The sequence below is a fragment of the Rhinatrema bivittatum genome, chromosome 9 (assembly GCF_901001135.1).
Source record: "Rhinatrema bivittatum chromosome 9, aRhiBiv1.1, whole genome shotgun sequence".
Classification (NCBI taxonomy): Eukaryota; Metazoa; Chordata; class Amphibia; order Gymnophiona; family Rhinatrematidae; genus Rhinatrema; species Rhinatrema bivittatum.
Genome location: NC_042623.1, coordinates 266108456 through 266365448, shown reverse-complemented (window position 1 = coordinate 266365448; position 256993 = coordinate 266108456). Strand labels below are relative to the sequence as shown.

At 43.1% G+C, this 256993-nt stretch overlaps 1 protein-coding gene across 2 annotated transcripts; it reads left to right on the top strand.

The window, feature by feature from the left end:
* The first annotated feature begins 20491 nt into the window (after positions 1-20491).
* PAK2 (p21 (RAC1) activated kinase 2) lies at positions 20492-254478 on the top strand. Of its 2 annotated transcripts, XM_029615638.1 has the most exons (16): positions 20492-20849; positions 114372-114480; positions 126159-126373; positions 143399-143499; positions 144099-144249; positions 149360-149391; positions 158961-159068; positions 173685-173817; positions 174862-174925; positions 186399-186447; positions 190924-191036; positions 203984-204101; positions 221899-221998; positions 232664-232860; positions 243378-243515; positions 251039-254478. In XM_029615638.1, the coding sequence occupies exons 3-16, from the start codon at positions 126187-126189 to the stop codon at positions 251123-251125; spliced, it is 1578 nt and encodes a 525-aa protein (XP_029471498.1). In that variant the 5' UTR covers positions 20492-20849; positions 114372-114480; positions 126159-126186; the 3' UTR covers positions 251126-254478. The 2 variants fall into 2 exon arrangements, with proteins under 2 accessions (XP_029471498.1, XP_029471496.1); XM_029615636.1 differs by lacking the exon at positions 114372-114480.
* Positions 254479-256993: the final 2515 nt, after the last annotated feature.

Here is a 256993-nt window from a genome sequence, read left to right as displayed (position 1 = left end):
TTGTCCCCTCTCCCTCCTATGCCATGTCACTTCACCCAATCCCACTTCTGATTTTGACTGAGTATCCTTTCCTCACAATTGATCTCAAAGGTGTATGACTTCAAGAAGAGTGCAGCATATATTGGAGAGATTACAGAGTGTTTTTCTATCTCTGAAGGCACAGTTGTTTCAAGTGACATTTCTCTGAGTATCCTCATACCAGCACTATTGGTGGTAGTCATTTTCTGATTAGGATGAATGGGAAATACTAGCATAGTAGTCACTGGATTCAAAGAATGGGCACCTGGAGAAATGACTTGGGCATGAGGACATATTATTCAAGACACAACCACTACCCTTTTCCACCAGCTGCTTCCAAAATCACGAGAATAATAAATTGCCGATAAAATAATCAACTGCTTTGTGATCCAAGAAACTTTTTTTTTTTAGTGCCCTTTCTGCACAAATACTTAAGGAGCAATATTCTAATTTAATCAGTTTTGTAAAACATTGTACACATTTAGAAGATAATGAACTGGAAAATATAAAAATGGGATGGTAAGGTAACCTTGTCTAAACCAGAAATCCCCAGACTATGGCCCATGAGTGTCCATGGCCTGCCTAAATGATTTCTTCTCCCCTCAACCATTAAAAAGAAGAGAGGTGCTCAATAAAGAGGGCATATGTGCAGCCGCCCAGCATTCCTCCAGTGGCTGTGCACACCATATACCCCGCTATCCAACCCAGACTGCTATGTGGGTTGGATAGAGGGGTATTATTTTGAGGTCTCATCCTTTATAGCCCAATGTTTATATTATACCTCAGTATACTTCTATTGTACCAAATGTTCTTTGTTGCCTTTTTTGTGTTTTTGTTCATTATACTTCATGTTCTTTGTACCCGCCTCATGGCGATTGTTCAGTTTATATGTAAACCGGTGCGATATGTATCATATACAGGAACATCTGTATATAAAAATTTAAAATAAATAAATAAATGTGGGAGGCAGAAAGGTCAGCGAGAGCATGCTCCAACCATTCCCTTCTACCCTGCCCTAACTGTATCAGCATTGTGAGCATATTCATAATTAGCAGTCAATCACTTCCTGCTGCTGATCTCGTGAAACCAGCAGGCAGGAAATCCCAAGCTGTGAGTTTTAAACATGCTTAATGTGTCTAGTATAACACTGGGGAACAATTTTTAACATAATTCCTGTTGAGTTCGATTTTTCAGCTGTTTTAGACTTAAATAGGCATGCTGATTTCAAAACTGCAGTTTTCTTCTATCACGTCAAGTTTTTTTTTCTCTACAGCCTATCTTAGGCCTGGATTTATTAAAATGCTTTGCCAACTGAAGGAGACTGTTTCAAGTATCTCATTTTGGCATTTCCTTGCCTGTCGTTTGAAAAGATAAAGGCCGGTGTGTTTGACTGTCCACAGATTCGGCAGCTCATTAAAGATGAACATTTCATCGGGACAATGTCAGAACTCCAATTGAATGCTTGGTTGTCATTCAAAAACCTTGTCAAGGACTTCCTTGGAAATACACGAGCACAGAATTATACTGAAATTGTCCAGAAACTCTTGGAGAGCTTCAAAATGCTTTGTTGCAACATGAGCATCAAGGTGCATTTTCTGCATAGCCATCTTCCTGACTTCACAAAAAACCTTGGTGCAGTCAGTGATGAGCAAGGTGAACGATTCCACCAAGATGTGAAGGTCATGGAGGCACGGTATCAGGGTAGATGGGATGTACATATGATGGCTATTGTTGGAACATCAGGCAAGTTTGTCCACAGATTGAACACTGCCGGAAAAGCTAAAACGTAAATTTTTACCTTAATATGCATGTTTGGTAGCAGAACTTTACTACTTGTACACAATTTGACTTACAGTAACAATATATAACCTTTGTATGAATAAAATAACTCTAAATAAACAGTATATTCAGGTAATTTTTTCTTTTATTTCCTTTGTATGTACATTTTGTATGATTTTTGGGACAAAGGGAGGGTATCCTGTACCTTAAAAAGTTGACGTGGGAGGTGGAGGAGAGAGGACTGCTTGAAAAAACAATACCTCATTCCAGCATGTGTTATTGGGTAAGGAGCTCTTCCTGGCCCATAATGAGCCTATTCAGAGGGCTTCCGCGTATGCCGACGTCATCAGGGCGGGACTTCTGAGCATCATAAAGACCGGACCCCTTGCGGTGCTTCAAAGAGGTGGAGGAGAGAGGAAGCACCGCTTGAAAAAACATTACCTTGTTCCAGCATGTGTTATTGGGTAAGGAGCTCTTCCTGGCCCATAATGAGCCTATTCAGAGGACTTCCGCGTATGCCGATGTCATCAGGGCGGGACTTCTGAGAGTCATAAAGACCAGACACCTTGCGGTGCGGCGCCGAAGCCAAGCGCGCCTAAAGGGTGTGCGGCTTTGCTGGAACTTAAATCTCTTCTAAATCTGAAGTAAGGAGAAGGATTTACATAGAAACATCGAAATGACGGCCGAAGAAGACCAAACAGCCCATCCAGTCTGCCCAGCAAACTTTCGCACTTTTTTTTTCTCATCTTATGTTACTCTTGGCCCTTAGTAACCTTTTGGTTCTATTTCCCTTCCACCCCCGCCATTAATGTAGAGAGCAGTGTTGGAACTGCATCTAAGTGAAATAGCTTAATTAGTTAGGGGTAGTAACCGCCGCAATAAGCAAGCTACACCCATGCTTATTTGTTTACCCAGACTATGTAATTCAGTCTTTGGTTGTTGTCTGTAAATAGATCCCCTTTTATTTATTTATTTTATTTAAACTCTTTTCTATACCGTCGTTAAGCTAGGAGCCGTCACAACGGTTAACAATGAGGCACATAAATTAATGTTGCTAAATGCGTTTATTATAACAACTAGACAGGTGCCTATAAGATACGGTACATAGTTTCATAATAACTATAGGATGATAAGTGAGATAGATATGCTTAGATTTATTAGAACAGTTTTTAAAAATATATATAATCTACATGTTATCTGTTGCTGCTTAAAAGTAAAACATGCTCATATCTTTTCTTCATTCCCCCCTGCCGTAGAAGCGGAGAGCTATGCTGGATATGCATGAAGTATCAGACTTTCTCCCCTGCCATTGAAGCAGAGAGCTACGCTGGATATATATTGAAAGTGAAGTATCAGGCTTATTTGGTTTGGGGTAGTAACCGCCGTAACAAGCAAGCTACTCTCCACTTTTTTGTGAATGCAAATCCTTTTTTCCACATTTCCTCATTGCTGTTGAAGCTTAGAGCAATGTTGGAGTCGCATAAACTGTGTGTATGTTTATTGAATAAGGGTATTATCTCCAGGCAGTAGCCGTCATTCCCGCGAGCCACCCATTCTTCATTCACATCCTCTAGACTTTATGGATCCACAGTGTTTATCCCACGCCCCCTTTGAAGTCCTTCACAGTTCTGGTCTTCACTACTTCCTCCGGAAGGGCATTCCAGGCATCCACTACCCTCTCCGTGAAGAAATACTTCCTGATATTGGTTCTGAGTCTTCCTCCCTGGAGTTTTAAATCATGACCCCTGGTTCTGCTGGTTTTTTTCAACGGAAAAGGTTTGTCGTTATCTTTGGATCATTAAAACCTTTCAAGTATCTGAAAGTCTGTATCATATTTATTTATTTATTTATTTATTTATTCATTCATTCTTTTATACCGCGGTACGTATAGACATACATAACCTCGGTTTACAGTGAAACAAATTAGCAACAGGCTTTACATGTAACAGTTTAAAAAACAGTAAAACATTTGACAGCAACAGGCTTTACAGAAACAAGGGTTTTAAAGATAATATGCATACATCATATCACCTCTGCTCCTCCTTTCCTCCAGGGTGTACATATTTAGATTCTTCAATCTCTCCTCATAAGTTATTCAATGAAGACCATCCACCTTTTTGGTCGCCCTTCTCTGGACTGCCTCCATCTTGTCTCTGTCTCTTTGGAGATACAGTCTCCAGAACTGAACACAGTACTCCAGGTGAGGCCTCACCAAGGATCTGTACAAGGGGTAATCACTTCCCTTTTCTTACTCGAAATTCCTCTCTCTAGGCAGCCCAGCATTCTTCTGGCTTTAGCTATCACCTTGCACATTGTTTCGCCGACTTTAGATCATTAGACATTATCACCCCTAAATGACGAAAAAGTGAGTACCTAATATACTATTATTTCCTGTCTCTCTACCTGAGGCCTCCACTCATGAAGGTAGTGTCTACATTGGGTTGAGGAACGGGGTTGAAAAGAGCAACTCCGGTGGCACTTATAGTTACTCTATTTCAAATAAACAAGATGCCTCATACAAAATGGAAGGCTAAAGTCAGGCAGATGGCTATATCTTCCTCTGTACTGGAACCTTCCCAGCCTCGGATCCCTGCCTTTTTCACTCCTACAACAGGATCAAAACCGGAGGAGTTGGCCACTGTAAGTGCTGGTATTGAGCAAGAACCAGCCTTAATGGCCGAACTATCTTGGAGCCCTCCTTGAAGAGGTGGAGGAGTACTCCTCCTCCACCTCTTCAAATTTCCTCTGATTTTTTAAAATTACAACCACTAATACAAGAGAAGTGAGAAGGAGTCTCAGCTATAGTGAGAGAGTTGGAATCGAGATGCACGGGGAGTTCACCTTCATATTTGGACAAGCCAACAGTAATAACAATGGACTCTTTGGATTGCTATTAAATCTCTAGAGACAGCAGTAATAAATTTAAGGAAAGTAAGAGTGACCTCAAACCAACGCTTTAATAATATTGAAGCTTCCATATCTAAATCTGATGTTAAAATGGAGCAGGTGGAGAAGAGATTGGATAAAATGGAAAATTGGCAGCAGAGATTTGCAAGAGCGGAGATAATTTACGACAAGAAGCTTGAAGTGATAGAAAATACATTAAAATATTTAAACCTTAGAGTATTAAATTTTCCAAAGCATGATTTCATCTCCCCATATAATATGTTTAAAGAGTATTTACTAGAGATCTTAAAAATACCACAAGTTATGCCTACTGTCTCAAAGATTTATTATGTATCTCCAAAAGGTAATCCTCCAGATAGAAATAACTTAGGAGAAGCCTCTTTGAATTTATTGAATCAAATCCAGATACTGTTATAACAAATAGATCTGTGTTGCATGTTTCTTTTTCTTTCGCTACAGATAGAGAAGCAGTGTTTTGATCAGATATGCGGAACAGATTGGCCATATTTCATGAGAGTTTGGATTTACCCTGACTTTTCAAAGTTAACTCAGGAAAGGAGGAAAAAATTTCTTGATTTAAGATCAGAGATAGAAGCAAAGGGAGGAAAGATGTTGTTAAAATTTCCCTGCAAATGTGAAAGTTTTCCAACATCAGAAATATTTATTCCTTGAAATATCACAGCTTCGTGTTTTTCTCTATTCACATCCCCAAGTGACTGTAGCTGTAGAATCAGTGGCTAAATAATAGATTATTCCAGTTGTGAACTCAATTTCAATTGTTTTATGTGGGGGGAAGTTTATGCTCCCAGATTGTCTTTTAATATTGCTCCGTTTCATCTACCTTCTTGAGTTATGTTTATAAATGATTTCTATTTTGAATATCAGATATATTTAGTTTGGGGTAAATGATTGTTTTTTCTTTTTCTTCTTTAATATCTGTATTCCTTGACAGCTGTTTTTGTATAATGGAAAATGCATAAATAAAAAAAAAATAAAAAAGTTGACGTGATAGAGAGAAACTGGGGTCATTTTTGGATTCAGATGTCAAAAGTTAGTCAAAAACAAGTGGCAGATCTAACTCAACGAAAACTGTGTTCCCCAGTGTAATTGGGCAGAGAATAAGGCAATGGTGGGATGTGCTCTTGCCACTCAGGTAACTGAAGGAAGCAAGGGAGGGGGCAGATGTTGGGAGAGCAAAGAAAAGGGGAGATGGAGGGTTGGGAGGGGAAGCAAGGTTGCTAACTTATGAGAAATATTAGTACAAATACTGATTATCTGCCTCGCCCAGCAGGCCTGGACAGGGTTCACCCTCACCCCTCTACTTAGCACAGAGAGGGTCCCTCCACTTCAGCAGATTCGCCAATGAGACCCCTTTCCCCCACCTAACCCTCTGAATGTTTTCATTTCATTTATTATTTTTTATTTATTTATTTAATGTCTTTTTTATACCGATAACCGTTCACACATCGTATCGGTTTACAGTTAAACAGGAACCATTGGGCAGAACCCTTACATATAACATTGCAAACAGGTTAACTTTTGGGCAGGGCCCTTACATAAAATTGAGAACAGCAAAATCACTATATACATATCACCAAAACTATATACAAAAGATAAGTACATAAATAGCCGAGTCAAAGTACAAAATCGATAGGCATACAACGTAATCCGAGAAATAAATCATAAGTCGCGTATCAGATTCTAGGAGAATCACTTATTTAATCAGTAAGGATTTATGTAATGGGAGGTGATGTGTGGTAAGCTTGCTGGAAGAGCCATGTTTTCAGTTTTTTTTTGAAAGTGGGTGTGTATGATTCCAGGCGTATATCAGGAGGCAGGGAGTTCCATATAGAGGGGCCGGCTAGGGAGAAAGCTCTGTTTATAGTGGACGATAATTTGAAAGATTTGATAGGTTGTGCACGTAGGGTTCCTTGGAGGGCAGTACGTGTGGGTCTATTCGAGGTGCGGGGGAGGAGTGGGGGGTTAATCCAATTCAGGTTAGAGTTCAACAGACTTTTGTGGATGATGGAACAGGCTTTATAGAGAATTCGAGAGTGTATAGGGAGCCAATGAAGTTCGATGAGTGTAGGGGTGATGTGATCTCTTTTTTTCGTGTTTGATAGTATCCTGGCGGCAGCGTTTTGTAGTAGTTGTAGGGGTTTGATATGGGTAGCGGGGATGCCTAGAAAAAGTGCATTACAATAGTCTACCTTAGATAAAATGATAGACTGTAGTACAGTGCGGAAATCAGAAAAGTGTAGCAGTGGTTTGAGTTTTTTTATGGTTTGGAGCTTAAAGAAGCATTCCTTAATGATAGATTTAATGAAAGGTTTGAATGTAAGATGGTTATCAATGAAAACACCAAGGTTGCGAACTTGTGATGGGAAAGTTGTGGAAGAGTATGCAGGTGGGATGTCTGGGAGCGGTGGCCTGTTAGATATAATTAAAAGTTCAGTCTTGCTGGGGTTTAGCGCTAGTTGCATGTCATTTAGTAATTTGTTGATGGCTGAGAGACAGGATTCCCAGTTGCGAAGGGCAGTAAGGAGAGAGTCAGAGAATGGGAAAATAAGTTGCACATCGTCCGCATAAATAAAATGCTTGATGTGGAGGTTAGTGAGGAGGGTGGTAAGGGGGGAGCATGTATATATTAAAGAGGGTGGAGGAGAGTGAAGAACCTTGGGGCACACCTTGGGGAAGACTGATGGGGTCAGATTCATTGTTATCAACTAATACTGTGAAAAGGCGATCCTGGAGATACGATCGTATCCAGGAAAGGGCATTGCCAGTGATCCCGATGCTCCTGAGGATGTTAAGGAGGACATCATGATTGACTGTGTCGAATGCCGCTGAGATGTCAAGCATGGCAATCAGATAAGAAGAACCTGAATCTGTACCTCTGATGAGGGTATCATGTAGAGAGAGTAGCAGGGTTTCAGTACTTAATTGCTTTCTGAAACCGTGTTGTGTGGATGGGAGAATCTTGTTTTGCTCCAGGTGATCTGAGAGCCGTGAGTTGACATTTATTAAAATGTATCGCTTAACACAGCCTAAGCAATGTACAGAATAAAACACATTATCCAAGAGCACATACCTACAACTTTACAGTAATATATAATACAAAAATAAAACATAACAACCAATTCACTCTGATTTTAACAGCTTCTCAATAATGCAGTGCTCATTAGTAAACTACATTTAGAACTTGCACGTGTATCACATAAAAAAGTACTAAACATAAACAGCAGTATCAGCTTGAATAGGAAGGTTTTCAAAGATGATCTGAGCATCTTAGTGCAATTCCTTAACCTTAATTCCACTGGAAGAGAATTCCAAAAAATGGCTTTTTGTGAAAAATTTGGGGACCCCTGGTTGAAACAAGTGTGTGACTTCTAATATCCTTAGAACAAATATTGGCCAGCCTTGTTTTGTAGATTTCATACTTTGAATAAGCAAAATGTCTAAATTTAGCCAAGAGGCAACTAATCACTAAGAGTGTATATATATAAAAAAATACCAGGTCTTCATATTAAAGTGTTTTATCACAGCCTTTGCCTTTTTCATGTAAGGAAAAGGAAGAGCACTTTTGAAACCCTCATGTTTTAAAATTGTCTTGCATGCCTACTGGCCAACAAAATTAGAATTAGTCCTGATTATATGTTAGGCATACATTAAGAACATGCCATACTGGGTCAGACCAAGGGTCCATCAAGCCCAGCATCCTGTCTCCAACAGTGGCCAATCCAGGCCATAAGAACCTGGCAAATACCCAAAAATGAAGTCTATCCCATGCTACTGATGCTAGTAATAGCAGTGGCTATTTTCTAAGTCAACTTGATTAATAGCAGGTATTGGACTTCTCCTCCAACCCAGCTTCACTAACTGCACTAAACACATCCCCTGGCAACAAATTCCAGAGTTTAATTGTGCGTTGAGTAAAAAAGAACTTTCTCCGATTAGTTTTAAATGTGCCCCATGCTAACTTCATGGAGTTCCCCCTAGTCTTTCTACTATCCGAAAGAGTAAATAACCGATTCACATCTACCTGTTCTAGACCTCTCATGATTTTAAACACCTCTATCATATCCCACCTCAGCCGTCTCTTCTCCATTGACACTTATCTGTCTAATCCAGTGAGCTTTTTCCTCATCAGAGGCTGTAACATGCATGTAAAACTCTGTACAATGTTCAAACTGTGTACTATCTTTGCTATATATTGTAATGTTCACTGCAAGAAACAGAATTCTTTTACAAACAGTTTAGCAAATTCAAGTTAAATAAATCCCATGTTTGTATTTTGTAAATATATATTTTAAATGCTACACTTGGAATTATGCAGGATTTCAGCAGCTCATATTGAAAGTTGTACCATATATTAATTCTAAATGTTATTCTAAGTTATAAATGGAATTCTTTAAACAGATCCCTGGGAAGTTGCCACCAAGGGATGGAGCATATAGGACAAGGATTTGACCCTCATTAACAGCTCTGCATGCTGACAATATTACTTAGGAAATACATTGACAAAATGCTGTTGGCTTGTTAATTTTATTTGACCCATCTGAAACAATGTGAGCAGGCTTATTCCTAGAACTTCTGCTTGTCTACTGGCTGAGCTCTGAAGTTTTGGGAGGCCTTTTTGCCAGGGCTGACTATGGGAGGGGGTGGCAGTCCTGGTATAAATCAGCCTGTGTCTCTCTACCTCATGGCCTCTCTCCATCACACAGACACACCCTTCTTTCCCTTTTCCCCTCCACCCTGATATGCTTAAGATCCTATCCCCCATCACCTTTCCCCTTGATAAGATCCTTTCGCTCCTGTTGGTAGCAGGAGAGCAGTGCTTCTTACCTGCCTCTGCTCTTGAAGAAATCTACCACAGTGAAGAATTTTGTCAGTGAAGAGGTCTGCAAAGTCATCAAAATGTGTAGGAGGCTTGAATATTGGGCAGTGAGATGCAAGTTACATACCTGACGGTTTGAAATAATTCTTGCAGGTTGGTACTTGCTGTTTGTATCTTGTTTGCATAATATACTTTCTCCAAGGACAAGCATGATGGTAGTTCTCAAACATGGGTGACAACATCAGATGGAGCCCTGACATGGAAAATTTGTCAACGTTTCTAGAACTTTTCCTACACTGAGCATGCCCAGTATGCCCTTATAACATGCATCCATGTAGGGCCCCTTTTCAGTCTCTCTTTCTGCGGAGCTGCAGCCTCACCATTTGTGAGCTTCACTTTTAGCCTTTTTGGCTTCTTTTGGAAAACTTTCCATATATTTTTTTTTTTTTTGCTTAATGTGATTTTTCTTCACTGTGTTCAGGTCCCTCTCTGTCCTCCCCATGGCGTTTCTACTAAGGGTTTTCAACATTTAGTGGTAAGTTTCCTTTCGTGCTTGATTCCCCGTGGTGGCAGTGCTTCAGTGCCTGCTGGTCATTGAGGCCAGTCACCATCAATTTTGATATTTCCCATTTATTTAGTCCCAACATGCCCTCAGTGCCCAAGTACCATGTACATCACTGACCATCATGATGAATGTGTCCTCTGCCTGGGGGCATTGCATGATGTCCAGGGTTGCCGCAGATGCAACCAGATGCCCCCGAAAGGATGTCATCTTCTTCTCAACAAGACGGAGCGTCTGTTCAGGTTGAAAAAGACTGAGCCATCGGCATCGAAGGACCACAGAGCCACACCAATGAACATTGAGCCATCCACATCGGCAGGACCATCGATATGGGCTTCTCCAAGCCGAGGACGGCTGGATCCTTGTCATTGGCTTCGGCACAAGGGAAAGACTATGTCGAGCATGGAGGGAAGTGGAAGAACAAATACATTTTATAACTTTTAATTAAAAGTTTTTGAGTAGCAGATACTGTCTTCTAATTTGGACAGGTTTTAAATTGCAACAGACACTTTCTCTATAATAACCAAGAATTTCCATAAAGAAGTGTGTTAACAAAAATGATAAATTATCAGTTTTCTTCACCAAACAGAATCTAAGGAAGTCCAGCAACATCATCTTCCCAATTTCTCACAAATTATGCACATAAAATACTTTTTTCCCCCCCCAAAGTCCTGAAATTTCAACACTTGAGATTGACCTCAAGTTTTTACTCAAAAAAAGTGAGAAGATAAACTGCTCCAGAAAACGTTCCACATAAAGGAGCCTTATGACTCAGAATTCAAATGGGAGGTATCTTAGGGGCTAAAGTTAATGAGTGTACCGGACATGCTGATTTTTCTAAGGTTTTCATGAGCATTCAGACAATGCCTGATTTAATGCTGACAGGAGACACGCGGCCCAAACTCTGTCTATTGTAGAGTTTTTCCACTACAAGTGATTGGACTACAAATATGGCTCTGTTCCTAAGCAGAGAGGATGTCATTAATATGCGCTCAGCCACCGTGAGGCTTTCAGTAACAGCAGCCACTTCCATCCCTGCTTGAGCCCATCTTTGCACATACGTTTACTGCGACTATTCAGGGATTGGCAGGAGCAAAAAAGATTTTCGGTTCATTTCAGGGAGGTATTTTTTCCACAAATTTCAGTTACTGGATTCCTTGATTTGTTTAATTTGTGTGAAAAAAAACCCCCAAAAATGAATCAAACAATAACACCCCCTCTCCCCCCCCCCAAAAAAAAATCCCAGCCAAAAAACAAAGCCGAGACCTCCCTCTTGGAAAAAGGAACCCCCGCCCCCACTTGCTTGCTCCAGTGGGGCGCTAGGGTTAGGCCAAAACCCTGGACTTGATTAGGCCAAGGCCGTGGTACGTTGCTGTGGCCTTGGCCTAATCAAGCCCAATGCCTCGGCCCTGGCTGGACCCACGCCCGATGCCTGGGACTTGGCCTAGGCCAGAGCCCAGACCCAGGCTCGACGCTACGGCCTGACACAGTGGCTGGGCCCCAAAGCCATACATCAAAATGGCGCCGTCTGCTGGGGTGAATGTGCCGGAGTTAATTAACTCTGTCACGAACTCAGCGGACGGCATCAGTTGGCTCTCAAGCACTGAAGAAAGAAGAGGATCTCTCAGGAATAGGCCTGATCCTGGCCAAGTTCCTGGCATTGGGACCTGGCAATATCAGCGCGGGGAAAATGGGCGCTCGTGATTGAGAGGCGGCTTTCCCAATGGCTACCGATTGACCTCTCTGGGGCGCCCAATTTAACATTTAAATCGGCTGCCACGGTAAAAAAGAGGCACTAGGGGAGAATGTGTGCCCTTAGCGCCTCTTCGGCAGCGGGCGCCCAGGAGAGGTGGCTGTCAGCCGTTTAAGAAAACGGTTGCTCAGTTTTACGAGTGTCCCTTTTTGTTTACCTGTGACCAGCCACAGATTAGGAACATGGACGCTCGTTAATTGAACATCTCTTTTTTTTTAAAGTTTGTCCTCACTTTTGATTCTCTGACTTAATATCACCGTGATATTACATGGCATGTAATATCACGGTGATATTACATGCCATGTAATATCACGGTGATATTACATGCCATGTAATATCACGGTGATATTACATGCCATGTAATATTGTAATAATAATGAAAAGCTATTGAGCAACCATAATAGAAACATGACGACAGAAACAGACCATATGGCCCATCTAATTTGCCTGTCCGTCCCATTTATTTAGCCCTTATAATTCCCATCACTCCCTCAGAGATCTCCTATATTTGTCCTATGCTTTCTTGAATTCAGATACCATTTTTTTTTCCACTGGGAGGCTGTTTCATGCATCCACTACCCTCTCTCTAAAGAAATATTTCCTAAGATTATTCCTGAGTTTTACCCCCTTTCACTTTCATCCCTTGACCCCTTGTTCTAGAGTCTCTTTTCTATTGAAAGAGGCTAGCCTCCTGATCATGAAAACCTTTGAGAAATGTAAATGTCTCTATCATATCTCCTGTCTCTCCTTTCCTCTAGGGCAGTGCTTCTCAACCCGGTCCTTGAGGCACACCTTCTCAGTCAGGTTTTCAGGATATCCACAATGAATATGAGTGAGAGAGATTTGTATGCATCTAAATCAGCTTCTTCAATGACTGCCTCTATATCCAGGACTTTATATCATTACAATGCTTGTGAAATTATGTATAAAGCACCTGTGATTCAGCAGCTTGCATTACTGCCTCCAATGAAGAAAACTATTATTAAAAAAACAAAACAAAACAAAACCAAAAACTAAAAATCTGGTATCCTCATTTCTGTCATTAGCTGATATTACTAATTTATTAGAAAACATATAAAAGGAAGGAAAGGTTTTGTAGCTTCAGAAATAATGTACAAATCTCATTCTTCATTGAAAGAGTGACTCAACTGTATTCTTATTTAAGCAGGCATTGGACTGAGGATTTTAAATTCAGTACTAGTCGGCCTGAGGATTGGTTTAAATCATGTGTACACTTAATCAGCAGTGGTTGTTGTGGATGAAGTTTAAGTTTTGGTGCATGTTATTTTAGCAATGTTTTGTTTATTTCCATAGAAATGTAAACCGACCTGATTCGATATGTATATCGAGAATGTCGGTATCTAAAAACCCTAAATAAATAAATAAATAAATAAATAAATGAATGAATGAATGAATGAATGAATGTTGGCATTGGATTTTAATTTTGATCAATATATGGATTGGGTTTTTATGATTTAATTTTGGTGTATGCATTTTTTTTTTTACTGTGATTTGCTTTGATCACTCTTGTGAAGGTAGAATATAAATTCTGTAAAGTTTAATTTTTAAAATTAGATTGGTGGATGAAGGTGCCTCCTCATCCCAGCTCAGGGGTTTGCCTTGGTTCCCGGTGGCAGGGCAAAACCATATGGTCTGGGAGGAGAGCCGCCCACCACTGCCCTTGAGAGGGTCCTCACCCCTCACTCACCTCCACCCACTGCAAGGCCGACTGCAGAGACCGAGAGCATGACAGCCTGCACCCTGGAGCCGACTGACACACCGCCTAATGCCAGCACGCAGGTGAGAAGCTGGAGAGAAAAGTCAGCAGGGAGACATAGGCCCTCTCCTACCAGAAGACAATAGCGGTACTCTCTCAACCCAGGGCAGGGACCCCTGGAAGTGAATCCCGGGAAGTAGGGCCTGCCCCTAAGGCCTCGCTGGCAGGACCCACCATTGCTAGGTCCTCAGAACACTCGGATGGAGAAGGAGAGTTGATGGATACATCTGTCTCTCAACCACCAGCTGCCCGGTTACCAGTCACCCAGCCAAAGAAAAAGAATCAAAGCTGGGACACCACCCTAGAGGACGCCCCCGCCAGCTCCAAGAAAGCACACAGGCAGGGAGGCTCACCCCTCCCACTAAAATTGCAGGAGACGGGCAGGCAATCCCTGAATTCTCAGACCTCAGTGCAGACAGTCCAGCCTATTTCTTAGTGGGGAATTCTTCTCCCTCCCGTACCCCTCTTATCTCCACTAGATAGCAGTAGGGAGCCCCTCTCTGCCCCGGCGATGGCGGTGGCAGCCGCACCCCCTTCTGACCCGCTTGAGTCCGCTAGTGATTCGTGGAGGTCCTGCGATAGAGAAATGTGCGCCCGGAGCCGATGACAAGGACTGGGACCTGGGCTCGGCCTCGGGGGTTAGCCCTGAGATTCTCCTTTCTGAAAATTCTCCGACAGGCGGGGAACTTGTAGATCCACCAGATGGGGAGGTAGAGGGACTCGATTGTTAGGGAAAGCTTAAGTATGGACGTACCTCCAACTGCAGAGGAGATCATGCGTCCACAGGAGACAGGGCACCCTCAATCTGAGGGGATCTTCCTCATGCCAGGGGCACCGCTGCTGGATGGACTGCAGCTCCGGCTTCCTACTGCCCTGATAGACACAAGCTCACAAAGGGTGGAGCTGATGCTAGTGCCTTCAGGGGACCGGCCTCAGCAAGAGCCCTACCCCCAAGTGGAAGACATTGAGCCGGGGGGAGGAGACGGGCCCCCAGGTAGAGGCATGGGAGAGGCCCTCTGCAGAGGGCGGGAACAGGGGATGATCCCGGTCGCCAAGAGCTGGGAAGACCAGGGAGACAAGCAAGAGAGAGTGTGAGAGGCCAAGGAAAAAGGGCTGCAGGCTGGCACTTATCCCAGTGGCCTCTCAGCCCCTGCCTCCTATTCAAAGCCACAGCCATCGCCCTATTAACATCACTTTAAGATGGCTGAGAGCAATGTGACGCGGGCGTCCTCCCAGACACTTGTGACCCACCACCCTCCGGGGGAACATCTAAGTTGGTCAGAAACCATGCCCACTCCGGGAGGCCCTGTGATGGGGCCGACCATGTGTGTACCTGACTGCTGCTTGACAGAGAATGGTTTTGACATTCTGCACTCTTGACTGGGACTCATTTCTGCAGGCACTGGATGCTCTTTGCCCTCAAACATGGTGGATAATCGGTGACCTTTTTACAGGACACCCACACCACTCTGGATGCTGAAGTGTCCTGGCGCCTGGAGTGGAAAGGCAAGATGGCTTTTAGCCACAACTCGGGAGTGGTTGTTAGGGTGGCAAATCTTGTTTTCTCAAGTTCTGCAGGCAGAGGTGCTAGACACTAGGGACATTGTGCTGTGCAGGATACTGCACCTGATGATGCGGCTTGAGGTCTGTACTGTTAACTGCATCAATGTGTATGCTCCCAATTTCACGACAGAACAATCAGCATTCTTTCGCCAGATGTCAGCCTACCTGGAGAACCTGGACCCAATGAGGATGTGGTGCTCAGAGGTGACTTCAACAGCACCATCAAACCACTGGACCAAGATGGCTTGGAGAGGAATCCGGAGGTGTCCAAGATCCTCAGAGAAGTGGTACAATGCCTTTCGCTGATGTCTGGTGTGAGTAGCACCTGGGAATGAGCTCTGGCTTTACCTATATTAGAGTGCCCCAGAAGTGGGTGTCCTGCTCTCAGATCGACCATTGGTATCTTTCCCGCTGGCTGATTGTTACGAATGTCGCTGCCCGATGTCTCCACTCCGCCCACCTTACCTTTTTTGCAACTCCTCCCGCGGTTGATGGACGTCTGGCTGCCGCGGCGTCTGCCTGCTGTCCTCTCCGGCATCCCCGGTCCAGCTTGGGCGCTGCATCCCTCCATGTTGTCCAGGTACCATAGGGCGCGCGCGCCATGTGGCCCTGCTTCTTATTCTCTCTTTGGCGCGAACCTCAGGGGCGTCCCCCTGTGATGACATCATGCATCCTGGATACAAAAGCCTACACTTTTTGCTAACTAATCGAGTTAGCAAGGGAACTCCTTACGGATGGGATTCGCTCTCCGTACCTAGCTACTCTGCCTCTCCAACTTTTGTACTTTATCCTAACAGGGTACCCACTCCTCGGGGGCCTCTCTCATTTCTTTCAGGTCGCTATCAGGAACCGGTACTCGCTCCTCGAGGGCCCAGTTCCCTGACTCGCTGCCTGAAACTATCGCTTCTGCTTGGAAGAAACCGCTGCCTACATCATCAGTGAGTTACCAACTTTATTTCCTCAGAGCTGTTCCCTGGAACCAGGTACTCGCTCCTCGAGGGCCTGCCTGTATTCCAGCTTCTGTGTCACCTTCCGGGAGAAACCGCTGTGTGAGTAATCCACCAACGAGGCTCAATACCAGAACTCTGTGTATGCTCCACTGTATTCACTATCTCAGTTTTCTCCACTACAGCACAGCCATAGAGGGAATCGCTGTTCCAGTATCCTGAGGAACCATTGCCCAGTCGGGCTTCATCTCTACTCACTACTGCCACCTCTGGTGCCTTATCAACTCTGTCTAATAAACGATATAACTCTGTGCTGTGTGTCCCAAAGCTGAGCCTGACCTGTGGCCTCTCATGGGACTTCCCCCCCGTGGGCATGGTCAGCTGCCACAGTGTCCAAGGGTCCACCCAAAACCTTACAAACAATAACACTGATGAACCGGGCCATGGGATGCATGGTGGAACCGGCCCCTCTCTCGGATCACAACCTGGTGGTCCTGAGGGATGTGCTTAGGCACACCCTGCCTAGGGCAACCATTGGCATTTCAACAACTCACTCCTCACAGACAAGGGATTGTTGGCAGTGGTTTGAGAATTTTGGGTGGACTGGTGCTGCCGGGAGGCAGACGTCTCTTCAGTTGGTCATTGGTGGGATTTGAGGTTAGTTCGCCTCTGGGTTCTCTGTCAAGAGTACGCCAAGGGCATAAATGCCTAGTGGCACGAAACGCTCGAACAGCTTTTGGGGGGAAGTGCTCGAGCTAGAGGACTGCCTTCGCAATGCACAAGACCAGGGAGGAGACCAAGCTATGCTCTGGAGTATGAAGTAAAGAAGCAAGCCCTGTGCCTTCTCGAGGAGTGGTGGGGTGCAGGTCCTATATGTGGTAGAGATGGACTGCGGCTCAAGCGTCTTTTGTGGGCTGGAGAAGTGAAAGGGGAACAAGAAGCAGATAGATGCCTGCTATCTGCTAATGGTACCGCTTTTACCGAGCCAGATAGGATCTGGGCACATATCCACGATTTCTATGTGGCTTTCTTCTCACCAGACTAGGTGGACCAGGAAATCTGTGAGACCCTGTTAATGGGTCTTCCTGTGGTGAGTAAGGACAACTGGGTGAGGCTAGATCTGCCCCTGTGCCTGGGAGACCTCGCCAAGGCCCTCTGGCAGATGCCAAGAGGAATGTTCCCGGGAATTGATGGGTTCACCACTGAATTTGTCAGCTTCTTTTTTGACATCCTAGGACCTGATCACCTAAACAAAGCCCTAGAGACCGGGCACCTGCCCCTGTCCTGCTGGCGTGTGGTATTAGCTTTCCTGCCCAAGGGGGGTGACCCGCATGCCCTAAAGAACAGGCGGTCAGTCTCCCTGCTATGCATGGACTACAAGATCCTGGCTAAGGCACTCTCCCTTCAGCTGGCATCCGGAATGGTGGACGTGATCCACTAGAAGCAGACCTACACGATCCCCCAACGGACAATTTTTGATAACAGTTTTTTTGGTCTGGGATCTTATCCATCTGGCTAGTAGGACTGGTTTGCTGATAGTCTTTTTGTCCGTGGATCAGGAGGTCTTCAACAGGGTGGATTACAGTTATCTCATGGGGACTTTACAGGCGTTCAGCTTTAGCTTGGAGTTCGTGAGGCACCCCTGCCTCTTGTACTCCAGGGCAGAGTGCCTTCTTAAGGTAAACTGATCCTTGGCAGTGCCATGGACATTTGGGCGGGGCATACATTAAGCTGCCCCCTGTCGGGTCAGCTGTACGCACTATTGAATTGTTCCTGGATCTGCTGTGCAGGCAGCTCGCCATGCTAGCCCTATGAGAGCATGACATAAAGGTCACCCTATTGGCCTATGCTAATGACATCCTTCTAGTGGTTCACAAACCAGCTGACTTGGAGAGGGTGCAGGACTGCCAGCAGGTCTATTCGGCAGCATCCTTAGCCAAGATCAACTGGGCCAAATGCTCTGGCCTTCTGGTAGGGCCGCAGAGGGTGGACGTTCTCCCTAACCTGTCATGGGGCAGGGAGACCCTGAAGTATCTGGGAGTCCACCTTTCCGTCATGCAAAGTGTGGCCTTGATCAACTGGCTCGAGCTTGGAGAGAAGGTTGAAACTTGCCTCAGGTCATGGAAGGGACTGCTGCGACTGGTGTTGTACCATGGTCGGGTCTTAATGGTGAATCAGCTGATGAGCAGTATGCGGTGGCACCACCTCACTGCTCTGAGCCCACTCCAGGAGTTTCTCGCCCACACTCAGAGAAAGCTGCTGGATTTTTTCTGGGGAGGTAGAAAACATGGGATTTCTGTGGGAGTCCTGTCTCTCCCCCTTACAGCGGGTGGACAGGAACTTGTTTGCCTCCTTCCATCTCCAGGTCCTGTATGCAGACCCCACTCTGTGATGGTGCCCCTTAACAGTCTATTTTTTTTTCTCCAGGTGGACGGCATGCGATACGACTGGCAGCTGTTTGTCATCGACATGAGACTACTCACCCTCATCGCCTCTCGCAGCTGCCGGCCTTCTACTTTGATATTTTTAAGGCTTGGAGCATGCTGGGCGGGACCAGAGGACTGGCTAACACGGACTGGGGCTTCCTGGGTGAACCTCTCCTCCATAACCTTGCTCTGGGTTTGGAGGAGTTGGAAGGACAGTTCACGAAACACCAGCTGGTAACAGCCTGTGTGACCAAGGTTGGTGACCTACTAGAGGTTCTGATCAGCACTGTGGCGTGCCTCCTCGACTATGTTCCCAGGGCTCTTAGAAAAATGACAAAAGCTCTGCTTGAGAGGGCTCTGCAGGCTGGGGATTCCCGCCCATCTGCATCCCTGGCCCCACTAGCCTTCCCTAGATTGCCAGGGGGTGGACCCTCTCAGGCTCAGTCTTCACAGGCCTGCAGTCTTAATCGACTGCAGGAGATGCCCCTAGGGGGTCTTCCAAACTGTGCCTTGGAAGAACCTCTACCTGCTGGTGGCTCGCCAGTGCACCGCCTTGCCCTTGCCTCCTGTCTGGAAATGCCCTGATGGGAAGTGTTGGACCTGGAGAAGACGAGGGGCGTCCATGCTGAGAGTCTTTCTATTTTGGATTGACTCCCAGATACACTGGGGATTATAGCCAGTGGTTGGTGCATGGAGCCATGGCCACTGACAGGTTTTTAGCCAAGTTCATCCGGGCAGAACCCTCCTGTCTTTTTTTGCGGAGAGGAAGAGGACCTTCCCCCACCTGAAATGTTCCAGGTTGACCCGATTCCTATCCTATGTAAAGGGTTTATTTTTGGGCTTTTGGCTTCATTTCACCCTCCACTTCTGTATGGGCACTCAACCAGGAAGGATCTCTTGCATTAGAGGGTCGACCTCCTGGTCAGCCTTCTCCTTTCCATGACCAAGGAGGCCATCTGGTGCTCCAGAGGGGAAAAGCTTGACCAGTGGCAGTCCCCTAGAGTGCAGGGGCCTGTTCAGAACCATGGTGCATGCTTGAATCAAGGCAGAGCACTTCTTTGTGGTGTCCGCTGGCCGGGTGGATGAATTCGGCCGCTGGTGGGTGATGGGCAGAGTGCTCTGCTTCCCTCTCTCCTATCCCCAGTACAAGTTAGTTTTACGTATTTAGTTCTTTTATTTTTTTCCTTTCTCTATGCTTAATTCTTTTTAGTTTAGGTTGCCCTCTTCTCCTTGCCTTTTCCCCATTCAATTCCCACTAGGTAAGAGCATGTTGGATGCTTATTGGGCAGCCGGCAGGTTCTGAAAGTGACCTGTATGGAAGGGGAGAGATAAGACTTTCCCACCCAGCAGACCATGAGTCATGGGGTCTTGTCTTGGGCAAGCGAGAGGGGCCCGAAGCCAGGGATATGGCTCCCCCCAAGCCTCGGGGGCACCCACCCTCTACCCTAGCAGCAAGGAATTCCTCACACACATAGGACATTTCCTATCCACAAACATACGCTTTTTTTTTTTTTTTTTTTACTGTAGCAACCAGGCCACCTGGAGGCAGAGAAACAAATACGTCACAGGAAAAAGAGTTTGTTTTATTGTATTTTCTCGTTTTAAAGCCATACATACAAGGTGCAGGGCTTCGGTTTCCACCTCGGATTAATGGCCACAGTGTGCCTAGGAGTTACTTTTTAGTCTCTGGTGCCCCCTTGAGGGGACACTAGAGAAGTTTCTTTCTGAGATTACATTAAAGGGGGTGGGGGTCGCCTTTGGCAACCCCCACCCCCTGGCCTGGGTTTGAGATGGGAACGGTGATGGGAGAGACGCAGCACAAACGGCGTCTATGTGAGCATTTTCGCACTACAGCTGATCGGACTACAAATACAGCTGTGTTTGTAGTCCAATCAGTGTTTCCGCGCAAACTCGGGGAGGATGCTGATGACGTCATTAACATGCGCTCAGCCACCGCCAGGACCTCAGGAGCAGCAGCCGCACCTGTCCCTGCCTGAGCCCAAATCTGCGCGTGTATTTACCGCGCTGCGCTCGCGGCTGCTGCTATTCTGTTACTTTTATTTTTCCCGAGGGGGCGCCCCCAGCCAGGCGCGGTGCTCCGGTGCCAGTGGAGCTGCCGACGTGGGCGCTCGCCCCGCGAGCTCCTCGGCCACCCGGAGCCGCGGGGCTCCCTGCTTGGGGGCTTTCTCCTGCCTTCTGATGCAGCTCTCGCTGTTTCTGATCCCGGGAGGGAAGCCGAGTCCCCGGATCGCTTGCAGATTTCCTGAAGCACAGACCCAGGTAACAACAAAAAAACCCAACCAAACTTAGCCGAGCTTGCCGCTGACTTATTAGAAAGTGGAAGGCGCCTTGCCGACGAGAAAAGCGAAAAGGCAATTTAATAGACTTGATAAAAAGAAAAAGTTCAGCCTTGTTGCAGGGCGTCTACTTCCTGCTTCTCTCTCTGGGTGGATCCACCTGTCTTTGGCAATTTCCACCCTTCCAGACAAAAGAAAGTATTCGTCCCCAGAGGGACGGCTTTCTCATCTCTTGTGCTCCTGCTGCCCATTTCTCGTTTCCTCTTGCTGGTGTCAGGTGCTTTAGTGACTGGGTCCGGAACAAAAATGTATCTTCAGTCATTTGCAGAAAGATTGATACAAATTTTAGCTTATGCTGAAGCTGCTTTCCTTAAAGTTTGTTACTTGTAATGCAAGATCTAAAACACATTGCTAAACGCACAGCGTTACAAACGTGACTCTTTATCCGAGACCGCTTACATTTGCCTATTTGTCCGGGAGGTGTCATATTTTTGGACTATTCAAACTCTTTTTCAATTAGTAATCTTTCTTTTTTTTTTTTTTAGTTATGACCAGATTTACATTATTTTGCAAAATAATGTAAAAGTTGTTTTTTACAGGCTACAATGTAGAGAGGCAAGTCAGGAAGCATGTTGTGGGTATTATCATTTTTATTTGTTCTTTACAGTATAGTTAAATTGCTGTATTTTATTTTTAGTTTGCGCCAGTGCAGTGTTACTGCTATTATCTCTACTAGACATGTAGTGCACTAACAGGCCGATACAGTATAGTGCCCTCCGGTGGAGCACACTGTTAACCCTCGTTTGGACGCGCTAGCATGTTGATGGCCCTATTAGTTATTCCCGTGCGATTCAGTAAGTAAAATGTGCAGCCAAGCCGCGCATTTTACTTTCAGAAATTAGCGCCTACCTAAAGGTAGGCGTTAATTTCTGCCGGCACCGGGAAAGTGTACAGAAAAGCAGTAAAAACTGCATTTCTGAATACCCTCCGACTTAATATCATGGTGATATTAAGTTGGAGGTCCCAAAAGTAAAAAATTAAAAAAAAATGTAAAATCAGCTCGCGGGTTGAAAACCGGACGCTCAATTTTGCCGGCGTCCGGTTTCCAAACCGTGGCTGTCAGCGGGTTTGAGAATCGACGCCGGCAAAATTGAGTGTCAGCTGTCAGACTCACTGACAGCCGTCTCTTTTTACCGTGGGCCCTCATTTGAATACTAAATTTGCACGCACAGGAGAGTGGCCCGCTCTCCCGCGATTTTTACTGTATCAGCCTGTAAGAGATTTTTTAGGGATTTTATTCTGCCATACTATGAAGAATTGACACAGTTTGGCAGTATACATTTTTAGTTGTATGTGTATTATAGCTTGACATATCAAGAAACAGAATTGATGGCAGAAAAGGACCAATGGTCCATCCAGTTTGCCCAGCAAGCTCATGGAAGGTTCTGCCGTGCCATACCCCCCTGTACACCCCCGTAATTTATCAGTTTCCCAAACTGTCAAAGTCAGGGCCCTTTTTGCACGCTGTTTAGTCCAATTCCCCGATACCTTCTGCTGTAGAAGCAAGAGCAATGTTAGATTTGCATTAAGAGTTTCTGGCTTATTGGTTAAGGGTAGTAACCGCCACACTAGCAAATTACCCTCATGCACTCATTTCCATCCTCTAACCTTTAGGGATCCACAATGTTTATCCCATGCCCCTTTGAAATCTTTCACTGTTTTTGTCTTCACCACCTCCTCTGGAAGGACATTCCAGGCATCCACCACCCTCTCCGTGAAGAAATATTTCCTGACCTTGGTTCTTAGTCTTCCTCCCTGGAGTTTCATTTCATGACCCCTAGTTCTACTGATTTCTTTCCAACGGAAATGGTTTGTTGTTGATTGTGCATCATTAAAACCTCTCAGGTATCTGAAGGTCTGAGTCATATCTCCCCTGCACCTCCTCTCCTCCAGGGTAAAGATATTTAGGACCTTCACCCTCTCCTCATAAGTGATTTGATGAAAACCCCCTACCATTTTGGTTGCCTTTGTCTGGACTGCCTCCATCCTGTCTCTGTCCCTTTTGAGATACGGTCTCCGGAACTGAACAGAGATTTAGATTCATGGCGTGTTGGAAGTAAGGGGTTCAGGGCTCGATATGAATAGAGTCCAGCTATTGGAGCTGAGATGGCAGCATAGGAAGACACATGCTATGTAATATAATAATAATGAAAAGCTATTGAGCAACCATAATAGAAACATGATGGCAGAAACAGATCATATGGCCTAACTAATTTGCCTGTCCGTCCAATTTATTTAGCCCTTATAATTCCCATCACTCCCTCAGAGATCTCCTATATTTGTCCTATGCTTTCTTGAATTCAGATACCATTTTTTTTTTCCACTGGGAGGCTGTTTCATGCATCCACTACCCTCTCTCTAAAGAAATATTTCCTAAGATTATTCCTGAGTTTTACCCCCTTTCACTTTCATCCCTTGACCCCTTGTTCTAGAGTCTCTTTTCTATTGAAAGAGGCTAACCTCCTGATCATGAAAACCTTTGAGAAATGTAAATGTCTCTATCATATCTCCTGTCTCTCTTTCCTCTAGGGCAGTGCTTCTCAACCCGGTCCTTGAGGCACACCTTATCAGTCAGGTTTTCAGGATATGCACAATGAATATGCATGAGGGAGATTTGTATGCATCTAAATCAGCTTCTTCAATGACTGCCTCTAGATCCAGGACTTTAATGCTCCTACTATGAGAAATAATGTACATAGCTTTCCAGATAATGCTCTCTCCCCCCCCCCCCTTTCTATACAAGTATTGAATGTTTTACTTACCTTAGGGTTTTGTTCACCCATCCCAGACAATTCTAGTTTAAAGCCCTCCTTAGTAAGTTTGCCCCTTCTTAGACAGGTGTACTAGCCGTCCTTGGAACATCATCTCATGATCCAGGAAGCCAAAATGCTCTCGTTGACAGCATCTGTGCAGCCATTCATTTAGCTCCAGCATGCAAGCTTCCCTGCTTGTGCTTTTAGGAGGATGGAGGAGGTGCACAGGGGGGGTATTCTGTCTGCTGCAAGATGGGAGATCCCACATTCAAAAGGCCTAGTTCTTTAATGAGACCTACTGACAAAATTGTTTTCCATACCAAAATCATTCCAATACTTATGAAATTATCTATAAAGCACCTGTTTCAGCAGCTTGTATTACTGCCTCCAATGAAGAAAACTATTATTATTAAAAAAACAAAACAAAACCAAAAACTAAAAATCTGGTATCCTCATTTCTGTCATTAGCTGATATTACTAATTTATTAGAAAGCATGTAAAAGGAAGGAAAGGTTTTGTAGCTTCAGAAATAATGTACAAATCTCATTCTTCATTGAAAGAGTGACTCAACTGTATTCTTATTTAAGCAGGCATTGGACTGAGGATTTTAAATTCAGTACTAGTCGGCCTGAGGATTGGTTTAAATCATGTGTACACTTAATCAGCAGTGGTTGTTGTGGATGAGGTTTAAGTGTTGGTGCATGTTATTTTAGCAATGTTTTGTTTATTTGCTTTTAATTTTGCTCAATGTATTGATTGGGTTTTTGTTCTAAACGTGGTGTGTACATTTTATCTTGTACTGTAATTCACTTTGATCACTCTTGTGTGAAGGTAGAATCTACATTCTGTAAATTTTAAAATTAGAGTGGTGGAGGCAGGAAACTGCAAGTATTAATTTCAAGGAAGCATAAGTAAAGCCCAGGAGATCCTTTAGTGGTGGGAAACAGAGGGCACATTTTAAGTCAAATAGGTTCTACATCAGTGGTTCCCTCCTCTTTTTGTGTGGTGGCACTCCTTTCACAGAACTCATGTCATCATGGCTCACAATCTCCTTCACCATCAATCATTTTCTCTTACCTTCCCACCCGCTGGCATAATCCTCATCTCTTCCCTTCTTTTTCCTTCCCTCCCTGTCGTCGTCACTTACCCTCTTTCCCCTCCCCCACACCCTCTGGCATCATCCCGTTCCTCTAGTCTCCTGGCATGATAACCAACTTTTCCATTTCCTCTCTCCCACCCCCAATGTCATAATCCTCACCTTCTCTTCTCTCCTAGCAGCATCACCTTTTTCTTTTCCCTCTCTCCCACTCCCTGGCATCATCATCACGTTCCCCCCCCCCCCCCCCCACACACACATTTCATGGCACATTCAGCTGTCCCTTCTCTCACCCATGGCCTTGAACTGGCAGAACCTGTGTGCAGTGCTTACCTGGTGCTGCTGCTTCCTCCTCTGATGACTTCCCTCTGCAACTGGAATGGCAGGGACCAGCAGGTCTCAAAAGACCACAGGGCCCCATGCAGTTTCGCTTGCAGAGGGGAAAGAAGCAGCAGCAGATAAGCGCTGCTTTCTAACCTCCCCCTGGTTTTCAGGATATCGTTAATGAATGTGCATGAGACAGATTTGCATGTATAGCCTCCCTTGTATGCAGATATATCTCATGCATAGTCATTTGTGGGTATCCTGAAAACCAGACCTGTTCACGGAACTTGAGGATTGACGTTGTCTCGTCCTGGTCAACTGTATTACAGTTAGTAGGAAAAATGGATAGACTGGGTGGATCTGGGAGGTTTTATTTTTATTTTTTAACTCTCGTCAGTGTCCGTTTCTACCTAAAGAGCAGCTTGGGCAAGGTGTAACAAAGGATACTCGTAGCAAGTGATAACTTTTATGTGTCCAGAAAATGCAGCAGAATGCTTTACACATCAAGTAAACCCGCAGTCTGCTACAGCAATAAACTAGTTCAAGAGTAAATGATCACCTGTGGCAAAGCGTAATTATGAGCTTTTCAAGGTTTCAGGTTTTCAGAGGTTAACAAACTTTTGCAGTGGTGCTGATGGATCTGAAGTTTTGTGGCAGATTATTATTTTAAGCTGTATTGGAAGGGTGCTACGGTCTTTGTTTCCTGTATTTGCACACTGAAGCCTTTTCTCTCCACTTCATTCAGTGTTGCAAGTCTCTAATTAGCTCTTGATTTACTGTGTGGCCATGAAGTAAATGTTTGCATGTGTCTCAATGTGGTTGCTCTTCCCCCCACAATTTCCCATAACTCTGATTTGGTTTCAGGGTGTGTGAGGCCTGAATTAATACAAGAAGAGAGAGGCCCTTCTACTCACTCACCAGCATATTAAGAAACTGCTGAATTGCTTGGATTTAGGTGATGCTAAAAAATGGCAACCTATTGCTTAGATTGGTTTATGCTGGTATTGGATATGGTCAAGTGTTTGGGAAAAAAGACATTCTGTGCTTGTCCCAGAGAGTTTGCAGTTGTTTGTGATGCAGAGAGAACTGTAACTATTGACTTGAATAGATAACATCCCTACAGCTGTGTGTTTGGCTGAGTGCAATCGGTTTTTAGCTTAGAAAGAAAATCTCGATGCTGAGGCTTTATAACAGGAGCCGCCAGACTTTAAGGGAAGGGCCATGTAGGACATTTCAGATTACTGAGAGGGGAAGGGTTGGGATCCTCCACAGCAGTGGCGTAGCCACGGGTGGGCCTGGGTGGGCAGCTGCCCACCCAATTTAGACCCAGGCCCCCCAACTGGCACCGGAACTGCAAGGTTGTCGCGGGATCCCATCCCCGCGACAGTGAAGAGGAGGACCCAGGCCTGGCGCGCCATCATGGCACACACAGACATAGAAACATAGAAATGACGGCAGAAGAAGACCAAACGGCCCAGCCAGTCTGCCCAGCAAGCTTCACACATTTTTTTTCTCTCACATACTTATCTGTTTCTCTTGGCTCTTAGTAACCTTTTTTTATTCTTTTTCCCTTCCACCCCCACCATTAATGCAAAGAGCAGTGTTGGAACTGCATCTAAGTGAAATAGCTTAATTTAGTTAGGGGTATTAACCACCGCAATAAGCAAGCTACACCCATGCTTATCTGTTTATTCAGACTATGTAATTCAGTCCTTGTTGGTTGTTGCCTGAATATAGATCCACCTTTCTTCATTCCCCCCTGCCGTTGAAGCAGAGAGCCATGCTGGCTATGCATTGAAAGTGAAGTATCAGTCTTGCTCCCGTGCCGTTGAAGCAGAAGGAAGCGGTCCTGCAGCCATTATGGCCGACCAGTCTTCCTGTTTGGGGGGGGGGGGGGAGCGGAAGCGCCGTGCACAGCTTTCACTTCCTTCCCCCAAAGCAGGAAGATCAGCTGGTCTCTCCTGCTGCCACCGGCCTCCTGCTGTCTTCGGGCCGTACGGCCGACCGATCTTCCTGTTTGGGGGGGGAGGAGAGCGGAAACGCCGCGCACAGCTTCTGCTCCCCCCCCCCCCCCAGCAGGAAGATCGGTCGGCCGAATGGCCCGAAGATAGCAGGAGGCCGGTGGCAGCAGGAGAGGCCAGCTGATCCTCCTGCTCTGGGGGGAGGAAGCGGAAACTGTGCACAGGCTTGAATGTGTATGTGTGTGTGGATGAGAATGGGAGCCTTGGTGTGTGTGTGGGTGAAAATCGGAGCCTGGGTGTGTGGGAGTGAGAATGGAGTCTTGAATTTGTGGGTGAGAGTTGAAGCTTGAATTTGTGTGAGAATGGGACCTTAAATGTATATATGTGTGGGTGAGAATGGGAGTCTGGGTTTGTGTGTGTGGGTGAGAATGGGTGCTTGGATGTGTGTCTGTGTGCATAAGAATATAAGCCTGGGGAGGGGTGTGTGTGAGACCAGGACCAACTTATGAAAAAAAAAATACAAAGGTAAAAAAAAAATATATATATATTTTGACATGTTAGCAATTTAAATATGGCATCTTTAGGAATGTGCATTTCTTATATTTTTGAATTTTGCTCTTAAGTATTCCACCGTTCAGACATTTTAGTTTCTCAGGGTTTGTATTTTGGCTTTCTCTGCATGTTTCTAATTTATAGTCTCTTATTTCTATATTAGGTAAGGGTCGGTCTCAGTTTTGCCTGTGTGTGTGACAGAAATGCAGTATTTCTAGCATATAGTTTCTCTGTAGTAGTCCAGCTTGTTCTGTTATTCCAGTAGGTGATGTATTCATGTTCTAGGGCCTGGTGTAGTATTTGCATTGTTGCTTTTTCTTAAGGTTGCTGTTATTTGAATCCTGAGAGTCAATGCTGTGACTGTATGGCAAGGTTCTAGATGCCTCTTTCTTTGCAAGAGTTTGTGTTACTTCACAAAATAGCAGTGGAGGGTTATTTTTTGCTGAGATGACACCAGAATTTGAACTTTTTTTTTCATGTTAGCTGTAATGTGAATTGCCCTAGCTCTGCGCTGCACCTGTTCTGATGATTAATTATATTTTATTGTATTTATGAAGATTTCTGGGTTTCTGCAAAGATGGTTCATGAAAGAAAACATTAATTTTTGTTTTATTACATGATTGGATCTGATTGTTTTCTATACTTGAAATAATTGAAGTAAATTATTTTAAAGTTTCATACATGACACATAATGGCTGTTGCAAATTACTTAAGCCATTCTAGGGTGCAGTATATGGCATTATTTATCAATAAGAAAACAACTAGTAGGTCTCAGACCTGCATGCCTACAGCCCCCCCATGTTAACCTTGTGCCCACCCAAAAAATAAATTCTGGCTATGCCATTGCTCCACACAGTTTGTTGAGGCCCAGAAGAAGACAGAGTACCCAAGCAGCACTAATAGCAACATGTAATGCAACCAATCCGTGTTGTGCCGGCATGCCCTGCCCACGCTGCCACGTGCACTTCCAGGATATTTGAGCTGGTGGTAGTGATGTCGTGTGCTCTCACTGCAGACACTCCTGGCCAGATCAAATTCCTTCTTCCATTGCTGCCCAGGGACAGATGAAAATTAACAAAGGGCCACAGTTTGGGGATCTTGCTTATGAATGTAGTAGATACCAGCCATACAAGCATTTTGATTTTGTGGGTCCTGAACTCCCATCCAGGCCAAATTTTGATTTGCCTTGAGGCTGCAATAAAATCATAGATTTATCAATGCACTTAATTTTGTCTTTATTGCATAATAGTTTTAGCTGTGTCTTAAAATGAGTTTATAAAGTTGAATTTTTCATATGAAACTGGCATAGGTGATTACAACTTGATTTTTTTTTTTTTTTTTTAAATATTGGTTGCATGCATACAATAATGTAATGGTGTCTTCTTTGTGGGATGTGCAATTTAATTATCTTTTAAGGATGGTATGGTGAGTAGTTAAATATGTTTTTGTCAGTCTCAGAACATATCCGACTGACAGCTAACTGTACAGAATTTAAGAAACTATTAAAAACCCATCTTTTTACCTGTGCATACAATTTATATTAAAGTTTATCATATTACATTATGTTTGTCAATATAATTGTCTATCCCGAAAATTTTAATTTGTTGTATTTATATACTGTTTAATTATGTATGTGTGATTATGTAAACCGCCTAGACGGATAGTTCCCTACCCATTGTGCGGTATATAAAACTTTTAAATAAATTTTACATAAAATCTAAAAGTAAATTTGTAAACTGGCTCAGAACCTAAATACTTAAAAGTATTTACTACACATTCTAATTAGTTTAGCCCAAAGCCTCATGTTGGCTAATTTCGTGTGCACTTATTCTGGAGAGTTGGGAGAGCGGGTGCTCTCCCAACTCTCCAGAGTTTTCTGAAAGCCTAGTGAACTCATTAGGAGTTCACTAGGCTTTCAGAAAAGTGAAACTAAGGAAGTGTGAAGCAAGCTAGAAGATGGTATTTTTTTCTAATAATGAGGCAGATATGTCCCTTTTTTTACTATTGTAGTAAGCAAAAGAATGATATACCAAAGCCTGTTGATTTGTCTCAATGAAAACTCTCATGTATTGTTTTGGTGGAACCACAGTCCAAAGAACAAGAAAGCAACTGAGGGAGAATATAACAGGCCAGATCATAGGAGCAAACCATCAACTACCCAAGAACATAAGACATTTTAACTGAAAATGATCTTGCCCTATTCACTTTACCACAAAGGGGCTAGGCAGGAAGAATGATTGCCTTCATTACCAGAAAAACCTTATTGCTGTAAATTCTTCTTTTTTTTCTTCCCCTTGAGACAGTTTTATGTGCTTGCCTAGCAGTAAAGGTTGGCAGATAGATTGCGGGTGGCCTTGTACAGGACTAACCTTAACATGTTTGTGACTGGCTTTTTACTTCGAATTCCTTTAAGAGGTTTGTGCAAATAATTCACTTGGTTGAAAAGTCTTCAGTCCTTTCTTATAGATGTGATTACAAATAGGCTGAGAGAATTAGTGCAACCTCCTTTACAAACAGTGGAAAGCAGAGCTTGAAAAATTCTGGGTACCTGTGACCCTACTATTTTGGGTCCTGGCACTTGCTGGCTGAGCCATTACTGAGGCCTAGGGTAGCTAAGGCCCCAGGGGGGTAAGTGCAGTTCAAATACCACCATTCAGGCCGATTCAGTAAAACGCGTGGGAGAGCCGGCGCTCCGAGGCGAGCACCCGCTCTCCCAACGCGCGCCCAGGCCACTCTCCTGGGCGCGCGATTCAGTGTGCAAACGAGGGCCCTCAGTAAAAAGGAGGTGCCAGGGACACTAGCGCGTCCCTAGCGCCTCCTTATTGGCAGAAGCGGTGGCTGTCAGCGGGTTTGACAGCTGACGCTTAATTTTACTGGCATCGGTTGTCGAACCCGCTGACAGCCACGGATTCGGAACACGGATGCCGGCAGAATTGGGCGTCCATCTTCCAACCTGCGGGCTGCAGGCAGATTTTTTTATTTTTTGGGGCCTCCGACTTAGGGTGAACAGAAAAGCAGTTTTTTCTGCTTTTCTGTACACTTTCCCGGTGCCGGCCAAAATTAACTCCTGCCTTTGGGCGGGCGTTAATTTCTGAGAGTAAAATGTGCGGCTTGGCTACACATTTTACTTTCTGTATCGAGCGGGAATAACTAATATTCTCATCAACGTGCATTTGCATGTTGAGCGTGCTATTAGTTTCGGGGGGGTTGGACATGCGTTTTCCCCTTACTGTATAAGGGGTAATAGCGCTTGGAAAACGCGCGTCCAAACGGGGACTAAAGGTGCGCTCGGCCTGGTTGTTGGAGAAAACTAGTGGCCAGGTTGCAGATTTCTACTACAATTGATTTGGCTGTAAAATTTCATCTTAAAGTGGTCAAATGAGCACCAGATGTCTTTCTGAGAGATTTTGCCCTTTTAGGTACCACATTAAAAATGAGATTTATGAGGGACTTTCTATGATTTTTTGCGCACTAACATTTTCCTGTAACCTTGGGCCTGGCACGGTTAACTCAACGGTTTATTTAAAGCTGAAATGTAAATATTGTATCCATCCATAATTATTTCTAGTCTGAGCAAGTAACCTAACCACTCTACAATCCATTTCCTTATATTACTACATAGTAATGTCCGTTTATTACCAATTGTTTTGCAAAATCCCAAGAATATTAAATCAGTGTTGAACAAACTATTTGGACCCCCTTTCCACTCATATACTTCGTTGAGATGTCCTCCTAATTTGTTTCTGGCGATGCAACCAGACTTGTTGCTCCCAGTACTGTTTTAAAAATGTCTTCCAATTATCAACTGCAATCCTTTTGTTTTAGCCCACTCGATATTTTCTCACTAGCTGAAACCTGCAAAATATGTGGTCATTTTTTTTTTTCTCTCTTTATTGTCAACTCTCCCTCTCCCAAACCAGCTATCAGTCTGTCTCTCTCTTGCCCCTTCCTCCACGTGTCTGTCTGTCCTGTTTCTCTCTGTTACCCCCTCGCTGCACCGGTTTCTGTTTCCTCCTGATCTTTGGATCTGCCGCCGCTCTTCTGTCTGTGCAAGCCGCCCCTGTTACTATTGGCCTGCCTTTTATCTCCCTATGCAGAACTCCTCATACCTCTGTGCAGGATTATTCATGCATCCCAAGACGCATTCCACTGTAAACCACAAATTTGTACTGTCCGTGTTCTCTATAACTTTCCTAAGTCTCTAAGGATATATTCATCTTGAATTCAGTTTTTGCATAACTATTTCTTTTTTTTTTTTTTTTGTGAGATCTCTTCCTACTTTTTTCCTCTTAGGTGTCAGCATAACTGGTTGACTGTTATTTGTTTTTATTCTTTTGCGTATATTTTTTAACTCTTTATTCAATTTCAACTGCAAGCTGATACAACTTGAGATGAAATATCAGAATTTGTAAATACCACAATAGTACAATTAAATCACGATTGTCAGAAAAAAATCATCCTATCTGCAAATTCATACAAAGTCCACCATTATAAATGAGCAATAGCTATTATCCTAAAAGTAACAAAATTAAAGGAAAGGCATTAAACCTCAGTGCAGCTATATCATTCAATAATAGAAATACTGAGGCGGGGTGGAGGGGCAGGAGAAGATATCTTTCTAGGCTATTAACGTTGTTTAGGAGAGTTAATTGTGTGAGTAAAACCATAAACACAGCAGTAATAATCATGCTGCACTCAAGAACAGTTTCCAAACCATTTTTACTAACCTTTGATGTACAGAGTCTTTTATTCATTTCCATCTTCTGTACATCTTCGCTCTTATCTTCTAAATTATTTGTGGATGAATGAAGCCAATTGTTATCCTATTGGTCTAGTCCAGGGGTGGCCTATTCTGGACCTCGAGAGCCACAAACAGGCCTGGTTTTCAGGATATCCACAATGAATATGCATGAGATGCAAATCTCTCTCATGCATATTCATTGTCAATATCCTGAAAACCAGGCCTGTTTGTGACTCTTGAGGACCGTAGTTGGCCAACCCTGATATAGTCCATTTCTTACTGTGAAGTAGTTTTAAGTTTCCTTTGCAAGCATGCTCCATTCTAGATTTCATTTCCAAGTCCCAGTTTCATACCTTCTTATTCCTACTGCTGTACTTACCTCCTCCATGAGTCTCCTTGAGATGGTCATGGTTCCCTGATTGCTGTCAGCAGTCTCCTTTTCTCGTCATTCTCTCGCTCTCTCTCATAATGAAAGTGGATTCATTCCTGCTCAGAGGACATAGATGATCCTATGGTTCTTTCTCTGCTAAAGATACCCACCACCCTGATGTTACAAAATGAGTCCCGGGCCCTAGGGTTCTGAGTTTACACAAACAGAAAATTCTTACTGTAAAAAAAAGGGAAATCAAAGCACTAGGTAGGAAGGGTGGAAAAATCTTCCTCCTCACGAAAAGTAGACAAAAATACTGTCTTCTCTCTTTGCCCAAGTCTCAATCCCTGAGACCCTAGAGTCTCTTCCTAGTGAAAACAACCGAAAAGGGAGCAACAAAGGGGCATTCTGCTCCTAGGAGGCTCAACTAAGGCTCCCAGAAAGTTAAATGGTGGCATGGGCTTATATAGGCTAGGAGCTCACCATTTAACCCCCACCCCCCAACATGGGGGAGCTAATCCCACTCTGATTCCCCGTGATATATGGATCTTTCTTTCTGGAGGAGATCTTTTAGGTTCTCTACAAATGGACTAACAGTCGCAGAGCTCACTTCCTTTCAGTATCCCTGACCCCTTGGCGTGTCATAAATCAGTGCCAGAGATTGAGAGGAATGGATCCCCTTCGAGGGATCCATGGGAGGCCGTCTCTTGGGGTTAAGAGATGCTCTGGTCTAAGAAGGTCAAGGGTATGGTTCACCCCGCAACTGCAGAACCCTGACATCTGATGAAGCAAACAAAACAGAGGAGGCTTATCATATCCAAAGAGGGAGGAACAGGGTAAATCCAAGTCTTTCCTTTTCTCTTTCCCATCTGTTGAGGGGTTCAAGTAACCCAGTCGTCGAGGAAAATTGGAAATATGTGACTTGATTGGGCAACAGGAGCTTCTGTTCCGTGTGAGCTGCATGAGGAAGCCATCTTGCCCTCTCTGTCCTGTCTCTCTTTTGTGTTTTTTTTTTTTTTGTTTAACCATTTAGCTGATAAAGTGCCTGAAAATTATACTTAAATGATTTACATTTTTTTTCTCTGAGCTCCCAGGCCCCCAGGCTTTGTTCATGTTTGTGATGGACACTAGTTTTTCCTTTTCTTAGAATACTGGTTTGCTGGCATCTTCTCTATTTATGATTCCTCATATGAGGGAGGTGTTAAAATTTGTGTGAAAATCTGAAATCTTGTAGATTGGGGCTATTTAATCTTGCTGTTGGGGGAAAGTAATGTCAGTTTAACACGTGTACACTAGAACAGTAGAAGTAGTTATAAATATTTGCATTCAGTGTGAGGTAAAGATACAGGCTAAAACCAGGATCTGATGCTGTTTTTATTTGGTGGAAAGACTGTCAAGAGTTAATAGAAATAGGTATCTCACACACACTCAAAATATGGAGGCAGGCCTGGAAAACATCAAATAAATTGAATGAGAATTATTCCCCAATACTTCTACTATGTGCAAATGTTCATCTCTCGCCCATTACTTTTTTTTCTCCCCGCAGATGAGCAAGCTGAATTAGCCATGCTGTCTGGGTCGTCCCTCTGGGGTGGCCAAGGCAGAGTTTTGCTTTCTATGCGGTTGCGTGTCCTTTCCTGCGCAGCTCCATCTTTCTCCTCTGTCTCTTTTTTTCCAAGTTGTAGGCTGCACATGGAGCTTTTCTTCTCTTTGCAGAGATTTTTTTTCCGAGCGACTGTTCTTGCTACAAACACTTGAAAATGCCTTCCAGACTGCCTGGTTTCAAGTTTTGCCAGTGCGGGAAAATTCTGTCCGTCATGGACAGACATAATTATTGTTACATATGCCTGGGCCTGGAGCCCGATCAGGCTTCCTGCAGGGACAGCGGCTACATGTCCCCCCAGGCCCAGCGCCAACGTGCTGCCAAAATAGCCCCCGCTAAGAGAGGAGGAATCGGGGTCCTATGCCCCCTCATTGGAGTGCCTGTCAGCCCATTCTTCGCTTGGGCTGCACTCAGATCATCCTGAAAAATCTGACTGCCTCCTCCTTGGGACCGCCGGATAAGCGGCCTGGACAGGTGGGTCAGTCCCCCACCATGCTTCCGTGTCCCCACTCCTTGCAGATGTGGAGAGCGTCGGGAGATGTGCCGTCAAGAAAATCTGCAGGATCCAACACCGAGGCACCGTGCACGAGATGCGCCCTCGACGCACCCATTGAAGCCGAAGCCCCCATGCAAGGAGGTGTCGCAGCCTGGCACACTGATGCACCATTGCCTTGCGTTGTCTAGCTTAACGTGGGATGACCCCTCAATGTAAGTGCCAATGCAGGGGCAAATAGCGTTGAAGTCCACGATGCAAAAAGAGTCATTCGCACCAGGAACGTCCAGACTTGAGTTCCTTAACCAGGTAGCCTTCCAAGAAGCCTCATCAGGCCGCGGACCCCCAGGTGGTCTTTATCCCAGAAGCATTGGTCGAGCTGGGGTTTACCGATGTAGAGCCTATCTCTGAGTACATGTCCACTGGGACGTCCCTCCAGGGTGTATTCAGATCTGTTCTCAGTATCCAAGAGGAAAAGGTCTTTGCCACAGCTTGCAGGGACCCCTCCAGAAAAGACATAGGAAGTCTTCCAAGATGGAGCGGTCGCAGCTTCGACCCAGAGGTCCTGACTCTGACATCCTGTTGACAACCTTGCCCTCATTGGAGAGCAGCCATATGAGATATCTCACATGGAAGGTGCTGTTCTTGGTAGCCCTAACCTTGGCAAGAAGAGTCAGCAAGTCACAGGCATTGGTTCATTACTCCTCTTACCTGCAATTTCACCACGACAAACCGACCTTACCTCATTCTTACCCAAGGGGGTTTCGGCTTTCCACATTAATCAAACCTTCACATTGCCAGGCTTCTTTCCGAAGCCTCACAAGAATGCCGGTGAGCGATGGCTCCACACACTGGACTACAAACGAGCCTTAGTGTACTATAAGCATAGAATGCATTCAGAAAACAGAGCTTCTCAGCTAATTGTTTCCTTCAACCCGAATGCCCCGGGACTCCTGGTTTCCAAATGGACTCTATCAAATTGGATTTCACAGTGCATTCACTTCTGCTACCAGAAGTTCGCCAAAGGTGCATCAGGTGAGAGCGATGGCAACTTCGGTGGGTCATCTGCTCAGAGTTCCTTTACTGGACATCTGTAAAGCTGCCATGTGGTCATCCCTGCATACTTTCACGTCTCATTATAGTCTTGACCAGCAAACCATATTGGATGCCGCACCAGGCAAGGCAATACTCCAGTCAGTGACCACTTGAAGAGACTGCAAAGCAAACAGAATAGGTTGGGCGCAGACTAGCATAATCGGACATCAGAACGACACTGCGCTCCTGACAGCAGTCTTCAGATTGTGCTCTCAACCTTCAGCTGGGGACTTCCAGACAGTATGGCTAATTCAGCCTGCTTATGTGTGGGGAGAAAAGCATGTTTTCTGTAGATAGGATGAATTAGCCATGCTGACCCGCCCACCTCCCTGGACAGTCTCCAGATTCATGCTTCGCAAAGACCCTTTGACATAGACTGAGGAGAAAGATGGAGTCACGTGGGAAAGGACACGCAGCCACACACAGAGCAAAGCTTTGTCATCTTTGAGACGTTCTGCCTTGGCTGCTCCAGAGGAAAGTCCCAGACAGCATTGCTCACTCATCCTGCTATCTACAGAAAACACTGTTTACAGTAAGCAAACTTGCTTTTCTTCAGACATGGCGATATGGTACAAACAGGGGCTACGATTTCTTGATCAAATATGGATAGAATCTTTCACTACCTTTAAAGACTTGAGAACATACCCATTATTTATATTTACAAATCTGTAGGCTGAACTTTGAGTGGGTCGAGGGAGGAGCTTCTCTCCGAAAGAGAAATCTTATTGAAAAATTGACACAGTCTACACAGGAGTCCAAGGAGATTTATTTATTTATTTATATTTATATTCCGCTTTTTGCACTTTTTTCAGCGCTTCAAAGTGGATTACATTCAGCAACTTTAGGTATTTCCCTATCCCCAGAAGATGGCTAAATTGACACTAGCATGTCGCTCATTATAGAAACACAGAAATATAGAAATGACGGCAGAAAAGGACCAAAATGGTCCATGCAGTCTGCCCAGTGAGCTTATGGTAATGTCTGCTGCGCCTTGCAAGTTATCCCATGCTTATCGGTTTCCCACACCATAAAAGTCAGGAACCTTGTTGATTGCTGTTTGAATCCAATTTCCCTTTTCCCTCTGCTGTTGAAGCAGAGAGCAATGTTAAGAGTTGCATAAAAAGTATCAAGCTTATTGATTAAGGATAGTAACAACCACATCAGCAAGTTACCCCCATGCTTATTTGTTTTCCCAGACCTTAAAATTTAATGTCATTGTTGGTTGCTGTCTGAGTTTAATTCCCTTTTACCTCTTTCCCCCCTGCTGTTAAAGCAGAGAGAAATAATGGAGTTGCATCAACAGTATGAAGGTTTATTGGTTAAGGGCAGTAATCGCCACAAAAGCAAGCTTACCCCTATGCACTCTTTTCTTCATTTCCATCTCTTAGCCTTTAGAGATCCACATTATTTATCCCATGCCCCATTTGAAATCTTTCACTGTTTTGTCTTCACCACCTCCTCCGGAAGGGCATTCCAGGCATCCACCACCCTCTCCGTGAAGAAATATTTCCCGAAGTTGGTTCCGAGTTGTCCTCCCTGGAGTTTCATTTTGTGACCCCTAGTTTTACTGATTTGTTTCCAACGGAGAAGATCTGTCGATTGTGCATCATTAAAACCTTTCAGGTATCTGAAGGTCTGTATCATATCTCCCCTCCACTTCCTCTCCTCCAAGGTATATATATTTAGGTCCTTCAACCTCTCCTCATAAGTCATTTGATGGAGACTCTCCACCATTTTTGTCGCCCTTCTCTGGACCACCTCCATCCTGTCTCTGTTCCTTTTGAGATACGGTCCCAAGAACTGAACACAATACTTCAGGTGAGGCTTCACCAAGGGCATGTACTAGGGCAGTGGTTCCCCTCCAGCCAGTCTGGTTTTCAGGATATCCACAATGAATATGCATGAAAGAAAATTTGCATGCACTGCCTCCATAACATGCAAATGTTCTCTCATGCATATTCATTGTGGATATCCTGAAAACCCGACTGGCTGGTGGGCCCCCAGGACAGGGTTGGGGACCTCTGTATTAGGGGATTATCCCCTCCTTTTTTTTACTGGTTATTCCTCTCTCTATGCAGCCCAACATTCTTCTGGCTTTAGCCTTCGCCTTGTTACATTGCTTTGCTGTCTTCAGATTGCTGCACACTATCACCCCAAGGTCCCTCTCTCTTGCTTCGTGCACAACAGCCCTTCACCTCCATCAAATACTGCTCTTTTGGATTACCACACCCCAGATGCATGACTGCACTTCTTGGCATTGAATCCCAGCTGCCATATATTTGACCACCGTTCAAGCTTCCCTAAATCACATTTCATTCTCTTTACTCCTTCCGGTATGTCCACTCTGTTGCAGATCTTAATATCATCCGCAATAGACAAATTTTATCTTCTATCCTTTCCGCAATGTCGCTCACAAAGATATTATTGAACAAGAGTGGTGACAACACCGATCCTTGTGGTACGCTGCTTAACAGTGTTCTCTGTTCAGACTAAGTTCCATTTGCCATGACACTGTCTTCTGTCCGTCAACCAGTTTGCAATCCATGCCACCACCTTGGCGCTCACTCCCAAACTTTTAATTTTATTCACAAGCCTCCTATGCCAGGACTGTATCGAAAGCTTTTCTGAAATCCAAGTAGATCACATCAAGTGATTTTCCTCTATTTCAATTTTTTAGCCACCCAATCAAAAAAAATCAATCCGATTTGTCTGACAGAACCTTCCTCTGGTGAATGCATGCTGCCTCAGGTCGAGCAACCCAGCGGACTGTAGATGGTTCCCTGTCCTTTCCTTCAGCAGATTCTCCATTAATTTTTCCACCACCGAGGGGAGGCTAACCTGCCTGTAGTTTCCAGCCTCCTCTCTGCTCCCACTCTTGTGAAGCGGGTCCACCACCACTCTTCTCCAATCCTGTGGCACCATTCCCATTTCCAGGGATCTATTGAACAGGTCCTTCAGTGGACCCGCCAGCACATCTCTTAGTTCCCTCAGTATCTTGGGATGTACCTTATCCGGCCCCATGTCCTTGTCTACTTTGTTTTCCTAGCTCTTCCCATTCATTCTCTTTTGTAAACTGAGATTCATCTATTCCACCCCCAGTCTTATCAACTTCCAATGGTCCTTCTTCAGGGTCTTTAGTGAATACCAAACTATTATTTCGGCCATTTCTTCGTCCCTCTTCCCCATTGATCTTTTTTCTCCTTTCAGTTTCACTATACCACTTCGGACCTTTCTCTGATATATTTGAAAAATGTGTGGTCACCTTGCTTTACCTCTTTGGCAAGCCTTTCTTCTGCCTGACTTTTTGCTTTCTTGATTTCTTTCTTCGTCTTCCTCAGTTTCACCAGATATTCTTCCTTGTGTTCCTCTTTTTGGGATCCTTTATACTTCTTGAACACTGTTCTTTTTGCTTTTATTTTATCAGCCACCTTCTTTGAGAACCAGATTGGTTTCTTATTTCTTTTTCTTTTTGTTTATTTTTCTAATATATAAGGTTTGTTGCTTTTGTAACTGCTCTTTTTAGTTTGGCCCACTGTTGTTTCACCTCTCTCATTGAAAACTAAAAACGTGATCTTCAGCTGGAGCTGGATGAAATTCATTGGCAACGAATTTGGACTGCATCTCCTAAGGTGCCTATTTGTAACAAAAGCCAGGAACTTTATTTATTTATTTGTAGAGTTTTATATACCGTTATTCGGTAGAGCCATCATAACGGTTTACAAAATATGCAATTAGCATACAATCAAATGGAGTTAACATGGTAGTTGGGAACAGTAGAGTATTGTGAACAGTAAACATTTTTTCTTAGTAGTTGAATAACAGAATAGTGAGGAGAACATTTTCAATGAACTTAACGAATCAAGTGAGAGAGCAGGGAGGGGTGAAAAGAGGAGGGTACATCAGGAGAGCATGAAGAGGAGGATTATGCTTGCGAGTTCTGTTGAGGGCTGGGATGATCAGGTGTCATATAGTTAGAATAGAGTTTGCGGAATAAAAATGTTTTTAGGTCTTTTTTAAATGTTTTCAGGATGTGCTGGGTCCTCAGTTCTTTGGGTAGGGTGTTCCAAATTTTTGGGGAGGCAATGGAAAATGCTCTTTCTCGTGTAGTTGAAAGATGAGCGTCTCTTAAGGCAGGGATGTTTAAAAATCCTGTGTTAGAGCGCAGGTTTCTTTGTGGGTTTTGGGGGGGGGGTTATGTTTAAGCCTTTTAGTCCATGAAGATCATCATTTAGGATTTTATGAATGATGGTCATTGATTTGTAGGTAATTCGTGCAGAAATAGGTAGCCAGTGAAGAGAGGATAAAATGGGTGTTATGTGTTCATTTCTTTTTTTTCCTGTAAGGATTCTGGCAGCTGAATTCTGCAGTATTTGGAGTGGTTTGAGGGATGATGAAGGGATTCCAATAAGTAATGAGTTGCAGTAATCGAAGGTGGAGAAAATAAGCAGCTGCAGGACGGTTCTGAAGTCAGAAGGGTTGAGAAATGGCTTTATATGTCTTAGGGTTAGTAGCTTGTGGTATCCTTCTTTCGTTTTATTTACTATGTGGGATTTGAAAGAGAGATCAGCATCGATGGTAACTCCAAGGTTCCTGGTATGGGTGGTAGGGATTATCGTTATCATTTGTTTATCTAGTATTGTCAGGGGTGGCAGAGTTGAACAAGTTATGAACAAGTTATCGCATAGGGTTTATATAGGGTTTATAGCTTACCTGATTCTCTTTTCTAAGTTTAATTTGTCTTCTCCCTTTTATTGGAGGCAATGCAGGACTCTTGGCACATATTTTCATATGTGGTGGGAATGTGCCAGCGAACAATGTTTCTGGGGAGAGAGGTACATGCATTTATTTAGGAAATCACGGAGCTCTCATTTGATTCAACTTCACAGTTATGTCTTTTGGGTATATGGGGTGATGCAGACATACATGACGACTGGTGGGGCTCTGTTTACAAGCAGCACGACTATTTGTTACCTTTTTTTTTTTTTTTGGAAGGGTGTTCTCAAATTACTCATTGCCATACCACCTTAGCAGATAGTTTTGATGGACAAGTTCACCTTTATATGCTGGACTAAAACTGATGTTTACGATGCAGTTTGGGGATTATTATGGAACTAGAGGAGACATACACTCAATAAATCCTTTCTCATGTGATGCAAGGTAATGTAAAGTTGCAGGGGATTAATCGACATTGCATAATTACCTCTACTTGGTGATTTAAGCTAGGCTTGGAGTAAGTGCAGCCGACCCGGTTCAGTACTATTATTGTATGAGATTTTATACCTTGAGCTCTGTATTATCCTACGGCATGTGTTTCTGTGTTTTTTTTTTATTTAAAAAAACAAAACCAGCATAATACATCCATCGCATTCCAGTGCTGGAAGAAGGAAACCTTTTGGATCTGAAAGCTACCTTAGTGGCCCTGCCTGGATGGGCCCAAAGATGGGAGAGAAGTTGTGGGGTGGCACTTGATGCGACCTGCATGCCGTAGATTTACTCCCTCTTGGGCAAACTTTAAAATTTTTGATGACTTGCTGAAGGGTCAAATAGATTTCTAGATAATTTTTACCCTGGTTTTCCTCCTTAGGTGCTACTGCAGAGATGACGGCCTTCCTTTCAAGGCTAGATTATTCTAATGCTAAAGCTGCAGTGTCTCTTAAATATTCTAAGTGACACAGAATTTAGATGAGGACTTGCAGGCACATCAGTATCTCTGAGAATTTAGTAACAAGTTCATCCAGAAGTAAATGTGAGCAGCAAAATTGCAGATGATGCATTTAGTCCAAAAATGTTAATTATCTGTGGCTTTCTGATAGTTAAACTCCTATCAGTTTGATGCAAAATGTGCTAAGGATAGTGCCCTGAACATCCAAATAAACCGTAGGTTAGATTTTAACAGCACTATTTGTTTTCAAAGTTGTGAAGAGCTGTAACATGAAAAGAACACATGGGGCAAGTTGTATTTCCTAAAGGGGTTTGAGAACGATCAAGGAGATGAGAAAAATAGCAGAATTTATCTGGTAATGAAGGAAATCGGTGTCTGTGATGGTTTTAATACGGTATGTTCCTTGGAAGATAAAATGTCTTAGTTTTTGGGAGGTTCATATTTTGGTTTAGAATCTTGGTCCTGTGACTTGGATTGTGGGTTTTGCAAAAGGCAACACAACATGAAAGGCTTCATTCAGACAAATTATCAGGTTTTGGTATATCATTCTTTGCATACTATAATCCATTATAAAGATACAGCAGTAAAAAAGAAATTATCGTTTTTCTTCTCCTTGAGACAGGACAGCTCATGCTAATTATGGGGAATAACTACTAGTGTAACTGCTTTAATAGACAGCAGTAAACAGGTTGTGGGAGTCTATCTGGGCAAAGCCAGACAGTGTGAAACTGCTGGAATTTCAAAGGTTTCGACTTGGTTACAAACAAAGGCTGCTAATGCAAAAAGACCCCCCAAAACTAGAAAATATTCTTAATGCTTAGAGAAATCTTTTAGAACCTAGAAAGGAAATATCTAGTCAAGTTGCTTAAAACAAACATTGGATCCAATATTCCTTGTTTTTTGGCATTTTATATAGTACTCTGTACTAGAATGCTTTGTAGTTAATTACGGTACATACAGATGTAAGAAGACCCTTCCCAAAAGAACTTGTAATTTGCTTCAGGTGATCATTTAAATAGAGACGAATGTACGAAACATTTTTTTCCACAGATCCAAAATGGGAAAAATCCTTTTTCATATGACTTATGACCTTGGTGCTTTGCCCAATGTTATAAGGTGTGTTCATGAAGAGGCAGGATTTGAATTCTGGTAGTCTCGTTCCTAGCCCATTTTTTATTCCCATAAGAATGACAGTATGTACTGGAGGAGTTCTGTGTAAAAGAAATTTAAAATTTTGCTCACATTGTGAAATTCTACCTTCTATTTATGAAAATAACACTATATAAAAGCTGATCTTTGAGTAGTTTGAAATGCAATGCAGAAAAAACAATGTTTACTCAAGTATGCAGAATCTTAAAAATATTTTGTGCAGAATTTCCCCAGAAGCCATCTCTTACACACACACACACACACACTCCAAACTCACTGATCTGAACCTTTCCCTTCACACACTCCTGCAGCCATCTGTATTAGTGCTGCTAGTATGGACACTAGCAAAATAGTCCTGCTGAAGAGTCCCTTGGACCAGATCCTCCACCAGCATCAACTGCACGTCACTTTCTCCCATCTGGTGCATGGACCTCTCGATGAGTGCCATTTTGATCTTGACACAAAATGCTGGGAATTAACTCTTAAAGAAGTCTTATACTGCCAAAATAGTGATAGTGTTCCATAAAAGCTGCATCATTTCAGAACTAAAAATTACTTAGCTTTTGAAGAGTTTCCAAATGGGGGCATAACTTCACCAGTCAGTGTATCCAAATGCTGTTTCTTAGCGCCCAGTCAGTTGAATTCAGAACAAGTAGGTTATGCACTCCTACCAGTAGATGGAGAGGCAGAGCAATCTGACATTACAGTACATATACCCCTGCAGTGACCCCAGCTTGCCAGTATTCTCCGTCTCCAGCAGATGGTGGACATGCGTCTCCTCACTGGGAATTTTCACTTTTAAGAAGGAGAATTCATGAAAGAGAATTAACGCTCTGCTCTCCTGCGGTGATACCAAATGGTCCCTCCACCAGTTGAGATTTCCTGAGGTGATTTCCAAGGCCCCTCAGAGATGTGCCTTGGTCTGGTAGTTGGTTTTCAGGGTGAGGACGTAGCTGCTTGAACAGCTGAAAGGTAGTGGATGCAGGAAGCCGAGCGCGGCAGTGATGGCACATGCCCTCTCCCCCCACAGCCGGAGACCATCTCTGTGCTCAGCCAGGTAAGGCTGAGCTCCAGTAATTAAAAAAAAAAAAAAGTGTGTGTGTTGTTTGTAAGGTTTTGGGTGGATCCTTGGACGCTGTGGCAGATGACCACACCCACTGGGGGAAGTCCCGAGAGGGGCCACAGGTCAGGCTCAGCTTTAGGACACACAACACAGAATTATCTTTTATTAAACAGAGTTGAGAAGCCACCAGAGGTGGCAGTAGTGAGTAGAGATGAAGCCCAGCTGTGCTTGCAGTTCCTCAGGACACTGGAACAGCGATTCCCTCTATGTCTGTGCTGTAGTAGAGAGAAACTGAGATAGTGAGTACAGTGGAGCATACACAGGGTTCTGGTATAGAGCCTCGGTGGATTACTCACACAGCGGTTTCTCCCGGAAGGAAACATAGAAGCTGGAATAGAGGCAGGCCCTCGAGGAGCGAGTACCTGGTTCCAGGGAACAGCTCTGAGAGAATGTAGATGGTAACTCACTGATGGTGTAGGCAGCAATATCTTCCAAGCAGAAGTGAGCTCAGGCAGCGAGTCTGGGAAAATGGGCCTTCGAGGAGCGAGTACTGGTTCCAGACAGTGACCTGAAAGAAAAGAGAGAGGCCCCCGAAGAGCAGGTACCCCAATAGAATAAGTCCAATAAGGAGAGGCGGAGAGCGAATCCCATCTGTAATGAATCCCTTGCTAACTCGATTAGCTAGCAGAGTAGGCTTTTGTATCCGGGATGTGTGACGTCATCACAGGGGGACGCCCCTGAGGTTCGCGCCAAAGAAAGCATAAGAAGCAGGGCTGCGCTTATGATATGCTCTTTTCCTGCTTAGTGTCCTCCCTGCTAGTTCTGGGCTAGTATATGCAAGTTATTCTGCAGAAGATGAAGGCACTGTCAGGTTCTCTCCCTCGAGAAACATGACAATCTGGAAAAACTACTGAACAAGGGTCAGAAGCATGAAAAACATTTTGTTAGGTCAACCTAAACAACTTGAACAAATTCCTAGTAAAAGAAAAGTTTGATTTCTCTAGGCACCTACATTGCCTTTAGTAGAAAAAAGAGATTGGCTATGTTATCTGGATTTAAAGGATGCTTATACCCATGTAGGGATATTTCCAGGTCACAGGAAATATCTTGGATTTGTAATGGGGGAAACACCACTTACAATATTGTGTACTGCTGTTTGACCTAGCATCAGCACTGAGAGCATTCACAGAATGTCTAGCTGTGGTGACTGCGCAGTTTTGCATATTGGATATATATATGTTTCCATATCTGGATAATTTTATGATCAAGAGCAAGTCTCCCAAAACCATTGGGGTGTTGGAGTTGCTGGAGTTAATAATAAATTACCAAGAATATTACCTGATTTCCTCCTCTCAGTTGAAATTCATAGGAGCTTTGCTGGACACAATGTTGGTAAAAGTCTTCCTTTCACAATAAAGAATCACCAACTTGGTGTCCATAGTGGAATAAGAGTCAGCAGACATCAGTATGGGACATATTGGGCCCAATGCATCAACAGTTCACGTCACTTTCTTGGCATGCCTCCATATGGGATGAGCTCTACAGTCTCAGTGGCTCCAAGCCACTAAAGATCTATGAGGCAGTGTCCAAATAAATCACTCAGCAGCTCAGGCACTCGCTGCCTTGGTGGCTCATCTAAACAAATTTTGGCCAAGGCGGTATACTTCCAAATTCCACTTATTCAATAACACTAACAACGGACGCATCCAATCTGGGCTGGTAAGCTCATGTAGAGGGGGCTCCACACCCAGGACCTATCTTCTGCTCAGAAGAAACATTGTCACAAATTTCTGAGAGCTAAGGGCGATCTGGAATGTTGAAAAGGCTTTGAGATGGATTGGTCAACAAAATTATCCTAATTCAAATGATCAACTTAAAAGCCATATTCAGTGTGAACAAGCAGGGAAGAGCAGGACCGTGCTTCCTGTGTTGGAAGTCTGTCAGAATGTGGATCTGAGCCATGTCTCAAGGAATGACTTTAAGAGCTAATGTCAGGCGGGCAAGGAAAACAACATAGCAGACAAATGTCAAGCCTTGGAACTCAACTTATTCTCTCCTCTGTGCAAGACAGCATCAGCAGTGTTAAGAGCATGTGTAGACAAAATTGAAGATTGGATGGCCAACAGTAAACTTTATTAAATATAGCTCAAACTGAAGTACTTGGAGTGAGTTGGTCATCTATCTCAGAATACTCAGAATTTGAAAATTAGAGGATCGGTCTCCTATTCTTCTTTGAAGTTCATGATTTGGGGCAGTTTTTAAACACAGATTAAGCCATTTTTAAAAGTGGCTTTTTATTACTCTTGGCAAGATGCCTCAAGTATATTTTAAGCAAGGAAGATTTTTGATTGGTTGCTCATGATGCGTTATTTATTTTATTTATTTATACATTTTTGTATACCGTCATTCATTTAGTATATCACAAGTGATTTACAATTTGTTAAAAGGATAAATCATATAAACAAATCATAAAATACAATATAGATAAAAAATTAAACAAGCATAAGAAAATTAATAAAATAAGTGCAAAATAAGCATATCTAAGTAGCTTTGAATAAGATAAAATTAGATATTAAAATTGGTTGTAACTTAAAATTCCAATAAAAGAATTAAGCCTCAGGTTACTATAAATATATGTTCTCAGCTATAATAAGCAACGTTAACTATTGCTATCATAAGCTCTTTTAAAAAGCCATGTCTTTAATTCTCTTTTAAAGATCTTAGTTTAAGTCTGTTGTCTTAGGCCGTCTGACAAGCTATTCCATAATATTAGGCCTGCCACTGAAATTACTCTTGATCTCACTTCACTAATATGAGCTGTGTGAATAGATGGCACAACTAATAAACCTTTGTTCGAAGAACGCAGATTTCTTTGTGGTGTATAAAGATGTAGAGCTGCATTCAGCCATTCAGTGTTCTCATTATTAGTAAATTTGAGTAAGAGGCAAAGGACTTTAAATTCTAATCTATATTTTATCGGTAACCAATATAAAGACAGTGTCGGTGTAATGTGATCAAATTTTTGACAGCCTGTTAATACCCTTGCCGTTGCATTTTGCAGTAGTTGTAATGGTCGTAAAGTGTTGGCTGGTAGTCCCAATAGTAATGAATTACAATAATCTAAATTGGAAAATATCATTATTTGAAGAACAGTGCGAAACTCATCTGTATTAATGAGTGGCTTTAAAAGACTTGAGTGTCAAGAGTTTGTTGTAACCATTTCTTATTATCCGACTTATATGTTTTACAAGTTCAGGACACTATCAATTATGATCCCAAGATCTTACGCATGGGTAACCAATTCAGTTTCTATTTTTTCTATTGTCAGAATTGGAGGATTATTTACTTGCAGTTTTCTGTTTAGTAGTATAATTTCTGTTTTGTTCAAATTTAGTGATTAGTTTCATATGAGACAATAATTGTTCAATAGTTTTAATGTAAATGTTAACACATTTTAATGTATCTTGTATTGAGTCTTTTATTGGAACCAGAAATTGGCTGTCATCTGCATACAGATAATGTGTGATTCCCGAGTCCAGCTAGTAATTGGCACAACGGCAACATATAGATGTTGAAAAGTGTTGCAGACAGAGAGAATCCTTGGGGTACTCCTGATTCGAGACTAATTGTTTCTGAAATTGATGAGTTTATTCGTACTTGAAAAGATCAATTTTTCAAGTATGATTTAAACCATTGAATTCCTTCTTGACCAATTTCTATGAGTCTTGTCAATAAAATTTGATTTACTGTATCAAGTGCAGCTGATAAATCGAGCAGTATTAAGAGATACGATTGGCCTGCATCTCAAATCCTCTTAGTATTGTATCTGATAGTGCCAGTAGTAATGATTCTGTGTTAAAGTATTTTCTAAATCCGAATTGCGAGGGGAAAAGAATATTATTGGCTTGTAGATGATTCGTTAATTGAAGCTTAACTACTTTTTCCAATATTTTTGTTATAAATGGAAAGTTTGAGATTGGTCTATAATTTTCAAAAACTGTAGGGTCAGTGTTTTTGTTTCTTTAGTACAGGTCTAGTACCACATTTTTAAGGGATGATGGTATCTTACCCTCAGAGTGAGAGAGTTATAATTTTTGTTATGGATGGTGCAATTATTTCAGTAACAGCTTTCATTGCTGCAGTAGGGATGATATCTGTTGGGTGAGTAGCAGGATTTAATTTTTTTATCATTGTTTCAACTTCTTGAATGGAGATGGTTTCAAACGAAGACCAGGTCGAATCATTATTTTGGATTTAAAGTGATTGTGTTTGGTCTTTAGCTGGTGGAATATTGTTAAGAAGTTTATGTATCTTTTCCTTAAAGAAATGAGCTATCTGATTACATTTATCAGTGGGTAGAGTTAAGGCATCACCTGATGAACGTGTGGTCAAATTTTGAACTGTTGAAAAAAGCACCTTAAGATTATGTTTGAAATTAAAAAGTTTTTTTGCATAAAATTCTTTTTTTGTGGTATTGATCAATGATCTGTATTTAGTTAGGGAAGCTCTGTAGTTTCCCAAGTTTGATACAGATGGATTTTTTCCTCCAAAGTGTTTCATTTTGTCTGAGCAGGTATTTGGCATCTCTGATTTTGTTTGAATACCAAGTTTTGTTTTGTTTATTTTTTCCTTTACGTTTTTGGAAATAATCGGATTCGTTTTTTCTGCATAAGCGGTAATTTCATCAAACCAGGATGTAGTGGCATTATCTACATTAGAAAAATTAATGTTTTTTAAAACTTCAGGTAAGTTTTCCATTAGATCATCAGATTTGAATGGTTTACGAAATGTAAACGTCACATCATTGTTATAATTAGTTTGTGCATTGATAGAAAAGGATATTGTCGTCTCGATCAGATTATGGTCTGACCAAAGAACTGGTATATAATTAACAGGAGATTTTATGAACATTAAATCTAAGGAATGTCCAAGTTTATGGGTAGATTGATTTACTATTTGTTCCTAGCCCATTGCTGACAAAATTTCAAGAAAAGTTTCACAAACTGTTGAGCGTGGAAAGGTCTAAATATGCAGATTGAAGTCACCAGGTATTATTGAAGGAACATTTTATCTAAATTATTAGCTATTAGCTCTATGATAAGTGCGGAGTTATGGTCTAACAAACCTGGGGGGCAGTAGCACAGACATATTTGCAGCTCTTTCAATTTAAATAGAACAACTTCGTATAGTGTGTCAATTGAAATGGGTATTTGTTTCAAATTCAAAGCTTTTTTTTGCTAACAGCATTAAACTGCCTCCCCTTCGATTCTTTCTGGCAATTGTAAAAATATTATGATGAGCAGTATCATAAGAACATAAGAACATGCCATACTGGGTCAGACCAAGGGTCCATCAAGCCCAGCATCCTGTTTCCAACAGTGGCCAATCCAGGCCTTAAGAACCTGGCAAGTACCCAAAAACTAAGTCTATTCCATGTAACCATTGCTAATGGCAGTGGCTATTCTCTAAGTGAACTTAATAACAGTAATGGACTTCTCCTCCAAGAACTTATCCAATCCTTTTTTAAACACCACTAAACATTAAATAAGGTGATGCAGTATTAATCAATTTGATTGATACTGCATCACCTTATTTAAGCCATGTTTTGGTGATGCAAAAATGCAACCACACTTGATTACTATAATGCCATTTATTTTGGCTTACCTAGAAAGCATCTCAAAAGTGCTTCAGGTTGTCCAGAATGACACAGCTCATCATATAACAGGCTGTGGAAGAAGAGAACATGTTGCTCGTAGCATAATAAATCTACGTGGGGTTCTTATAGCTACGAGGTCAACATTTAATTTTCTTATGTTTGTTTATAAAGCGCTGCAAGATTATGGGCCCGAATGATTGATTGTTTTAAATATATCTTTTTATTTGCCATTCTGGGCTTTGTTCTGCTGATAAACAAAATCTTGCATCCTTTTTCTTAAAGATTTTTGATGGCAAGTGACCTGGAGTTGGGCTTTCTATTTTGCCGGCCCTCAGCTATGGATTAGCCTTCCTCTATCTCTGACAGGAGACTAAAGTTGCCCAGAAGCCTTCTTTCCCACCCACATCCTGTGCCCCATTCCTTCTTGCCTTACAGCACCCATATTTCCCCCTCTTTCTTGCTCCCAGCTAGTAGAAAAGCCCCCTCAGTTCAGCCCAAAATCTCGTTCCCTCCTTGCTGGCAGCAAATAAGGGCAAGAAGCATTGGGGAAAGGAGGAAGAGCTGTTAGCAGTGGATCTATGCATGGAGAAGCTTGCACCTCTCTCTGCCTTGTGCTCCTGCTGTTTACCCTGGGGGCCCCAAAAGTGACAAAGAGAGCATCAGCGGCATTGCTACCAGGTTTGGTAGGGGAAGATAAAGTCAGTGTCCTGCCAGGCCCAGAAGAGCAGACGTTGGCGATGTCTCCCTCTGATGTGGGTAATGGAGGAGGGAGCAGCCTTCCACTGGGCCAGAAAGAGAAGGAAGTGAGAGGAGCCTGCTTTCATGCCTGATTAGGGAAGGCAGCCACCCCTTGCCCTAGCCGATGAGGAGAGAGCGGTCTCTTTCCGGGCCTGGGCTGCACACCTCCCGGGAGCTTGCAACACAACCAGTGTGAGCCGACATACCTGTTGAGAACTGGTCTAAATGGATAGTGGATTGAGTCTGCTTTTTGTTATGCCCCGGCATGTCAAGGCCGGCAGTGGCATCATTGGCCCACCTGAGATCTACAAAGCTGAGGCCTGGAGTCTGGCCACGCATTCACATTGCATTACTGTTAGGCCTTGGGATTCCTAGCATGACGGGTTTGGTCAAACTCTAACTCCATCTGCCCTAGGGCCCATTTTTATTTCCAGGTTGCTTTTTACAGAAAGAAAAGCATAAAAAAAGAATGGCCTTTTGACCCATTGGCATGTACTTTCCCCTTTTTTCTTTTTTGTTTGAGGGCAACCTGTAGCCAGGGCCTCCCATGTCTGAGAATAATGTATCTGACTTGTCCTTGGAGAAAACGGCTGCTCACCTGCAGTAGGTGTAAGTAGGATATTTAGTCCTTGTAAAACCCATCTACTTCCTCCTTGGTGTCTGATCCTTCATTTAGTAGCTAAATACAGAAGTGGGAGGTGCTCTTCGCGGACCCCGTGAAATGGGAAGTCCCATGTGAGCTCAGTAGGGTCTATGAAAGTTTTTAGAGCCGTAGAATCTCTGCTCCTACCCAGGTTCTGCTAGACAGCATGCTCGACGTGTGAGAGCTAAGTATCCTGCTGTCCTTGGAGAACAACTGTTACAGGCAAGCACCTCCTGCTTTTTTATCTCCTGGAATGAGGTTCCATGTGAAGCTGGGCCTTTTGTTCATCACTGATTTATTAAGTGGCTAAAAGTTGAAAACCTAACAAAAATATAGGAGATTGTAGCCTACAGAGTTGTAGCTTAATGACTGGGTCACTGGACTATGAGAAATCCTCGTGTGTGTTTATTCCCTCTACGGTCAACTGCCTGTGTGATGAGTCACATTGTTTTTTGTGTTTCAAGTTGTAACTGAGTAATAATAGCCCCATTGTTTGCTCTTCCCATGTTTGTAATTCATTAGGCAAGTGCCAGAATTGTGCTGGCAGTCCATCTGCCTCCAAGCTAGCGGCTTGTGTATTTCTAAATTGCATACAATGTTAAACGTTTTTGGATGAAAGGGGCTATGTAAATCAAAGTATTACTACACGGTGTATGTACAGCATATTGCCTTCCAAAGGGCCTTGGTTTCCACCTTGTTTGCTTGATGTTTTATATAATATCTTTGGAATGTCAGAAGAGGGGCCATTTTGCTGCAGTTACTATATTTCGGGCCGATACAGTAAAGTGCGCTCAGGCCGCGCGCACGGTTAGCCCCTGTTTGGACGCGCGTTTTCCACGCGCTAGTTTTACCCCTTGTACAGTAAGGGGTAATAGCGTGTGGAAAACGCGCGGCCAACCCCCTCCCCCCGAAACTAATAGCGCCCGCAACATGCAAATGCATGTTGCGGGCGCTATTAGTTAGTCCCGCGCGATACAGAAAGTAAAATGTGCAGCCAAGCCACCCATTTTACTCTCAGAAATTAACGCCTGCCCAAAGGCAGGCGTTAATTTCGGCCGGCACCGGGAAAGTGTAAAGAAAAGCAGAAAAAAATGCTTTTCTGTAGACCCTCTGATTTAATATCATAGCGAGATTAAGTCGGAGGCCCCAAAGATAAAAAAAAAAATATCGGCCCATGGGTTGGAAAACGGATGCTCAATTTTGCCGGCATCCATTTTCTGAACCCGTGGCTGTCAGCGGGTTCGACAACAGACGCCGGTAAAATTTAAGCGTCAGCTGTCACAGCCGCTGCTTCTGTCAATAAGGAGGCGCTAGGGACTGCACTAGCGTCCCTAGCGCCTCCTTTTTACCATGGGCCCTCATTTGCATAGCTTTGCTTACTGAATCGCGTGCACAGGAGGGTGGCCTGAGCGGGCACTTGCCGGTTCTCCCGCGAGGTTTACTGCATCGGCCCGTTTGTGAGCTCTCTTTGATCCAGAAAGTGAGCGCAGACTGGAACCGGCACAGACGGCACCTTTTATCACTTTTTGCATAAAATATACAGGGTTTCCTTTTCTATGTCGTACTTAAAGGCAAACTGTTACAATTGGAAATTTGTGTTAAAAAATCAATAACCAACGCATATTTCAAAATACAAAAATGACTTACCCAGCCTCAGGAGTTCATAATGTGCTGGTGCTGGGCCCACTAGCTTTCAAATGTAATACAAAGTAAAATTCATTAAATCCATGGAACAATTCTCTTTTTCTTTTTTGGCTATAAAAATGTCCTACCCAAGAAGATAAGAATTTAAGAACGCGTAAAGAATGTGCTAGAAGTTTGGAACTACAAAGAAGAAAAAAATGTCTACAAAACTAGTTTTTGTGGCCAGCCCATTGGTTCATTTGATAAGTGCTGTGCACGTCCACGCAGAAGGTCCCTGGGTGGGCTAAGGGTGACGCCTGGTGGCTGGATTCAGGAAGGAGTCCTGGTGTACGGTCTTCAGCCCAGGACCGTCACTACAGTGACTGGACTGAGCATAAACTGGGAAAGAGATGAGGGAAAAATCCCTTGTAGTCGCAATTAAAGGCTTATGGCACCGGTGTCCGAGACCTGATTCTTACATGAACTGGAAGTAGAAGAGAGAGGAGGAGAACTGCCAGATCAAAATTAAGAACAACAAAAAAAAAGAAAAGACAAACTACTTTCTGGCGTCCTGGTTTTCTCATCGCTCTGCATGCTCAGCCGTGATCCGTTCTAGCGTTGCCTGGCACTATATGACGTAGCTCTGTTCTTTGTTTCAAGCTGCTGAGTTTGCTTCTGGTTATAGTTTGAAGCTAAAAGGATGTGTGTTCGTGTGTGGAACAAATTGCTTTCCTTTCAGAAGGCCTTTAAAGTTTGGTAAATCTTAAAGCTTCTCCTAAGCCCCCACCCAAAAAACAAAGCTAACTGTCAGAAGAGAATCTAGCCTTCCACAGGTTATGTGGAGGAATCCCATTTTTGTGCCTGACAGTGTGTCCATCTGTGCCCTTTCTGCACCTGATCCTTTTTGTGATCAGGTTCCCCAGTATATATATATATATATATATATATATATATATATATATATATATATATATATATATATATATATATATATATATATATATATATATATATATATATATATATATATATATATATATATATTAAGTCCTGGTCCGGAGCGTGCCATTCAGGTGGCCCAGTGGAATCCGTTCTGTCTGGTCTCCACCCCCGCCTCCCACCAGTAAGTTCTTCCTCCCCCCCATCTGATGCTGATCCAGGCCAGCAGAGAGGAGGAGAGTGACACTGCCTTGGGTTAGGTCCTCGTCGTCGTTATCATCCTCTTCCTTCCTTTACTGCCTAGGACCTGAATGCCACTTTAAAGCACGAGGCAATATGTTGTCCTGTGGGGTTTAGATCCCTGCCCAGGTCCCGGGTGGCAGAGAACAATGACTTGGCCAAAGGCAACACTGCACTCCTACTCGTCCTCCTATTCAGATTATCAGCAGTGAACCAGGAGAGGCTGTGAGGGCTCAGCGTCATTCTGACTCGGATCCAGAATATCGTTGCAGGCATCAAGACCAGAACGGAGTGCAGCATGCTCCAAGTTTCATCACTTTTCCTTACAGAGCTGCCTTTTTTTTTTTATGCTGTACATTATATTACATGCACAGTCCCAATTGGAAGCTTTTACTAATAAAGCACAGAGGCTCATGGCTGGGTCAGCTTGACCTGGTAGCCATCACAAACAGAACTCCAAATCCAAACAGACAGGGACTTCAGTTATATCAAAAGTAAAACTTACTCAATCCCATATGATTGTATTCAGCATTTTGATAGATTGATATGCCTAATGCCATATGAGTTACTTTTGACTGCCTGTTTTGATTTGAAAATGGAAATCTGATAGTGACTGATATTTGTTTGTAACTGTGGTGCAGTGACAGCGATACAGATTGAAGCAATAGGATTCATCTATTGACTGAGCTTGTATTTGTTGAATTACCAAGGGGCCGACGCAAAAAGAATGCGCTGAGAGCTGGCGCTGAGTATTCTGCGCCCGCTTTCCTAATGCGCCTCCTGGCACCTCTCCTGGGGGCACCATGCAATATTTTAGTTAGGGGTCGCGCTGTCAAGGAGGCGCTAGGGTCGATTGCGTGCCCCTGGCGCCTCCTTGACAGCTGGCGCGCGGGAGTGGTCGGTTGTCCACCGGTTTAGAAAATGGATGCTGAATTTATCGGCGTCCGTCTTCCTAAACGGTGCTCAGCCACGGATTCGGAAAACGGACGCTGGTTAACTGAGTGTCTGTTTCCCGAATCTGACTGCCAGCACTTTTTAAAAAATTCTTTTTTAAAAAAAAAAAAATCTTTCATTCCTCCGACTTAATATCGCCACGATATTAAGTCGGAGGATGAACAGAAAAGCAGTATTTTCTGCTTTTCTGTACAACTTTTTGGGGTGCTTTGTTAGTTTCTGAGCGCAAAAATGTGCGTATTGGACGCACATTTGTTTACCGCATGTGGGGTGAATAACCGCCTCATCAACATGCATTTGCGTGTGATGAGTGCTGTTAGTTTCTTGGCTCGTTGGATGCACGTTGTGGAGTCGCTAATCCCCTCATAGCATAAGGGACTATGGACGCGCCTACACGACCCGCGTCCAACTGCGGGTTAAACAGGTGAGCTCGGTTGAGTGCATTGTATTGCATCAGCCCCCAAGTTTGCTCGCTTTTGCCACCGTACCACAGTTATGAACATGTTAATCGTTGCAGTATAGCAGTCTGCCCTCCAGAGACAACTGACATATTTTTGTGATCAGCTTTAAAAATGTGGAACTTATGGCTTACCATAGTAGGCTAGAAGCTTAAAAAAAATCCAAACCCACAAAACCATCTGAAACGGAAACATTTCTCAAACTTTTTAGGTTGTGCTCCCTTCCTCTACCAGTAATACATTTAGTCCCTGTCCCACATGCATAAAATGTTGTTTTTAAATTGTAATACAGTCTGATGCAGTTTGCATTACATCAAACCAAATATCTCGTGCATCCACCCCACCCAGCTGGGAACCCCACTGTCTGTTTAGAGAATTATCATCATCTTGATTTGTGTAGATCATAGAACATGTAACTTAGGGCATATGGTCTCTTTCTGCCATCATTTTGTATCTAATATGCTTGTCCACACCAACTGTTGAGCTCTGCAATCTATACCACTTCCTCATAGATCCTCTGTGCTGGCCCCCTGTTTCCTTGCATTCAGATATTGACCTCCATTTCCATTGCCTCCACTGGAGACCGTCCATGCATCCACCAACCTTTCCTTAAAGAAACATGTCCTTGAATTACCGCCTTTCATCCTCCTCCCATGACCCCTTGCTCCAGATCCTCCTTTCTGTTGAAAAAGGCTCGCCTCCTGTGTGTGTTGAACCCATCCCTGAAGGATGATCTCCAAGTTAGAACAATAATTCACAGGTCGGCTCTTTCAGGTTAAGAACCAGATGTCCACGTGCATCCCTAGCACTCCAGCCCAATAAAGCTCACAAAGCTCCTGCTCTCACAATAGGCGTAGTAAATAGTTACTAGTTAATCATTTCAAACTGGAGGACCTCATATATTCCAATGCTGAAAATGAATTAAAAAAAAAAAAAGTTTGGCAAGTAGCGCTCCAAAGGTTTTTCCAGAGTTTGCTCACATATTGGAATTCCAAAAAAAATCAATTTCCTTAAAACAATTCCTTTTGTGAGTTTGGCTTTACACTGGCGTGAGCCAGGCTGCATCAACCTATGTGTGCTTGATTTAAAAGAAAGGAAAGGTAGATAATTTTTTAAATGTCTTTCTTTCTTTTATACCCATCCCGAAGAGGACAAGACACATTCACACCAAAAATCAATAAAGGATTTAACTACAACAAGGGAGTGACCCAACCGTTATCAATAGATTGTCGCCTTGCAGGTCTGCCAGGTTAACATTACTACAGTTCTCTTTATGTAGGGGCTGCTAAAATATATGCCTCTGCTTTACCCTTCTCTGATGATGGCTTGCCCTATGAGAGAGAAATTACACCTGTGCTGAAGCAGCTACATTGGTTACCCACTGCACAAAGAATTCAGTTTCAAGGCTTTTCTGAAGGATGGCCCTGTTTCCTTGTCACATAGATTAGGGAAGGTATACTCTTTTATGTACTTTGAGGTCTGTCGATGAAATAACTTTTGAATGTGCCTTCAGTTAGAACTGTATGCCTGCAGCTTACTTGTAATCAGGCGTTTTCTGTCATTAGCCCTATCTTGTGGAATGAGTTGCTGTCTGATCTTTGAGATATTTCTGATTATAAGCTCTCTAGGAAAAAGTTGAAGACCCATCTTTTTCAACTGGCTTATTCTTGACTTTTTATAATTTTTACAATGTTACTGAAAACTACAATCAGTTTAATGATGTTGATTGTATTGTGCATAGAAGCTCCATTATAAAAACCTTTAAATAATAAAAAAAAAAGCACCACATAGATTTAAATGACTTAAATTTATCCATCCCTTCTTCATAAGCAACCTAAATAATATCAAAATGCAGTCGGCAGTCCAGCAGCAAGATGGAGGCCTTCTAGTCTTTTCTTTCACAGAGTGTCACATGTGCGATTTTATACCAGTTGGTGAGAGGTTGTATGTGTTTGCTAGTGCAAAGAGCTGCCAGCTCTCGGAAAGCAAATCTGTTCTCTGGAGGCTAGAGTGGCAGGAGGAGCTGATGCAGACAGAGGTATATAAATGAGACCTTCAGGGACATAGTAGCCAAGTCCCAACTCCAGTCTGGCAGTTAGAATGTATAGCACTGGGTGGGGGGGGAGAGGAGCCAAGATGGCGCCGTGAAGAGAGCGGAAGGCATCTGGGCTCTCAGACACTTGGTTCTATTTTCTTCAGAAACCTATGCCGCATACTAAAAGAAAGGGTTGACTTAGGGAGGTTTCCTCTACCCCTCCCGCTGCTGGCCCTACGCAAGAGTGAACTGAGAACTTTTTCGCCCTACGGGACAGAGAGACTCTGGGAGCGTCTGCTGTGGGTGTCGGTGAGTTGTGCACCCTTCCCCCCATTAGACATGAATGTTACTCTCAGCCCTGGAGCACCTTCGACTCCTCTCCTCTGGTCCATGTGCGTACTGAGGACCTGAACACATTAGTCGGATTTGGTATGTTGGAGGAGCGGTGGTGGTGGGAGTCAGGACCAGGCCCGGCATGGTGGTTGCCGGAGTGGCGGCCGGGGTAGAGAGCAAACGCTTGATGGTATGTTTCAGGGAGCTGTGGGGCCGGGGTTGCAGCTGGGTGCAATTCGGGCGTCGACCCTGGATGGAATAGGGGACTCTGTGTGGCTCCAAGAATTGGGTAAGTCCCACAGTGATTATTTGGCTACTAATACTTCTTTATCAAAATTAGTCAAGCCTGAAACAATCACTCTAGAATCTGTTTGGGAAGCTCTTATTTTGATTCAAAAGTCTTATTTCCTCATTAACCATGATTATGATGGAAAACAAACAGTCCATACAAGTGATAGAAGCTACAGCTTCTGCCCATAATGCTAAGATTTCTACTTTGTTTCAACGGACAGAGTCTATGCAGTTAGTTCAGAATGAGCTGGTACAATCAGAAATAGTTAATACAAAAAAGCTGGAAAATATGGAAAATGCTCTTAGAGTTTTAAATCTAAGAGCTTTGAACTTTCCTTGCGTGAAATTTACAACACCTCGTGACGTCTTTAAGAGGTATCTACAGGAAGTTTTGTCTTTCTCAGAAGAATCTTTTCCTCCATTATCTTGGGAAAAGAAGAAACCTGATCCTTTTAATATGGTGCAGGAAAATAATGAATCTATGGCTCATATGAGTAATTTATCAGCATTTTTGGAATCCTCTGAGGCTGAGCATGTGGAATACCGAGGAACGCTGTTTATGGCATTTGTTTTTCCTTCTGATCGTGATCCAGTTTTGAAATTATTTCTTCGAAAGCGAGACAAGTTATTTCTTGGCCAGAAAATATGGATATACCCAGACATTGCTAGGGCTACCCAACAGCGCTGGAAGATGTTTCTTCAGATGGGCCCAGAAGCACGTCAGTTAGGAACTAAAATGATTATACGATATCCTTGTAAATAGGTTCTAAGATTCCAGAATAATAGATATGTGTTCTTTGAGCCCTCACAATTACGTTTCTTTCTTGACTCCCACTTGTCACAAAACGTTAGCTAAATGGTAGTCGAAGTATGAGTATGTGTACCGGCACCTCTCTCTGTTTCTTTAATGTGTGCAAAGTAACTTCTGTATTATTCCTCCCCCCCAATTTCATGGTAAATAGAAGTAGAGGGGTTGTGAGTAAAGGAAATTTTTCTCTTTTCCTATTAAAATTATATTTCCTTTTACCTGTTTAAATCCCTCTATTCTATATTTCATTGATATGCTGTATTGCTATCTAATTGGTTAAATTCAATAAAAAAAAATACAAAATAAAAATGTATAGCACTGCATGAAGAGGTAGACATAATTGGCATTTCAGAGACCTGGTAGAAGGAAGGTAACCAATGAATCAGTACTATACTTAGGGTGGATCAACTTGATTGGGATGTGGTGCTTTGTTAGGGATGGCATAGAGCACTGTTCCCTCTGTTATGTGCATGCTTATACAGGCCATGAACCTTGTGCACATGGCAAAAAACATAGCCTGCACATAAAATATCATAATAGCATATACTGTATATCTTTACTATATAATTATGCTATCTGTAAAAAACTGAAATAAAATCTTATTTATTTGGTGTTTCCTATTTATTTAAAACAAATGATCTGCTAAAATAATTTAATGTAGACTTTTCATTTATAGCTAACACTTTCAAAATCCCAATAGTATTTACATTTTACTTGCTTAGGCATACTTGGCTCCTGGCGAACAAATTTGAACTAAGTTTATAAAAAGTTGCACAAAAGAATATTTTGTGCACATAGCCTGTCAAAAATTAGAGGGAGCATTGGCATAGAATATTTACCTTGAATACTGTGTACAATTCTGGTCACTACATCTCAAAGATATAGTTGCGATGGAGAAGGTACAGAGAAGTGCAACCAAAATGATAAAGGGCATGGAATGGCTCCCCTAGGAAGAAAGACTAAAGAGTTTAGGACTGTTCAGCTTGGAGAAGAGACGGGTGGGGGGAATATGATAGAGGTGTTTAAAATCATGAGAGGTCTAGAACGGATAAATGTGAATCGGTTATTTATTCTTTCGGATAATAGAAGGACTAGGGAGCATTCCATGAAGTTAGCATGTAGCACATTTAAAACTAATCAGAGAAAGTTCTTTTTCTCTCAGTGCACAATTAAACTCTGGAATTTGTTACCAGGGGATATGGTTAGTGTAGCTGGGTTTAAAAAAGGTTTGGATACATTCTTGGAGGAGAAGTCCATTACCTGCTATTAATCAAGTTGACTTAGAAAATAGCCACTGCTATTAATTGCATCAGTAGCATGGGGTATACTTAGTTTTGGGGTACTTGTCAGGTACTTGTAGCCTTGGCTACTGTTGGAAACAAGATGCTGGGCTTGATGGACCCTTGGTCTGACCCAGTATGGCATGTTCTTAAGTTTCTTAGTCCAACAGAATGAATATCCTACAGGAGACTAAATGTGGAAATTCCATGAGTAATGGGTAGAATAAAGCAGTGGGGGTATACTCCCATCCACCTGGCCAAAATGAAAAGACGGATGATGAAGTGCTAACAGAAATTAAGGAAACTAACAGCTCTGGCAACATAGTAATAATGGGCGATCTCAATTATTTGAATATTGACTGGGTAAATGTCACAATAGAACATGCTTGGGAGGTAACATTTTTATATAAAATAAATGACTGCTTCATGGAACAGCAGGTCTGGGAACCAACGAGAAGGGAATCCATTTTAGATCTAATTCTTAGTGGAAAACAGAATTTGGTGTAAGAGGTAATGATAGTGGAGCTGCTTGGCAACAGTGATCATGTCATGATATAATTTGATTTAATGTCTAAAGGGAGGACATTAAATAAATCTACTGTTCTAGTTTTTAACTTTCAAAAGGGAGACTTTGATAAAATGAAGAAAATTAAAATTAAAAGGTGCAGCTACAAAAGTAGAGAGTTTACATCAGGCTTGGACATTGTTTAATAATACCATCTTGGAAGCCCAGATCAGATGTATTCCATGCATTAAAATAGGTGGAAGTGATTTCAAATGACTGCCTACATGGTTAAAATTTCATGGATTTATTTTATTTTAATATATATTATTCCATGTATAGAATCTGATGTAGTTATTCACCATTCTGGTGAGCATTTGCTGTACATATGGTATAAACAGGCTAGAAATAAAAGGTGAGGTGAAAGAGGCTATTTTTAGCCAAAAGAACTTCTTTCAAAAATTGGAGAAAAAGCATTAGCATTGGTAAGTTAGATGAAAACATCTAACTTTTTGCAGGCAGAAAGGGTATTTGAAAACAAGTTTGTTGTAGAGGCAAAAACTCATAATAAAACTTTCTAAAATATATCCGAAGCAAGAAGCCTATGAAGGAGTCGGTTAGACCAATGGTGGATCTAACTATGGCCTATCGGCCAAAACAGGCTCATCATTGACTTCCATCTGGCCCACTAGCTGTTTAAAAATGAACATTAAGTGAAGCCCGCAATGTTTGCCAAGTGTCAATGGCATCAGCAAAGGTAATGCTGTGAATGATGTGCTGAACTGGGCTACGCCGGATCATGGCCTTTGCTGATGACATCGGCATCTGAAGATAGGGAGGAGGTAAGCACACGGCCAAACACTTTTTTTTTTCCATGAGGGCAGGTGGGCAGGTGAATGTCTGTGCCACGCAGCATCCTGAATAAAGATGATTGGCTTGCTATATGATTTAAAGCAAGCCAATCACATCTTTATTCAGGATGCTGCACATGGAAGACACTCGCCTGCCTACCCACCTTTCCCCCTATAAGTGTTGTAATTGGCTCTTAAAGCAAATGTAAGAGCCAATTACAACACTTATGCAGGGGAAAGGAGAGGAGAGACCCAGTGTGCCGGGCTGGCAGGGTTTCCACCCCTCCACTAGTGAGGAGAGGCCCTGTTATTGGCACACTGGGGTTTCCACCTCCCATCAGTGAGAAATGGGGAGTAAGGGAAAGGACAGAGAGGGAAAATGGTGTGGATGGTGCGTGTGTGAAATGGAAGAGATAATGACTGGGAAGGAGAGGGTGAGCGACTGAGAGGGAGGTGGTGAGTGCCAGGAAAGAGAATGAGTGGGGAGGTGGGAGAGAGGGGCTAGTGACTGAGTGGGAAGGGAGTGAGAATGAGAGAAGAGGAGGAGTGAAAGTGAGTGACAGAAGGGAGTGAATGGGAGTAAGAATGAATGACTGAGGGAAGGGGAGGGACGTTAAGGGATTGAATGGGAGGGAGTGACTGAGGGGTAAGCGATTGAGAGGGAAGACTAATGAAGCAAGGGAAAAGGGTGAGGGGGTGAGTGACAGAGGGAAGGAAAAAAGGTGTGGGGGTTAAGTGCCTGAGACAGAAGGAGGGTGAATGTCTGAAGATGATGGGAGTGAGAAGAGAGGGTAGAAGTGTGTGTGGAGAGTAGTTCAGGTATACACTTCTCTCCTTCCCCCTACTAATCCAAGTCTATAATCTCAGGGTGACTGGAAAAAGAAAAGTTTCCACGGGGGAGGGGTGATTTTTTAATCTATTACTTTTAATTATTGGATATTTGATATTGTAACTTTCATTCACTTTTTCTCTCTTCGCCTATTGTTCACATTGATGTTAATGTTATTGCACAGATGTTTATTGTAAACCGATACGATATGATTGGTATCATGAGTGTCGGTATAAAAAAGCCCTAAATAAATAAATAAATGTCTTTTTGAAATATAATTTTTATTAGTATGGCTTCCTCACTGTTATGATTGATTTTTATTTCTTGACTTTGTTTTATGAGGAATGGTGAAATTTTAGTTTTTGATTTATTGCACTGAATGTGAATCTGGCTTTTGATGGTTTCCTGTCCAGTTTTTTGTCTGCACCTTACTATTTTATACTTTTTGGTCTGTATTTGTGACTGAAGTGAGATAGTCTGCCAGGTTGGAAAACATCTTGTACCTGTTGGATTGAAGATTCTTCTGATTTTGGTAAAGGCTGGAATCCATGATTGAAGGGACTGCTTGAGTGCTCAAAATGTTGGCTCTTAAGCCTGCTGGATACTGAAATGGCTGCAGCAAGTGTTTAGAGATTTGATTGGTGTCGATGACCCGCCCTACCCCACCCCCACCCTGCGGCCCTCGCTGTGCTTGATAACTTGTAATGTAGCAAAGAGTTTGCCCATCCCTGGGTTAGACTGTTGGATAATCGAGGGGGGTTAAAGGGGCAGTTAGGGAAGACGAGGTCATTGCAGAAAGTCAAAATGAATTCTTTGCTTTGGTGTTTACTGAAGATGATGTTGGGGAGATACCCATGCAAGAAATGGTATTTAATGGTGATGATTCTGGAGCACTGAAACAAATCACGGTTAACCTGGAAGATGTAATCGGGCAGACTGAAAAACTAAGGAGTAGAAAATTGCTTGAACCGCGTGGTTTACACTCTAGAGTTCTGAAAGAACTAAAACATGTAATTGCTGATCTATTAGTAGTAATTTGTAACCTATCATTAAAATTGTTTACCTGAACAGTGGAGGGCTGCCAGTGTAACACCGATCTTTAAAATGGGATGGAAGGGTGATCTGGTGAATCTGACTTCAGTACTGGGAAGTATCATAGAAACTATTCTAAAGAACAAAATGATAGAACATACAGATGGACATGCTTTAATGGGCCCCAGCCAGCATGATTCACACAAGGGAAGACAAGTCAATAATTTGCTACTTTTTTTTTTATTAGATTAATGAAAGTGGATAACGATGAGCTGGTGCATATAGTGTATTTGGATTTTCAGAAGGCATTTGACAAAGTCCCGGATCATGAGAGTCTTCGAAAAAATTAAAAAGTCATGGGATAGGAAACAATGTCCTATTGTGGATTGCAAACTGGTTAAAAGATAGGAAACAGAGAATAGGACTTAATGGTCAGGTTTCTTAGTGGAGAAAGGTAAACAGTGTTGTGCCTCAGGAATCTGTACTGGGTCCTGTGCTTTTCAATATAATTTAAATATGATCTTGAAAAGGGAACGATGAGTTAAGTGATCAAATTTGCAGAAGACACAAAATTATAACGAGTTGTTAAATCACAAGTGGATTGTGAGAAATTGCAGGAAGACCTTGTGAAACTGGAAGACTGGGCATACAAATGGTAGATGAAATTTAATGTGGACAAGTGCAAAGTGATGCACATAGGGAAAAGTAACTCACACTTTAGTTACATGATGTTAGGTTCCATATTAGGAGATACCACCCAGAAAAAGGATCTGGGCATCATTGTGTACAGTACTCTTGAAATCCTTGGCTTAGTGTATGGTGGTGGCAATCAGAATGTTAGGAACTACTAGGAAAGGAATGGAGAATAAAATGGAGACTGTCATAATTCCTCTGTATTGCACCTAGGGTAGTGTGCAGTTCTGGTTGCTGCATCACAAAAAATATATAGTTTTACTAGAAAAAGTAAAGGGTGACCAAAATGATAGACGATGGAACGACTCCTCTATGAGGAAAGACTAAAGAGATTAGACGAACTTGGAGAAAAGATGGCTGAAGGGAAATATGATAGAGGTCTTTGAAATCATGAGTGGAACAGAACGGGTACATGTAAAGTGGTTATTTTTGCTTTAAAAAAATACAAAGACTAGGGGATGTTCCAGGAAGCTAAGAAGTAGCACATTTAAAACAAACCTGAGAATTTTTTTTCATTCAATGCACCATTAAGCTCTGGAATTCATTGCCAGAGGATGTGGTAAAGGCAGTTAGCATAGCTGGCTTTGAAAAAGGTTTGGAGAAGTTCCTGGAGAAGTAGTCCCTAAACTTTTATTAACTAGATAGACTTGGGGAAAGACACTACTTATTCCTGGATGTTAGCAGCATGAGATTTATCTACTGTTTGGAATTTTGCCAGGTACTTGTGATCTATATTTGCCACTTTTGGAAGCAGGATACTGGACTTGATGGACTCGGACCCATTATGGCAATTCCAGTTCTACTGGAATCTGAAACTCAGCTACACCACCAACCATAACTCAGACATTCTCAAGCTTACATTTAAAGATGTGATCATGCTCTGATTCTGCTCTTTTTTTCTTGCAGAGAAAAAGTCTTTTTTTTTTTTTTAAGCATTAATGTTAGCTGCCACATACATGTAATGGAAGTACCTACTCACTAGAGCTTACCTTGTAGTCAAGACAGACAAACAGGACATAGAACCAAAACACCATAGTTATGAATGAGAAGAAATTAGAAAAAAAAAAAAAGATGGATCTCTCTCATAAGTTATTGTGCAACATAAACTTAGGACTGAGTGCATAAGAGGTTCACTGCTGTTGACCCTTGCTATGTACACGCGTTTGAAAAAATTCACAATAAAAATATTAAAGCAAAAAGTAAAATATATGCAAATTAACTAGAAAGATGACAAAAAATAAAAATGTGGAAAGATTTTTCTTTCAGGTTTTCATATTCCCATTGCACTGGGCCTAATACGATTTCCTTTAAACTTATTTCTAAGTAAGATACAATAGAAAATATCATATACTTTTTATAAATACCGTGTATCATATGCCCCTAATGAGGCTTCTGATAGTGTTTCCTCTATTAAAAGCACTTCTATAGTGCTACTAGATGTAAACAGTGCTGTTTAGATATGCAGAATGGTTTGAAGTGTGGAGTAACTTGTGAGCTTACCATTTTAAATGTTTTTGCTACACTTATCAGAGTGTACATGTCCCATATCTTCTGTGGAAGTAGCAGTTTTGGCTCTTTGTTTGTAAAGAAGGAAACAAAATGTTAGGAATTATTAGGAAGGAAATGGTGAATAAAAAGGAAAATGTCATAATGCCTCTATCGCTCCATGGTGAGACCACACCTTGAATTCTGTGTACAATTCTGGTCGCCGCATCTCAAAAAAGATATAATTGCGATGGAGAAGGTACAGAGAAGGACAACCAAAATGATAAAGGGGATGGAACAGCTCCCCTGTGAGGAAAGGCTGAAGAGGTTAGGGATGTTCAGCTTGGAGAAGAGACGGCGGAGGGAGGATATGATAGAGGTCTTTAAGATAAGAACTTAAGAACAGGCCATACTGGGTCAGACCAAGGGTCCATCAAGCCCAGCATCCTGTTTCCAACAGTGGCCATTCCAGGCCATAAGAACCTGGCAAGTACCCAAAAACTAAGTCTATTCCATGTTACCATTGCTAGTAATAGCAGTGGCTATTTTCTAAGTCACCTTAATTAATAGCAGGTAAAGGACTTCTCCTCCAAGAACCTATCCAATCCTTTTTTGAACCCAGCTACATTATCTGCACTAACCACATCCTCTGGCAACAAATTCCAGAGCTTTCTTGTGCGTTGAGTGAAAAAGAACTTTATCCGATTAGTCTTAAATGTGCCCCATGCTAACTTCATGGAGTGTCCCCTAGTCGTTCTATTATCTGAAAGAGTAAATAACCGATTCACATCTACCCGTTCTAGACCTCTCATGATTTTAAACACCTCTATCATATCCCTCCTCAGCCGTCTCTGATCATGAGAGGTCTTGAACAAGTAGATGTGAATCGGTTATTTACACTTTCGAATAATCGAAGGACTAGGGGGCATTCCATGAAGTTAGCAAGTAACACATTTAAGACTAATCGGAGAAAATTCTTTTTCAATCAACGACCAATAAAGCTCTTGAATTTGTTGCCAGACGATGTGGTTAGTGCAGTTATCGTAGCTGGAGAAGTCCATTAACTGCTATTAATCAAGTTTACTTAGGGAATAGCCACTGCTATTAATTGCATCAGTAGCTTGGGATCTTCTTAGTGTTTGGGTAATTGCCAGGTTCTTGTGGCCTGGTTTGGCCTCTGTTGGAAACAGGATGCTGTTTCTTATGTTGTTAAGTTAGTCATCCGAGGAGGTTTGCTTATTACAATCAGAAGCACTAAGGCAGTCATATATGCTTTAGAATGACTTATTAACTGGGAGACAGTTTATGAAATTTGGGATCCTGGTGTTGGCACAGAATGAGTGAAAACCTTTTGAAAAAAATCAGGCTTTTGATTGCTTTTCTTTGCCATAGGGGGCTAAAGCAAATCTGAGCAAGTAGAGAGGAAAAAGAATTTACATAGGAGCTAATTGACTTTTCCAGCTAGGAAATCCTTGGCGGAACTTCCTTTTATATATACACAATATCCTGTAGGGCAGAGGTGACCTCTAGGCCTGTAATTTGCTGTCAGTGGTTGGTGTGTTAGAAATACATGGACATAGTTGGGAACTCTCAGGATTTCACCCTGAGACTCGGGGGAATTTGCATCAGTTGCAGGGCCTCAGGGGAAACACTAGAAATCTCAGGACCTTTCTGTATTCAGCTCAGCCTCTCCCCTTCCTCAGTAAGCCTGCATGGAACAGGAGAAGTGGGGCGAGCCTGGAGCAGAAACTGGGGAGGGGCTGCAACACACAAAACACAATCCGCAGCTCTGATTCCAGGCCTTGGGACTCGCGCAGCCAAGGGTAGAGTGAAGATGCATAAGTCACGGAGCTGGAGCAAGGAGGGTGCTGGGATCAGGGAGAGAGGAAGGAGAAGTATGCTGGGATCATCTCTGGAGGGGTGGAAGAAAGAGAGAGAAACGTGGGGGTGGAAGAGAGAAAGCTGATACATATTCCATTCCTACCAACCCCCCTCCCCATCTGCTAATCAACAGCGATCTCAGGGTCACCACAGCTCAAAGGTTCCCAGGTATGTACATGGACTACTTAGTAGTTTTGCATTGGGTAGAGATTTGTGCATTTGGATTTCATCAATTTGACATGTTTGAAGGTATTATTCATCATCTCAGGCGCCTTCCTTAATTTACCCTAACTAAAATGTAACCAGTTGGGTTTTGTTTTTGTTTTTCAAAGAACTGAACGTAAAAATTCAAGAAGCAAAACCAAATCAATAATTTCAGATCATTTTGACTTAGCTCTTTTGAAAATTCTTCAGAAAATTAATTCTTCAGAAAATTAAATGTTTGGCAATCAACCGCTGACCCCAATTGCCTTATAATTGGGTACAGGAAGATGGTGAATTGGCCATGTTTACATAGTCAGTGGGAAGATTTGAACTGTTAAATCTCAGGACCTCTTCTGCTTTGATATACACTTGTTAAGCCCTGTAGTACCTCCTCCACATATCACCTGATGCTGGCAGGAGTCTTATTTTGTTACTGGCACAATAAAACCTGAAAAATAAGTTGAGCTGCTGCAGAGTTTGGAGTAATGTTTTGTAGGTGTCTCTAGGCCTTGGTTTCATGTATGGTATCAAAGATTTAAAATCATGCAAGCAGTTGCTTTAGGATTCTTTGCCTAATGTGGAATTGCAGGCCCTGAAGACCAGCAATTTAGAGTTACAAGTCACATGACCGGCTTGTTGCCAAACACATGGACGGTTCTAGAGCCCTGTAGAGCTTTCTTCTTTTTCTTCAGGCTCTTTTGCCTAAAGACTCCTAGATTTACTCAGTTTTCAAATTTTATTTTTATTTGTTAATCCATTGAACCAACATATATATTTTTTAGTGCGACCATGCCAGCAGAACACCCAGCTGAATATTTTTGGACAATCTTTTATGAGGCGGGAGAATTTTTTGTTTGATTTTTGCCTTGACAGTTTTCCTCACTGTGTTCAAGAAGCAGGCCAGCAGCTTTAAATTCTGTCCCATGTGCATTCAGAAGATATCCATTGTTGGCCTTCAGTTTATCAATGCCTGGGACAAAGTCAATGTCTCCAGCAGTGGCATTTGCATAAAGAAGTCACCCAGAATAGTTTGGACCCAGAAGAGTAGGCTTCAGGTTTTCCTTGCTGGTGAACTAAAATCCAGCTGATTGAAGCTCATGTCAAAGGCTTGATCTCAGGACCATAGAACTGCACCAATTGCAGGTGGACAGATTGCAGTGAAGAGTCCTTCAATTAGCTTTTATTGGTCCAAGGATAGACCCAAGAGTCAGAAGAAATCTTACTCTTTTCCTTATCAAGCTGAGATCAGGGCTCCGAGCACTCAAGCAAGGAGCTGAAGAAAGTTTGGTATTAAGCCTCATGCAGAGGCTTTGTGGTGGTAACATTTCTGTTTGATACATGGCTTTAAGAGCTAGGAGGTTTTGCACCATCCAATGACATTGCATCTGGAGGTTAATTCTGCCTCCCAGGCTCAGTTAATGCTGCACTGTTCGCCAGAGGTCCAGTCCAGGTCCTTTGGTGACAAGGCCATGGAGGACATCCATCCCCCTACAAGGCAGAGACCCTAGAATTTTCATTGGCATTCCTCAAGTTGAAGTTGGACAGTGATAGTGAATGTTTACTTGACATGTTAAATGTGTCAAGATCCTCTTTTTGATGACTTTGACTCTTGGTACGTTGTATGATCTTCCTGACAGTACTGACACAAGTCCAGCACATTCATTCTGCCTTGATGCCATCTATGCTGTGTTAAAGCTGAATGGGTTTATAATGAGGCCTCTCCTATCCTTTATCCCTGTTATCCAAAGAGCTGAGTTTTAGGACTTTGATGTCCATCAGCACCAGGGAAGCTACATCCTGAATGTTTTCAGCCAATGTTTTCTGAGTTGGTGTCTGTGGGTCCTGAAAACATGTCAGAAGAGGAATAATGTACTGACCTTCCCACTGTGCCATTTCCACCATAGGCCAGAAATAGGTCTCTCCCTGAAGGCCTTTCATTATCTGATTTTATCCTATAAATGGCTAAACAGGGCACCTCTTCTTGGTGTCTTCAAATACCTGGATGCCCTAAACTAGTAGCGGTTTCCTGGCCACCTGTTGGGTTTGAGGCATAGTGTGGACTCTTAGTCGCAGTGGTGATGACTCCTCCCATGGGGAGGGGCCCTGTGGGGAACCACAGCGATAGGCTAGACTCAGAAAGCAGACACTGGAGGTGGAAAGCTTTATTGTACTGCTGTAGATAGATGGTAATGGTGCAGGAAGATATGGCACTGAAGTCCAGCAAGGTGCCAATACATTCAGACAGCCTCAAGTGACTGAGTCTCACCCAGATGTATAAGGTTGGTAGTGTTCCGCAGAGCGGGACAAGCCAAACCTGGTGGGTGGAATTGGAGAGCTGGATCATAGAGGTACTCACTGTAGAGTAGTGCAGGAATCCTTCTGGTAGATGGTGAAGGTGGGACCCGAGGTCCGTGGTGCAGGATACTCTGGGCTGGATAGGCCCTCGAGGAGCGAATACCTGGAAGCGCAGATGATCCTGAAAAGAAGAGAGAGACCCCTGAGGAGCGGTTGTCTAATTAGTGGTAGAAGCCCCGAAGGGTAGTTGGAAGCGAGAGGCCCCCGAGGAGCGGGTGCCCAGAGCTTCTTCAGGAGCGAGATACCCCGGAGGGTAGCGAGGAGTCTTAAGCGTACAGCTTAGAAGCGGTCAGAGTAGCTAAACCGAAGTCCTTGCTAACTTTTTCGTTAGGAGCAGAGCGGAGGCTTAAATACCTGGAGGTATTGACGTCATGCGGTGGCATAAGTGTAGGCAGCGTGCGCGCCCTAGGAGGCCACGGAAAGGAGCATGGCAGACGGGGACGCCCATGTGGAGTTGGAGACGCCGAGGGTTTCGGCACTCGGCACCAGAGGCAGCCATCTTACCCATGGAAGTGGAGTAAGGCAAAAAAAGAGGTGAGGCAGAGCAGTCGCAGCTGTCTGCGACCAGACGCACACCACCCTTTCTTCCATGATTGTGGAAAAGGATGTGAAAGACCATATACACATGCACGCACACACACACATACGTCTAGGCTGCTGAAAAATTTGACAAACCTCAATAACTATGCCAGGGGAACAGGAATGGCTTCAAGATATGCTGTATAGTTGTTGAAGCTCTTTGATTCCAGGATCAAGGGAGTGGTGCAGCTCATAAAAGGCCCCCATTCAGTGCTTCAGACCATATCCTTTTGCCAACTCAGATCAGCTGTCCATGTTTTAGAAACTTCATAATGGTCTAGACAGGAAGCAGTTTTTCCCTCAAAAGAAACATTTGGTAGTTCTTACACCAGATAGCAAGGATCAGTGTCTCACCATCAAAACAAGAGAATCACTGGCCTTGCAGTCAAAATGAATGATAGTCAAAATCCTAGTCTCTTTACTGGAAGACATGCATTTAAGAGGAATACAAGATTGCCTTTAAACCATTGGCCCATTTTAATCTTAAGCAGCTGGATTTTCTGGATTGTAAAGGACTGCAACAGAATACGCCTTATGAGAATCTCTCCTAAGCATCTACCCAAAATATACAAAAGCTCTCAATACCAGGAGCTGCTGAGGATAAAATCTCCCTCCTTGTATGCATGAGTGATCAAACCTGTCCCACTGCAGGAGAAAGGGTGAGGATTTTACTCCAGGTATTTTCTGGTTCCTCTTCCCCCCACCCCAACCCAAAAAAAAAAAAGTATCAATCTTGTACTAGATGTAAGACCTACTATACAGAAAGAGAGGGACATCGTTTTGTATTTATTTAACAATATAAGGAAATTTTTGATAGGGTTATGGAGAAGGATTGGGGTGTGTTTGAAATTAAATAGGAAATGCGGTTGACATTTCCTAATTTTATTTAGTTTTCAAAATGAGAGATGAATGATATTTAATGTTTTTCATTTTGAAGTCACTATAGCCAACCCCCCCCCCCCCAAACAACCTCAATCAGCCAGTATGGGTCCCTTCTGCTCACCTAATCTGTGAAAATTAAAAATGCCCCTTTCCAGTCTCTGGTATCTTCTGACCTCTCCCCACTCTTCCAACCCCGTTTATAAACCTTAGGTGAGTCTTCAGGGGCAGGAGTGATCCCCCAGTTGCTCCTGCTCCACAGCTCTGGGTTTTCAACACGAGCCTAGCACCATTATGTTGTTCCATTAGATAGAAATATGTTGTAAACTATGGAAGAATACGTCTGTGTTCACTAAATGGAAATTAAATAAAATAGTTCTTGTGAATTTAATAAAAATATATGAACATAGTCTATGACCTCCACTGCCTTGACATTGAAGAGGATATAATATGATTTCTGCTTCTCCACAAAGGTATCCAAGATCCTTCTGCCTTCTGAGAAGGAACATGCTAGAAGGTTTTCTGGTTTTAAATGGAAGGTTTGCCATCTGCTGTGAGGGCAAGGCTCTGATTTCTTTCTCTTGTTGAACACAAAACTGCTTGAATACTTTCCACATTTTTCAGAATCGGGTCCGAAACCCTACTCTGTTAATTTCTGTGCAGTTTTCATTTCTCAGCATCACGTAAAAGGAAACCTCATTTCTCTAGAGCATCTAATTGTCAGATTCATGTAGGACTTTCTTCAACTGATACCTCCCATAGTGGTACATCAGCATGGTTCTTACCAAGTTGATGAAAGTCCCCTCTTAGCTCACAAGACTCTAGGCTTAAATACCTGACCTGGAAGGTTTCATTCTTGATTATGGATATTTCAGCTCACAAAGTCATTAAGCTCCAGGCCCTAGAGTCTTATCCATCTAATATTAGATTTCTTCCTATTAGGGTGGTGCTTTGAACACATTCCAGCATTCAAACTGTGATAGTTTACTACAGGAGGGGTGAAATATCGAGGTGAGGTGGTGGGGGAGGGGTGCGAGTTAGTGCGATATTTCACCCATCTCCAGTAAAATAGTGTGGTGGTTTCGCAGTGATATTTTTTATCACGGAAAAATCCTGTGATAAAAAATATTGCTGTAAAATGGAGAAAAAAACGTAATGCCGGCCCACTTTGCCTGGGGCTGCCAATATCTTAAAGGGACACATGGCATAAAATTCCCCCAGGGGTCTAGAAAACCCCCACCCAACACCTAACTCCACCGCTTCTAGAGATGGCCCTGTAGAGGCAAAAAAAAAAAAAAAAAGAAGAATTTCAAATTGCGTGGTGACATTCTGTTCCATTCCCAAATCTCTCCCCTCTTTATAAAAATCACCTCACTGAATCCCCCCGCCCCGTCCACGTCCATAGACGAAATCTCAGGTTAATAGTGGCCCTCCCACCCAAGCCATCTCCCGGACCATCTCCTTACATAGGGGTCTCTAGTGGGGCCCCTTCAGACCCTCCCATACTTTTGAAGAAATTCCTGGAGTCTAGTAGGGCCTGGAGCACCCTCTAGCTCTGGGCCAGTTGTCGCCATCTTTCAAAATGGTGCTGACCAGCCTTTGCCCCTATCACGTGACAGATTACACTGCTTCTAATTGTAAAGCAAATTGCATCTTCTTCTCTTATGGCCAGGAAGGCTTGGCTTTAGAAAGGCACATTAAGGCCTCTGTTAGGGCAGTTGTGACACAAAGTCCATCTCAATAGAAGAGATTTGTGATGCAACACTTTCACATCTCATTAATCTTGGGTCATGGTTTCCTAGCCTCTTCATGGTCTCTTTAGGGGTAGACCTAAAATCCATCCGGCCTAGGACCCATTATTATTATTTCAAGCTGCTTTTCTGTTTTATGTGTACGTGAGAGATTTTTTCCAAAACAAATGCAGCCCCTGTGCTACATGGTGGAGAATTGAGAACCCATATATTTTTGAGTCTCTAGTGGTAGTGTCCTAAGGAATGTTTCCAATATTCTGTAGCGGGAAATGTTCAGTGTATCAGAAGCTGGGTGAGCATGCATTGAGGGACAGCAAATCTCCTAGAAGCATGGCAGAGGATGAAACACCAGCCTCCTGGTAAAACTGCTAGTTGCTGGAAGGAATATGAGATCCCGTTCTTGATGGATTTCCTGTCGAAAGCAAGCATGGATCTGCAAGTAGTGTGAAAAAAAAAAAAAAAAAAAGCAATCCTCCCATGTAGTAAAATGGACTCTCATAGTACATTTTCAGCAAGATGAAGGTGAAAGGTAAAGGTGCCCCAAAATATCAAGAAGGAAACAAAAGGGGAATAGACCATTGCTATATGTAACATAGGAGAATCCAGTGGTCGCTCGACTAGAATGATGTATATGACAGGATCCCGAATACAATAGAGTATTCAACTTGATTAAAATCAAGAGTGGGAACCCAATAGATGATTATTATCAACTATATTCTGGAATGGAAATTTTTGACCAATACATTGCTCATACAACCCCTGAAGCAGCCCACTTTACGTGGGCGAAACTCGGCTCAGTCGGGCAATCCTGGGGCAGTTCGCTTTTAATACAATAAAGAATTTTAAGGACTTTTGATCTGTTCCCCTTTTGTTTACCTCACGGTTTTGATAGATCGTCTTCTTTGTTGCTTTTTGGATCCAAAATATCAAGGAGAGGAGGATTAAGCAATGTGCTTCCAAATTCTTGTGTTTTTTTTTTTTTTATTAATACAACCACAGACGTGTGAAAACATTTCTAAGGGTATCTGTCAGTTGAACTGTAAATCTTAAGTCTTAAATAAGTGAGAGTTTTCTACGCTCATTTGTGCCTGTGGAAGCCTCATGTACATTTCCTGTGCAGTCAGACCAGTTTTGGAATGATCTGCAGCTCTTCCAGGTCTTTGCCGCCGAATGTGTTGGTCATCCTGGACTCTTGAGTGCATTCAGTGCCAGTACAGTAATAACACTTGATTGACCACTGATGGGATAACAGACCATACCATGCAGATTGTACATGTCCCACCTGCTGATGGTTCTGCTTTCCCTTCTTCCATCGCAGTTGACCTTTTGGCTAGGGAGTCCCATGTGTACGAGTCTGTGAACTGCTGAGTCTTCAGAGAAAGCAAAATCGTAAACCTGTAACGGGGGTTTGCTGAAGACGACAATTCATCCTCCGTTCTCCTCTTTGCAGGAGAAGTTCTTTGTTAAAGCTTTTCTGTAAAACGGAGGATAAATCCTGCAGTGCGGCAGCCCCGTGGCTCCTGTGCATGGGCGTGGAAAGGCCTTTTCCCTTTCCAGAAAGCTCTGGTTTAATCCCTACATTTGGTGCCGACTACAGTTAGTAATTCTGCAGGCACACAAGTCACCTAGCTTCAAAGAACATCTGTTACGGGAAAGAACTTTTTGCTTTCTTTATCTTGATGATAATGTTGAAGGAGAGCTCTGCCTTTACCTGTCGGGGCTTGTAAACCTGTCTCCAGCTGCAGATGGTCTTGCATTCTTTGCTCACATTTTGTTGTCAGGTGAGCTTGAGGTTACGTCGGTCTACTTTTGCCTTTATTGGGCATGATAATACTAGAATCACCTATCAGATTCCTCTTGATCTAGTATTGTCTAAGGTTTTATATTTTTTTTTATCATTTTATGTTTGTTCTTATATGAATTGCTCTGAGCACAGACTGAGTGGTATGTACATACAGTGGCTCGCAAAAGTATTTGACCCCCTAAAAAGTCAGCAGATTTGTGGATTACAAATGATACTTACACAGATTGTTCCAGACAATCTGTCTATTGCAAACCAGTATGCTCTTAAAGTAAAATTTCAAAGTCACAATTCATTATTTCCATGTGTTTTTGGTGAAATAAAATTAAAATCTGAAAACCCCTTCAGAATAGCACTTGGTAGAACACCTTTTGCTGCAATACCAGCTTTAAGTCTGTTGGGGTAAGTTTCTCCCAGCTTTGCACACTGTTTGGGAGTGATTTTTGCCCACTCTTCTTGGCAGGTTGCTCCAGGTTGTTCAGGTTGGTTGGATGATGCTTATGGACTGCAGTTTTCAAGTAGTGCCACAGATTCTTGATTGGATTGAGATCTGGACTTTGACTTGGCCATTGTAGAACATTCACTTTTTTTGTTGTTCAACCCCTCCTGTGTTGCTCTGGCCTTGTGCTTGGGCTCAGTGTCCTGCTGAAAGGTGAACTTTCTCCCACGTTTTAGTTTTTTAGCAGACAGAAGCAGATTGTCTTGCAGTATCTGCCTGTATGTTGCACCATCTGTCAGTCTTTCAATTTTAACAAGATGCCCAGTCCCTTGCTGAGGAAAAGCATCCCCACAGCATGATGCTGCCAACCACATACTTTACTGTCTGGATGGTGTTTGCTCCACATAAGTGTGCTTTGAATTTTGGCCAAAAAGCTCCATTTTTGTCCCACCTGAACACAAAACCTTAGTTGGGCCACTCTGTTCCTTTCTGGCAAACTGCAGAATTGCTTTGATGTGGTTTTTCTTCAGTAATGGCTGCTTTCCAGCCACCCTCCCATGCAGGCCAGTTGTACGCAGAGCTCTTGATATGCCTGACTGGTGCACCTCCACTCCAGCCTCAGCCACTGAGCGCTGTAACTCCTTCAAAGTGATTGTAGGCCTCTCTGTGGCTTCCCTCACAAGTCTCCTCCTTGTTCTGATGCTGCCGAGTTTTGAGGGAGTGTCTTGTCTAGGCAGTGTCTGGATGGTATGATGCAGTTTCCATTTCTTCCCAATAGATCCAGCAGTGCTCACTGGGATATCCAAGCCCTTGGATATTATTTTGTAGTGTTTTCCTATGTCTATATCTAATTTCCTTAGAATGCTGTTTGGTCTGCATTTTCACAGCTTTCCTTCAGATTCACAGTCTGACCAGTGGTACTGGAATTAGGGGGTCTTTTATCCAGGAAAAGCTGACCTTTTTAATGATTCACAGAGGCCAGTTGTTAAGGCAATATCTTTCTTTCATCTGTGTAAACTTGGAGCTTCCATAGCACAGGGGTTGAATACTTATGCAAGCAGCATTTTTCTGTTTTTACTTTCATTTTACAACAAATGCAGAGAAATAATGAATTGTGACTTTAAGAGCAGACTGGTTTGCAATAAATATACTGTCTGAAACAATCTGTGTAATTGTCATTTGTAATCCATACAAATCTGCTGACTTTTTAGGAGTTCGAACACTTTGCAAGCCACTGTATTCAAAATAAATGTGGCAGATTCTGCAAAAGATTTGTATCCGTGTTTAGTCTAAGGATATAAATATTGTTTAAACAGTTAACTACTTAAACTAGTTTGTTCAACCTTTTAGTGTGAGTGACCACATTGTAATTTTTTCACTGAAGGGGACTGATAAGCATTTTTCAGAAAAATATTAAAACCCAAAATGTGCATCTTTTTGTATATTAAATAATGTAAATCTTGTATTTAAACTATAAAAGTTGTTTTTCTACTTTGCGTGTATGCGGGTGTGAATAGGCTTTTGTGTGTTTTGGGGAAAATGGATCTCGGGTATCAACACGCAGAGGGAATGCAAGGATGAGGAGAAGGGAGGAGAGGGTGAAAAGGCCCAGGGATGGGGGAGAGGAGAGGGTGAAAGGGCCCAGGGATGGGGAGAGGAGAAGGGTGAAAGGGCTCAGGGATGGGGGAGAGGAGAAGGGTGAAAGGGCTCAGGGATGGGGGGGAGAGGAGAGGGTGAAAGGGCTCAGGGATGGGGGAGAGTAGAAGGGTGAAAGGGCTCAGGGATGGGGGGGAGGAGAGGGTGAAAAAGGCCCAGGGATGGGGGAGAGGAGAAGGGTGAAAAGGGCCCAGGGATGGGGGAGAGGAGAAGGGTGAAAAGGGCTCAGGGATGGGGGAGAGGAGAAGGGTGAAAGGGCCCAGGGATGGGGGAGAGGAGGAGGGTGAAAGGGCTCAGGGATGGGAAAAGAAGGAAAGAGAAATGAGGGTAAATGGATGATGGGGGGTGGAGGGGCTGTCATTGAGGTTCCATGATGTGTGAGAGAGCAGAGGGAGGGGAGGATCTGGGAGACTGAATAGGAGATGAGGGGGGCAGAGGGAAGTGTCGCCTCCTCATCCCCCTATTCCTCTCTGCTCCTCCCCTTCTTCTACACTCACCCCCTGCTCCAGCCTCTGTTTCTTGCCCCGGACTTTATTACTCGCGCACCCTCCAGCCTATTACCCCCACTTCTGTTACCCCCGGGCAGCATTGGAACTTACCCCGGGGGTCTCCACTCAAAGTTTAAACATTCTACTTACTTTTATATTTGGCTGAATAACTCAATATAAATCCGTTTTTGAGTAATTTAGAGAGAGTTTCAGAAAACTTATTACTCAGATACGTTTTTTTAAAAAACATTTCTGCAGCATTCCCCTGTTACACTGAGGGCTGTTTGTTCCTAGTCCTCTGGCCCGAGCCCTTTCCCTGCCCCGCAGGTCCTTCTGCAAATAATCTGTAATTCTTTCTCTAGGAAACAGAAACTTCAAAATGTTTCAGAAATGATGTCCGTGATTGATGACCGAGTTGCCTGATTTTTGGAGAAAGACTGGAAAAAAAAAAAAAAAAAAAGAAATACCTAAATGTATTGATTAAAACGTTGAGCAGCTTTTCAGTCCAGAAGCTGCTGCTCCTCACCTGTCCTGGAGTCTGGCCCAGAGCAACAGAGGAGAGGGGAAAAATAACCGAAGCAGCTCCTTCACAACCAGCTTTCCCCACACACTAACTACCCCTTCTACAGGTCGGTGTGGGAGGGCATTCCTTCCCCCCCCACACACTAACTACCCCTTCTACAGGTCGGTGTGGGAGGGCATTCCTTCCCCCCCCACACACTAACTACCCCTTCTACAGGTCGGTGTCGGAGAGCATTCCTTCCCCCCCCCACACTAACTACCCCTTCTACAGGTCGGTGTCGGAGAGCATTCCTTCCCCCACACACTAACTACCCCTTCTACAGGTCGGTGTCGGAGGGCATTCCTTCCCCCCCACACTAACTACCCCTTCTACAGGTCGGTGTCGGAGAGCATTCCTTCCCCCCCCACACTAACTACCCCTTCTACAGGTCGGTGTCGGAGGGCATTCCTTCCCCCTCCCACACTAACTACCCCTTCTACAGGTCGGTGTCGGAGGGCATTCCTTCCTCCCCACACACTAACTACCCCTTCTACAGGTCGGTGTCGGAGGGCATTCCTTCCCCCCCACACACTAACTACCCCTTCTACAGGTCGGTGTCGGAGGGCATTCCTTCCCCCCCACACACTAACTACCCCTTCTACAGGTCGGTGTCGGAGAGCATTCCTTCCCCCACACACTAACTAACCACCCTTCTACAGGTCGGTGTCGGAGAGCATTCCCTTCCCCCCCACACACTAACTACCCCTTCTACAGGTCGGTGTCGGAGAGCATTCCTCCCCCACACACTAACTACCCCCTTCTACAGGTCGGTGTCGGAGGGCATTCCTTCCTCCCCACACACTAACTACCCCCTTCTACAGGTCGGTGTCGGAGAGCATTCCTTCCTCCCCCCACACTAACTACCCCTTCTTACAGGTCGGTGTCGGAGAGCATTCCTTCCCCCCACACTAACTACCCCTTCTACAGGTCGGTGTCGGAGAGCATTCCTTCCCCCACACACTAACTACCCCTTCTACAGGTCGGTGTCGGAGAGCATTCCTTCCCCCCCCCACACTAACTACCCCTTCTACAGGTCGGTGTCGGAGAGCATTCCTCCCCCCCCACACTAACTACCCCTTCTACAGGTCGGTGTCGGAGGGCATTCCTTCCCCCACACACTAACTACCCCTTCTACAGGTCGGTGTCGGAGAGCATTCCTTCCCCCACACACTAACTACCCCTTCTACAGGTCGGTGTCGGAGGGCATTCCTTCCCCCACACACTAACTACCCCTTCTACAGGTCGGTGTCGGAGAGCATTCCTTCCCCCACACACTAACTACCCCTTCTACAGGTCGGTGTCGGAGAGCATTCCTTCCCCCCCCACACTAACTACCCCTTCTACAGGTCGGTGTCGGAGGCATTCCTTCCCCCACACACTACTAACTACCCCTTCTACAGGTCGGTGTCGGAGAGCATTCCTTCCCCCCACACACTAAAACCCCTTCTACAGGTCGGTGTCGGAGAGCATCTCCTTCCCCCACACACTAACTACCCCTTCTACAGGTCCGTGTCGGAGGGCATTCCTTCCCCCCACACACTAACTAACCCCCTTCTACAGGTCCGTGTCGGAGGGACATTCCTTCCCCACACACTAACTACCCCTTCTACAGGTCTTTGTCGGAGGGCATTCCTTCCCCCCCACACTAACTACCCCTTCTACAGGTCCGTGTCGGAGAGCATTCCTTCCCCCACACACTAACTACCCCTTCTACAGGTCCGTGTCGGAGGGCATTCCTTCCCCCACACACTAACTACCCCTTCTACAGGTCTTTGTCGGAGAGCATTCCTTCCCCCCCCCACACTAACTACCCCTTCTACAGGTCCGTGTCGGAGAGCCATTCCTTCCCCCCCCACACTAACTCCCCCTTCTACAGGTCCGTGTCGGAGAGCATTCCTTCCCCCACACACTAACTACCCCTTCTACAGGTCTTTGTCGGAGAGCATTCCTTCCCCCCCCACACTAACTACCCCTTCTACAGGTCCGTGTCGGAGGGCATTCCTTCCCCCACACACTAACTACCCCTTCTACAGGTCCGTGTCGGAGGGCATTCCTTCCTCCCCACACTAACTACCCCTTCTACAGGTCCGTGTCGGAGGGCATTCCTTCCCCCACACACTAACTACCCCTTCTACAGGTCTTTGTCGGAGAGCATTCCTTCCCCCCCCACACTAACTACCCCTTCTACAGGTCCGTGTCGGAGAGCATTCCTTCCCCCACACACTAACTACCCCTTCTACAGGTCCGTGTCGGAGGGCATTCCTTCCCCCACACACTAACTACCCCTTCTACAGGTCTTTGTCGGAGAGCATTCCTTCCCCCCCCACACTAACTACCCCTTCTACAGGTCCGTGTCGGAGGGCATTCCTTCCCCCACACACTAACTACCCCTTCTACAGGTCGGTGTCGGAGGGCATTCCTTCCCCCCCCACACACTAACTACCCCTTCTACAGGTCCGTGTCGGAGGGCATTCCCGAAGCCCCTGGTTCCAGAAAAGACTGCGGCAGCAGTCTGACAATTTCTCAAACAAACAGATAAGTTGTGATGGACTGATCTGATTCTTTCTAAAGCGTATTTATTTAAATTTATGTTCCACACATTGGCGTCACAGTTACGAATACCTAATGAGTTTCTTGTGTCCTCCCTGCTTCCCCCCCAGATGTGTTGGTTATGATTTTGATGGTCCTTTTTCACAGGGCTGGCTGTGGCTGTGAAATATTTGTGCTGACAGGGCCTTCGGGGAGCAGTTTCTCGGTCTTGCGAAGCAGGAGGAGAGCGAGTGAAGGATGATGCGGTTGTGATCAGTGCCCAGTTCTAGACGCAATTTTTTATTTTTTGGTTTACAGTGGCTTGGACATTGTTGCTTTGTCTTATCCTCTAACCTAAGCCATTAAAGAAAATGCCTGTTCTGAGTAGGAGGCAGTTTCCTCTGCTGGAGCTGGCGAGTCACGGGGAGCCAGTCACAGGCCATTCAGGAGGAAGACAATGGCCCCATTGCCAGGAGCAAGGCACGATGTGCTCTCAGACTCTGCTAGCAGCCGGGGAGGGGGCCAGCTGCTTCCAGGGCACTCCCAGGGCTGAAAGCCGCTCCTAAAAGGGCAGCGGCTTATTTCTGTCTTCCTAAGAAGCCCTGCCTGCCGCCTCGCTTCCTGTATGTGGTGGTATGTATTTCATGCATGCTTTCTCAGCATGGGTCAGTTGTGGAGCGAGGACTCGTCGTCCTACGTCAGAAGGAAGCCTGGCCCAGTAACACTGCAGGGCCACCTTGCAGCATTTGCTACAGTTCCTGACAAAAGGTTGATACCTGCAGGTTGTTAGTGATTAGGGTCCCATCCAACAGCGCCAGGAGAGCTGGGTAAATCAGAGGTTTGGGCAACAGCTTCACCAGTTTTGGTAGCTATTTAAAGTGGTTTTTTTTGTAAAGCTTTGTGATCAGATGTGTGTGTGTGTGGGGGGAGGTTGGATGAAGTATGAGGATTTCTATTCTCATTTACTGAGGATGGTGGGAAGGCAACAGAAACTGATGTGGCTAAGGAGTGATTATCCTACAAGTGCTCAGGTTTATGCAGCTGGCTTAGGTCTGTCCTGGAGAATCCAAGGGATATTTTCAGTGTTGCCTTTTCATGCAAGGTTGTTGCTGTTTTGAAATCTGGGAGTTGGTGCTGTTTTGGAATGGCAGATTTGCTAGGTTATGAGGTGTTTTTTTTTTTTTTTTTGTGCAGGGTTTTGTTACCTCACAAAGGGACTCTGTGTCGCTGCTACTGAAGTGACAGCATAATCCGAATTTTATTTTCCCTGTAGTTGCTAGTAAAGGGAAACATTCCAGTTCAGCCAAGCCAGCCATCTCAATTACCTTTATTTATTATTTATTTAGAGTTTTTCTATACCGGCATTCGAGATTAAAAATCACATCATGCCGGTTTACATATAACAGGGGGTGTGAACACAGAAATGGAACATTAACAAGTGCAAAGAGTTCGTAAAGTTACATTACAACAAGGTTTAACCAATGCAGTATGAATTTCTTTTACTCGATAAATTTAGGTATGTCATGTTTTTTCAGTCTGTCTCCAAAGATCAGGTGACACATTCATCAAACATTGACATGATTTCTGAAAACATATTTGCATAATGTGTGTGTGTATATGTACACAGATTAAAAAAAGGTTAATATTGAAAAGTATGATGTCCAATTATGTAGTGAGGACATGACTGTTGGGTTTAATGCTCACATTTTCAGGAGGGAGGCCTATGGGCCTGAAAATTAATTGGAGGCAGGGGTGTTGCAAGGTTTTGAGGCCCTAGGGAAGTGGTTCCTCGAGCAGTGAATGAGCTTGTGGGCGTGTGGTGGCTCGCAGGCCCTGTGCTGATCTTAATTCAGGTTTCTGCTGCTGCTGTACAAAGATCTGCAACATTGCAGCCTGTGGAGCATAGGAAAAAGGGGGGAGAGTAGTGGGGGCTGCTACTGGGCAAGGGGGGGGGTGAATGGGGAGCCAGAGAAGGAACTGCTGCCGGTCAGGAGGTTGGGGAGGGGGGTGGAGAGAAGGGGCTGTTATTGGAAAGAGGGGTGGAAGAGAGGAGGGCTCCAGGGCAGGGGATTGAAGGGGAGAGGGGGTTTCTGTTGCTGAACAGGGGGTTTGGGGGGGTGGGGGTGGGGAAGTGAGGTACTGTTGGGTAAAGAGTGGGAGTTGCTACTGGTGAGGGGGAAGCTGCTTGGTAAAGGATGGGTGGTTTAAAAAGGGTAAGGGGTGACCAAAACTGTGAAGGACTTCAAAGGGGCGTGGGATAAACACTGTGGATCCATAAAGTCTAAAGGATGTGAATGAAGAGAAGAGGCATGGGGGTAGTTTGCGGGAATTACGGCTGCTACCTGGAGATTAATATCCTTATTCAATAAACACACTCACTGTCCATGCAACTCCAGCATTGCTCTATGCTTCAACGGCAAGAGGAAATGTGGGAAAAAAAGGATTTGCATCCACAAAAAAGCAGGGGAGTAGCTGGCTTGTTACGGCGGTTACTACCCCAAACCAAATAAGCCTGATACTTCACTTTCAATGTATATCTAGCATAGCTCTCTGCTTCAACGGCAGGGGGGAAAGAGGAAAAGAGGATTTATATTCAGGCAACTGCCAACAAGGAATGAATTACATAGTCTGGGCAAACAAATAATTATGGGAGTAGCTTGCATGTTACGGCGGTTACTACCCTGAATCAATTAAGCCGGATACTTCACTGGGAATACATATCCAGCGCAACGCACTGCTTCAACGGCAGGGGGAATAAAGAAAAGAGGAATTATATTCAGACAACTAACAAGGACTGAATGGCACAGGCTGGGTAAACAAATAAGCGTGGGAGTAACTTGCTTATTGCAGCAGTTGCTACCCCTGACCATTTGAGCTGGATGCAGCTCCAGCGCTGCTCTCTCCATCGATGGCAGGGGTGGAGGGAAACTGGAGCCAGGGAGTTGCTGATGGTGGCCAAGAGTAACAGATAAGTATGAGGGGAAAGAAAAGTGTGACAGCTTGCTGGGCAGACTGGATGGGCCGTTTGGTCTTCTTCTGCCGTCATTTCTATGTTCCTATGGGTGGATGGCAGAGAGGAGGGATGCTGATGGACAGAAAAGAAGATGCAGGGCGAGGAGTGGGTGAAAGGGGGTGCAGGGCAAGTTGTGAGGGAGAGAAAGAGGGGGATTAAACTCAGGGCAAGCAGTGCGGGGAAAGAGAAGGGGGATCCTGGCAAGGAGTGGCAATAGAGAAAGAAGGGTGTGCGGGGCAGGGAGTGGATTGGAGGAAGAGGGGGTGGAGGGGAAGAGAAAGAGGGACGCTGGGCAGGAGGGGAGGGAGGTGGATGCTGTGCTTGGAGCCTCTACCACCAGAGGGACCGCTGTGCCTTCGTCTCTAAAGGAGAGAACTCTGCTGGCGAAGCCACTGGTAAATCAAGAGCGGAGGGACGTTCTGCATCATTGCCTCGGGTGCAGAAAAAGCGCAGGTCCTGGCGCTGGGCAGAGGTGGAGCGTGCGGTGGCAGCTGGGCATGAGAGGAAGGTCTGAGCTGCTGCTTGAGAGGTGCTTAGCAGTGTTGACAATCAGTGGGCAGACCGGAGGGGGGGGGGGCCCGCTGGTCTTTATCTGCTGCCGGTGGTTCTGCAGGCACACGAGTGTGATTTTTCTTTCCTGGTAGCCACAATGAATACTCACAAAACAGATTTGCATATGCCGGGTCTGCAGTGTATGCAGATATCTCCTGCATGTCTACTCCAGATATCCTGGAAACACGCAGGTTGGATGTGGCTCTGAGATGGGATTGAGAGCCAGTTCTATTGTCTCCTACTCTCCTTGCAGGTCGCATTCTACTAAAGTTGTAGTTTGCTAATTTCTCTTCTCAGCTCGGTCCCCAAAGGCCAGGTTTCCAGCAGTATATTCCATAAAGCGCTAGTAGTAGTCTACCAGCCTCTCGAGTTGGGTTTAATCACTTTGCCTTTCCAAATCCTTGCTGAGAAGTGAGTAGCAGTTTACAATGATCTGTTTTAGATGAAGTAAGCTTGGTGTTCAGGCAAACAGCGCGCACAGAGCAAAAACGTTCGTGTTTGGAGCTCAGTTATTTGTCAATTTGGTTCTATCTAACCCAACAAAAACAAGTGAGGTCTGTTTGAAAGTATCTCGGGCATCACCACTTGTGCCAGAGCAGCTTAACATAATGAAGACATTTCAGTAGCCTTCAGGGCTATCCACCTTACTTGGTCCGTTACTCACATGTAACACTTATATTACATTTTCCTGTAAACAAGAGTGTCTTAATATTCAAATACCACTTTTTCTTTTAATATAACGTTTACTTATAATACTGGCAGAAAGCATCAGTTTGTGTGCCTTCAGTAATGTAGAATTGCTGTGCTTCTTTTAGATTTTAAGTCCTCCGGGTGTGACTTTTTCCGTTTTAGGAGCGTGTCACGACCGTGCCTGTTGGGGAGGGGTGCGTTCATCTGTCTGGCCGTCCACATCACGGTGCGGCAGCAGGACCCTTGGAGGGCCCTAGGGGGCATTTGTTGCTGCCAGCTCTCCCTGCCTGTGCTAACCTTGTGGCACTTTTAGGGAGGAGGCGGGTGATGCTAGGGCTGAGGAAGAGAAACACACCTCTATGAAATGTTTGTAGCTGACTGACACTTTCCAGCTACTTTTTCTCATTATTCTAAAGGTCAAAATCACCACAAAAACTGAAAAACAGCCAGAGGTAAATCGTGAAGTGGCGTGAATATGATGGCCTCAGATATGTTGAACTCTGGCATTTTTAGAACAAATGGGAAACATATTTTTTCTATTTTGTTCCCTTTTCCCTTCTTAAATGTTCTCCTTGCCTCACTTTTAGTTCCTTCTCTACTTTTCCCTGTCCAAGCTTCCTGTCCTCCCTCCTCCTGGCCTTGTGCAGGCCACGGTTTCTCCCGCCCCTAGCTCCAGCACAGGCTGCCTTCTCTCTAGATTAGTGAGCAGGGTAATGCCATCACCACCACCTCCTAAATCTCGCATGAGCCGCTGCTGGCGTTTCTGCCCATGATTATAAGCTAAGGGGTGTCTTGGTGGTGCTGGGGGTGGGGTGTTTGGAAAGGCCCATTTCCCCCCCTGCTGAAAAAAAAACAAACCAAAAAACCCCAAATCCTTTTCAATGAGGTCACTACAGAACAAGTAAAGTTATAAAAGTATTTAAAAAAAAAAAAAACAAAACGTTCCTGAATCTGAAATAGCCCCGGGCATTGAAAACTTGTACTGGACGTCTCCCAGCCAAAAAAAGAGCAAGCGCCATTGAGGTGCCAGCAACTCCGAGATATAAGAAACGTTCTCCGGTGGTGCCCTGTGTTCAGGAATATTGTAAGAGTCCCATTGCATAGCAGTATGAGCCAATTTAGCTTTCTTTCCATCAGCTTAAGTAGCCACATTTGAACAGGAAAAGAAGCCCTGCCCTATAATTTCACAAGTACAAAAAAAAAAAAAATTCTTAAAACTAAGAGCCAGACTGGTGCAGATTGCTGTGTGGGGCCAATCCCAAGGCATTGCTTGCAGTTAGCCTTGCGTGAGGGAGCTCAGAATCGGAGCAGGCTGCTGGCTTTCTCACTCTGCTTGTTAAACTTGCAAGTACAGTAGTGGTAGGGAGTTCAGTATTGATGGTTTTTTTGTGCTTTTTCTTTAGCCTACTCTTTGAAGGGAAGAAGGTTCATGAGATCGCCCTGTCTCTGTGTGAGGGTGGGTGGTTGTGTCTCCCTGATAATGGGTTTTATTTGGTGTCCTATCCACACTACAGTTTTAGGACGTGGCTGGACATGTCAAGAGATTTTTGGGATGATATATGTGCACATCCCAAAACATGGGCTCCTTTTCCTTCTCTCTGTGTGTGTTGTTGTTTTGTTTTGTTTTTTTTAAATAGTTAAGGATTATTTTGCTTGGGGGTTGATCCTGTGTTTGTGTTTGGATCCCCTTCCCTCTTCACCAGCCTCTCCTTGTGTCCACAGGATGCAAACCAGTCTGCAGCAGCTCTTTTTGGGCCCAGGCCTCCTATAGCAGTGGAGACTCTTACAAGAGGGTGGAGGAATAAATACAGGCAGAACTGCAGAATTTTACTTTAACAAAGTATTAATATAACATAGGAAATGTGGGTATATCACATCACACTGGCCTGCAACACGTCCTTATTTAATGAGGGGGAAGAAAAAGAAGTAGGAAAAGGATTCGAAAACCAATCTTCCATTCCACTATACAAAAAAAACAAACCAAAATATATATATATATAGTTGTTTCCTGAAGCTGAATTGTGTGTGTGTGTGTGTATATATGTATATGTGTATGTATGTATGTGTGTGTATATATATTTATATATATATATATATATATATATACTCACTTGAATCGGGAACTTTGTGTTTATAAACAATAATGGGAGCCGCATGGCCACAGTGAATCGAGTGCGCTTTTTCTGATCCACTCCTTTTTGTTCAGAATCGTGAGGTGAAAAAGTATTTTTCCCTTTGAAGTCTGGTCTCTTGAAGTTAAATCCCCTGAAGAAGCCAGGTTGGCGAAACAAGGTCCTTGTTGGGATAGAAGATAAGACTATATAAATGGAAGACACCACAATTAAGGGATTTAGAACCATGCCCATGGAGATTTAAAAATCAAAATTACAAGAACAGAGTGGTGTTTTCCATTATAGAAGACCAACTATAATACTAATATGTTTGGGTTACAAAGGGAATTAAGGGAAAGAGTGAGGTAAGAAATAGAATAGAGTTGAGGGTCATCACTAGTTGGGTTTAACATATGTTTAGTACTAATTGTTACTATGTTGAAGCTAAGTAATCATTTAAGGAGTGACATTGGTTTTATGTGCAAATTGGAAAATTAATATTTCATTGTATTTTCAATAAAACATGATTATTTTAGGATAAACAACAATTTTTGCATGGTTATTGTATAAGTAATAGTGCTTTTTTCCCCAAAGATTTTTGGGTTTTTTTGTTTGTTATAGAAAAGCACAGATTAAATTTAACACATTGCCAGCATTTTTGATCTATATCTATATATAATATACACAAGCTGAATATGGCCAGCCTTAATCTCTAACTTTTAGTGAATCCTTGTTTTCATTGCCCACCTTACTGCAATACAGAAAATGTGTATACACTCACTGTTTTATTCACCGAAATAGTTTCTAAGTGCAGGAGATTCGGGAAAATAAGTTAATACCCCTGATGGTGTATAATTCACTTAGAGGAATTTTAGGAACATATAGCATCCAAAGCCAAGACCACTCACTTAACTAGAGGAACAGTTTCCATCTACCTTAAAGTATATAGGCCACATCTGGGAACATCCTCTAGTTCTGCCCACAAAAAGTAATATCTTTGTTTTAAATTAAGATTGGAGCACCAAATCTGTTTCCTTCTGATCTAAAGGACACTGGGAGGGTAGCAATCAATTAGGGCTTCTAATTTTCGGTGTTTATAAATTGTAAATTTATGTGTTTATTTTCCAAATAATTAGTTCTTCGAGGATACCAAAAATTTGTATTTTTGTGGTGCAGGTGCTATTGTTGGGTACTTTTTCTAGTTGAAACAAATACATGTATTTGTGCAGCTGAGGTGTCATTAGCATGGAAAAGGCACAAACAAAGCAGAAGATCCAGGTTAGGCAAAGGAGGGGAAGTAGTGTTTTTCCGATGTTTGTTTATTTAATAAAAGACCTTTTTAATTTTTTTTGCATTGGGTGTTTTATCAGGGTTAATCAGATAAAATTTAAAATCAAAAGCTCTACACCTAATCATTTGAAGGATGAGAGATCTAGGCTGGCTGTGGTAACTGAGTCCATACTTCTTATGGTCTCCTGCTTCTTGGCAGGTATGTAGTATATCTTAGAATTAGAGCTCACAGTCTCAGATGAAATCTTCAACTCTTCTCCGGTGTACTTTGCAAACAGTATTCTAAGAGATGTCTGCTTAGTTTTGGGAAAATTCAGCATTCAGAAATTCGTCCCTTTAATAGAGTTCTTCAGTGATTCCAATTTATGAATAACAGTTGTCATTGATCTAGGCCAACCCAGTTTCTTAGAGGAAACGCAAAGGGAACTCAGAGATGTGCTGGCGGGTCCACTGTGTGAGCTGTTCAATAGATCTTTGGAAAAGGGTGCAGTGCCTAGTGACTGGGGAAGAGCAGTGGTGGGAGCAGAGAAGAGGCTGGAAACTACAGACCAGTTAGCATCACCTCACTGGTGGGAAAATGAATGGAGACTCTGCTGAAGGAAAGGATAGTGAACTATCTACAATCCGGTGGGTTGCTCGATCAGAAGCAGCATGGATTCACCAGGGGGAAGGTCCTGTCAGATGAATCTAATTGATTTCTTTGATTGGGTGACTAGAGAACTGGATCAGGGAAGAGCACTCGATGTAATTTACTTGGAATTTAGTAAAGCTTTTGATATGGTCCCACACAGAAGACTCATCAACAAAATGAGAAGCTTGGGAGTCAGCTCCAAGGTGTTGGCATGGATTACAAACTGGTTGACGGATAGAAGACAATGGGTGATGGTAAATGGAACCTACTCTGAAGAGAGAGCGGTGTTAAGCGGAGTGCCACAGGGATCGATGTTGGAACCAGTTCTGTTCAACATCTTCGTGAACGACATTGCGGAAGGGATAGAAGGCAGAGTTTGTCTATTTGCAGATGATACTAAGATCTGCAAAGGGGTGGACATGCCGGAAGGCTTGTTGCAGGCCAGTGTGATGTGATATACCCACATTTCCCATGTTATATTAATACTTTGTTAAAGTAAAATTCTGCAGTTCTGCCTGACTGTATTCCTCTACCCTCTTGTAAGAACATAGTTCTGAATTGCCTTATTTACATTGTACCTGAAGACTGGAGGGTGGCCGATGTAACCCCGATATTTAAGAAGGGCTCCAGGGAAGATCTGGGAAACTATAGACCTGTGAGCCTGACTTCAGGGCCGGGAAAAATCATGGAAACAGTTTTAAAGAATAAAATCACAGATAGACATGATTTAATGAAACATCCAGCATGGATTTACCTAAGGGAAGTCTTTCCTCACAAATCTCCTACATTTTTTTGAAGGGGTTAATAAACATGTGGACAAAGTTGAACTGGTAGATGTGGTGTATTTGGATTTTCAGAAGGCGTTCAACAAATCCCTCATGAGAGGCTTCTAAGAAAACTAAAAAGTCATAGGATAGGAGGCAATGTCCTTTTGTGGATTGCAAACTGATTAAAAGAGAGAAAACAGAGATTAGGATTAAATAGTCTGTTTTCACAGTGGAAAAAAGTAAACAAAGGAGCACCTCAAGGATCAGTTATAGGACTGGCGCTTTTTAATATATTTATAAATGATCTGGAAAGGGGCACAACCAGTGAGGTGCTTAAATTTGCAGATGACACAAAATTATGCAGAGTTAAATCTCAAGGGGATTCTGCTAAATTGCTGGAGGATCGTGTGAGACTGGAAGATTGGGCATCCAAATGGCAGATAAAATTTAATGTGGACAAGTGCAATGTGATACATATAGGGAAAAAACTCTTGCTTTGGTTACACGATGTTAGGTTCCACATTAGGAATTACCACCTAGGAAAGAGATCTAGGCTTCATAGTGGATAATACATTGAAGTCGTCAGCTCAGTGTGCTGTGGCTGTCAAAAAATCAAATACTGTTAGGAATTATTAGGAAGGGAATGACTAATAAAATGGTGATGTCATAATGCCTCTGTATTGCTCCATGGTGAGATGTTACCTTGAATAAGGTGTGCAGTTCTGGTCGCTGCATCTCTAAAAAGATATAGTTGCACTGGAAAAAGTACAGAGAAGGGTGACCAAAATGGTAAAGGGTATGGAATGGCTCCCCTTCGAGGAAAGGCTAATGAGATTAGGGCTGTTCAGCTTGGAGAAGAGACAGCTGAGAGGGGATATGATAGATTTCTACAAAATCATGTAAAGACTTGAATGGGTAAGAATGAATCGGTTATTTACTATTTCGGATAATACAAGGACTAGGGGACACTCCATGAAGTTAGCAAGTAGCTCGTTTAAAACAACTCGGAGAAAATTATTTCACTCAACACACAATTAAGCTCTGGAATTCATTGCCAGAGGATGTGATTACAACAGTTAGTGTATCTGGGGTTAAAAAAAGGTTTGGATAAGTTCCTAGAGCAGAAGTCCATAAACTGCTATTAATCAATAAGGATTAGTAGCTTGGGATCTATTCATTTAATGTTTGGGTACTTGCTATGTAGTTGTGACTTAGTCGGCCACTGTTGGACACAGGGTACTGGGCTTGATGGACCCTTGGTCTGACCCAGTGTGGCATATCTTATGTTCTTATATAACCTCATCCTGTATGTCAAGCATGTGTTGGAGGTATAATGGTGGGGGCTGCTTTCCTTCATCAGGTTTTGAATAGCTTGCTGTCATTGATGGAACCATGAATTCTGCTTTATATCAGAAAATTCTTGAGGAGAATGTCATGCCATCCCTTTGTGAGCTGAAGCTGAGCCAAAAGTGGTCATGCAGCAAGACAATGACCATAAACATTTAAGTAAATGTGGTGCAGAATGACTGAAGAAAAGATTTTGTGTGCTGGATTTGTCAAGTCAAAGTCCTGACTTAAACCCTGTTGAAATGTATTAATACCTGAAGCTAGCTATTCATGCAAGGAAGCCCCCAAATGTCAGAGTTGAAACATTTCTGTATGAGCCCAAATTCCTGAAGGGAAACTGATGCAGTTACTGCTGTTTGAGAAGGTGCAACCAGTTACTGAAGGGTTAACGTACTTTTTCACATGCTAGCTTCATTATCACAAATTAATGGAGCTTTTTTGTAGAATTTTCACAAAACTTTCTTTTCACAATTTGAGCATCCTTGGTCAGTTCTCTTTCTTAATCCCATTAATATTATAGGTATTTTTGCACTTTCCCGTTATGGATTTTTTTTTTAATGTGATTGCTTGACCCTGAGGATTTCCTTCACATGACTTTATCCAGCCATTTTTTAAATTTCTTTTTTGATTTATCCTCATCAATTTTTTCCTACAGTTGCTTAAAAGTCCATTGGCTTCAAATGTTGCCCCCACCACAGTCTCAAGATATTCATTATAAATCATCACAAGATTTGCATGTATTTCCTGGGGCTGGAGTATATCATCTCTGTTTGTGGTATTTGCTCAAAGATGTCACTCAAGGGCATCACACTCATGCATAAGTCTCATCTCTAGAGTATGATGCCTTCACAGAAATCCAGTACGTTAATATTGGTACTGAGGCATTAGTCACAAGGTTGCAGGAGCCGCATTAACTACTGGTGATCCACTGATACTAAAGAAACATTCATCTTCTGAAGAGGCAGAGAAACTTCCTGCTTTTTCCACTCGGCACACAAGCAGGGTTCCTGGAGTTGAGTTCTGACCCAAAGCGTGTGAACCAAGTAGCATGCAAAGTCAAATCAGCATTAGCATTAATTTCCAGTTCATGAATCTGAGAGTAAGAGTATAATGGTTTTAACTATTTACCCTCCCAAGTGACTTAATCAGGAGATGAGCTCAGCTTTCTATACCTAGACTCAGCTGCAATGATCTCTGAGGATCTGAACAGTGGCTATTGGTATAGTCTCTTATCAGCCAGGAGGACCTGTCCTCTTCTACTGACATCACTATAGTTTTGGCTCCAAGATCAATGTCTTCCCTCCAAAGATGAGCAAAGATCCTTAAGCATGAAGAGATGAAATCAGAGACCAAGGAAATGTGGCAGAAAAATACAGAAATAGCCCCAATTATATTGGGTGCCACTGGCCCGATTAAGAAGAATTTCCCAGCACATCTCCATGTGTTGCCAATAAAAAATGATACTCTATGAACTCCAGGAGGAGGCTCTGTTTGGTACAATGCAAATACTAAGAAGGTCATTAGCAGTAAATTTAAGAGATTGAGATCATCCCCAACATAGCATGGCTTATGGAATAATTTCATTCGTGTCAAGGTGTGCACAAAACAACCCATTTGGAGAAACTGTCCTCATAAGAAATAGTTTCCTTCTTGAGGACGTTTCCTTCCCAATTTTTCTTTCGAAAATGACTGAGGCCAATCCCTTTATTATGGAGGTGGATGTTAAGCCCAAGATATCACATCTAGATGGCTTCAGGTACCTTGATGCCCACGTAATACACCAAAAGTAAAAAATCAACCACAAAAAAGTGACACTGCTATATTGTGCAAAAATCTCACACCTTCCAATTGAACATTTATTTTGTAGGGTTTTTTTTTTAAATAGCAATTTTAGGAATTAGCGGCAGTGCCTGTTCACCAACTCTTACAGGATGTTTGGAAAAGAATTTGGGAGATCCCACTCTCAATAATTCCTATGATTAAGAAGATGGTCACCAAATATAAGTAGTCAGCTCAGGGATTCAAAGTCCAGTTACCACACCTGTCTGTAGTTGTCACATCCACTTTGAAAGGGGCCAAGTAGTTGGTGTCCCCCAGGGTATAATTCCCAAATCTTGAACCATTTATGGGAAGAATGCTATGCTAAGTACCCACATAGTAGCTTATCAGATCTATATGTTCAGGTAAATGAATTCCATTCTGTAAGGGACACAGAAATTCTCCAGATAATTCTTCTTCCAGAAATATAAGAAATTGTTTGCCTGGTGAGGAGTATGGGAAGCATCTAATCCGTTTGATCTACAGTGTGTTTAAAACAACTTTAAGAGAATTCACTATGGCTGTGGGCCGTGGTTGCACGACGCAGGGAAGATAAGAGACTGCTCAGGAAATTAAAAAATCATGGGGTAAGAGGTGATGTCCTATTGTGGCTTGGTAATTAGTAAAAAAGCAGGAAAGTAAGAGTTGGACTAAATAGGTTTTGCAGCGGAGAAAGGTACATAGTAAGCGCCCCAGTAATCTGTACTGGGACTGGTGCTGTTTTATCATGCATCCTTTTCCAGATAGTTTATGAATGAGTGATGTGATCAACTTTTTACTTGATACAAAATTATTCAAAATTGTTAAAACATGAGGACGTGAGGAACTGCAGAAGGACTTGAGAGACAGCGGGGGACGAGACATCTAAACAGTAGATGAAATTGAACAGAGACAAATGCAAAGTGATGCATGTATGGAAAAATAATCCAAAGTGTAGGTACGCAATGCTTGGTTCCGTATTAGGAATTTCCACCCAGGAAAAGGATATTGGAGTCATTGTGGACAATATAATGAAATCCTCAGTTCAGTGTGCAATGGCAGTCAAAGAAGCAAATGGAATGGAGAATATAATAGATAATATAATGCCTCCGTATCTATTCATGGTACGACTGCATCTTCATTATTATGAGCAATTGTGGTTGCCCCATCCCAAATAAATAAATAAATAAATATAGTGGAACTACAAAAGGTACAGAGAAGGGCAACTAAAATGATAAAGCAGATGGAACAGCTCCCATATGAGGCTCTTGAACTTGGAGAAGAGAGTCCACCTCCTCAACGACCACCTGACGGACAACAGCCCGGATATTTGCGCCATTACGGAAACATGGCTCAAACCCACAGACACAGTTCTTTTAAACCAACTCCCCAATCACCTCTACGACTTCCATTCAATCCCCAGAATCAAAAAAAGGGGTGGAGGGATCCTGCTAGCCACAAAAAAGGGCCTTGGACTCACACCTCAACTATCTACCACTATAAACAACACTGAAATTGCCTTTTTCAAATCGGACCATCTACAAATAGCCTTAGTCTACTCACCACCAGGAACCTTAGACACAGACCCCTCACCATTAATAGAATTCACAACAAAACATTTCAAGCAGGACAAACCAGCTATCTTGATGGGAGATTTTAACATACATGTAAACAGCGCTCGTCCAACCAATAACTGCGACATCCTTCTCACAGCACTCAATCACCTTGGCTTCAATCAGATTGTTAAAGACCCCACGCACAAAGCGGGACACACCCTAGACTTAATCTTTCTCAACAACGGCATAACATCCACTAATAACCCTAAATGCGTCCCGGTCCCATGGTCTGACCACCACCTCATCTCCGCCGAACTCCATATCAAAGATCAGCCTCGTCCCATCTACCCAACTACCACTATACGATACAGGAAACCCTGCTCAATAGACAGTCTCAGTAATCTGCTCTCTAAAGAACTCGACAGACTGGACCTCACAGACGCATCCTCAGCTATCAACTCCTGGCTCAAGATTACAAACGAGGTTGCAGATCTATCTTGCCCCTCCATCTCCAAATCCTTGAAATCACCCCAAGCCAACAGACATCCATGGTACACTCCAACACTCAAAATCCTTAAACAAGAACTTCGGAAAAAAGAAAACAGTTGGCGCAAGTCTCCTTCCATCATCACAACCCTAAACTACAAATCCCACCTCAACTCATACAGACTAGCCATCCTCAAGGCCAAAAAAGACTTCTTTGCAAAAAAAATCCACAATTTCTCATTTGACTCCAAAGCCTTATTCTCATTTGTATCATCATTAACAAAACCCTCTCCACCTATCATCCCAGACGAACAAGCAGCCAACAAAGCTTTGGAACTAGCAATCTACTTTGATAAAAAGATCACCAATCTCCTTAAACCAACCTCCACCCAACAGCCAACACAAACACCCCTCAGCACCACATCACATAATAAAGAATACAGCTTATCATCATTCGAGACCCCATCATCACTGGAAATTGAAATCATCCTCAACAAGCTTAAACCTTCATCTCATCCACTGGATACCATACCCTCCAATCTTCTACTATCGACTCCTAACACTATTTCCAAAGCACTAGCAGATATAATCAACTGCTCTTTAACTCAAGGAAAGGTCCCAGATCAACTCAAAATAGCCATTCTGAAACCCTTATTAAAAAAACCTAACCTTTCCACGGCTGACCCCGCAAACTTCCGCCCCATCGCCAACCTTCCCCTCATCTCAAGAGTGATGGAAAGATTCGTCAACAAGCAACTGTCTGAATACCTAGAGGAGAATAATATACTCTCCCCTTTCCAGTTCGGCTTCAGGAAATCGCAAAACACAGAAGCCCTACTAGCATCGCTATCTGACACCGTACTCCTCAATCTTGAAAAAAAACAACCATACCTTCTCGCTCTTCTAGACCTATCTGCCGCATTCGACACAGTCAATCATGCCATCCTTCTCGAGCGGCTATCCGATATAGGAATTCAAGGAGAGGCTCATAGCTGGTTTCAATCGTTTCTGGAGAATAGATTCTATAAAGTCAAGATCAACAACGAAGAATCACCCCCCATTAAATCAATCCGAGGAGTACCACAAGGATCATCTCTCTCCCCTACTCTTTTTAATATCTACCTGCTTCCACTCTGCCACCTACTCTCCAACCTTAAGCTAAAGCATTATATTTTCGCTGATGACATTCAGATACTCCTTCCCATCACAGAATCACTACAAAAAACTTGGGCACATTGGAACAATTGCTTACAATCCATCAACACTCTGTTATCCAGCCTGAACCTCATACTCAACTCAAATAAAACAGAAATCCTCATCATCTCACCAGACGAAAACCATACTCTCATCAACTCCCAAAGTGCATCACAATTCGCAAAATCATCCATTAACCACTCCCCATCCGTCAGAGACTTAGGGGTACGTCTCGACAATCAATTCAACCTTAAATCCTTCGTCTCCAACACAACTAAAGAATGTTACTTTAAACTTCAAGTGCTCAAAAATCTGAAACCTCTCCTCCACTTCAGCGACTTCCGTCTAGTAGTTCAGTCTATAATTCTATCCAAATTAGACTACTGCAACTCGCTCCTGTTAGGTCTACCGATCACCGTTACAAAACCCTTACAGATGGTGCAGAACGCTGCCGCGAGGTTACTCACCAACACAAATAAAAGAGCCCACATAACACCAATTCTATACAATCTGCACTGGCTACCCATAAAAGCCAGAATCACATTCAAGACATTATCGATGATCCACAAGGATATTACGGACATCGCACACCTAAACCTAAACTCGCAACTCCGACCTCACACATCTCAAAGACCTATCAGATTTAACTACAAAGGATCCTTATATGCTCCCCCGATCAAAACTTCACGATCTAAACGAGCACTGTCCTCAGCTGGGCCCACCCTCTGGAACTCATTACCACCGGATCTACGCCAAGAAACCTGTCATATAACTTTTAAGAAAAATTTGAAAACGTGGCTCTTCCGGCAAGCAATTCCAGAATCAAAGGAACACTCTGACACGGGCCAAAGAGCAAAATAGTTCACTACAAGTTCCTTGACCTCAACTCAAGTTCCACGACCGCCCACATCTCTTCAAGGCCCTATTACACCTCATCTGGACAACCCACTTACAACCCACTTGTAGTGAAAGCCTCCCGCGTGAATGCACTAATTCTTTAGTTCACGCATTACTGATATCTAAACACATAAACACTGGTCACTGTTCAGCTCATCATTTATTTTTTAGTTATTTCTACATGAATCCACATTATTTGACAGCCCACAGGTTTTGATTGTTCCACTTGTGGATGCACTAATTCTTTAGCCCATGCATTACTCTTAACCAGGCCCACAAACATTGGTCCCTGTTACCATATCCCAAATTAACACATTGTTTATTTTAATTATATTCTACATGTTTTCACGTAACATGACGAGTTACTGTTGTCTATACATATATATTTTATACTATTCTATTTATTATTTACTTTATTACAAGTTAGTTAATTACGCCATTATCTATTTTTTACATGTATTTACTATATATATTCTCGTTATTTGATGAGTCACGGTTGTCTATTTAATATTTATTCTCATGTTCTGAAACTCCGTTCATTGTAACGCCTAACCGCGATTGTTTTGTTTTATGTAAACCGACCTGATTTGATATTTGTATCGAGAAGGTCGGTATATAAAAATGCTAAATAAATAAATAAATAAATATCTAAGGGAGAGAATGATAGAGGTTTATAAAATCATGAGTGGCGTAAAACATGTAAACATGAATTGGTGGTCTACTTTTTAAAAAAATAAAAAGGCCAGGGAGCACTCCATGAAATTAAGTAACACATTTAGAGCAAATTGGTGAAAATATTTTTCCCTTAATGCCCAATTAAGCTATGAAATTCATTGTTGGAGGATGTGTACAATTCTGGTCGCTGCATCTCAAAAAAGATATAATTGCGATGGAGAAGGTACAGAGAAGGGCAACCAAAATGATAAGGGGAATGGAACAGCTCCCCTATGAGGAAAGACTAAAGAGGTTAGGACTTTTCAGCTTGGAGAAGAGCCGGCTGAGGGGGGATATGATAGAGGTGTTTAAAATCATGAGAGGTCTAGAACGGGTAGATGTGAATCGGTTATTTACTCTTTCGGATAGTAGAAAGACTAGGGAGCACTCCATGAAGTTAGCATGGGGCACATTTAAAACTAATCGGAGAAAGTTCTTTTTCACTCAACACACAATTAAGCTCTGGAATTTGTTGCCAGAGGATGTGGTTAGTGCAGTTAGTGTAGCTGGGTTTAAAAAAGGATTGGATAAGTTCTTGGAGGAGAAGTCCATTACCTGCTATTAAGTTCACTTAGAGAATAGCCACTGCCATTAGCAATGGTTACATGGAATAGACTTCGTTTTTGGGTACTTGCCAGGTTCTTATGGCCTGGATTGGCCACTGTTGGAAACAGGATGCTGGGCTTGATGGACCCTTGGTCTGACCCAGTATGGCATTTTCTTATGTTCTTATGGTAAAGGCAGTTAGCAAAGCTGGGTTTAAACTAAAGTTTGGACAGTTATTAACCTGGTGGGCTTGAGGAAAGCCAGTGCTTTTCCTTGGGCATCAGCAGCATGGAATCTATGTACTATTTGAATGGAATGGCTCTTTTATGAAGAGAAGAGGTGATTGAAAGGAAATATGATAGAGGTTTATTCAATCAGGAGTGGGGTGGAATAGGTAAATAAGGATGGTTATTTTATCTTTCAAATTGCAGTAAGACTAGGGAACATTCCAAGAAACTAATGGGTAGCAGATTGAAATCAGATTGGACAATTGTTTGTTTTTTTTCAGTCAGCGGACAGTCAAGCTGTGGAATTTGTTGCTGGAGGATGTTATCAAGGCATCTAGCACAGCTGGGCTTGAAAAGGGATTTGGATAAGTTCCTGGAGGAAAAGTCCCAAACTATTAATAGCCAGGTAGATTTGGGGAAAGCCAGGGCTTATACATGAGTCAGCAACAAGGACTGGATGTACTGTTTGGGTTCTGCTGGGAAAACACAGAAACAGGACAGCAGAAATAGACCAACTGGTCTACATAGGCAGCCCATTCGCACCAACTATTCAGCTTAACAGTCCCTACTATCCCCTCAGAAATCCTCTTATGTTTATCTCACACTTTCTTAAATTCAGATACTGTTTGTTTTCATCACCTCCACAGATAAGCTGTTCCCTGCATCCTCTTGCACCTCTATAAAGGAATGTTTTCTCAGGTTACTCCTGAGTCTCCCTTTCACCCTTATCCCATGACCTCTTGTTCTAAAGCCTCCTTTTTTTTTTTTTTTGAAAGTTATGCTTGTTATACGTGAAATCCTTAGAGGTATTTAAATGTCTCTACCATATCTCCCCTATTCTGCCTTTCTTCTAGAGAAACCACACGGTAAATAAAAACACATAGGGATATATTTTCAATAATTCTCTCTTCCTCAGAAAATGACCTACTCCATAAGAGAATCCTTTTTAACTACAATATACTCATGCAAAAAACATTTTTATTAATGTAACAAAAATATAAAAACACAACCCTCACTAGACAATATTAAAACTAACTAATCAACATCCACTCACTTCATTCATACCATTAATTATATCAGATTAGCTTAAGGTGGTCAAACAAGTAAATAAGGCAATGGCAAAGGCCAGAAAGATGCCTGTCTGCATGGGGAGAAGAATGCTCAGCAAAAAAAAAAAAAGATAATATTGCCCTGTGTAAGTAATTGGCGAGTCCTCATTGGGAATTCTGTGTACAGTTATGGAGACTGCATCTTCAAAAGGATATAAACAAAATGGAGTTGGTCCAGAGGATGGCTACTAAATTGGTCACCCTCACTAGACAATATTAAAACTAACTAATCAACATCCACTCACTTCATTCATACCATTAAAAAATTGGCATCTGAAAACAATATGACACGATACAAGTAGATATTTCAATACATCATGTTTAAATATAAATTGAATACATGTCAAATCATTATTATATTGATATAAACCTCATACATAATGTGTACTATTATATTTCAATATGTTTGTTCTTATCAAGATACCATTACAACACACACAATGAAATTGCCCCAATACACACAGGTATTTTTTATATAAATTCTTCGGGAAAGAAAACTTTTTTTCAATCCACACGTCCCGTCTCTATTCACAGGGACTAAATCTGTCCCGTTTCTATTCACAGAGACGGGACGGGACGTGTGGATTGAAAAAAAGTTTTCTTTCCTGAAGAATTTATATAAAAAATACCTGTGTGTATTGGGGCAATTTCATTGTGTGTGTTGTAATGGTATCTTGATAAGAACAAACATATTGAAATATAATAGTACACATTATGTATGAGGTTTATATCAATATAATAATGATTTGACATGTATTCAATTTATATTTAAACATGATGTATTGAAATATCTACTTGTATCGTGTCATATTGTTTTCAGATGCCAATTTTTTAATGATATGAATGAAGTGAGTGGATGTTGATTAGTTAGTTTTAATATTGTCTAGTGAGGGTGACCAATTTAGTAGCCATCCTCTGGACCAACTCCATTTTGTTTATATCCTTTTGAAGATGCAGTCTCCATAACTGTACACAGAATTCCCAATGAGGACTCGCCAATTACTTACACAGGGCAATATTATCTCTTTTTTTTGTTTTAATGCTGAGCATTCTTCTCCCCATGCAGACGGGCATCTTTCTGGCCTTTGCCATTGCCTGACCACCTTAAGCTAATCTGATATAATTACCTCTAGACCTTGCTCTTCTTTCATGCTTAGAAGAATTTCACTCCCCCCCCCCCCCCCCCCCCCCTTTTGCCAAAGAAAAACCCAAATTTAAATACATCTGAGTTGTCCTTTCAAGGGAATCTCACTAATTTTCTTGAAAATACAAATAATCAGATTATTGATAGGGGGTACATTACTGGTTTCTTTTGTAAGTTTTCTAGACCTGAATAAGGCCATGAAGCAATATTTTTCCAAATATCCTATTCTTTTTCATGATATTAGAATTAAGATTTTTCCAGATTTGGCACTGGCTACGCAGCTAAGGAGAAAAGGCTTTTTGGCCTTTATCTATGGGATATTCGTTTACCCTGCGCTTTCCCTGCAAATGCATAATTAAAAACATCAGGATAGATTTGTTTTCTTTATGCCCGAACATTTAAAATATTTTATTGAGCAAAGAAGAATCGCTACCTCGTCCCCGCTTTCTAGTGAATAAAGAATCCGAACAGTGCAGTTTGTGCTATGCTAAGTCTTTACTATTGAATTGTAATGTTTTATTTAATCTCCCCATGATTTCTATGCCTCTGTTTTCTAGATTCTTAGTAAAATAGTTGCTATTGAATATATCATATATAGTAAAGATATATGAAGTGGATTTGGTAAATATCTCTTTAGTTTGATGTAATATCAAAACTGTTATATTTGTACAAACCGTTAAGCCCCTTAAAACGGGCTACGTTACATTTTTTTTCAGTCCATTTTCAAACACAGCCCCTCTCCCCCTCTCACCTCCTCTCACCTCCCCCCTCCCTCCACTCTCCTCACTTCCCCCCTCTCTCCTCACCTCTCCCTCTCCCCTCCTCACCTCTCTCACCCTCTTTACCTCCCTCTCCTCACCCTCCCTAACTCTCACCACCGAGTTCACAGCTCCTCCCTCCCTCACCACCGAGTTCTCTGCTCCTCGCTGCCCCCCTCCCCTCACCACCGAGTTCGCTGCTGCCGCTGCCGCCTCCCTCCCTCACCACCGAGTTCGCCGCTCCTCACTGCCGCCGCCCCCTCCCTCCCTCACCACAGAGTTTGCCGCCGCCGCTCCTCACCGCCGATAGTGCTCCTCACTGCCGCCATGTTTTTTAACAGCTGACGCTCCGCTTGACCGACGTGCTCGCCCGCACATGCGCGGTAGAGCTGCTCTCTACTGCGCATTTGCGGCACGTTGGTCAAGCTTCATTTATTAGGTTGATTTCATTGTATTCTTTAGTAAAAATCAATAAATAAATACTTTAAAAAAAAAAGAAGAATTTCACCCCTATATTGTACTGTTTGTTCCCTTGGGTTTTTGCAGCCCAAATGCATGACTGGCAGCTAAGATTAATGCTAAACCCCCCCCCCCCAAAAAAACAAAAAAACCCAGACTCTAGATCATTCCTCAAGCTTCACTAGCTCCCTCCTCATGCTTTCCACACTTTCTTGGCTATCCACCTTGTTGCATATTTTGGTATTATCCACAAAAAGACAAACTTTCCCCGACAATACTTCTGCAATTTTGCTGACAAATGTTGAAAAGAATTAGTGCAAGGACGGATCCCTATGGCGCACCGCTAGTAATGCCCCTCTCCTTGGAGTGACCCCCATTACCCTTTGTCACCTTCTACTCAATCTGTTTCTCACCCAGTCAGTCACTTTAGGGCTTCTACCAAGGGCGCTCAGTTGATAAGTTACCTAGGCAGAAGCATGTCAAAGGCTTCACTCCCCTGTGCACGCGATTCTATATTTAAATGAGGCCCGGCGGTAAAAACAGGCAAAAGGAGGCGCTGGGGACACTAGCGCGTCCCTAGCGCCTTTTCGACCGGAACGGCAGCTGTCAGCGGGTTTGACAGCCGACGCTCAATTTTGCTGGCATCCGGTTTTCGACCCGACAGCCGCGGGCCGACTTCAAATTTTTTTTACAGTTTGGGACTTTCGACTTAATATCGCCCTGATATTAAGTCGGAGGGTGCACAGAAAAGCAGTTTTTACTGCTTTTCTGTGCCCTTTCCCGGTGCCCGAAGAAATTGGTAGGCGCTTATTTCTGAAAGCAAAATGTGCGGCTTGAATCACGCGGGAATACCTAATAGCGCCCGCAACATGCATTTGCATGTTGCGGGCGCTATTAGGTTTGGGGGATTGGACGGGCGTTTTCGGCCCCTTACTGAATAAGGGGTAACGGTAGCGTGTCGAGAACGCGCGTCCAATGGCGGGTTAACAGTGGCGTCCAATGGCGGGTCCGTTGGAGTGCACTGTACTGTATCGGCCCATAGGTTTGCTAGTCTGTTCTGAAAGATATTGGATCCCTTTTTCGACTGGTGTACTTGTAACTTGAATTGGCCACTGTCAGAGATAGGATGTGGGCCGCGATGGACCTTTGGTCTGTATTCTGCTATATCTTATGTTCTTAAAATGGGCAGGACAGACTTGCAGTGGAGAGTATCGTGAGGGGAGAGGGTGAGTGAAAATGAAATGGTTCACATGGCGTGAGAATAAGAGAGGATGTTTGTGGGAGGGAGTTAGTGTAGGGCTCATGAGGACTGATGGAAGGAGAAAGGCATTGAAGGGGAGATGAAGGGCTGGAAAGAGAATAATGGAGGTGAAGTGGACAGGACAAATTGGAGAGTGAAGGTGTGAGATCCAGTAATTAGGACAATTTTGGGTTGTGCACTGGTGGGGGCTGGGATGGAAATCACGGGGGAGAGGAAGAGTGTAATGAGCATATGTGTCTGGGAGATAGTGTGTTCATATCCGGTCCTGGTCCAGACCAGACCTGGCCATGGTCTTTCACACCCTCCCTCAGCCACAGTTCCACTTCTTTTTTGGCTACAAAATCATAACCCAAAAGCTTCACTCCCATACAGAAGAATTGATTGAATGATGCTAGCCAATAATTTTAATCCCAGATTCACACATCAAAAATGTATCCTTAATTGGGGGGGAAAAGGGAACGAGAAGAGGCAGTGGCTCAGTAGGGCTTGAGCTGAGGCCTGGCATGGCTAGGAAAGAGGGTAGTAAGGGAAATAGTTGACCAGTTGTGACTCTGATTCTCTCCTGCTCTTCCTTCCCCTAGCAGCACACACTCTCTCCCCTCTCCCCTGCCTGCCTGGAAATAGCAGTGGTTGTCAGAGCGCTGGGGCCTGTGAGCTAGCACACCCTCACAGGTCCTTTAGTAGACTGGCCTTCTCTGTAAGCACAGGCTTTTCCTGTTCAGTGAGGGAAGGCAACGCCACTGCGGAGCCTGGCTCTGCACACTGGCTCACAGGCCTCGCACTTGTGACTTCAGCTTCTGCCGGAGGAAGACAACGTAGTCATTGAATGGGGCAGCAAAACAGATTGCGCTGGCCCTAGAAACCACTGTAGTTCATCTTGAAAGTTCAACTATGGCATCATAATGGAACTGTTTACACTCCTGATTTGTGGCATATTTGATTTTTTTTTTCTTCATGGTTTTTCATACCTTCAAGCAATGATACCATCAGCTTGCAACCCTTTATCCCTTTTTAGGAGACTGGTGTTTTGGTAATGCAGCTTTACTATTTTTAAAATTGAAATGTGATTTTATAGCTATATGGGAGCAAACAGAAAGATAGGGAATGCACGGACTGGCAGTCACAGCCCGTACAGGCAGCAGTACAGCTTGAGAAGCTGAGTAAGGGACCTGGGCTTTGGGGAATGGGGACGTGGATGTTGGGTTCCCTGTGGGAATTAATGTGCACATCTGTCCAGGGTGGATGGGACTCCCTTAGTCTTTCTGCACTCATTTTCTCTGTTACTGTGCTAAAAAACAAAGGCTGTCCTGGTCATTTCCTCTTGCTAGAGACAAGTCAAAAGCTATTTTGGCGGGTAATTTTTGAAGAAGGAGAAAACTGTGGTTATGGCTGATGAGTGCTAGGAACTGCTGATTTTTAATTTAAATCCACAGGTGAATTTGAAATGAACTCTGGGTGCTTGATGGTTTTTTAAAGCAGTAATACAAACTAAGTTGTTCCAAATATCTACTATTTCAAGTTGTTAAATCACAATGGATTGTGAGAAACTGCAGGAAACCTTTGCGAGACTGGGACTGTGGGCATTCAAATGGCAAATGAAATTTAATGTGGACAAGTGCAAAGTGATTCCCATAAGGAAAAGCAATCCAAACTGTAGTTAAACAGTGTTAGGTTCCATATTATGAGATCTAGGCGGCGTCAAGAACAATACATTAAAATCCAGTGGTCTAAAAAAAACCAAGCAGTGATTCAGATTCACTAAACCGTGATATTTTATCATGGGAAGGCCCAATATTGGGAGGTGGGGGGCGGTCCCTCGATAATTTGCCCCTCCCTGACAAAATAATGTGATATTTCCATGTTCTTGTGTCTCATGGAAAAAGCCGTGAAAGTGGCTGAGGCCTAGTGAAAGCGCAATAATGGCCTTCAACTCATGGGGCAGCCGTTACCTTAAAGGGTTGTGTGGCCCAAATTGCAGCCCCGAAAAAGTAAAAAAAAACATAAAATAAAATATAAAAAGTGACAGGGGATCTTAATAGATCACACCCCAGAGCCACTATTCATGATGGCCCTGCAAAATGAAAGTTAAAAATGTAGATGCACCCCACCCCATTACCTTGAAATCCTGCATGAGGAGTCAGGGTAAGAGCCCAGGGCGCCCCCTTAATCCTGGGCCCGGTCTTCACCATTTCCCAAAATGGCGCCAGGCAAGATCCGGGGACCCGGACCAAGGCCACGTGGCCAGGCTGTGGTTTGTGAACCTTACTCCTGTCGCATGATAGGAGCAAGGATGGGGCTGCCTTCCTTTTGGAAACTGGTGTCGACCGAGCCCAGGGCTAGAGGCCTCCTGGACCCTCAGCCTGATCAGTAATGGGGGTGGGGAGGCCACTAAGGCCGCCAACGTTATTTTTGAAGAGTTGGGGAGGGGGTAGGAGGAGCCACAGCAGGCAATATTATTTCTATGGAAAGAAGGGCTTGGAGGTGGGGGAGCATTTCACTCAAGGGGGAGGTTGGGCCTGGGGTGGGTGGGTGTTGTCGCACGCTTCAGTGCAGCTCATTTTAAACTTTAATTTTGTGAGGCGGCCCTAGGGTGGGGGGTACATTCTAGTACGATCTCCCCGGTGATGTCGATTTAGGCCAATGGGTCCTTTAATTCTACCGCAAGAGCATCAGGACCCGTGTTAGAGCCTCGGTGCTCCCGTGGTAGAATAACATTTCTGGAAAAGGTGGAAATCAAATAACATGGCTGAAACATTTGTAAGTCAGCCGTGTTTTATTTACATAGGATTAAATATGCATGAGCTGCTCTGCATGGATTTGCAGCATTCATGCATGCAAAGCAGCTCACTGTAATAGGGGCAGATTTCAGGCCCATACATTGATATCACTATTGAATGCACATTATATTCCTAGTGCAGCCTGATAAATCTCCCCAGTGTAAGGAATTAGGAGGAAAGACTTGGAAAATAAAGCAGAGAATGGCACAATATCTCTGTATCCCTCCATGGTGTGCCCGCACCTTGAGTAGTGTCTGCAAGTCTGGTCGCCACATCTCTAATAAGGATAGAGTGGAGCTAGCAAAGGGACAGAGAAAGGCGACCCAAATGATAAAGGGGATGGAAAGCCTGAACCGCTGCCTGTTCTTATGATCCAGATTGTGGATATTGGGCATCCAGAATGTTTTTCTTTCCACAACTATTTTTTTTTTTTTTTTAACTAAATCAGCTTTATTTGGTTCCTCCTACTCAGTATCACTATAATACTATTAGGAGGAATCGCAGAAAGTAGGATTTTTCTTTTTTTTTCCCAGTGTGCCACTACGCCAGCCCCTGGCATTGCAATGGGCGCGTTGGCTGCGCGGGAAGCTTTTTGCATCGCGGGGATTAGGTAATAGCCTCATCTACATGGGATTTACATGTGGTGAGCGGTATGAGCTACGCTGTGATGTGGACCCACAGATGTGCTAATCCCCATACCGGGGTTATGGACAGGGGTCCAATTGCATGGTAGACCCTGCGCTAGCTGCTGCGCACAGTATTGCATCGTCCCCCCCGTATGTACTCGCTGGTGTGAAACCTGCATGATATTCGGGTTGGGTCTGGTGCTGCTCTCAAATGCACTTTTCTCCACTGTTAGTTTTCTCAAATTAACCATTATTAGGGACTGGAGGAGTAGCCTAGTGATTAGGGATCAAATCCCACTGACACTTCTTATGACCTTGGGAAAATCAAGTCACTGTCCATTGCCTCAGATACAAACTTAGGCCCTTATTTACTAAGCATGTTCCCAAGGATACAAAATGGGGAAAAAACCTTTTAGTAAATAACCCCCTTCCAGGCTGATGCAGTAAAGTGCGCCCAGCCTAACACAGGGGTTTATGCACATTTTGGGCACACAAGACTAGCGCTCAATGCAGTAAAGAGATTAGAGTGTCCAAAACAACACAAGTGAAACAGATAGTGCCCAATACATGCAAATAACCATTTATAGGAGGACATTAACTACTGCTGCCTGATACAGGAAAGTGCTGGGCGCCCACTGCACATTTATTTTACTGCGGGGGGGTTTAACTCCAGCTCCAGATGTGGAATAACGTTAACTCACAGGCAAGGGCTCCTGAGAAATATTACAAAATAAGATCCTCTGTGTTGCGATAAATGTGACCTCTTTAATATCCTCCCAGCTCTTGAATTTACTGCTTGCAGTGAGGATAAATGAATGTATATTGATCGGCTTAAAAAGAAGCGCACATTTCTTATGACCGTACGATTTAGACAGCCATAGCGATGGGCACCTGATATAACAAACTGCAGCATTGAAATCGGCACCTCAGCAAAATAACCAGAAGAAGCGTGATCAGAATGGAAGCTTGAACTGAGTGTGCCTGATGCACCAGAGAAGCACATTCTCCCGTAGTGCGCCCTTTTTTTACGCTGCCTCTCATTTAAATATTGCATCGAGGTGCACAGGGATGTGGCTGCACGCACGTTAGGAAGACGGATGCTCACTACGAGTGCCTCTTTCCAGGGCACGTCTTAGTGCATCGGCCTGTTAGGTATATTTCCCCGATCCCAGAGAACTTACAAAACTATCTGTGCACATTACTCCCCTTCTGTTAAGGGTGGTAACTGCTGCTCCTGCATGGAGCGGTGTTACCACCCTTAACAGAGGGCACAGGGGAATATCTGAAGGGTCACCAAAGGTAGAATGTAAAACACTAAACAAATGGATGTTATTGCCTCTCAAGTTAAAGGTATATCGGAATGAGAGGAGTACTAATGGTTTCATTCAAACCACTAGCTGACTTATCTAAAAATCATACTGCTAAGTCTTACTGGGAAAAGGTTGTGCTGAGAATGGTTTAAAATACGATAAAAATGCAAATATATTCTTGAACATTATTTTTTTATTTATTTTATTTATTTTATAACTTTTATATACCGGCATTCGTAAAAAAAACATCATGTCGGTTTACATGTAACTGAGAAAGGAAATTACAATGATAGGTGGAGGAAAGATAGATAGTTAAAAGGTAAGTTAACTTTACTGTGGTGCCAACGTGCGTCACAGTTAAAAACGAGATTACATATAATAAACCATATTAGACAAAGTTAGACAGAAATTAATTATGTACAAGGGGAGGTGGTGCGAGGGGGTGGGGGGTGAAGCGCAGTGGGGAGGTGGAGGAGGAGGGGTTGAGGGAGGCGAAGGGTGGCAGGGGAATGAAGGGGGGATGAAGGGTAGGGTGGTGTAGGAGGGGGGGGGGTGCCATATACGGGATATGGCGATCCTTATGAGTAGTTGTACAAGAGGCGGGGGAGAGGGAAAAGTAAGAGAAGCAGATGAGCAGCTGAACACACAGCGGTTTAAGGTCACATCCTTAATGCAGTGGGTGGCATCTGGGCAGAGGTGGTGCTGCCTAATATTCCTGAAGGGGGACTTGGCCCAGTATTGGCGTTCCATGGGCAGGGCTTGGCTTGAGTCAATTGCTAACTCAGGGGGAAAAAAAAGCTGGTTCTGTGCGATTTCCTCCTCCTAAGCTGGTTCTGCTTCCTTGTTCTCTCTTGCTCACACTCTTTTGTGTTCTCTGGGTGGTTACGAAATCTACCTTCCCCCCTGATACATTTCCTCTTTGATTAACTAATGGTGTAAATCAGGAAGAGTGAGTTAATCGGCTGCATGAGTCAGATTAGGATCCACACAAGAGATTCTGCTGCAAAACCTCATGGCCAGCTCATGCATTTATGCATTAAGAGGCTGTGCTGAGTTCCTTTTACTAGAACTTGATTAACAAAATGTGATTAGAATTACAAAATGTACCATTACTTTAATGGCTACAGGAGAGGATTGTGGGGACAGGAGAAAAGACAGCCTGAATGCAAGTTTTCAAGCTCAGGCCCCGCTTTCACATGTTAGGTGCAGAAGGACTTGTCTTGGGGCGGGACAGTGCTCTAAAGTTGCATCACTAAGCCCATTAATAACTATTCAGCATAGAGCTCTGTTACAATATTTATGATGGCGCTGATTCATCGGGTCATTCTCCACAAACTCATATGCTGACCTGCTTGACATTGAGCTAATTTGAATAAATAGTTATTGATGTCCGAGGTGCAACGTTTTCCACCTTACCTAGCTATCAGGCGTTTGGACGCGCTAGCTTTACCCCATATTCAGTAAGGGGTTGAAAACACGCGTCCAACCCCTCCAAAACCAATAGCGCCCGCAACATGCAAATGCATGTTGATGGCTCTATTAGTTATTCCCGCGCGATTCAGTAAGTAAAATGCGCAGCCAAGCCGCACATTTTACTTTCAGAAATTAACGCCTACCCAAAGGTAGGCGTTAATTTCTCTCGGCACCCGGAAAGTTAAAACTGCTTCTCTGTACACCCTCTGACTTTATATCATGGCGAAATTAAGTCTGAGGACCCGAAAGTAAACAATTTAAAATTAAAAAAATTAATTTAAAATCGGCCTGCGGCTCGCGGGTTGGAAACCGGATGCTCAATTTTGCAGGCGTCCAGTTTCCGAACCCTTGGCTGTCAGCGGGTTTGAGAACCGACACCGGCAAAATTGAGCGTCGGCTGTCAAACCCGCTGACAGCCGCCGCTCCTGTCAAAAAGGAGGCGCTAGGGACGCGCTAGTGTCCCTAGCGCCTCTTTTTACTGCGGGCCCTCATTTAAATACTGAATCGCGCGCACAGGAGAGTGACCTGTGCGCGACTTTTACTGAATCGGCCTGTTTGCTGGCTAGCCTGTTCCTGAGAAGGAAGGACCTTTGTCTTCCTCTGATCTCTTGCTTCTGTCTCTAGTGTCTTTTTTCCCCATAAGGACAACATTCATCCTTCTCTCATGTGTCGCGTCTCTGGGCCAACGCTTCTTACTATGCTATTGTCTTTTTTTTTTTCCTCACTTAGGGGCCAGTGTGATAAACATGAGTGAAAAATGTGTGGTAAATGTGAACAGACAGCCCAGTGCTTTTAGGTTTGGAAATATACCCTTGGGTCAGAGGTAGACTAAAAGTGAACGCGTGTTTCTGGGGCGAGAGTTAGTTGGTTGTGCTGTACCAGCATCCTCCCGGACAACTGGGTTCCCAGGTGCGGCAGTCCACTCAGGAGGCTGGAGTCCAGGACGTCCGCACCCAGGAATTGAGGACCACCCTGGGACACTAGACCCAGGATTGCGAGTTCATTTTTAATCTATTAAATTTCCAGCATAAAAAAAACAACCCATGTTCTGCTAGGGCTTTTAACACACTTCTGCGCTGGGGAGTAATAGCTGATGCCATCAGGGTGAGCTGTGCATGGAGATGCACTACTTAGAGTGCATGTTCTTGTGAAATCACGAGGAAAGCTGCAGGCACTGATATGAATAAAAATGTGAGCTCAGCCTGCTGCACCTTATTATTACATTGGCCCCTTTAGTCTTTTGCTGCTAAATCATATCGAGGCTGGCTGAGCTCCTTATAAGAATCAAGAGGAGCCATTTACACTGCCTTTATTTATCTTTATTTATTAGATTTATATTACACTTTTTCAGGCATTTGAAAGCGGATTGCATTCAGGGCCTGTAGGCTGCCAGTCATTTATTTCAGTTCTTTATAGTCCTGTCTGAGGAAAAAGGTTGCTTTTTCCAAATATTTTATTTAACCCTGCTAGTAAATTTCGTTTTTAGCATAATTTTGTGGCCATTACTTGAAATGTCATTATTTACAAGGACTTCTGCCAAACATGATGAAGAACACGTCAAACTTTTTTCAGTATATACAGTGTGCGCTTCAGGCAGAAAAATATAAGATATACACACTAGAGATGTGAATCGGAAGCAGAATCGGTTCGGATTCACATCTCTAATACCCGCTCTTCATGGTGTGCATGTTCTGGTTTGACTTAGGCCCTAATGCACGAAGGGGTAGATTTTAAAAGGGTGCGCACGCTACTTGGCGCGCACATGTGCACCTGATTTTATGACTTGCGCGCGCAAAGGGGCTGCACAATTGTGCACCGAGCCGTGCTGCCTTCCCCCGTTCCCTCCCAGGCCGCTCCGAAATCGGAGTCAACGAATGGCACGGAAGTTCCCTTGGAGCGGCCTGAGAGGGAACTTTCCTTCCCCATAGCCTCACCTCCCCCCCCCTCCTCCCCCGACCCTTGTCTTACTTTCTGCGCCTGCCGGCACCCGATCCTCTGCCCCCGCCCCCGGACCGCCCCTTTTTACAAGCCCCGGGACTTACACGCGTCCCGGGGCTCTACGCGCGTCGCCGAGCCTTTTTAAAACAGGCCCGGTGCGCGTATCCTCCCCCCCCTTACGTGCGTAAATCCTTTAAAAATCCGCCCCTAAGGCTTTTCTCTCATTCTGTGTCTCCGGGGGGAAAAGGTTTAGTGAATCAATCAGCTCCTTAGAGTAGACCTGAGACCTTGGACCCGTATGAGAGCTGTAATTTATCTTTTAGGAGGTGCCACACACAAAATTCTGAGGGAGGAATTGTGTTACTCTTGAAAATGTTTTCTCTTAGTTCTTAAATCTAATTTTAACCTTTTCTTTCACTTTTATACTCTCCTTTCCCTTCCCTCCAGCCTTTCTCCTGCAGCCTAGCAGTTGCTCCTGGCCCAGCTGCCCCTAAGTACTCCCAGCCTGATCCTGATTGCTGCTCTTTCCGGCCCGATCCTGGCTCTTCCTTCTGGTCCTTGGGGCGGCTGCTGCTGCTGCAATCTGGAGGTCGTGACTTTCAGCAGCAGGAAAACGGGAGGAGCGACTCTGATAATGGGGCTCTCCCCTCTGGTGCTGCCACGTCCACCCCATGGCTTCTGCTCTAGCCTTCAGCTCACCAAAATTGCTTTGATCATCTCCCCACCATTCCCTTGACTTCACAACCGGGAGTGTGTGGTGCCAGGGGGGAAACCTCCCTCCCAGTAGCCAGGCAGAGAAGCAGGTGGCTGCTGCTCTTTGCTTCCCTTCCCTCACCCCCACTTGCTCAGGACAAAGCTCTGATTGTATGATTGTGTGTCCTGTGTTGCCTATCACGTCTGCTTGCTTCACTAGTTGGAATACATTTTAGTTTTTGCCGACGCGACACGCCTGAATTTTGAATAACTCATCACCCAAAATAATCTACTTTCTGAATTTCTGTTTTATGCCTGTAGGGAATGTAAATAAGTGCAGTTCGGTTTTCTTCAGCTAGGATTTTATTTTTTCCTGTTTGGCGAGTCTGTGAGATTGTTTTTTGGGCATTTTCTTTCTATCTACCATTCCCACCCCCAACCTAACTTGACCCCTCTGGAAAGGATGTCGCCAAAAAAGGTCAAAGAGCGAGCTGCTGGATCCGTGTGCCGTTAATGGTTAAACCTCTTCTGCACACAGCCATTCTGACCTGACCTAAACAGGAAAGAGTAGGATGCCTTGCTGGGTGCATTTTAAACCGTTTTCACCCAATGATTTCTGTGCAAGTGTCTGAGAGCAGGTAACAAGCTGTGCACAGGAGATCTAACTCTTCGGAGGCGCTCAAAACCTTTTTTTTTTTTTATTTTTGCCACCTTTCTTGTTCAGGTTTTCAAGTTAAAATTCTAGTAGTTAGGTCTGTGGCATACACCCAAAATAGCCACAAAAAGAGAAGGCCATATCCTAGTTTCTCCCCTTTTTTTTTTTGTTCAGAACAAGGATCTTCATGTTTTTATAACTTTTTGTTAATGGTATCCCTGTGTAGTGCAATGCTGAAATCATATTCTGTAATCATATAAAAATATTAAGAAATGCCATGCTAGGGTCAGATCATGGGTCCATGGAGCCCAGCTTCCTGCCTACTGTGATCAATCTTAAATGACATACTGCCACGCATGTGAGCCCTGGGGCTGTGCTGTGGTTGACGCAGCCTAGCAAGTGAACCCACTAGGCCCACACCAACAGCAGGTGGACTCATGGAGTAGCCTAGTGGTTAGAGCAGTGGGCTATGAACCAGGAGGCCAGGGTTCAAGTCCCAGTGTCGCTCCTTGTGACCCTGGGCAAGTCACTTTACCTCCATTGCCTCAGGTACAAACTTAGATTGTAAGCCCTCTGGGGATAGGGAAATACCTACAGTACCTGAATGGAATCTGCTTTGAAATGCTGAAGAAAAGTGTGAAAAGCAGAATATAATAAAATAAAAGGCAGAATTTGTAAACTGAGAAAACACTGATGGCCCAGTATAGTAAGGTGTGCTCGACAGAGCTCGCAGTTTTATTTGCAGTTGTGCGCAAGCTTTATTCTCTGAGGATAAACAGGACAGCAGTCCTCCCACCTGGGTGACATCATTCGATGTCGCTCGACATGGAAAAATTATCTCAGTTTCTAGAATTTGAGTGCACCTCATTGGGTATGCCCACACATGCCATTATACTAGAGGTTCCCAAACCTATACTGAGTGACCCCTAGCCAGTCAGGTTTTTCAGGATATCCTTAATGAATATGCATACTTTGGAACTAGTGTATGCAAATGTATCTCATGCATATTCATTGTAGATATCCTGAAAACCCAACTAGCTGGAGGTCCTCCAAGACAGGTTTGGGGACCTCTGCATTATACTTGCATCCACGTGGGGTCCCTTCAGTATCTTTTGCCTTGGAGCCCTTCAGTTGTGGTGTATGGTCTCACAACTCCTGTTCTGGGTCTTTTTGAGCTAGTTTTCTTCCCAGCTACATGATTGTTCATTGCAGGGTCCTGCAGTCTTGTTCCTTGATTTTCCATAGGTAAAGTTGTTCAAAAATTTTCTTTTTCTATTGTTAATAGCAGTGGAGCCATTTGGTGCCCACTGGCCATCGACTCACTGCTACTATAGGGTTTGATTTTGCATCCCTTTTATTTTGGTACAACATGTCTAGCAGGTTCCAGTGATCTCGCCCCTCCCCCCCGATGCAAAAGGACCATGTCTTATCTCGGAATCTCGTGATGGCTTGGGGCCATCACATGATATCTTTGGGTGACACAAGTGTGTGGCCATGACCCAAAAAGGATGCTGTTCCCATCTGGAACTTATGGATAGATTTTATGGTCACCGGATGACTTATACATTGGAGGCATTGGCATCAAAGGATCTCAGAGATGCCTGATGGATTGTCTATTCCCTCACTGCCGATAGGGAACCCATAGGTAGGCCATCGTCTGACTCTTCCCTTTCAAAGAAGGCATCGTGTTCTGAACATCAAGGGAAGCTGAAGAAGCATTGGCATAAGTCTTCATTGATGCATGATGCTGGGAGCGGGCCGGGAATACCCCATAGCAGTGACGCACTGTGGATAGTTCATTCTCTAGACATGCCAAGGACTTGAAATGGTCTCCATTGATCCTGGAGTTCATCACCGATCCACCTCTCAGTTCTGAAAAGGATATAGTCACTCCCCTTGCATCCCTATTGGTGTTGGCATCAGTGATTTTTCAGGAGGAATTTGATAAAAAGATCTAGCAGGCCTTGGAAAAGGTGCTGCAGAGCCTTGGTCCTGGGACATCAAGGGCAGGAACATTGAGCCTAAAGCTACTTCTCCTTTCCCTCCAGGTGCTCATGGCGATGCATTGATGCAAATACCGATGCCCTGAGGCTCATTGGGGTCAACGCCTGCCAGCCTGCTAATCTCTGGCTCCTCGGGAGAAGAAACGTCTCTGAGGTATAACCTTTTCCACCTTCCTGGCGTGGACTAAAATGCTTAGAAAGTACACCCAACCTTTTGTTTCGTTTGATGCAAATAAGCTGGGAGTTGTCATTGCCAAACAGACTATTTCTAATTGGCTAGCAGATTGTATCTCCTGTTATGCCCAGGCGGGCTTGAATCTGATGGGCCATGTCAAGGTTCATTCTTTTCGAGCCATGGCAGTGTCAGTGGCTCACTTGCAATTAGTCTCCATGGAGGAGATCTGCAAGGCAGCGATGTGGAGTTCCCTCCACTCATTCACATCTTGCTACCGTTTGGATAGGGATGATTGACGCAATGGTAGGTTTGGGCAGTTTGTCCTTAGGAATTTGAGGTGTAGAACCCAACTTTATTCCCTCCTAGGGCCTGTTTTTCTGTTCCAGGTTGCCCCTCATGAGATTAAAAAAAAGAAAAAAAAGAAGGGGGGGGGCTTGTTGCCAACAAAAATATTGTTTGCCTGCTGGCACCTGTTAACTTGTTATTTTTGTTTTTCTCCCTTTGTTCATTGATGGCAGCCCGTAGCTAGGGATTCTCCCTGTGTGGGGACTGTCACCCTGCTTGCTCTCAGAGAAAATAGAATTGCTTACCTGTAACAGGTGTTCTTCAAGGATATCAGGATTTCAATCCTTACGAAACCCACCCCCTACCCGGGGAATTGGTTTCTCAAAAACAAAAAGTGTTCCTCATTGCTAAATTCTGAGGCTGAAAGGGCCCTGCGTGGATGCCCGAGCATGCCCAGGGAGGGGCACTCAGAGTTCTAGAAACTTTGAGGTAATGCTTCCATGCTGGGGCTCTGTCAGATGATGTCATCCATGTTTGGGGACTAGCATTCTGCTCTCCTCGGAGATCACTTTGAGGTAATGCTTCCATGCTGGGGCTCTGTCAGATGATGTCATCCATGTTTGGGGACTAGCATTCTGCTCTCCTCGGAGATCTCTTTGAGGTAATGCTTCCATGCTGGGGCTCTGTCAGATGATGTCATCCATGTTTGGGGACTAGCATTCTGCTCTCCTCGGAGATCACTTTGAGGTAATGCTTCCATGCTGGGGCTCTGTCAGATGATGTCATCCATGTTTGGGGACTAGCATTCTGCTCTCCTCGGAGATCTCTTTGAGGTAATGCTTCCATGCTGGGGCTCTGTCAGATGATGTCATCCATGTTTGGGGACTAGCATTCTGCTCTCCTCGGAGATCTCTTTGAGGTAATGCTTCCATGCTGGGGCTCTGTCAGATGATGTCATCCATGTTTGGGGACTAGCATTCTGCTCTCCTCGGAGATCACTTTGAGGTAATGCTTCCATGCTGGGGCTCTGTCAGATGATGTCATCCATGTTTGGGGACTAGCATTCTGCTCTCCTCGGAGATCACTTTGAGGTAATGCTTCCATGCTGGGGCTCTGTCAGATGATGTCATCCATGTTTGGGGAGTAGCATTCTGCTCTCCTTGGAGATCACTTTGAGGTAATGCTTCCATGCTGGGGCTCTGTCAGATGATGTCATCCATGTTTGGGGACTAGCATTCTGCTCTCCTTGGAGATCACTTTGAGGTAATGCTTCCATGCTGGGGCTCTGTCAGATGATGTCATCCATGTTTGGGGACTAGCATTCTGCTCTCCTCGGAGATCACTTTGAGGTAATGCTTCCATGCTGGGGCTCTGTCAGATGATGTCATCCATGTTTGGGGACTAGCATTCTGCTCTCCTCTGAGATCACTTATTACAGAGAAGTCGCTCTGCTCTCTCCATGCAGCAAAACGTTGCATTGTTAGTGCACTCTTATGAAGGGGTTAACTATGATCTCATCCCCCTCTTCCCCCAAAGCAGAAAAGTGGGCTTGCTTGCTTGCTTCATATTTTCTTAGCACTGGAAATTTTACTCTTGGGCAGGGATGGAGTAAAGTTCCCAGCACTAGGGTTAAGTCCACGGGCAGAAGCAGAAATTCTGACGCGGGGACCTGTAGGTTTGATCTATGCACAGAAAATGATTTATGTGCACAAAAATGTTTTCTGAGCTGAAAGCATTGTATGCATAAATCATATTTCATGCACACAAAGCAAGCACAAATCATGTTTTGTGACATAAAATTTTTATGCACCCAAAATGAGTTGTGCGTGTTGTAGAGAATCTCCCAAGTTAATGTACACTCAGGTTATGCAAAAGGCTGAGCATGCATTTTGACTTGTTTGTGTGCACGTTGTGCAGGTCAGCACACTTTTTAACTCCTGATGCATTAGCATACCATTAGCTCACTGCATCAGGAGTTTAAAAAAAAAAAAAAGAAGCTTTTAGTGAATGTTAAACTATGCACTGAACTTCAGCACGCAGTTTTAAAGTTTCCCTTATTCCCTGAGCCCTGAAAGAGTTGCATGTGATGAATTTATAACATCAGGTACTGATGCCAAACTTAAATATAGCGTTGGATTACCCTCAGAAAGGGCTGGTCACCTTCCTCGACTACAGGAAGCTACTTTGGTGGCCACCATGATTACATGGAGGTGGCTGAGATTAAACAGGTAAAAACTGTTCCCAAAATTCATGAAGGTTGAAAACCTCTAAAAATAGGAACCAGTTTGAATCTGGTCCATCCTTTTAGCCAGCAGAGAGCTAAATTCTTTCCTCCTTTTACCCAACAAGACGAGCTGTAAGAGGAGGCTTAGGATGGAAGGCTATATATTGCTCATGCTGAATGTTGTTTGGGTGATCACCTATGTTATGGAAGTATAAATGGTTAGCTTTTAGCAGCAGTTATTTACTACATTATAATTTAAACTGCTTTCAGAGTCCCAAAGTATCTGTTTTGAAAATCTACATTAACCCCTGACTTTGTTCTTTCCTGACTTCACTAAAGGTCCAGCAAACGTTTCTTTACAGTGAACCCATCTAGTTTTCTTTATTTACTTATTTCTTTTTTTTTTTTTTTTTTTATATTTATTTAAGGTTTTTATATACCGGCAATCATGAGAACATATCTTGCTGGTTTACATGAAACGGGAGTGCATTAAATACATCAAACTAGAACTCAGGTGACCGAAAGTACAGTTACAATTAACAAGGGTGGCAGAACTTGTTGGGCCTCTGCTGCCTTGCAACTTGTAGCCTCTTATTATACACAATCAACAGTCTGGGTGGAGGAGGAGGAGACATTTATCAGGGTTGTGCCTAGATGTTGAGGACGCCAAGATATGTGCCAGTTTGTCCCCTTACTGGCTGAGTCCCACAAATATGAAAATGTTTAGAAAACAAACAGCAGATGGTTAGATGGTAGCATCAAATAATTTATAACAGTGTTACAAATAGAAAACACTGTTTAATATTTGATTCTCTTCTCCATATATACAAGGCAAATTGTATTTTGGAAGATTTCAAAGCATATTTTAAAAAAATACTTAATGTCTTGTTGACCAGACTGGCCAACAAACCTGAAAATGTCCCATGAGATTGCACCCTGGTGAGAACTTCAGGTCAAAAGCTTCAGGCTTGAGTATTGAGACACACAGGCCGGAGCGCACTGTTAACCCGCAATTGGACGTGCGTTCTCGACGCGCTAGCTTTACCCCTTATTCAGTAAGGGGTAATAGCTCATCGAAAATGTGCGTCCAACCCCCCCGAACCTAATAGCGCCCATAACATGCAAATGCATGTTGATGGCCGCACATTTTACTTTAAGAAATTAGCGCCTACCTAAAGGTAGGCGTTAATTTCTGCCGGGGAAGTGCACAGAAAAGCAGTAAAAACTGCTTTTCTGTGCACCCTCCGACTTAATATCAGGGCGATATTAAGTCGGAGGTCCCGAAAGTTTAAAAAAAAAAAAAAATTTGAAATAGGCTTGCAGGTTGAAAACCGGACGCTCAATTTTGCCGGCGTCCGGTTTCCGAACCTGTGGCTGTCAGCGGGCTCGAGAACCGACGCCGCCAAATTGAGCGTCGGCTGTCAAACCCACTGACAGCCACCGCTCCTGTCCGAAAAGAGGCTCTAGGGTCGCGCTAGTGTCCCTAGCTCCTCTTTTTACCGCCAGCCATAATTTAAATAAATTAAATTACTGTATCTCTCTTGTATTTACTTGTCAAAGATTAAACCAGGAAGTTGTCAATTAGGTGTTTCATTACCACAGACACCTGGGTTACATACCAAGCATTGAGTAAACCTGTTCAAAGCATTGCAAATAGAGAGCACCAAAATCTTGCAGTGTCTTTTTCCCCATTAATTAGTCACCATGCAGCCATTTACTATGAACAGGAGACGCAGACCCTGCTGCCCTCACACAGCACACAAGGGCTGCTGCTGAGCTATGGGGCCAGCATTGCATTAGTTAATATTGATTTCCTGTGTTAAGCACCACATTTTCTGCAGTACCCAGGGAATGAATTGGACTTCAGTTTAAAAGAAAACTGCACTCATTATATATACTGCTCAGTATTATCAGAAGTACAGATTGCAAACAGTAATGCTGTATCAGAAATGTTAGTAAAGTGATTTTTGAAAATATTAAACAGTTCTGAGTGCAGCTGCCTTTGGAGCAAGGTCACAAACAACCCCCTATGAAAGGGAATCTGATTGGTTCAAGCATTGAGTGCCATCCCTTGTGTTATAGCCAACATGGACCAAATGCATTCACTGGGTGCATGGTAATTTTTAACACTTGCTAACATGATTTTCCTAGGGGTTGAGGGGAATTTAAAAGAATGGATTAGTAACATTTTTTAAACAATGAATATACTTAGCAAATACCTACACAGTATGCAGAGTACAGCTTTATTTTAGTAAATGTGCTGCCGAAGCGAGCACTGAGTACAGCTTTATTTTAATGTGACGACTGATGGGCAGTTCTGAAAAAAAATAGTGAATGCCTCAAAACAAAAATAGGCAAAGGGAGAGTTATGTGGATCCAAAAGGATAAAGTTGCTCTCTCAGACTAATCACTTAACTTTCTCGTATACTTAATGCTGAAAATAATTTATAAGTTTTTATATCAGGGAGGAAAAGACTTCAGAATCCAGCAAGAGGTTTTACAAAATCTGGAAAACTTGCTTCGGATATTGTAATCACAGGTCTAAAAACCTCCCAAACCAACCTATTTTTTATTGCTGCAAATTCATTTTTAATATTTTTCTTTTTGCTAAAATTGATCAAAAACTTATCTTTAAATATCTTGAACAGTTAGTGCTAGACTGAATTGCCACGCTGCCACCGATGGCCAGTGTTTCGCATTGCTGCTGTCTATAATCCTGCTAGCACTTCTCTTGCTTGGAGCTAAACACTGATCATGTAGATTTGTTTTTGTACTTTGTTTTAGTCCTAAAAATGAAACAAATATTGCCATACTTTGAATATTCCTCCTGTTGACCTTTAAAATTTTCAAGTGTGGAAACAGGATCCCAGAACCAGATCCAGATAAGAGCTGTTATAATAGCCAGAGATAAGTGTAAATCAGGAAGCTGTATGGTCCAGCCACTTTGGTTGACTCCTGGTTCAACTATCAGACAGAACGTGGATCAGAAAGCAAACTACCTGGAGAAGGGTTGAGTTGGTTGGAAGATGTGTAGCACTAGAAAGCAGAGGACAGCAATTGGTTAGGAAGCTGTGGGCTGCTAGTACAAGAATGGCCAGTCCTAACATGCTATGATGCAAAGACACTCTCTGAGGTTTATTCTTACTTTCTGTCTAGCACCAAATAAATCTGGTGTCTTCAGGCTCATTCTGGACTGAACAGGTCTGTGTAGGTTCATAAATTAAGGATTGTGAGGCCCTGTTAGGCAGTTCTTACCTCCCACCAGCAGAGGGCCTCATGTATTATCTGTCTAGTTCTCCCAGCTCTATGGCCCACACTTCTGCTGGCAGCCATCTTGTTCCTGTCTGGTCACTTATGTTCCAGTAAGACAGTCTGCACTTTTCCAGAGTCTGGTTGGAATCTCGGTCTTGCATTTGGTCCTAGACTCTTATGTTTCGTGTTTCTGTTTACTCCTAGATTGGTTTGTGTGTCCAGTGTTCCTGTTGGTCCTCATTTGTTTCATGAATTCAGTTCTCTTGCCGTGGTCCTATAGTGCTTCTGTGGATGTCTTCGTGTCTCCAAGTTTTCCTGCAAAGGTTCTGCCCTGCTTCTGTGGATGCTTTCATGACTCCAGATGTGAGGTCTATATTGTCAGTGTGTGCCTTGTATTTCCTGTCATTCTGTCCAGGTTCTGCTGGCTGCCAGCACCTAAAGGCTCAACCCAAGGGGAAGATGGCAGTTGCAGGCAAAAGATGCCCTGCCCCTGTTCCAGTTAGAATCTGCCAGTATTGCCTTTTCTGTTTACTGCCTGCTTTTGGCTTTGGGGAGTTGGGGGAGGGGGGGGGTCATACCTCCAGCTGACTATGCCATCATATGGATTTGAATCCCTTCATTTTGATTCAAGCAGTTAGACCAGGTGACTTCCTGTGCTCTTTGAATCTGCAGAATGTGCACCTGCACATCCCAATTACTCTGTCATTCATTTGGTTTTGTCTCAGATTCAAGAGTATTAAGGTTTGGTATTTCTGATACCAAACCTTATTTAATAAGGGTCTGCTTATTATTTGGGATGACAAGCTCATTGGGATAGGCACCCCTAAATTGTGAAGCCTACATTCGGGTGATTTCATTATTGCAAAAGCAGAAACAGTCAGTTGAGACAGGAGTTCCCTTGACCCATCACTGGATCCATCTCACTTGAGAGAGCTTTTTATCAATTTGGGAATAGTCAGGTTATGATCTGGAAATGGCATTTCAAGCACCTTTGCCATAGCCAGTGGCATCCAGGGCTGGTTGAAGATATCCTGCGGCCCTAAACTATGTCAAGTTTGAGACCCCCATGGTATTACAAAAAAAGAATAAAATATATATGAATATACTTGAAATTGAGTATTTTGTTTTGTAGAGGCCTCTCCTAATATGAGGCCCGAAGCTGCGGTTTAGGTGACGTGTGCCAAAAATCTGGCACTGTTGACATGCACATATTCTAATGGATGTGAGCCTCGTTCCTTAGTGAAGATGTGTTGGAAAGGTTTGCGAATGTATTATGCAGTGATGGATATGTGTGGAGAAAAGGTCAAGAAAGTGGTGGAGCCATCAATTCTACAAGTTAGACTCTATCTACTGCCACTTACAACAATATCAGTGTTCCCAATGAGCCCCCCTAGGGAGCAAATATTTTTCCGAGAGGAATCCCTCCTCAGGCTTACTTGATAGATAGTGGAGCTCAAAGCCTTGCTGTTGCTACCAAAGGAACACCAAATGCCATACTGCAACCCATTCAAGAGTAAGATTGGGTTTTTATCTAAATCCAGAGACAATAGGTAGAATCCTAGTTTCCATTCTGTTAGACCACTTTGTGGGAGTGGGGAGAAGACAGGGGGGTTAATAATTTTCGTGGGCCATTGTAATCTCAAACAGCTGGGTACATCTGATTTGTGAGGGATAGCTAAAGATTGCATCTGTTAGAAATCCCTCCAAATTGTGTGCCCAAAGGAGCTTTAAAGATAACTCAACACTCAAGACTTGTCTAGATTGGATAACTTTCCTTTTGCAGACTTGAGCAGTCAAACTTGAAACACTGCAGGAGAAAGAGAGAAGACATTTTACTCAGGGTACTTCTAGTCGCCAAAAACAGTAGATTCTGATCCATCCTTCATCTACGAGCCTTGAACAGATTCCTAAAGAGGGAAAAGTTCAAAATGATTACCTTGAGCTTGTTCCCTTTCTAAAGAAAGGATACCGGTTGTGTTCTTTGTATCTAAATGAAGTCTGCACCCATTTAGAATTACATCCCACTCACAGGAAGTCTCAGATTTATAGTAGGAAAAAAGTGCCTCTAGTTCTGTGCACTAACATTAGCACTGTGATTATTCACAAAATGTCTTGCAGTCATTGTGGTGTGTCTGTGCAAAAGGGATGATTGACTGATCAAGAGCACATCTGTAGCGTGGGTGAATGAGTCCATACAGATCACCATCTGAGTGCTGCCACTATAGTTTGGCATACACTACCACAAAACTGAAATTTATAGGGGCTCTGCTAAGCACCACATGCTATGACTTGTCCCCCCACCAAGAGGGCTATTGACATAATGGCCATGGTAGAAGGAGCAATTTGGATACACACTTAAGCTTAGTCCATGAGAAAAATGTAGGACCTCATGGCTTCCATATTGCAAATAACTCCCATGATGCATTTTCATTTGAGAGAACCCCGGTGGTTACCAAAGTCTAATGGAACAAAGCCACTCAAGGACTTAGCAAAGTTTCTGTCACAGAGCTCAGATATTCCCCCGTCTTGATGCTCTACCCTTCCAAGTACACCTGAAGCTTACTTTTTTAAATATTTCCTTGCCAAAATTTCATAACCTCTGTTGCTTCCAGCCTGGTGACTGGGGAGCTTATCTGTAACGTCTTCATGCCATGGGACCCTGGTCCCTCAGGAATTGAGGTTGCACATAAGCCTATTGGAGGTATGGGCCGTTCTGGACCTTGTAAAGGTTTTCAGAAATCAGGTGGCCAGCAAAATTGTCCTAGTTCAAATAGACCACTAGGTGGTCATGTTCTATCTGAACAAGCGAGGAAGAACCACAGACCAGTCTTCTGTGACTGGAAACTATCAAGGGATAGAATTGAGTCCTCTGTCATGGGACAACACTGAGCCATGTAGTTGGAAGAAAGAGAAAACATCCTAGCAGACTGACTCATTGGCCTTCTGGACCACCACAAGTGGTCCCTGGATCAGGATGTAGCAAATAGGATTTTCCTCAAGTGGTGCACACCTAAAGTGCAGTTGAATGTGACAGTCCAGAAGAGGAAGGTACTGATCTTCTGCTCTAGAAGGCAGGTGCCGTCTCCTGTCATTGAGGGTCAGGTTTCCTTGTATATATTATTCTCCCATTGTTCTGAGGCCAAAACCTTAATACAAATCTTGAAAGGACTAGGAATCATGGTTTTCATAGCTCTTTTGGCTGAGACGGATTAGATTTCCATTTCATTGGAATTAGTTTCCTTAGCAATTATATATGAGTTTCTTTCTATCGTTAATCTCTCAGAACTGCAGCGATGCTCCACACCAATGTCCAGAGTGTATCCCTCACATCCTGGATGATGGATATATAAGGTTCCTTGGTTTCTTTGATAAATTCTTTCTGTTTTCTAGAAGGGGGTTATCCAACTGGAAGCAGTATATCATCTGGTATGAGGGGAAAATCCTAGATCCTTACTCTTGTCCCACACAAAAATTACTTGAATGCCTTTTACATCTAGTCTGTTTGAGAGAGAGAGAGCCCAAACCCATGCCTGATAGAGAGGGATGTTTAGTTAATCTACGATTCAGTATGCAAATTAGGCCCGGCGGTAAAAACAGGTAAAAGGAGGCGCTAGGGACACTAGCGCGTCCCTAGTGCCTCCTTTTGGACTGGAGCGGCGGCTGTTAGCGGGTTTGACAGCCGACGCTCAATTTTGCCGGCGTTGGTTCTCGAGCCCGCTGACAGCCAAAATTGAGTGTCCGGTTTTCTTCAAATATTATTATTTATTTATTTTTTTGTACTTTTGGTAACTTTCGGGACCTCCGACTTAATATCGCCATGATATTAAGTCGGAGGGTGCACAGAAAAGCAGTTTTTACTGCTTTTCTGAGCACTTTCCTGGTGCCCGAAGAAATTAGCGCCTACCTTTGGGCGGACATTAATTTTTGGGACTAAATGTGTGGCTTGGCTGCATATTTTACTTTCTGTATTTCGGCTAAGTAACTAATAGGCTCATCAATATACATTTTCATGTGATGAGCGCTCTTAGTTTCGGGGAGGTTGGCCGCACGTTTTCCACGCGCTATTATTACTCCTTACAGTATAAGGGGTAATAATAGCGCGTCTAAAACACGCGGTCAAACGGGGGCTAAACGTTGTGCTCAGCCTAGCGCACCGTTCAATATCGGCCTGTAGGAGAGGGGATGTGTAATAGGCCTCTTTGAGAAGAGTGAAGGGCTCAAGTAGGTTTATAAATTCTCAGCCTAGCATTAAGTTGGAGTAAAGTATGTACCATCAAAGCAACTTTATATTTGACACAGTAGCAGATTGGCAGCCAATGTAAATCATACAATGCTGGAGTAATATAATCCTACATTTTTTCCTGTAATCAGCTGTGCTGCAGAGTTTTGTAACAACTGCAAGTCCTTCAGTGATGAAACCAGTATAAATTGCATTTAAGGGAAAGGTCAAAACCTGAATAACAGAGTGAGGCAGGGTCCCAAAGATGTTTCAATCCTCTAACAACACACAACTTTAAAAATCCGGATCATACAGCAGAAGTTATATACTGCTGAAAGGTTAAACTGGAATCTATCCAGACCCCGAGGCTCTTAACACAAGGAGCAACTGGCACCAAAATATTATCGATGGTAATGGATGAAGGTATATGACCAGCATTAGGATGCTGAGATACAGTAACTAAATAATTGATTTCTTTCCAAGGATAATATATTAGATTTTATCTGATGTTAAAAGCACTCTTGCTCCTAGAAGACTGGGCACTGGGAATATTTTTTGTTATTTGTACTCTAGCCTTTTTTTTGGATCTTGAAGTTTCAACCTGCTCCAGATAGAACAAGGATTAGGATCTGGTGTCATGTGGTTTGGTTTGCAACTACCCTAGGAATATTTCCTCTATTTGTAAATTCCTTTTTAACTAACTTTAGCCCAGTTATTACAGTGACTATCCTTTGCCAGGAGCTATACAACATAGCTCCCTCTAGAACTCTTCAATCGTGGGCCTTAAATCCAGCCACTAGGTGTCGCCATTGTGCAATAACGTTGAAACCCTTTCCCCTCTCCTACCTTCACAGCATCCCCGTGCCGACCTTGAGAGCAGAAGACCTGAGCCAGGAATTGGACCTAGGTCCCTCCTCTTGGCACTGCCACTTGTCCATTGGGCCATCCTTCTGTACTCAAACCTTTAAGAATTGTGAAGGTGACTCAGCCTATAAGGAAGATGCAAGTCATATTAGTCTGTAGTGTACACTGGCAGCCAATGCAGAAAATATTACATTGTCAAGACAGTCTATTAGTTTATTAGTTCCAAATTGTAAGGAAAGTGAAACGGGGATTAAAATAAAGCCAGGATGATACAACCCACTAGGATCTTAGAGCTGCCATTGATGGACTTTGCTAGCCAGGTTGTTTCCATGTCTGGGTTCTATGTGCTGGGAAAGAAGAGAAGAGGGTCTTGAAAGGAAAGTGAATTAAAGTTGGATTGATAGTGGAAATTGTCATAGTGGTTGCCTCATGGTGACAAAAAGAAAATCTGGCTTGGCATTGACACAACTCATTATTAAATGGAACATCCTTCTAATGTCATTTGGCTAACAGTGTTGCTCATCTTCTCAGTACTTATTCTGCAGAGAACATACACACATGTCCCGTTACAAACCATTGGAAATTTATACCCTGGTCTAGTGGTGTACACTTTAAAACATGCACCTTGAACTGAGAGAATTGGTTGCTGATTTGATGTCTTTTAGGGAATACCTTCTCATCAGGAATCCTTGACCTTTTATTTGTAAAAATATCATAGCATTCCTTGACAGAGCCTGTGATCTTGCTTGCAATTCTTTTCCTGGCTGATTTCATTTAATCCTTTGGTCTCCCTTTCTCTTTGACCTGTTGCAGGGCTTCAACGTGTTAAGTGCCAGAAACCATGTCTGATAACGGGGAATTGGAAGACAAACCACCAGCCCCTCCTGTCCGAATGAGCAGCACCATCTTCAGTTCAGCCGGCAAAGACCCATTGTCTACCAATCACAGTTTGAAACCTCTGCCCTCTGTCCCAGAGGAGAAAAAACCCAGAAGCAAAATCATCTCGATCTTCTCAGGCACTGAAAAAGGTATGGGGTGCAGTAAACTGCATTCTGCCCTCACTGACATGACAAGTTGAAAAATATATATAAATATGGATATCTCTAGAGGAGTTCCTGTAGAAGGGTTGCAGTTGCTAGCGAACAAACTTCCTGTGCTCTAAAACATTCTATTATAATAAGTCACTTGGTGAATCTTGGGTTAAATTGTGACTACTGTTATAACTACCAATTGATAACTTCCCATTTTAACTGTTAAAATTAATTTATAATAACAGAAAAGGCTTTATTTCTTTCTTGGATGAGGTCACCACTTAGTTGGCATCATTAGGTGATGGCTGTCCTATCCAGGAAGGCCACAACCTGAGTATCGTATTCCATTTTAAATGCTATGTTAGACAAAATCCAACTTCTTAAGTTTTAATAGTAAAATGCATAGCTAGAAGCTATTAAGTACACATTCGGGCACAATCCCAAAGTTTTATTACAAAAATGACTTTATGTGGAGTTGTTAGAGCTCTGTACAGTTTTGAAAAATGCTAATGTATAAAGCTAAAATTTAAAAGGTCAAAAATAAATTAAAGCTGCACTGTCATACTTTTCTTTGACATCGTTAGCATATTCTGTAAATGTAATGATTGTGGAGGTGTCACATCAACATTGGACTGAAGTAGTTGGTAAAACCACAAAGGAGAAACTTTAGTCCTGGGGGAGTTCTGCGCTGCTACAGAGCGCAGAATCTGCGCAGTCTCCTTCCTGTGCAGGTGCGCAGATTCTGCGTGGAATTTGGCAGGCTCTGGCTTGCCTTGAGCAGAGGCCATTCCACTCGTGGTGAAGATGGAACAGGCCCCAGTGTCCCGCAGGCGGAGGCTGTCCCGCTCGCAGCAAAGATGAAGCAGGCCAAAGCATGCCACAAATGGAGGCCATCCCCCTCGCGACGAAGATGCAGCAAGCCCCGGTGAAAGAGAGTTTGTGTGTGTGTAAGACTGAGCTTGAGGGGTAAAAAAGAACATTTGTGAGGATGCGTGTGTGTCTGGGCAGGTGCCAGAGAGAGAGAGAGAATCTATGTGAGAAGATTGTGAAGGAGTGTATATATGTGTGAGGGATTGTGAGCTGGTGTGTGTGAAAAAGGAATTGTGTGTATGTGAGGGTGCTTGTTTGTTTATGAGAGAGAGAGAGCCTGTGTGAGGGCATGGGCATGTGTATGTGTAAGAAAGAGAGCCTGTGGGAAGGAACTGTGTGTATGTATGAATGAGAGTCTGTGTGAAAGGTTGTGTTGTATATGAGAGAGAGGGAGGGAAAGGGAGCGTGTATGAGGGGGTGTGTATGTGCACTAGAGAGAGGGAGCCTGTGTTTGAGTGAGAGAGAGGCACAGATGGAAGTCTCTGTGAGGGGCAGTAGTGAGAGAGGGGTCAAACTCTGGGAGTGGAGAAGAGTGGAAGGGGTTGAGCCTGTAGAGGGAGGGGAGAGATAGTGACAGGTAGAGGAGTTGGGTCCTGAGAGGGCAAAGTGAAAAGATGCTGCCAAGGGAGTAGGGAGAGAGAGTGGAAGAGACACTCTTACAGTGAACTTCTAGGGAAATTCTACTCAAAATATTTAAAACTCTGCATCTTTAAGTAATGACTTAATCTGTATTACATTTTAAATTCATTCCTTAGACAATCGTGTATTTTGTGTTATTTTGACCAATATAAATTAAGCAGAATGTTGCAGAATTTTAAGTTTGTGTGCAAAATATATATTTTTTTTGCACAGAATTCTCCCAGGAGTAAAACTTGCACTTCTGTCCACATTGTACCTTGGATAAATAGGGTCTTTTGTTCTGTGCTGTCAGTTCCACATCTTGCTCTTGATCAATAAAAACAAAGCTACTCTGATCCCTTCCTTGCCCATTCCTGATTTGTTGCACATTTTGTTGCTCAGCTTTATTCTGCAACTTTATTACAAATGTGTGAATTTATAGTGAAAGATAAAGCAGGCTTTTCAAAATAGGAAGGAAAATATTTACATGAAGCTGTCAGAAGGCTGGTGACACATGCCTGAGGCAAATCTGCTGCCTCTGCCAAGTGCAACTTTTCTGTACCTTTTATAGCAATAGCAATATGTAAATACTGGTGCATAAGCAAGCAGTGCCCTGCTTGGAAGTTCCTGACAGTTCTCATGAGGTGGTCAGCAAAATGTCATCTTTTGTTTTCTATATCAGACATTTATGAATCACTTGCCTCGCCTTGTAACAGGGGTGCCAGCCTGTTAGAAGACTTGAAAGGGAAGGCTAATGCCTGTTGGTGGAGTGTTGGCTGATGGGGAATTCACTGATGCTGTCTAATTTACTAAATTTGAGTTTGAACTTGCACTAAAGAGATAATGAAAGAGCAGTGTTCCTGCCTACATACAGGATTCGATGCACTGAGCGAATGCCTCCTGAATCCTTCTGTCTAACTCTGCCTTGAAGATTGTGGCTCACAATAACAGGTTATCCTAGTAGAGGACCTGACATCCTACATGGCTCTTTGGGGATTGTTGCTGAAGGCTCTTAACCAGACTTCTGGATACTGATGAAAAAAATGTTAGCATGGGAGGCCGAACTCATCTATAGTCATGGTCATTTAGGAAGTTTAAGTAAAGTTTGTTTAATTTTTGATATACTACCTTTTATAAAATCCAAGCAGTTTGCATGCGAAAAAGTAAACAATATGAATAAAATACAGAACGAAAGGGGTGAGTGCTGAAGCCTTAATCCATCTAGGCTCCCTTATCTGCCTTCCTACCTGTCCTGCTGCTCCTACTGATACTAGGAATCTGATTCCCTTTCCCCTCCCCCCTGACATCAGCGAGAGGGCTTGGACCAGCCAGCCTAAGGAGCACTCTGGAGATGGGCTTTCCGCTGATACCCAGCATCCAAGGGCCACATCCCTTTATGTGCACCCTTTGCAAGACCCATAAAGGCACCAAGAGGCCCCATGTACCATCCATAGCAAAGACCATGGTGGGACAACAGCTGCTGGATGTGAGTGGAAAGGGCCTATCTCCAAGGCCTCACGTCCTTTGCACCATGACCAAATTAACACCATACACAGACATGCTACAGCCCTATCTTATCCCTGTAACTCTAATAACTGACTGCTAGAGATCACCCATCCTGCCCCCTATTCCCTTAGATCACATTACACCATCCAAGCAAGATGTTCTGTATTCTAACCTCTACATCCCCTGCACCTACACAAATCGCCATTGCTATTAGTGTTGGTAAATATTCCCCCTACTATATCTCCCACCCATGTAAACAAATAAACCCTCAAAGAACTCTTATACTCCCTTACACTATCAGAAGCTCAGCCCCAGAAAATCCCCAAACATACTACTCATCACAAACTCAAGACCTCACTACTAAACACTTAAGTCTATCCTCAACAAAATGTACCCTCTACATGACTGAAAGTGGACAAAGCTATAGGGCCTGATGTGGTTCATCCCAGGATACTGAGGGAGCTCAGAGATGTACTGGTGGGTCCGCTGCACGACCTGTTCAATGCATCTCTGTAAACATGCGTGGTGCCGAGTGACTGGAGAAGAGCGGTTGTGGTCCCACTTCACAAGAGTGGGAGCAGAGAGGAGGCTGGAAACTACTGGCCGGTTAGCCTCACCTCAGTGGTGGGAAAAGTAATGGAAACGCTGCTGAAGGAAAGAATACTGACCTATCTACAGTCAGAAGAATTGCTGAACCCAGAGGCAGCATGGATTCACCAGAGGAAGGTCCTGTCAGACAAATCTGATTGACTATTCTGATTGGGTGACTAAGGAATTGGATTGAGGAAGAGCACTCGATGTTATCTACTTGGATTTCAGTAAAGCTTTTGATACAGTCCCACATAGGAGGCTTGTGAATAAAATGAGAAGCTTGGGAGTGAGCGCCAAGGTGGTGGCCTGCATTACAAACTTGTTGACGGATAGAAGACTGTGTGTAATGGTAAATCAAACTTACTCTGAAGAGAGAGTGGTGTTAAACGGAGTGCTGCAAGGATCAGTGGTGGGACCAGTCTTGTTCAATATCTTTGTGAGCGACATTGTGGAAGGGATAGAAGATAGTTTGTCTTTTTGTGATTGATAGTAAGATCTGCAACAGAGTGGACATAATGGAAGGAGTAGAGAGAATGAGATGTGATTTAAAGAAGCTTGAGCGGTGGTTGAAGATATGGCAGCTGGGATTCAATGCCAAGAAGTGCAGAGTCATGCATCTGGGGTGTGGTAATCCAAAAGAGCTGTATATCTTGGGGGGTGAAGAGCTGCTGTGCACGGAGCAAGAGAGGGACCTTGGGGTGATGGTGTCTAGCGATCTGAAGACTGTGAAGCAATGTGAAAAGGTGATAGCTAAAGCCAGAATAATGCTTGGCTGCATAGAGAGAGGAATAACCAGTAAGAAAAAGGAGGTGATAATCCTCTTGTACAGGTCCTTAGTGAGGCCTCACCTGGAGTATTGATTTCAGTTCTGGAGACTGTATCTCAAAAGGGACAGAGACAGAATGGAGGCGGTCCAGAGAAGGGCGACAAAAATGGTGGGGGTCTCCATCAAATGACTTATGAGGAGAAATTGAAGGACCTAAATACGTACACCCTGGAGAAGAGGAGGTGCAGGGGAGATATGATACAGACTTTGACACCTGAAAAGTTTAATGATGCACAATTGACAAACCTTCTCTGTTGGAAAGAAATCAGTAGAACTAGGGGTCACATAATGAAACTCCAGGGAGGACAACTAAAAACCAACATCAGGAAATATTTCTTCATGAAGAGGGTGGTGGATGCCTGGAATGCCCTTCTGGAGGAGGTGGTGAAGACAAAAAACAGTGAAAGATTTCAAAGGGGCATGGGATAAACACCGTGGAACCCTAAAGGTTAAAGGATAGAAATGAAGAAAAGAGTACATGGGGGTAATTTGCTGGTGTGGTGGTTACTATCCTTAACCAACAAGCCTTCATACTGTTGATGCAACTCCATTATTGCTCTCTGCTTTAACGGCAGAGGGAAAAGAGGAAAAGGGGAATTAGATTCAGACAGCAACCAACAAGGACTTTGGATTTTTACGGTGTGGGAAAACACGCATGGGTGTAACTTCCTGGTTTGGCAGTTACTACCCTTAACCAATAAGCCTGATACTTTGGATGCAACTCCCAACATTGCTCTCTGTTTCAATGGCAAGAGGTAACAGGCAATTAGACTCAGACAGCAACCAACAAGGGCTCTAACTTTGACGGTTTGGGAAACTAAGTAAGGGAGTGACTTGTATGGCGCAGCAGATGCTACCTTAAGCTTGCTGGGCAGACTGGATGGACTGTTTGGTCCTTTCCTGCCGTCATTTTCTATGTTTCTAAGTTACTAGTAGCCAGTCATACGGATGACGTATCCATAACCAAAACCTGGCCACATGAGGCTGATGCTCCAAGTCCATCAGATCTTTCCAAATGACTACACTTTGAGCAAAAATAGTCATAGCCTAACATGCTCCCACACACGGGAACTGGAAGGGATCAATACCATCCCACTACAAACCAATACCCACTCCATATGGGGAGTCTTCTAATAACCCGCCTTCCATCTAGCTCAAATGCAGCTATACAAGACCTCCTTCAGCTGATATCAGAAATTATTTTAGATCACTAAAGGAACCTTATCTATATAAATGTTAAAGTCATTGCAGATGATTCCCACCAGGCAATCCCCTAGACTTCCTGAACACACTCGAGGTTCTAAGAAGGGCATATCCTTGATCTGATATTAGCTCCAACACAGCTGCTGTGACTATGAAATTTAAAACATCCAGAAAGTCCAGCTCTCCTTCAATGACCACTACCAAATCTTCTTTGAATTGTGCACATACTTGCCCCTCAGAGCAGCAAACAAAGAATTGATATCTCATAACCAACCCATGAGTCTTTGAGTACCTGCCAATGTACTACAGAGCACTGGTGAGAACTGGAACGCAGACCTCAGAGCAACCATGGATAAACATTACCTCTTGGAAAACTATGTATGAAGAATCCCAAACCAACCCCTGATTCTCAGAGGACCTAAAACTGCTAAAAAGAAGTGGTAATAAACTGGAAAGGAAGTGATGGAAAACTTAAGTCCCACACATATTGAACCGAATGCAGAAGCTACCAGACACCCTACAAAAAAGCCATATTGAAAGCAAAAAGACTATGTCTCAATACAATTAACCAAGCAGAAAATATACCCAAAGAACTATTCCACACCATAAGCAAACTCCGAAAACTGCACCAGGTTTTACTTCCTCCCTCACAACTAAATCCCATTACAACAAACTAGCTGCATTATTCACAGAGAAAATTACACTTCCGATTTAAGCTAGAAAAGAAAATAAGATACTGTAATCCATCGGACTTAGCAGTCAAGGTCCACTCATCCCCATCCTTTGACAAACTTCAACTTGCTGCAAATCAAAAACATTGGTTCCCTATTTGCTACCTTCATATCTACCACATCACCAGAAGACCTTTGACCTTCCTGGCTAATCAAGCAAGTCAAGTCCAGTCTAATACACTGTATTGTTGGGCAGCACTAGGTTGGGGCCTGGAAGGGCCCAGGCATGGATAAAACTGCACACTACCACACACCGACCCCAAGTAAAAACAGGAGGAGGATCGATATGAAATAAATATTAAGAAAAGCGGAGTTCCCCTCGCATGCTTGTTCTTTACCTCAGCCCGGAGCATCCTTGGAGTTGTGTTGTGCGGGAGCGCTCACTATGGAGCCACGCATGCCCCTCTGATCTCTCTCTCTCTCTCTCTCGTCACAGACGTCTTCACTGGGTGTGCTCCATGACAGAACTGTGCATCCATATGCTCACTGTACTGGCTTTCCTTCTGGATATCGGCTGCTTCTGTGAGACACAAAACTTAATTCTCACCATTGTAGTTATCTGTTGCTTGCCAAAAACTGGTTAGTGCAGCATCTTCAAGAAATAATACTTAATATACACCACCATAATAGTGATCATTCAGACGGAGGTGATAACTTCACTTGGCAAAAAGTGGTCAGTGCAGCATCTTCGAGAGAAAACTTTATACACACCACTGTAGTGATCCTTAAGGCTGTGGTGTTATCCTCATTTGGCAAAAAGTGGTTAGTGCTATTCATATAAACTAGCAATTAAAGCACAATTATTTTTGTAAGAATGCCACAAACTGCAACATGTAAAAGTATACTGCAAAGTTCAAGCTGCACTCTATTGCATATGCGGCCAAAAATGGAGATCGGTAAGCAGGCAGACACTTCAACATCAGTGAGAAAATAATCCGTGACCGTCACAAAGCTGAAAACGTGTACAGATCAATGAAGAAAAAGCAGATCTTGGAAAAGAGAGCATGCTGGCCACAGCTGGAGGATTATCTGCATAGGCGGGTCCTGGAGCATTGAGCAGAAAGCAGAGGGCTATCAATGATACAGATGCATCTGAAGGCCCAGATGCTAGCAAAAGAAATGAATGTGGTCGGCTTTGCAGCTGGTCCATCTTGGTGCTTCAAGTTCATGAAACGAAAGTAGCTGGCAATCAGATCATAACAATCTATCAAAAGCTGCCAAATGACTTCCAGCAAAAAGTTGACAGTTTTCAGGAGCTTATCCAGAAGGAAATATGAGCCTGACATCAGTAGCAATCATATTATCGACATGGATGAAGTACCACTCACATTCGACATACCCATGGGAAGAAGCGTAAGCAAGAAATGTGAGAAGACATCGCAGTGAGGACAACAGGCCACAAGAAGTTTCACTTTACAGTTGTGCTGGCCTGCTGTGCTGATGGGACAAAATTGGCAATTATAATATTTAAACGAAAGACAATGCTGAAAGATCCCTTTCCACCTGGAGGAGTTGTGCAGACAAACGTTAAAGGCTGTATGGATGAAAGTATGATGGGTGCCTGTCTTAATAGATGCTTCTCTCGGCGACCAGATGGATTTTTTTCACAAAAAGAAGTCTCCTGGTGATGGACAGCATGAAGGCTCACATCACAGATTTCATCAAAAAAAGAATCAAGGCAACAAACTGCATTCCAGTCATCCTTCCTGGCGGCATGACAGATGCTACAGCCACTAGACATAGTCTTCAACCGTAGCTTCAAAGCTGTGCTGTGTTGTCTATGGGAATCCTGGATGACAGAAGACGAGCACAGCTTCACCACAATAGGGCGCATAAGACTCGTCATTTGGCGATGTGGCCAAATGGGTCAGTGAGGTGTGGAATTTGATTTCTTTTATAACCATAAGAGCAGGCTTTAAGAAAATTGGTCTCATCTTGTCTGTTTCTGGGAGTGATAGTGGCTTCACATTAGACAACAGCAGTGAGTATGACAACAGTGGTGACGTCCTGATGTCCTTTATAAAGGTGCGACTTATCTATAAGCTTTTTCATTAAAATGGCTGTTTATAGGGGGCTGTGACTTGTACACCGGAAAATATGGTAATTAAAACCTAAACTTTGTGTCAGGGTAACAGAGGGCCAAATTTAAATTGAATAACACGGGGAAAAAAGCTGAGCTGCTTTGAACTCCACATGTTACTTCTCTAGGTTTGGACTCTTCCAGCTGCCAACTAACTTGACCAATTCTCTAAAATAGATTTAAACCAAGTTAATGCTATGCCTAACTTCACATTTACAAGCCACTGTATCAACAGTTGGTGGTCTTCTGTATCAAAAAAAAAAAAAGAAACACTCATGTCCAAATAAATCTAGTGCATCCATACCCCTATCTAAATTTGTAATCTTATTTAATTTGTTAATGCCACCCGTGCGGATTCTGTGCAATGTTCCCACTGAAATCCAAATTGTCTAGGATGGAATGCATTAGTCTTAAGAAAATCCTCAAACTGAACGGTTGCCATTTTTTATACAACCATCATAACAAAAGGAAGATTTAAAATAGCCTGATAACAGCTAATATCTATAGGCTCCAATCTTTCCTTTTTCAAAAGAAGGCAAATCTTGCCTACCTTTAATGTAGCAATATACCAAAGAGATTAATCCAGACCTAATTCTTGTTTTTTCACAAGTTTAGTAGGTAAAGGTCTAAAGAAGATGTAGTTCTCCCTATTTCAGATATGATTATCTTGATTACCAGTGGAACAACTGGATTAAATGCTAATAGTTTCCTACTCAAAGACCAATTCATAGAAGCAGCATCTATATTCTGCTCATCCTCACTGGCTTGTCCAATAAAATCTAACAAGTGTCCCACAAGAAGTGTAGTATCCTTAAGATGCTGAAAGACACCCCTCCCTGCCAAAATCTGTTATGAAAGTCAGTCAACCTCAGCATTTGTTGCAGAGTCGTATGCACCCCCATGCTCTCAGAGCCTTGTGACATGTCTTATCGAAAACATCTTTGTCTGGCATCAATATCATGTTCATTGGTCTGTAGTTTCCTGGATCTCAGTAGTTTGTTTCAGTTCCTCTGACTCGTCATGCTTAAAAAAAACAAACAGAGAAAACAAAAAAACAGTTCCAGTATGGGTACATCCCCCAACATCATCTTCAGTAAAGACTGAAGGAAGAAATTCAGTTTTTTTCTACTACGGGCTTTTCATTTTTGAGTTCTCTTTTTATCTACTGGTTTTTGCCTCTCTAGCAAGCTTCTTCGCAGATTTTTTATTTGCATGTCTTATTCATATTTTACATACAATGTGCCAGTGCTTATGTACTTTACTATTTTCATCATTTGGACTTGCTTTCCATTAAAAGTTGCCTTTTCAGCTGTAATAAATTTTAATTTAACCATGCTGGCATTTGTTTGAATTTTCTTCAACCTGTTTTAATGCAAGGGATACGTTTTATCTGGGCTTCTGTTTAAACAGTTTGCAGAAGAATATAAGTTGCTATACTGGGTCAGACCAAGAGTCCATCAAGGCCAGCATCCCGTTTCCAACAGAGGCCAATTAAGATTACAAGTACCTGGCATGTACCCAAACATTAAGTAGATCTCATGCTACTAATGTTGGTAATAGCAGTGGCTGTTCCCTTAGTCAGCTTGATTATTAGCAGTTAATGAACTTATCCCTCAATAACTTATCCAAACCATTTTTAAACCCAGCTGCGCTCATAACATCCAGCTGCACTCATAACATCCTCTGGCAACAAATTTCAGAGCTTAATTATGCATTGAGTGAGAGAATTTTCTCTGATTTATTTTAAATGTGCTACTTGCTAACTTCATGGAGTTGCCCCCTAGTCCTATTAACCACAAGAGTAAATAACCTATTCACATTTACCCATTCTAGACCTCTCATGATTTTATAGACCTCTATCGTATCTCATCAACCGTCTCTTCTCCAAGCTGAACAGCCCTAACCTCTTTAGCTTTTCCTCATAGTGGAGCGATTCCATCCCCTTTATCATTTTGGTCACCCTTCTCTGTACCTTCTCCAGTGGAACTATATCTTTTTTGAGATGCAGCGACCAGAATTGTACACAGTACTCAATGTGTGGTCTCAATATGGAGCGATACAGAGGCATTATGACTCTTTCAGTGTTATTCACTACTCCCTTCCAAATAATTCCCAACATATTTGCTTTTTTGACTGCTGCAGCACACTAAGCCGATGATTTCAATGTATTATCTACTATGACGCCTAGATCTTTTTCCTGGGTGGTAGCTCCTAATATGGAACCTAACATTGTGTAACTACAGCATGCATTATTTTTCCCTATATGCAATACCTTGCACTTGTCCACATTAAATTTCATCTTCCATTTGGATGCCCAGTTTTCCGGTCTCGCAAGGTCCTCCTGTAATTTATCACAATCAGCTTGTGATTTAACTACTCTGAATAATTTTGTGTCACCTGCAAATTTGATTACCTCACTCATCTTATTCCTTTCCAGATCATTTATAAATATATTGAAAAACACTGGTCCAAGTACAGATCTCTGAGGCAGTCCACTGTTTACCCTCTTCCACTGAGAAAATTGACCATTTAATCCTACTCTCTGTTTCCTATCTTTTAACCAGTTTGTAATCCATGAAAGTTCATCGCCTCCTGTCCCATGACTTTTTAATTTTCTTAGAAGCCTCTCATGAGGGTCTTTGTCAAACGCCTTCTGAAAATCCAAATACATTACATCTACCAGATCACCTTTATCCACATGTTTATTAACCCCTTCAAAAAAAATGAAGCAGATTTGTGCGGCAAGACTTCCCTTGGGTAAATCCATGCTGACTGTATTCCATTAAACCATGTCTTTCTGTATGCTCTGTGATTTAGATTTTTAGAATAGATTCTACTATTTTTCCCAGCATTGAAGTCTATAGTTTCCCAAAATACCCCTGGAGCCCTTTTTAAATATTGTGGTTACATTGGCCAACCTCCAGTCTTCAGGTACAATGGATGATTTTAATGATAGATTACAAATTTTAACTAATAGATCGGAAATTTCATTTATAAGTTCCTTCAGAACCCTTGGGTGCATACCATCTGGTCCAGGTGATTTGCTACTTTTTAGTTTGTCAATCTGGCCTACCACATCTTCTAGGTTCACAGTGATTTGGTTTGGTTCATCCAACTCATCACCATTGAAAACCATCTCGAGAACTGGTATCTCTCCCCAACATCCTCATTAGTAAACACAGAAGCAAAAAATTAATTTAGTCTTTCTGCAATAGCCTTATCTTCCATAAGAGACCTTTTAACCCCTAGGTCATCTAACAGTCCAACTGACTCCCTCACAGGTTTCCTGCTTCAGATATATTTTAAAAGGTTTTTATTATTAATTTTTGCCTCTCTGGCCAACTTCATTTCACATTCTCTTAGCCTGTCTTATCAAGTTAAGTGTAAAATATTGATAATGCTTGTGCTTTTTCCTATGTTCTTCAACTGGATCCTTCTTCTAATTTTTGAAGGATATGTTTTGGGTAAAATAGCCTCTTTCACCTCACCTTTTAACCATGTCTGTAATCGTTTTGCCTTCCTTCCACCTTTCTTACTGGGTCATTTTTCAAATTGTGTTAGGGCCAATAACGCACGCAATAAATTACGCATCGTGAGATGCGTATGCAAATTTTTAAAATTTAGTCAAAAGACAGGAGTTTGGGTGGAGTTTAGGAAAATGAGAGGTGTTTTAACTTTGCATGCAATAGTGTAACACGTTATCACGCCGGAAATTACAGCTTTTTTCCCTAGTATTATGCTGTGCGATATGCCTGAAACAGGATTTGCGATATCGCAAATCCTGTTTCGGCAGGAGAGAGAGAGAGGCAGTGGAGTGGAGAGAGAGAGCTTCTGGGGGGCACATATATTAGTCAACTATTTATACCACTGTAGGACGGTCAACTAGTAACCCGAGGTGAGGTTTTGGTGGTGGGGACAGTTTTACATGCAAGAACCAGAGGTATGAATAGCACAGTACACATCAATAAAGATTTGATGTGATTTGGAGTGAGGAAAGGTACACAAAGATGAGATTTGTACAGTGTACTCTCGCCCTAGCTTGATAGTAGCTAGGTGGAGAGTGCATCAAAGTAGGTCAAGAGCACAGCTTGGACAGAGTATCTTGTTACATGCTTTATTAAAATGTGCGTATGAGTATATTTATATAAAGAGAGAGACAGATTAAAATGCATATGTCTACCAGAAAAAAAAGAAGATGCATAAATAGTTCAGAATTCAACTTATGACGTAAACAAGCATCAAAGGAAAAAATTATCCCCATATACGTATGTAACAAGCTCTCAAACATTTTTCCTTTGTGAATGGTTCTTTCTCACCCACCCACCGATTAAGGAAAGTAAATATACTATACTCGCCGTTAAGCCCGTAACAATGGGCTACATTTAAAAACATTTTTTCGGTCCATTTCCTTCCCACTCCCTCCCCTCACCTCACTCTCTCCTCCCTACCTCCCACCCTCTCCCCCCTCCCCCCACCCTCTCCTCATTCTCTCCTCAGCTCACTCTCTCCTCCCTCCCCTCACTCACTCCCCCTCTCTCAATCCCCTCCCCTTTCAGCTCATCCACAACCGGCAGACGGGGGGTGTCCCTCCCTCCCTTGCGCGCGTCGCCGCCGCCACTACTGCTCCTCCCGCTCCTGCTCCTCGCCGCCGCCGCTCCTGGACCCAGCGCCATTTTTTTTTTCAGGCACGCTCCGCTCTGACCGACGTGCGCGCATGCGCGGTAGAGCTGCTCTCTACTGCGCATTTGCGGCACGTCGGTCAGGGCTCCCTTATCTAGTAGATAAGGCACATTCTAACTCAGTATACATTAAGGACAGTCAGAGCCCCTACTAATAGCTGGATGAGAAAAGAGGACGTGAGTGACAAAGGAACACTCTATGGGGTAGATTTTAAAAAGCGTGCGGGCTTACATGTGCACGCGCTACCCGGCGCGCACACATGTACACCTGATTTTATAACTTGCGTGCGCCGAGCCGCGCTGCCTTCCCCCGTTCCTACCCCTTCCCCTAACCTTTCCTCCCCCTAGCCCTACTGTAACCCCCCCCCCCCCAAAAATTTTATTTTATTTTTTGTGCCTGCCGGCAGGCTGCCAACACACAATCCTTCACACACCGTTGCTAAGTTAAATACCGTCGCAACGGTTTACATGTAGGCACGTATTTAATGTAGGTAAAAGTGTACTATAGTACATTCTAACAGGTTTACATGTAGGCACGTATTTAATGTAGGTAAAAGTGTACAATAGTACATTCTAACAGGTTTACATGTAGGCACGTATTTAATGTAGGTAAAAGTGTACTATAGTACATTCTAACAGGTTTACATGTAGGCACGTATTTAATGTAGGTAAAAGTGTACTATAGTACATTCTAACAGGTTTACATGTAGGCACGTATTTAATGTAGGTAAAAGTGTACTATAGTACATTCTAACAGGTTTACATGGAGGCACATATTTAATGTAGGTAAAAGAGTACTATAGTACATTCTAACAGGTTTACATGTAGGCACGTATTTAATGCAGGTAAAAGTGTACTATAGTACATTCTAACAGGTTTACATGTAGGCACATATTTAATGTAGGTAAAAGTGTACAATAGTACATTCTAACAGGTTTACATGTAGGCACGTATTTAATGCAGGTAAAAGTGTACTATAGTACATTCTAACAGGTTTACATGTAGGCACATATTTAATGTAGGTAAAAGTGTACAATAGTACATTCTAACAGGTTTACATGTAGGCACATATTTAATGTAGGTAAAAGTGTACTATAGTACATTCTAACAGGTTTACATGTAGGCACATATTTAATGTAGGTAAAAGTGTACTATAGTACATTCTAACAGGTTTACATGTAGGCACATATTTAATGTAGGTAAAAGTGTACTATAGTACATTCTAACAGGTTTACATGTAGGCACTTATTTAATGCAGGTAAAAGTGTACTATAGTACATTCTAACAGGTTTACATGTAGGCACATATTTAATGCAGGTAAAAGTGTACTATAGTACATTCTAACAGGTTTACATGTAGGCACATATTTAATGTAGGTAAAAGTGTACTATAGTACATTCTAACAGGTTTACATGTAGGCACATATTTAATGTAGGTAAAAGCGTACTATAGTACATTCTAACAGGTTTACATGTAGGCACATATTTAATGTAGGTAAAAGTGTACTATAGTACATTCTAACAGGTTTACATGTAGGCACATATTTAATGTAGGTAAAAGTGTACTATAGTACATTCTAACAGGTTTACATGTAGGCACATATTTAATGTAGGTAAAAGTGTACTATAGTACATTCTAACAGGTTTACATGGAGGCACATATTTAATGTAGGTAAAAGTGTACTATAGTACATTCTAACAGGTTTACATGGAGGCACATATTTAATGTAGGTAAAAGTGTACTATAGTACATTCTAACAGGTTTACATGGAGGCACATATTTAATGTAGGTAAAAGTGTACTATAGTACATTCTAACAGGTTTACATGTAGGCACATATTTAATGTAGGTAAAAGTGTACTATAGTACATTCTAACAGGTTTACATGTAGGCACATGTTTAATGTAGGTAAAAGTGTACTATAGTACATTCTAACAGGTTTACATGTAGGCACATATTTAATGTAGGTAAAAGTGTACAATAGTACATTCTAACAGGTTTACATGTAGGCACATGTTTAATGTAGGTAAAAGTGTACTATAGTACATTCTAACAGGTTTACATGTAGGCACATATTTAATGTAGGTAAAAGTGTACAATAGTACATTCTAACAGGTTTACATGTAGGCACATGTTTAATGTAGGTAAAAGTGTACAATAGTACATTCTAACAGGTTTACATGTAGGCACATATTTAATGTAGGTGAAAGTGTACTATAGTACATTCTAACAGGTTTACATGTAGGCACATATTTAATGTAGGTGAAAGTGTACTATAGTACATTCTAACAGGTTTACATGTAGGCACATATTTAATGCAGGTAAAAGTGTACTATAGTACATTCTAACAGGTTTACATGTAGGCACATATTTAATGCAGGTAAAAGTGTACTATAGTACATTCTAACAGGTTTACATGGAGGCACATATTTAATGTAGGTGAAAGCGTACTATAGTACATTCTAACAGGTTTACATGTAGGCACATATTTAATGCAGGTGAAAGCGTACTATAGTACATTCTAACAGGTTTACATGTAGGCACATATTTAATGTAGGTGAAAGCGTACTATAGTACATTCTAACAGGTTTACATGGAGGCACATATTTAATGTAGGTAAAAGCGTACTATAGTACATTCTAACAGGTTTACATGTAGGCACATATTTAATGTAGGTGAAAGTGTACTATAGTACATTCTAACAGGTTTACATGTAGGCACATATTTAATGCAGGTAAAAGTGTACAATAGTACATTCTAACAGGTTTACATGGAGGCACATATTTAATGTAGGTAAAAGTGTACTATAGTACATTCTAACAGGTTTACATGTAGGCACATATTTAATGTAGGTAAAAGTGTACTATAGTACATTCTAACAGGTTTACATGGAGGCACGTGTTTAATGTAGGTGAAAGTGTACTATAGTACATTCTAACAGGTTTACATGTAGGCACATATTTAATGTAGGTAAAAGTGTACTATAGTACATTCTAACAGGTTTACATGTAGGCACATATTTAATGTAGGTAAAAGTGTACTATAGTACATTCTAACAGGTTTACATGGAGGCACGTGTTTAATGTAGGTGAAAGTGTACTATAGTACATTCTAACAGGTTTACATGTAGGCACATATTTAATGTAGGTAAAAGTGTACAATAGTACATTCTAACAGGTTTACATGGAGGCACATATTTAATGTAAGTAAAAGTGTACTATAGTACATTCTAACAGGTTTACATGTAGGCACATATTTAATGTAGGTAAAAGTGTACTATAGTACATTCTAACAGGTTTACATGTAGGCACATATTTAATGTAAGTAAAAGTGTACTATAGTACATTCTAACAGGTTTACATGTAGGCACATATTTAATGTAGGTAAAAGTGTACTATAGCACATTCTAACAGGTTTACATGTAGGCACATATTTAATGTAGGTAAAAGTGTACTATAGTACATTCTAACAGGTGCCGTCAAAGGTTCGGTTACAATATATCATTAGACATAGTCATTTAGCGAAGTAGTTCATGACCAATTGTACCAAGGTACTTACACGGGTAGTTTTATTACACACAGTATTATAGTTATGGTTTATTGTGGTGTAGAGTTCATAGACTAATCTACTGTATAGTCCTAAGGACTGTATGTCGGTGCCTTTCTGTCTTTTTCTGCTATGGTCTTCTCCCCTGCCCCAAAATGTTGTTGGGCAGATATTGCAGGCATACATTGATAAAATATTAAAAGCTCTATCATCCGGAGGCAGACAGCCAGAAGGCCTGAAACCTGTGTGTGATTGCATCACTACAATTCCTGACCTTGCTTGATCTTCATGTTATGCGTTTGCTTCAATAAAATTGGAACTTGATGGGAGATTATGGGCTTGGCTTTTTAAACACCTTAATGTCTCCTTACAGGAAGTAAGAAAAAAGAGAAGGAAAGGCCAGAGATCTCTCCCCCCTCAGATTTTGAGCACACGATTCACGTGGGCTTCGATGCTGTGACTGGTGAATTCACTGTGAGTAGCATTAATACTTCTCATTCAGAGGAAATAAGAACTTGCTTTCCTTAGAAGCTTTAGATATAGGTCCTGATTCAGTAAGCTTTTTACCCAGACGCAGAGTGGGAGAAATACCTTCAGCAGGGCCTTATGGCAGGGTATTACTTGGGAAAGTCTAAGAAAACAGCAGCTTTGGGCCTTGGAGATTTTCTAGAGGGAGGAGACCTGTCCCTGTGGCTATCATTCCTTTTTGCCCAGTGTCCTTACCCATGTGTGTGTGTTTTGTGTGGGAGCTGGAAGGGCTGGTGAGCAGCCACCCGTCTTGCATAGATCCTGCTGTGGGATAGAACTAAGTGGATTGGAGATCTGGGTTTCCTCAAGTTTGCAATAGTGTCTGCCCACTATGGCTACAACCTGTGATTATTAACCTGTCATTTTATGACATTTGTTTTGCTGAACTGCTTGTCATGAAGATTTACTAGAGCTCTCTCTAAATTTTGTCCATGTTCATAGGTTTGATAAATGAACTTAAATGTTGATGATGTCTGATTATTGCTAATGCTGTTTGTCTGATGCATTTTTTTTTCATGTGCTTGTCTTTTTTTTTTCCTGTTCAGGGAATGCCAGAACAATGGGCTCGGTTGTTGCAGACATCTAATATTACTAAGCTGGAACAAAAGAAAAACCCCCAAGCAGTTCTGGATGTGCTGAAATTCTATGACTCTAAGGACACTGCAAAACAGAAGTATCTTAGTTTCTCAGCCCCAGGTGAGCCATGACCAGCTTAACCATTAGGCAAACTAACCGGTTGCCTATGGAGGCATCTTCTGGGGCGTGCTAAAGAGCAGCTGCAGTCACAGCAAAGCAATAGTTTTGGTATGGAAGGTTTGTTATATAGTTCTATCTTTGTGTAACTTCACAAAAGTGTCTGGCAATGGAGGGAGTTTGGGTCACTGCTACTGAGATGACAACAGAATTAACTTTTTTTTTAAAAATGTGTAGTAAGGGAAAAAATCATCCTAGTTCATCCTAGCCAGCCATGTCAGAAATTACCTTTAACCAATGCCGTATGGATTTCTTTCATTTTTATAAATATATGTATTTCTTGATTTCATTTGTCTTCTAGCCCCAAAAATCACAGATAAATTCATCAGGCATTGTGACATGATTATATTATGTAGATATTATAAAATATATTTGATTTATTTATTTTAAATCGTTCTGTTCCACCATATACAATACAATTTGTTGAAAGCGGATAACAAGAAAAAATATAAAACATTGTGATTAAAACCGTAAGGACAAGGGGGGCTGGTAAGAGTAACCCCCAGAGGGGGGGCAGAGCTGGACCCAGGAACAGCTCGCTCTACAGCATAGGACAGGTCGAGCATAAGAGTCTTCCACCTGACCAGCTACTTCCCCCTCGAGATGAGCTCTCGGGTTCTGGTTGCCAACCGGACTCACCAGGAGGTGCACTCGTGGACAGGGATGAAAGGACACGCACTGGACTGCAGGGAGACAGGGTGCCCAGAAAACAAGACAAGACAGGAACAAGGAAGTGCACCACAAGACAGGACAGACAGACAGGCAGGACAAGGACAAGACTAGAACAAAGGCCAACACAGGCATGGCTAGAGAAAGGACAAATACAAGACGAAGAAGGCCACACAAACTGGAACTAGACAAGAAAGACACAGACAGACAAACATAGACAAGCTAAGAAGGCCATTAAACTGGTGCCAAACAACAAACAGGCAATTATCAACCAGAAGGCCATACAAGGATCTAGAGCTAGGAAGCCAAGGACTAAGACACGGAGGGCTACAGCATGGCCCAGGCTAGGAACTCAGAAAGGGACAGACTTCTATCTCGTGGCAGTGCTGGAAACATGGCCACCAGCAGGACTTCCAAGCCATAAGGCTTTTGAAGGACTGAGCAGCAGGGACCCTTGCTGTTGGGAAGACAGCACTGCAGACCGACCCGTACAAAACCAAAAGGACAATAAAATCCTAAGATTAAAGCAGCAGGTTTTTTTTTTTTATAAAATAATATGAATATTAAAAATGTATTTCAGAGAACAATAGGGTATTTAACATTTTTCAAAATACATGATCACTTGACAACCACTCTTTCCAGAATGAGCCTGTAAAGAGATTGGGAAGAATGGCAGTGGGTGATTATGAGGAGTTAAATTATCTAAATCTCAAGGGCGGGGGTGTGGTTATTGTCCTGAAGATTAGAGGGTATGATATTGGTGGGGGGAGGGGCACAATGCTGAAGGTTCACCTAAGGTGCCTAATGCCATTGTGCTGGCCCTTGATAATAGCCTGGGTTGAAACAGTTAAATGATGACCTCCCCCTCCTAACCTTTATCGAAGAAGTTACGCCTGCCTCCGAGCAGGTGTAACTTGCGCGCGCCGGCTCTCCATCCCCCGGCCCAAGCGCCCATTTTTTTTTTTCAAGCCCCCGGACTTACATGCGTCCCGGTGCGCAGGGGGAGGCAGGGGGGGTAGGTGTTGAAAATCTACCCCTAAGGTTGTTGAGAGAGATTAGTAAGAGATTTAGTAATTTGGGTTTAGAATAAAAATTTAAAAAAATGTATATAGGGAGCAGTGGAGCATAACATAATGATTAGCTAAAGGGACACCTTAAAAAACTGTGGGTGATTCCTTTCCGTTTAGTAACCACGCATTGTAGATTTCAGTAATTTCATGCAAACAATGCACTTTTGTTAGGAACGCACAATTCAGATGTCCTTGCACCTGATGCAATACACTTCTGAGCACCACAAATACATATTTCTCCCTAGCACACCCTTTGTGTGCCGCTTCGATTTCTTTCTGATTGGAATATTGCATCGGGTGCACGCGTTAGGAAAAGGGGCGCTCAATACCAGCACACATCTGTTTGCAGCAGCCTGTGAGTAAGACAGAGAGAGTTTATTTTAAAACCATTTATAGTCCACGCCCTCCAATGTTGGCAGCGGGTCACAGTGAGCACTGGATCTGATTCATTCTGAGCAGCAGAGGAGGAGCTCTGGAAACTCCATGCTGTGCACCAAGGTAACTGAGCTGGCTGCCCCCTGCACGCTGTCTTCTTCCTCGTCGTGCACTTGTACTTAGAGGGAATTGGTTCCGTGTGATGGTGTCTTGGAGTGGCGGCTCTCGCCAGGGGGCGTTGCCCAGGGGATACTGGCCTTGTGTCATGGAGTGGTGGATCTCGTCGGGGAAGCTGTCTGGGGGATACCACCACACCCACAGACTGGGAACCTGTAACAGACGAGTTCTTGTGTATCTCTGCTCTCTCTTCCCCTTAGTTTTAAAATGTGAAAGAGGGCCTGAGGTGGCTTTCAGTGCTTTCCTAGCTCTTCTTTGGATTATATAAGCTCTCTTCGTTTCTGCATTGCCTGCCTTGTGGAGGCTGGGGTGTGGCACAGCATTTATGTTTAATGTAGGTGAGCCTTGGGCTTGAAAAGTTTGGGAAACACTGAAATAGTAAATGACAGCAGATAAAGACCAACGTGCTCCAAGCAGTCTGCCTGTTTGAGCTTTATGGAGGAGTAGCCTAATGGTTAGAGCAGCATGGAAGAAGCCAGGCTTTAAATTCTGCTTCTCCCACTGATGCTGCTTCTTCACCTTGGGCAAGTCACTTTGTCTTTCATTGCTCCAGGAATCAACATAGATGGAAAGCCCTTTCTGGGTCAGTACTTACCCTGCTATACCTGAATTGGGACTTGCCTTGAGCACAGGTTTGGGAAGATAGATAGATTCACTTTAGACCAGTGGTTCCCAAATTGTTTTTGTGTTGTGGCACACTTGGCATTGAGCTCACTTCTTCATAACACACCATCACCTTCCCTATCCCCCATTTCCCTGGCATTATCGCTCTCTTCTTTCTTCTCCCCCCCCCCCCCATCCCCTGGCATCATCACCTTCCCTCTTCCCTCTTCCCCCTATCTCCCACCCCTCACATCATCACCATCTTATCCCCCTCTCTTCCCTCTCCCTTCACTCCACTGCAGTCCTCATCTCTCCACCATCCCTGGTATCTTCACCTTTTCCTCCTGTCCCTTTCCCCCAGCATCATCAACTTTTCTTCTTTCTCTCTACCCCCTGGCATCACCTTCCCTTTCCTTTACTCTCCCTTCTATCCCTGCATCATCACCGTCTCTTCTCTTTCCTTTCCCCTCACCCCCTGGTATTATCACTTTCCTGCCTCTCTTCCTCTACCCTCCTGGCATCATCACCTTCCTATTCTCACCCTCTGACATTATCTCTATCACCTTCTCTCTCCTATCCTCTCATTTCACCACCCCCTTCCATCACCTTCCCTTTCTTACCCTCTCCCCTCCTTGGCATCAATACTTTCTCTTTCCTTCTCTCTCTCTCTCTCTCTCTCTGCCCCCACCCCATCACCTTCTCTTCCCTCTCCTCCAAAACCCCCAGCTTCCTAGCAAATTCGGCTGCCCCTTCCAATAGCAAATTTCTGACGATGCTTCTTTCTGCTCTGCCTGTTTCCCTCTGTAACGGGAACCGCATGGCATCCGTAGGACTTGTGAGACGACACGGGGCCCAGGGCAGTTTCAGTTGTAAAGGAGAGCCAGTGGAGGGGAAAGCAGAAAAGCAGCAGCCGATATGCGCTGCTCTCTGATATCCTCCAGGCCAGCTGTTGCAGGTGTGGCGGCACACCGGTTGGGAAACATGCTTTAGACAGACGAGCCTGTAAATTCCCTTATGCATCCCAACACTAACTCCCCTTCCTCATGTCCTCTACTAGTTGCATTTTAGCTATTTTTGAGATGCTTAAAATTGAAGTGTACAACTTGAGGGCAGTGTTATCCTTGTTACAGATTTATAGAAATGATCCCAAATATATATATATATATATATATATATATATATTTTTTTTTTTATTCTTAGCTGTTTTGAAGTCTAATTTCTAGTGAAAAAGAAAGATGATGTTTCACTCCAAGAGTAGATGTTTACAAATCTTATTTGTTCTGCAAATCTGGTACTTAAAAGCAATCCAGGTTGTCTCTGTAGCCAAACTGAAAATCCCACGTTTTATTTATTCACAAACCATAATGAGATTTAAGAATAGACATTCAAAAGTAAAATACTTCTTTTTAAAGAACCTACATCTGTCTTTAAGTATGCTAGCAATTTTACCAGGAACAAATTCTTGGGAATGTTGTGCATTTTCTTAATGTTAATGTATTTATTTGGGCATTAATCCTATCTTTACAAAGCCAATTGGGTTACAAATAAAAGTAATCACTTATGTTTCTTACTTGCTTTAGTTTAGTTTATTACTTTAACTGGTAGTCTAATAGCTAATTATTTTGAGTATCAGAGTGTTAATCCTATCTAAAGTCTCACCTTTTTGAGGCTGCTTTTAAATCTTAGGCCTGATTGTCAGCTTTTAGCTTCATTAACTAACTTTTTTTAAATGTCTTTTCTTTTCTTTACTTTTCTAATTATTGTCTTATCTTATGAAATGCGCCAAATCTCTTCTATATGTTTGTCTTATTAGATTGTAAGCTCTGAGTGCAGACTGTCTTTTCTTGTGTGTTTCTACAGCGCTGCATATGATGTGTAGCACTGTAGAAAAGATTAATAGTAGATAAAGTATGTGACATATTAGAGGGTTTTTAAAGCAAATGTTTACAGTATTCATATTTTCATTTTCTCTATTATAAATAGCCATAAGCTAGAGTATAGTTATACACTACCAATTAGCAGATAGCCATATGCAAATAAGGAAACCCTTGAAAAAATAATTAAGGAAGCTGTTTTTGTTATTTCTGGCCCTGAAAGTCTTCTGTAAGTGATTCGGTGTGCATCATTTTCACTGACCTCTTTCTCTCTTCTGACTCTAGAAAAGGATGGGTTCCCTTCTGGAGCATCTGTGGTGAGTTTATGAGCTTAGCATTTTTGTAGCTTTTATAACTAACTGCCTATTTCTAATTTGTTTGTTGACGTAATAGAGTTGAGCACTGTGATCTGCCTGCCTATCTGCAGTGTCTTTCTTACTCGGTGCGTCCAACCTGTTTCATATATTGATCCACCGAAAACATTTTGGGCGGGGCTGGACCAGGCCAGTCAACAAGGAAAGCGCCGTCTAACCCTGGTGTACGGGTTTAAGTGTCAGAAATGTAAAGTGTGTGTGTGTGGGGGGGCTGGCTTTGCGCAGGTTTATTGTTTTTTTCTAGTGCTTCCACTTAGAATACCCCATTTTGTTCTCTCATAGCTTCCTTAGAGGAATGGGTTTCTTTAGTTTCCCTCGATGCCCATCATCAGAGCTAGCAAAGCTAGCTTCCTTCAAAACTATAGTGCCATACTGTGCTAAACATTCACTTTATCTGTGTATGGCTTATAAATGAGGTGGCCAGGTATCCCGAACAAAGCTGCTTTTATAGATGCAAATTCAAGGTTTCCTCTGCTGGTTGTTATCAGTTAATCTCTAAAGTGAATCTCTAATGGCCTTAGTCCCGTCCCTTTCCTTCTTACATGTTGAGAAAAAAGGTGTGGTAGCTCATAGAAGTCCCAATATTATTTTAAAGTTCGTTCTGTTCTCCGAGGATAAGCAGGATGGCAGTCCTCACACATGGGTGACATCATCTGATGGAGCCCGGCACAAGCTCCGCCCAGAGCACGCCCACGCATGCCAGCATATCATGTGACATCATCTGATGGAGCCCGGCACAAGCTCCGCCCAGAGCACGCCCACGCATGCCAGCATATCATGTGACATCATCTGATGGAGCCCGGCACAAGCTCCGCCCAGAGCACGCCCACGCATGCCAGCATATCATGTGACATCATCTGATGGAGCCCGGCACAAGCTCCGCCCAGAGCATGCCCACGCATGCCAGCATATCATGTGACATCATCTGATGGAGCCCGGCACAAGCTCCGCCCAGAGCACGCCCACGCATGCCACCATATTATGTGTCCGTACAGGGGCTCTTTCAGTCTTTTTCTGCGGAGCCTCTGCTCGTGCTTCTCCTGCTTTGGGCCTTGTTTTTTGTTTGTCAGAGAGCCCCATGGTCTTGTTCTGCCTTCTTTCCTAGTAGTTTCCCTAGGTAGGATTTTGGTCATTTTTCTTTAAGTTTTTGTTTTATCTTGGTGTCTGGTCAGTGTGCCATCGCTGCCTAGTGGACATCTATTACCTCTACAATAGAATTCAATTTTCCTTTCCTTTTTATTTCAATTTATCCATGTCTCGTGGGTTCCAGCAGTGTCTCCAGTGCACCAGGTCATGACTGTTACAGATCCCTGTGAAAGATGTTTTCTATGTGTGGGGGCATTGCATGATGTCCAGGGGTGTTACAAGTGTGTGATCATGACCCCAAAAGGATGACAGTTCTATCTGGAGTTCATGGAGAAACACTGCAGGCACCAAGCATCTGGTCCATCAGCATAGATGGCGTAGAGATTGAGGGGCCTCTGAGCTACATTAGTGGAGGTAGAGACATCAGCACTAGGTGAGCAGTTGGTTCCTTTGATACTGAGTATCGGTAGGGACCCCAAGGACAAGCCATTGTCTGATTCTTCCCATTTGATGAAGGCAGTGGGTTCTGCCTCTTTGACACTGTCATCAAGGAGCTCTGATGATGGACATTGAGGGAAGCTAAAGAAACATCGGTCTCCATTGGTGCACAATGCTGAGAGTATGTATGGTTTAGCGGCTGCTGAGAACCCCCCCTAAGTGATCACATGGAGAGGAGTGCTCATCCCCACAAAAAGGCCCTGGATCTGTGACTGTCACCACCAGTCCAAGTGTCTGCCACTGATATACCTCTCAATTCCAAGGAAGACCTGGTCAGCTCTCCTACCTTCTAGTCTGTGTTGGCATTGGCTATCTTCGAGAAGGAGTTGGACAAAAAGATCCAGCAGGTCTTGGAGAAGGCTCTGCAAGGTCTCCCCAGCATCGAAGTCACCAGGATCAGCAGTGCCTGTCTTGAGTTGCTGTTTGAGTCCCTTCAGCTGTTCAGCGGCCATGAAATGGTGCTGATACCAGTTCCTGAAAGGGGATCAGAGTCTATGCCCACAGCTCCACCAGTGATCTCCAGCCCATCAGGGAAGGGGGGGGGGGGGTGGGGACTTGCTTAGAAATTCAGAACTTCCCAGAATTCAAAACAGCCAAGTGCACACTTTTTTGAGACCTTGGCTGAGGATCAGGCATCTTTGGCATCTTCACCATTAGCCTAACAGTTGAGGTCTGACTCTGAATTGTCATGTGGTATGGCTACAGAACTGACAATGCTTCTGAAGAGGAGTTGACTGGTCTCCCCTCCAATCCCTCTCTTCCCCCTGAGAAAAGGAGTTCCCCGCCAGAGGACCTCTTCTTTTCTGGTTTTGTCCCAATAAAGGTGGAGGCCATTCCATTTACTTTTCAAAACATGCTAGACATCCTCCAATTCATGGAGCCCCTAAGGAGGTCTTGGCAGTCCCAGCTATGAAATCCTTCAGGATGTGCAGATGAGGATTTGGGAGAACCCCCCTGTCTGTGGCTCCCATTAAGAGGAAAGTGGACATGGTTTATCTCGTCCAAAAGACTCCCAGATTGAAAACTAGTCAGTTAACTGCACCAGTCTGTTGTGGCCAGAGCTGCTCTAAAGAGGGCCAAGAGGCAAACAACTCATTCCTCGGTGCCCCTGGGGAAAGAGTCTCACATACTAGACATTCTTGGGGAAAAAAGTGTTTCAGGGAGCTATGCTAAACACCTGCATAGCCTCCTATCAGCTCTTTATGGGCCAATACATGAGGGTCCTGCTGAAGCAGATGCAGGAAGTAGGCTTGTATTTCATTATTTTATTTATTTCAACATTTGTATACCACTAATCAGTATTTTTTAGTGGTTTACAATAGACCTTCATAAAAACAATATGATAAACATAAAATAAAATAAAATCCAGCACATAAAATAAAACAAAGCATAAACATCAAACAAATGAGCACTGCACAGCCCTAGGTTTTCATTGCAATGCCCCAATTGTTAAAGATTTAAAAATTAACTTAAAAAATGTGAAATGGAATAAAATGATAAAACAAATTGTCTGATAACAACAATAAATATTGTAAAATTAAAATGATCATAGTGATAATGCCTGCCTTGCAATATTCACCAATTGCAATAAGATTATAATACCTGCCCAGCAATCAGAATGGTCATACCCACAATAAAATCAGCATAACTCAGCTAAGAGCTTGTTGAAACAAAAAACCTTTCAGCAATTTCCTAAATTTGAGGTAAGAAGGATGAGAAAGTAAGTTCCAAAGCTCAGGGCCTTGAACATAAAACAGGCACTCACAAGTCTCATTTAAGCAAACAACTTTGTGAGGGAATGTCCAGCAGATTTAAAGTGATGGATCTAAATGATTTCCTCAGAAGCAGCAAGACGCCCTCCAGTGACTGGTGGACAAAGGAATGGAGTGTGAAAAACACATGGTCCCCTTGAGCTTTGATGTTTATGAAACAACATCGAGAGTTTCTCTTGTTGGGATTGATGCTCACACTCACTTGGCTGTGGGTCTCAGACCTTTGACCAGAGGTCCAAGAAAGACTTGTGCCATGTTCTGAAGAGAATATCTTTGGAGATAAGCTAAAAGCAGTGGTAGCACAGACCTATAAATATTGTGCAGCACTGCAGCATCTCTCCACTACCAACACCCTCATTCAGGAGGTATCAGAGGCAGGGACAGAAGAGGCACTTTTTTCATCCGAGAGAATGCAATCCTCTGCTTTCTGTTCCGATCAAAACAGACCCAACATGCCTGTCCAAGGCTGCAGTGAGCCACTAAACCAGAGCCAGCACACCAGTCAACTTCCAGGGTGGGATTTTGACTGAATTATGAAGAACATAGCCTGCATCCCTGTCCCTGTGCCAGAGGACCTTGCTGTTGGAAGTAGGCTGAGCTTTTACGTAAACTGTTGGCCCAGTGTAACTTTGGACCTGTGGGTTTGTGGCATTATAAGAAGTTTTCCTACAAATTGGCCCCCCAACCCAAATTGGGGTTACTCGCAAAAGGAACTGCTTCAAAAGCAGCTTTCTTTCCTGTTAGAGACCAGAGTGGTTGAACCCATTCCACTAGGGAAAGATGGTATACTCCAAGTACTTCCTGATTCTAAAGAAAACTGGAAGACTATATCCCATTCTAGAGCTAAGGGCCTTGAACACGTTTCTGAAAAGAGAAAAGTTCAAGATGCTTTCTCTGGGCACCTAAATCCATTTTCTTCAAAGAGGGAACTGGTCATGTTCTCTCAAATTCAAGGATGCTTACACCCACTTAGAGAAAGCCCCTATTACATGAAATATCTGATTTGTGGGAAACTATCACCTCCAGTATCCTATACTGCCCTTTGGCCTAGCAACAGCCCTGTGTGTCTTCACCAAATATCTTGCTGTGATGATGGTAACCTACGCAAGCTGGGGTGTGCATGTGTATCCCTATCAGGATGATGTGCCGGTCAAGAGCACATTGCCCACAGAATCAATGTGCTGCTCCATCTCGGTGTAGGAGTTATTAGGGTTTGTTGCCAAATGCCCCAATTCACACTTGAGTCCATCCTCTCAATTGAGCTCTGCTTGACATGACTCAGGGAAGAGCCTTCCTTCCACAATAGAGGGCTATCACCTGGATATCTGCAGTGGAAAAGGATCCAGATGAGTCATCAGAAATCAGCATAGGACATGTTGAGTATGTTGGGCCTTATGGCATTCTCAGTACGTCACTTCCTTTTCATATCTCCACAAAAGTAGATGCAAATGGACCTTCAGGTCTCAATGGCTACAGGCCATTCAAGATCTATGAGGCAGCATCCATGTCACAGAGCCATTCACGAATTCCTTGTCCTGGGACAATTTCACTCCGACCAACGATATCACATTCCAAATTCTTCTGGTCCAAATTGTCCTCACCATGGATGTGTCAAATCTGGGATGGAAAGCTCACATAGAAAGGGTCTGCTCAGGAAAAACTTCATCAGATAAACATCCTGGAGTTAAGGGCAATCCGATATCCATGGATGGCTTTTAGAGATTGGTTGGCCTCAAAGTAGTCCTAATTGAAGCAGGGAGGCATGGGATCGTATCTCCTGTGTCAGGAGACTGTCTAGCTGTGGGGCTGGACCATCTCTCAAGGGATGGTTCTCAGGACCACATACCTGGCAGGTGTGGAGAAAGTCCTAGCAGACAGGTTGAGTCAGATCCTGGAACTACATGAGTGGTACATGAACAGGGGAGGGGTGGGTATAGCAAGTCAGATTTTCCATCAGTGGGGTACTCCTGCATCTGTTTGCATCCCTTCTGTACAGGGGCAGTTATTGTCCTGAAAGTTTATTGGGGGGGGGGGGGGGGAGTACAGTTGCGGGGGGGAGGAGGCAATGCTGAAGGTTCGTCTAGGGCAACTAATGTCATTGCACTGGCCCTGCAAGGCTTCTATTCTCTAAACGGGCACTGGGCAAACTAGCCTCTGATGCCTTTATCCTACATATCCTTTGATACCACTATTATCAAAGACTTGAATCTGAGAGAAGACCAGAGGACATGATTCTCATAGCCCCCTTTTGGCAGAGAAAGATCAGGTTCCCACTCCTCAGAGAGATGTCCATTAAGGAACCAGTCAGGTTGGGGACTTCCCCGGACCTCTTAATTCAGGATCAAGGCAAGTTGTGTCATCCCACCATTAGGTCCCTAGCTCTCACTACCTGGATGTTGAGAGGTTGATCTTGCAAGCCTTTGATCTATCTGACAATGTGTTTTGGGTTCTGTTAGTTTCAAGCAAGGATTCCACTAGGAAATTCTATGAATTTAAAAGTAAGAGATTTGCCCTGTGGTGCGAGCAGAAAGCCTTAGATCCTTTCTCCTGCTCTGCAGAAAAACTGCTTGAATACCTTCTATATCTGTCCTTATATGGTCTCAAGATCTACTCAGTAAGACTTCATCTTAGTGCAATTGGTGCTTACCGCTGCTGTACAGCCTATTGTTCGGTTTGTGTGGGGACTGCTTCATTTGAATCCTCTCACTGTTATGCTCCTGCCCGCGGACCCCATCCTGTGGACAGGCCCTCAACTCTTCTCCAGCGTTGCCTTTCTTCGCGGCCTGGACTGCCACCATGCCTCCCTCCTTCGCGGCCTGACTGCCGCTATTGCCACTCCTTCCCATGCGGCTGGAGCCGTGCCACTGACTCCTCTTCAACGGGGAAGTCCCCGCTGGGATTCCCCTCTCCTCCGAGGCCCGAACATGGCCGTTGGAATCCTTCAGCAGTAGGGAGCCACCACAACCGCTCTCCTCTTCTTTGGGGCTTGGGACGCCCCGGTGCAGCTTCTCTTCAGTAGCAGGAGCTGCCTCCGGCCTTCTTCTTCCTCCATGATGCTGCTGCAGGCCCTTGCTCCACCCACTTACCTTGCAGGGCTCCCTCTAGGGGCTGGCCGCGCAGCTTTCTTCTTCTTTTAAAGAGCCAGTCACAGGAAGTACTCCTGTGCCCTCCTGATGACGTCTTCGGGGCTCTTCCTGGTCCTGCCCTATAAATAGGCAATGCTTCAGTTCCTCAGTGCCTTCGGATGCAATTACACCCTCCGTGAGCTTCTCCTTCGTCCAGGGAGTTCCACTGCTTCCATCGTGGTCCATCTTGCTGCTCCTGTCTGGAAGACTTCATGTTCGATGTCTTCTTGTTCCTGATGTCTCCGTCCGCTCCAGGTCTCGTCCCTCGGATCATCCTCATGGTATGTTCCAGCCCTTGGCTTCCCTTCCTGTAAGCCTCGGGGTTCCTCATCCAGATGTCCAGATCTCCTCTGGTTCAAGTGATTTAGATGTTCAGTGTCCCAGACGTCTTTTGTCCAGATGTCCATCGTCCTCTTCTCTATGACCCTCCGATATCTACTCTTCTATTGGTCTTATCTTCCTATGTCCAGAGACCCTAATGTCCAGTTGTTTTCTCTTTCCGAGATCCAGATGTCCAGGTGTCCAGATGTCCAGATCACCTGCGCTCGAGGCATCCCCTCTTCTTCCTTCTCTCTTCAGATTGTTCCTGAAGAATCCGCCAGCAGCCTTGCCATCCTCTGGACTTCGTCCCCAATCGTCTTCTCGGAAGCATCCGGTGTTCCCGGTAGTCAGTCTTCAGATGTCTGGAACAGTCTCCCATTGGGCTTCTCTCAAGTGCTGTCCAGACTCTCTTCTCCTCTCAGTGCACATTCCGCTCTTAGCGTGGTCTGCGACCAACCTTCCAGGTTGTGTAGGGAGCGCAGCGGGCAGGGTGCTCCATGACCAGTCCACATGGGGCTGTGTAGGGCGCCCTGAGGGACAGCACTCTCCCACATCTCCAAGAGCCTCACCTCTTCTTCATCTTCAAGTGTATTCCCTTGTCCAAGCCTTCGAGAATTTCGTCTCGTCTCGTCCAGTCCAGGAATCCTCTTCTCGTCCAAGTTCCAGGAGTCCTTATTTTCTTATGTACTCTGACTCTATGACTCTCTTGAATCCGGAAGCTCATACTCCAGTACTTTGTCTCAGAGTTTCCTGCCCTCTGCCTCCATCTGTCCTCACTTGTTCTTGTTGGTTCATAGGAGGGTTGACCCACTCCGTTCTCCTCCTGTGTTCTTGCTGTGCCCTAGTACTGTCTCACCTCACCCAAAGTGTGTCTTGGGGCTCTTCCCTGAGTCACCTTGAGTCAAGGGTTCACGCTTTCTCAGGAACAAGCGATCGCGCCTTTATGCCCTTCCCAGGGTTTGCTGGGTGCGTTCGTAACACTCATTAGGCCCCCGGCTGTATCTTGGGACCTCAATGTGGATTTGTCCCAGCTGGTGAAATCTCCCTTTGAGCCACTGCGCTCCGGGGACTTGAAGTATCTGACCTGGAAAGTTGTATTTTTGGTGGTGGTCACTTCAGCGCAGAGGATCAGTGAGCTCCAGGCTCTAGTAACTTATCCACTTTATACAAGATTTTTTCATGATAAGATGGTTCTGCTCATCCATCCTAAGTCCTTGCCCAAGGTGGTATCAGAATTCTATCTTAAGCAGTCCATCATCCTTCCAACATTTTCCCCAGGCCACATGCCTATCAAGGTGAACAAACACTGCACAGTCTGGGCTGCAAGAAAGTCTTGGCCTTCTTCCTGGAGCAGACTGAATCCCATAGAAAGTACACCCAGGTTTTTTTTGTTTTGTTTTTGTTTTTGTTTTGACACCAACAAACTAGGGATTGCCATTGCCAAACAAGACTTTGTTCAGTTGGCTAATAGATTGCATATCCTTAATCAAGTGGGGCCATGACAAGGCTCATTCTGTCCAAGCCATAACAATGTCCTTAGCTCACGTACGATCTGTTCCCTTGGAGGAAATCTACCATGCTGCAACCTGAAATTTTCTCCACACATTCACATTTCTTTGGACAGGGATGACCAGTGCGACAGTAGGTTTAGCCAGTCTATCCAGCAAAATTTGTTTGAGGTGTAGAACCCAATTCCACTTCCTACGGCCTGTTTTTTATTGTTTTTTCCCAGGCTGCCCTTCATAAGTATAATATGATTAAAATCTCATTAGCAACAAAAACACTGGTGTGCCTGTTGCCTCTTTTTTTCATTTCTGTAGTTAGGGATTCCCATGTGTGAGGACTGCCGCCTTGAAAGAAAGCAGAGTTGTTTACCTGTAACAGATATTTTCCGCCCTTTGGAGCTGGCCTCAGTTATTTTGCTAAGGTACAGTACTGAAAGGGCCTCTGCGTGGATGCATGGTATGTTGGCATGGGTGGGCATACTCAGCGAGACAAAGTCAAAGTTCTAGAAGCCTTGAAATAAATATTCTTTGCCGGGCTCCATTGGATGATATCACCCATGTGTGAGGAGTGACATCTTGCTGTCCTCGCAGAACACCTGTCTACAGGTGAGAAACTCTGCTGCTTTTTTTTTTTTTTTTTATTGCTCTCATTTTAAATTGAATGTATCTCAGGCTGAAGTTAAAATGCCTCTTTAAAGCAATGGTATTCATATGATTGGCAATGAATCAAAAAAAATCATTCACTTCTCTCTCTAGAGGTGAAATAAGTACTTAATCTCCTGCTTAATCACTGTCATGGGTTTGAAACTGATCATTGTCAGAATTCCATGCAGATATCACAATTAAAAACTAGACTTAAGGAAAGGAGTGGTTTTTTTTTTTTTTTGGTTTTTTTTTTAACATCCCCAATAATATTTTGAAAAACAAATCCAGGCCATAATCTTTTTCAAAACTCTAAAACTATAAGCAATCAAAGATTGGGACAAAAAAGAAAATAGATTTAGGAATAACACCAGTTGTGAACATAGAGGAAGCAAGACATGAGTAAGTTGAAATTTTGAGCAGTCTACATATGCTTACAGCAGCTGCATTTAAAGTCTGTTGGAAGTAGAATAGAAAACAAGTCTAAACTGCTTAAAAAAACAATTTTCTCTTTGCTTATCCAATATGCTTTCCCTCTTATTCATATAACCTCTTAACTGCAGCCTAATATGAAAGGGACTGAGCCTTCAACAGCTGTGACAGAAGATGATGATGATGATGAAGAAGCTCCTCCTCCAATTATTGCCCCACGACCTGAGCACACTAAATCTGTGAGTCACTTTTACATTTCCCAATTAATTACCTGGTACCTTTCTCTTCATAGATGTTTGGTCTGTCACACTCAAAATAAAGCAATTCTAGCTGTTCATTTTCTCAAAGAAATAGTCCACTTAAAGGCATCAAGGCCTGTACTTAAAAACCCTAAAAAGTCTATAATGTGAGCTAAGGCTAAGTGACTGCAAATCCAGGACTATAATTCTGCAAAAATGTTTCCTGCAATATTTTGCTAAACATTTTTAGATACACAACTGGGGAATATTGGGCTGTGTTTTCTGTATTCTCTGTAACTATTTCAGCTAAGGTAATTCTACAACGTTCACGCCAAGCACAGCATATCTGTGAGCTATAACCTGAGCAAACATGTTATAAAGAACAAATATGTTATATGTCAGTCTGCATTTTACAATATTTATTTTACGAGTTGAGACAGTTTTTATCTTGTTCAGGCTTTCACTCTTGTCATTCTCTCCCCACTGCATTCCTCACTAACAGTTGTACTAGACCCTTCAAGTTCCCTAACCTAGGAGAGGACTGAAAGGGAGGAAAGAAACTAGTTGGGGCTTCCCAATATATGTGGTCACCACCAGCTTTATCCACAGTCTCACTATGAATCCCAGTCCTTGATATTACAGACCTGACAGGCACCACTGAGCAAGTCTTGCATAACAGCCAAATCACACGTAAATAACATTTCAGTCACCCGGCTAGTATTTTACGCTTGCAAAATTTGTTTCTGGATTAAAGATGATATTTTGTGTGTTAAACTCTGGAATCTGTGAAGTCAGTTTTGATCAATAATGGGGCACAGAATTCAAGTATGACAAATCGGGGGTTACAGTACAGAACATTTAATATTTCACAAAATTAAAATGGAGCAAGTAATTGCACTCTGTGTCTGCCAGTCCATACCACTCAGGATACAGGTCCTCCCGCAGATCCCCTCTTGTTTTAGGAAGAGTTCTTATGAGGCTTCCTTCCTCAGTCTTCGTCTGCTGGCATGCAGAAGCAGAATGCTCATATTGCAGGCCTCTATTCTGCAGGTCAACAGGGCTGAGGCTCGTTTGAAGAGCCGAAGTGATTGTGTGGCAAGCCTGTTTGACAGATGGAAGTACACTGAAGCTCAAAGGGCCTCACAGGTCTACAGTCTTGCTCCCAAAGTCTGAGCATGGGCACTTTAATCTCTGGGTGTTAGGTGGGAATGCCGGTGAGTTTTGGGCTGAGGCTCTAGGTTTGAACTAGCAAGAGTTGGCTAGCTGGTTCATTTCCGATTTCTCATCTGAGGGGAAAAACGTCAAGGGGCAGGATGGACTGGTACAGCCAGTACCGAGGCATCCTGTACCAGTTGCACGGGTGAGTATAACAGCATTCGTTTTTAAGAATGATTCTTGTTCTTTTAAGGATAAGAAATCAGAGGACATGAAGAAAGCTGGGGTTTGTCCCTTTTTAGAATGTGGGAAGTGGACGTGACCACTAGTAGCAAATCAGTATGCTTGATATGTAAATGGGCAGATTTTAGAGCATGAGAAGAGATACCAGATGTTAAAGGGCAGGGAGAGGAGTTAGCAGCAGATGAGACCCTAGAGGAGTTTGCAGTGATTCTGACGGAGATCCTGGACTCCTTTACTGTTAAAAGCAAATCCTAACTTTATGAAAATGGCTGGAGCTCCAAAGGTTCCTTCTCCTATGAGAAACAGGGGAGCTAGGCCCATTAATCTCTCCAATTCCATCCAGAGAGAGATCTCCAGTATCATCAAGTGAGCTATCCTCTGACTCTGAAGAGGAGGCTGGAAGGCCTCATTTATTCACAGAATTGGAAATTTTGCTCTTAATCAGGTGGGTGTCATTGGGCCTGGCTTTAGAGGCATAGGATTCTGAGAAGCACAGATGGGCATATCCCATTTTAGGGAGGCCTTCTAGATCCGAGAGGTCTCCCTAGGCACCTTGTGGTAAGGGAGATTATAGGGAAGAAATGGGCTCACCTGAATTACAAGGGAGTCATTCTAAAATATCTTTCCAACCTGATAAGGCCACCAAAGAAAGAGATGGGGGCTGTCTAGTGACATGGTTTTTCCTTTAGGGGGAACAGCATAGATGGATACATGGAAACAGCTCTAAAAGAATTTAATAGCTTAATGGAGCATATTACAAATTGTGATGTTCTCAGGAAAGGACTTACCAGTTGGAAAGAGGAGACCCGCTAATACAGAAAAATAGAGGCGAATTGAAGCTTCCCATAGCTCTGACAAATGGCAATTGGGTTCCTAATGGACATGGCCTAAGACTCCAAAAAAAGTATTACATAAGGCAAATAACATGAAGAATCTCTGCCAGAAGGGGCCTCTTACTGAAAGAGTGGTCAGTTGGTTTCTCCTCTGAAGTGCACTTGATGGGGTTACCCTTTAAGGGTAAATATTTGAATTTCATCTGGATAAGGTCATATAAGAGCTTGCAGAGTAGAAATATTCTCCTGTTTCAGTAGAGTCAGTCTTCGTATCCTTTCTTTACATATATTTTTGTAAAGACTACAGAAAGAGGTTTAATTTCAAACCCCACAGGAACCTGTGGACTTTCAGTCCCCAGTCCTTTCAGAATCAAAGACCTAGGACGCAACCAGGCATCTAAACTCCTTCCAAGCAATTTTCCTGGTGGTTCTCCTGTGAGATAGGAATGGGATTGGTGGAACTAGGCAGTCTGGAATACATCAGTAACAGTCAAGTGGGGATGATAAAAGGTGGTTTCAGAATAGTTTTGATTCCTGTCCAAATCAGGGATTTTTTTTCTTGTGTCCCAGATGGGATGGAGAAAGGAGAGAAATAATGTATCAGGCATGAGAACCTTGATTCCTATACCAGTAGTAGATACGGTAGGTTTTTAGATGTCTTTTCAAATTATTTTGTGGTTCTAAAGCAGTTAAAAGATTTTTGCCTATTGTTGCCCCCTTAAGATGGAACTAATTTATGATACAGAATTAATTTAGAATCCCTGCTTCCCCATCATTCAGGCAATCAGACTTATTTTTTGTGCTTCGTGGAATTACAGAATACCTATCTCCACATTCCCTTCACTCAGTGTCACCAGAGCTGCCTCTGTTCATTTTGGATGGTCAGCATTTTGAGTACAGAGCCTTCTCATTTGACCTCTTGTCAACTCCAGGGATGTTCACAAGGGTACTGGTTGCCTAGTAGCAACACTTAGGGGGGCGAGGGGAAAATGAGTTTTGTATAACTATATCTGGACAGTATACTAATAAGAGCCACATCCTTTTTGGTAATAGTAAAGGTAAAAGACAGGATTGTGACATCCCTGCAGGATCATTGGTTAGGAAAATTATATCCAGCTATCTCAGGATCTGTGTCATCTGGAAACAAGGTTTGTCAGTCAGAACAATATAAGCACTGCCAGAAACAAGGTGATGAAGAAAAACGGTGAGCAAAATAGCCAGTCTGGAAGCTGGAATAAAATTATAAACTTGGTGCAAAATTAGTTAAGCAGTTGGACTCAGAAAGTGGTGGTTAATGGAGTCAACTCCAGTGAAGGAAGAGTAACTAGCTGGGATGCCACAAAGTTCACTGCTTGGACCTTTCGTCTTCAATATTTTAATAACTATAGTGACCATATAGCTGCTTGTTGGAGGACACCCTGAACCAGTTCTGGATTTACCTCATTGCATCCACAAAGAATAGTTCTGATTTTCCTATTGAATTCCCTGAGCAAAGCAAGACTAAATTTCTATGCATGTAATGAGATGAACCAGTGACAAAATGAACCAGTTCTAGTTGTGTTTTGTCACTATTGACATAGCGTTTGTATGGTCATCCTGTTTGTAAGTGACCTTGTCAAGAAACTAGAAAGGGGAGTTGCCTGTTTATGAATAATATAGAAATCTACAACAGAGTCAATATGCTAGGGGTCATAGATAAGATGAAAAATGACTTTCTAACACTGGAAAAATAGTCAAGGTCTAATTTAAAAAATGAAAAGCAAAATCATACAGTTATGGAGACAGTATGACCAAGCAGTTGGAAAAGCTAAGAATATACTTGTATCACTAGTAGGATGAGGGAAAATATTACCTCTGTACAGATCAGTGATGATACCCCTCCTTCAATGCTTTATCCAGTTCTGCAGAGCACATCTCCAAAAGGACATTAATGAGGCAGGAGCAGTTCAAAGGAGGCCCAGCAAAATGGTGCACGGTCTGGAGGTTACAAATCTGTCTTGGAGGACCTCAGCCAGTCCGGTTTTCAGGATATTCATAATGAATATGCATGAGATGAATTTGCATGCACTGCCTCCAGAGCATGCAAATTTTAACTCATGCATATCCATTGTGGATATCCTGAAAACCTGGATGGGGGTCCCCCAGGACAGGTTTGGGAGTCTCTGGTATAAGTCATATGTAGAGAGACTTAGAGCTAAAGATATATAATAAAAAAAAAAATACTGTGCAGATATGATACTAATATTTAAATATCTATAGGGTTTCAAAAAGGCCTCAGAAGGTATCATTTTCCATAGAATGAGAAGTTCAAGGATAAAAAGTAGTCATATAAAGCTGAAGGGAGGGAGACTCAAAAGGAATATAAGAAAATATTTTTTCACTGAGAGGATGGTAAACACCTGGAAAAGATTTCTAGTGGAAGAGGTAGGAGTCAAAATCATGACAGAATTAGAGCATACTAGGGAGAGATGCGATGGGACCTTAGTGGCAGGGCAAGAAAGGGCAAAGATCAGACTGAGTAGGATCTGTAGTGGCACAGTAGGCAGGCACAGTGGACCTAATTGGTCTTTACTTGTCAACACGATCTATCTTTTTGTTTTTACATATAAGAGAGAAGACTGGACACAGATATCAAAAAGCAGTGATAGAAAAAAGGGTGTGAACCTATTAGGCTTCATGGCAGTGACAGTAGAAGTGGTTTTGTGGGCCAGGCCCCATATGAGAGTATTCCAGCATCTGTTGCTAAAGCAATGGAAACTGCGGAGAAGAGGATACAATAATTTTTAGTTGTTTAGTCTCTGACTTGAGTGTCTAGGAGAGACTGGAAGATCCTTGTTGAGAATAAAAATGCTTGATTATTTCAATGGATTCAAGGTAGTTTCAATGGGCAAGATGATATTTCAGGACTCATAAAGCATTTGCTTACTGTAAACAATGTTTTCCATAGATAACTGGATGAATGAGCTATTACACATAAATGACGTCATGTGGCGGCTTTGAACAAACCTCTTTCTCTTAGCTAGTAGAGCATTTGCTGTACTGAGTATGTGCTGGAATCCCCACTCGAGTGCTGCCTCGTGAGCCCCTTCACTCAGTTTAAGAGCTTAAGTCTAGCTAGGTAGTCAGTTCTGCAGGGAGGTGGGTGGGTATTTAGTATAGCTAATTCATCCTATGGAAAACACAGTTTATGGTAAGCAAACATACTTTTCTTCATCGATAAGTGGGACTGAATTAGCCATTACATGTGGAGAGTCCCAAGCTGAGGGTTGCAGGGGAGAATTTACTGAATAAGCAACCTGGACCTCACCAGGGAGAGTAGGCTAGTGGGTGAACAGGCTATGCGGAACTGCCAGTCTGAATTTACTGTCAGTCTTTGAAAGATTGTTCAGACAGTATTGATTACCATATTACAACTTTGCAGATTTTTTTTGAGCACTATGGCTTGCAAATGAGCCACTGATGCAGCCATGGCTGTAACTTGATGAACCTTGATGGAATCTGTAATTTGCAGGCCTGCTAGTTTTTAACTGCACATTGCAGCCTGTTAGCCAGTTGGACAATGTGTGTTTGGCCACTGCTATGCCTATTTGTTAGGATCATACAAGAGGAATAGCTGTGAAGCCTGACAATGGAGCTGAGTTCTCCTTTTGTAGCAAGCCAATACCCTTTTACAGCTTAAGATATTAAGGGCTTTCTCATCTACATGTTTGTGGCCTTGGGAAGAACGAAGTAACATGACAACTTGATTAATATAGATAGCTGACATAATTTGTGGTAGATATTTTGGATGGGTGGGTGTGTAATATCACCCTATTGCGGAAGAACTGCATATAAGGTGGATAATGAACTAGAGCCTAAAGTTTATGGATTCTTCTGGCTGATGTCATGGCTATGAAAAATATGGCTTTCCATGTGAGAAACTTGAGAGAAGCTGACTCCACTAGTTGAAATGGCAGCTTCATCAGTTGTGCCAAAATTACATTTAGGTCCCACAGAACAGATTGTTTTACACCTGGATGTTTAGTATGCCATAAGCCTTTCATGAAGTTGGATGCTAACAGGTGAGTGGAAATAGGTTTTTCCCCTTGTTTGAACTTGGTAAGCAACTAAAAAACTGAGATGTACTCTCACTAATGGGGAGCTAAGGCCTGAGGCAGAAAGAGTGAGCAAATAGTTTAATAATTCTTTGGGTTCAATGCAAACGGATTTGAGTTATTGTGTTGACACCGTGTGGCGATCCTTTGCCATTTAAAACTATAGGCTCTCCTAATTGATGGTTTTCTGTCAGATACTATGATGATCTTAACCTCCTTTGGTAAGAACAGTTCAGCAATTATTGAGCGTTCAACATTCATGTTGTCAAGTTGAGGGAGGGAAGGTTTGGAAGAAATAGACATCCCTCTTCTTGTTAACAAAGACAGGTCTGACCCAAGAGGGATTGGAGGACTGCTGGATAGTTGTATCAGGTATGCAAACCAAACTTATCTGGGCCATGCTGGAGCTAAGAGGATCAGATGTGCCCAGTCTTTTTGTACCATTCTGGCTATTAGAGGAATTGGTGGAAAAGTGTACATGAGATCTACATTACAGTCATGCAGAAAAGCAACCTGAGCAGATCTAAATTTGCTGAGAATAATGGAGCAAAATGTTTCCAGTTTTCTGTTTTGCTCCAACATAAAGAGATTGATTACTGGAAGTCCCCATAGACTGAATAGTCTGTTGGCTGTTCACTGCTGTAGGGACCATTCATGTCGTCAGAAATACTTTGCTGAGGCTATCTGCTAATATATTAGAGATCCTCGGAAGATAGATGGTGTGCAGGACAACTTGGTGTTTGCATACCCACTCCCATATCTTTATCGCTTCCTGGCAGAGTCCATGGCCCTGTGCCTCCTTGCTTGTTTGTTTAGAACAGCATTTCTCAACTGGTGTGTCGCAACACACCAGTGTTTCGCCAAGCACTGGCAGGTGTGTCGCGTGCTCCTGGTCTCTCCCGCTGCTCTTCCTTCCCTGCTGCCGTTGCCACCGGACTATCAGTACGTTCAAGCCCAGTGGGAACGGCAGCGGGTGGTAGAAGAAGCACTTGCGGCTAGCCTTTTCTTCTTCCTGCGCCCCCCTCCCGTGACCCGGAACAGGAAGTGATACGTGGTGCGCCGGAAGGAGAAAGAGCAATGCCGCGTGGAAAAATAGCGGCGGCAGCAGCATCGGCCCCCGAGCAATCGAAGCAGCTGGTAATCGGGAAAGGAGACAGCAGCATGAGCTTCCCACGGCCGATGGGCTTTTTCTTTCTTGGCCTGCGGGGGCTGGAGGAGGAGGCCTCTGCAGCTACTATTTGTGCTCGGGGGGGAAGAGAGGAAGTGAATGAGAGAGAGAAGCAGCCAGCCAGCCTGTGTGTGATTGAGAGAAACTGGTCAGAGAACTGATGTGTGTATGTATATGTGAGAGACAATGAAAGTGACTGCTCAGGGAGATGACTGTATATGTGAAAGTGTGAGACATTAGTCAAGGAGGTGACTGATGTGTGTGTGTGAGAGAGAGAAAAAGCATGGAAGTGAGAAATCTGGGTATGTGAGAAAGCATGGGAGTAAGAAGCCTGGTGTTGGGGGGGGGGGGGGTGTGTGAAAGAAAGCATGGGAGTGAGAAGCCTGATTATGTGAGAGAGAGCATGGGGCATGGGAGTGGGAAGCCTGTGTGTGTGTGCATGCATGAGAGAGAGAGACTGGTTGGTAAGGTGACGGTGTGTGTGAAAGAAAGAGACTGGTGTGTGTAAATGTGAGAGAAAGAATGTGATTCAGGGAATGAGAAGCCTGTGCACGTGGAGAGCGAGTAAGGAAATGAGAGAGAGCCTGGTGTGTGTGTAACAGAGAGAAAGTGATTATGGGAATGAGAAGCCTGTGCATGTGAAGAGTGAGCATGGGAGTGAGAAGCCTGTATATCTGAAAGAGAACATGGGAGTGGGAAGCCTGTGTGTGTGTATGCATGAGAGAGGTCAGGTGACTGGTGTGTGTTTGTGTGTGTGAGAGAGAGAGAGAAAGTGATTATGGGAATGAGAAGCCTGTGCATGTGGAGAGAACAAGTATGGGAGTGAGAGACTGGTGAGTGTGTGTGTGTGTGAGACAGAGAAAGTGATTATGAGAGTGAGAAGCCCATATATGTAAGTAGAACACGGGAGTGGGAAGCCTGTGTGTGTGTATGGTATGAGAGAAACTGTTCAGGAAGGTGACTGGTGTGTGTGTGTCAAAGACTGTTTGGGAGATGATTGGTGTGTGAGAGACAGAAACTGGTCATGGGGGCATGACTGGTATGGTGTGTGTGTGAGAGAGAGACATGGGCACTAAGGAAGAGGACCATGAGTATAGAGCTTAGCTTCTACTGCTGCTTCTGGTGTGTGCCACGGCCTGCATGGAAGGGGAGTAGGAGAGTTGCTGGAGGGAGTAAGTAAAGGTGGCTTTTAAAGTTTATTTTTCTTGATTGACTGCCATTTTAATTATTTAATATTATGTGATGTCTGCTTTTTTGAAATATTTTATTGGTGTTTGGAGAATGTTTAATAGTTTTTATGAGTTTTTAATTGTTGGATGTTATTCTGTTCATAGCTGTTTTGAAATATTTATTCTGCTTATTAGTATAGTTTTACAATTATTTCTGTGTGGGAATCTATAGCTGCTTGCTAGTTCTGTTTTCCTAATAAGAGGTGTATTGGTTTTTAGGGCCTGGTTTAATATTTGTAGTGTTGCCTTTTCATAGATAGGGTTGCTCCTATTTGAGTGTATTCCATAATACAGGTGTAACTGTATTATTATTATATTATTATTATTATTCAGACTCACTTCAGACTCACAATAGACAAACAACCTATTCACGAGCTACGGAACCATGCTACTATTTTGTTGCCTATTATTATGATTATCCTAACTCCTCAGATAATATTGTTTCCTGTTTAATCTGAATCCATTACAACTTTTGTGTTTAAGTTATTGCCCTTCTTGGGCCTTTTATTCTTCTTACTTCTAAGCTGTAAAGCCTCCAAGTTTATAGTCCTTGTTTAATGTAACTTACTGCTCTCTTCTGATTATTTTGTACTGTTCCATTTCTGTTACAAGTTTTCTCTATCCCCGGTTCGATGTAAACCGATCTGATATGGTATTTAACCATGAAGTTCGGTATAGAAAAATGCTAAATAAATAAATAAATAACTGTGTGCGGATTAGTTTATGTGCATTACTACAGATCCTGGGAGTATGTTAGGTCGGTTCTGTGTCTGTTACCGAGATGAGATATTTTACTAGCATGTAAGTGTTTGTATCAGTCTTATTTGTTGTGTTTTCTCAAGAGGACATGCATTGGTGGTAAACTGCTGTCTTTTCATAAGTAGGGCTATTGAGCCTGGAAGTTGAAGGAGTTTGAGTTGCTGTTACTGAGATGACACCAGAACCAGAATATCTTTTTTGTAGGGCGAGTTGTATGGGGAATATCATAATTCTGCTTTTCATCCATTATTGTGTGTCAGGGGGGTTCCCGTGGATGCAAACTGTACTTTTACATCTAGCCCCGTGACGATCATGGGTCAGGGTGTCATGCATGTGAGAACCATCTGTCATGTGTGTCTCGACAGAAAAAAGGTTGAGAACCAGTGGTTTAGAACATAGCAACTTGGTTGTTGATTTGACTCAAAATGCTTTTTCAGTAGAGGAAGTGAATAAAAGTCGTAAGAATGTAACTGATTGCTCTCAATTCGAGGAGGTTGATATGAAATTCTTTCTATGAACAACCAAATTCCTTAAGTTTGAAAGGGACTTGTGTGGGCTTCTAAACCCCTTTCTGAAGCATGACGGGATCTATCCATCAATGTAACCTGCTTCATTTCTTTTAAAATTTCCACTTTGATGGTCAAGGGCTGAGTGAGTTGGTTCTTTGGGAGCGAAGGTCCTGCTGCAGAAGACTTATTTTAAGGCTGGTTAGTGATGATACGTGAGTTGCTGCCGTCACGTGATCAGAACCACCAGTACATCTCTGCATGGGGACTGGTCTGTGTTCAGGAGACTATGGACTAGTGAGATGAACATGTTTGCTCAATCTGATGGAAGGAAGGATCTCTCTCCTGTAGAGAATCTATCCACGCTCCACTGGAAGAGTATTTGAGTATTTTTGTTTCCTTACCAATTTTTAAGAGCTGAGTCTACCCCAACTGATTGAGGTAATTGCACCATGCCAAATCTGGAAATTGTTGCACTTTGTATTTCAAGTCATGTCCTTGCTACTGGTGCACAGGAAACAGGAGCTTCCCACATTCTCATTTGTAATCCTCGTAGGATACGATGGATTGGAATAGTTGCTGGCTTTGCTGGAGTTTCCTGAATCTTGAGGATGCCCATGACTTTTGCATAATGATCGTTGTCCTTCCACACTTTTATTCCGAGCATTTTGCCCAACTTGTCAATGAATCTGGCTTAAGAAAGGTCTTCAGGAGGAGGTGAATGTTCTGGAAACTCTGGAAAGAGTTCAGATGGAATCCTAGTCGATCCCCCTTTGGAACCTATGTAGAGGAGAATATAACAATAAAAGCCACATCTAACTTTATATATAAACATTTAGATTTATTCTGATTATGAAAATTTAGAAAAATTAATTGTTTTGGACATTGCATAATGCATTGTTAATCTTAATAACAGACTATAAGTAAGCACCCTTTTCCTATTAATTATAGTTTACATATTGTGTACTGTATAAGTAGCTTCTCTCATAATATTGTCAGGGGATCTTTAAGGGTAAAACAGAGGTAATGTGGTGCAATTCTAAATTCCTCTTTCATCTCTGCATTGATACTTACTCCAGATGATCCTGATGGGGTAAATCAGGGCAATTGGGGAGACAGGATGCGAAGATGTCATCTTCTTTCTTCGACCTTCTCTTTGTCTCCGATGATGCAATATTAACAGTGCCTTTTATAATTTCTCAATGCCTTGAAACTGCAGTTGAGAACAAGTGTATTTTTCTGATTGGATGTGTACGAGAGAGAGAAACATGTCCCTTCCCCCACTCGACTCCCATATCGTGTAGTTATTTTCTGCGTTAAAACTGTGCGATATTCTGCGTTATGGCCCACTTTTTCAGAAATCCCACCCTGGGCTCCTCCCCTTTCAAAAATGTGCATCGCACCATGCGTTATGGTAATAGGTGGTGATATGGGGATTATGTCCCCTTCTGCTTCTGAGAACAGCCTGTCCTCACCAGCAGACAGCTGTGTAGGAAGATCTGCGGTATGATGCATCATGCCAGATGCGTGTAGGATCAATGTTCTGGGGCTTGATGCATCTTGGACTTATACGTTGGTGCCAGGGCCTTGAGTGGCGTTAGCAGTGATGGAGCGGTCCTGCTGCATTTGACCCTCTGTGCTGTTTTGTCGCAGGCTGACTAATTGCTTCTGTGGCATGGCGCCTCTTTTTCTTTGATGCATGTTGGTTATGTTTACTTGACTCCCGAGGATCTGGCCTATTTTGTTGATGGGGGGGATGTATACTTTTGAGGAGCTGCCGCTTAATTCCATTCTCAGTGAGGTAGATGAGGCTGCACTTTGGGCGGAGGTTTCTCTGAGACTTGCGCAGTTCCTCCATTTTTCCAAGCCCTTGATTTCTGGCTACATAGGGACATATATCCACAATTGTAACAGTTGACCTGGTCGTGGTCTGGTCCCAGGCAATGATAGCAGAGTTCCTGTCTATCTGTAATAGTCATTTTCCTGCCACATATAAGGTCTTTGAACCCATTTACTGAGGCTTTATTCTTGCCAGATATGTGGAAAGAAATCTTTTCTTTCTTTTTTTTTTTCTTTGAAAAAGCACTGAAAAGTGCTGTTTGTAGGGGACAACTTTTAGATATTAGAAAGATATTCACAGAAAAATATACAGAGAAATATACATCCATGCTGGTGCTAGGACAAAAAACGATTGAAGGGGCTCACGAGGCAGCACCTGAACAAGAATTCCCGCACACATTCAATAGAGTAAAAGCGCTAATGACTAGGAGAGAGGGAGGTCTGTTTGGTGCCACCAAATGTTGTTACCCACATGTAATGGCTAATACACCCCTGCTTATTGACAAAAAGACAGGAGACTGTGCATGAATATTCTGGAAATAATAGCAGTGGGCAGTACTGTAATAGCATCTAACAAAGGATTGTGCAAAAGAAAATCAGTTTTGTAACAGTAATGTACTTAAACAAGGGGGGTGTTGTAAGTCGGAGGGGTGACAAGAAGTTATAGAAACTGAATATTTTGTGGACAGAGAAATTTCTTTACTGGTATTACATTTGCCTGGAAGATAAATTCATAAGTAGACTTGCTAAGCAGATCTGGTCTACAACTAGGGGATGTCCTCTTTCTGACCATGTACAGGAAGTGAGGCTGCCCAATGCTAGATCTCATGATCTCTCTTCAACAGAAAGTTTCCCATGCTTTTTACCAGAATCAAGGATCCAGTGTTTCAGAAGTGGAGCAAATCACTGTTGTACTGTTTTTCATCATTGATGAGAAAGGGTGGTAGAAAGGTTAGAAATGCATGAATCTGCAGTGATCATGACAGTGCCTTGCAGATCAAAAAGGTCATGGTTTCTGAACGTGATGGAAATTTTGGTGTAGGAGCCTTTCGAGCTCCCTCTCAAAAAGAGATTTAATCAGCTAAGATCTGATCCTTTAAATTCACAATCTGACAACTTGGAAGGTGAAAGACGCTTCCAAGAAACGCTTAAAAAAAAAAAAAAAAAATCAGCTGCTAATAAAGTTTGCTTTCCAGTGTCAGGAGTGAAACATTTCTGCTACCAAATTCCTCTTTGAAATCTGTTTTTGAATTTTTGTTTGATGGTCCTGATAAAGGCCCAAAGTTGGCTACATTAAGAGTGTAAGTTGCACTGTCAGCAATATGAGGTCCAACAGGAGAAGGCAAATTAGCTTCCCACCTAGGTATTGGAAGGTTTTGGAGAACAGCTAAGTTTTCTAACCCTAAACAAAAAGGAGTTTACATCTAGTTTTGAAGGCACTAATGAAGCCGACTTTGGAAACTGTTGACCTTGATTTTCATATTTTTGTTAAAACTATTTTTGTGGTGGCAGTCTGGCAAGAAGTCACCAAGATAGAGGCTGTGTCTTCTATTTTCTTCTGTTTTTCAGTTCTTTCCTGAAAAGTTAGTTATATGAACAGTTCTTACTTTCATTCCAAAAGCTGTGACTCAATCATTTCTTTTGCATTGTGAGGTGGTATTGCCTACTTTCTCTCAGGTCAGAGTCTCCATTAGAAAAATAAATTTATGCTGTCTGGACATTAAGAGAGATATAAAAGTTTCTTTGCAGAGATTGAAATTATTTGAGAAATCAGAGTATTTGTGTTGGGCAAACAAGAAGGAAAAACTGGCTTCTAAGATGTGCACTGCCAGATAGATAGTAAATAGTATCTTTAAGGATTTCAAGACCTTGAGTTCACTTAATGAGAGCTGTGGTAGTGTCACAGGTAGAGAGAGGATAGTCTGCAGGAGAGATTTGTAAGGCTGCTGCTTGGAAGCTTGTAAAAATACTTGTATTAAATATTATCCCACTTTTGAGCAGATAATGGAAAGGCAGAGAATTAATTGAATTAAACAAAATGTATCATATTCCCTTGTATCAGTTGGCTTCATTAGATACTACATTCAGCTATATTGAACACATACAAGTAGGACATTACTGGGGTAAGTCCTACTTAGGCTGGTGAAAATATAATAGAAGAGGAATTTATCTGACCTGCTTATTCTTTCTGTTAGTGTCTTGCCAGGCTGGACCAAACCAACCCTAGTAAGTGTATGTGTATGAAGGCATTGATTAGGTATGAATATAATGTATTTTTATGCTCAGATGATGTCTTTTTTTTTTTCTCTCCATATTCTTATGTCCAGATGGTTGCTTATGGTAACTGGGAATTTCATTCTTGCGAGTGGTGCACTGGTGCTATATCAGTTGATCCATGCCAGCATGCTACAGGGGTGGCAGGAAACACTTCTCCTAAGTGCTCTTACTCCTGCCTTCTTTTAATAGCATTCTTTTGCAACACGGTTCATTGAATGAAAAACCTGCATCACTAATCACCAAGTTACATGAGACTTAGGGCTAACCGGTTAGTTGGCAATATACATGCAGACCTTTAATTTTATTTCCAGAATTTTGATTTAGCTGAAGACACTGCATGGAGCATGCGATTTTCATGCAAATGAGGATGTAAAATCACATTCTTTTTAACTGTTTTTGCACTGTAAGTTGATTAAACCCAGTTGTATGAAGCCTCTTTCTGTCAAGTATTCTGAGCTCCGATACTGATCATTTGCTGTCTTATTTTCCACATTATTCTCCTTTTCAATGCAGGTTTACACACGGTCTGTGATCGACCCCATTCCTGCACCGGCTGGCGATGGTCATGCCGACAGTGCTGCAAGAACTGCAGACAAACAGAAGAAGAAAGCCAAGATGACAGACGAGGAGATTATGGAGAAGCTTAGTATGTAACGTGTAGCAAAAAGCAAAATGTACATTATACTGGGTGATTAAAAAGTCTCTGCGCACGTGTGCAAATCTCAAGTATGCTATATAAAGTAGTCCCATTCTTGCTATAAATGACTTAACGTGATTTTTGACAACTTCATTAACCACCTCAGCTTACCCTTTTCTTTCTCTTTTCACCTGTTGCATACCGCTGCTTGTTTGGAAGCGAATGGACTGTGCACAGGGACTTTTCAGTTACCCTGTAGATCATGGTAAAGAAAATAGTCAATCAAAAACTACTGCATGTGAAGCTAAAGTATTTTGAAGTTTTATGATGTGTAAAGGTTGCTGTACATCAAGTAGGAAAATATGCATTTCTGGGGAGAGAGAGAGGGGGGTTCTTCTCAAACAATTTATAATTTAATATTGGAGCCTTAAGAATTAAGGTGGTCAAGTTCCTCTTGCCACGTGATGGAGTCTCTGAACAAATGAAAAGTGGATTCCCAATTCTATATATGACATGTGTTATAAAATGAATGATTTGATTGAGTAATGGTAATCATATGGCCTTATCAGTAATATTGGGTAAATGTATAGAGCTAATTGCTGATGGTGTCTTCCATTTTTGAGTGCTTATGATCTGCTCCATTTTCAGGACAGCCCTACATCCCTGTATGTTTTACATGCATGAGCCCTGTATTTCATTGGTTAAGGACTCAAGTGAACAGCTTAGGGCAGGCATGTAGCAATCCCACTTGGTGGCACTGGTTGTGTCCTCTTGCTTTTTTATAAAACAAGGCAGTGCTATCATTAAAGCATCAAGCCAGCCTATCAAGGAATTCTGGTGGTTAAACTATAAATTATTCTTTAGAAGCACAAAGATTCATTCTTAAGATTAAAGCCACAAACTAAAGCTGAATTACCAAGCAGGTGTTCAGGAAATCGTTTAAACAAATAATTGGCCATAATATTGTTAAATTAAATTAGTCTGTCTTTAATCTGTTTTAATGATTAATTTATTTCTAATCTTTTTTTTTTTTTTTTTTTTTTTTTTTTTTAGGAACAATAGTGAGCATAGGTGATCCGAAAAAAAAGTATACCAGATACGAAAAAATTGGGCAGGGGTGAGTGTCTGGGAATGTGTGCTCCAAACCAGCAATTGTATTTTTTTTTTCCAAGAGTATTAGTGTGCTGTCGTATCCTGCCTCTTGGCATCATTTTGCTTCTGTTTCACAAAGTAGGAATGTCAATGTAGATACATGCTATGTTATCAACACTACCCAGATACACTCTGCTTCCAACAACTAGGGAAATACAGTTCATTCTGTGTACACATAATTTCTGTTTCCTGAACATACCCAGATCAGTCCAGAAAAGTGGGTTGTGTATCCCTACCAGCAGGTGGAGTCAGAGAACAATTAGAACTTTGGGCACTGCTACATAACAAGAGTACCTCCTGCAGTCCCTCAGTATTTCTCTGACTCCAGCGGGTGGTACAGATGCACACCTGCAGTCTTTAGTTATATTTTTTGGGTCACGCGGCCAGGCATTAGATGCGGCCTCCTTATGCACAGCGTGTTCCCTGGGGTTAGAGGGCTCTTTAGGGATTCTTGCCTCCTCCCTCGGGGAGGGAACGTCTATCTTGCCTTCGACTTCGTGGGAAGAGAATTCTCCGCCTGTTCTAGCCCCGGTGAGGGAAGACCTCACTGGGGGAACTGATGATATCACCCCAGCCGACTCTCCAGTGGTGGAGGGGGACCTGGAGGGGTTTTCCCCAGAATTTGTCCTCCTTATGCACCAGGCTTTCCTAGCAAGGAAACGCTCAGTGGTAAAGCGGCCTGGTCTCCTGGAGGCAGGTTCGGACCTGCCTGAGAAAAGAGGTCGGGGTACAGACCCTCGTCAGCACCTCTCTGATCAGGCTCACTCCACAGGGGATTCTTCCCAGGGTACGCGAGATCTGATCCCGGGGTTTGGGGCGACACCAGCTTCTGGGGTAGTAGGGGCGGCTGGATCCGGCTGATGTGGATACTGATGATCTGGATGAGCCCGATGAGCCTCCTGTGGATGGGGATGACCCCCAGCGTTTTGCGTTTGTTCAAGCGGGATGAGTTAAGACCCTCCCCAGGTCCTTGAATTTCGGAGACTTAAGGTTTCTCAAGAAGAGTCTAATAACCCGGGAGTGAGAGACTCCGGATTCTGGCTTGAAGGTGGGCAGAGCTATGGCAAAACTGTACCCGTTATCGTCTGATGTTTTGGATTTACTGATGATTCCAAAGGTGGACGCCACGGTCTCGGCAGTCATGAAAAAGACCACTATCTCGGTTGCTGAGGCGGCTGCCCTTAAGTATATGCAGGACCTAAGCTGGAGATCCAGTTGAAGCGAGCATTAGAGGTTGCTGCACTAAGCCTTCGGGTGGCAGTTTGCGCTAGCCTCATGCAGAGGGCCTCTCTGTGTTGGATCCAGGAGTCAGCTGCAGGGGCCGGTACGGGCGACAGTGGGGCTTTGCAGTCCGCCCGCCTAGAAGCAGGCATTGCTTATGTTGCAGATGCTTTGTATGATCTGGTGAGGACCTCGGCAAGAGGTATGGTGTCCTTGGTGTCAGCACGGCGTCTCCTCTGGCTGCGAAATTGGGCGGCGGATTTGTCTTCCAAGTCCCAGCTTTGTAATCTACCTTTTAAGGGCAAGCTCCTGTTTGGGGAGGATCTGGATCAGCTGGTAAAGCTGCTTGCCGAATCCAAGGGCAATCGGTTGCCGGAAGATAAAAGATCTTCTAAGAAAGTCTTCCCTCCTTGAGCAAGGTTTCGGGACTCTCGTCGCTTCAGAGCGGGAAGATACTCCGCACCTCCTGCTTCTAAACCTGCTTTGGGGCGCCAGCAGTCCTTTCAAGGGGGTCGCCGGCCCGGAAGAGATTCGGGACATCTTGGTACAGGAAGTAATAAAAAAAAACCCCAATGAAGCCACAAGCACCCCTTCCATCATCGAAGCTGTCAGAGGCAGATTATCCAACTTTTACACGGAATGAGCAAGAATTAAATCAGACCGCTGGGTCTTAGAAGTGATCAAAAATGGGTATGCACTGGAGTTCTTGTGCCCGGTCCAGGTGACTCTACAACGACTTCTCGAGCTCTGTTGATGAGGACCTGCTAGGGAGTTAGCATACTATTAGGAATCTGCTCCTGTGGTAGGAGGAGTTAGCGATCTTTGTTTTGGGCAAGCTCCTCTGGAGGGAGGAGCTTAGCTGTCTGTGATGGTTAAACTCCTATGAAGGGGAAGAGTGAGCAAGCTGGTTGTGAATGACACCTCAAGAGGGAGGAGTTAACAATATGTTATGAATCTCCGTACGTAGTTAGCAATCTGTTATAATCTACTCCTGAGGAAGGAGAAGTTAGTATACTGATATGCTCAGCTCCTGTAAAGGGAGTAGTAACAAACTGTAATGAATGTGTTGCTGAAGACTCCTGGTGGGGAAGGAGTAGCCATCTGTTACCAGCGCAGTGCTTGGAGAGGACACTCAGCTGTGTAGAGGAATGTAGATAGGTGAATCCTTGGGCCGATGGCAGATGACTGTGCCCCCAGAAGGATATCTTGAGAGGGACCACCGGCTAGGCTTGAGTATGGAGACAGACACAGATAATTCTTTTATTAGACAGGTTAGTAGATCCACCAGAGGTGGCAGTAGTGAGCTGATATGCCCAGCAGGGCTGAAGTCCCTCAGGTACTGAGCTGTAGATAAACTATAGATAGAGAGTAGACAGGGTATGCTGTGTTCATAACCAGAACTGGATGACAGATCTCACATAAGGTCTTTAGAAAGCTCAGTAGCTGGAAAGAGTTAGGCCCTCGAGGAGCGAGTACCTGGTTCCAGGGAAAGCTCTGAGAGAGCAGTGGTAACTCACAAATGTCTGTATCTGCGATAGCTTCCAGGCAGTGGAGAATCTTCAGAGTGTTCAGGAACATGGGCCCTCGAGGAGCGATTACCGGTTCCTATCGGCAATCTGAAATAGAGAAAAGAGAGCGAGGCCCCCCCCCGAGGAGCGGGTACCCCTGGTAAGTCCAAGGAGGCAGAGTAGCTTGGACGAATCCTTGCTAACTCAATTCGTTAGCAAATACTGAGACCTTTTATATTGGAAGCGGATGACGTCAGTTCAGGGGGATGCCCCTGAACTTCGCGTCCTTGCTGGTACATATTTCGGAGCGCGCGCGCCATACTTCATCAGGAACATTGTGGATCCACAGTGTCGTGCCGCTCCGGGGATGCCGGAGGAAGACGGCAAGAAGACGCCGTGGCAGCAAACCGTCCATCAGGCCCGGAGGGAGACGCCACAGTGGTAAGGAGGGCGGAGTGAGGGTGTCGAGCAGCGACGGACGCAACAAGCTCAAAGTTATTGTCCCAGTTCCGGAGGCTCAATAGGGACGAGGTTGGTACTCCGTGTACTTTGTGGTCCCCAAGAAGGAGGGCACGTTTCGGCCAATCCTCAATCGGCAGAAGGTGAACTGTTGCTTTCGGGCTCCTCTCTTTCGTATGGGAACCCTGAGGACAGTGATGGCTATGGTTCGAAAAGGGGGAGTTTCTCGCTTCTCTGGACCTCATGTGGAATCTCATTTGCGCCAGATGGGGAACTCCTCCACTGGATCTGATGGCAATGCAGGCAAACGCAAAAACAGTTCATTTTTTCAGCCATTGCCGAGAACAAGGCTCAGTGGGCATAGACGCTCTCGTGTGTCCTTGCCCCACAGGGATTCTGCTGTATGCCTTCTCGCCTTGGCCCCTCATAGGTCGGCTTCTCTGTCGCATAGAGTGGCACCCGGGAAGAGTGATTCTGGTAGCGCCAGAGTGGCCATGTCGTCCGTGGTTCGCGGATCTGGTACGCTTGGCTCTAGAGGGTCCACTTCAGCTGGCTCATCTAATCCATCTGCTCCATCAGGGGCCAATATTTTTGGAACAGGAGGATTGCTTCTCTCTCGTGGCTTGGCTTTTGAGAGGCGACGTTTACGCTTGAGGGGTTATTCAGAACAAGTCATTTCCACCCTCTAATGGCCTATGTGAGAGTTTGGAAGCTTTTTGAGACGTGGTGTCATCAGCGTTCCTGCGACCCTTTAGCGGTGCATGTTCCTCAGGTGCTTGACTTTCTGCAACAGGGCCTTGCTAAGGGCTTGGCGTTCAATTCCCTTCGTGTCCAAGTTGCAGCTCTAGGTGCCTTGTGGGGAAACGGCTGCTCGCTGGCAGCGCATCCGGATTTTGCTCTGTTTCTTAAGGGGGTCAAAGTTCGGTGTGTCTGAATTGGAGTTTGAATTTAGTCTTGCGAGTTCTATGTGGTGCTCCTTTCAAGCCTCTTCGTGGAGTTTCCCTGAAAGATCTGACTTTGAAAACGGTATTTTTGGTGGTCATTTGCTCGGCCCCTCGGATCTCAGAGTTGCAGGCACTGTCTTGTCCGGATCCTTTTCTTCGGATTTATGACGATCAGGTATCGTTACGTACGGTTCCATCCTTTGTCTCTAAGGTGGTTTCAGCCTTTCACGTCAATCAAACTGTGGAGCTTCCGGGGTTTCCTAATTGGTCCTGGGAGTCTTCTCAGAACAGAGACCTTCATCTTTTGGATGTGCGGCGCGCCTTATTACGTTATCTGGAGGTTACCGATGACGTCAGACGTTCTGATCATTTGTTCATTCTCTGTGGTGGCCCAAAGAAGGAGGACAAAGCGTCAAAGGTGACCATATTTCGGTGGATTAAGGAAGTCATTTGCACGGCATACATAACCTGAGGGCGTCGGGTGCCTTTGGGTCTCAGAGCTCATTCCACTAGGGCTCAGGCTACCTCCTGGGCAGAGTGTCAGTTACTGTCGCCTCAGGAGATCTGTAGGGCGGCGGTGTGGTCGTCTATTCATTGGATGTTAAGGCTTCTGATGAACCGTCCTTCAGGGAGAGTGTGCTTTGTGAGGGTCTTTTGGATTCCCGCCCAGTGTAGGGTGGCTTGGGTACATCCCATTTTTCTGGACTGATCTGGGTATGTTCAGGAAATGAAAATTGGTTCTTACCTGCTAAATTTTGTTCCTGTAATACCACAGATCAGTCCAGAGGCCCACCCCTTTCTTCAGATACCGAAAGACTGTCTTTGTCAGAACCTGCTTAAGTTTTTTATTCTTGAAGCTCCTTTTTTGCAGACATGATTCATGGAGCAGTTTTTAGCAGTTGTTCAGTCTGGTTTTTTGCCAGCGATGAAGTGGTAGTCCGGAAATTTGGTTGGGTGCTACCCTTCATTATTTAGTTCCGTTAGCATGGGCTTGGGTACAGGTCAATACTGAGTGACTGCAGGTGGCACTCTTGTTATGTAGCAGTGCCCAAATCACTTTTCTGGACTGATCTGTGGTATTACAGGAACGAAAATTAGTAGGTAAGAACCAATTTTCATTTGTGCAGTGCTTGCATAAGTCACTTAAAATCAATACTCAATTTCTCTGCTTGGATACTCTACTCTTTTAGTAGCGTTTTCTCTTTTGAAAGTGCCTTCCTTTTTCTGTTATATCCTGCATTGTATGTCTATTCTTGCTGTTAACCTTCAGATACCTGCCAGGTTTTAATGATGCATGTTCTTCAAACGTTTTCCATTGGAAAGCAAACAGTAGAACTAGGGGGTCACAATATGAAACTTCAGGGAGGGTGATTCAGAACCAGTGTCAGGAAATATTTCTTTACGGAGAGGATGGTGGATGTGTGGAATGCCCTTCCAGAAGAGATGGTAAAGACAAAAACAGTAAACTAATTTAAAAAAGGCATGGGATAAACACTGTGGATCCCTAGAGGCTAGAGTTAGAAATTAAGAAGAGTGCATGGGGGTAAGCAGCATAGAGAGGCAGCTGCTATCCCTAACAGAAGGCATGAGGGTTACTACTCTTAACCAATTAGCTTACAGGATTTTGATGCAGCTGCGATCACTCTCCGCTTCAGGGGGGAATTGGATTCAAACAGCCAATGCTGCACCCTGAATTTTACAGTCCATGGTACTGATCTGCAGACATTAGAGAAAAAGTGCATAACTCCTTCAAGTCCACAAGCAAAGCATGTCGGCTATCAGTTGACAGAAATATTAAATACATGTTCAGTTTGGTGTTCACTAAAAATAGACCATGGAGAAAGGACTGTTGCTGATTGTCAAGACCATGGAGGGGAGTGGGGTAGATGCAATCCCATTTATAGAAGAGAATGTATGGGGAAGTGCTGGAAAAACAAAATGGGCAAGGCCATTGGACCTGGAAACAGGTGTGGTGTCACAAGATTGAATATGTGATGTGATTTACTTGGATTTCGGCAAAACTTTTGATGCGGTCCTACATAGGAGGCTCATGAATAAAATGAGAAGTTTGGGTGTGGATGCCAAGGTGGTAGAATGGATTATAAATTGGTTGACTGACAGGAGACAATAGGAAATTGTAGGAGACAATAGGTAAATGGAACCTGCTCTGAAGAGGGAACAATGCTGTTTCTGTTCAACATCTTTGTGAGCAACATTATGGAGGGGTTAGAAGGAAAGGTTTATCTTTTTGTGGATGACACTAAGATCTACAACATAGTGGACATGACTGAAGAAGTAAAGAAAATGAAAAGCGATTTAAGAAAGATGATGGGCTGCATAGAGAGATGTATAACCAGCAGGAAAAAGGAGGTGATGTTACCCTTGTACAGGTCTTTGGTGAGATCTCACCTACTGTGCTCAGTTCTAGAGACCATATTTCACAAAGGACAGAGAGAGGGTGGAAAGGGTCTAGAGGAAAGTGACCAAAATGGGATGGTGTCTGTTTTGGAAGACCTATGAGGAGAGGCAGAAGGATCTAAATAAATACTTTGGCGGAGAGGAGGTACAGGGGGAGATATGATTCAGACTTTCAGATACCTGAAAGAAATTAATGATGCCGAAACATCAAACCTTCTTCCATTAGAAAGGAAACTGTACAACTAGGGGGTGACATTATGAAACTCCGGGGGGGAGGTTGACTCAGAACCAACATCAGGAAATATTTTTTTTACAGAGAGAGTGGTGGATGCCTGGATTGCCCTTCTGAAAGAGGTGGTAAGAATGAGAACAATACATGAATTTAAAAGGGCATGGGATAAACATTACAAACTTTAAAGGCTTGAGGTTGGTAATGAAGGAAAGATTAACCCATGTTTACTTTAGGTGTAACAATTCATCAAAGGAGTAAACCTGTCTGTAGCAGCAGTTATTACTCTTAACAGAACAAATGAGAATATCCTGCACAAAGTGGCAGTTACAACCATAAGCCACTTGCTGGGCAGACTGGATGGACCAGTTGGTCTTTTTCTGCCGTCATTGCTTTGTTATTAAGAACATAAGAAATTGCCATGCTGGGTCAGACCAAGGATCCATCAAGTCCAGCATCCTGTTTCCAATAGAGGCCAAACCAGGCCACAAGAACCTGGCAATTACCCAAACACTAAGAAGATCCCATACTACTTATGCAATTAATAGCAGTGGCTATTCCCTAAGTAAACTTGATCAGTAACCGTTAATGGACTTCTCCTCCAAGAACTTATCCAAACCTTTTTTGAATGCAGCTACACTAACTGCACTAACCACATCCTCTGGCAACAAATTCCAGAGCTTTATTGTATGTTGAGTGAAAAAGAATTTTCTCTGATTAGTCTTAAATGTGCTACTTGCTAACTTCATGGAATGCCCCCTAGTCCTTCTATTATTCGAAAGAGTAACTAACTGATTCACATCTACTCATTCAAGACCTCTCATGATCTTAAAGACCTCTACCTTATCCCCCCTCAGCCGTCTCTTCTCCAAGCTTGAACAGTCCTAATCTCTTCAGCCTTTCCTCATAGGGGAGCTGTTCCATCCCCTTTATCATTTTGGTTGCCCTTCTCTGTACCTTCTCCATTGCAACTATATCTTTTTTGAGATGCGGAGACCAGAATTGTACATTGGGCAGCAACTGGAAGATCAAAACCCTTTGCTCCATTCTTTGAAGCAAATTCAGATCTGCTACAGATGCTTTTCTGTGGAGGTGGAATAAAGATCTGCTGTATGCTTTTCCACCACTTCTGTTAGTGGCAAGGACAGTCCAGAAGGTGCTAAAAGGATTGGGCACAACATCCTCATCGCTCTGGCATTGCCCAGACAGGTTCTCTTATTTCAAGTTGTCAGTCTGCCATTCTATCTTTCTAGAGACCAGTCCAGTGCTACTAACACAGGAGGAGGGTCCTCTGTCATGCAAACCTTCTCACCATCAACTTGATGGCATGGATGTGGAGCATCGGTAGCGTTTTCAATTTCACTATCCAAGGAGGTTGAGGACAATTTGATTTTGGCTAGGTAACCATCCACTAGAAGGGCATACAGATTTAAATGGATGCATTTTTCGACCTGGTATCAGTCGGGGTCCCTGGACCTGTTTGCTTGTAATCCTGAGGATCTCCTGTAGTACTTGTATACTCTCTTCTTGTTGGGTCTCAGTACATTATCAGTGAAGGTGAATCTTGGTACCATCACTGGTTACCACTCGTGGATGGGAAACGGATCTCCCTTCATCCTCTGGAAACAAAATTCATGAAGCGTTTGTGGCATACCAAGCCTCCAGTTCCAAAACCACGTGTTCCATGGGATCTTAATGTCATCTTAGCACAACTGATGAAGCCTCCCTTCAAACCACTGGAGTTGGCTTCCTTGAAATTTCTGATGTGGAAGGTAATGGTCTTGCTCGCTATCTCTTCAGCTAGGAAGAATCTGTGAACTACAGGCATTGGTTTCGTACTATTTCTACTTGCAGTTTTCTTTCACAATAGGGTGGTACTCTGCCCAAATTTGAATCAGGTTACCGTTTTGCTCACATACTTTCCAAGATTGCAGTTTCCCCTCTTGTTGGTTCTTGTACCAGCCGCTCATGAAGCAGTCATTTATTTCATCTAGAAACTTTACTTCTCTGTACTGTTCTGATGGAACATTCACTCAGTCAATACTGGGGTAATTGAAATCACCCATTATTACTGTGTTGCTGATTTTTAGCTTCCCTAATTTCTTTTAGCATTTCATTGTCTGTTAGTTCATTCTGGCTATTTTATTCCCTTTTTCACTTGGAATTTCTATCCATAAAGATTCAACATTAAATTTTATTTCCTGCAGAACTTTTATCCTGTTTGACTCAATGCTGTCATTAACTTATATTGCCACCCCTCCACCAATTTGATCCATCCTACCATTTTGATATAATTTGTATCCTGGTATCACAGTATCCCTTTGGTTATCCTCCTTCCACCAGGTCTCTGAGATGCCACTTGTATCTAACTGTTCATCCAGTGCTATACATTCTTAACTCTCACATCTTATTTTTTAGACTTCTAGTATTGTATATAGACATTTCAAAGTATGTTTCTTGTTTGTGTTAACAATCTGCTCATCAGTTGACGGGTAACTTGGTATCTTTCTGCACTTTACTTATAAAGGCACCTGATACTCTTTGACATTTATTGCAACCTCTCTACTGGGATGCCCTATTTTCCCTGTTCCCTTAGTATCCTTCAAAGATACATCATTCCGAACCATAAGCTTCAGAGCGACTATCGGCTTTCCCCCATCATCTAGTTTAAAAGCTGCACTATCTTTTTAAAATATTTAGTGCGAGCAACCTGGTTCCACTCTGGATAAGGTGAAACCAATCCTTTTGGAAAAGGCTCCCCCTTCCCCAAAATGAAGCCCAGTTCCTAACAAAGCTAAAACCCTCTTCCTTGCACCTTCGTCTCATTCATGCATTGAGAATATGGAGCTCTGCCTGCTTGTGGGGTCCTGCAAGTGGAATGGGGAGCATTTCTGAGTATGCTACCCTGGAGTTTCAGGATTTCAGCTTCCTACCTAAAACCCTAAATTTGGCTTCCAAACCTCCCTCCTGCACATTCCTATGTCATTGGTACCCACATACATGAAGACAGCCGGCTCTAAAATCCTATCTTATGTGAATCAAGTAGTCCACCACCTTCTCACCAGGCAGGAAAGTTACCAAGTGATCCACACGTCCACCAGCCACCCAGATATCAACTTTCCTAATAATTGAATTACCAACTATCACGGCCATTCTAACCTTTCTCTTCTGGGCATGTGTCCATATAGACCTATCCTTGGTGTGAGAGGTTACTACATCTTGAAGACAGATACTAGCTACAGATTGCTTCCTGCCTCATTAAGTTGATACTCTCCTTCCAGGTGACCTTTCTCCTCCAAAGCAGCACAGGGGCTACATATTGGAGGTGGGACTTCTCTATTAGGTCCCTGAAGGTCTCTATGTATACCTCTTTGTCTTCCTTAGCTCCCCCAGGTCTGCCACTCTAGCCTCCAGAGTTCGGACTCGTTCTCTGAGCGCTTGGAGCTTTTTCACTTAGCGCAGCTAAGCTGGGAGGTAATCATATATGTGGCACTCAGTGCAAAAGAGTTGCTCTTGGACTACTTCTTGCGTCATAATTTTGTTGATTTGTTATCTATTTAAAATTTCTAAGGGAGCAGGGATGTAAAGCTAACCTAAACTACTTTGTCTATGGATGTATTTTGTGTATGTCTGGTAATGACCCTCAAAACACTATAGTTAATCTACCTATCTTCCTAGTTACCCAACTTAATAACTCTTGTCTTGAATTAGATTCCTTATGTATAAAATCTGGAACAAATTACTCCTACCAAACACAATTACCATGTAAAATCAAAACATAAAACCAAATAAAAAAAAGATAAGGTATAGTAAGGTAAGTGGATAGAGTACAGTAAGGAAGCTTGAAGTGTGTGCGCCTAACGGTGAATGCTTGTATTCCTCTTCTGCTCCAAGTGGTGCCGGGCCTCTGGAAGCTGGGGCTGTGGAGGTCAGAGCCTGGATTGCTCACTGTGACCTCTGGAGTCCTCTCCCGGGGGCTGCTGGGTAGAGTATTCAGATGAGCCTTCTGGCCCTCCATTTGCTTGTCTTTAAGCGAGCATTAGCATATTACCTGAAGAGCTTTGGGCAAGAAATTTAGTGCAGCCTGTTCACCCCGTAATCCGCTCTGCATGGGGGAGCTGGTTTACTTATTTGGTAACCGCTCTGCATCCCTCAGCTTGGGACTCCCCATGTGTCATGGCTAATTCATTCCTGCTTGTCGATGGACAAAGTGAGTTTGCTTACATGCCAGAAATAAACAGAACGACTTTGGCCTCAAACTTTTACATGCCTAATCTAAGGGCCGTGGTGTTTCTCATTCATCTTAGCCTCTTTATAGGCCCAGAGGATCATGGACTGCAGTGATTCCCATGCCTCCAGGCCCACTAACTGCTGCATCTTTAAGGGACTGACTCAGATGGGACATGGATCCTGCTACTAGGAATGATGACCTGAACCAAAAGTGAGGGGGCACACTACCTCGAGGCCCACCCATGGCGATGCCCTGATTGAATCAGAATTGACATTGCTCTGTCATATTGCGATCCCAGATGGACAGGAACTCTCTTAAGAGGTTTTCCTATGTGATAATCTAGGGCATTGGAGACTTGTATCTAGTGTGAAACATTTATGATGTGCTGTTATGGAGATCTCACATATACTCCTGCTTTCTCTTCACAGGGCCTCTGGGACAGTTTTCACTGCAATTGATGTGGCAACAGGGCAGGAGGTAGATTCACTTTTTTCTGCCATTCTTACTGAAAGTTAAAATGTGTGTTATAATTGTTTTGATGTATACCCGGACTTCTTAGCAAGGCTCTTTTTTTGCTTTGATTTCAGTTAAAGACAAGTACATGTAGAAACTGGAGCATGATTATTTTAGTAGATTTTAATTCCTATTCTCCTGAAAGTTAAGGGGTCATTGTGAAAGGTACCATAGTGTCAACATGTACTGGTTAATTAAGCAACAATGTGTTAGTTTAGCAATATGAATTTATAACACAGACTAAATCAATTTTGTGATACTTTCTCAACTCCTAATAATGTGTACATAGCCCTATAACACATCAAAAATCCAATTTCATTCTAATTCTCATTTTCATTTTTCTACAGTACAGACAAACTTAGTGTTACTGTTTACCCTTTGTTAATATATGTAGCGGTGTCCCTGTTTGTGGTGTTAGCTGCATCTGGGGAGCTACATTTACCAGGGTTCATCTGGGGGGGGAGGGAGAAGATAAACTCCCAGGGCCCTAGGTGTATTTAAGGAAAACTCCACTGCTTCAAGCCTCTGTAACTAATGTGCCACTTAGGTACAGGGGTAACCACTGCAAATAACACCAAACACGGGTGCCAGAAGCAAAAATAAAAGAATAGAGTTCACTTTGGTGTTCAAAGTAAAAGTTTACTTCCAGAAAAATAAAGTCCTAACCAGCATGGAAACATCAAACTGCATAAAAATCATAATAGCCTCTCCCTCTCTCTCTCTCCCCCTCCCTCCCTCTCAGGAGCCTAGACAGGGATCTCCACCAACTCCAACCCTCCCTCTGCTAGTATCACCTGCCCTCTGACTCTGAGCATGCTCATGGAGATATTTGTATCCCACACAAGCCTCCTACAAAAAGGTGGGGTTAATACAAGGGGAGGGTCCAAAAAATGCAAACAGGGCTCCCACTGGTGGGAAAAACTGGTGGGGACTGAAATAGTGATGAGCATAGCCCCTGTCACATGTTTCTAGCAGCATAGCAAAGTCATAGTTTCATTTTTTTTTCTCGTCTGTCTTTGTGCTTTTAGCAGGGTGCAGCCAAGGATAGAACCAGAGAAATGGCCATAGTGGTTCTACATGACTTACCTTGGGTTTTGAAAAGAGAGTAGTAGCAAGTATTTGGGAAATAGGTGTTAAAGTTGAATAACTACCAGTTAATACTCTCTACCAGAAATTACATTTCCTACTTCTGTGATTTTTTTCCCCCCCATTTCAGCAGCTAGTGCTGCAAATCATTTTCCAGTCCAATTAGGGATGCCATCTGCTCAGTGTGAAATGTTTTGAGGTCTTTGTCTAATGATACTTAATTTATGTTGAATAAGGAAACAGGAAACAGCATAAGCACTGGCAAGTTAGATGAAAAGCATTGATAAGAAAGACAAAGAATTTGAAAAGTAGCTTGCTGTGGAAACAAAAACTTGTAAGAAATGTTTTTTCAGGTGCATTCAAAGCAAAAACCTGCAAGGGAGTCAGTTGGTCTATTAGATGATTGAGAGATAAAAGGGGTGGGGGGACGCTAAGGGAGGACAAGGCCATAGAGGAGAGATTAAATTAATAATTTGCTTTAGTCTTTACTGAGGAAGATGTAAGGCAGATATGCATGCTAGAAGTGATATTTAAAGATGAAGATTCAGAGGAAGTGAAATAAATCTCAGTGAACCTGGAAGATATACTAAGGCAATTTTATAAACTAAACAGTAGCAAATTACCTGGACCAGATGGTATACATCCCAGAGACCTTAAAGAACTTAAAAATGAAATTGCAGACCTAATGTTAGTTTAGAGAATACTATCATAAAAATCCTCTATGGTACTTGAAGATTGGAGGGTGGACAATGTGACACTAGTTTTTAAAAAGGTTCCAGGGTGATCAAGGAAGCTACAGACTGGTGAGCCTGTCAGTTTCAGGAAAAATGATTTAAACTATTTTAAAAAACAAAATATCTAAACATTTATTTATTTGTACAATTTACAGTAGACAGACATAGTTTAATGGGACAAAGTCAACACGGATTTAGTCAAAGAAAGACTTGCCTTACCAATTTGCTACATGTTTTAGAAGGCATGAATAAAGGTGAGCCAGTTGATATAATGTATCTGGATTTTGACAAAGTACCTTGTGGAAATTAAAAAGTCATGGGATAGGAAGCAGTGTTCTATTGTGGATTGCAAACTGATTAAAAGAAAAAATAGAGTAGGGCTAAATTGTCAATTCTGTCAATGGAAAAAGATGAGTAGTAGAGTGCCTCAGGGATCTGTATTAGGACTCCTGCTTTTTAACTGTAAATGACCTAGGGATGGCAACAACGAGTGATGTGATCATATTTCCTAATGATACAAAATAATTTTAAGTGGTTAAATCACAAGAGGATTGTGAGAAATTGCAAGAGGAGCTTGCAAGACTGAGAGACTGGGCATCCAAATGGCAGATGACATTTAGTGTGGGCACGTGCATAGTGGTGTATGTACGTAAGAGCAACCTAAGTTTTAGCTACACAATGCAAGGTTCTACAAAGAAAGTCACCTCCCAGGAAAAGGATTTAGGCATCATCGTGGATAATATGTTAAAATCATCTGCTTAGTGTGCTGCAGTGGCCAAGACAGCAAATAGAATGCTAGAAATTATTAGGAAAGGAATGAAGAATAAAACACAGAATATTATATTGCCTCTGTTATCACTCCATAGTGCGACCACACCTTGAGTACTGTGTGCCGTTCTGGTCACTACATCTCAAAATAGATATAGCAGAATTAGAAAAGGTACAGAGAAGGGTGACCTAAATGATAAAGGAGATGGAACAAATCTCCTGTGAGAAAAGGCTAAAGAGCTTAGGGCTCGTCAGTTTGGAGATATGATAAAGGTCTATAAAATAATGAGTGGAGTGGAACAGGTAAACATGAATTGAATGTTTACTCTTTCAAAACATACAAAGACTAGGGGATATTCAATTAAATTATTAGGTGATGCATTTAAGACAAATAGGAGGGTTTTTTTTTTTTACTCAACGCATAATTAAACTCCGGAATTCTTTGCCAGAGGATGTGGTGAAAGCTGTTAGAATGGCTAGATTTAAAAAAGGTTTAGGCAAGTTCCGGGAAGAAAAGTCCAATAAGCCATTTCTAAGATGGACTTGGGGAAATCCACTGGTTATCCCTGAGATAAGCAGCATGGAATCTATTGACCTTTTGGGATCCTGTCAGGTACTTGTTACCTGGATTGGCCATTGTTGGGAACAGGATACTGAACTTGATGGACCTTTTGGTCTGACCCAGTATGGCCGATCTTTATTTTACAAAATGTATTACCTATCTTTCCTACGTTCAGGGTGGTATACAAGAAAACACACCCAATAAAATTACATAAGAATTAATAATGACAAAAATCAAACAAAATCACAATGGCAGCGCTGATAGACCCAACTATTGTCAATATAGATGACTTTATAGTGTTCAGATGGAAAATGCCTTTTGAAATAAATAAATCTTATGTTCCTAAGTAAAAAAAAATTATGACTTGCACTCTTCTCCAGTGACAGTAAAAGTAGAGCCTGAGGGGGGGGGCTAAGGTGTGAATCATGATCTGTTTACTCATCTTTACTTATTTTTCTGTCTGTATCACTTACCCATTATGCATGTATCAGTCATTTTGTCTATAATCTGGAACTTTGGGGAAGCCATAGGCTTTCCTGTAATTGCTGTTCTCTAGTTACAGTAGTTCAGTGAGCCAAAATACCTACTTGTCTTCCGATTTTGGGAGTTGCTCTTAATTCAATTGAACACGTTTTTTTTTTTTTTTCAATGTATTGTATAGTTTAGTATAAGAAAGCTTTCTAAGAAAATTCTACAAAAGTTCTCCAGCTTGGCACAGGGCTCATTGGACTACTGTGTTCAGAGAACAAAAATTATAGGTAAGTAATCATTATCTGATGGAAGACAGTGCTATAGGCATGGTTTGTGCCAAACCTTTAGGGGATCATATTTACATCAAAACTCCATTAACCAGGGTTTATCGCTCAATGACCTAGAAAAAAAAGTTCGATACTCTGTTTTACTGTTGTTTTATGAATTTGTGGAGGGTTAGTCTTTTAACTGTGTATGTTTTATTATAAGTTGCCGAGAACTTTGGATTGGCATCATATAAATATTTGGAAATATCTTTCAACTAACAGCAGCATTTCAAATCAAGTATTGCATAATATCTCTTTTAGGATTTTCCTGACCACATCATAAGATGATAATTAAAGGAAGGAGTTCTGCAGAGAGAAATTGGAAAGCCGATGTTAATTTCTTCGTTATAACACTTTAGAAGGGTTATACATTCATACATAAAATGCTTGGTTTTAGGAAGAGGTGAATGCTAGTATGTCGCGCTAGGAAATACTTCCTTTTGTCTGTTCATCTCTTCTCAGGCATCTTGTTTTTTTGCAACTTTTCTCACAGGTTGCTATTAAACAGATAAACCTTCAGAAGCAGCCCAAGAAGGAGCTGATCATCAATGAGATTCTGGTGATGAAAGAGTTAAAAAACCCAAATATCGTCAACTTCTTAGACAGGTAAAGGTATAAAAAGGAGTGGAAAATTAAAATTATTGGTCAGAATGGGAGGGATGGAAGGATGAACTTGCAGTGGGTAATATAAAACTAGTGGAGGGGGAGTCAGACTTTTTTTAAAAATTTCTCCTTAATTTTTTTCTAGCCAAGCCTTCCATGAATTCTCCTTTAGCTGCTTCTTCACATAGGGTTGATGAAACACTTACTGGTGCAAATATTTTCTTAACATGCTCATGACTTTTCACATCCCATTGCTTGGACTATAGCCTTTGAACAGTGAATTATCATATCATCCAAGTTCTTGTGCATTTTGTTTTTCTGTCAGTGAGCAGGCCTGAATTAGCCATAATACACGTGTGATGTCATCCAGCAGCACCGAACGGACCCATCTCTCCATGTTAGTATAGCTTTAGGGAGTTCCCGTGCAGGCGTTAGCGTGTGTTATCTCCTCGGTCATTTTTGTCCGAGCCCTGCACATACATATACTATCTCTCAATTATATTTTTCTGTATTTCACATTTTACTTACCTTTTTCTTCCTCTTGTTACATCACTGCATTGGCAGCACCCACAGCAGCACTTTTTAGTGCTACTTTACAAATAAAATAAAAAAAAGATAACAAGAGGGAAAGTTCTTTTTCGGTCTTGGCTTCCTCGCTATGTCAAGCATGACATGACTGGATTAAAGTACTACGTATGTGGTAAGATCATGTCCTTTACTAACGGGTGCGACTTGTGCCACATCTGCCTTGGTCCGGAGTATAACCTGGCAAACTGCTACACCGATACATGGATGTCCCCTTGCTCGCAGTGGTCCAGAGCCCACTGGATTCAGAATATACATAGGTCCCAGGACTGTAAGTTACTCCTCCACCCTCAGCACAGCCTTGTCTGCCTCTTCTGATAAACGATTGAACCGGAGCTCGTCTAAGACCCCCCTTATCGGTACATCGGACCCATGCCTTGGGATTGAGTTGTGGGGACCAGTCTGATTTGAGGAAAAAGTGCCATCTCTTAGTAGGGCCTTCAGTGCTGAAGAAACACAAGCCACATCTGATGCATAGTGGCTCGATGCACTGCTGGTGCATGAAATGCCCCCGCCTTCGGTGCATGGCACTACAGCATTGACAGGCCGCCTTGCATTTGCACCACTAACACATGGTGCACCTTCCTTGTCGATGTACAATGCATCTGTCTGGCTGAAATCGGCTTAAAGCAAGCAGCTCTGAAGTCTTCCACTGTTCCCGAATTGTTACACAGTGCATTAGCCAGTGACTCTTCCACTCCAACTGACAGAATGGGTGGCACTGTGCTTGTTTTGATGCAACTTTACCCATCCTCATTGATGCACCAATTGTCATCTCACTCCCACTCATTGCCAGGGTCCTCCACCGAGGCTGAACAAAGCTCATCAGTGCATTCAGGCTTCCAGTCTAAACATTTTGCGCATGCACACCTATCCCTGGTGTCTTTAACCCCAACTCATCATTCATCGCGTCAAGCCCTGGAGCACAGGTTTGGTGCTTTCTGCCCAGCGGCCTGACTGCAGTCCCAAGCCAAATGCATAGGGAGATGTTTGGGCTCTCCCCATCCCTGCATGAGAGCCCTTCCACCAGCCGCACTGGTGATGGAGAGATTCCGTTTGGAAACACTGGTTTCCTAGCATGTAGACAGATGGACTCAGGACCAGTGGGGTTTATGCACCCCTGCCAGCAGATGGAAACTGAGCAAGCTGACATCACAGTATATATAGCCCTGCTGTGACCCCAGCCTGCCAGGATTCTCCGTCTCCAGCAGATGGTAGAGGTGCATCTCCCTATGGGGGATTGCTTTGAGCTTTTTGAAAGGAGAAATTTGAAATTCTAAATTCAGGAAAAGAAAGCCCCACTCTCCTGTGGTGATACCTAAAGGTCCCTCCCTCAGCTGAGAATTCCTGAGGCGATTTCCGTGGTCCCTCAGAGGTGGGCCTTGGTTCGGTAGCTGGATTTCCCAGTGTGGACTTAGTTGCTAGTTCAGCTGAAAGGCAGCGGGTGCAGGAAGCCGAATCCGGCGGTGACGGAAGATGCCCTCTCCCCCAGCAGTCGGAAAGCATTTCTGTACTCAGCCGGTAAGTGCTGAGCTCAGGTAAGGTTTAAAAAAAAAAGAAAAAAAAGTTTTACCTGAATCAGAGACAGAGGGGTTTCAGGACTTTCTGCGGTCTCTGTTCTTGGTGTGCCATGCCAACATTCGTTCCCGCTCCTGTTGGGGTTGGGGAACTGGGCAGCCTGGCAGGTTGAGTGGCCCTGGTGGGTAGGCCCCGCACATTGGCTTTTTCTTGCTTGCTGACTGGTAGGCCCCGGTGACCATTTTCACATGTTCTGCTGCCCTCTATAGGCCATGTTGGCTGTGTGCATGCGTTGTGCGCTGTTTTTGGGCATGCTTTTTATGCAAACACAACTTTTTTACATACTTAACTTGGCACACAGGTTGTGTGTGCCTTGCTGCGCTTTCTTCTAGGCGCTTATTTTTTGGGCACATTACATTTTTTTAATATTATTTATTTATTTATTTTTTACTTTTATATACCGACATTCTTGCATTAAATGCAAATCATGCTGGTTTACAGTGAAACAGAAAAAGCAGGAAAAAATTCCTTAGTCGAATACAATGAAACAGCTTGGTTAACAACGGAAACATAAAAATAAATTTTTACATGTACACAAAGGTTTGCACGAAGGGGCTGCTGGGCAGGAAGCACCAAACCTGTGCTCCAGGGCTTGACATGATGAATGATGAGTTGGTGTCAAAGACACCAGGGATAGGTTTGCACGTTTACTGCAGCGATGGTGCTGGTAAGCAAGAAGCCTAAGTGTCTTCCTATTTGTGTTGCCTGTCATATTAGGGCTTCTCAGCCTGACCTGGCTTCTAATCTGTGTCAGCGCTGCTCAGATGCTCAAGGAGAGTTGTCTTCCTCGGATTTTCCTAAGCTTGGCTCGTCCCATTCTGATGATGGGTTGGTCACAGCCTTAACTAGAGGGATGTCAGATTTTGGTTCTCCCTTATCTGGCTCCTCCATTGGTGAGGGCAGGTCTGGGACCAGCTCCAATTCCTTTTGGGCTTGATCTGGCCCTGACTGCTTTTTCTTGGGTGGAATTTTTTCAAGGTTTACAAGCCTTTCTTCAGGTGCAGTCCTCTGCTTCCCCCATTCCTGTCTGGGTGGACCCTCAGCTGGTGGATCCTCCCTCTTCCAGTCCTATGCTTAAGCACCAGGGCTCACCTCTGCTCCCTGTGAGTGTTCCCGGCAAGAATTCAGATGGCACTGATGATGAGGTTGATCTTGATTCCCTGGAAGATGGGGAAATTTCTCCAGGGCTGAAACTGTATCAAACCATGTTGCAGGTCTTTCATAGAGATGAACTGCCAGCCCTGATTTCCCAGACTTTGAAACAGCTGGGTATTTCTGGTTTGGCTGCTATGTCAGAGCCAAGGAAGAATCCAATTTTGGTTTCCTTACATAAAGCCTCTTGATGGATGTCATCCAGGAATTGATTGATCTGGAATGGGACGTCCCAGTGGCAAATTTTAAAGGGGATCAGACATTGGAAGGCCTATTCCCCCTGGATCCGGCTGTGAGAGAGCATTTACATTTTCCCAAAAGTGGATGCTCGGGTATTTATTTATTTATTTATTTATTTATTTAAGGTTTTTCTATACCGGCATTCATGAAAGCGTTCACATCATGCCGGTTTACATGAAACAGGGGTGTGAAGAACAAACCAAGAACATAACTAAACGTGATGAAGAGATGCAGTTACAATTAACAGGGGCTGTAAACTGGGAGGAGGAAAAATAGAGAGAGAAAGAGGAGGTTAATTATATACAATAGTACAGTATATATACATAATCCGAAATATATAGTTGCTGAGTGGAGTCTTTAATGGTTGGCGTGTTAAGTGGAGTTCGGGAAGGCTTGCCTAAACAGCCATGTCTTAAGTCTTTTCCTAAAAGTTAGGAGGCATGGCTCATTTCTGAGATCTGGTGGGATAGTGTTCCATAATTGTGGGCCTGCTGTGGAGAAGGCTCGGTGTCTTAAGGTACTGTGGTTAGTGGTTTTGGTAGGTGGAACAATGAGGCATCCTTTGTAAGCTTCTCTGGTCGGTCTTGTGGATATGTGTGGACGTAAAGGAATTTGTAGGTCAATTGTAGTGTGATGGTGAATGATTTTGTATATTAAGGTGATAAATTTGTAAATTACTCTGAAATGAATTGGTAACCAGTGGAGGTCTTTTAGGACTGGGGAGATATGGTCTCTCTTCCTGGTGTTAGTTAGTAGTCTGGCTGCTGCATTTTGGACCATTTGGAGCGGTTTGGTGTAGGAGGAGGGGAGGCCAAGTAACGTAGAGTTACAATAGTCTAATTTGGAGAATATGAGAGCTTGGAGGATGGTTCTGAAGTCTTTGGTGTGGAAGAGGGGTCTTATCCTTTTTAAAACATGCAGCTTATAGAAGCAGTCTTTGGTTGTTTTGTTTATGTGGGCTTTGAAGTTTAGTTTATTGTCAATTAGAACACCTAGATCTCTTACTTGAGTAGTTTGTAGGTTGGTTGGAAGACAAGTTGAAGGATTGTTGTTCTCCGGAGAAATGAGTAATAGTTCTGTTTTATTGGAGTTAAGTACCAGATTTAGGCTGTTGAGGAGGTTTTTGATTTCTTGATGACAGGACTCCCAGAAATCAAGTGTTTTTGAGTAAGATTCTTTGATGGGGATCAGTATTTGTATGTCGTCTGCATAAAGAAAGTGATTTAAGTTGAGGTTGGTGAGGAGTTGACAAAGAGGCATGAGGTAAATATTAAAGAGTGTAGGGGATAAAGAGGAGCCTTGAGGGACTCCAATGGTCGAGTCGAAACGTGATGATTCTTTATTTTGGATTTTAACTTTATAACCTCTGTTAGTGAGAAACGATTTGAACCAGGAGAGCGCCAATCCAGAAATTCCTATTGTAGATAATTGGTTTAAGAGAATAGAATGATTGACGGGTATGTTTATTTTATTTAGATGTTTTATATACCGTTGTTCCAAAATCAGATCACAACGGTTAACGATATCTGCTTTCGGTTGCTGGGTTAACATTCCCATTCTGTTTCAATGCTCATATTCTAGGTCGAAATAACAGCATGTATATTTTTAGCACATATATTTTCTAGGTCTGTTTTAAACATAATCTAGTTCATCTCAATAGTAAATGCGTATTCTGGGTCGATACATCCACATTAATTGGGGTGCTTTGAAGTAGAATTATAACCTAAGATTTTCGTTACATTATATTATGTTCAGAATACATCACTCAATTATTACTCAGTCTGTTAGCATAGTCTAATGTTCAAACAGCTATCTTATAGCATATTGGAGTTTTATGTTCATATGCATTTGTTTTTAGTTCTCATTTGAAACTTTTTCTCTATCTGGTGTAGGACTCTGGAAGAGAGTTCCATAGTCTAGGACCTGCTATGGAAAACGTTCTGTCTCTTATTTGTGTTAGTGTGTATTCCCTATCATGGGCACCTTTAGAAGTCCTTTGTTTTGTGATCTTAGGGCTCTCTGCAGGGTGTAAGGTTGAAGAGTCACTCCTATTAGACGTGTTGATGATATTAAAAATTAGAGATAATACTTTATAGTGAATTCTGGATTGTACAGGAAGCCAGTGCAGTGCGATCAGCAAGGAGGTGATGTGGCAAATTTCCTTGTCCCTAGTAAGAGTCTGGCTGACGCACTTTGTAGTAATTGTAGTGGTTTTAGTAGTCATGCGGGTAAGCCTAGTAATAGGGAATTGCAGTAATCTGTTTGAAAATATAAATGTTTGTAAAACCGTATGGAAGTCTTGACGTTGTGACGTCACGCCTTGAGCGGCCCAATTGCACGCACAGGGGCCGCTTTCGCCCGTGCAGGCATCCATCTTCGCCGGCAGTTGCCTCCAGGAGGCAGGGGAGCCGCGGTCCGTCTCCGGAGGGGGGCTGCAAGAAGAGTAAGTCGCTTCGTTGCTTTACACTGCCAGTCCTCTCTCCCCTCCTCCCGAAGCAAGGCTGCTTTACGCGCCTTGCTTCGGGAGGAGGGGAGAGAGGACTGGCAATCCTGAGCGTAGGAGAACCGTCCACTTTGTTGCTACTTTTTTTTTTTCGCTTTTTTTCGCTTTTTCGCTTTTTTTTTCTTTCGCTTTTTTCCGCTTTCGTTGCTTTGGGAGGAGGGGAGAGGACTGGGGCTGCCCCGGAGACCAGCACCCATGGTCGCGGCCAGGGCAGGTGAGCGGGGGCTGGGGGAAAGTTTGCCGCCTACCCTTACCCCTGCCTCTAACGCAGGGGTAAGGGTAGGTGGTAAGTTAGCAGGTTAAACGCGCGGCAAAACGGCAGGGTAAAATAGCGATAGTCGGGGCGCGCGTTACTGTATGGGAGGGAATAGCTAATTCTATCGTTTACATCTCATATACATGCCGCAGGCGGAAGGGGTTACCAGTTGATTTAAAGAGGCGGTAAGGATGGGTTAAAGGGGATAGTGTATCCTTGGACTAACGCGGCCGAAAAGTGAGTAGAAAGCGGGTTAGGAGCAGGGTAACCGCGGCCACACTTTACTGTATTGACCTGAGAGTTAGGCCTAAAAACTTCCTCTATCAGGGTGCATGTTAGTGCAGTGTCTGCGTACCATAAGGGTATATGAAATGTCTCCATTTCAACACAACCCTTAGTATCACGCTTCATGAGAGGCTTGCTCCATTTATAACCTCCACTGTGCCCTCCTGCTCCTGCTTGGGATCTTAATGTGGTTTTGGGACGGCTCATGAAACCTCTGTTTGAGCCTCTCCACTCCTGTGATCTCCGCTATCTCACCTGGAAGGTACTTTTTCTTCTTGCGATCACGTCTGCTTGCAGAGTTAGTGAATTACGGGCATTAGTTACCTACCCACCTTACACTAAAATTCTGCATGACAGAGTAGTGCTCCGCACTCACCCTAAATTTTTGCTGAAGGTAGTGTCGGAATTTCATATTAACCAATCTATTATCCTACCTACCTTTTTTCCCAGGCCTCATTCGAATCCAGGAGAACAGGCTCTGCATTCTTTGGACTGCAAACGTGCTCTAGCTGTCTATCTAGACCGCATGTCGGCCCACAGGAAATCCACTCAATTGTTTGTTTCTTTTGATACCATCAAATTGGGAAATCCTGTGAGAAAGCAGACCCTCTCCTCCTGGTTGGTGGAATGCATCTCTTTTTGCTACCAGCAAGCAGGCATTGCGCTACAAGACCTATGTAAAAGCTCACTTGGTCAGGGCCATGGCGACATCAGTAGTGCACCTCCGATCAGTGCCGCTTGCTGATATTTGTAAGGCTGCTACCTGGAGCTCTCTCCACACCTTCGCAGCCCATTCTTGCTTAGATAAAGCTGGCAGACAGGATTCCATCTTTGGCCAGTCTATTCTACGCAGCCTGTTTTCAGTTTAACTTCCCAACATCCTTCCACCGACCCGTTCAGGATGACCTCCTAACCAAATTTCCACCCCTGTTGTTGTGCCTGTTGCACGTCTTTGGGTGCATTTGGTGCATTCCTCAGGCATCCTCAGCTCGCTATTCACCCATATGTGAGGACTACCATCCTGCTTGTCCTGTGAGAAAGCAGAGTTGCTTACCTGTAACAGGTGTTCTCACAGGACAGCAGGATGTTAGTCCTCACGAAATCCACCCGCCACCCCGCGGAGTTGGGTTTGTTTACGTTTTCTTATTTTATTTTTTGCATGTTCTTTTACTGTAAGACGAGACTGAAGGGGGACCCCTGCTGGATGCAGGGTCAGTGCATTGCTGGGCATGCCCAGTATGTGCCAGTCAAACTTCTAGAAACTTTGATAGAAGTGTTCCGTGATTGGACTCCATCCTGATGATGTCACCCATATGTGAGGACTAACATCCTGCTGTCCTGTGAGAACACCTGTTACAGGTAAGCAACTCTGCTTTATCAAAAATTTCCCTCTAAACCTGGACTCTTTGAAAACCGAAATTGCTCATAATTAGCTCTTTTCATTATTATATTACCTTTTGATTTAGGTTGCAATCTGCTTTGAGACCATTCCTGGCAAAAAAAAAAAAGGATTATCAAATGTTTGTAAAAAGAAAAATAATCAAATGCCATGTTTGACATAAGGGTTGGCAACTATGGTGTGCCAGTTTCTTTGGCTGTTTTCCTCTTTAATTCACCCATATTTTAAGATCCTAACCATTCCTTATCCTGCTGGACTAATGCAGCTTGAATTAGTGTAGTAGGCTTGGGTTATCACGGCCTACCAGCAGATTAAACAGAGGGCACAGCTTTTTCAGTGACATCATCACCACTAAATAGGATGATGCAGTACAAGCATCTGTTTCCAGCAGACGGCAGCAGTTCTGGTTTGATGCAGCAGGATCAGCTTACAGCTTTTCCTGGTAGAGTGTGTCTCTAGTTCTGCCTCTAGTGTAATAGTCTTGACTATTTCCCAAGTTGAGCAGGTATTGCTCCTATGGCAATAACTTGCTAGCTATTTCTCTAGTTGCACAGGCATTTAGCTAGGCTTCCATTCCTGGCTGAATGTGCTCTATTAGCCAGCTCCCAGGATCCCTGTGGGGCATGGCTGAGCCCAGGGGAAGCGGCTAGTCCAAGAGAGGCCCTTTTCCTCTGAAGAGAGGGAGTCCTTCCCTTCATACTGCTCTGCCATCCCCCAACCCTCAGTTTCTGCTTTGAGTCAAGTTGATTTGAGGGCGAAAAAAGTGGAAAGAGAGAGAAAATTAGCCACAGTAAGACATCAGACATGCGGCAGTGGACTGGTGGAAGCTCTAATGCAGTGCTTCCCAAACGTTTTTCCAGTGTTAACCCATTTTACCAGCTGAAACTGTATGTCCCCAGATGGTAACCAAATGAAATTTGCATAAGCATAAACATATATATTCTTTTTAAAGTAATTATCCAGTATACTCACCATTGTCTGAGTCACATGGGCCTGGAAGTTACAACACGGTTTTGTGAATATTTGAAGTCTCGTCTCCTGTCTGACACTGAAAACTTTCAGTGAGGAGTTAAGTTTCACTTGTTGGTAAGTTCAGGCCTTCAGGCTGGCAGTTAAAAGTTGACTGAGGAAATTGCAGTTCAGCTAAGCTTGGGAATGCACGTTCCTTTGCAAAGATAGTCATATGAAATTGGTGACAAAACTAGGTCTTCAGCATGTTGGTGAACAGGGATCTGAATCCAAAGATATATCCCACCTCAAAACTTTGGGGAAAAAAATGCAGGCTGCTGAGACGCTCAGTCATCATCCCAGTCGTACACGTCAATTTTATTTTTCAACCAGAAACCAGGATAGATGCAGCATATGGCTTAGAATGTGTAGGCTTGTTGCTGACACTGAAGTTGGGGTTTGTCATGTTTTGTTTTTTTCAAATCGGAGGTTGATTTTTTTTATTTTATTTTTTTTTTATTTACATCGGAAGGCAGCCATGACCCCATATCAGAATTCTGCGACCCCATTTGGGGTTGCAACCCACAGTTGGGAAGCGCTGCTCTAATGGTCCAAGGTGGAGGGTGGTGTTTTAGACCCGTCCCCTGAATGGGGCTGTCTTATAGGCTTCAGACCTTTCTTTGGCCCTCCAAGGGATCAAGGTTGAGGATTTCTTTGGCCTTCTGAAGGAGTTGGACTTGATATTGTGGATTGAGCTGCAGTAGACTCCGCAGATACATGGTGATGTTTGAGCAGAGCTGCCACTGTGGGGGCTTCAAGAGCCAGTGCATGTTCAGTATGGCCAGCTCCTATTTTGCCCTGTATATGACGGTTTGAATAGTTGGTCTGGCGAGTCGGCAAAAATGGCCTTCAGTTCCCCCACGAGCAGCAAGATGGCGGCAGAAGCCTTGGAGGAACAAGCAGGGCCAGGGGGTTTGGATCTTCCCCCTGTCTGCAGCCGAGATCAGTGCAGTGGCAGGAGCAGCTGCCCTCTTGATTCTTCCTGCAGTCCATTCCTTCCCAAGAAATCTTGGGAAGGAATGGACTGCAGTGGACCTCCTTGGACCCAGTGGACCTCCTACCCCCTATCCCCCAGTGGATCTTTTTGGACCCAGTGGACCTCCTACCCCCTCCCCCCAGGAGATTATTTTCCTGAAATTTTTATTATTATTTTTATTTTTTAACACCAGGCCTGGTGGGGGAGGGAACCATGGAATGATAGTCCAATGGGGCTTATCCTGGCCGCCTTCCTCAGGAAGGCTCAGTGCCTAAGTGCACCAGGTTAACAAGAGAGTCCGTGAACTTTGTGGGTAATATTTATTTATTTGTTTTTATATACCGATATTCACCCAAGAGTATCACGTCGGTTTACATAATATCTAGTGAGAGAGTGTGATTACAGGTCATACTATCTTTACATTGAGACATTGTAAAACTAGAGCAAAGTATAGTTTTGTAAAGGATAGAAATATAACATTGTAAAAACAAAACGGCTTATTTTCGTGACAATATAACAGATAATGTTTGATTTGACTATTAAGTGTTCTCATTGTAGGTTATGTGCGGGGTTGGAGATCTTGTTTGGTTGTGGTTGTTGGGGATGAAGTGGAGTTAACTGTTGGCTGGATAGGCTTTTTGGAATAGCCATGTTTTTAGTGATTTCTTTGCATTTGCATTTTAGGAAAACATTTCTAGTTTTGAGCCCTTCCCTTCAGCCTCACCACTGCCTCACAGACTTTCACAAAAGTGATGGTGGGGTTTGTAGCCTTCCTGTGCAAAGAGGGTATCTTGCTTCGTTTGTTCCTGATCATTTGGCTAATAAGAGCCAAGCTATTTTAGGAATGGAAATCTTAGGCTGGGTAGTGAATTTTGTGAAGAGCAATTTGATACAAGAGGCAGCAGAGTTTACTTGATACAGAAAAAGATTGCCAAGATTTTGACTTAAGTGCAGGATTTATTTCTGTTTTAGGAAGCTGCAGGGTTTAGAACTTTCTTCAACTCCTGGGATCTATAGTGGCTACCCTGAATTTGGTCTCTTGGGCCAGGACTCATATGCGAGCTCTCCAGTCCTTACTTTCGTCTTGATGGTTCCCTCAGTTGACCTGTCTTGGTGTAGTTCCCTTTAACCTTTCAATGGGAATTAGTCTAGAACTGCCCACTGAGATGGTGATCACATCAGAAGTGAGCTTAGGGAGCTGGGGAACCCACTGCCATGGTCAGGAAGCTCACGGTTTTTGGTCAGAGAACTTAGCCTCATTGTCTATAAACAGATTAGAAACCAAGACCATTAAGCTTGCCCAGATGCATTTTCTACCTTTTGTGAAGTGAGCAGCAGTTTGGGTGCCTTTGGACAATGCCTCAACAGTAGCTTATGTAAACTGTCAAGAGGGAACCCGGAGCCCATTGGTAGCCCAAGAAGCCAGCTAGCCTGCTGATACAGTGGACAGAACAGAATCTCCTGCAAATCTTGCAGTTCACATTGCAGGAGTGGACAATGTCCACACCATCTTCAGCAGAAATACATTGGACTCCAGAAAGTGGGACCACAGCTGGGAAGCCTTTTAGAAGATAGTAGACTGGTGGGGACTTCTTTACATGGATTTGATGACAGCTTGCAGAAATTCCAAGGCAAACAGGTTTTTTAGCTGCTGGAATGAGTGGGGCTCCAGCAGGATTAATGTTCTGATACAGCCATGGCCAAAGAATGAACTTCTTTGTTTTCCTCCCTGGCTTTTCATAGGCAGGACCCTGAGAAGGCTAGAGGATCATCTGTTAGTCATAATGGTGGCTCCTGGCTAGTGAAGAAGGCTTTGGTATGTAGATGGTGAGGTTGCAGGCTGGCATTCTTCTCTATCTGACTGGTGTTTGCAGCCTTTTCCTCAAGGGCTGATCTCAGTTTTATCTTATGGCTTAGCCCTTGAAATATTTTTGTTTGAAAAAGACACTTTACCACAGTTTTTCCATCCTGTTGAAGTCCTGTGGGAATTCCACTTCTTTTATATTATGTTCTGCTTTGGCGCTTGTTTGAAGATCACAATAAAGATTTGTTGCTATTGCTTTGGTGAGTGACATTTTGGCTTATTTTACCTTTCTACAGAAGGGTTTAGATAAGGGGCTGGCTTTTAATTCCTTGAAGGGTAGCAGCAATTTCTTGTACAATTCTCCTTTTGTTTAAGGTCTCAGGTTTTGTCAAAGATTTCACTCGCTCCCTGTGGGGAGAACCCAAATACTGACTTTAGCTCCTTTTTCCCTTCTATTCCCAGTTGAGATTTGGAAAGGGAGATTTATCTTGAAGGATTTTCTCCTTTGGGTTTTGAAGTTTTTAAAGTTAACAGATTTTAGTGGTAGTTTTTTGTACTTCCATTGCTTTGACATAAGGGTACTGGCTTTTGCCTACACTGCACCATCCTATCTTCTAATGATGTCACTGAAAAAGGTTTCTCCCGTGTCTCCATTTTGCTAGTAGGTGATGTAAAACCAGGTATCTGGACTGGTCTAGGAGGATTCGAGGAAAGGAAATTAACAGGTAAGATTAAATTTCTCCTTTTTGATGATGTTATCCCACTCTGCTTTTTGCTTTTATTCTCTCTTGTCTTCTGTCATGTACTTCAATATTAGATTAACTAATTTGCCACCAGCGTTTCTGACGTACATGACCAGAAAATCTTATTTTCTTTTGATCAGATCTATCAAGGATTTTCTACCTTGATAAGCCTGCAAGATGCAATTTCAGGTTCTGAGATTAAAATGAATATTTACGGATTTTATGATGGAGGATTTTAATTTTTTCAGAATTTCTACTTATGGAAGCATACTTTCTGCATCTAAATTAATTTTGCCTGGCATTAGCATGTGTCCTAGATTGTGACTTCTCTATTTTATTTCTTTAATATTAAGATTACTTTACAGGACTAGATCACAGATGAGATCTGTAGTCTGAAATGTCCTCTGTTTTCTAATCTCAGTTTTCTTGTGGGGGATGAACTTTTTGTGGTGATGGAATACCTAGCAGGAGGGTCTCTAACAGACGTGGTTACAGAAACCTGCATGGATGAGGCACAGATTGCTGCTGTATGCAGAGAGGTAAGTGCTGGCTTCTCTGATATGTTCTGGAATAAATCATGTTACCAGTCTTTTCCATACTGAAGTGCAACTTTATGATATCCAACTATTTCTGGATCATAAAAACTAGCAAACCTGTTTTTCTTCTATTAGAAAACAATGCATGCTCTTTACATCTGGACCTGCTTTTGTTTGGATTCCTAGTGAATTGTGGTTAGTTACTATGCCTCTTGCCACTTTGGGGCACCTTTCCTATAAAAGAAAAGGATATCTCAGGGAACTTCTATCTCTTATCACTATACCCCTTCTCCATCAGTGAGCAGGCATGAATTAGCCATTAGGTGTGGGTGATGTAATCTAAAGCGTTGACATAGACCCAGCTCTCAGAGCTCATTAACTTTACTGAGCATGCGTGGAAGTTGCACATAGGCTGCCTTATGAGCCCCTCAGCCTGTCTTCATCTGAGCTGCTATACAGATGTGTCCCAGTTTTCCCAGGACAAGCAGGATGGTAGTCCTCACATGTGGGTGACATCATCAGATGGAGCCCTGTCACGGAATACTTTTGTCAAAGTTTCTAGAACTTTGACTAGCACACTGAACATGCCCAGCATGCCACTAACCCTGTGGCCACATGCGGTCCCCCTTCAGTCTCTTTTTTTTTTCCGCGCAGCAAGTTGCCTCGCGGTTTAGGAGCTCTATGAGAAATTTCTCACACTATTCCTCATGGAAAAATTTGAAGTTCATCTTCCGAATATCACCCTTACCAGGGTCCCCCATCGCACTCCGTTCCTTCCGATGCTCGGTAAGTGGTTTTTCCTGTGGTTTGTGGTCGATTCCCGGTGGCATATCTCTCGGAGCCCAACGGTCACAGACTGCTTGCACGCCATATTTTTCGACATGGCAACCAGATTTAGAAAATGCTCCGAGTGTCCGAGGACCATGTCCATAACTGACCCGCACAGTATTTGTGTTTTGTGTTTGGGTCCCTCACACAACATCCGTCAATGCCCCAGTTGCACACAAATGATCCCCAAAGGCTGGCACGCTCGACTGGACAAGATGGAGCATTTGTTTGCGTCAAAACGTTCTGCTTCGACTCCAGGTCAAGTGGCATCGACCAGAAGAGGGTCCATCCACTTTGGAGATGCCCCTCTAGGAACATCGTGGAGCAGGTGATCGTCCGTCACGACCCCTTCGAAGGCATCAGCGTTATCATCCTCTGTGCCAGAGAAGGACTGGACTGAGCACTGAGGGAAGCACCGGCACTGACGTGTGATCCCGCATGGTGCCGACACCGATACCGCAGCAGGTTCGACTTCCACCGAGCCGTCTGCGAAGAGGGCCCGGGGAGAGGAACCCCCCCATCCTCCACTGGACCTGGGACCCCGAGGTGTTCCCCACCGATATCGGTGCTGGGTACAGAGCCTCCACAGACTCCTGTGGAGCCTCCAGTGATGCCTAGCCTGCCTCCTACCCCAGGTGCAGTGTTGTCTACACCAGCCTTCAGGGAGGAGTTGGACAGACTGGTCCAACAGGCAGTGCTGAATGCCCTTCGGGGCTTCCAGTCGCCACGGGCGCTGGCTCCCATACCGGAACCGGTGCCCTCGATGTTCGCACCGCTCCTCGGGGCCTTGCCGACTCAGCCCATGCAATCAGACACGCTGGCACAGAGTCGACCATCGAGGCCTCCATAGATTCCGATTCCCATACTGGGTTCCTCTGAGGAGGAGGAGACTTCCGGCCTGGGGCCATTGGGTCTGTCGGTGCCTAAGCACACCTCATCCTCCTCGGTACCCTTGATGCCAGCACCGCCTCCTTCGATGCTGATGCCGCATCCATCGATGCCACCTCGACATCCATTGATGCCTTCTCGCCCTCTAGGCTCTGGCATCCTTCCTCCCTCAGGAATCCCAGCAGGAGAGGAAGAAACTCCCTATGATCCATGGGAGGAGACATCCTTGGACATTCCTCACAAGCTTCCGATGAATTGTTCTCAGAGCTTTCACCCCCAGAAGAAAGACATCATTCTCCCCCAGAAGACCTCTCTTTTGCCAGCTTTGTCAAACAGATGTCTGAAACCATACCATTTCCACTGATAATTGAGGAGGACGCTCGCCACAAAATGTTGGAGGTCTTACAATTTGTAGATGCTCCAAAAGAGGTAATGGTGATACCAGTGCATGAAGTTCTGATTGACCTATTGCACCGCCTGTGGGACCATCCAGGTACTGTATCTCCAGTAAACCGGAAGACAGATGCTACTTATCTGGTCCAACAAACCCCAGGATTTCAAAAAAGCCAATTGCCCCACCATTCAATAGTGGTGGAATTGGCCCAAAAGAAAGCTAAAAGATCCCATCCACACTCCTCTGCTCCTCCTGGAAAGGAACAAAAGGCATTGGATGCATTGGGGCGCAGAGTCTTTCAAGCGTCCATGTTGATAGCGTGAATAGCAGCGTATCAATTATACATGACCCAATATAACAGGAATCTCTGGAAACAAGTCCAGGAATTCACAGAGATCTTACCACAGCAACATCAAGAGACCTTGAACTCCTTCCTGCAAAAAGGATAGGAAGCAGGTAAACACGAGGAGACTCTGGATGCTTTGAAACAGCATCCAGAGTCTCCGCAGCGGGCATTAGTGCTAGGCGCTGGGCCTGGCTTAAGGCCTCAGTCCTATGCCTGGAGAAGCAAGACAAGCTTGCATATCTCTCCTGTTCAGGAGAAAACCTGTTTGGGGATAAGATCCAAGATGCAGTGGCCCAGTTAAAGGACCATCACAAGACCTTGTGTCAACTGTCACCCCAGATATGCCCTCCGCAGCCCACAGGGACACCAGGAAAGCAATTCTAGAGACCATGCAGATATCCTCCCACGTCCCATGTTCGACCAGCTCCGGCCCCTCAGAGAGGACATGCATGGCAAGCGAAGACACCTAGAGCACAACCAGCTCCACAAGCTGGTCCTGTGACTGGATTTTGACTCCTTTCCAGAGAGCAGCAGCCATCCCCCCTTGATCCCATAACCCAGTTCACCAGTGGAAGGCCGCCTCTGCCACTTTGCAACCAATTGGCACCCAATTACCACTGACCTGTGGGTACTATCCATCATAACCCATGGTTACCGTCTAAATTTTTCAACTGTACCCCCGGACCTCCTCGCCCATTCCATCCTGGAGCTGGGACTATCACACAGGACTTCTCGAGTCACAGCTCTCGACCCTTCTGTCAGCCAGGGCCGTAGAACCGGTTCCCTCGACTCAACAGGGGAGGGGGTTCTACTCCAGGTATTTCATAATCCCAAAAAAGACCGGCAGCCTCTAACCTATTCTGGATCTCTGTGCCTTAAACACATTTCTTCACAAGGAACGGTTCAGAATGGTGTCCCTGGGCACCATGCTCCCTCTGCTACAACAAGGGAATTGGCTCTGGTCTCTGGACCTTCAGGACGCATACGCCCATATTGCAATCTTCCCTCCTCATCGCAAATACCTGCGATTTGTGGTAGGTCACGGGCACTATCAATACAAGGTACTGCCATTCGGCTTAGCTTAGGCACCCCGAGTGTTCACAAAGTACCTGGCAGTCGTGGCTGCACAGTTACACCGCAAAGGCATCCAGGTCTTTCCATATGTAGACGACTGGCTCATAAAAAGCCAGTCCAGGCAAGGAGCCCTCGACTTCCTCAGTCTCACCATATGTCGGCTGCATTCCTTGGGGCTTCTGATCAACTACCCGAAATCCCACTCGACACCATCTCACCATCTCTCCTTTACAGGAGCAGACCTGGACACCACAGTGGCCAGGGGGTTCTTACCTGGCGGCCGCGCAACCACACTGTCCAACCTCACCAGCTCTATCCACTGTCGACAAACAGCCTCGGCTCGCCAATTCCTCACATTGCTCTGCCATATGGCGTCAACAGTCCACGTCACCCCAATGGCATGCCTAGCCATGAGGGTGACACAAGGGACTCTAAAATCTCAGTGGCACCAAGCCACTCAGCCGCTTTCGTCCCTTGTCCCCATAATGAGCCAGCTTCGTCTGTCCTTTGCCTGGTGGACTCACACGGCCAACTTACAACAGGTCTTCCCTTCCAGCAACCAGCTCCTCAGCTGACCTTAACCACAGACGCCTTCAACCTAGGTTGGGGAGCCCATGTCGAAGGCCTTCAAACCCAAGGGATTTGGACAAAAGCCGAAGCAACTTATCAGATCAACTTCCTAGAGCTTCGAGCGATGCGGTACGCCATTTATGCATTCATGGACTGCCTCTCAAACAAGGTAGTCTTAATTCAAACAGGCAACCAAGTTGCAATATGGTACCTGAACAAACAGGGGGGCACAGGCTCTTACTTGCTCTGCCAAGAGGCGGCGCAGATTTGGGCCTGGACCCTGTCACACTCAATACTACTGCGAGTCACTTACCTGGCAGGCACATAGAATGCAGTAGCGGACCTCCTTAGCCAGTTTCCAGCCCCACGAGTGGTCCCTGGATCCCTCTGTTGTGAGCAGAATCTCCCACTGGTAGGGTCAGCTGAATATTGACTTCTTTGCATCCTATCAGAACTGCAAAGTGAAACACTTCTGCTCCCTGCACAGGGACCGAAGAGCACCAACCATGGATGCCTTCTCCTGCCCCTGGAACACAGGTCTGCTATATGCGTACCTCCGATTCCGCTAATAAGCAAGACTCTCGTGAAGTTACAACAGGACTGAGGCTCAATGATAAGAACATAAGAACATAAGAAAATGCCATACTGGGTCAGACCAAGGGTCCATCAAGCCCAGCATCCTGTTTCCAACAGTGGCCAATCCAGGCCATAAGAACCTGGCAAGTACCCAAAAACTAAGTCTATTCCATGTAACCATTGCTAATGGCAGTGGCTATTCTCTAAGTGAACTTAATAGCAAGTAATGGACTTCTCCTCCAAGAACTTATCCAATCCTTTTTTAAAAACAGCTATACTAACTGCTCTAACCACATTCTCCGGCAACAAATTCCAGAGTTTAATTGTGCGTTGAGTAAAAAAGAACTTTCTCCGATTAGTTTTAAATGTGCCCCATGCTAACTTCATGGAGTGCCCCCTAGTCTTTCTACTATCCGAAAGAGTAACCGATTCACATCTACCCGTTCTAGACCTCTCATGATTTTAAACACCTCTATCATATCCCCCTTCAGTCGTCTCTTCTCCAAGCTGAAAAGTCCTAACCTCTTTAGTCTTTCCTCATAGGGGTGTTGTTCCATTCCCCTTATCATTTTGGTAGCCCTTCTCTGTACCTTCTCCATCGCAATTATATCTTTTTTGAGATGCGGCGACCAGAATTGTACACAGTATTCAAGGTGCGGTCTCACCATGGAGCGATACAGAGGCATTATGACATTTTCCGTTTTATTCACCATTCCTTTTCTAATAATTCCCAACATTCTGTTTGCTTTTTTGACTGCCGCAGCACACTGCACTGACTATTTCAATGTGTTATCCACTATGACACCTAGATCTCTTTCTTGGGTTGTAGCACCTAATATGGAACCCAACATTGTGTAATTATAGCATGGGTTATTTTTCCCTATATGCATCACCTTGCACTTATCCACATTAAATTTCATCTGCCATTTGGATGCCCAATTTTCCAGTCTCACAAGGTCTTCCTGCAATTTATCACAATCTGCTTGTGATTTAACTACTCTGAACAATTTTGTGTCATCTGCAAATTTGATTATCTCACTTGTCGTATTTCTTTCCAGATCATTTATAAATATATTGAACAGTAAGGGTCCCAATACAGATCCCTGAGGCACTCCACTGTCCACTCCCTTCCCCTTCCCTTCCACTGAGAAAATTGCCCATTTAATCCTACTCTCTGTTTCCTGTCTTTTAGCCAGTTTGCAATCCATGAAAGGACATCGCCACCTATCCCATGACTTTTTACTTTTCCTAGAAGCCTCTCATGAGGAACTTTGTCAAACGCCTTCTGAAAATCCAAGTATACTATATCTACCGGTATTGGCCACGCCAAGTCTGGTTTCCAATACTTCTCGACCTATCTGTCCAGGAACCCCTTCGCCTGGGCACGGTGCTCCAACCTCATAACACAGAATCACGGCAAATTATGTCACCCGAACCTCCAGACCCTGTCTCTGACGGCCTGGATGTTGAAAGGTTGATGCTACAGCCCCTCAATCTTTCTAGTAGTGTCTCTCATGTCCTCATAGCTTCACGAAAGCCTTCCACGTGGAAGTGGAAGAGGTTTACCTTGTGGCGCTCGCAGAACAGCTTTGATCCCTTTTCTTGCCCCACACCAAAACTCTTAGACTATCTCTGGCACCTCTCGGTAGCTGGTCTCCAGAACTCCTCTATACGAGTACACCTCCGTGCCATCTCTGCGTACCATCAAGGAATAGGGGATGCCCTGATAATAGCTCAACCCCTTGTGGGTTGCTTCATGAGAGGCTTACTACAGCTTAAGCCTCCTCTACGACCACCGGTCGTGGCATGGGACCTCAATGTAGTTCTTGCACAACTCATGCGCCCTCCATTTGAGCCCCTCCACTCCTGCAAACTCGGATATCTTACATGGAAAGTAATTTTCCTAGTAGCCATCACATCTGCTCGTAGGGTAAGTGAGTTACAGGCCCTTGTGACCTCCTCACCACACACAAGGTTCTCCGCACTCACCCTAAATTCCTTCCTAAGGTGGTAACGGATTTCCACTTAAATCAATCTATTGCTAATTGCATGGATTCCGCTCAGCTCACCACATTGCAGACCATTCCAGGCCAGGCCCAGTGAATCTCTGAACAACAGGACTTGCTGGAGAGTTTGACTGCTCCATTTAATCATCTGCACGCACAGATGAATTCATTTACCACCACAGTAAAGAAGTTACACCGCCTGAAGTGACGGTCAAGACAATTGTACCTCTATCTGCTCCAGCTCGCTTCTAGGGGAAGTGTGGAGATGTAGAGGATTTATCAACCAATGTTGCAATCACTTTTCTCTGCAACCTAATCATTTCCCCACAGCATATGCCAAGACCACCTACATCTTATATCTGGACGGAAGAGTGTTGGCTTGGGCCTCTTCGCTGTGGGAGCGCGATGACCCTATCCTACATGATCTTTCTGGGTTTCTGAAACTGTTCAGATCAGCTCTTGATGTCCGTACCTGGCACACCATTGCACGATCTTCGTTGGTTCACTTGAAGCAAGGTAATAAACCGTTATCAGTCTTCGCCATTGAATTCAAGACACTTGCGTATAAATTACATTGGGACCCTAAATGCCTGAAGACCCTTTTCTTTGAAAGACTGAATTCTCATTTGAAAGACAAGCTGGCAGCTTGTGAGATGCCTCAGACCTTGGCTGAGCGGGTGAAGTTGGCAACCAGGATTGATGGCCGTCTTCATGACAAGGTTCACAAAGCTAAGCCCCCCAAAAGAGTCCTTCAGGGTGAGACTCGAGTTAAGTCTTCTCCCAGGCCTGTTTCCGCGGGTCCAGTTGCTGCCGAAGAAGGACCAATGCAATTAGTCCGCAGTCACCTGACGTCAAAAGAAAGAAGAACACGGAAGAGGTTGGGACTATGCATGTATTGTGGCCAAGCTGGCCATGCTGTACAAACATACCCTATATGTCCGGGAAACTGACAGACCTAAGTCCTGCGGGAGGACTCTACTTAGGTCTAACTGCACTCTCTCCTCCACTCTCTCTTCCTGTATCCTTAATCTGCGGACCTTTAGAATACCAGACTCTTCTCTAGTGGATTCAGGGACAGGAGGCAACTTCATTTTGAAAAGATTAGTGGAGCACTTGCGGATTTCCACTACCACCATGACAACTCCACTACTCCTATCTTCAATCCATGGGGAGCCTTTACCGGGCGAAGTAACTCAGTTTACCAAACCAGTGACTTTACTGACCGGTGCTCTTCACCCAGAGACTATCTCCTTCTTTGTACTAGAGAAGGCTATGCACCCTATAGTACTGAGGCTACTGTGGCTGCAGCAGCATATGCCTCAATTCATTTGGGCTACTCTGGAGTTTTCATGCTGGGGTCCAGAGTGCCAAAGTAAATGTCTGATGGAGGTCTCTCCTTACTCTGCATGCCAACTACCCCATTGATGCCTGGGTTTCCACCTCAGTATGCATCTTTTCAAGATGTGTTTTCCAAAGAAGCTGCAGACATACTTCCTCCACAAGGATCCTACGATTGCACCATCAATTTGAACAAAACCCCACCACAGTGTTATTCAGTATAGTTTTATTACGTTAACTCAGCTGTATTTTATCAACTATTTTTGTAGGACCTTCATGGGAACAACTTTAAACCCACTGATAAGTTGTATAACCTTTTGGTCCACTTTTATTATTTTTATCTTTTTTTTTATGTCCATAACTTATGGACATTTTCATATTTTGCTTAAAATGCATTCCCAACCCGTGAAGATCCTTAGAATAAGTCACATCTCATACATCCTAGGGGCAGTTCACATCTCAAAACAGATTTCGAAAATCTTTGAGAGCCATTTTTACTTAGCTTAGTTTTAGGAAGCTAACATTGCTCCCAACTCCGACATGGCCATGTTTCAGTGTATGATCTGCTTCAGGGGGTTTCACAACTCCTTTTGAAAAATGCTCTCTACTTTCTTCCAAAAACAAAAAAGCACAATGTTTCCTGAGGGATATAAATGATCAATATCAAAAGAACACGATATCACCTCAATATGAATTTCCAAATTTGTATTGTATTTTATAGTGATGAGAAAAAATTCTCTAAATCAATTCAAATAAACTCAATATAATATATGATGTCCACCATACTAGTGGGCAAAAGAAACTTGTTGGGAAAGAAGAGGAAGGTTTCATACAACTTTATAACATCGCATCCAGCAATGTGTAATGTTTTTAATCATGAACCGACCTCCTCCAGCCCGTGAACATTTTTCTATTTTTTTGCGTGATCAACTTCAAAAAGTGTTTTTCTTCTGATTAAATTATGAATGTTTTACCCCCTAAAGGGTTGTTATTCAACAAGTCCCAGCACAACTTCGAATGAACGCCGAAAAAGAGTGTCACCAATAAACTTTTAACTGATAGTTCTTTTTTTGTGTATCCTGCACTGTCATTCACCACAAATCAGGTTTTCACTTCTTCAATGAACAGCGGATGAAAGTTCATATAATTTTATCAAACCCCATTCAACGCATTCTGGTCTGGGACTTTTCATAAATGTTTTATCAACAATTTGCCCGTTTTTTTTCAATAATGCTCAATACTCCATAAACGCCGGTATTAACAATTCTCCATAAACGCCGGTACTGAATCTATAAGATCTTATAAGGGGCACAACCCCATTACTCATCTGTACACGATCAAACTTTTGATTCCATGTCCCTGTCCCGACAAGGCCTCGTTTCGAATCGTAGATTCTTCATCAGGGGGACTGTCTTTTTCAATACTCTGTCTGAGAACTTCACGGCGTTTTCACCAATTTCTACTCGCCAAATCCATGGTCGCCATTGTTGAATGATGAAACACAGGTAGCGTCTCTCTTTATATTCGCGCCAAGCTTCTTCAAACTCAGCCAATCAATCATGATCTCTATCACGACGTAATCACGTCGATACTACAGAAGAGCCCAGTCTTACAACAGAGTATTCCATTCCAATTCTTCATTTAATCCCGATGGGGATTGCGTCCTCAACTTAAAAATCCAGTAAGCTTCCCTTAGATTTAACAAGTGTTTGCGGTCACCGCCACGGGGCGAAATGATTACTTGATCAATGATGGTCCATTTTATTTGAGAAAATAAATGATTGTGCTTTATACAATGAGCGACTATCGGCGCAGACAACACTTGCATTTGTACCCGAGATTTATGCTCATTTAATCTGATTTTCATGTTACGAGTTGTTCTTCCGATATATGTTTTAGGGCAACTACAGATTAAAGCATATACCACATAGCTGGAATTACAATTGGTCACAGTTCTTCTTTTGATCTTATAACCTGACACTGGATCTTGCCATTCTTGTCCCTCTATACATGTGTCACAATGGCTACAATGTTTACATTTAAAGTGACCAGTGCTATCAAGGCTCAAAGGTTTAATCGACTGAGCATGTACCAAATGGTCTTTAATATTGTTGCCCCTGGACGTCACGATCAGAGGTGGTTCTTGAAATATATCGTGGATCCCCAAAATATGCCAGTGAGTTCTAATCGATTTAGCGATCGCCTGAAATGCTGTTGTTTGTTTTAAAACACACACTAAATTCGGTTCCTCTTTCTTTGGTCTATATTCCAACAAAGATTGTCTATCGGAATATTTGGCTCTCTTATATGCTCTTTTCACAATCTTTAGAGGATAACCACGAGCCAAAAACCTTTCCTTCAAAAGATTCGCTTGTTTCAAATTCAGCCAAGGTAGAACAAATTCTGCGTATCCGAAAGAATTGACTGATAGGTAGTCCACATTTAAATGAGTGAGCGTGATGACTGTGAAACCTAAGCAAGTTATTGCGATCTGATGCTTTTCGGTATACAGTAGTTTTTAATGATGTTTTCTCTCGTGTTATTGAAACATCCAAAAATGTCGTGTGATTTTTAGACCATTGGGCGGTAAACTGCAAATTAGAATTCTGTGTGTTAATCCAATCACAAAATAACTTCAAACGTTCTTCCGACCCCTTCCAGATAAAAAAAATATCGTCGATGTACCGACTCCACATGACAATGTCTGGCCACCATTCAGAAGTGTAAATGAAATCGTTCTCGAACTTTGCCATGTATAAATTGGCAGTAGTGGGAGCCAATGGAGAACCCATCGGTATCCCATGGATTTGTAAATACAAAGTTGATTCAAACAAAAAATAATTCTTTTTGAGAATCAATTCTGCCAATTGCATGATAAATGAAGTGGATATTCTCTGAGTTGTACGATGGTTAGTCACAATTTTATATATCACTTCCAACGCCTCATCCTGAGGGATATTGGTATATAATGCTGTCACGTCCATGGTAGTGAGCCAATATGTCACCGATGGTTCCAAAATCATTTGGTCAATCTGTTGTAAAAAATGAATGGTATCTTTAGTATATGACAACATATCCTTTACATATGGTTGTAAAATGCGATCAAGAAAAATCGCTGGCGCCTCAAGTACAGCTCCATTTAAGGATACTATCTATCTCAATGGCGGATTCAGCATATCCTTATGAATTTTTGGAAGCGAATATATTACAGGAATCCTAGGATTAGAAACCTTGAGAAAATTTCGCTCTTTATCCGTTAGACCCATAGTTGATTCAACTAAAGATGTTATTTGCTGGCTTAAACCTGTTGTAGGATCATTTTGTAATGTACAATAATATTTCAAATCATTCAAATGTTGATACATTGCTGTATTGTAATTCTTTTTATCTTGTAGTACAATAGCACCGCCCTTATCGGCGGGCTTTATGATTACATCATCAACTTGAGATAAAGTTTTCAAGGCAGTTCTTAATACTTGAGATAAATTGTATCTCCACTTAGGATGATTCTCTTCGTATAAACTAAGGTCACGAATGATTAACTGATGAAAGGTTTTAATAATGGGGTCCACCGGTCCCGGTGGATTCCATTTAGATGGATTTGATACCAAAGACATGTCATGTGTAGAAGATATAGAATTTTTAGAGAAGAACAATTTTAAGTTTAATTTTCGGATAAATCGTTGTATAGATATTCTTGCATCAAATGGTATATGTACCGCAGTAGGTACAAATGATAACCCAAGATCTAAAACTTCAATTTGATGCGAAGTTAACATAACAGAGGACGAATTGACTACGGCGGATTCTTCTTTTGTTGTTGTGTTCTGGTGTTCCGAGCTGGATGCGATGTTTCTTCTCGATCGTGTGCTTGTGTTTTGCCCTTGTGGTGTATGGAGCCTGATTTTGCATTGCGTTTGGGAAAAGGGGTTTCAGCCTGTGTTTTTTGAGTACCATCTGAACTCTCTAGATCGTCTGACCCACTCGATGATTCATCAGAAGAAAAGTTAAAACGAACTTTTCGTTGTGGTCGTGCCTTACTCCCCCACCAGTTATATACTCTGTCCATGCGATAATCTGTATGGTCACGGTTAAGCTTACTAATTTTTGTCTCCTTAATATTTTGCTTGAATTGTTCAAGCATCTGAGTATGTTCTTGTAGTTTTTCTTCAAATTGTGATACTTCCAAATCTTTTTTCACTAATTCCATTTGCTCTTCAATGGATTTAGCTAACTCTCCACATTTTGTTCACCTGTTTTACAATCAAGAGCATCAAATCAAGCGAACACTTATTAAGAATCGCCATCCAAGTAAGCATGAATTCTCTGTCACCGGTAAAAAGTGTTGGCTCTTTTTGTATACGCAATCCTCTGGGGATGATTTGCTGTTTTATATATTCAATTAATGTTGTTCCATGGAGTTCTATTCTGATGTGTTTCTTACCTAAATGGATCAATTCATCCCAAGAGGAGGTAATAATGGATTCTGAATCTGAGAGAAGCGATGGTAAAGCTTTAATGTCGGCCACCTGTGCTTCAGAGAAGCTGAAAATATTTTTCCACGCTTCCATTTTTCACAATCAAATGTGCTGTATTCAATGTGAGAAACCAAAAACAAAAAAGCACAATGTTTCCTGAGGGATATAAATTATCAATATCAAAAGAACGATGTCACCTCAATATGAATTTCCAAATTTGTATTGTATTTTATAGTGATGAGAAAAAATTCTCTAAATCAATTCAAATAAACTCAATATAATATGATGTCCACCATACTAGTGGGCAAAAGAAAGTTGTTGGGAAAGAAGAGGAAGGTTTCATACAACTTTATAACATCGCATCCAGCAATGTGTAATGTTTTTAATCATGAACCGACCTCCTCCAGCCTGTGAACATTTTTCTATTTTTTTGCGTGATCAACTTCAAAAAGTGTTTTTCTTCTGATTAAATTATGAATGTTTTACCCCCTAAAGGGTTGTTATTCAACAAGTCCCAGCACAACTTTGAATGAACGCCGAAAAAGAGTGTCACCAATAAACTTTTAACTGATAGTTCTTTTTTTGTGTATCCTGCACTGTCATTCACCACAAATCAGGTTTTCACTTCTTCAATGAACAGCGGATGAAAGTTCATATAATTTTATCAAACCCCATTCAACGCATTCTGGTCTGGGACTTTTCATAAATGTTTTATCAACAATTTGCCCGTTTTTTTTCAATAATGCTCAATACTCCATAAACGCCGGTATTAACAATTCTCCATAGTTTAACAAGTGTTTGCGGTGACCGCAAACACTTGTTAAATCTAAGGGAAGCTTACTGGATTTTTACGTTGAGGACACAATCCCCATCAGGATTAAATGAAGAATTGGAATGGAATACTCTGTTGTAAGATTTATCAAAAAATTCTTTTTTATCATTTTTGTATTTTTTATAAATAATGTTCATTTATTTTCAACTCCAATCCTTTGAGACAAAGTATTTAGGCAGCAATCTCTTTAGCTTGGTAATAATCATAGCCCTACCAGCCGGTGTTTCACAGTGAAGCTTCCTCAGGGGCATATGACGACAATTCAAATAAGAGTGTTTGCCGCTTCAAAATGGACACAGCATCTCAATTGTCTTCTTCTCAGGAAAATACAAAAATGATAAAAAAAAAAAAAAAAAAGCATTTTTTGACAAATAAAATTTCAACATTTTTGACAGTGAAGGTGAATGATTAGAAGACCGGTTGGTTTCCTTATAAGGATACACAACGTCAGGCTTGCTGACACCTTCACTTAGGCTATTGATAATATTTGTATTTATGGTTTCCCTGATTATTTACGGTAATTGAAATCTCCCATTATTACTGCACTACCAATTTGATTAGCTTCCCTAATTTCTCTTAGCATTTCACTGTTTGTCTCATCATTTTGGCCAGGTGGATGGTAGTATACTCCTATCACTATACTCTTCCCCAACACACAAGCAGGCTGATACAGTACAGTGCACTCCGACAGAGCGCACTGTTAACCTGTTATTGGACACGCATTTTCCCTTACCCCTTATTCAGTAAGGGGAGGAAAATGCACGTCCAATCCGCAGCACCTAATAGGGCCCTCAACATGCAAATGCATGTTGAGGGCCCTATTAGGTATGCGCGAGGGATACAGAAAGTAAAATGTGCAGCCAAGCCGACAGATCTTCCGGCACCGGGAAAGTGCACAGAAAAGCAGTAAAAACTGCTTTTCTGTGCACCCTCCGACTTAATAGCGATATTAAGTCGGAGGTCCTGAAGAGTAAAAAAAGTAAAAAAAAAAAAAAATTGAATTCGGCCCGCAGCTGACGGGCCAAAAACCGGACGCTCAATTTTGCCGGCATCCGGTTTCTGAGCCCGTGGCTGTCAGCGGGCTCGAGAACCAAAGCCGGCAAAATTTTATTTTATTTTATTTTATTTATTTATTTATTTATTTATTTATTTATAATCTTTTCTATACCGTCGTTTGGAAGATACCGTCACAACGGTTTACATCAAGGCACATAAAATTAATGATACTGTGACTCGCACAATTACAAGAGTGCCATAAGGTTCGGTAACATAGTTAGTGATCAATAATGTTTAAATGTAACTAATCATGTCCATGTCTCTATCTCGGCTATTATTATAGATTTACTTTAAAATCGTGAGTTGTTCTTTAAAGACTACACACTTGGTGAATACAGTGTGGGTTGATGTTATATTGAATGTGCTTTGCCTGTCCCTGGTTTCTATTCTCCCTTCTCTTTCTGAAAAGCTTGTTTAAAGAGCCAGGTTTTTAAACCTTTTCTAAAGGTTTTGCTGTCTCTTTGTAGTCTTAAGTCTAGGGGCATGGAGTTCCATAGTATGGGTCCTGCCAGTGATAGTGCTCTCTCTCGCACCTGTGTAAGTCTTGCAGTTTTTACTGATGGAATGGTTAGTAGTGCTTTGTTTGCTGATCTTAGGTTTCTGTTAGGGATGTGTACACGTAGGGCTGTATTTAACCAGTCTGCATGTTCGTTATGTATTAACTTATGTATGGTGCACAGCGTTTTGTATTGTATTCTTTGTTCGATGGGAAGCCAGTGTAGTTCAGCCAGTGTTTCGGTAATGTGATCCCTTTTACTTTTGCCAGTTAAGACTCTTGCGGCCGCGTTTTGTAGAATTTGCGTTGGCTGTCAAACCCGCTGACAGCCGCCGCTCCTGTCAAAAAGGAGGCGCTAGGGACGCGCTAGTGTCCCTAGCGCCTCCTTTTACCCGGATCTACCGCCGGACCTAATTTAAATACTGAATCGCGCGCACCGGCAAGTGGTCGGTGCGCGAGCCGGGAGAGCGGGCGTTTGCCCGCTCTCCCGCAGACTTTACTATATCGGCCCAAAGGGATTCGATTGTGCATTTAGTCTCATGCAGGATCTTTATCCTGTTGGACTCTGACATCCCAGACATAAAGCGCCACCCTGCCACCCAGTTGCTCCTCTCTATCATTGCTATATAATTTGTACCGTGATATTTCACTATCCCATTGGTTTTCCTCCTTCCGCCATGACTGTGAGATGCCAGTGAAGTCTGTCATCATTCACTGCTATACAGTCTCCCATCTTACTTCTCAGACTTCTGGCATTAGCCTACAAACATTTCAAAGTGGGTTTTTTTTTTGTTTGTATTAATATTCTGCTTTTCAGTTGTCAGGGATAATTTGGAATCTTTTAGTTCAGGTGATTCTTTACTTATAGGCACATGGACTACTTTTCTTATTATTGAAATTTCTCTGTTGGGATACCCTAACTCTAATGCTTCATTAGTATCCTTCGAAAATACCTCCCTCCGAACCAAGCACTGCTAAGTGATTGTTGGCATTGCCCTTTGTTCTAGTTTAAAAGCTGCTCTCTCTCCTTTTTAAACATTAGTGCCAGCAGCCTGGTTCCACCTTGGAAAGGTGGAGCCTATCCCTTTGGAAAAGACTCCCCCACCCCCCCTTCTCCAAAAGGTTCCCCATTTTCTTACAAAGCTGAATCCTTCTCCCTTTCACCATCATCTCATCCACGCATTGAGACTCCGGAGCTCTGCCTGCCTCTGGTGACCTGCGCGTGGAACAGGGAACATTTCAGAGAATGCTACCCTGGAGGTTCTGGATTTAATCTTTCTACCTAAGAACCTAAATTTGGCTTCCAGATCCTCCCGCCCACATTTTCCTATGTCTTTGGTGCCCACATGTACCATGACAGCCAGCTCCTCCCCAGCACTGTCTAAAATCCTATCTAGGTGACGCGTGAGGTCCACCACCTTCGCACCAAGTAGGCATGTTACCAGGCGATCCTCACGCCCACCCGCCACCCAGCTATCTACATTCCTAATAATCGAATCACCAACTATGATGGCCAACCTAACCCTTCCCTTCTGGGCAGTAGCCCTGGGAGACACATCTTCAGCTTGAAAGGACAATGCATCCTCTGGAGAGCAGGTCCTTGCTATAGGTTCATTTCCTGCCACACCAGGTTAATGTTTTCCAACCAGGAAACCTTCCTCCTCCAAGGCAGCTCCAGGGCTGCCAGCCTGGAGTAGGGACTTGGTTAATATGTCCCTGAAAGTCTCATCTATATACCTCTGTCTGCATCAGTGCATCCAAGTCTGCCACTCTAGGCTCCAGAGATCAGATTTGCTCTCTGAGAGAAAGGGTCTCTTTGCACCAGGTGCACACATACAACCTCTCACCGGGTAAAAAAAAAATCATACATGTGACACATTGGAAAAGACTGGAAGGTCCCTCCTCTTGCTGCTGGACTGCTGCCTTCATCTTAATTTTGTTTAGTTCCTAGTTAAGTTTAGGTTGCTATGGGAGTAGGGATGCATACAATTTGAGTCTTCACATTCATGCACACACACTTCAAATTTCCTTACAAATTAAATTAAACTGCCATTCCAACAGTTCACTAGTATTTTGCTGTAAGGTTTTTGACTATAGCTCTTGCCTGGCTTTAGCCATGACTTACAGCCTCTTTTGTCTTGGCTCACCAGCAGCCTCTCTCTGGCTCTGGTGCCCAGAGTCCTAGGCAAGCTGGTCTAGGCCTCAAATAATGTTGAGTGTCAGTAACTGCTATTTCTCCTCTTTAAATGTTGACTTAGTGGATCACATACACCTAGTGCCGAGTCTGAATAAAAATATTACTAAAAGCAGTACCAACAACAAAAACCTGTTCAATGATACTTAGGGAGAGAATATGATATATTTTAATATTGGATGGATGAAAAAATTAATGGTTGCTTGATCATGGCATAACTATTGTATATCTCTTTGTATAAGGGTGCACTAACAATCACCAAGGCCTATTTATTAAGGTGTGGCATGTTATGTTTTATTAGCGGATAGGTCCTATTAAAAATTAAGAAGAGCTGCAGTAAATAACATGCATTAAAGTGCATTATCTGTGCACTTCATATTAGTAAATAGGCTTCACTGTTTGCAGAATACCATAAATGATAAACCAGGCTTACTATTAAAATAGCACAATCATGAGCACGTTTAAACATTAGTCAAGGTGGGAAATAGCTATAAATATTTTTTATGGTAGTCTTTATTTTGCCAGGGCTAGCAAAAAAAGCCTTCCAGCCCCCTAGCATTTCATTCTAGCACTTGAGAATTTTTATTTTGGTACAAGAGCATCCTCTACTGGATGTTTAGAAAAGAAGCCTTCTACTAGCATTCTAATACCTTTTTTTATTTATAATTGCATAACATGTACATGAATGCACATTGAGGATTTTTAATCCATTTTTTTTCTACAGTGTTTGCAGGCCCTGGAGTTTTTACATGCCAATCAGGTTATTCACAGGGACATTAAGAGCGACAATGTGCTTCTGGGCATGGATGGATCTGTTAAGTTAAGTACGTGTAGAGTCCTTTCTTTCCTGTTTTTGTCTGTTTGTTTGAACATTTTATATACCGTCGTTCAATGTAAAGATCACAACAGCTTACAAAAGCTATGTAACAACAAAAGATGGGTTACGGAGGTAGTATTCATCAACAGGCATCAAATGAAATGTTCCATTCCATATTAACTAAAGATCTAGGATATAAGGTGAGAGGTACAGAACATATAATACAACAGATTCACATATTAGTACATTGTTTGGAGGTTCTTACATTCTTGTTAAATTTATTCATCATGCTTCAATTGATTTGTCTTGTTTTTCTTATTATACAGGGTGGCCCATGGAAAAGTAGCCTGCCCCCAATGGACTGGTATTGGAGGCGGGCTACTTTTCCATGGACCACCCTGTAGTTCTCTGCATTCTGATAATTTTAAGTTAGGTTATATGCATTTTTGAATACCCATGTTTTTAGCTCACATTTAAATCTTTCTATCTGGTATCGGGAATGACGGCTAATACCTGGAGATTAATATCCTAATTCAATAAACATACACACAGTTAATGCGACTCCAACATTGCTCTATGCTTCAACGGCAAGAGGAAATGTGAAAAAAAAAGGATTTGCATCCACAAAAAAGCAGGGGAGTAGCTTGCTTGCTTGATATGGCGGTTACTACCCCAAACCAAATAAGCCTGATACTTCACTTTCAGTGATAACCAGCATAGCTCTCTGCTTCAACGGCAGGGGGAATGATGAAAAGATCTCTGCTTCAACGACAAGGGGAATGATGAAAAGATGATTTATATTCGGACAACAACCAACAAGGACTGAGTTGCACAGGCTGGATAAACATGCATGGGAGTAGCTTGCTATGACTGCGGTTACTACCCCTAAACAATTAGCTAGATACTTCACTTAGATGCAGCTCCAGCACTGCTAACTATATCGATGGCGGGGGTGGAAGGGAAATAGATCGATGGCAGAGGTGGAAGGGAAATAGAACAAAAAAGTCACTTCAGATAAGTATGGGGGGGGGGGGTGAAAGCTTGCTGGGCAGACTGGATGGACCGTTTGGTCGTCTTCTGCCGTTATTTCTATATTTCTGTGGTATCAAATGTAGCATCTCAGATAGAGAATTCCAAAGTTTTGGACCCGCAATGGAAAACACATGATCTCTTACTTGCGACAGATGAGTGCTCTGTATTGTGGGAGCAGTTAATAGGCTTTTTTTTTTTTTTAAAGATCTTAGTGTTCGCTGAGGTGAGTACAGCAGGAACACATCATTCATACTGGAATGAATGATGTGTTCCTGCTGTACTCTTTGCACACTATAATACACTATAATGATGTGTTCCTGCTGTACTCTTTGCACACTGTAATACATGATTTATTTAAAAAAAAAACCCAGATAATTTCATGATTGTAATAGTAGTTAACCCATATCATGATTTATCAGTGTCTTGTATAATAGGCTGCTGTACCAGAGAATGTTAGTTTGATGAACACAATCCATTTTTCAGTCTCGCATCTGTCATTGCATATATGTACTGCCTATATGACTGACCCATAGAGTGCATTGTGAAGGCATTTCACTGCTTTTTTTGTTTCTTAATAAAAGATGGCATAGGAAGGAAAATGATAGGTTAAGAGGACGTTACCTTCTGTGCATTCCATGCTAACTCCCACTGCAGAAAAAAGTTTACTTTTGGCAGATGACAAACATCAAAAACTTTTGGAGTTCAGTTTGAAGTCCTTTCCTCAACAGTGTAGCTCAGGAAAAGTAAAGCAGAGTGCAGTTTGCCCAACAGAAGTGTGTAAACTATTTTCTAATTAGAACAAGATATAACTTGATTAATTTTAGTCTGAGCTCTGCCATAAGACTTATTTGATTATTAAAAACTCAGGCAGGCTGTCACCAGCTTCTCACTGGTCCCTGCTGTATGTGCTTTCTTTTATGAGAAAGGGTGGTAGCCTGTAATTCTTAGATTCAGTTTCTATAAACTGTGTTCCTTTCTACATTTTCCTTTACTTTTGACTTTGATAGTTGAGGACTTCTGAAACCTGTCATGGTAATCCTGGTGTTAGGTCTTCAGGAAATCCACTATGAATATGGAGAAATTACTACTTTTCTTTAATGAGGACAGGTCAATACACATCAGTGGGATATGCAACTCTATCAGTGGATGGAGACGGAGCAAAACTGATGTCACGGTGTATATATATATACCTCTGCAGTGACATCAGCCCGCTAGTATTCTCCTAAAAAGCCAATTGTGGACAATTAATGAATACATGATCATAACCATTCAAACAATCAGTTAACAGAAAAAACAATGAGGTCAGGCAAGGAGTGTAATATTACTAAGTTACAAACTGGATCTAACACTTACCAGTAATCCCCGGAAATGCAGCCACTCAGGAGGACAATAGCACCACTATCCGGCAACCAAGGGCAAGAAGGTGGATTAACTTGTCCTCATTAAAGAAAAGGAAATTATCAGGTAAGTACTAATTTCTCCTTTCTTAGCATTCATAAGGTTAATCCAAACCAGTGAGATATTCCAAAGCTACTCCTAAACAGGGCGGGAGACTGCCCAAGGTCCGATCAACACAACACATGTGACGGCTGCATCCAGGTGATAATGCCTGGAAGTTGTGAAAGAAAAAACACATCGCAAGTCAGCAAATCTTGACGGGAGATGACCATCTAATCTCTGTCCATGACACTGTCTGAGCCCTAGTGGAATGGCTATCATAGCCTATGATGCTGGCCCACCGTTTACTGCTACCAAGGAGAATAAACAGCCAGTCTGTCTTTCCTGAGAGGTTAAGAAACCTCCAATACCTCAAGATATACTGCTTGACACCCAAGGTCCGTAACAAGTGATATTCATCCACCTCTCCCTTCCTGCCCAGAGACGGCAACCTCAGTCTAGTGAAAATCTGAGACCACCTTTTGGCTAAAAGGATGGAACAGTTCACATCTGGATCATTCCCAGAGACACTCGCAGAGACAGTTTCTGGCAAGACAAAACCCATAGTTTGGAACTCTATGCACAGAACATTGTCCTCTAGTAAGTAATCTCATTAAGAGGCTGCACAGTGGTCAAAAGGTGGGACCTGCTGGAATTCCAGAACCTGATTAAGACTCCACAAGGGCCGTGCGACAACCAGATGGGCTGACAAGGGTTCATCATTCATGTGCCTTGGAAACAGGCCAAAGCCTTCAAAGAATTAAGGGCCAAGTCTTTACACAACCCATCATGCAAAAAGCCAATCTGAGCAGGATTTTAACTGAACAAGGATGAACCTCTCATTCCTCACACCAAGCCTAAAACATTCGCCAGACGTGAACATAGGCTAAGAAAGTGAATAACTTTCACACTCGAAGCAAGGAGGAAAACACAGCAGTGGCCTACCCATGCTTTAGCAACCTATCCGTCTCAAGGGCCACATTATGAGACAAAAATCAAGTCTGATGTTCGAGAAGAATAGGCCCCTGTCAGATCAGATCTCTGTGGACCGGTAATCGGAGAGGATATTTCACCAGAAGCCTTCATAGTTCTGCCTACCAAAGCCTCCCAGGCCAATCTGTCACCACCAGAAGTACCCAACCCCATGTGAGTCTTGAATCTCTGAATCATTCTGCCCCACATGGGCCACGGGGAAAAGGCATATAGAAGCTTGCCTTCTGGCCACTCCTGCATGAGAGGGCATCAATGCCCGAAAACGTCAGATCTCTCCTGGAACTGAACAAGCGAGGAACCTTCGCATTGTGTGATGTTGCCAGCAATCCTAGAAATTGGAGGTCCCAGTGGCTCACTATGAGCTAGAATGCTTTGTTGTACCATTCCGTTTCTCCTGGATCCAGAATCTTTTCTGCTGAGAAAGTTGGCTCTTATATTCTCTTCCTGCAATGTGTGAGGCTGAGATCTCTTGAAGATGTACTTCCTCCCATTCCATGAGTTGGGCTATTTCCTGGCTCTTGGTTCCTCCCTGTCGATCGGTGTTAGCCACTGTCATCGCATTGTCAGATATTATTCGGACCACTCAACCCTGCAAGTGGTCGATGAATCACAAGTATGACAACCAAATGGCACAGGCTTCCATTATCTGTACTGCATCACCCCTGCCCTTTCAATTCCTGACAAGGGAGTCTCTCAACCCTGAAGGCTCATATCTGTCTTGAGTAGTACACTATCCGGTGTTCGTAGGAGAACACTCCTCATTAGATGATCTGCTTGCAATCACCACTGCAGTTGGAAGCTGAAATCGTGTCGCTTAGTCCTGAGACTGTGGACTCCAATGTGTAAGCAGTGTACCCTGAAGAGGACGCAATTGCACCCTTTCACACGGAACCACCTCTCCAGTGGCTGCCATCAATCCGCGCACCTGTAGATAAGGCCGCACCACTGGGCATATTGTTTGTTAATAATCGCACCTGCGCCATCAGTCCTGAATGCAGATCCCTGACGAGATACCTGTGGTGCTTTATTTATTTATTATTTATTTTGAACTTTTATATACCAACATTCATGTGAAAATTACATATCAGATCGGTTTACAGAGAAAAACACAAAAGTTGCAAGGAGCATTACAAAGAACAGGGTATCATGGAACTGGGCGCAAGGGTTCACAAACACGGTAACTATTAACAGCTGAAAAAGTGTGAGCCACGTGAAGATTGGGATGACTCTTAAGCAATATGAAATACAGAAGCAATGGTAGAAAGAGCCTATAAAAGATCAGATAGTATGATCATGTCTAGATACTAAAACAATGCGATTCAAAGAACGATGATAAGGAGGTCAGAAAGTATGTTCAGTCTGTTCCAAACCAGATGGGGGAGACCATTCTGGGCAAGAGTGAAGAACCAATGAACTAGAGAATGAAGAACCAATGAACTAGAGGAGAGGGGAGACATACTTCCTTGTGAATGTGAAACATTATCGATTAGTGATCTGGGAATGATCTTCCTGATTTCGAGGGGGGATCGTCTTGTTGAGGAAAGGCTTGTTTGAAGAGCCATGTTTTGAGTTTCTTTTTGAAAGTATGTGGGCATAATTCTAGCCGGAGATCTGGGGGAAGAGAGTTCCATTGAGAGGGACCAGCAGTAGATAGGGCACGTTTCCTTAAGGCGGTCTTAATTGGGGGGGCGTAGAGGGAGCCTTTGTAGGCAGCTCTGACCGGTCTGGAGGATTTATGGAAACTGAGAGGTAAATTAAGATCAAGAGGTGTTAAGTTGTGCGAGGCTTTAAAAATGATCATAAGGACTTTGTAAATAATTCTAAATTTGATTGGTAGCCAATGTAAGTCCCAGAGTATTGGCATGATGTGGTCTCTTCTGTTCGTGTTGGTCAGGATCCTCGCGGCGGAGTTCTGTACCATCTGCAGAGGTCTGTGTGTTTGCTGGGAGACCTAGGAGGAGAGAGTTGCAGTAGTCGAGTTTTGAAAAAATGATGGATTGCAGCACCGTGCAGAAGTCATGGAAGTAGAGGAGGGGTTTTAGCTTTTTTAGAACCTGTAATTTGAAAAAACAGTCCTTTGTTGTGTTGACAAATTTTTTTAGGTTAAACTGATTGTCCAGAATTACGCCTAGGTCTCTGACATGCGGGGAGAAATTTAGTTGGGAAGTGATTGATATGTTGGTTAGAACATTGTTGTCATCTTGGGAGATGAAAAGAATCTCAGTCTTATTAGTGTTCAGGACAAGGTTAAGGCTGGAAAGTAGGTTGTTGATTGCTTAGAGGCAATTGTTCCAGATATTGAGGGTTTTGGATAGGGAGTCCTTGATGGGGATGAGTACCTGGACGTCGTCAGCGTAGATGTAGTGGGTTAGCTTAAGACTGGTAAGGAGCTGGCAGAGCGGAAGGAGGTAAATGTCTGTAGATGCAGTGGCCTCTGGACAAGGGGAATCTTCAGAGTATTCAGGGGAGCGAGTACCTGTCTGTAGTCTGAAATAATAACTCACAATGTCTGTATCTTGCGATCGCTTCCAGGCAATGGAGAGTCTTCAGAGGTTTTAGGAGCATGGGCCCTCGAGGAGCGAGTACCGGTTCCTTTCTGTAATCTGAAATAGAGAAAGAGAATGAGGCCCCTGAGGAGCAGGTACCCCCTGGTAAGTCTGGAGAGGCAATGCTGCAAGAGTGAAGCTGGGCCGGAGGAATCCCGCAAACAATCCTGTGGTGCAAGATGGTGTTTGGACAGCCGGAGCTAGTCCAATCGGAGTCCTTGCTAACTCGAGTTGTTAGCAAAAGAAAAGACCTTTTATGTTGGAAGCGGATGACATCAATACAGGGAGACGCCCCTGAGGTTCGCGCCCTTACTGGTACATACTTCGGAGCGCGCGCGCCCTACGTCACAGAAACATGGCGGATCCGCAGCTTCGAGCCGGCTCGGGGATGCAGGGGAGGAGTGGCATGGAGGCGCCGCGGCATCAAGCCATCCATCAGGCGTGGAGGGAGTCGCCACTCAGGTAGAGAGGGTGGAGCAAGGGCGAAAGCAGGCATGAACGCAACAACATGTGGTCCAGGTAGGCACCCAATCGAGCTTGTGCTCTTAAGTGCATACCTGAGCACGCAAGCATGAACCGACATCATACTGTTTCACAGCAGACTTGTGTGCAGAAAAGCACATGAATGCCGCCGTGGCCTACCATGTGACGTCCAAGCAAAGCCTGAGTCCAAAAGGCTACTCAACCCACCTAGCTGCCACGACTCCCCCATCTCCCTTGGAGGCAGGAATGGATATCGGATTGGTGTGCCAAGGCTCGGAGACCAGAAGAGGAATGGAAACCCTCACTCCTTTTTATTTTTTCTCTCCTTACCTGAGCTCAGCCCATCCCTCTCCCCTCCGGCTGCGGGGGGAGAGGGCAAAGTCCTTCACTGTCATGCTCGGCTTCCACTAGCCTCTCAGAGCTGTTTCTCTCTTTACAGCTGTCCACACTGGAAAATCAGCTAACTGAACTGAGGCAGTCTTCTGTGGGAGGAATCCACAAATATCACCTCAGGAAAACTCGACTGAGGGAGGGGAACCAGAAGCTATCACCACAGGAGAGTGGGGTGAATTAATTTTCTCCTCCTTTTTTCCTTTCATTTTCAATTTTCTTTTTAAAGCAATCCCCAGTAGGAAGATGCATGTCCACAGTCTGCTGGAGACTGAGAATACTGGCAGGCTGATGTCAGTGCAGAGTGTGTGTGTGTATATACATATATATATATATATATATATATATATATATATATATATATATGTGTGTGTGTGTGTGTGTGTGTGTGTGTGTGTGTGTATGGATGGATATATGTGTGTGTATATATACTGTGATGTCAGTTTTGCTCTGTCTCCATCTGCTGGTAGAGGTACATTTATTTATTTATTTAAAATTTTTATATACAGACATTCATCCAGGATATCACATCGGTTCACAGTGTAACGCAAATATACGCCATGCATGGCGCTTTACATGGAACAGATAAAACATGTTAACAAGGGAATAAAGGGGTAAGAGAACATGGGATAAATTGCATTAAATATTAAACAAGAATTGCAATTATATACATATGTACAATGTTGAGAGAACTGAGAGAAAAGGGATTTGGGAATATTAGGGGGGGAGGGGGGAGTGGAGAGCAGAGGGGGGAGAAGGGGGCGGAAAGAAGAAGGATGGGGCAAAAGCGGGGTACCGAAAGGGGGGCGGTGGAAAGGCAGAGTGGAGATTAGGTGTATGCTTTGGCAAATAGCCAGGTCTTAAGCTTCCGCTTGAAGGATTTCAGGCATTCCTCTTGCCGTAGTTCAACTGGCATTGTGTTCCAAAGGGTCGGCCCGGCGATGGATAGTGCACGGGCTCTTGTGGAGGTTAGTTTGTGGAGTTTGGGAGAGGGGATAGGCATGGTTGCGAGATGTGCATGTCTGGTAGGCTTATTGGACTGGTGTAAGCGGAAGGATTCATTGAACCAGTTCATTTCAGGATTGTATAAAGCCTTGTGGATGAGAGAGAGTGCCTTATATTGTATACGGGATGCTATTGGGAGCCAATGTAGATCTTTTAGAACAGGTGTAATATGGTCATGTTTGCGTAGGTTGGTCAAGATTCGGGCTGTTGTGTTTTGCAGAATTTGAATGGGATGAATGGCGTTGTTAGGAAGGCCGAGGAGCAGGGAGTTGCAGTAGTCTGTTTTGGCAAAGATAGTGGTTTGAAGCACTGTCCGGAAATCAGGGGCATGCAGTAAGGGTTTAAGTTTTTTCAGTGTATGGAGTTTAAAGAAACCATCTTTAAGTATATTGTTGATAAATTTCTTCAGGGTAAAGTGCCCGTCGAGGATGATTCCCAGATCACGGACTTGTTGGGCAAATTTGAACTGTGATAGAGGGGGGAGGATCGAGTGGTTGGGGGGTGAGATGAGCATGATTTCAGTTTTAGTTGTGTTAAGGGCTAGGTGGATGGAAGAGAGGAGATTGTTTATGGATTGGAGGGTATCATTCCAGAAATCCATGGTTTTCGAAAGGGAGTCAGTGATGGGTATGAGCAGCTGAACATCATCAGCGTAAATGTAATGGGGGAGATTTAGGCTAGAAAGGAAGTAGCAGAGGGGAAGGATGTAAATATTGAAGAGGGTAGAGGAGAGGGATGATCCCTGAGGGACACCTTGATTAAGGGGGATGGCATTGGATACGTGATTGCCTAGCTGAATTTTGTAGTCTCTGTTGCTGAGGTAGGATTTGAACCAGTTGTGGGCAACACCTGTAATGCCTATTTCAGTTAGGCGCTGTAGAAGAATGGGATGGCTGACGGTGTCAAATGCGGATGAGATGTCAAGGAAGGCAAGTATGTATGATTGTCCTTTCTCAAATCCTTTAATAATGTGGTCAGTCAATGAAAGTAATAGAGTCTCCGTGCTGTGAGATTTACGAAAGCCAAATTGTGCGGGGGCAAGAATGTGATTGTCTTCAAGGTATTCTGTCAGTTGCTTGTTGACAGTTTTTTCAAGGAGTTTAGCGATGAATGGAAGGTTAGAAATAGGGCGATAATTGGCTAGATCAGAAGGGTCTAGTTTGGGTTTCTTGAGGATCGGTTTGACAATAGCCTGTTTCAGGGGGAACGGTACCTGTCCAGAGTTAATGGATAGGTTGATAATGTTTGTTAAAGGTTTAGCAATAATATTGGGTATTGTGAGGAGATGTTTTGTGGGTATGGTGTCAGATGGGTGCGTGGAAGGTTTGGCTTTTTTGATAAAGGTTTCAATTTCTAATGTTGAGGTGCAGTCTAGAGAGGATAGAACTGTGGTATTTTTGCTAGTCATTGTATGGATGAGATCAGGTTCGACGAGGTTGATGGGAATAGCAGAAGAGGGGAACTTTGATATTAACTTATCTATTTTGGTTTGGAAAAAAGTGGCTAATTCTTTGCATTTGGATTTAGCTAGTTCATCAGGGATGTCAGGAGTAGCCGTCTTGGTAAGTGAGTTAACGTAGTCATAAAGAACTTTGGGGTTGTATTGGAATTGGTGTATTTTGATGGCGTAGAAGTCTCGTTTTGTCGTGTTAAGTTTGTCACTGTATAGGTGTAGGGAGGATTTAAATTGTGCCAGATGTGTGTGTGAAGGGTCCTTGCGCCATATCTTTTCAGATTTCCGAAGGTAATCCAAACCCACTGGTTTGGATTAACCTGTCTGAATGTTAAGAAAGCACGAGATTAATTTGCATATATCAAATATATGGTCAGGGCAAATGATTTTATGCATAGTCATTGTGGGTATCCTGAAAACCTGGGTGGGTCAGGTCCTATTGCTGGCCAACTAATGACATAGAGCCATCCACAAAGATGAAGCTGTCTAGTGCTGCTCATGTGCTGCTAGTATTTGACCCTTCCCTGGGAATCATCCAGCAAACTGAGCTTGAGTTCTCTGCACTGCAATGCTGCAGCACAGCCATAGGGTCAACCTGTAATTTATATGTTTAATCTCAAATTCCTGCTTTGGTTGAGCTTCTGTACTTGATAAATAGAAAAACAGTGCAATACTTTTGTTTTTGCACACCTGTAACATCCAAAAATGTACGTGTGTAAGTTTGAAAAGGCAGGGGTAATTGATGGATGAAGTCTGGTTTTGTATTAAATCTCTAGGATGGTTTATGGAACCCGTATTTAAGGTACAATCTCTAGTGTCACTCTTTTCCTGAGGGTTGGTACAGCAGATGCTACTGCCCTGTTTTGGCACTGAATGTGCAAACAGCAGCTACTGCCATTTTTTGAGCCTGAATGCAGTAGATGCTTCTAGATTCTTCTTTGGTGCAGATTGGACAAGTGGTACTAAACTGGGCATATGGCATTCCCTCTTTTATTATTTGGTGGACATATGGTGGATGCCTATTTGCTTCTGACTCCAAAAGGATATGCTGACGGCTCTTCTCTGTTCTTTTTTTCCCCATGTTTTAGTACACATGCCATTTCTGATTTGTATGCTTTGCACTACAGGTTTAAAGTATGATCACAAATATCTTGAAACTGAGAATTACGTATTATCTGTATTCATAAAAGTGACCAGGATAACCAAGTGACCAATTAGTAACCAGAGTGGTTATAAGAAAATATGTGGCTTTGAGTGTAAGCTGTCCAAAGAATAAAGATTTAACATGACACCTCCCTTGCACTGATTCTTCGGTCTGTTTTTTGTTCCACAGCGGACTTTGGTTTCTGTGCTCAGATCACTCCAGAACAAAGCAAGCGTAGCACCATGGTGGGCACCCCGTATTGGATGGCTCCTGAGGTAGTCACACGGAAAGCTTATGGTCCTAAGGTGGACATCTGGTCCCTCGGCATCATGGCAATAGAGATGGTGGAAGGAGAGCCTCCTTACCTTAACGAGAATCCCCTAAGGGTAAGCTGTGATTAGCTGCAAACATTTCACAAGTCTATGCAAAACAAAGAATTAAGGTTTTGCAAATTCTACACCTAAGCAGAAACATTGAGCTTTTTATTTATTCTTAAATATATCATTCTCAGTCATCAAGCAGGCATGAATAGCCATTACGTGTGTGTAACTTTACTGAGCATGCGCAGGAGTTCCAGCATGCATGCACTTCCTCATGAACCCGCCAGTCTTTCGTCATCTGAGAATAGACATGTCCCAGTCTTTCTTAAATTTTGTCAACTTTTGGTCTTGTGTACCTTTTTCTAGCCTCATTGCCTCTCTTAAGTTTTTGCTGCTGCCTTGGCAGCCCCTCAAATAGTAGTTTTAAGTTATATCTAAAAAAGGAAAGGGAAAAATGCGTATGGGAAAGTTTGGGGCCAAGAAGCCTACGGTCAATAGCTTCAAGGGATATATCTTTGGGTGCCAGAAATCCATCACAGATACACGTGTGCTGTCTTCTATCACTGCCAGACCATGACTCCTCCAACTGTTAAAGCTGTGGTCAGATGTCCCCCAAGGGTGCAGCAATACTGCACATGCATGATAGAGACCCTCAGGAAGGTGCCAGCACGTAAGAGCACGGAGCTTCTCTATGTATGTGTAGAATGGTTGTAGTGCTGGATCACAAAATGGGTGGGGGTAAAATATGTTAGGGTAGGGTCTCACGCTCACTGCCTGCTTTAAAGAGGCACAGACTGGTGACAACCTCTAGAAATGCACTGCCTGCCTGGGCTGGCCTGGAGCACACCTGCCACCCTATTGTATCCCAGTTGCTGGAAATGGGGACAGCATGTACTACAGATGGTAGAAGGACTAGGGGGCATTCCATGAAGTTAGCAAGTAGCACATTTAAGACTAATCGGAGAAAATTCTTTTTCACTCAATGCACAATAAAGCTCTGGAATTTGTTGCCAGAAGATGTAGATTAGTGCAATTAGTGTAGCTGGGTTCAAAAAAGGTTTGGATAAGTTCTTGGAGGAGAAGTCCATTAACTATTAATCAAGTTTACTTAGGGAATAGCCACTGCTATTAATTGCATCAGTAGCATGGGATCTTCTTAGTGCTTGGGTAATTGCCAAGTTCTTGTGGCCTGGTTTGTCCTCTGTTGGAAACAGGATGCTGGGCTTGATGGACCCTTGGTCTGCTCAGCATGGCAATTTCTTATGTTCTTATGCCAGACAGGGCCAGGAAGTTGTTTCCTCTTGAGGCAGTGTTTTCTGGTTCTGAGCAACAGACATCAAGGTGCCAAACCAATTATTTTCATGTTTTCATGTACCATAATCTGGCATCTCTGCTGGAGGTTGCTAACCCTTGTTTTTAGACTGAATTTATGCAGCTATATCGGAATAATATTGATTATGGATATCCTGAAAAGTAGATCTTTTTTACAGTTCTTGTTGAGACCCCTGCTCTAACTAGGGGAAAAGTGGAGTATGATAGTTCATGTCTCATGGTCTAAAAAGGGGGAAGAGAGATTTTCCAAATGTGGCAGACCTGATACAGTGGTGCTATGTCCTCATGGAGCTTCTGTGAGGTTAATTATCTCCACCTTATAAAAAGTCTACTCAGAGAGACCAAGTTGGCAGTGGCTGAGAAGCACTTACCTGGCTGAGTTCTTGCCTTAGAGTTACTATGCCTCTCCTTTACCAAAGATGTTTAGAAGGGAAGGGTAAGCTGAGGGTTTATCTCTGTGTACCCTCTCTGCCCCAGACCGGTGGTGTGATGGACTGGTTCGTTCAGTTAGAAGAAATCTTTTGAGGATTACAGCCTCCACCCAAGTTTAAAACGCTGAATCCTGGGGAGTTTTTAATCTCCTACCCCACCTCCTGTACAAAGCAGCAGGGAAAAAGTCTGGTGTTTTTCCAACATCTGCATTGCATTGTTTCATTAGGAAGCACTGGGTATATAAAAGGGAGAGATAATGCTGGTAGTTTAGAAGCTGTGGTTTGCCTTTGGAAGAGTTTCTTTCATTTGGATGCTCCTTTTTTTCTGTTAGATCACTTCTGCTCCTTGGCAGCAGAAGTGATCGCCGCACACTAGCCGGTTGCCGCCGTACACTTCCCGGGACAGCGTCAAATGGCGCTGTCCTGGCCCACCCAGATCCTGCCCCTTTTGAGAGGCCCGGCACTTTAATGCATGGCTGGGCTCTGCCGAAAATGTGCGCAGCTCATGCAAGGCCCAGCCACATACGTTACACCCCCCCCCCCCCCCGGGCTTTTGAAAATTAACCTGATATTGGGCATTTCCATTTTTAATTTTTTTTAATGGAAACGTGTTTATTGACACATCAGTCACAATACAATGCAAACAAAACATTACAAATTGATTTGTTTTTTTTGGTTAGGTAGCCCCTAACACCCCAAAAGACAGCCATCCTACAGTAAAGCAAGGCTGATAAGCAGCTGGGGCTAGCGTTCTGATCTGATACGCCAGTCCCTCCTTGATACATGATGGATGCACCTCGACCCTCCTCCCCCTTCCCTGATCACTCTAACCCCCTCCCACTTGGTCATCGGTCCCTAGTAGTGAACATAAACAAACAATTTCAACTGTTTACAAAGTGTTTAAGATCAAACTCCTGGCCCTGTGGTACAGGGTATTTAGATAAGGGTCCCACACCCGCAGAAACTAGGACTTTGCTTTAGGTGAGCAACATGCCGCCAGGGACTTCCATATGCATCATCTCATGCACTGCATTGCGCCACTGCCAAAAGGAGGGAGGGTTCGTATTCCTCCAGCCCAATAATATGGAGCGTTTTCCCTGCACTAGTAGTTTCCATTTCAGGTGCCATCGAGCCTGTGCTGGAATGTATGTAGTAAGGCCCACATAAAAGAGTAGACAAGCCTTCCCATAACCACTCGTCCTGGCCACTTCCTCCACGGACTCACCCCTTCCAAGTTGAGATTCCTAAGCACATTCTTTCCCGCTGCCTAAGCTATCCAGTATATGCATTTGACTCTCATTAAAGCTATGGTAACCCGCTTACTTTCCATCCCCTACCTCTCCAACCCCTCCCTCAGATTTTTCCTTTCACCCCAAAAAGCCAACTCTTTCAGCTCTTACCAGTTCGATATGTTATATTTTCCCCTTGCTTAAGTTGTATCCAAGTTTTTCTCCTCCTGTTCTATGTAAGACAATTCTTTGTCACTGACTGTTTATAGTTGCAATGTGAACCGGAGTGATAATTAACCCTGTTATTTGAACTTCGGTATAGAAAAGTTATAAATAAATAAATAAATAAATACTTCGGGGCACAGAGGAAGAGTACAGTGTAACAGTTAATTGATGTACACACCTATTTGGCCCCAAAAGGTGAGAATGTGTGTGCAAAATCTAAAAGAGTGAGTAAGAGTTCCTTTATCTAACTTACATCGCTGACAAGTGGAGACATTGGTCAACTTAGCTCTATATGCCACAGCCTGAGAAATGTAAACTCCGTGCAAAAATTTGTATTGCATCTCTCAGAGATAACTGTTTGAAGATATTGAGTTTATCTCCTCGAAACGCGCCAATAGCCCCCCGAGTGGAGAGACTGACCCTCCCATCCTCAAGCCATCTGGAGATAAGTGGTTCCAACCCAGGCTATGGTCATAACTGTTGTACCTTCCATTTGTAATAGGATGAGGAGAGTTTTTGTCTCCCCACTTGGAAAAATTCATCTATCTTTTGTGTCACCTGTAAGGAAGGGCTTGGGTGGGGAGTGAAGCAGTGTAGTGTTTCAGCTGAAAGTAGGGAAACACATAGAGTGCGCAAAGCCCATGTTGCCATTGTAAATCACTAAAAGGGAGGATGGTACCCTCGGCCGTTAACAAATGGTGCAATTGTGTCAGTCCCCGGCGCTGCCAGTCCTGAAAGCTCTTTGTGCTGGACCCTGGGACAAACACCAAATTTCCTTGTATGGGTCAAAAAGGGGAGCAGTTGACAGATAGCTGGAGGCTAGTCATTAGGGCTCTCCAGGCTTTGCGGATGGGTGAGAACAATTGATGATTAGCTACTCCTATGGGCATCTCAGAGAATGGGGCCTGTAAAATGTATCGTAGGTCTAGATTAGGAAAAAGTGTCTGATCACAATCAATATTGGTATAAGTAGACCCATCATAAAGCCAGTCGCGAATGATGCGTAAGAAACAAGCCATATTTTATAATGCTAGATCCAGGCCACCCCTGTCCCGTGGTTGCTTTAGTCTGCTTAGAGGGATCCTTGCTTTCTTACCGGCCCACAAAAATGGTAAGAAATATCTATCCAAGGCCCGAAGATCTAAAGGTTTAAGTAGTATTGGGAGGGTCTGCAGCATATATAACCATTTGGGGAATAGAATTATCTTGAATACATTAATTCGCCCACCCAATGATAAGGGGAGGGGCCTCCATAATGCTAATTTTTCGCGAGAGTGAATAAGTAAAGGGGTAACATTGAGATCATATATCTTATCTAAATTCAGAGTGATTAATACCCTGAGATAGCGAAAAGAGCCCACTTTAGAGGGAAGGCATCTCAAGATCCTCAGGGAAAGCAAGAGCCTCCGACTTATCTTTGTTCAACTTAAAGCCTGAAATAGCCCCATAATCCTTCATCAATTGTAATAAAGGTGGCAATGAATGAACTGGGTCCTGCAGGAAAACCAAGAAATTGTCTGCAAATGCTGCATATTTGAAAAGAACACTTCCTATCTGGAGCCCACGGATTTGTTCAGATGACTATATCATCACTAGCAGTGGTTCTAAAACCAGCAAGAACAATAAGGGTGACGGGGAAGCCCTGCCTCGTGCCTCTATGGATAATAAAGTCCTGGGACAGGGCCCTATTTATCAGTATGTTCGCTAGGGAAAGGCATATAGTAGACGAACCCCATCCAGGAACAAGCCCTCCAACTGCATATGTTGCAGAACTGCAAATAAATACTGCCATTCCACTCTGTCAAAGGCTTTTTCCGCGTCAAAGCTTATGGCCAGAAAAGGTTGAGCCTTGTCTGTGCAATGTGAGATTGCAGAAAGCAATCTATGCACATTCACAGTGGCATAACGACCCCTCACAAATCCAGCCTGACCCATCCTGATATATTTGGGTAAGACCGCCGCAAGGCGATCTGCCAGAATTTTGGCTATTAATTTTTGATTGAAATTGATCAGGGAGATAGGCCTGTAGGAACCTACCGCAGTTGGGTCTTTACCTGGTTTTGGCAAAACTACTATCGTGGCTTTATTTTCCCCCACCGGGCAATGCCCTTCCTGAATCACCTTAGTAAACACGGCGTGTAGACAGTTGGGGATATCATCTAGCAAAATTTTGTAGATCTTTGCTGAGTATCCATCGGGGCCTGGTGCCTTTAGAGGTTGCGCCCTTCGTATACCATCAGTGATCTCCCCTATAGTTATTGGATGATTCAGATGTTCCAAGTGTTCCTTGTCAAACACAGGAAGGTCTAAATTGGCCAAAAAAGCTTGGCATTGCGCCGAGTCACATCCCTCTGAGGTATACAGCTTGGCATAAAATTCAGAAAATAGCCATATGATGTCAGAAGTGCCATGAAAGATATGCCCCTTGTGATCTGGAAGAACGTGCGCCCTTTATAAGGCAGGCTAGCATCCGTCCGGATTTATTGGCTTGTTGGTATAGCTTAAATTTATAATAGGTAATACTTTTTTTCGCTCTTTGGTGCAATACAGTATTTAGGGCCGCTTGCGTGGCTATTAGGTCCGCCCTGTGGGCACTAATGTGTGTGGCCAGCCATGCCGCCTTGCATTTCCACAGTTGAACATCAAGGGCGATTAATTGTTTATCCATGGACTTTCGTCTCCATGCCAAATAGGAAATTCTCTCCCCTCAAAACTGCTTTCGCAGTATACCAAAATATCACTGGTGAGTGTTCGGCATGTTCCTTATTGGAGGCGGAGTATCTGGCCCAACATCCCTTTAAATAGTCCTGAAATGTACTATCCGTGGCCAAGTAGTAGGGAAATCGCCATGTGGCACTAGAGGGGCGACACCCCCCCCCCTCCCATTTCAAGCTAAGCCATATAGGGGCATGGTCTGATATCTTAATATTGCCAATACCTGTGGCTTCCACTTGAGATAAATGATCCCGAGACCACAAAAAATAATCAAGCCATGACCATGTAGCATGTGCCTGGGAAAGGAGGGTAAAATCTCATTCTCCCGGGTGAAAAAGGCGCCACGTATCTAGAAGTTGGAGTTCCGAAGTTGGAGTAAAAAGGGGATTCCCTTCTTATCACTCATTCGGGGAACCGAAGAATAGCTAGACTGGTCCAAGCCCGGATTGGCTATGAGATTGAAGTCTCCCCCCATCAGTAAAGGGCCCTCTTACACCTCAACCAGCGTGCATACCAACTGAATAAAAAATGTATGAGCATAGGTGTTGGGAGCATATACGTTACACAGTGTCAATCTACAAAACCCCCCCCCCCATTTCCACCACCAGTATGACATATCAACCCAAGGGATCATTCTTTTGCTGAATAACCGTGAGGACCACGGTTTTGTGGAATACAATTGGCACCCCTACAGATCTAGTGGACGCCGAGGAATAAAAAACTTGCCCCACCCAATCCCGCTTAAACTTTTGATGCTCTATATCAGTCAAGTGCGTTTCCTGTAAAAATCCAACATCTACCGAAAGCTTCTTCAATTCGGATAAGATTTTATATCTTTTGATGGGGGACCCTATCCCACAGTCATTCCAGGATTCAAATTTTAACATCCCAGGTGACATAGAGATAAATAATTACCAGCTGTAATACAACATAGTAAACTTTCGTTAGAGGGGCGGACTCCTCCCCAGCTTATCTGCCAACCTTCTCTTGGGACCCAGTGAAATCTAAATTTAAAAGCTTCCATAGCCCAAACCCTAACTACCTCCCCTCCATTCCCCTGTCATAACCCCAGCCATGGAGATCACCCTCATATCATGTACCTATCACCCTTCGCACATTTGCAGTAAGAATATATGAAAAAACAGCTTTCCCCATAATTATATAGGAAAACTAAAGGTAGCTGAAATCAAAAAACAAAAGAAAAAATAATAAATCCTCCTTGAGAGCACCATTGTGCAGTTCGGAGTCTGTGTCCAGTCAGTTACTGAAGGGAAGAAATAGCAACCAATATAATAACACTGTTCTCTTCTGAAATCCACGAGGTCAGAAACTGTCTCTTTGGCAGATTTTGTGGAAAGCCATCCTACTCCGGCCTCCCTGTGCTCCCGGTGTGGAGAGGCGTCAGGTAGCACTGAAGCCTATGGGTCAAATGAGCAATAGTCCTGCCATCGAACAAACTATAAACAGACCAGTCATTATCAAAATGTAGGCCTTCATTCCTGCCGTACCAGAGTAGCCCTGCTCAGTCTTTACCGGTGTCCTTTGCCTGTTCCAGCTATACCGCCATTTGTAGTGCCTCTCCGCTAGTGTAGATCCATTGCACCCCTTCGGGCAGGTGAACCCGCAGCCAAGCAGGGTACATTAGAACTGGGCGCAGGCCCAGCTTGTGAAGGCGTGAGCAAGCAGGTGAGAACTCTTTCCTGGTGAGGGCCAGCTTGGCTGAATAGTCCTGGAAAATCAGTATATTCTTATTCTCATAGTTTAGCCTCTTCCCGGACCTTATTTCATGGAGAATGTCAGATTTGTAAACAAAATCAAGGAGCCGGGCAATGACCACCAGCGGACGGTCATTATGCTCTTGCTGCATTCCTAGCCTGTGGGCCCGTTCAATCCTTAGGGGCCCCCTCTCGAGAGTTAGGCCCAGCGCAGATGGGATCCAGCCTTCCAGGAAGGAGACCAGTTTAGCCTCCGATAGCGATTCAGGTAATCCCACGAAGTGGAGACTGTTCCGTCTAGACCTATTTTCTAGGTCCTCTAGATGGTCCTCCTGTTTTTTCAATGCAGCTTGGATTTCAGTGAGCCGTGTGGTATTAGTCACCAGCTCGTCCTGGTTAGCGGACACACGGTGTTCCACTTCCCCTAGACACATGTCAAATGCAGCCATCCAACTCGAGACAAGAGTCTAATTTGTCAAATATTTTCTTGAACTCTGGCTCTAACGCGGTTACTACCGTTGCTCCAGCTAGTGCGATAGGGCTTCGCAAAATGCTAAACCCAGCCCACTCCCGCCCCTAACTCCTCCTCTTTTTTGGATTTGCATCGCACAATACGTTATGGTGCTATCGCATGCGTTAAGGCGTTTTCGCATGCGTTAACGGCGCTTTTCACATGCGATAAGCCCTTAACGAATGCGAAAACGCCTTATAGCATTTTGATAAATGACCCTATTTGTTTGCTAGTCTGGTTTAACAGCTCTAAGTTTGGAGGTGCTCCATATCCCGGGTGAAGAATCTCTAATTGTTAATTTCTGTAAAGTTCTTTTCTCTGAGGTTGTGGTCATTTCTATGCATTGTCCTTTCTGTTTGTTTTTCTTATTTGTTTTCTTTATAGATCCTTGTCCCTCCCGACACAGCTACCACGAATCACAGCATGTGTTGTGGACCACTTTTGTAACTGATGTTGGTTTGGAATGAGCACTGTGTTCCAAGAAAGGATTTTTCACTTTTGACACTCTGAGCATGCTTATATTATTATTTACCACACAAATTTAAACACAACATCTTTCTGCAATTTTTTGTGCAAAATTACTATTTGCTGATTTTAACAGACTGAAAGTAATTTTAAAAAAAGTGAATATAGCATTTGCAAAGGTTTGGACACAATCCAGTTGATTCGTCGCACCTTTTTTTTTGGTTTTTTTTTTAAGTTATTCTTAAGGCCCAAAAAATTTGATTGACTCTTTAGGTCTTCAATTAGTCAAGTGAAGAGAATTCACCATTGATCAAATACACGACGACTCTAACCTCTTAGGTTGTGATTGTTGTCTTGGACTACTTTAAACAACCCTGTGCTCCTCTAGGAAACTGTTTTGAACATTTGAAAATGAAGGTCATTCACCCTCACAAAGCAGTGGAAATCTGTCCAAAGCTCTCTAAATGCTTCCAACTAGCAGTTCCAACTGGCACTGGCATGGTTAGCAAATGGAAATTACACGAAACCGTTGAGATCAAGGCAAGATCTGGAAGACCAAGAAAAATCTCTGATACAACTTTCCAAAAATTGGTCAGATCTGCAAACAACCCAAAGATCATTGCAGACGACCCGCTGAAAAAGTTTAGCTGCCACTGGAGTAGTTGTCCACAGCACAGCGATGCTTACACAACAATGATCTGCATGGGAGAGTTGCAGAAGTAAATCTTTTCTATAACCTCATCACAAAAATCATCATCATCTAGAGAATGCAAAACAAAACCTTGAGATCTTTTTGGAACAAAGTGTGTTGCACTCAAGAAACTAAAACACATGATATATTAGGAGAAAAAATAGTGAATCATTTGAAAAAAAACACACATCTAACCAACTTTTAAGCACGGGAATGGCTGTGTTATGCTTTGGGGAGTTGTGCATCAGCCAGAGGCTCAGGAAGTATTGTTCAGGTGGAAGGAAGAATGGATTCAACTGAATAGCAACATATCCTAGAAACTAATGTCCCATGGTAAGTGAAGAAATAGAAGGTGAAAAGAGGTTGGATATTTCAGCAAGCCAATGATCCAAAGCATACCTTAAAATCAACCATGAAGTATTTACAGGAAAGAGAGATGGTTTGTAGGCCCCCAGATTTTGAATATTATTCAGAATCTGTTGGTGGATCTCAACCATGTAGTTGCGTGCAAGGAGACTTTAGAATATTTCTGAGCTAAAAGAATTCTGCAAAGAAGAGTGGGAAAAAAATTCCAAAAGCAAGAATAGACCCTTTCTTGGCTACAGGAAATGTTTGGAAGCTGTTATTTCTGCCAAAGGAGCTGTTATAAAATACTGAATGAAAGAGTGCCCAAAGTTTGGCATGTGCCATATTCAGTGATTTCCTAGTTTGAATGTGTAAAAAAAACCAAAAACTGCAAATAGTAATTGCATATTAAAATTTGCAGAAAGGTGTCTGGTTTAATTTTGTGAAAACAAAAAAAAACAAACCACAGTTGTGCTTATAGAACGTGTCCAAACATTTGTACCGTTTAGAGGTTGTGTCAGCTTCTGTTCACTTAGAGATTCAAGGAAACATACAATTTGACCAGAGAACCTAAACTTTTGAATATTTTTTTTTTGTTTTGTAAATTGCCTTGAGCACTTGATGGAAAGGCAATTAGAAAAAAAAAAAAGGAAATAAGTGAAATCAATTTATCTCTGAATGGATTCTGGCCTTGTATTAATTCTATTGTCACTGTAATTTTTTTTTTTTTTTTTAAAGAAAACCAGTGCAGTAGTTGAGGATACTTTTCATAATTTTGGTATCTTCATTATTAGCTTATCTGCAATTCCTTTAAGCCCACAGTATCAAGCTATGGGCCTGTGAGCCTAGAGACTAGTTTCCATTTCAACAGAAAAGCAGGATACATACCTCTGATATACTGAGATTGCATCTCCTTTCTCCTAGGCTTTGTATTTGATTGCTACTAATGGGACCCCAGAGCTGCAGAATCCGGAAAAGCTTTCCCCCATATTCCGGGATTTCTTGAATCGCTCCTTGGAAATGGATGTAGAAAAGAGAGGTGCAGCCAGAGAACTGTTACAGGTAACTTGGAATTGATTTTTGCATGAACAGAAGATTGTGGGTAGAATTATAAAGGAGTTTATCTCAGCATCATTGTGCTCTCTTCCCATTTGCTGAACTACACTATTCTGTTTTTCCCTTAACTGCCCCCTTCCTCCTGCTCTCCTGCATCCCACAGAAACATACAAATAAGGACTTCATGTTCTAAGTGACTACAGCCGAAAGAGAGGCTTTGATGAGATCAACCTTTCAGCCCAACTCTTAAGCTAATAAACATTGAGGGGGAAATCGTCAGATAATGCAATATTTATTCTACACACCTTTCCCAGGCCAATATAAATTACTTGACTGAAATTTCGATCTCATTAGAAAAAACACCTCTACTCCTATTAATATGAAACTTTTACTGGTTATTTCTGCCTTACCACTCCAATTCCAAGATACCTAATCTCATTTGCTGTCAAAGCAGATTTCATCTTCCATTGTTGAGCTTGTCCTTCTTAAGCTTAGAAATATTTGTATCCGTGTTCATGTTTTTTCTCTGAAGTCAAGCAGGTTCACCAGACACACAAGTGGGTCAAATGATTGTGACTCAACACCAGATTGAGAAAACTTCCAGAATTTTCTGGAAAGACAAAAACCTTTCTGTGTTCATGTGACAGTTTGCACACTGGAAAGGTCTCGCAGCAGTTTCATTTTTTTTCTGCCATGACCAGATGTTTTTTTTGTCATCAGCCGGTGGATAGGAATTTAAAATGTTTCCCTTTAGCGTTGGCTTTTTTGCCAGAAAAACATCCCAGTTACTTAACCAGTTAGATTTTGTGGTATTTTCCAAGTTTTTCCTTAAACGTTTTTGCCTTTTGTGGTCCCATATCTTTTTTGTTTTAAGCAGCACTGTACTAGCAGGTTACCTGACCAAAATACTTTTCTTTTCTTCAGGGACTCAAATGCATATGAAAATGTCTTTATTTTTGCATCGTCCGTTTTCATGACCATGCCTGAGAAGAAAACTGGCAGCTTCAGTTTCTTTCTCAAATGCAAAGAGAAAAGTCCAATAATAACCATCATAAGATTTGCTACAAATGTCTGGAATATGACCATGATGACTTAATTGCATTACCAAAATGCTATACTCCAGTTCCACATAGCTCCTTATTAGATCTATATTGAAATATATTAGACAACAGAAAAAGAGTAACTGGTTTATCCTGTTTACTCGATTATTCCTGTCCTCACTGCTAAGGATGAAATTTGGTCTTCCAAAAAATATATTTATTTTGATTGAGAATCCTTCTGCCTTTGTGTTTACGGGTACCCAGTTCAAAGAGAGAATGCTCTCTGTTTTAAAACAATTGCATTGCTTCCCTATTAGCAAAGAGAGGAGGTGTGACGACCTATGTAAAAAAAATATTAAAGCAACAGAATTGCAGGGCTTACGAGGTGAGGAGGCACTGTGGGTTAATTTGGAAAGAGGGAATGGAGCATCTATTTATGTTGATGTAATATACAGACAGGAAATGGATAGAGATTTAATGGAGAATATTCACAGAATTGTTATGAGAGGGGAAGTGCTATTGTTAGGGGAGTTCAATCTGCTGGATGTTGCTTGGGTCATCCCAGTTGCAGTGTCTTCTAAAAGCAAGGAGATCCTGGGCTCTCTGCAGGGAGAACTGTTCTATGAACTGGTAAAGGAACCCACACAGGAGGGGTCAGTACTGGACATGATGGGGACAGTATGTCTGATGATGTAATTGATGATTACCTGGCATCTGAATGGTGTGCGGTTCAGTATTAGAGCACAAGAGATGAAGGTTCATTCAAAGGCAAGGGTCCTAAACTTCAGGAGTCATTAGCAAGTTGGGAAAATCTAGGGGAAGTAGAAGAGCAGTTGAAAAACTAAAAGGAGATGATATAAGGGCAATTTTGTTAGGAAAATAAATAAAAGAAAGGAAAAAGAGGGTGCTATGGTTTTCTAAAGAAGGAGCTGAAAAGGTAAGGGAGACAAGGGTAACATTCATAAACTATAAGAACTCACAAAGTGGAAGTCTGGCAACAATATCCGGAAAAGCTAAGAGAATATAACAAAGTAGGAATGGAAAAATTCAAATGGAAGGAAAAGCAATAAACAAGGTAAAATGGGGGGGGGGGGGGGGATGAGATTTTTTTTTTTAAAGATATATTAGAAGGAAGTGTGAAACTCAGAAGTGGAGGAATATGTAGAGGCTGATGTAAAAGCAAAATTGCTTAACAAATATTTCTGTTCAGTATTCACTGTGGAAGAGTGTGGAGCAGGACCACATAAAATGAACACCAGATTAAACGTGAGGGAAAACTCAATTGATTTTCAGAACAGTTTGTTCTTGAGGAGCTAATTAAACTTAAAATAGATAAGGGGATGGGGCTGGATGGGATACATCCGAGGGTATTGATGGCAGATATTGCAAAGTCCAGAGGCACTTCAAGATGAGCACACTTTGGTTTCAGAAGAGGATGTCCCACCCCTAGCACCTAACTTAGAGGACATGGCAGCCCTTTGTGCCTTCAGACCTGATCCAGGTGTGCCACTGAAAAGTCACCACTGCCTGATAGTCAAATACAGATCGCCACACACTAAACATGCAGAAATTCTTCTGAGAAAGTGAGAAGTCCTGGCAACCCCCCACTGGCTGATCTTTTCAGTGCTTCTTTAGAGTCAGAAGTAGTTCTGAAGGACTGGAGAGGGGCAGACATTGTTCATATTCATAAAAGTTGACGTAAGGAGGAGGCTGGAAACTATAAACCAGTTAATCTGACTCTGAATCTAGCCAGGGTCTCCTTAAGAATCAGCCCTGCAAGGGATTCTGGGTGAAGGGAGGCTCCTCTGACCATACTAAAAGGAGTCAGGACACAGAAGGTGTTAGAGAGGCCCCAGGGAGCAAGTAGGAGCCCAGTCTATGCAAAAACTTGCTGTGTTTAATGTGTTTTGTATCAACACTGCAAGGTGAGCTGCATTTACTTTGTTTTGGTTTTGCACTGTAAATAAAATTACACTGAAAGAAACCGCCAGAGTTTGTCTCCTTATTCCTCCTGGCTGTTTCCCAAGCTGCTATTGTCCAAGTTATTACAAGAAGTGGGATCTTCTTGCCTGAGCAGGAAGCACAGGCAGAAGCCCACAGCAGCGTAGGGAAAAAAGGTAATTTTTAAATTTTTTTTTTCTATTTTCTTGGGGCCTCATGGTTCCACTCATCCAGCCTATGCACAACAGGCCAAGGGGGCTATCCCCACCTGTCTGGTCAGGGTTCAAGCAGTGAGTAAGGGCTGGACAGGCCAGCAGGTTTTTTTTTTTCATTCCCTCCCCGCCCCCCCCCCCCCTTCCTTGGAGAGATAAGTAGTTTGGAGGCAGCTGGGAAAGCAGGGAAGATGGAGCAAGTGATCCAGATTCTTGATACAGGGCAGCAGCAATTGCAGGCCGCCCTAAAACACAAATGGACCAGCAGCAGGTACATGGTGCTGCCTTTTGGTTTGGCCTCAGCCCCTCGCATCTTCACCAAGTGTCTAGCAGTTGTGGCAGTGTACCTCAGGCGCCATGTGCTGCACGTCTAGATGACTGGCTGGTCAAAGCGACTCCCACGCAGGAGATCTGGACGCTTTGATCCTGACAATGTGTGCCCTGCATACTTTAGGTTTTGCCAGCAACTATGCAAAATCTCATCTCTGCCCAGCTCCCCAGCTGGACTTCAGAGGAGCCAAGCTGAACACAGTTCAGGTGAAGGCGTTCAGGCCCTGGCCCTTTCTCTGCTGTGAGCCTTCATACATAGCAGTCGGACTGTGAGTGCGCACCTTCTGCTTCGCTTGCTGGGCTACATGGCGGCCTCAGTCTATGTTATCCCAATAGCCCACCTTTGCATGTGCAATGCACGGTGAGCATTGCAGTCGCAATGGCAGCAGACATCCCAGGACCTCAAGTCATGTATCTTCGTCACGCAGCCTCTGAGGATCTCGCTGTCCTGGTGGGAGAACCTCTCCAATTTGGAGCAAGGGATTTAATTACAGCACCTTCCCAGAAAGGGGGGTATTGGCCGCCCTGCAGAAGGCAATTCATCCTCTTTAGTATATTTCCTAGTAAATATTGAAAAATCAACCCCGATTCCATTTCAGAAAATCAAATTCGTTAGGGCATGGATAGACTCTCTACAGGAAAGTGCTTTTCTCCCAATAGATCATCAGGTCCCTACTCATCAATTGGTGCAGATAGTTCAGGAAACAGCTAGGGGAAGTACTGGTTGTTCTGGACTACATGCCAGTGGCGGTTCATGAAGTCTAACTCACCTCCACATGCATGTCCTACACTGGGGCCTCTGCTCCCAAGGGACCAGTTAACTGTCCTTGATGACTTTCATGAGTGTCTCATGGAAATGAAGAGTTCTACTCGTGGTTATATCTGTACATTTTAGAGGAAGGAATCCCGCTCTGCTTCCCCATCAGGTCACATTGGTGACAGACGCAACCACCAAGGGATGGGGAATAATGCATACAGGTTCCTTTCTGAACCCAAGGAACTTGGTCAGCAGTGGAACAGCAGTTTCAAATCAACCTGTTGGAGGTTTGAGCAATTAGACATGCCCTGAGAGCTTTCTCTCATCTCCTTGAGGGAAAGAGGATTCTCATCCAAAAGAAACTGACAGCCATATTTTATGTCAACAAGCAAGAAAGTACAGAGTTATGGACTCTTTGCCAGGAAGCCATAAGGATGTGAGGATACGCATGTAACCATTGTTGTGCAAGCGACCTACCTGCTAGGGATTTCCATCGCATTGGCAGATCATCTCATCCTCACAAATAATCCCTGCATCTATCAATAGCCAATAGGCTGTTCAACCTTTGGGGACATCCATTCACTGCCTGCTTTGTATCAGAAGAAAACAGAAAAGTGGAAAGATTTTTGCTTCATTCTTCCAAGCAAACTCAGGTCTGCTCTGGATGCTTTTCTGCTCACCTGGAATACAGATCTCATGTACACTTTTCCACCAATTCCCCTAATAGCCAGGATGGTGCAAAAAGTGCTCAAAGACTAGGCCTGTCTGATAATTATTGCACAAGTATGAACCAGACAAGTATGGTTCTCATACTTGGTACAATTGCCCTTCATGTCTTGATTCATCTAAGGACCAATCCTTATTGACTCGTGGAGGGTTGTCGTACTATCCGAGCCTCCTCTCTCTCAACGTGACTGCCTGGATATTGAGTGCTCTCTGCATCTTTATCCTTATCCAAGGAAGTTGAAGACACATTAATATCTGTCAGAAATGCCCTCAACTAGAAGGGCTTACATTTTTAAATGGAAATGGTTTTCCTCTTGATGTCAACTGAGCTCCCTGGACTTGTTCACTTGAGAATCATGAGAACTTCTTCTATACTTGTTCTCCTTCCTCTTCAGGTTTCAGTACCTTGTTGGTCAAGATATTCCTTAGTACTATAGTGATCTACCATGTTCAATTAGAGAGAAAACAGATATCCACTTGTCCTTTAGAATCAAAGTTTCTGAAAGGCCCATGGCATACCAAGCCTTTGTTGACCAAACCATCTATGCTAAGGGACCTTAATGTACTTCTGGCATAGCTTATGAAGCCACCTTTCAAGCCATTGGAGTCTGCTTCTTTAAAGTTTTTCACACAGAAAGTATTATTCCTTGTTGTGATCAAATCAGTCAAAAGATGCAGTTCTTCCACAACAGGGTGGTGCTGAACACCCACCCAATATTTCTACCAAAGGTGGGGTCAGCTTTCGTATAAATCAAGCTATTGTGCTACCCATGTTCTTTCCAAAACCACATGCATATGAAGGAGAAAAAAAAACATTTTTTCAATGGACTTTGAGAGCCTTGACTTATTACCAAAAGAGAACTCAACCATATTGCCTTGTAACTATTTATTTATCTCTTACAATCCTAAATGTTTGGGCATAGCAGTTGCCAAATGAACATTGTTTAATTGGCTAGTGAACCCTCTACTCATTGTTATGCCTAACTGGCCTCCAAATTATGGATTCCATTACGGCTCATCAAGTGATGCAGCAATGGCTACAGCAGTGGCTCATCTGTGAGCCTTGCCTATTGAAAACATCTGTAAAGCTGTAAGTTGGTCATCAGTACACATCTTCACATCCCATTACTGTCTGGACAATCTGTCAAGAAATGACAGTAAATGTGGTCAAGCAGTTTTGCAGAGTCTGTTCACCCAGTAGTCTACTCTCTGCATTGGGGTCTGGTTGCTTTTTTCAGTAAGTGCTCTGCTGCAGTTCTCAGCTTGGGACTCCCCAGGTGTCATGATTAATTCAGCCTTGCTTGTCGACAGTTTGCTTATCTTAAATGGTGTTCTCTGTAGACAGTAGGATGAATTATCCATGCTAAATACCCACCTGCCTCCTAGGAAGGTTAACTACCTAGCACGAGAACTCCTGAACATGCTTAGTAGAGCAAAAGCTCTTTGAGCCAAGAGAGAAGAGTAATTAGTGCAGTGGTTCCTAGCCCTGTCCTGGGGACCCCCCAGGATATCCTGAAAACCTGACTGGCTGGGGGGTCCCCAGAACAGGATTGGGAACCACTGCTGTCTACGAAGAACACAGTTTACGGTAAAAAAGACTTGCTTTTGCTCACCGCACAGGTCAGACTAACTGGCCTGTAGTTCCAAGCCTCCTCTTTACTTCCACTTTTGTGAATGACAGCTACACCCACCTGTTTCCAGTCCTCTGGAACTACTCCTAACTCTAAAGAAGCATTAAGGTTAGCCAGAAGAAATGCAAGAACTTAGAGAAGTTCCTTTAATATACCTTTGGATGTATCCTATTTGGGCCCCATCGTTTTATCTTCTTTAAGTTTAGCTAGCTTCTCACAAGCACTCTTTTCTGGATTAATAAACCGAGGGAGCTAGGGAGTTGTAGAGCTGCTGCAGCATGGGAACTGCTATACATGAGCACAGAAAGGCTTTTGCCTTTCCAGAAAGCTCTTGAAGTTTAATTTGTTTGATTGATATTCGATTACATGACCATTTGTAAACTGCTGTCTTCAGAGAACACCTGTTAACAGGTAAGCAACTATGCTTTCTCTGAAGTCACCATGTTATAATGCATGCTAAAAATTAATATGTATGAGATCAGCAGTAACATCCTTTATATATGACTAGTCCTCGAGAGCTGTAAATGAGCCTGGTTTTCAGCATATTCCTAATGAATATCCATGAGAGAGATTTACATGGATACTGCCTCCGTTGTATGCAAATCATTATCATGCATATTTATTAGGGATATCCTGAAAACCTGACCCATTTGCTGTCCCTGGAAGACTGGTAGTGCATACCACTGATTCATGGTATCGAAGTTGAATGATTTGGCAAGTTCCAGCATCAGAGAGAACCTTGCGACTCTATAATATCTAGCATAGCACGTCTAGTACAGAAGAAAATTATTCTGTTAACGTAGTATGAATATAAGTTTTTAAAAGAAATGACTACCTATTTCTTCTGTTTACTGATTGGTTTTCTTTCTTCCTCTCTTCCCCAACCTTATAGCATCAATTCCTGAAGCTGGCAAAGCCACTGTCTAGTTTGACACCACTGATTCTGGCAGCCAAAGAAGCCATGAAGAGCAGCCGTTAACATCTCTGCCTGTGGCCGCCTTCTCATTTATCAGTTTTTATTTTTTTATTTTGATAGTATATCAAAGTCATCCCTCCCAACAAGTAAAAATAAATAAAATCAGTTCTCTACAGAAAGAGACAACTTGTCCAGCCAGGAAATACAGGGGAGGAGAAAGGAGGAATGATGACGAAATGTGCTGGTGACTTTGTTTTATTCGGTCGTGAAGACCTTTCCAGCCCAGAAAGAATTGTGGACCGAATCAATGGCCTGTACGAACCCAAGAATCATGGCTTTCGCACACCGGGGGAAATGTTTTGTTCTTCTTTTCTTTTATTGACTCTCTAAGAGACTTTGAGCTTTACCTGTTCCCCTTGGGTTCTGTGTGTGTGTGGTGCCATAGCCTTTTCCCATGTTTTTTAATGCATTGTGCCTTAGTATGAATCATCGCCTTTTATTCTGCGTGTGTTGTGCCATACCCTCCCCCTTCCTTTTTTGGGGTTTTGTGTGCATTGCACCTTGACCTGCCCTTTTGGGTTTTGCATGCTGTACTATGCTTACCTGTGTCCCTGGGCTCTTCATCTTCTTTGTCATGCTTCACTTGTCCCTGTGGGCTCTGTGTGCTTCCATGTCCTAACTGTCCCCCTCGTGGTACCATGTGCATTGTGCCTTGCCCTGTCCTTCCGGGTTTATCATGATCTGACTCTAGAAGTTTCTGTGCATTGTGCCATAGGCTCCTTTTAGTACTTGAATGATGAATCTGAAGGTTGCTGAGAGATGCATTCGTTTGACCTGCTGATTCTCCTCCCTCCATGTGATCTCCTGAATTGGTAAATACCACGTCAGAAGCAAGAACCTGATGTAGCAAACCATTGCTGAGCCTAGGATGGCCGCTCGGCTCTTCTGCCCTTTTCTCAAGAGAAAGGAAAAACTGTGTTCAGTTGTATCCCTTTGTAATTCTTTTGAGTGGCCAGTTAATACAGGCAGGGACTATCAATTTAATGGAAGGGGGAGAGAGCTCTGTGCTCCCCGATCTCATTCTGCACTAGAAAAGGGCTGTTTCCAGTATCACTTGATGTACAATTCAGGGAGGTGGAAATGTTTATAAAAATCTTTCACTGAAATGTATCTTTTAAATGAAATTTCTACTGAATGAATGTTTTTAGGGTGGGAAGTGGTGAATTTAGCTGTGTGAGTTTTATTTGTAAGTGTGCTTAGAGATCACTAAAATCAATTATTTCTTAGAAATTTGACTTAAGGTCAAAACAGTCTAATTGTTTCTCCTGTTTTAAGCTATGTTATTTTTTTCTGCTAGCATATAAGAATGAAATATGCTCTGTTCTTTTTGTAGTTTATTTGCCCTTGTGCTGTTTGCAAACGACTTTGTACAGATTTGGTCAAATGCAAGGCTTCAAGTGGGGAAGTTACATATGACCATCTACTGTGCATGTATAGTTATGATGAGTTTGGGGATAATGACACATGAAAAATGTTATGATATCCTGTCTGAAATGTTTTCCTTTCTATGCAAAAATTAAGCTCAAATCAATTCCCAGATAAATCCAGTTGCTTAAAAAATGAATTTCAGTGATTCTAAAATGCAATCAAGGCAGTGTCTAAGAGACAGTTGTGTTAGTAGAAAGAATGTGGCAATATTAAATGAAGTGCATTTATATTTTTCCTTCCTCTGGAATATCTGACTTGATGAATCCTTGCTCTGCTTCCTTATCCTGATTTGGATAATGAAGCATCTCCTCCAGCCACTCCCCATAATTTTATCTAGCTCCATCTGTTCAGAAAAATTGCTGAAACTCACAAATTTTTAATAGGTTTTCCCTATTTGTTGATAAGTAATTTTTTAACTAATATTGTTAAAACATGGTATTTTTGATAAATATTTTTTAATTGGAGAAACCTGGTGGATTTTTACAGCTGAAGTAAACAATTGGGGGGTTTTAATTCTATTTTTTAAAAAACAGTCATATTAGTGATAGATTTTACTACTGAAAATTGCATGACCCTCAAGTGTCATCTGCTTTTGATCAATCGTCTAGTGGTAGAATCTACATCTGCGGGGACTGTTCTTTAAAGAAGGGCTTTTGTTGTCCATCAGTGTCTCCTCTACAACAGTGAACTAGTTCTTCTCTCCTTGTTCGCTCTTGAGACTTAGTCAAGGCCAAGTATCTTGTCACCAAGGTCCTGTGTGAGAATCTTAGAATCTCTTTGGTTCCCTATGTGGCTTCAGTTTTCCATTATTCATAAGCCCTAATAGCCCTCATCTTAGCAATGAGAGTGAGCCCTCTAAGTATATGTTTTTACTAAGTAATAGTTTTCCTGAAATTTAATATAATTTGCCTTTGTTAAAAAAAAAAAATAAATTTGAAAACAGGTATTGAATTTAATTGATGGTTATGGTAGAGTACATTTAGATGAATGAGAGCCATGCAGGGCTAGTGAACCAGAGTGTATAATCCATGGAATTTTATAAATTTGAGCCCTCTGATTTAAAGATGTACATACTTTGCAAACACAGGTCGAGAAATATTGCTGTAGTAGTTTTTGTAGACCTTTCCCCATGAAATGGTCCATTGTATTATTCTACCCCTAGAGTTTTACTAGTCTAGATTTCAAAGGGAACTGTGTTTTGAAAAGTACCATTCTGCTTTTGTAAAAAGGAAATTTAAGTGTTGAACCTTTTGAAATAGTGGATGTATTTTTTAAAAAATACATCTGTACACCAGACTGATTCACAGGTCCATTTTATGATATCTAATGGAGAGGGCCATAGTATTGCATGAATTTAGTAGTGATGATGGGTAAGAGATTTCTTGACCATTGATGCATTTATGGCCAGGGTTTTACATGGGCCCTTAATTGTGGTTGTCATGAATCATTTTCCATCAATGTTTCTGAATCAAAATAAAGCTAAAAGCAGTCTTCTTTAAAACCTTAGCACTGTCATAATGTGCATTCTATTAACTACTTAGATAACTTATGAAATAAAATGGTGGGAATGAGCCAATGATAATCAAGCATTTAGTCTAGCAGCCCAAGCCATAACCTTGAGGTTTACATTGTGGCATGACAGTTTACTGGATTACCCATACCCCTTAAAATACTATAATGCTGTTATGAGGTTGTACATATTTTTCGGTTGATAGTGAATGTTCACAGGAGGAGAAACTACTGAAATGGGAAATCTGAATTATATGCATTCTGCACTCTGGTACTAACATGCAAGACCTTGTGTATTTACTAGGCTATAACACATGATGAATAACCATCGGAGCAATATATTTAAAAAAAAAAAACAAAAAAAAAACGTTTTTACTTTAGAGCCCAGGTTTGATAGGAATTGGGACTAGAAAGAACATGGCATCTGGTGTCTTGACTTCTACTGTTTATGTGTATCCACTTTTTTAACAGATTTTCTTTCCCAGCAAAAACGTAACAATTATTTAAATATTTTTTATATTTTGTATTAGGTTATTTTTTACCATTGCAAGTAACAATGACTGAGCAGATCCAAAAATATTTATGTTGCAAGAAATTTTTTGATAGCTATCACCACGTGAACAGGAAAGTTACAAATTAGTGCTTGTATTTAGTTATGCATTCCTGTGTTGTACGGATAAATCATGAATTTTTGCAATGTCAGGGAATTAATTGAAATGGTTAGCATGGCAGGAAAGGGGTTAGGGCCTGTTTCATTTTAAATAAAAATGATTTTGGGAAAGCGGCTAATTGATCCATCCTAATATGGATCTCTTAACTTGCAAAGATCCTATTTCAAGGCTGGGGAATGTGGAATATTACAATGGCTAATAAGGTAGAGATTATGCCACCTGTATAAATAAATAAAAGATAATTTATAAATGGAATGGAGGTAGAATTATTAGAATGTTTTTACAACGGAGAAAGTAGTGCTAGCATGGTCTTTGTTAATGAGGACGTATTGAATGATTTTAATAAAAGGTGGGAATGGACAATGTGCACTGTTAAATGAAGGGAGAAATTATGAACTGTAACGGTCCATTGGCTAGTGGAAGAAAAGGTGGTAGGTATTGATTTATAAATTTAAGGTGATTCATCTTCCCGCACAGTGTATCTACAAGAGGCTATGCATGCTATTGAGAGTGTAAACTTCCTTTTTCTTCCTATCTTATGGAAGACTGAGAACGTAAGGAAAATGGTTTGAGGCTTGAATGGGAAAAAATGTAGACTCTTCCTGTTCACGTTAAGTGAAGCTAACAGAAAAGTAATTAATTGCAAATAGCTGTTTCATATAGATATATATATTTTACTGTCTGTTGCCTTCTGTTCACTTTTAATTTAATCCTGTTCTGTTATTTATCACATTAACTACTGAATTGGATCATGTTATGGTGGGGGTAGGAATAAACATTTTCAAAATCACATTTCACCATCCCTTCAAAGAAGAATTTAAATTAAAAAAAAAAAATCTCAAAAGTAAATGTGTCTAGTAATGTGTGAGACTTTGCAAAATAGCATTATAGATGTTTGTGACCTTTTTGAATTCTCAGTGTAAACGTTTTGTTGTGTTTGTGGGAGGCAGTTCTCTCAACTGTCCATCAATACAGGCTGACTTTACTCTTTCACCAACTCATTTCTGCAAAATAGGAAATGGCTTTTTAATACAAAGGGAGCTCAAGTTGTAGAAAACTGGAATATTAATAGGTTGCGATACTTTATAAGAGTAATTTGCAAAGCACATGGCTGTTACAAAGTTCACCAATTCTTCATGAGACGTGAGCAGAGATATTCCAAAGGACGGAGTTGGGGCAGAGTTGGCTCTCACGCACATACTTTATTTTAAAAAGTATGGAGTGAATTTCAAAGGCATTCTGCTCATAAAATCAGTGAATATGCTATTTTGTAAACATTGAAAATATGCACGTATATTTTTACCAGGGGGCAAAAAGGGGTGGTCTAGGGATGTTCCAGGGCAGTGTACTGGAGTTTGCCTGATAGCTGCTATTGTGTAAAACAGTGGTTCTCAACCTTTTTCCCATCATGACACACCTGACAGACAATACTGACATGTGTGACACACTGCTCATTACAATCCATGGCAGAAATTAAAAAAAAAAGGCTTTGTATTACTTTTATTGTTAAGAATGACACAAGGGAAAGATAAGAATACTGTCTCTGAACAGAAATTTCATACATAGTAAACCCTCTCATACTACTTCCAGCACTTAAACAGTAACTAACTTACCTAAGAAAAGGCAACACGGAAAATATTACACCAGGCCTTAATACTCCAATATTCCTCCTATTAGGAAAACGGACAAAGCCAGGCTGCTATAGAGCCCGCCAGCAGAAAACCTCACCTGAATCACATGTGCAGACCCTCACCTAACAAAGAATAAAGGGACTATAAAGCATAAAAACAAGTTTGCTTACCGTAAACGTTGTTTCCGTAGATAGCAGGATGAATTAGCCATGCTGTCCTGTGATCTGTCAATCAGGTCCGGAAGGCGGAGCTTGATAAAGCAGAGGATAGAGTTTTGTACCCTCTGCGGCTGCGCGTGGTTTCCCGCGCAGGCAGTACAGATTCTCCTCAGTCAGTGATTAAGCAGTAGTAGATCTAACGATTAGTGATTGCCAGGGAGGTGGGTGGGTCAGCATGGCTAATTCATCCTGCTATCTACGGAAACAACGTTTACGGTAAGCAAACTTGTTTTTTCCCGTCGATAGCAGGGATGAATTAGCCATGCTGTCCTGGGAGTCGCTAGCTCCCGTCACGTTCAGTCTATGCTGTTCTTAAACGTGAGGCAGGTTGTGGCAATCACCTGGAGTGAGGTGATGCGGATTGTAGGATTGTTTGACCTAATTGTGTATCCGCTGCAGCTTGTTGATCTAAGC

Coding starts and splice junctions, on each gene's coding strand:
- PAK2 (XM_029615636.1), top strand. CDS start 126,187: ATGTCTGATAACGGGGAATTGGAAGACAAACCACCAGCCCCTCCTGTC. Junction 126,374..143,398: donor CTTCTCAGGCACTGAAAAAG/GTATGGGGTGCA, acceptor GTCTCCTTACAG/GAAGTAAGAAAAAAGAGAAG. Junction 204,102..221,898: donor TTGCTGCTGTATGCAGAGAG/GTAAGTGCTGGC, acceptor TTTTTTCTACAG/TGTTTGCAGGCCCTGGAGTT.